Below are 281,587 nucleotides of genomic sequence, written 5' to 3' on the forward strand. Positions count from 1 at the left end.
ACAGGGAGCTGGATGGGAAACGGGGCCGCCGGGATTCGAACTGGCACCCATATGGGATCCCGGTGCGTTCAAGGCGAGGACCTTAATCTCTCTGCTGTTGCTCCAGGCCCAGAACCCAGTTTCTAACATATGGGCCTGCTGGGACACAACACAACACAGTGGAGCCTACACCTTGGTGCCTGTTTCTAAGGGACAGTGGACCTGGAGACACCCGCGGCCACCCACGGCTTCTGTGGTCACACAGCCTCCCTTTGCCCCCTTGTCCCCCTCCCATGTCACCCCAAGGCTTCTGTCCTTGTACTGAGCTCCAAGGCCTCTGGCTTTTTTCCGATCTAAGTCAGAGCCTGGCTACACATTTGGCCCAGGCCTGGTTCTCCTTTTCCATCTAGACCACTAGACCCCACTCCACCATCAGCCACAAAGCCATCTCACTTTCCTCTCCTTCACTGTTTGCTGGAGCAGCCCTTTTCCATGCCCTTCTAGAACCTTCCCTTTGTATCCCTAACTTGGTGGAATGCATAAAGTAGCTTAGGGCCTGTTTCTGCCTCCACAAGCCCCTTCCTCCCTGGGTGGAGGTGTTTCTGGCTTCTGATCTCCCTGGGGAGGATTCCACGGCAACTCTCCCAGGAACTCTGGAGAAGCCCCATGCCAGTGTTCTTGTCTTGGGGCTAGGAGGCCCAGCAAGACGCGGCAAAGTCACAGAGGGAGTGAACACCACGGGGAAGAAGTGGGCTGGTAGGCACAGTCACTGCAAACCTTCAGTTTGTGAAGAAAAAAAAAAGTCTGCATCTCCTCTCTCCAGTAGCTCCTCAGTAGCTTCCCAGCACGGAGCAGCAGGGCAGGCCGGCCCCGTGCCGGTAAACCTCAGGAGCACGTGGTCCCAGTCCCTCACAGTCAGCCAGGAGACAGGCAGACAGGCCGTCCCCACCTGCTTCGGCAGCTCCCACATTCCCCCTGAAACCCAAACACAGGCAGGCAGAGAAGGGGCAGGTGCTGCGCCTGGAGGGGCCTCCACCAGCATCCCCTGGCAGACTGCCTAGCTGGGCCCAGGCTCTGGCTTCCCACTACGGAGCACCCTGCCAGAGAGCAGGTCAGGCTCACGGGGCTGGATCCCTGCCTGCCTGATGGGAACCTGGACCAAGTTTCCAGCTCCCAGCTTCAGCCTGGCCCAGTCCCTGCCTTTACAGGCCTTTGGGGACAGTGAACCAGCCAAGGGGAGCTCTTCTCTCCCCACATTCCCTTCCTTCTTCCCTCCCAAGGAACTATAGACAACGTACCTTGTGAACACAGATGTGAAAATTCTTACCATGAGCAAACCCAGCAATGTGTAACAAGAATACGCCACAACTAAGCAGGGTTTATCCCAAGTACACAAGAACCAGTCCAGGGGATGCATGACGCCCAAGGGCTCGGAAAGAAAAATCTCACAAACACACGGCAAAAATCCAACACCCATTCTTAACCGAAAACTCGTCTCGGACCAAGCATGAACGCGAACTTCCTTGACTTCATAAAGAACATTGCCGAAAGCCCTGTAGCTAACCAGGTGTTAACCAGCCACTTGGTGTACCAGCATCCCGTGTGGGCACAGGGTCATGTCCCGGCTGCTCCACTTCCCATCCAGCTCCATGCTTCTGTATCTGGGAAAACAGGGTAGGGCAGGCTGGGGCTGGAAGGAGTGGGGAGGCTTAGGGAGCAGATAGTGTGGGCGGGCACAGACAACCATGAATGAGGCAGGAGGACAGGAGGGGGACCATGCGGACCTGCTGTGTGTCCGCTGTCCCATGACTTCACCTACAAGACACGGCCTCAGACTCCAGGACAGTGGCCACGCCAGGGCCCGCCCCAGTGGGGAGTGCTGTGCAGCCACGCTGGCCACGTGCCACTGACGCTGTCAGGGAAGGAGGGGAAGGGGCTGTAATTCCACAATGGGAAACAAGAAAATCCAATATTGGTACAGAGACCTTATGTCTGCCATTCTTCTTTTGACTTTTTTCAAGTTTCTAATTGCCCAACTGGCTTGAAAAGCATTGAAAATGTTTTCTGGTAACTCTCTTTCTCACCTTCTAGAAAAAATAAAATCAATCTGTTGATTTTAGATAGCTGGAACTATCACCCCATCACTCCGAAAAAGGTTCTGTAATGTCACATGGTGGCCACTAGGTGGCAAGCACACACACGGAATGCAGGTGACGGTTCCAAGCCTGGGATCGAGAGTTGGAGTGGAGCTTGGTTCCCGGGTGTCCCACCACCTCTGTGAGGGACCATGCAAGCTGGCAGGCTGGGCGTTGAGGGTCATCAGGCTGGGGTGTGGTTCTCAGAGGGTATGGGACTGACTACAGCTTCTCATCTTGAACCCTCTGGCCTCATCCACTTAGTCCTCTCTGGCCAGCACCTCCCACTCCCGCCAAGGCCCCCGCAAAGCACTTCTTTGGGGAGGTGAGTTCTTTGATGTGCCCAATTTGCAGCTGAGCAAAATGAGGCAGGCTGTGGCCAAGACTATTGTCTAATGTCTGAGGACACAGGGCACGGAACAGGAAGTGCACAGGACAAACACAGTGAAGACTGAATGAGCAGAGCTCTGGGATAGCTGCACATCCCGTGAAGGTGCCCCACACTGCTGACCCACACGCCAACGTGACCAGGGACTGTGGCACAGCAGGTTAGCTCGCTGCAGCACCAGCATCCCACGTGGGCATGCTTTGTGCCCTCCTCCTCCTCTGGTCCAGCTCCTTGCTGACGCTCCTGGGAAGGCAGCGAAGGGTGGTCCAAATGCTTGGGCCCTGCCCCCACAAGGGGGGCCTGGATGGCACTGCAGGCTCTTGGCTCCTGCAGCCACATGGAGATTGAGCTGGGAGCTGTGTGTGTGTATGTGTGTCTCCCTCTAATTTTACCTTTGTGATAAGTATATCTTTTTTTTTTTTTAATGGTAAGATGGAAAGTCACATGTCCCACAGTAACAAAGATCAGAACACTGGGATTTGGGGTGGGGAGGGGGCACCCTCACAGGCAGCAGTGAGAAGGGGCTGGGCAGGGCCAGGTTCCCTTCTGGAAGTGGGGGAAGATGAACACTCCAGGGGTTGGAGTTTACTGCTGGCTGAAGTGGGAGACCTGGCCGGGCTGGAAGTTGGGACCTTTAGGGGGATAATGAGTGAGCAGAAAATGGGGCCGTAGGAGAGAGGCCATGGTCCAGGTGGGTGGACAGCAAGCAGGCGAAGCTGGTGGCCGAGGGCATGGAGGAGCTGGGGAGAGCGGTCCTCCTGACTCTGGAGCCAGCTCACCCCAAGACAGACAGTGCTGGACGGAGTTGGCTCACTCCTAGGAGACATCTAAGAGGGACTGGGTGCCCGGGTCTGGGCTACAGTTGGAAGTGAGGCAGTGGCCACAGCTGGACCAGTGTCCAGACAGAAAAACAGATGCAGGGTGTGGGGGTGGGGCGTGGGCTTCACGCTTTGGGGGCTGTGGGGCAAAGGGGAGAAGCCGTGGCGGGAGAGGGGTTTGGGCAATGGGTGCCTGAGATACAAGGACAGGATTTTTCCAGAATGAAGGGAACGGGACGGGTACATCAGCTTCTTCTCCCATGAGTCCTCTCCCTCGGGCTCTGCTGGCCAAAGGGTCCTTGCCTGCCAGGATCTTCCCACACGTTCCCAAAGCATTGTAATGCCCAGGGGTACTGAGGCCTTTGGGGGCCCAGCCCCTCCACATGTGCACATTGTGCTGTCTGCAAACCCTTGCTTGACTCGGTTCATGCTAAGGGTTAGCATCAAAGGCACGGGGTGTGTTGATTCAAGATTTAATTACTTACAAAACTTTGCTGCTACGTTTAATTTTTTTTGAGACTTTCTTTTTATCTATTTATTTGCAAAACCACAGAGAGTAAGAGAGGTCTCTCGTCGGCTGATTCACTCCCCAAATGGCTGCAACGGCCAGGGCTGGAGCCTGGAAACCCCTCTGGGTGGCTCGCATGGGTGCCAAGGCACCAGGGACTTGGGCCACCTCCCACTGCTTTCCCAAGCACGTTAGCAGGGAGCTGGAGGGAAGTGGAGCAGCCACGGCTAGAGCCAGTGCTGCCACATGGAGCTGTTAACTCCCTTTGCCTACCACCAGCCTGCTAGGATTAATTGTGCTTAGTATTTTAGTCAACTAAATGCATCATTAAATGTAAGAACACATTTCTTTCGTATGGGATCCCGGTGGATATAAGGTGAGGACTTAGCCACTTGGCTATTCTGCTGGACCCTGCATGTATTTGTTAAAAGGAACCTTAGGGACAGGCATCAGGCCTGGCTGTCAGTTAAGTCGCCTACATTCCACATTAGGATGTGAGGGTTTAAGTCCTTCCACTTCCGGTCCCAGCTTCCTGCTAATATGTACCCAGGGAGGGCACTGTGATAGACCATGCAGCTGGGCTGTCGCCCCCGCAGGACTGAGTTCCTGGTTCCCGGCTTCCGTCGGACCCAGCCCTGCCCGTGGGCATTGAGTCAGGTAGCAGCCCAGCCAGTGGTACTCTCTGTCAGGCATGGTGGCGTAGTGGCTAAAGTCCTCGCTTTGCATGCGCCAGGGCCTCATATGGGCACTAGTTTGTGTCCAAGCTGCTCCACTTCCCATCCAGCTCCCTGCTTGTGGTCTGGGAAAGCAGTCAAGGATGACCCAAAGCCTTGGAATCCTGCACCTGTGTGGGATGCCTGGAAGAAGCTCCTGGCTCCTGGCTTCAGATGGGCTCAGCTCCAGCCCATTGCAGGCACTTGAAGAATGAACCAGCAGACAGAAGATCTTCCTTTCTGTCTCTCTTCCTCTCTGTATATCTGACTGAAAGCAAGCAAGCAAGCAAGCAAGCAAACAAAGCTTCAAAACTGTTGAACTATCAAAACGACTTGAGCCGTGCCCTCGGAGCATGCCCCACGCTGGGGACCCTGGGATAGGTAGGAGGTTGGGTGGGGCTTCTCCAGATTAAATTATCTACTTAGGTGAAATGCAGCATTATCAAGAAGGAAGGAGAGAGCTTCTCCATCTGCTGGTTCACGTGCCAGAGTAGGGCCAGGTGGAAGTCGAGCTTCATCCGGGTCACTCACATGGGTGCAGGGCCCAAACACTCCAGCCATCTTGCATTGCTATTCCAGGCACATTAGCAGAGACCTGGACCAGAAATGGAGCAGCTGGAAATCAAATTGGTATCATATGGGATGTTGGCATTGCAGGCAGCAGCTTAACCCTCTATGCCACAACACCAGCCCCAAGAGGGAACTTTCCTTCGACTAGCATCAGTGGAAAGTGATGTCGTTCCCCTCGCAGCACGTAGGACACGTGAGTCTAAACACTGCCAGTGAGGCAGAAGTGTCACATTCCACGGGGAGTGTGAGGAAACAGCAAGTGCTGGGCAGGGGCTGGCACCAACAGGAGGCCCTATCTTGACCTCTTCAGGAAGATCAGGAGAACCTGATCACCATGCTCCCCCAGGACCCCCAGCCTGCAGGGGGAGCCCCCCAGCCTACACTTTGGGACCAGGCAGGATGGAGGTTTTTGCTTCCATTTCAAGGAGAAAAAAAATGAGAGGAACACAGAGCGGAAGTGGGTTCTCCTCCCGTGCCCTCCCGGACCCAGTTGAGGGTCTCCTGAGGCCGCGGACTGGAACCCGCCGCGGTGCAGGTGAGGCAGGACATGCTTGCAGAACCTGGAGTACTCCTGCTGTGTCCAACGCCCCCAAGCCCTGGCACCCCAGAACCTCCTGCCTCTGGAGATAGGGCCAAGTAGGGCTACAGCAGGGGATAAGCTGGGCTATTTTCATCACTTCCTTCCGCCCACTGGTGCAGCAGGGGCTGCTGCTGCCTCCTGCGGCATTGCCGGAACCGCCAGGGCAGGCACAAAAGGGCACCCTGACAGAAGCCTCAGGTAAGCAGCCTCCTTGTCAACCCACAGGTCCCACCTCCACCATGTGCACCTGAGGCTGGGGTGGAGGGACAGGCTGGTGGCACTGGGCCCACATAAAGAGCAGGGTGCTGGTGGCATGAGGGTGGAGGGGGCTGTGCTGGGGCAGGGCTGAGTCCACTCAGACGTGGCTGGACTAACCTGGGCCTCCTCTTCTCCAATTAGCCTCTCCGCGTTGCCTCCGCGGCTCATTTTGGCTTTAGGAACCCCAGGGGGAGAAGAGTTCCAGCCTCGTGGGGGTAGCCGTTGGGGGTGGCACCCTCAGCATGGGCCGGGCACAGACTGAGAACCAGGCTGCAGGGCCCCAGTGGCCAGGACTGGGGATCAATTAGTAGCTGATGGCTTCCCCACTCCTAAGCTGGGCTGGGGTCCCTGCCTCCCCCAGCACTGTCCTGCGTTGTCTTGTGAGGACCGGCCAGGCCTGGGTTGAGTGCACGCTGCCAGGCCCTCTCTAACTCCCAGCTGCTCTCTCCCCCACTTTGTATAGCCTGCCTGCCCAATGCCTGCCTTGGGGGTGCTGATCCTTTTTTGGGCTGTGGCAGAGGCCACGGAGAACTGCCCTGCCCTGTGCACCTGCCAAGCTCTGGAAACCATGGGGCTGCACATGGACTGCAGGGGGCGCGGACTCACAGAACTGCCCGCCCTGCCGGCCCACACCCGCCAGCTCCTCCTGACCAACAACAGCCTGCGCTCTGTGCCGCCTGGTGCCTTCGACCACCTCCCGCAGCTGCAGGTCCTGGAGCTGGAGCACAACCCCTGGCACTGTGACTGTGGCCTTACCTACCTGCGCCTCTGGCTGGAGGACCGTGCGCCCGACACCCTGCCACTCATCCACTGTGCCAGCCCGGAACGTGCCGCCCGCCGCCCGCTCAGCCAGCTGACAGGCTTTGAGTTGGGCAGCTGTGGCTGGCAGCCACAGGTATCCTGGGCCTTCCCGAATATCTGGTGGGACGTGGCCCTGGGGGTTGTGGCTATCCTAGTCCTGGCCCTGCTGGCTGCCCTGCTGTGCACCTCCACAGAGCACCTGGAGTGAATCCCAGTACCCAGGGCTGTCCCCGGCCACAGGGGTAGGCCCTGGTCAGCCTGGAGGCCCTGAAGCCTGAATTAAACGGTCTCCTCAGCCCTTTCACTGAAGCTTAGGTACTGTTTTTATTTCCTCTTGGCACCCGAGTGTGACTCCTAGGAACCAGGGATGGGCTCGTGGTCATCAGATCTTGCTCAGGCTCCTGGGAAAATGAGCCACCCCATACCTGCCAACCATCACTCGGACCCTACAACCTCCACACCTCCAAACCTCTCTCTGCACCTGCCCTGTCCCCAGATCCTGGTTCCTATGACCTTCGTCCTCTGTGTCACCTGCTTCCCACAGAGGCGACCTGGGATGCCCAGGCTGGCCACACCTCATTCTTTAGCCACTCCACAAATGGCACAGGCATTCAACTGATACACAGAAGTGCACAGTGGCACACCCTGGACCTCATACTGGATTCGGGGGCAGAGATTTCCGCTGAGATGCACATCACTTTGCTAGCCTGGGCTCTGACACTCTGTCCCAGCCTGGAGCTCACACAGCTCCCCTCTCCTCCTCCTCTCCACTCTTCAGAAATCCAGCAAGCTCCTCCCTTTCGTGTGGCCAACAGCTCTTCACAGTGCTGGCTGGGTGGCCCTGCGGATCTGAAGGAGTCCCCGGGGAGACTGAGTGAGCGCCAAGGACACCTGCACCATTCTCACACTTCTGAGAGGCTGTAAATCTTTCATGTAGAATCTCTGAATGTTAGCCACTAAACCAAAGCTAAAACAAAACAAAAAACCTGTTGCAGACAGAACATGGCACTGGGCTGCACGGAGTCCATGGGCTGCAGAATCGACACCACACCACTGCCAACCGAACCTGTGCATGGTGGGGTGTGGAGCCCCTGGGGATCCTGCAAACGCCAGTGAGGAAACTCTTCCCTACAGGGCAAGCGGGGAGGCAAGCCCAGCCAGCCATCAGGCTGTCTGCATGGGTTTCCTTCTCACCTGAGCTTCCAGAAATTTCTGGGTGGGCACTTAGTTAGGATGCCACTTAGGACACCAGTAGCCAGGTGGGGGTCCCTGGGGTGCTCGGTCCTGCCTAGGAGGCAGTCACCTTGGGGAGGGCCCCCGCCACAGACACGCCTCTCTCACGGGTTTCCATGAGGGGCCAACTCGCTGTCTCCTGCCACCCATTAACACCATGCGTTGGGAATGGCACTTCCACATGTGAATTTAGGGAGGGGGGCACACTCGGACTCCAGCATTGCCTCCATTATGCCCACTATCGCCATCCCAGGCCAGCATCGCAGAGCCACCTGCACCTGCCCCAGCCTCAGTGCTCCAGCTACTATACCCATGGTCACAGCTGCCCCTTGTAAGATGCAATCAGCTATACAAGCCACACCACCACCACCACGATCAGCTCGCCCTCCCCTCCCCCACGCCACTCTTCCTCCCTCTGTTGCCCCGGCCCCAGCTCAGCCTGGACCTCCGCTCCTTGGCCCACCAAGCCCCCTATGGCTGTCACAGAGCCCTGGGTTCTGGTTGACCACCCCCCCATGGCCATCAGAGTCCTGGGTAGTTAAGAGGACAAGAGGCTTACCCAACTAGCGGGTATGAAGGCTGAAGGTCCAAGGTGCAGCAGCCCCGTGGGTTGGTCCCTGATGGTGGAGGGGGGCCTCCTGGTGGGCACTCGTACGAGGAGAGGACAAGGATGGGCAGGCATAGCCACTGCCTGGCTGCGCTCTGGCAGGGGCCCAGCCAACCACTGCAACCTCTTCCGGGTGAAGTCTTCCATGACCCAAGGTGCTCCCACTAGACCCCACCTCTTAAAGGTCCCGTCCCCTCCCCCATGAGACCACACTAGGACCAAGCTCCGAGCGCAGACCCTGGGAGCAGCCAACTGTTCTTGATGAACCCTCACCACTGCCACTGTTGACACCACGAGTGTCATACTCCTGCTGTGGACAAAATGCCCATGGTGCCACCATGAAGTTGTCCTCGTGTCACCAGGATGCCACCCTCATCAGCATCTCTCGATGTTGTCTTTTAAGCCCTCCTCACACACGAGCCTGCCATGGTGCGCATCCTGGCTGTGGGAACCGCCCCTCCTGGGCTCAGCCCAGGGACCCCAACGGCAGAATCCCCGGCTCTGAGCCCTTTGGCAGGTGGGAGCAGAGGGCAGGGACAACTGTGTGGATGTTGGTGGCCCCACTGGGAGGACAGGAGGAACACAGCGTGCCTGCAAGCATTCACTGTCCAGAACCTGCTCCCCAGCCCACCCATGTGCTCCAGCTCCTGCTGTCTTCCTGGCTACGCCACGGAGCATGCCCTGAGCCCTCTGCCCTGGGTCACCACAGACCAAGTCAGCACTGGCCTGAGGGAATAAGACAGCTTGTCCACTCACAGGCAAGACCCCTCAGGCCAAGGGAAGAAGCCAGAAAACTCTGAGATGTCACGGTGACCCTGAGCCACCCTGGTGCACTAGGTAGTCTGTTTAGAGCAGTTACTGCAGGAGCTGGTCAAATGTAGACCCTGCTGGAAGTGGAGGCAAGTTGAGATGCTATGCTTGGGTGCCCCAAGTCAGCTGGCTCATGAACCACATGGCACAGCAGGGTTGAAGTAAGCAGGCACCACACCCTCACCACCTTCCTTCTCCCAGGAGCTAAGGTATCTAACTAAGCTAAGGTACCTAACTCCCTCCCATTGGGACCCCAGCCTCCAGGGGTTGGTCTGCCAAGGGGCACACACTGCGGCACTTCCCTGCACTTGGAGGAGAGAGGGAAGTGCAGACAGCAGGGTCCCATCTTGAGAGAGAGCTGAGGGCTGCAGCCCCTCTGCTGCGCTCAGCCTCCTTGCCCAGGGTCTCAGCACACTTGATGAAATCAAGAGCCAGGGCCCAGTGGCATGGCATAGCAGCTAAAGTCCGCGCCAGGATCCCATATGGGCGCCGGTTCTAATCCCAGCAGCAACTCCGCTTCCAATCTAGTTCCCTGCTTGTGGCCTGGGAAAGCATTTGAGGTCGCCCAATGCTTTGGGTTCCTGCACCTATGTAAGAGACCCAGAAGAGGTTCCTGGCTTTGGAACCTGGCTTCTGGTCGTTGCAGTCACTTGGGGAGTGAATGATCAGATGGAAGATTTTCCTCTCTGTTTCTCCTCCTCTCTGTATGTCTGACTTTGTAATAAAAAAAGAAAGAAAACAAGACCCAGAGAGGAGCGAAAACTTGGGCAGGGTCTGCAACCAACCGGGGCTGAGCCAGGCTGCCCTATCATGTCACTATCCCAGTGCCAGGCTTGTCCTGTGGGTGTAGCACCAGCTGGCCTCTGGAGTGAAGTGACAGGGCAGGTCCTGCTGAGACCCCCTCTTACCGGAGCCTTCTTGGTGCCTGGCAGGTTTCTTTGTGCTGGAAACAGTGGTGAGCAGAAATTCACAGATGCTATCTGCATCTCTGGGAAAAGCTGAGGCCCATGAGGGATGCTGGGCCAAGACTCCCCAGCCACAACTCACTTCAGGAAAGCCGAGGCAAGCCCAATCTAGGATCCCCATTCCTTAGGCACTAACTACTTCTTGCCCAGAGGGTCATGCAAGGCCTGTGGACTGGCACTGGGTATACTCCTGGCCTGGGGTTGTCTAGGGATGCTGGCCAAACAGGTGGCACTATCTCCTGGGGACATGGCCACCTGGGCGGCCTCTGGGCTTGACGGTGAGAGAACCAGTCCTGGGTGCCGCTGGCTCATTAGACAAACCTGTTTAATGGCTGAGAAATGTGTACACTCTGGCTCTGCAAAGTTTCCGTAAAGGCAACTTTTCCTTGTTTTAAAAAATAGATTTGATATAAAGATTTACATACTCATAAATAGAGAATGTGAAAAAAAAAAAAATCCCAAATGCAAATGGCATCCTTGAGCCGGCTGAAGCCCTCCCCCCAACCCCACGAGTCCAGCCATGCAGGGACTGGGAGGGGCCTGGCCGGAGTCATCCCTCTTTCACTCTGGCAGTCCCCTGGGAAGAAAGCAACTTAATTCAATATGAATTAGGAGCTCCTTTCAGCTCCCAGTCCAGGGCTGGTGTCCCTGGCTCAGTCCCCCTTCTGGGAGGCCACCTCTCCAGCACCACCAGGGGGCAGCATTTGTGTCCTTCCACAGAGACATCCCCAGCCTCCTGTTCCCTTGGACCCCCCTGGATAGCAGCCTGCCCTTGCCGCTGCCAGGACGCTCCCCGAAACCTCCCCTTGCCAGGGTCCCCCAGCCTGGTTGGCCCCTGACCGCACCTGCTCCTGCTCTTGGGTAATTTATAAACAAAGGAAGAGATTAAATTGTTCTCTTGCCCCGGAGGCAGGCCCCTGGCTGCTGGCAGCTAGCCAGGCTTGCCACAGGGAAGTAAAGAGAGGCAGTTTTGTTTTCTGTCTGGTCTCTGACTGAGGCCTAAGGCCTGAAGGGACACTTGGATCTCTCCTAACAGGATGCAGCAGGGCCCTGGTCATTTGTGCTTGAGAAGGGACCAGGAAGCTTCTCTGTAAGAAACGCTTCCCTCTAAGACCTGGAAGACCTCTAGGGACAGGGTGTGGGGTAAGGGCCAAGGGCTTCTTGCCAGGGATCCCAGAGGCAAAGCCCAAACTTAGGGTGCATCTAGTTGGGCCGTCTGTGAGATTCTGAATGATGCAAAAGCAAAAGGCAGGGTTGGAGAGGGACCATGTTGTTGTATGGGGGAGGGGTGGATGCCCAGGTCAAGAAGACCAGTTGGGCCTAGACAGGACAGAAGATGCTGGGAGAATGAGGTACTAGGCAGAAAACAAGGTGCCCAGGGGGCCAAGACCTTCAGGCTACACAGTTGGGGTAAGGCAGGCACAGCAGGCCAGTGTCTCAGTTATGGGATCGCAGGAAGGGAGGAGTGAGGAGAGGCCTCCCAGTGCTGACAGTCAAGAAAGAGACTCTGTGGGCCCAGGCCCAGCAGGGCTTCACTTCCTGTCCTGGGGAGGGAGGGAGCTGGCTCATGCTTCCAGGTCATGATGTCCCCATGCCTGCTCTGGGTCTTCGTGGCAGCCAGGACACCTCTGTCAAAAGAGGGGAGTGGCTTCTGTCTGCCCCCACTGACATCTTAAGGAAGGTGACTGTCACCCTGTGGGGTCCTGGCCATGAGGCAGGGGACAGTTGGGCTGTGCAGGGGTAGGCAGGGTCCGTACCTGTGCCCAGAGAGCCAGGACTGGGCTCCAACAGGTACAGCCAGGGCCTTCACTCTCACGGTCCCTTGCACATGCTCTGCTGTCCCCAAGACAGCTTGGACCGCCTGTCCAGCTTAGCTGGAAAGATCGTATGCCTCTCCTAAGCATACCATCATGAACCATGAGCCCTGACTGGAGGGAGCCGTCAACTTGGAATGCCCAGCTCGACCTAGAACTTTCGTTCTGACCCTGAAGAGCCAAGCAGTCTACCCTGCAGATGGAGCCAGGACACTGCAATGGAGGGGCTGGGGCAGCAGGCAGGGCCGGGAGAGGGGGAAGCGGGGGGGGCAACGTGGCTCTGTTGGGCCCCAACATTGCCAAAGCTGCTGCAGCCAGGATGCCCATCACACCCAGCCAACCATGGGGCTGGCTCCACTGGGCTGCCCCTCAATGCAAGCCCCTGCTCAGCAGCTCCTGGCCCCACTGGGCCACCTTCCTCACCTATGACCAGACCTAGCCATTCTATAGGCCACCTCCCTGTCCAAAAGGAAGCCTGGGGGCTGGGACATTTGGCCACAAGGGTCTAGCCCTGCTTGTCTCAATCAGCCAGAAGGGCACTGTGGATTCCTGGCCTTGCCTCCCTACACTGCCATGGGAGTTGGGAAGGCTGCTTTTTCCTCTTTTAAAAGGGGCTGGGGCAGCACAGAGCACTGCCAGGGCAGGCCAAGTGGGACACAGCCACCCAAGGGGCCTCAGAGGTGCATGCTGAAGATTGGGGGTGCTGAATGGGGCTCACACAGACAACTGGGATTGGCTTGGGAAGATGTTCCTGGGCCCCCACACCTAGTCACCTTAACCTCTGAGCTGCCCACTCAGTGTGCTGCTGTCTTCCAGGAGCCCCCACCCTAGATGTGAACCCCACCCCCAATAGACACAGGCAGTTGGACATCACGCCCTGGCCTGGCCCACCTGGGGATCTCCCTAAGTCAGACCCGGACAGGAGTTGCTCCTGAATGTGGTGACAAGCATGGCGCAAGGCTGCTCACCCCACGCTGGCCCTCAGACCTAAGCCTTGTGGATACAACGCAAGCATCTACTTTGACCTTAAATGCCCGCTTCCCTGTCTCAAGTCCCCAGCCTCAGACTTCTGAAGGCCTGAAGAATTAGCTAGTTTTACAACCTGAGTGCAAACACATTAAGCCCCAAGCCAGCAGTCTTCACCTGGCCATGGCCACAGCCCCATACTTGCACTGAGGACAAGGAGAAGCTACATGGAAATCCAGAAAACTCCATAGGTCTTGATAAGGCAGTGAGCCAGGCTCCAAGGAGATGCTTGAGTGCCTTGAAGCCGGCAGTGAGGGAAGGAGGTGCCAGGGAGATGTTCAGCCTTCCCCAGAGCCACGATTGGTCCCAAGTCTTGGTCTGGTCGCTCTTGGTCTCAGCTGCTGTGTACGGAGGCCCCGGAATGTTGCGGAAGAGACCAGAGCGCCTGCCCAATCCCTGGATAGCAGCAGATGCTGTCCAAGTTGCAACCAAGCCACAGTGGGCGAGGGTCAGAATCAGCGTGGGGACACAGGGAGCCACACACGCTGCTTGCGCTGCCAACCACACTGTATGCTTGGGCCAGTCCTGGAATGTGAAGAACGAGTAGGGCCAGCTGCAGTGGAAGGACGAGCCCCGCACCCTACTGTGGGCCAACAGGCCGCCTGCAGGGACGCGACGCTTCTTCCTTCTCTCCAGGACCTGAGGCACAGGTCTCAGGACCTCACCCAACTGCTCTGGTATTGCAGGTGCCCTGAAGGCTGGGCTTGGCAGGTCAGAGACAGAAAGAACAGAGGTAGAAGGGAGAAAGCAGAAAGGGCAGGGGTGGAGGGAGAGGAGGAAGGGAGAGGGAGGGGGATGGGACGTAAGGAGGCTCTGGCCCGCCCGCCTTGCCCGCCGGTCAGCACCCGCAGCCCCAGCTCTCGCCAATGTCCTTGCTGTCCAGTTGGATGTGGTCGGTGCTCTTCTCGCTGAACATGGGGCCCCCGTGCCGCATGATGAGCTCAGTGGCCACCCTCAGGAAGGCCTCCTCCACGTTGCTGGAGTCCTTGGCAGACGTCTCGATGGCACACAGGATGTCGTAGTGCTCGGCCAGGCTCTGTGCCTCTGCCAGGGGCACCTCCCGAAGCTCGCTGAGGTCCGACTTGTTCCCTGCAGAGGAGGGACAGGTTCAGTGTGAGGCCCACAGGTGCCAGGTGAGCCTGGCCCCAGCCAGGGAGGACACGCTGAGAGCCCAGCAGCACCCACTGCCCCTGCCAGCGATGGAGGAGCCCACCTGGTCAAGGAGCTCTTTTGCAAAGAACATTATCAGTTTCTCCTTTTTTTTCTTCTAAGAACCAGAAGCAGCAGAATCCCGTGAGGGGCTCCCAGGACCCTAGTGCAGGGAGGGGCACGGAGGGGGGGCACGGAGGGGCGGCACGGAGGAGAGCGCGGCATACTTGGCAGGCACTCCATAAACAGCGAGGCCCTGCTGATTTGCTGCTGACACCTTGACGTTATGCTCATCCTTTATCCTACCCTTTTCCTTTGCAATTTGTAAGTTCTCCATAAGGTCGGGGGGGTTAATAAAATAGCAATATTTGACTATCTGGCTTTTCCGCAAGAGCAGGCTGCCACTTCACCTTAGCATAAAACCTCTAGCCCCTCCTTGAAGGTGTGCGGGTGTTTTCATTACTTTCTACATAACGATCAACTGTTTCCTTGGCCCAATTTCTACATCTATCTATCTATCTATCTATCTATCTATCTATCTATCTATCTATCTATCTAATTATAGTTATAGTCATGGTTATTTGTGTGAGAGAGCTCAAGCGCAGGGCACTAGCTCCAACCTGCTCGCTCACCACCAATCCTACCGGTGAGAACTAGGCCGGGGAAGCATCTGCGAGTCAACAATTCAATTCATGTCTCTCATGCAGGTGGCAGGACCAACTGCTTAGAACTAAGTCAGAACTGGGTTACAAACCCAGATACTCTGAATATGGAATACAGTACATATTTTTTAAGATTTATTTTATTTTTACTGGAAAGTCAGATTTACAGAGAGAAGGAGAGACAGAGAGAAAGATCCTCTGTCCATTGGCTCATTCCTCAATTGGCTACAATGGATGGAGCTGAGCCCATCCGAAGCCAGCAGCCAGGAGTCACTCCCCTCCACCGCAATACCCCACGCAGGTGCAGGTCCCCAAAGTTCCAGGCCATCCTCTGCCATCCTCCCAGGCCACAAGCAGGGAGCCAGATGGAAAGTGGAGCAACAGGACACGAACCAGCACCCACATGGGATCCTGGTGGCTCCAAAGTGAGGACCTAGCCACTAAGCCATCACACTGGACCCAACAGTATTTTTTAAAGACTTTTTTTCTTTTCTTTGAAAGGCAGCGTGACAGAGAGAAACAGATGCAGAGAGATCTTCCATCTACTGGTTTGCTCCCCAGATGGCCACAACAGCCTGGGCTGGACTGCCGTGTGGATAGCAGCAGCCCAAGTTGTCATGTGAAGATGGCATTATTACAGAAACCTTAAAGCGTTTACTTCCTGTGCAAATGAAATGGCTTGGCATTTGAGATTCATATCCAAGAACACGAAAGAGGGGAGGTGATGAGGGCAGAGAGCCCCCAGGAGCCTGGACACGAGGTGCCAGTGCTGACGCTGGCGAGGCTAGGGGCTCCTGTGCCGATTCCATCTGTGGGGCTGCGCAGCATGCTGGCTCACAGAAGTGTTTAAAAAATGTCCTAGACAAAAGGGAAGCAGTTGGACCAGGTGAGAATGGCTCAGTTCCTGTAGGGGCAGCACGGCTCCAGCCAAGCACCCCACACCCCAGCTTGGCAGATTGCTTGAACCCCATGCCATCCTTGTCCCGGCCCATCTGTGTATTGCTGGGCCCCCAGACTTACACAGGACAGGACCCCTTCATCAAGGTGGGATGCTGGACCGGCTACCAGGCTATCACCTGGGGAAATGTCAGACATACACATCCGGTAGAGTATTCCCAAGCCTTGTGTGGGATTCAGAGGTTTGAGAAGAACCAAGCAGCCAGCTCTGCAGCTGACAGGTGTAGGCAAGCCACTGGGTCATGCTCACAGGTGGTGTGACCTTCCCAGGGCCCAGCACCACGCCCCCAGTCAGCCAGGGCTCTAAACGCTCCTGTGAATACCAGGGGAGAATGACACAGGGCTGCCCCTGGCCAACACTGATGTTAGCTCGTTCTTCTTCCCTCCTCCAGTTCCAGTTTATTTGAAAGGCAGAGAGAAAGAGAGAAACTGAGAGAGAGCTTCCCTCTGCTGGTTCACTCCCCAGATGGCCACAGCAGCAGACAGAAGCCAGGAGCCAGGAGCTTCTCTGGGTCTCCCACATGGATGACAACAGCTCGGGCACCTGGGCTGTCCTCCACTGCTTTCCCAGGCACATTAGCAGGGAGCTGGACCAGAAGTGGAGCTGCCTAGACTTGAACTGGTGCTTTATATAAGATGCCACATTGCAAGTGCTACAGTGCTGGCCTCTCCACCTCCAATTTGGAATGCCATATTGCTCTATATCCCACAGAGGGGAAGAGGGACCCTCCACAGATACCCCAATCTTCAGGTGCTCAAGTCTCTGATATAAAACAGCAGAGAGCTTGCATGAAATCTACACATATCCTCCATGTTGCACTGTATTACGGGAATGATGACAAGAAGGCCATGCACGTTCAGCCCAGATGCAAATCTTTTTCTTCCAAATACTTCTGGCTCATGTGTTGGAAAACTCCCTGAGATTCACAGCAGCAGCATCCAGCTCAGGGTTCAGACTTGGCTCTGTTGCACCCGGCCAGACCCTGCCCCTGTCTGTGTTCAGACTGACCTCCACTTATAAGACAGAAAGGACTTCTGGTCCCAGAGACCTCCCCACACTCTGCCAGCTCACCGATCAGCAGCTGCACGATGTTGGAGCCCGCGTACTTCCTAACATCCTCAATCCAGTGAGGCACCGACAGGAAGGAACTCCTCTTGGTGATGTCATATGCGAGGATGGCCCCGTTGGCACTGCGGTAGTAGCTCTGGGTGATGGTGCGGAACCGCTCCTGGCCGGCTGTGTCCCAAATCTGCAGCTAAAGAAACAGGGGGTCGGGTGGTGTGGGCCAAGTGCAAAGGACAGGGGAGCACACCACACTCACACCCAGAGCCGGGGTCCCTGGCCCCAAGGCGATCAGAGAGTGAGGCCCTCTGAGCCTTAGCAAGCCACTTGGGGGCTTCCCGAGGATAGAGGATGTGAAAGGAAGTGGGGAAACCTGTCTCAGGGTCTCAGGGAAAGGTGGAGTGTGACCTGGCTAGGGGTCTCTGTGTGCCCACGACACCGACTCTGCTGGGGACCTGGGCCCACCAGAGCCCAAGCACTCAGTGCTATGAGCTGTACCAGATGTACAAATCCAGATCCCGTTCCCTGCACAGTGCACCACGTCCCTGACCACGCCTCTAATCACTCCAGCATTGGAATTTTCTAATGACTTCACGGCAGTGGGAGGGGTGGTAGGAATGGGGCATGGAGTGCCCGCAGGAGCTGATGGGCAGTGCTCCTGGGAGGTCTTGAAGCACCGTGTAGTTTCCACCAGCTGCCCAGTATGGCCAAGGAACTTAGGGTCTTTTCCTGCCTTGGTCCCATTTAACAAATACATACTGGTGCCCTCTACTAAGGTCCCATAGGACTTGAGCTGTGTGCCCATGTGTGGGAGGAGCCTCCATGGCTTCTTTGATTTACTTTTTACAACATTAATTTATTTGGGGCCTGGCATGATAGCGTAGCAGCCAAAGTCCTCGTCTTGAACGTGCTGGGATCCCGTATGGGCGCCGGTTCTAATCCCAGCGGCCCCATTTCCCATCCAGCTCCCTGCTTGTGGCCTGGGAAAGCAATCAAGGACAGCCCAAAGCCTTGGGACCCTGCATCCATGAGGGAGACCTGGAAGAAGCTCCTAGCTCTTGGCTTCGGATTGGCTCAGCTCCAGCTGTTGCAGCCGCTTGGGGAGTGAACCATTGGAGGGAAGATCTTCCTCTCTATTTCTCCTCCTCTCTGTATATCTGCCTTTCCAATAAATAATAATAATAATAATAAATCTTAAAGAAAAACATTAATTTATTTGCAAGTCAGACTTACACAGAGAAAGACAGACAGATCTTTCTACCACTGTTTTATTTCTTGAGTGCCTGCAGTGGCCAGGCCTAAGCCAGGTGGACGCCAGGAGATTTTATCCAGGTATCCCCTCCTGACTAGCAGGGACCCAACACTTGGGTTATTTATCCTGCTCTGCTTTGCCCAGATCATGAGCAGGCAGCTGGATCAGAAGTGTGCCAGCCAGACACGAACCAGTGCCTGGAGGGAATACTGGCATCACAGGCAGCGGCTTTGCGGGCTATACCTCCATGATGCTGCCCCCGCCCCATCCTGGCTTCCTTTAGAAGCAGCAGCCTGGCAGGATGGATACCAGATGGCATGGAGAGAGTTGTACCAGCTCGCCAGGCAAGGCCCAGACCTCCATGTGACTGAAATAGAGGCTACTCAATCTGGGGGAAGCTGACTGGCTCTGAGACTGGGAGATCCAATCGTGGGTGAACATCCTGGGGGCAGGTGCCAGGGTTCCGGGTGACAACAGCCTCAGGGTTTGCGCTTGCCCCCCTGCTCCATCAATCATAGGTTGCCAGGGCTCCCTGGGGAGGGATGCTGGCCGGGGCCTGCTGCACGCTGCGGGTCACTGGTCCTCTGGGTGCAAGCTCTCTGCTGTCTAGTTGATCTGGGATGGGAGCAGCAGTGAGACCTCCTACACCTCCCAAAGGCAGGGTCCCCTGACAGAAGTCTGTGAGTCACAGCTCTAGGCCAAAGATGTGCCAAACAAACTCCCTTTCCTGAGACTTCCTCTTTAGTCCTCAGGCTCCAGAGAAATGCACCTTCTAGCTCACAGTATCTCAAGCTCTTACGGCATTAGAGGGTGATGTGGGTACTGCACAGGCCCAAGTGCCAGACCATCAGGGCCTCATCTCCACTCCGACGGGAGAACCCAGCATTTGAAAGACAAAGGCTGAACAGCAGAAAGCAGCAGCTAGGGGACCTACACTGTGAGGGGACCACTGTTTGTGAGGTCCGCAGCCCACGCTGCAGTGCCATTTTGAATCCTGGATGCTCTGTTTCTAATCCAGCTCCCTGCTAATACACCTGAGAAAACAGTAGACGATGATTCAAGTGATTGGGTCCCTGCCACCGATGTGGGAGGTTTAATGGGGTTTCAGACTCCTGGCTTCAGCCGGGCCCAGATCTGGCTGTTGTGGCCATTAGAGGAACGAACTAGCAAATGCTATACCCCCCACACCGGCCACCACTGCCCATTCTGGCATTCTTGCCTTTCAAATAAGTAAAAACCTTTTTAAAAAAAAAAAAAAAAAATTTATTTTTATTGGAAAGGCAGCTATACAGAGAGGAGATACAGGGAGAAAGATCTATTCACTGATTCACTCCCCAAGTGCCCACAATGGCCCGAGCTGAGCCAATCTGAAGCCAGGAGCCCTGAGCCGCTTCCAGGTCTCCCACACGGGTGCAGGGTCCCAAGACTTTGGCCCATCCTCAACTGCTTTCTCAGGCCACAAGCAGGGAGCTCGATGGGAAGCGGGATCGGCAGGACACGAACTGGCGCCAACATGGGATCCCAGCGCACGCAAGGTGAGGACTTTAACCACTAGGCTATCACACCAGGTCTATAAAAACTAATTTCTAAAGCGACTGAGATGACACAGAAATGATGCAGAGCTCTAAGTCCACAACAGTCAGCGGTACCTTCATAAATAGGAAAATAAGAACTCTATGCTTGGGTGGAGTGTGTTCAGAGACAAGAAAAAAAGGACCCTCAGAAATTAAAATCATAACACCAATGAATAATGATACACAGGGTAGGAATATAAAGTCTCTTTCTACAGCAGAGGAAAAAATTAAAATGGGATGGAAGATAGAAAAGAACATTACCAAATCAATCTAGGAAATCAGGACAATAAGAATAGTAGAAAAGAGAGAGAAGTGAAAGAAAAAAACAAAGTATGTGTATGTGTGTTGCAAAAATAAGAGAGAAAAAGCCAAACAAATACTTCAACAGAATTGTTTCCCAGGAAACAGGCACTTGCAGCACGTTGAGCGATCTCTTAGGATGCCTGAGTTGCAGACTGGAGTGCCTGGCATCAAGTCCCACCTCTGCTTCTGGTGCAGCATTCTGCTGGTGCCCCTGGAGGCAGCAGGTGATGGCTCATGAACTTGGCCCCCTGGCTCCTGGCTCCAGCCTGGCCCAGTCCCAGTCTTTATTGGGACTTGGGGGAATGAACCATCAGATGGAAAAATCTCCCTGTCTTCCTTTCAAATAAAAATAAACTTCTTCTAAGTTCTCCAGAACTCATTTGAACGGACTCATTAAGTGAGCATGCAGACACCGGAAGAAACCACACCTAGTACAGCAAGCACATGACTAGAAATTCCAGAACAAAACCCAAAGATCCACATGGCATTAAGGGCTTTCCCCCACCCCTTCTTTTAAAGACTGACTGACTTCACTTGAAAGTCAGAGTTACAGAGAATAGAGCGAGAGACACAAAGAGAGATCCTCCATCCTTGGTTGACTCCCCAGATGGCCACGACAGGAGCTGTGCTGGTCAGAAGCTGGGAGCCATGAATGTTTGGGTCTCGCACGTGGGTGCAGGGGTCCAAGGCCTTGGGCCGTCCTCCACGACCCTCCCAGGCCATTAGTAGGGAGCTCTGCCTATATGGGATGTGGTGCCTTGGGCAAAGACTAACTTGCTACACTCCCGCACTGGCCCCGGCATTAAATTTTTAATCAAATGTCTTAAAACTATTTCTAGGGACCACCAAGAATCCTGCCAAAGTGTAACTGCTTCAGCATTGAAGACACACCTGGAAAGAGGTTGTGCAGTGCTGGTGGACACTTAAGTTCCAAGGCAGACACAGTGAAGTGGCCTCTGTAGTGAGTGGACCTCTTTAGCAGCCCATGTATGGACCTGGGACATTAGCAAGGATACCTGTGCGGGAGGCCCATGCTAGGATAAGGCCGGCCCTCCAGTAAGACCTGCTCTAACACAGCCTGAAGCTACACTCTGACAGGAGCCCTGGAGGGGAGCTGAGGAGAGCTGCTTACAGGTCCTTACAAAACAGAGAAACAGGCCCCTGCAAGATAAGAGTAGTGGTTAAAGTCCTCGCCTTGGATGCGCTGGGATCCCATGTGGGCGCTGGTTCTGGTTCTGGTGGCCTCGCTTCCCGTCCAGCTCCCTGCCTGTAGCCAGAGAGGGCAGTTGAGCACAGCCCACAGCTTTAGGACCCTGCACTCGCATGGAAGACCCGGAAGAAGCTCCTGGCTTCGGATCAGCTTAGCTCTGGTCATTTTGTCACTTGGGGAGTGAACCAGCAGACAGAAGATCTTCCTCTCTGAATCTTCTCTCTATATATCTCCCTTTCCAATAAAAATAAATAAATCTTTAAAAATGATTGATCTAACCTGTTAAATACTAATGTAAAATTAAAATTTTTTAAATATTTTTTAAAAAGGTGAAATAAGAGGGCCCAGCGCGGTGGCGCAAGTGGTTAAGTCCTCGCCTTGCACGCCCGGGATCCCATATGGGCGCCGGTTCTAATCCCGGCAGCCCCGCTTCCCTTCCAGCTCCCTGCCTGTGGCCTGGGAAAGCAGTCGAGGACGGCCCAAAGCTTTGGGACCCTGCACCCGCGTGGGAGACCCGGAAGAGGCTCCCAGCTTCGGATCGGCATAGCATCGGCCATTGTGCTCACTTGGGGAGTGAATCATCGGGCGGAAGATCTTCCTCTCTGCCTCTCCTCTCTGTATATCCGCCTTTCCAATAAAAACATAATAAAAAATAAATCTTTTTTTAAAAAATATTTATTTATTTATTTTCATTGGAAAGTCAGATTTACAGAGAGGAAGATCTTCTGTCTGCTGATTCACTCCCCCAGTGTCCGCAACGACACTGATCTGAAGCCAGGAGCCAGGAGCCTCTTCCAGGTCTGCCACACGTGTGCAGAGTCCCAACCCTTTGGGCCATCCTCAGCTACATTCGCAGGCCACAGATAGGGAGCTGGTTGGGAAGCAGGACCACTGGAATATAAACTGGCACCCACATGGGATCCTGGTACATTCAAGGTGAGGACTTTAGCCACTAGGCTATTGCACTGGGCCCTCAAAAGAAATTTTAAAATAACAACAAAAAAAAAAAAAAAAAAAAAAGAAAGAAAGAAAAAGAAAAGAAACAGGCCCGGCTTGTTCACTCTGTCCCTTTGCCTCTCAAATAAATAAGATGAAGTAATTTTTAAAATTTACATTAAAATGTCATAGTAATGTTTAAAGCGATTTCCCAAGAAGAATTTCAAGAAATTAAAACCAATTCCATAATGATGAGGCAATTTATCAGAAAGATCTAACTCTGAAACATGAATGTACCAAAATAACAGCTTTACATTGTAGAAAATCAAAACTGATATAACTAAAAGAAGAAATAAACAAATTCACAATTATAGTGCAAATATGTACATATACATATATGTATATTTCAGTAACTTGATAGAACAAGCAGATAAGAAAAGCAGTTCCGATAAAAATATCTAAACAAAATAGATATTTCTAGAACATTACAGCAACACTACAGGAGAGCTCATTTTTCCAAGGCATCGTCAAGGAGCTGATGTAGTCTGACATCAAGGACTGGCCTCCTCCCCTTCTGCTGTGGAGGGAAAGTATCGAAGCATTTGTCCTGTCCATCTTCCCCCGACCTTGACCCCCCGGCCCTTGCCACACATGGGCATGTATCCCTCTCAACTATGTGAATGTTAAAAATTTAAAAATAAAATCAAAAGCACTTTATTTGCAGTGGGGTGCTCTCCAAGACAAACCATGAATTGGGGGTCATAAAAAAATGAAGTCTTAATAGATTTCAACGCTCACAGAATAGCATTCTAACCACACACACAAAAAAATTATTGTTACTAGAATGTTACCACAGACTCAACGGGGAGATCAGAGAGTGTACATGTGCGAGGAGGTGGGCGCAGCTGAGAAGTCCACAGACTCTGCCTGCAGCCGGAGGTGGGGACAGGCAAGCAGAGCAAAGAAACAGGAAAATTCTTTCCAATAAAAAGTTAGAACTGGCTGCTCCCGCAGGGCGAGGGCGGGGAGTGTCATGAGACCTATTTGTAACAAATCTAGTGGAACCCAGTGACTCTCTGAACCATAAACAAGTCTGAGGTTGATTAAAATGAAAACTAAATCTAAAACTGACAAAAATAACTAGAGTTTAGGGTCAGCCCACGGTGCAATGTGGGAGTCATGGAGGAGTTACCTGGGGGAGGCTGAAGTGTGCAAATGCCGCTCTCCTAGCAGAGGAAGGAGGGGAGAGAGCAGGTGGGGTCAGCCCCACCAGCGCTGAAGCTGTCTGACGCTCACCGAGCTCGGGATTCTGTGACTAGGCTTTTTATAAATACAAAAAACACATGAAGCTGGATGCACGAGTTTCTTTTTCTTTTTTTTTTTTTTTCCAATTCAACTTATACTGAGCTTCTGCCACACCCTAGCTCCCTTTGTGTTCAGGGGGAAGCAAAAAGTGCAAACGCTTGCTAAGGAGTACTCTGAAACGTGGCCAGCCTCCTGGACCTGGGATGCTCAAGGGAGGGGACGTTCGAGCTGAGGACTGAATGGCGAGGTCCCGATCAGGACATCATTCAGGCAGAAGGACCGGTGTGCTAAGGCCCAGTGGCAAGCAAACATATGAGAGAGGGAACAGGCGGCCAGACGGCAGGGCAGCGGAAAGGTGGAAGGAGAGGGCCAGAGAGAGGCTGGGACGCAGCGTTGCAGCATCTTGCAGGCCACATTCCACTATGGGTTTTACTTTGACTGCAATGCAAAGTCACTAGAGACTGTGAGGCCAGGCACCTCCCATCCCACCCATGTTATCTACCAATTCACTCTGTCCTTCAGCGGGTGTCACACCCACGTGGCTCCCTGCCAGTGCTGCCCGCACCATGCGGGCCTTGCTTCTGCTTGGAGCATCCCCAAGCCACCCAGAGAGACCCACTAGCACCCACCATGCACTCATGCCGCTATGATCCAGAACCGAGAGGGGCTTACCACCCTGGGATCACCCCAGAACCAATGGGGTGGGGGTGGAGGAGGGCACCCCCACCTCTTGAGGGTGACTGTGGGATATATTCTCCATATTCCTCAGAAGTCTGGCCAGGGTCAAGACCACAGCTAACTGTAAGATACAGTCTTGTTGGGCTTTTCACCTCTCCTCCCCAACTCTCCCCAGTTTCCAAACACCCAGCATGGCCACCCTTGCTCTGGCTCAATTTTCCAAGTACAGCCCAGGCTAGCAAAAAATGTGTTCTCGCTTCTGTCTTCAAAATGTCACTCTGGAGGCCAGCACTGTAGCATAGCCAGTTAAGTCACCCACCTAAGCATTCTGTTTCAGAGGGAAGATTTGTCTCTGCCTGGGAAGGAGCAGCAGAAGATGGCTCAAGTATTTAGGATCCCTGCCCATCCACAATGGAGTTCTTGACTGTTGGCCCCGGCCTAACCCAGCCCCAAATATCACAGCCATTTGGGGAGTGAACCAGCAGATGGAAGCTCTCTCTCCACCCCTTCCTTTACTTTTTTTCTGCCTTTCAAATGAGTAAAAAATATATAGGATCTCAAAGGTGGCTTAGTATAGCAGGAGGCCCACTCACTCTGCCTAGAACAGCTCTGTGTTCCAAAAGCAGCAGGAAGTCAGCCAGGAAAGGTCCCAGTTCTTCAAGGCTCAGAAGTCCCTCAGCCCTCGCAGGCCTGTGAGGCAGCACCCCGGGGATGGGGTGAAAAGTGTAATGAGTCTCTTAGGCCACCTCACCTGCCTGGGAAACAGGTGCACCGACCAGACACAATAACCAAGAACCATCCTGAACATCCCCTGGAAATGACAGGCTCCGAAGCTGAGAAGCCCCAGCTCTGAGATTCTCTGGGAGACTGCACGGACCATGGTCCTCACGGCAACGTGCAGGCAGAGGTCAGGGTCAGGTGCCACAGAGGAGATGGTGAGGCTAGCCACGGCCGAGGCATCTGATCACAGAGCCCTGGATTCCAGCCCAGCCTGGGGCCTGTGTCCGCCCTTGCTGCAGCCTCCTCCAGCCTTCCATCAACAAGAACAGCCTCAAGCCTGCCCATGTTCTTCCTCTGGTGCCTGAGGGGACAGTCACTCAGCAGGTGACATGCAGCTTCCTAAAATGGGGTGAACATATCATCATGCTCCACTCCCACACCTCAGGCAACCTGAGTCCACAGCATCTGGGCCCATGGGACCCACACGAGCTGGCTTCCCTGCTGTCACATCTCACTGCACCACACCTGCTTCCTTGCTGTTACCTGCTCTTAACCTTGATGCCCACTCCCCACCCACAGCCAAGTATCCTCTCACACAGTCACCTGACTGATTTCCCAGTCTGTGCCCGTCCACACTCACTCTTCACCTTCTCTGAGGGGCCTTGCCTGACCACTCTTGCAAAGTGCAGCCAGATCCCACACCCAGCCCCATCTCTTCTCTGTCAGCCTGACACCATCCCCCTTCTGCCCCCCAACCCTGCAAAACACACACTCCTTGTTTGTGCTGGCTGTCTCTCCCTGGTGGACTCTGTGAGAGCTGGGGCTGCACCGGGCTGGGGTCCTGCTCACTGCATGGCAGCACCTGACACAGAGCCTGGCCCCTACAAGGTACACAACCTGAGTTGGAGAAAGAAACACGGGCCTGCTCCCACCTGGTCTCCATCTGTTCACTTGGACTCTAGGCCCCAGACAACTGTTGGCTAATTTGTGTACTGTGAAGGTAAAGGGAGTTGTGCGTAGCCCAAAGTACATAACTGGCCATAAGCTACAGCAGGAAACATCTGCCAAGGTGAAACTCCTGCCTCATCCCTGCCTTCCAACCCACACCCGAGGTTGCTGGCTGTGCTCACCAGACCAGCAGTAGGAGCCTGGTGCTGCGCCTTTCCCACCTGGCACATCACAGCTTTTCAACGGTTCCCAGCCAGCTGTCTAGTCCCGTAGCCAGCCACGAGGGGGGCGGGCGTTCTCTGGGCTGCTGCTAGCCGGAGTGATGCCTGGAAGATGTGCTTGGCCGAGAGACACGGCTGAGGACCAGCTAAGACGGAGTGGGTTCCCACAGCGTGTCTGCTCAGAAAGGGGCAATGCCCTCCTCTGCCTCAGTCAGAGAAGTCTCCAGCAGGTGTGTGGAGTGGGGTCTGCGAGGCAGTGCCCTGCAGTCTTAGTTTCAGGTCCTTCTTTTGTCTTGGTGATACACTCAGGCCCCGGTCGTGGCCTCTATCTTGGAGGTGCTGTCGCGGGTGATGGCTGAGGTTTCTTCTCTGGGCTTCACACCTAAGAGCTCCCAGCTTGTGCCCACGCACCCCTACACTCCCAATGGGTGTTCACATTCCATCAGCACCCCCTCCTCCACATAGACTCAGGTCCCAGTTGCCATGTCACTACAGCTTTCCCTGGTACCACAGGCCCTATTACTACCCGAAACAGAATAAAGGAGATTTTTCTTCCTGTTCCCACAGCCCTTTAATCCTGCCTCAGCAACATCACACATCAGAGAGTATGTTACATGTTCGAGCCAAATGTCCCTCAAGAAGATGTCTTGGGGGGTTAAGCAGGAAATATAAAGTGCAGCCAGATGACAGGACTGGTGGCCCGGAGACAATCAGACAAGGAACCGCTGCCCTCAGCAAACCCCCAGAAAAAACCTGAAAAGCAGTTCTGGTGGCCAAACAAAATGAGCTAACTGGCCTAGGGCTGCCAGCACTCTAGGCTTCTAAGCCTGCCTACTGTGGTGGAGAACAGATCCTTTAAGATAGATACATATATATACATCTTAGTGAGAGTGTCTTCCATTCACAGGCTCACTCCCCAAAGCCCTGCATCAGCTAGGGCTGGGCCAGGCCAAAGGCAGGCGCACCATCCTCTACTTGGGTGACAGGGAGCCAGGTATTTGAGCCACCGTCTGCTGCCTTCCCAGGGGCCTAGCAGGAAGCTGTGCTGGAAGCAAAATAGCCAGGATTTGAACCAGCACCCTGACATGGGATGAACATATCCCAAGCCTCTTCTTACTCTGTCCCACCAGTGACTAGCATGGCGCCCAGCACACAGTGGTCCTCAGAAAATCAAGAATCTTGTGAAGGCAGGTCATGGTTATCAGGCCAGGGCAATGGGACTGAAGGCTGCTTTCCAGGGATTCGTGGTCAGTGTTCCATTAAGTGAGTTCATAGGCCCCACTGGGAAACCACTCCAGCTTATTAAGTTAAAAACACCACAGGAGGCTCAGTGCCAAGATCCATGTGCCCAACGAGGTCCCGCCCAGCAGAGACAGAAGAAGAATGTATTTCAACCGCCTTTCTCCTGAATAAAAGAGCAAGCACTGGAAAGTTCCTTGGTTGTTTTTTTTCCCCTATACTAGAAAAGGACCTTGGAAGGTCTAACTCTTAGGACAAACTCTTAAAAACTGGTCAGACTGACCCAAATACAAGTTCCTGAGCTATTTTTCATCGTGCCTTGGGATGTGCTATGTCAAATCGGGAGGTGGAGTTTGCAGGTCACGCCTCTGGCCAGCTTCCACTCCCGTTGTCCCTTTGGCCATGCCTCGATTCTCCTGGGAAGAGGTTGGCTCACAGCTGGCAAACAAGCCATGGGTCGATCAACAGGATCACTGTTCAGGATGGCAGTCAGATGCTGTCAAGCCTCCAGTGCGTTACCTGGGCAAAGTCACACACCATCATCACATGGGCAGTCGGGCGGCCAGACGGAGATCAAGCGAGGATGAGGAGGAGGAGTACAGCCCAGCGTCACAGGCTGCGGTCCAGTGTCAGAGGGACAGGGAGTGCTTGGGACAGACTCCTGTGCCCGGATTCCTCCCAGTCCCTAAACACAGTTGCTGAAGGATTTTTTTGTTCCCTATTTACAACGTGGTTCTCTTGGATAAGCTCCACAGCGACCTGCAGCCAAAGATGAACCGGGGGGCTGGGCTCCTGTTCCAGTCCACCAGCTGTGGGATGTAGGGTTGGCTTCCTGCTCAGTTTCCTACCATCTGTCAGCGAAGGACAGCAACCTGGCTCTCGTCACAAGGCCACCAGGAGCTCAGGGCAGAGGCCCCTGTCAGCAGGGAAGAGGGAGTGGTACCAGGTGTATGGTGTGCTAGTGTTCCCACTTCCTGGGCCACTTCACGCCACGCCAGCCTAAGCGGGCAGTCTCTTTACTGTCGACATCTGAGGGATGGCAAGAAAGGAGTGGCAGCAAATACAGGTCCAGTGTGAAAACCCTGCCCCTGCAGCATATATGTATCTTTTCTACAAGCACATTACGGTTTTTTTCCCAATAAATTTCATCACTGCCTTCCATTTCCTATAGGAAACAAACCATTTCCTGGACATTATTTTTTTTTCAAGATTTATTTTTATTGGAAAGGTAGATCAGATCTGGAGAGAAAGAGAAACAGAGAAAAGTCTCCCATCCCTTGCTTCACTTCCCAAATGACCACAACAGCTAGAGCTAATCAGATCTCAAGCCAGGAGCCAGGAGTTTCTTCCAAGTCTCCCATGTGGGTACAGGGTTCCAAGGCTTTGGGCCGTCCTCGACTGCTTTCCCAGGCCACAAGCAGGGAGCTGGATGGGAAGCGGGATTGCCAGGACACACACTGGCGCCCATACTGGATCCTGGTGTGTGCAAGATGAGGACTTTAGCTTCTAAGCAACCATGCTGGGCACCCCCTAAACAATTTTCATGGCAAAAAGACAGTTAAGGAAAGGAATGACTCTAGCTTCTGATGGAGTCTTACTTGCTCACAAAGCAACATTCCTCTTTATTCCAAGGAACCTAGAATTATCCAAGGCCATCCACCTGGGAACCAAGGTACCACTGCTGGGCCCCTGCTTTGTTGCCATTCAAATTATGCTCACGTGAGTCTTTTGGCCTCAGGGGAGCATGGGAGTCCTACAACTCAATCCAGCCAAATCTAGGGAAGGCAGTGTGGTGGCCTGCAGGTGACTGCAAGCTCTCAGGAGTGGCCACGCCCATCAGGGAAGGTCTGCAGCAGGCAATGTCACAGCTCCAAGTTTGGCTCCCTTGACCTTCACAGCCTCCACGTGGCTCTCTTAACCTCAAGAGTTCTTATTCCAAAGCTCCTCTGCAGTGAGGGCCAAGCTGGTTATCAGAGGACTCAGATGCCCTATGTTCCCAACTGAACCCACACCATTCCTCCTGTGCCCCACTGGGAGAACGACCAATGTTAGGAGCCTCAGGTGGGCTTCAGCCTGCCTCAGCCATGTCCTCCAGGTCACATGAGGGTCACAGCAACTCTCAGAACTCTAGCAGACAGCCTATAATGGAGCTAGCAGGCATGGCTGAGCACACAGCTTGAGACACAGGCAACATTCCTGCTTAGCAGGATCAGGCAGGCCCTGGTGCTTTCCATGGTTCTGTCTGCCCCCATTCCACAGCTACACACACTCGGGAAAATACACACTCATACTTCCACAGTTTTCTTGTGTATACACAACTATGGTAGCAGAAGCCCTTTCCGCTCTCCTCTGCCCTTCTCTCACTTCTCTTTCAGGCACTTGCTGACCCTCGAATCACTGGGACCCTGGGAAGGACAGGCTGCTGCTCCCCCAGGCTCTTGGAGTACCTAGAACACGTCTCCATGACAGCCATGCAACTGTGGGTCCCTGCTTTGTTTGTTTGTTTGTTTGTTTCTTGGGTCCATGTTTTGTAAGAAAAGTCCTAATTGTCGATATTCTGACCTACAGCAGCCATAATAATCATGGGACCATCTAGTTCAGTGCTTGGTACAGAAATCCGGTCACTATAGCAACAGTATTAATGGCAGTGCACGCTGGGTATTTGCTTACGCATCTCTTTGTCCAGCCAAGGTGAACCCTGAACAGAGACCACTTCACTCGTATGCTCCGAGGCCTCGGACAGTGCCTGGGGAGAGCAGGGTCTTGTTTAATGAAAGAACAACCTGTGAACCTGTGAACGAACAGTCTCCCCAGGGTGTGGTTTACACTCAGGGCATCGGCATGGGGTGGGTAACTTCTTGTTCACAACCATCATCAAACTCCACAAAATTCTTCCTGGATTTCAAGTGTCATTACCTCCTCATCCCTTTACAACTCGCCTCTGATCCAGACAGAAAATGCCAGCTCAAGGTCATGATTCTTAAACCACACCTCAAGAAACAAAGTCAAAGACGAAACAAACAGAAACCCACTGAGCACCACTGTCCATGTGCTCACACTGGAGGGGACCGTGATGCCACAGCCAGCTGACATGATGAACCCCCATGCCATGTAAGACATGTTCTCCGTGGCACAACTCACCCACAGAAACTCCTGGAGCCGCTGAACTTAACTTCCTGCCTTCAGGAAATACAAGGGATGGAGGAACCAGGAAAAAGACAGGAAAAGGGGGCTAAGCGCAGTGGCCTAGTGGCTAAAGTCATCACCTGGAACATGCAGGGATCCCATATGGGCGCCAGTTCTAATCCTGGCAGCTCCACTTCCCATCCAGCTCCCTGCTTGTGCCCTGGGAAAGCAGTTGAGGGTAGCCCAAAGCCTTGGGACCATGCACCGGCATGGAAGACCCGGATGAAGCTCCTAGCTACTGCCTTCGGATCAACTCAGTTCCAGCCATTGTGGTCACTTGGGAAGTGAATCATCGGACAGAAGATCTTCCTCTGTCTCTCTTCTCTGTGTATCTAGCTTTTCAATAAAAATAAAAGAAATCTTTAAAAAGGAAACCCTAAGACCTGAAGTGACTCTTCAAAAACAGGAAAATCAAAATCTTTAAACAAAATTGCCCAGAGAAATATTTTTAAATTGATGAAAAGCCACAGGATGGGTGTCTGTCATAGTGGGTTAGATGCCACTTGGGACCTCCAGATTCAAGGCCCAGCAGTTTCTTTTCAGTGCACACCCTGGGGAATCTGACTCCCACTTAGGGCACCTGGATGGAACTCCAAGCTTTAGTTGGCCTGGCTGCTGCAATTATGTGGAGAATGGGCCAACAAACAAATCTCTCTCTCCGTCTTTCCAATTCATGTTGAAAATAAATAAATAACATTTGTCGGGTGTGGCACTGTGCCCTAGTGGCTAAAGCTTTGCATGCACTGGGATCCTATCTGGGTGCCAGTTCTAATCCCAGCCGCCATGCTTCCCATCCAGCTCCCTACTCATGGCCTGGGAAGGCAGTAACGGATGGCCCAGAGCCTTGGAACCTTGCACCCACATGGGAGACACAGAAGAAGCTCTGGGACCCTGGTTTAGGATCAGCACAGCTCCAGCTGCTGCAGCCGCTTGGGGAGTGAATCATTGGATGAAAGATCTTCCTCTCCAATAAAAATAAAATAAAATCTTTTATAAAAATAAATAAAAAATAATTTGTCAAAGGCTGAAGAGGTTCACTGCCATGTTTTGTATTTAGACTGTTTCCCTCAAAACTCATGTTGAAATTTAATCCCCATTATGAGATATTAAAAAGCAGGACCAGATGGGACTTTTAAGAGATGCTCAGGGTTCTGGCCTCATGAATGGATTAACCCACTCCTGGATTAATGGATTAATGGGTTAATTGAGAGTGGCTCAGCTATCAAGGCCAGTTTGGCAAGGTCTCTCACCACATGATGTCCTGTGCTGCTGCTCTGGAGCCCTGCCAGCAAGAAGGCCATCAAAACCTCTTTTCTTCAATTACCCCATCTGTGCTATTGTGTTATTCTTTTCTTTAAAAAAAAAAAAAGAGGTATATATTTTAATACTACTTTGCCTAATTGGCAAAGAACTTCCACTTTTTTTTTTAAGGATTAATTAATTTTTTTTAGAAAGGCAGATTTACAAAGAGAAGGGGAGATATAGAAAGATCTTCCATCTGCGGGTTCATTCCCCAAATGGCCGCAACACCTGGAGTTGAGCTGATCCAAAGAAGCCAGGAGCTTCTTCTGGGTCTCCCACACAGGTGCAGGGTCCCAATGCGCTGGGCCTTCTCCACTGCTTTCCCAAGCCACAAGCCTGGGGCTGGATGTGAAGTGGAGCAGCCAAGACAAAAACCAGCACCCACATGGGATGCCAGCACTTGAAGGTGAAGGCCTATTGAGCCATGGCACCAGTCCCAGTACTGTGTTGTTCACTACAGGAAAAGCAGTAACATGAAACAGGGAAATGCAAAGCTCTGACTAACCCGAAGTCTGGTCAGGGAAAGACACTGTGAAAAGCATGTGGGGGACAGCCGCACAAACTTTACAATGCAACAGACAATAGATGCTATTATGAAAATATTAATTTCCTTAATTGTGATAAGGATACTGTTTATTTTTATATCTATATTCCTAAAATCTACCTTTTGATATATTCAGGGAGATAGCATTAGATCTGAAACTTTATTTTTATTGAAAAGCCAGATTTACAGAAAGAAGGAGAGTCAGAGAAAGATTTTCTAGCTATTGGTTCACTCCCTAAGTGGCAGCAACGGCCTAAGATGAGCTGAGTGAAGCCAGGAGCCAGGAACTTCTTCCAAGTCTCCCACATGGGTGCAGGGTCTCAAGTCTTTGCGCTGTCCTCAACTGCTTTCCCAGGCCACAGAGAGTTGGACAGGAAGTGGAGCAGCTGGGACACGAACCGGTACCCATATGGGATCCCGGCACATGCAAGGTGAGAGGAACTCAGTCACTAGGCTACCACACCAGGCCCAGATCTGTAACTTTTAAGTTAATAAAAGATCACATTAAAGAATAACTAAAAAAAAAATTAAATAAAACAAAGCAAAAAAACAAAAAGATCACAAACTGTACACAGATAAAGCAAATACAGCAAAATGTGGGCAAAAAATGGATACAGGTAGAGGATATACATGGGTTCACTTTACTATTTCTGCAACTTTTCTGTACTTTGGAATGCTGTATAACACAAAGCTGGGAAGAACAAAATAAAAATACTAACAATATCCTCATATTGGGTACATTACAGAAACAAAAAGAACTGGCAATCTAGGGTATCAAGAAATGTGTATCACATTAGATACAGTTGTAGAGCAAATCAGAAAGCTAGAAGGCAGAGCCTGGGAATGCCTGGAACACAGTGCACAAGCCAGGAACTGGATGAAAGTTAGGACAAATCCCTGCTTCCAGTCCATGTCCTGTCGAGTTCCCTGCAGGAAAGGCAGAGAGAAGGGCAAAAAGGAGTTAATGAAAGACATACAAGACAATTTCCTAGCGCTTTAAAACCCTCAGGAACGTTCAACTTGATTACACACGTGTATGTCAACAGGATTTGGGGGAAGTACTAAGGACTAGAAAGAACAAAATAAGGCAAGTAAGGGGATGAAAAGAAACTTGGGCCTTGAAAAACATAACACTTGGGGCCCGGTGCGGTGGCGCAGTGGTTAGGGTCCTCACCTGGCACACCCAGGATCCCATATGGGAGCTGGTTCTAATCCCGGCAGCCCCGCTTCCCTTCCAGCTCCCTTCCAGCTCCCTGCCTGTGGCCTGGGAGGGCAGTCGAGGACGGCCCAAAGCTTTGGGACCCTGCACCTGCGTGGGAGACCCGGAAGAGGCTCCTGGCTTCAGATCGGCATAGTGTTGGCCGTTGCGCTCACTTGGGGAGTGAATCATCGGATGGAGGATCTTCCTCTCTGTATATCCGCTTTTCCAATAAAAAAAGAAAAACATAACACTTAACGAAAAGAAGTAGATGTGTGTCCAGCATTCTGGCATCATGGGTTTAGGTGCCATCTGCAAAGCTGGCATCCCGAATGGGCGCAGGTTTAAGTCCCAGCTGCTCCGCTTCCCATCCAGCTCCTTGCTAACGTGCCTGGGAAAGCAGTGAATGATGGTCAAGTGTTTGGGCCCCTACACCAAGGTGGCTGACTCGAATTAAGCTCCTAGTTCTTAGTTTCAGACTGGCCCAGTCTCAGGCATTGTGGCCACTTGGGGAGTAAACAAATGAATGGAAGATACCCCCTCTCTGTCTCTTTCTAACTCTACCTTGCAAATAACTGAACCTTAAAAAAGAAAAAATCCAGACCTGGGATTTGGTGCAGTGGCACAGCACCCTAATCCTCTGCCTGCAGCACCGGCATCTTATATGGGTACCAGTTTGTGTCCCACCTGGCCCACTTTCAATCCAGTTTCTCACTAATGGGCTGAGAAAGCAGTGGAGGTTGGTCCAAGTCTGTGGATCCCTGCACTCACATAGGAGACCCCGAAAAAGCTCCTGGCTCCTGGTTTCAGAGCAGTTCAGCTCCAGCCATTATGGTCATTTGGGGAATAAACCAGAAGATGGAAAACAACTGTCTCTTCTTCTCTCTGTAAATCTGTCCTACAAATAAAAATAAATAAAAATGTAAAAACTCAACAATTGCTAGATGCAGAACATTACAATACTGTGTAGTCTCATTATATATAGTGTCTGAAATAGACACAGGCACAACCATAGCAACACAACAACAGAAAACACTGCCTGCAGTTGCTCGAGGCTTGCACAAACAGCGGTGACTTTCAGGGAGGTTTCTTTTGGGCTGATGAAAATAGTGCAAAAGTGATCATGATGACAATTGTACAACCCCTACTAATTCGTTAGTTACTTGAGAGGTGGAGGCACAGAAAGAAAAGGAGAGATTCTTTTGGACCTGCTGGTTCACTCCTAAAATGACAATGGCCAGCGTTGGGCCAGGCTCAAGGCAGGTTTGAACTCCGTATCCTGGTTTCCCACATGACTGCCCAGACCTCAAGCACATTAGCAGGAGGTTGCACAATTCCTGAGTATATAAAAACACTGAACTATATGCTTTCAGTTGAAGGACTTTATGGTATATGAATGTATCTCAACAGGTTTTTTTTTTAGGAACTTAGCAGAGTGCAAGTCAGGAAAGTTAATTGGATGAAGCAGAACCCCACCTTTTGATGTACACACATGGCCTCAAACACACAGCAAATGGACAACCATGGGCTTTCTCTCCATCATCACCCTTCCCAATGTCAGGGGATGCTCTGAGTTCCCATGAGGTCTCATTTATTTTTTTTTTTTTAAGATTTATTTTATTTAAGGAAACAATATGGAAAAAATACTAGTCTTACCCACTTTCCTGTAGCCCTTGAACCTTTTTACCCTAATTAACTATGTAAAGATTGGCAAAATTAAAAAAAAGAAAGAAATAAAAAAGGAAATCTAGCCCAAAGATGGACTCCCAAAGAAATTGTTAAATGTATCTTGACAATAAAAAAAAAAGATTTATTTAATTTTTATTAGAAAGTGAGATATACGGAGAGAGGGAGAGACAGAAAGGAAAATCTTTCATCTGTTGATTCACTCCCCAAGCAGCTGCAACAGCTGGAGCTGCGCCAATCCGAAGCCAGGAGCCAGCAGCCAGGAGTTTCTTCTGGATCTCCCACGCCAGTGCAGGGTCCCAAGGCTTTGGGCCATGCTCGACTGCTTTTCCAGGCCACAAGCAGGGAGCTGGATGGGAAGCGGGGCAGCCAGGATTAGAACCCGCACCCATATGGGATCCCGGTGCGTTCAAGGAGAGGACGTTAGCCACTAGGCCACCGCGCCAGGCCCGAGATCTCATTCTTTATCTCATACTCCACATGTTCTTTGGGGTTGTTTGCAGGGCCAGCTTTTGCGCTGGCATGTACCACCCTGGAGCCCCGCTCTTCCAGCTCAAAGCAGCAGCCAGCTGGGGGTCCAGAGACACACTCCCCTGCTCAACTGTGAATCCCACTCTTCTAACACTGACTGCCTCACTCATCACATGGGGTGTATGTGGGAAGCCAACACCTGCCAAGGACTTATGCTGGAAAAAAACAACCAGAAGAAAACTTTAGAGTCAGTACTTGCAATTTCAATAACAAAATCATTTTTTTCAGGGTGATTTTTCTGTGCATTTCATAGAATTTTCTTATATTTCAGGAATTTGACTTTTTTCTATCTTATGTATAATACGGGCAATGTTAACAAACTGCACTAACAAAAGTGAAGTATATTCTGACAACTGTGGTCCATTTTTTGGTCAGGAAGTCATCCACTATTTATGTACACAGACATAGTTAAAAAGACAAGAATAAAAGACAAACCTGACAAAATAAAAGTTTTTCATTGCAAACTATAAACAGCACACTTTCAATCCTCAATTCATCATTTTTACAATCCTTGGTAATAAAAATTATAGGCCTGGGCATTATCTGGTTTGGAATCACAAGCAATTTTTTGTTTCACAGAGTGAGGGATTGCTGGGGTCAGGAGAGGTTCCAAAGCGCACAGAGCCCAACCTCCTCCCCTAAGAGACGAGGAAACAGATGCAGGGAGAGACAACGGCCCTGGCCCTCCCACCGGCAGCTGGAAGCCAAACCTGCAACTCTGTCAAATTACAATGCACTCTGTCCCTTCAAAAGAAGTCACCTCAGGAAGTGTCACAGCCCAGGACACAACACAGTGGTCCTCCAGGACCCCTCTAGGCAAATCCTCAGAGTCCAAGACGTACCAGAATTGTCAATTTATAGTCAGGCCTTACTTAAGACTGAAGAACTGGTAACACTGGGCCTGTGATGGTTGCTTTTCACTGTTACTGTTTTTATCTTTACTTGAAAGCCAGAGGAGAGAGACAGACAGACAGAGATCTTCCAGCTGCCGTTCACTTCCCAAATGCCCATGGTAGCAGCGCCAGGGCCAGAGCCAGGCTAAACTCCAAAGCCCAGAATTCAATCCCGTTGTCCCGCACAGGTGGCAGGAGCCCAACTCTGAGCTGTCACCTGCTGCCTCCAAGGCTGTTCCTCCAGGAACCTGGCATCAGATGCAGAGCTGTGACCAGATCCTAGAAACCTCCATACAGGATGTGGGCTACTTAAACAACAGCACCAAATACCTGCTCATTTGTTTGTTGGCTTTTTTCTGTGAGAGGCCGAGTTGGGGAGTGAGTTTGGCTCACAAGAGCATTGCCACCTACTGAATCACTCCTCAAATGCCCACAGGCCAGCGGGGCCAAAAACAGGAACCAGGAACTCACTCCAGGTCTCCCAGCTGGTTTCAAGAATGCAACTACTTGAGTTATCACTGTTGCCTCGAAGGGTGTGCCTTAGCAGAAAGTTCGTGTCCAGCAGCTGGTGCCAAGCAGGCAAGCCAGGTACTCCAACATGGTATGCTGGCATCCCTAACCAGTGTCCAGGTACTAGGCCAAATGACCAGGCTCCACTGATCCAGCCCTGACGGCCTTGCCAAGAGAAAAGAAAGCTGTAGCTTTTGAAGAAGATTCAGAACACGGCGTAGCGGCTGAAAAAGTATCAGGGAACTACAGGTACAGCTTCTCAAGGAAACAACTTTAAAAGGGACAGCACTTATGCACTTAACAGTTAAACCGGAGACTGTTACTTAAATAAAACAAAAAGGCACATTACAAATGTCCTTCAACTTACAACAAGGTTCATTCATGTCCTGATAAACCCATTTTAATTTGCAAAGATCGTTAAGGCAAAAGCGCGCTGCCTGAACCTGACCTAGCAGCCACTGGAGCTTAGCAACACAGCGGCCTGTCCAGCATCCACCATCACCCCTTACGATCCCAGGACTGACTTGGGTTGTGTCACGGGAGCTTCTCAGAATCCAATAGAGCTAGCCAGGGATGAAATCCAAATTCCAAGTAGTTCCTGCTGAGTATACATGGCTTTCATACCATCAAACATGTGCCCCCCGCAAGCACATGTTATGAATTGGGAGCCACTTGCACTTTGCAGCCACACTCCCTGTTTGGGATGGTGCCACTGTCATCACTCCCGAGCACAGGTGAACACCTCTCAGAAGTGACGCTCACACCACTCACCTAGCACGAAACTGTCCTCTTCGCAGCCCAGACTGGGAGTTCCGCAAGGTAAAAACCAGGATGAGCAGAGAACATATTTTAACAGCAGCTAGATAAGGGCGACTGATGACAGATGGCCCTTATTCAGGAACTGAAAGCAGGTTAGAGAGAGGCCCTTTATCTAACAGCAATTGGTTGCTTTCTGTTGCTACACAAACAGTTTTTCAGCATTTTGTAGATCAGTCTAGAAGATGGGCTTTTTCTGTCATCCCCATCGGCCATTTCCAACCCTTACTCCAATTACTCTTAATTTAATAAGGCATATTTGTCTAATAAGCACCTGGAACTAGAATGTTAATATACTGTTAATCAAAATGAAAAATGCAAGAGAATAGTACTAAAAAATCGCACATACCTGAGTGGCAGGGAGACAGAGAAAGGGAGAGTTCCCCTCCGCCTGGTTTACTCTCTGAATGCCCGTAACGGGTAGAGTTGGGCCAGGTCTGAAACTGGGATCTGGGAGTACAACCCAGTTCTCTCAGGCAGGTGGCAGGAACTGGAACCATCACCCCTGCTTCTGGGGTAGGGTCTAATAACAGCAGGAAGCAGAAGTCAGGAGTCAGAGCCAGGAACCGAATCCTGGTGCTCGAATTAGAATGTGGGCATTTTAACCATGCTTACTAAATGGTCAGTCCTTATGATGGCCTAGATTTTAAATTGGTCCCAACCTTTTGCATTTCTTGGTTTGTCAGTGTGTCTGCTTGCTGGTAGTGGTAGAGAGCATGATGCATAGCAAAGAGAAACACAGCTTTGGATTAGGAGCCTACAGGCTAGAATACGGTTCAAACCTTATCACGTACAGACCTTCATTTGCTCTCTGTAAACAGAATGGAGATGCAGGGGGCTGGCACAGTGGCTCAAAAGGCTCATCCTCTGCCTGCCAGCACCAGCATCTGCTATGGCCACCAGGTTATTCCCAGGTGCTCCACATCCTATCCAGCTCCTTGCCTGTGGCATAGCAAGGCAGCGGAAGATGGCTCAAATCCTTGGATGCCTAGCCCTTATGTGTGAGACCCAGAAGAAGCTCCTGGCTTCAGAGTGGCTCAGCTTCGGCCATTCCAGCCATTTGGGAGTGAACCAGTGGATGGAAGCTCTCTCTCCCAATCTCCATCTTTTCCTGTGTCTTCTCTCTCTATAAAATCTGCCTTTCAAATATAAATAAATAAATCTAAAATGGAGATGTCTCCCACGGGGGCTGGCAAGGATAGAAGGATTCAACACATGAGAGCAGTGGTAGTAACGGGAAGAGAGAGGGCTGTTCTCACTGCTGAAGAACTCCTCCTGCTCAAAGTTCCCAAGGGAAGTGGCGGCATCAGGTCTTAGCAAGGACCAGCCACAGGCTCGGCACTCTACAAAGGCCAGCAGGAGGCCAAGCCACCCAGGGCTTAACCACTCAAGAAGTGAGAGCGGAAGTCATGTGGGCATTGCATGTCTGTGTGGAACTGCCAGGTGCTGAGGGCCTCCTCCATTCTTCCCTAAAATCTTTTTTTTAAAAAGATTTATTTTATTTTTATTGGAAAATCAGATATTCAGAGAGAAGAGACAGAGAGGAAGATCTTCTGTCCATTAATTCACTCCCCAAGTGACCGCAATGGCCGGAGCTGCACTGATCCGAAGCCAGGAGCCTCTTCCAGGTTTCCCACGCAGATGCAGGGTCCCAAAGCTTTGAGCCGTCCTCAACTCCTTTCCCAGGCCACAAGCAGAGAGCTGGATGGGAAGCAAGGCTGCCAAGGTTAGAACTAGTGCACAAATGGGATCCCAGCACATGTATGATGAGGACTTTAGCCACTAGGCTACCACACCAGGCCCTCCCCCCCTTTTTTAAAGATTTATTTATTTTTATCAGAAAGGCAGATTTACAAAGAGAAGGAGAGAGAGTAATGAAGATCTTCCGTTCACTCCCCAAGTGGCTGCAATGGCTGGAACTGAGCCGATCAGAAGCCAGGATCCAGGCTCTCCTGGCTCTCCCACATGGGTGCGGGGTCCCAAGGACTTGGATCATCCTCTGTTGCTTTCCTAGGCCATAAACAAGAAGCTGCATGGGAAGTGAAGCATCTGGGACATGAACCAGTTCCCATATTGGATCCTGGCACACATAAGGTAGGGATTTAACCACCGAGCCTTTGTGCCAAGCTATCATGGGTTGAGTCACTGCCCAAGTCTCCCTTTAGTGCTGCACAGCACTGGGAACCTGGACTCCCCAGAAAATCCTCCAGGGGTATAACCTGCTTCACTTCACTGCAGGGTAAGGGATTAGGAAGTGACCTGCCCACAGTCAGCCAGGCACTGGAGGTCACAAGCTTCCCCAACTCCCCGAGCCTCAGGTGGTTACACAGGGAAGACCACTCCCCCAAGCTGCACCGACTCCCAAAGGCAGGGGCCTTGCAGGTGAAACAGACGAGAAGGGACGCATAGGCCCAAGGTAATCCATGGCAGAGCCAACACTTAGACCTGGGGCAGTGCAGTTCTGAATTGGCTCTCTTTCTGCCCTCTTCCTGCCATACACTCCTTCAGGCTCCCGGGAAACCCCGGGAGGCAAGGCTTATTTTGCAATGAGGATGGTTGTCACTGACCTCAAGAACAGATTTCTTCAGACAACCAGGCTGACCTAGAACTTCTCTCTTATCTAACAGTCCTTTTGCTATTTCTGATCAAAACAGAAAAAGTAAAACTGATGATATTCAAAGGAAAAAAAAAAAGGCAAGTACATGAGCAAGAAACACCCATTCCTTTACCACACCTTGACCCCTCTACCATGAATGCCAGGAGCAACCACAAAAGTAAATAAAGGTGGCTTGCAGGGTCAAAGAGGCTTGAGACCCAAGGCCAAAGGTCCTCAGATCTGCAGGCCCAGGCCCAAGGGCACAGAAAGCCTCTGTGAGGAACAGATCTGGCAGCATCCCCAAACAAGGGGACAGGCAGCCTGATAGCCAGCAGAATAAAGGGGTACAATTCTACAAGGCTGACCTCCGTGCTGGACGTGAGGCCTGTGGGCCCAGCGCAGAAACGAGTTTACATAACAGGCCTTTGTGTCGGCCCAGATAAGAGTGAGCAGAGGAGCAGTCAGAGGTTTCTAAGGATTTAGTACCAGCTGAGATTTCCTGGGGGACAGAGAGGAGGGGGAGAATGGGAGGAAGGAGCAAGTTCAGGCATCATCTGTCGCACCCAGAAGTAACAACAGCAATAAAACAATGCCTTGAGCTCGTCTGCCTTAGAGACCCTTGCTCCTGATTTACAACAGCACTTTCAGAATAAATAAGAGTAATGCTGATGGTTGCCTCTGAGAGAGAACTGGGTAGCTCAAGAGACAAAAACAGAAAGTAGCTTTCTTCCTGTTTCACCTTTTTATGATTTTCAAATTTTGGAATCTGAATCATGTGAATGGTTTACCTATTCCAAAAATTTGTCAAGGAAATCTAAAACTATTCCAGGTCTGCCCAGAGTAGTCCTACAACCTACGAATGAGGAAGAGCAAAGATTTTAGTCCCATTTAAGGGATGAGGAAGACTGAGACTCCAAGAAGGGAACATGACATGCCTAAGCTTGCGGCAGGTTGGGAAGCTAGATCCAGACTTTCCTGACCCAGGGCTCCTTCCCAGGAAACTCCTCAGTCTGGGAGAGCAGCAGCACTGCAGCTCATTTCCCTGGGATGGTGCTGAGAGCCACAGCCAAAGGAATCGACTGATGCTGCTACAGCCAAAGCTTTGCCACTGGCATGGCCACATAGGTGGCCTCTTCGAGGCTATCTCAATGTTCTGACCAGCACTGCGGCACAGCAAGTAAAGCTACCGCCTGGGACACTGGAACCCCCTATGAGCACCAGTTCAAGTCCTAGCTGCTCTACTTCCAATCCAGCTCCCTGCTAGTATGCCTGGGAAAGCAACAGAGGCTCCTGACTTCAGCATGGCCCAACCCCACTCATTGTTGTGGTTAGGGGAGTAAACCAGTGGACAGAAGATCCAGTTTCCACCTCTGCTCTCTGTAACCCTACCTTTCAAGTAAAGTTTTTTTTTTTTTTTTTTAATAAATGTTCTGATTAACTGACTGACAAGTACCTTGAAATTCCCAGAGCATCAACCCATATTATTAAAAATCTGTATTAGTAACGTCCAAATGTACATGCTTTGCTCAATAACCAAATGACTCAACTATATTTGTACTAGATTCATTGATCCAAAGACCCAGGATTTACTGATTTTCAGAGCAAAAAATCAGCACTGAGGTCAAGTGTAACAGTGAGCACCAGGCTTAGCAGACTACCAGACCCTGGATTCAAACACTTGTTTTGTCATTGACTTGTAAGTGACCCAGGGTAGGCCGGTTACTTCACTTATCTGGACTCAGCTTTCCCTTCTACTAAAAAGAGCCAATGAGCAAGCATATACTGAACACAACTGTCTGATGCTGGCCATGTGGACAGCTGCATCTTTAGGGAGGGCGAGATAAGCCAACCAGAAAGTTCAAGGCTTAGTAAGTCCCATGACTTAACACCAGAGTGATGCGGTGGAAGATCTGGGAGATGAGGCAAGGTCTCTGAAGAGACAGCACTCACACTGGGACCTGAATGATGAGCCAGCGATTGTGCAGGGATCTCCGGGTAACATACGATAGGCAAATGTACATATGCAAAGTTCCTGAGGCATGCAGTGGGCATTGACACAGAGGTTGTGACACTGTTCAGGATGCCCGCATCCTATCAAAGTCCCCAAGCTGGAGTCCCATCTGTGCTATCCTTTTCAGCTGCCTACTAATGTGCACCCTGGGAGGCAACAGGTGATGGCTCAAGGACCTGGGTCCCTGCTATCCTCACAGGAGATGGGACTGGGTTCCAGGACATGGCTTCAGCCCGGCTCAGCTGACTGACATAGGCATTTGAAGAACAATCCAGAAGATGACTGATTTCCTTGTCTTTCAAATAAATGTTTTTGTTTTGTTTTGTTTTGTTTTTAAATTAAAATGTCCTGAGGCAGAAATGAGGCTGAGGAGTGAAGTGGGAGGGACGGAAGTTGGGAGATGAAGTCAGGCAGGCTTACAGGCCCATCTCTCTGAGTAACGGGTGGTGATGGGACATGATCAGAGCAATAAAGGAATTTAATTAGATCTGTGATTTTTCAAATGTTTTCTTTTGGGGCCACAGAACTCTATAATCTGATAACGGAGCTTCAACACACAAGATACAACAGTCTCCTTTCAGCTGGTTGGGAAGCTAGTTAAAGCCCCTCTAAGCCACCAGAAAGACCCAGGTCACTCCCAGGGAGTGCCCTAAGGTTCTTCAAGTTCTAACAAACAAGGACAGAGTATTCAGAGGGAAGAGTGGATGCTGTTTGGACCAGCAATTCTTTCATCAAGGTTCCAGTTAAAAACCATACTGCTGAGACTGAGAGATGGAAAACAGACGAGCGGTTGCCAGGGGATGTGGTGAAAGGAGGGAAGTGACTCTAAGGGGACACAAGGAACTTTCAGGGCTGATGGAAAAAGTCTCCATCTTGACTGTGATGGAAGTCACACCTGGGTGTACATCTGTGAAAATCACTACCTGAACAGGTAAAACGGGTAAAGCTTCCTATGTGTACATGAAGCCTCAAAAAAATCCCACTTTAAAAAAGAATCACATTGCTGGGAGACTTCTGAGAATTACTTTACAATGAGGACACAGACTGGTTCCCGCTGAGTCAGTAGACCCCAGGAATCCTGACTGGAAGGGCAATGTCCCCCGCTCAGTTTTCATTCCCAGCCTCCTCAGGGGGAGGGGCGTCAGGCATGTCAGACTGCAAAATAAGGAGGTAAATCATTGCCAAAGGCTTTCCCACCGCAGTCAGATCCTAGAGGAAAATCCACAACTCTGTGGAAGCAACCTGGGGGAAGGCAGGGACAGACTTGCCAGCTGTGTGCCCTGGAGGCAGTGACATCCCCAACAGGCAAAGAGCACAGCTGCCAAACAGGTGGTTCACAGAAGGTGGCTGCTGGCCTTGGAGAGACGGCCTTCCCCACAGAACTCTCCTGCACCCAGGGCCACCACCTACCAGGAACAACCCGGAGGTGGTCACGGGAAAAGAAACCACACACGGCTCAGCTTTGCATTGCATAACCTGTGCTTGGGTGCACAGTCCACACCGGGCTCCACTCCGCAAGGCACAGGCTGTTATCTCAGCAGATAAACAGGACTCCCCCTCCTCCCCCCAAACCCCCATCAGCACAGGGCCACCCCCAGCCCTCAGACACAGGCCCACGGCTTGCCAAAAGGTCACCACTGCTCTTTGTGCTTCTGTTTTCACACTTCACTTTCCCTGCAGCTGCTGGCGTCATCTCAGGGCACAGACCCGGCCAAGCACACACTCCACCCATGCCAGCCCTTCCCTGGGCCACCTGTTCCAAAAGAGGTGGTCCCAAGTGACTCAACACTGCCTAACGGTGGCACCTTGCTATTTTCCATCCCATGGTGACCAAAATACACAGAAACCTAGATTTTTTTTTTAAAGAAACAAAAACAAACCAAAAAAAAAAAGAAAAAAGAGAAAAAGCACCCTTCAGGAAGGGTTTTCTGCTTCCGTGGTCACATCAAGTCTAGAGGCATCTGCTCATTCGGTCTGTTAACTGAGTTTTGAATCCACACTGGGGCAAGAGGGAGGCAACACCCAGAAATTATCCCAATTTACAGCAACAAAGACAAAGAACTAAGTAACCTGGCCAAAGGAAAACAATGGCCAAGCCCACAGCTACCCAGAGAGGCAGAGCACCCGGCAGGGGCAGGGCTCGGGGACCCCTTCTTCCTGGCTCCACTTCATGAAAATGTTGCCCAGAGCTGCTCCAGCCCTAGATCCAGAGTGGTCCCGAACAGAACAGCGGGGAGGGCAGAGCAGAGCAGAATCCTGCCCCGTGGGCTTCCCTAAAGCTAACCTCCTTGCCAGACAGCAAGGCTCTGCCCAGTCCAGGTCTCCTGCTCGGCTAGAGAGGACTGGTACCTAGGTTGGGAAACTCTGATTTCATTCATCACACGCATTATTTATCAAGCCACCGCCAGGACACTGTGGCAACCACATCCTGCTGTTTCTATCCGGAGCCATTGCCAAAGCTTGGTCCTCTCCCCCATCTTCCGGTATCTGAAGTTTTCGGTTTCTATCGAACTCCAGCTGGGGGAGGGGACCCAGGGCTGGCCCCGCTCGTCAAGTTCCACCACCCCTGGGTCCACAAAGAGACGGCCGGGAGGCGTGGCCTGGCCGGAAATTCTGACAAAAACTTGTGGCCCTCGGGTCCCAGAAGCGACTACTTCCCGATCTCCTCCAATCTCCGGGGTGCAATTTTCTGACTAAAAGAGGTCAAAAGTCCGTCTGTCACCCACCCACAAACCCCGGGCCCCCGCACTCCATGGCGCCCCGCCTGTCCTGCCTCACAACTAGGTTTCACAGGCTGTTTTCCACTGGAGAAGTTATTTTTGGGGGCAAAATCCCACCAGCGTCTGAGCTCCGGAGCCCGGGACCCCCTGCTTCTCTCACCCCACCTCCAAACCGACGCTCTGAGTACTTGAACCCGGCCCAGACCCCAAGGCCCCAGGCCTGCTCCGGCGAGAAGAATGGAGGGGGGGGGAAGCAACATTCTGGGATCTGCAAGAAACTCTGACCCATCTGCCCTCGCCCCGCCTGCTGGGGGACAACCTTCCAGGGCCCCCCGCACAGGCCTCCCACCTTGACCCGCTTGCCCTGGATCTCCAGCGTCTTCATGGTGAAGTCGACGCCGATGGTGCTGCCCTGGCGCTCCGAGAAGGCGCCCGTCTTGAAGCGCTGCACCACGCACGTCTTGCCCACGCTCGCGTCGCCCACCAGCACCAGCTTAAACAGGAAATCGTACTGCTCGTCCGGGTCCCCCGGACCCGGGCCCGGACTGGCCATGGCCTCGCTGGAGCCAAAGGGCCGGAGCTCCGGACGCTGGGGCCGGCCTGGCTCACGCAAGCCGCGGTCTGAGCGCCTTCAGCTCCAGCCCGAGGGCCTCCTGGCGACGTGGAGCCAGAAGCCTCGACACCTGAGCTAGCGGCGCCGCCGACCGCCGGCCCCGCCCGGCCCCGGAGCCCCGACCCGGAGTCCCGCGGGCTCAGCTCCGCCCGGACTCGCTCGGTCTGGCCCTCGGCAGAGCCCCGGGTCGGCCCTCAACTCCCCGCCAGGCCAGTCAAGCCCTCAGGCCCGCCCCCGGCACTGCCTCCCGGGTCTCCTCAGCCCGACTCCGCCCCCGGCCACGCCCAGACCCCGCCCCTAAACCGCCCCCGAGCCCGCCGTCAGCAGCCCGGCTCCGCCCTCCGCTCAGCCAGTTAGCCCCGCCCCCGGCCAACTGTGCCCTCGGCCCCGCCCCTTCACGCTCCGTCCTTCAGCTCCGCCCCCAACATCACGCCACGCCCCACAGCCAATTTGTCCCGCTCCCAAAACACGGTCCACTGCAAGACCAGACCACGGGTCCTGCCCTGCCTCAGCTGCCAGGCCCTTCTACCTTCTGTCCTCCCAAATGCAAAATCACCAGTAAGCTCGAGGCCATGGTGGCGTCTCTGGGTCTGCAGTCCTTGTACCTAGAATGGGTGTTTGAGGGCAGTGTCACCTCAGCTCTCCCATCTACAAGCAGAGCGGCAGGGCAGCAGAGTGCCACGCACAAGGGGTGGCCTGAATGGCAGCGTTCTCCTAGCCTGAACTGGAGAGGTCAAGATCCTTGGGAGGAGAGTAACCCCAAGTGCCGTTTGGCAGAAGGCTAGGCCAGGAAAGCAGGGGTGGGAGACCCCAACACACAGCCTAGCTGTGGTTGTAGCAGCTGCCTGCTTGACTCACATCAGGGACCGGCTCAATTGGATCCAGCTGCGGAATTCAGACCAAATGCACCAAGAAGAGGTCCAGGGTGGTCCCTGAGAGCTGGGCAGGAGGGTAGACCAGCACAGTGAACCAACGCTCCCCAGAGTGGTGGGGCCCAAACATCTGCACCAAGTTTAAGGGCTTCCCAGACCCCAGGAGAGAAGAAACTAACACCCCCTCTTCAGACAGCACTCCCTTTGATGAAAAGTGTTATTTATTTACTTGAAAGGCAGAGTCACAGAGAGAGAGGGAGAAAGATCATCCATTGTTCACTCCCTGAAGAGCCACAGGACCAGGAACTCTTGCGTCTCCTACAGGGGTCATCCTGCTGCTTTTCCAGGGAGCCAGACAGGAAGTGGAGCAGCTGGGACTTGAACCAGCACACATATGGTACACTGGCACTGCAGGTGGTGGTCGTTGGCCTCAGATACCTCCTCCAATTCCATAAAGCTGCCTGTTGTGGGCCAGACACCAAAAATACACCAGTGAGCAAGGAAGACAACTGAACAGGGGAAACGACCTTCCAGAAGCTTGGTGAGACCATGGAAAGTGAGACCACCAGCACAATTATCCCCGAGGACCCTGACCAGACCCATGGATCAAATGGGGGAGAAATCCAGACCCAAGGAAAAGACAGCAGAGTTTTGTTTTTAAAACAGTTTGAACTCCGCCTCCTGGGAAGTACCCAATGGTTTCAGACAGGAAGCCCTGAAGTGCCATTGAAAAGCAATTCTGAGATCCCTGTTTTGTATATCAAAAGAGAGCAGAGAACTCAAGTGGCAGGAAATAGCTCCCATTCCAAGGCAGGAGACTGAGGAGTGTGACAGCGAAGCGATGTGGGTGCTGGGGTGGGCTCTGATGAGCACAGTGTGTCAAGGTGCAGGACCCCAGAACAGTCACGAACTTAGAGAGCCCAGGAGCCAAGATGAGACGTGGTTAGTGGGGAGGACCCTGTGGCCCAGTGAACCAGGAATCCTTAGAGAAATGAGGCCCAAACATGTGAAGTGGAAACAGGATCAGCTGAGACAGGGGGCGGGGTGGGAAACAGGAGAACAGGAGTGAGAACAGAACAGTAGTGCCTTAGCCTGGGATGGGTTTGGCGTGGACTGGAACAGGGTGCCAGGTGGACTGGGTATGGGCTTTGTCAGAAAACCTTGCTACCATGTGCATTTGTGAGGTGATGTGGCATTCTACACCTGGACTGTGGCAAGGGTGGCACCATTCAGGGACTTCTTTAAAATGATTCAAGCGCTTTAGACATGGAACATTTCACACAATGGATACAAGTCTGTCTGCAGTGGGGGCAGCTATTGACCCAACGCCCAAGACACCTGTGTGCCATACCAGAGTGCTTGCACGTAAGTCCTGGCTCCAGCTCCTGCCAGTACAGAAGCTGGGAGGAAACAGGTGTGGCTCAGGTGCTTGGGTTACTGCCACCACTTGCGGGAGGCCGGAGTCAAGTTCTGGCCTGGCCCAGCTCCAGCTGTTCCAAGCACTTGTGGAGTGAACTGGTGGATAAAGATCCATGTCTGTGCCTTTCAAATATATAAAAATGAATCAAACTTTAAAATGTTTATGACACAATATTTAGTACCCAAAATGTGAAGTAACATAAAACACAAACTTTTAAAATCGGGTCAATGTTCTAACCTCCTTAAAGCTGGTGAAGGGTAGATTGAATGAATTTTGTGCCACTGCTACATTGTGGCACCAGAGAAAATAAATCTATAGGCATAAAAAATAAACTTATACGCATCTCATAACAGCAATGTTCAGAACTTCTCCATGCTGTGTGAGGGAACAATGTACCTGCATTCCCCTTTTCTTCCCACCTTTCGTCTTAATATTTTATTCATATATATATATATATTTCAAAGACTTACAGAGGGACAGGGAGAGATATATCTTCCAGTAGCTGGTTTACTCCCAGCTGGCCACAGTGCCCAGGACTGCTCTTTGTCAGAGCCAGGAGTCAGGAGATTCATTTAGGTTTCCTATGTGGATGGCAGGAGCCCAAGCACTTAGGCCATAGACTGCTACTTTTCTCAGGCCATCAGCAGGAAGTTGGATCAGAACTGAAGCAGCTGGGACACAAATCAGCACCCATGTGGAATGCTAATGTTGCAAGCAGTGGCCTAATTTGCTATTCCACAGCATTGGCCCAGTCACAACTGTTAAAATACAGCCTTTAATAATCTCATGCAAACTCCTTTACATGATGGTGGCACCACTAAGGTTGAAAATGCATGTCCATGGGCCCGGCCCAGAGGCCTAGTGGCTAAAGTCCTCGCCTTGAACGCGCTGGGATCCCGTATGAGCGCCAGTTCTAATCCCAACAACTCCACTTCCCATTCAAGCTCCCTGTTTGTGGCCTGGGAAAGCAGTCGAGGATGGCCCAAAGCCTTGGGACCCTGCACCCATGTGGGAAACCCAGAAGAAGCTCCGGGCTCCTACTTTCAGATTGGCTCAGTTCTGGCCTTTGTGGCAGGTTGGGGAGTGAACCAGTGGATGGAAGATCTTCCTGTCTGTCTCCTCCTCCTCTCATATCTTTCTAATAAAAATAAATATGCCTACATAGTGGGTGATGGGTCCATGAACCCTGGGGCGGGGAGGCGGACAGCAGGTCCTGGGTTGCATGGCCTGGAACCTTGGGCCTGCCTGTGCAATGGGTGCTAGACCCGTGATCCCCAGGGGTGAGGGGTCCAGCTTGGCCCAGGATCTCCTGGCCGAGGTCCTTGGGCCTGCCTGTGCAGTGGATGCGGGGCGATTGAGCCCCAGGGGTGGGGCGCCCGAGGGGCCTGGGTCTCCTGGTCCAAGTCACCAAGCCCACCTGAGTGGTAGGGGCTGGGTCTGTAAGCCCCCCCCGGGGCGGGGGGAGTGTCCAGCAGGTTCTGGGTCTCATGGCTCAGGCCCATTGGCCTACTTGTGATGTGGTTGCTAGATGTGTGACCCCAGGGGGTGAGGGGTCTGGCATGGCCCAGGTCTCCTGGCTCAGGTCCAAGAGCCCACATAGGAGAACTGGTCCTCCTCAGTTAGGATGGAGTGCTGAATGGTAGACTATGGAGCACATGGAGGACATGGACGCTCACTGAGGCCTGCAGAGGACGTCTGGTACCATAGCAAAGAATGGAGAACAGAACCATAAGGTCAACGGTGTCACCCAGTGGACATTGGAAGGGATTCTTCATCCATAGACTGGCAAGATCGACAGCATTTTGAAACAATCACATCCACTGGGCAGAATCTTCGGAGCATGCACCACACTGTGACCCGGGGTTGATATCAGGTGGCCTTCCCCCATCTTCAGGTACTGGGATGGCTGGGAGGCTGGTATGGCCTTTCCTTTTTTCTCTCCTCTCCCCGCAGAAATGGGAAGAAGAAATACAAAGTTTGACAACAATGATCACACCCACTTCTCACTAACCTTAGATCCTTCCCACCCTGATTATGTAAACATCAATTAAAAATTTTTAAAAAGAGGAGACATAAGTAAATCTTCAAAAAATCACAAACACCAAATACTAGCCACATTCTCTGTCTACAATATAGAAGAATGTTTGCTACAAGATAGCAGAAAACAAAAAGCAGTAGAAAGGTAAGACTCATGTGCTCTTGGCTGGTGCCGAGGCTGGGAACTCACCTACAGGTAGCCCCCATATTCCCCTTCCAGAACCCTAAAATGCCATTAAACAAAGGCCAAATGAACCTTCCACACTCGGACTATCTGTTGATGCCATCAGTCTCACACTGTAGGTTTTGACTCAAAAAGTGGAGACCACCTGCCTTTCAGCACCCCTACTCCAACATGTGCCAATGCTCGAACCCCCTAACCTTCACTGCCATTCCCAGATCAGGCCCAGCTTCCTTCTGCTCTCAGCGTCTGCTCTACCCACCGAACCTAACCACATCTTCCTGCTAGAAGTGATCTCAAACTTCATGACAGCCTCAGACCTCAGCAAAGCCATGTTCACGGCCTAACTGTCCTTGCTAACACCTGCCCCATGCCACTGCGTGCCAGTCTTCCAAGGATTCCTACTGTGGCCCAGCCAGAGGGGCCTATGGACAGCTCTGCCCATCCACGCTTGCACGTTGTCCAAGAGGAGGCATAGGCTCAGCGTGCACAGGGACTTTGGGTCCTAGGGTGGGCAGAGAAGCATGTGGTGCAGGAACTGAGCACAGCCCTGGGCAGTGCTGGAAACAGCTTTCCTCTGCCTGCCTGGCACTGCAGTGAGAAGGCACAGACCCAGAAAATCTACCCACTCACAAGTCAAGGGGTACTCAGAAGAGGGATGGGTTTGATGCTCCCCCTACAAGAGTCAGAGCGAGCTGGTAGCAAAGCCCCACCTGTGTCCTCTCCAGGGCACTAGAGGCTGCAACATGCCACTCCCCTGTTGTCCGTTATGCACCTGTGAAGCAGGGTACAGGAAGCAGGTGGGTGTGGCAGAAGCGAGAGAAAGGTGTCACCTCTTCCTGGTGTACACGCTGTAGGAACAGGTGGGACACGGGCTGGGGTGCCAGGGGAGCAGAGTCAGGCAGGAGCCTGGGTTAGGCTGGTCCGGAGGCCAAACTGAAAGGAGTTGTTTCAGACTCAGAGGAGCCCAGGTGGAGTAGGGGGAAAATGGATGGACAAGCATCTATGAGAAAGTCTCTTTTTGGGAAACTGCATACTGCATGCAGAGTCAAAGCTAATATAAACCATTAAACAGACTTCGCTAAACAGACTGTCAAGACTGATTCTGTTATTGTGAGCTTTGCACTGGGCCATGGCGACCATACCTACCACCACATTGCTAGGAGTGCTCACACCCACGCAGCTGGCTTCTGGCCTGGACAACAGCCCTGAGAACCACCCTCAGCTCCCCCAGGCCTGCAGGGCAGGGACACTTACAGGACTGCTGGCCTAGGGCTTCTCCAACGTAACCCTGTACACTCAAATGTGAGATCCTAACTGCACTGGCGTCCATCCTGCAGAGACCCTGGGCAAGGAGGCTGAGTGCAGCAGGGAGCTGCAGCCCCCAGGCCTCTCTCAAGATGGGCTTGTTTGAAGCCATCTGCCTTCTGCCTAGGGAGCAGGACCCCTCATGTCTGCACTTGCTGCTCTCCTCCAAGAACATGGAGATGCTGCGGTGTGCACTCCTTGGCAGGCTGTTGTCCACTGCCCATCTGTGGGAACCAGCTCCAGGCTTGAACTTTAAGCAGGGAAGCTGAGGCCAGCCGCAAAAGGCACCTGATCAAAGCACCCCGTGTTCACTCCTGAGCCCCAACTTGAGCTTGTCCTGGGCTGACACTGGGTCCCAGAGCTGGGTTGGCCTTGCCTGGGACCCTATCCCTTCCTCCCAGAGCCTGGAGCTCAGCTGAAGAGAGTTCTGCCAGTCTTCTTCAGGAGGCCCAGGATATGGGGGTCCTAGCTTTGCCTTCACCTGCCCAGGGGCCACTCCCACCTCTCCCTAGCCCACCACTTGCCTGGGCCTCTGCCCCCACCTCCTCCTGCTCTATCCTTGCCTCAGTTTCCACCACATGTCCACAAGTAGTTCTATAAAGTTAAGTTCCACATTGATTAGCTCTCTCCTCCCTTTCACAACTGTCCATGGCTCCCTGTAGCCCTCATGTCTCAGCGTCACCAGCTAACCTGACCTGCTTGCCCAAGAGGTGTCAGCTACACATGGCTCGTTCATCCCAACTGTGCTTCTCGCAAGTACAGTTCCTGTAAGATCCATCCATCTGCCTGGGCTGAGTTCTACAGGCTCTGGTTCCCAAGCAGCTGGAGCCCCAGATGCTTCTGTGACCCACAGGCCAGCAGGAGAGTCCTGTGCTAAGCTCCAGACATACATCCATGGCCGCACGGCGGGAAACAGCACCCCACCGTGGTTCAGCACCAAGCCTCCGATCATCCTTCCTGGTCAAACTGAGGCTTTGGACTCCACTCGCATGTCACTGTGTTTTTACACCAGTCCTAAACACCCCTGGTCAAGCAGCCCTATGTATGACTAGCCAGCAAGCCCAAGTGGGAGGCCCTGGTCCACCTTGGCTGTCAGACGCACCTGAGATCTGGCTGTGTCCCAGTCACAGCCCAGTGCCCCTCCATGACCTCAGCCCCATGTGTCATAGCCCAGGGCACAAGCTGTAGACAGGGAGGTTTTTCTTTCTTATTAAAAATCTTTAATAAAAATAGCTCTCTGCAGAATAGGTTATAAAACAGAAGGGACAACTCAAACTCCTGCCCTCAGGTAGAAGCAGGGGAGCAGGCAGAGCTGAACTCATGCGGAACCAGGAGCAGTACCTGGCATGAAGGCGGCACTGGCTGCCAGCCCATGGGATGCAGGTTCAGAGCTGGCATCATCTCCTTTCTCAAGAGAACATGCATATTTGTAGGAAAAAATAACATTTTTTCATGTTGCCCACAAATGGATCTTGCATCCTACAATATCACACTCCCATGTTGAACAATAATCTGTTTAACACATTCCAAGACCCAAACCATGGATGCATCTGTAGCCAATGTTTGTAGAGTTTGTATACAGGGCTGATGTGTTCAGTACCTAGGCAGAGCCCTAGCTCCCAGCGGCACGCCAGGGAAGAGAAGGTGAGAGAGGAATGGGTGGAGAGGGGAACACGAGGTGTGGAGGTACCAGCTGGTCTCCCTGCTACCCAGGGTTTGCAGTGGCCTGCAGGAGATGCAGGAGCTCCCTGCAGACCTTCGGGCGCCAGAGCACTCCGCTGGCCCTAATAGCCCAGGAGCCTCTTGGCTTCTTCGCTCTGGGCCTGCAAAGTCTCACTTGCATACTTCTGGAGGAGCTCCATCTTCTTCCTTCGCACAAGCGCCTCCTCGATCTGTGGACAACAAAAGCATAGGACTACTTGGCAAGGCCCTCCGACTCCCATTGGGACCTGGGCAGAGGGATCCCCTGGCGACTGCCTGCCCCAGTGCAGCCTCACTCAAACGCCTACAGTGATCTCCAGGAGCCCTGACTCTCTCCCATGGAAGGTTCTGAACAAGAGGTTGCACACATGGGTCTCATCTAAAACAGGGATTTCGGCTCCTTGTGGATTCAGTCCGTTCCATGAGCCCAGTGACAAGCACCCCAGGGTCAGAGCTCAGAGCTGTCCTAATGCATGGGCCAACACAGGCAAACCCAGCACAGTGCTCCACAGGGCCTGCTGTGTCAGTGCCTCCCCGAGGGCACCCAGCATCCTACCTCCTGTTGCGATGGCACGGGCACGTGAGCGATGAACTTCTGCTGCCCGTCCTCCCCGCCCTTCTCCTGGCTGCCTTCCTCATCAGACTGGACAAAGAAAACAAGCACAAGTCCATTAGCAGCAGGACAGTTGAAGCAAGGAGTGTCGGCGCTTCTCGAAAAGGCAACACTCCGCAGCGTTTCAAAGGGAAAGAATGGGGACGTTCTCTTCTTACCTGGGAAGACACCCAATACACGTTATTAAATAGCAAAGCAACAGAACGCTGAGTCCGTTAGGCTGCCTTTCATAAAGGGAATGAAGGTAAGAACAGGCACTAGTGAGAAGGAGATGGATGCGGGCAGGAACAGATTACAGAGAAGCCCGTGGAGCATCTCTATGTACCTTCTCATTTTGGAACCTTGTGACTGTATTACCAATTATTTTAAGAAATAAACAATACAAGGAAAAGATCAACTCAGAGGCTGCACGATTCAATATAAAGCAGACTTGGAAACAGCTGGCGAGAGAGAACTCCTGTGCCATTTGGGGCATCCACTGTTTCCTGTGCAGCCCACACACTGCTGACCTGTGCACACCATATGTGGAATAGCACTCAGCAGTGACAAGGCGGGAACGACTGACCTCAGCGGCTCCAGGGATCTCTCGGGTGCTGTGATGCTGCCAAAGGTGACGCACAGCATGTCTCCACTCATAAAACACTCGCGAAATGGCAAAATTAAAGATGTAAAACAGTCTGGCAGAGTGGCTGGGAGTGTGAAGAGGCAGCCCAAGAGGGCTAAGGGGAGGGTCTGGGGACTTGACTGCAGAGATGGTTACGCAGATCTACACATGGGACCAAAGACTCGGAACTGACTCATCATTCCAACGTCAATGTCCTGGTTCTGTTACTGTGCTATATATAAACCCATGAGACACAACCACTGGGAGAAACCGGGGGTGAAGGGTACACAGGATGCTTCTGTATTCCTTTGCCAACTTTCTGTAAATCTACAATTACCTCAAAAAAAGAAAAAAAAAAAAAGACAGCATTGGCGCATAGCACATAGCAGGTAAAGCTACCGCCTGTGTCACTGGAATCCCAAATGGGCACTGGTTCAAGTTCCAGCTGCTACATTTTTTTTTAAAGATTTTTTTTATAAAGATTTATTTTATTTTTATTGCAAAGTAAGATATATAGAGAGGAGTAGAGACAGAGAGGAAGATCTTCCATCCACTGGTTCACTCCCCAAGTGGCCACAACAGGAGCTGAGCCGATCCAAAGCCAGGAACTAGGAGATTCTTCCAGGTTTCCCATGCAGGTGCAGGGTCCCAAGGCTTGCAGCCATCCTTGATTGCTTTCCCAGACCACAAGCAGGGAGCTGAATGGGAAGTGGAGCAGCCAGGACACAAACAGGCGTCCACATGGATCCCAGCACGCACAAGGCGAAGACTTTGGCCGCAAGGATACCATGCCAGGCCCAACCTGCTATACTTCAGACCCAGCTCCCTGCTAACGGTCTGGACAAGGAAGCACAGAATGCTCTAAGTGCTTGGGCCCCTTCCATCCAGATGGGAGATGCAGATGAAGCTCCTGGCTTTGGCCTGGCTCAGCCCTGACTATTGTAGTCATTTGGGGAAGTGAAACAGTGGACAAAAGATCTCTCTCCTCTTCTCTCTATTTAACTTTCTTTCTTTACTTATTTTTATTGGAAAGGCAGATACACAGAGCAGGAGAGACAGAGAGGAAGATGTTCCATCTGCTGGTTCACTCCCATAGTAGCCACAACGGCTGGTGCTGAGCCAATCTGAAGCCAGAAGCCAGGAGCTTCTTTCGGGTTTCCCACATGAATACAGGGTCCCAAGGCTTTGGGCCATCCTCAACTGCTTTCCCAGGCCACTAGCAAGGTGCTGGATGGGGATCAGGACAGCCAGGGATGAACTGCTGCCAATATGGGATTCTGGTATGTGCAAGGTGAGGACTTTAGCTATTAGGCTACCATGCTGGGCCAATCTCTGACTTTCAAATAAATACAAAATAAATAAGGGGAAAAAATTACTCTGTGGCTTTTCAGTGCTGTTAAGATAAAGGTGCCGAGCCCTGCACTGCTCATTCACCCCTGCCCTGCCGCCACGTGTCAGACATCCAGCTCTGGGAGCCTTGCTGTGCTAGCCCGTGGCCATCCATCTCACTCTCCCGGCTCTCAGCACAGGCTACTCCTGCACCTGGAGCACTCTTCCCTTGCCTCCGCTGCACCTGATTAACTCCCTTGGTCATCTCAAACTCCACTGAAGGGTCAGTTGCCCAGTAAAGCCCTGGTGGACTCTCCCTGCACCAGACTTGCCACTGAACTTGCTTACTGGACCCAGTAGGAGCCACACACTGACCTTGTATGTTGCTGTGTCCCTGCACCTGGCCTGGACCTGGCACACAGCAGCCACTAGTTCAACCTGTGGAAAGCACAGGTGAGTATCTTGGGCTGCAGAGACCCTGTCAGGTGACAGTCACAGTGCTTCAGACCCCACTGACCCCACGGCTGGCTCCTGAGCCGTTCCTGAGAAGGAACCTCAGGTTTGCTATCCACAAGCTTCTCTGAGCCTGCTTCCTTGTCAGGGATGTCACAGCAAGCTCCTCACATGGCACCTACCTGTCATTGAAACATGGGGGAGCCCTTCCCCTGTCAGACAAAAAAAAGGCAGAACAAGCCAGGCCCTGCAGAAGGGCCTGGAGCCTGAGCGGTGGGGACCACGACTCCACTCTCAGCTGTCAGGCTGTAAGGCTGTGAGGCAGTTGCTCTAGGCCAGTTTCTGAGTATAAAATGACGGGGCACAGAACAATCTGCACTGCCACTGGAATAGAAACAATGAGGTCATGAACTAAAACAAAAGTTTCACTGGGTTTACACATCCAGTTCCAGTATACTGAGTAATCTATACTTAAGAAAGGGAGGCAGACAACACTATGGCCCAGCAGACTAAGCCACTGCAGAAAGCACCAGCATCCTCTTCGGGCACTGGTTTGTGTCCCAGCTACCCCACTTCTCATCCAGCTCCCTGCCTGTGTCCTGGGAAAGCAGTAGGGGACCACCCAAAGCATTGGGATCCTACACCCACATGGGAGACCCTGAGGAAGCTCCTGGCTCTTGGCTTTGGATTGGCTCAGCTCTGGCTTTTGCAGCCACTTGGGGAGTGAATCAGCAGATGGAAGATCTTCCTCTGTCTCTCCTCCTCACTGTATACTTGAGTTTGCAATAAAAAATAAATGAATCTCTTAAAAACACATAAATAAATAAATAAAAATTAAAAATGCTGCAGTGTGTTTCTACATCCCCATAAAGCACATAGGTGACCAAGACTCTTGCAGTCCCCCTCTTTTCTGAACCACCCACTGTCCCCCACTATCCTGCACTTGAGGAAGCTGGCCTGGGACCCCCACCCCTTGACTAAGCCAGGCTTTCCCCCTGCCATGCCTCAAGGATCCAAGCCCCACTGGGCACCAACTCCAGTACCTCCTCCTCAGGGACGGCGTAGATGTTGATTTCCTCCTCCTCTTCCTCCTCCTCTTCCTTCTCTCCTCGTGCCAGCCGAGCCTCTCTTTCTGCTTTCCACTTTTCCACCTGCTCAGCTTTGACTGAAGACAGGGGAGAGCAAATGCTATTTATTTCAGTCTCTAACTAAGCTCCCAACACAACACAGGGAAAAGCCAAAATACCCTTGAGAAATGGACACCTTTTATTCTGCCCAGCTGGCTGGGCAGTGGGTATAAGGCCACTTTGGTCCTACAGCAGGTCCACAGGGTCTCTAGAAGGCAGTATCTCTAGGCCCTCCCCAACCCAGCACCCCAAGTAGCTTCCATTTATACTCTTAAGACAATGGCAGATGCAGGGAAGGAGCCCCAGCTCCAACCACCTGTAACCCCAGTGCTGGCTCAGGGTGTCCCAAGGGATCAGCGTGCACACAATCCTCCCACGCCTATCACGAAGTGTTGAAAGAACACCTGTAGGGCCCGGTGCCACGGCTCAGCTGGCTAATCCTTCACCTCCAAGTGCCATGGGCACCGCTTTGTGTCCTGGCCATTCCATTTCTCTGATTGTGACCTGGGAAAGCAACAGAGAGTGGCCCAAAGCCTTGGGACCCTGCACCCATGTGGGAGACCCAGAAGAAACTCCAGGCTCCTAGCTTCAGTTCAACTCAGCTCTGGCCGCTGAGGTCACTTAGGGAGTAAACCAATAGATGAAAGATCTTTATCTCTGTCTCTCCTTTTCTCTGTAAGTCTGTCTTTCCAATAAAAATAAATAAATTTTCAAAAAAAGAAAAAAAGAAAAAAAAAATAAAGAACACCGATAGAGGCTGGTGTTGCATCACAGTGGGTTAAACTGCCACTTGTGACATTGGTCAAATCCCAGCCGTCCCACTTGTCATATAGTGTTCTGCTAACCTAGGAAAGTAGCAGACAATGTCTGCCAGCCACATAGTAGATCCAGATGAACCTTCTGGTACCTGGCTCCTGACTTCAGCATGGTTACACCTCTCCCTCTCCATAACTCTGCCTTCCAAATAGTAAGAAAATTTGATCACAGTGCTGGCATAAAGGAAGTACTCACTCAGTAACATCCCACTCACTCCACAGCAAAAACCTTCTAGCTGCATCTTAAGTAGATCAAAAAGCTACTGAGGGACTGGTGTTGTACCTGCTGAGGGCAGTTCTAGTCCCGGCTGCTCCACTTTGAATCCAGCTCCCTGCACAAATGCCTGGGAAGCCAGCAGACATGGCCTGAGTGCTTAGACCCTTGCCAGCCACATCAGAGACCAGTGAGTCCATGGCTCCTGGCTTCAGATGGCTCAGAATTGTCTGTTGAGGCCATTTAGGGAGTAAACCAGCACATGGAAGATCTTTTCTCCTGTCTTTGTATATTTCTCTTCACTCAGTCCTGCCTTTCAAATAAATAAGTTAATTAACAAATCTTTAAAACAAAAAAGCTGCTGAAATGGGCACTATTTCATAGGTTCAGACAGGCCATTCTAGAAAAAAGCCTAGCTATGGCTTCTGACCCAGCATGGCCCTAACCTTCCAGCCTCCTGGGGTCAGCTCTTTACCAGATGCCACCTATCAAGACCATCAGCCACCAGAAACAGCTCTTCTGGACCAAAGCCTAATTTAATGACCTGTTTCTGAGAGAACAGAAACCTAGGGTCTCTTATAAGGAAATTAAACATCCAGGCCTGGCATTGTGGCATAGCACGCTAATCTTCCATCTGTGGAACCAGCATCCCATGTTTGCACTGGTTCAAGTCCCAGCTGCTCCACTTCCCATCCAGCTCCCTGCTGATGAGCTGGGAAGGATGGAGGATGACCCAAGTCCTTGGGCCCCTGCACCTACATGGGAGACCTGGAAGCAGCTCCTGGCTTTAGAAGGGCTCAGCGCCAGCCATTGCAGCCTTGCAGCCATCTGGGGGATAACCAGCAGATGCAGGACCCCTCTCTGCGTTCTCTCCTTGCCTCTGTAATATCTGCCTTTCAAATCAAAATAAATCAATCTTGGGAAACAAACAAACAAACAAAACAAAGAAAGGAGAGAGAAATGAATCATGCAGACTTACGTTTCTTCTCATATTCCTGCTCCAAAGGCACAATGACTCCGTCGTCTTCATCCAGGTAGCCGTAATACTCAAAATCAATGGCCCTCATGAGCTCAGCACGTGTCTTCCTGGGAGGAGGCAGAGCTACGAAACAGCAAAAACACAGCTGGATATTCCAGTCACACTCACACACACCTGGGCCTCTCCCTGAACAATGCTGTGGATGAGCCACACAGCGTGTGTATTCCTGAAAATGTCATGAAATAGGCACTTTCCTGAACTGTGCAGGGAATGACAGAAGTGATGCAACACATTCACAATCAATGCCTTAAGGCAATTAGTCCAGTTAAAAGGAGGCCATCCTGATTAAACACAAAGAGAAACAAACAAACAAACAAAAAAAAAACACTAAGAGAAACAAGCTAGTACAGCTTTATGGACAGATGTGAATGGCATCAAAGTTTCTATTAACAGTAAAATTTGGGGAGTAAGTTACAATTATAAATTACAGAATGCATATTGGGATATTCTGCAGCTGCTATAATGCTGTTTCACTAGTGCTTAAATTACACAGCATGTGTCAGAACGTTTAATGAGAAACACAGGTATACAGGTCAGACAAAGGAAGTGCACAGCCACTCTGGAGACCCAGATGGAATTCTGCACCCCGGCTCCAGGCTGAGCAGCCCCACCTGTAGTTGCCTTTTGGGGAGTAATCCGGTGGGTGGAAGATCTGTCTCTCCCTCATTGCTCTACCCTTTAAATCTTAACATATACATAAGTAAAAAAGATAAATGAGAAATTTTAAAAGATATCCAGGTTATTGAAGTAACATCTAAAAATCGAAAGGAATATGGCAACCCAAAAGATTAATCAAAGACTAAACACAGTTTAATTCAAAGCTACAAAAATTTCAACTGGATTCAGTTATTAATTTCATTAGTAATTGTGGCAATAACAATTGGAGACAGATAAATGAATTACTCTCATCATTATACACTGTGTATAGGCTATTAAAAATGACACCTCAGAGCCAGCATAGCACACAGTAGGCTAATCCTCCACCTACAGCACTGGCATCCCTTGGGATCCTGCACCCACGTGGGGACCAGAAAGAAGCTCCTGCATTTGGCCTGGCCCAACTACAGCCACTGCAGCCACATGAGGAGTGAATCAGAGAACAGAGGATTGCTCCCTCTCTCTCTCTCTCTCCCTTCCTCTCTCTCGTTCTCTCTCTCTCTCTCTCTCTCTCCCCCCCCCCTTGCTCTCTCGCTCTCTGTAACTACCTTTTAAAGTAATATATTTTTAAGAAATTAAATAAATCAGGAAATGTTTAAAATAAAGCACCTACAATGTGGGAACAGCAGTTCCTTGACTACAGGGCACCGTCCGGCCAACAGCACTGAGCACACAGCGAGAGCCGAGTCTCACACGCAGGAGTTACTTACGCTCTTTTTCAAATAACTCTCTAACACCAGGCAAATCTTTTGCTGCTCCAAAATACTTGTAGCCTCGGTTTCCTGGGACTTCTTTTCCTTCATGATCCAGCATTTTTGGGCCAACTTTCTTTTTGAGAAGAGAAACAGAAAAAAACAAACTTAGCCTGTAAAGCTATAGTTTCTATGAGTTGTGAATACATTTTAAGATATGGTAAATGTAAAAAAAAAAATACAGGTATACAGAAATATGTTTGTGTACTTTCTTTATTCTTTAAAAAGAAAAAAAAAACAAAACCCTACAACCTAACAACAGGAGAATCGTTTAAGTAAGCTATAGCATGCTCACTTCCTATTTTCAAAGTGATGGTCTTACGAAACTGTCTTCCTGACTCCAGCATCACTTGTGAAGGTGGACATTCCATCTAGCAGTTTAGATGGCCCTTGGGAACACCCGCATCCTGTTCCAGAGTCCTGAATGTGTCCTGGCTCTGCTCCCAATTCCAGCTCCCAGATAAGGCTCATTACGGCAGGCAGCAGGTGCCAGCTCCAATACCAGAGTCCCTACCCCCCACGTGGGCTGAGTTCCAGGCTCCCAGCTTCAGCCTGGTGTGGTCCCAACTACTGTGGCATTTAAGGGAATGAGCCAGTGCATGGAACGTGTCAGTTTTCCTGCCTCTCAAATAAAATTGCTTTACATAAATTGTTTAGCATTAAACAATTCTAGAAGAGTACAGGTGTATATGTCTTTGAATAGTGTCAAATTCGAGTGGTACAACTTAAGACTACTTTACCTCCTATCTTAATGACATCTGAGCTTGCACTTCTAAATACATTTCCATGTAGCTTACAACAGTCTACTAGGAAAAATAAAATCTTTTCCACAGCTCTGCTGAACGGGTTAAGAGCAACTACCCATTTACAAATTTGTAGCACAGCGCCTTGAAGAAGCCAGCAATCTGGCAATGCAAGTACGTTGCCTTTGCATGGGAAAACACATCCCAAAGTTAAGAATATGGTAAAGTAAGACAGTGGATTCATGTGGCATTCTCATAAAGGTGGAAATACCAGCATGTGGAAAGCAGGTATGTGCTTCTTGTCTGACTCTACAGCCCACCAATGAGACCCTACTGCGCCCAGAGGTCCAAGGTAGGTCCCGCCACACGTGGGGAAAGAAGAGGTCAGGATTTCAAAATCTAAATCCTTAGTGGATTGTGGAATTGGTTAGGCAGATCACAAACATCAATTTTTGAAAAGTCAGAATGGAACACAATGGAAAACATCCCAGCAGATGATACACATGCACCCCTTTTTCGCATTTTGATGGTTCTGACAGGAATCACACATGTGCTTTATCACAGCCACTGTCCTCGAGGACTGATTTATCAGTCCAGAAAAGGACACATAGAGGGGATTATCTCAGAGACTCCAGGAAGCAAAGAAGCCAACACCTGGCTGGCCCCAGCTCCCAGGGACCTCAGAGAAGGACGTGAGGGGGTGAGGGTCATTTCCAGGGGCACTCAGCTCGTGCACGTGGCATCCCACTCTCGGGCCTGTGTGGGGTGCCCTTCTTAAACATCACAGGTTTCCCACTGACATGCAACAAGCTGTCTCCCACTGTCAAGTGCCAACTCCGTGGCCCAGGGCCATCCAGGCCCCGATGGGCACCAGGGGCTGTGGCTCACTTACTCCATAGTCAGGACCTCCCAGGGCCATCCAGGCCCCGATGGGCACCAGGGGCTGTGGCTCACTTACTCCATAGTCAGGACCTCCCAGGGCCATCCAGGCCCCGATGGGCACCAGGGGCTGTGGCTCACTTACTCCATAGTCAGGACCTCCCAGGGCCATCCAGGCCCCGATGGGCACCAGGGGCTGTGGCTCACTTACTCCATAGTCAGGACCTCCCAGGGCCATCCAGGCCCCGATGGGCACCAGGGGCTGTGGCTCACTTACTCCATAGTCAGGACCTCCCAGGGCCATCCAGGCCCCGATGGGCACCAGGGGCTGTGGCTCACTTACTCCATAGTCAGGACCTCCCAGGGCCATCCAGGCCCCGATGGGCACCAGGGGCTGTGGCTCACTTACTCCATAGTCAGGACCTCCCAGGGCCATCCAGGCCCCGATGGGCACCAGGGGCTGTGGCTCACTTACTCCATAGTCAGGACCTCCCAGGGCCATCCAGGCCCCGATGGGCACCAGGGGCTGTGGCTCACTTACTCCATAGTCAGGACCTCCCAGGGCCATCCAGGCCCCGATGGGCACCAGGGGCTGTGGCTCACTTACTCCATAGTCAGGACCTCCCAGGGCCATCCAGGCCCCGATGGGCACCAGGGGCTGTGGCTCACTTACTCCATAGTCAGGACCTCCCAGGGCCATCCAGGCCCCGATGGGCACCAGGGGCTGTGGCTCACTTACTCCATAGTCAGGACCTCCCAGCTCCTTGACTCGGACCTCCCAGTGGCCTTTCTCTCTCAGCAGCTTGTTAATTTCATCATTCAGGTCACGAATCCGGAATTCACCTAAACCAGCTAAGAAACAAAAAATGTCAATCATATATTTCTTCAAAACGACACGCCCTTAAAATGTGCTCCAAGACCTCCAACACATAGTTAATATTATATCTTTAAAATGCACATAAGAATAAAAAATAAAATGCACATCAACAACTAAAGAGGTATATTACATTCAAATATTCATTTAAACTGACAAGACCAACCACAAACACCCAGATCAGTGAAAAAGCAAGGAGTTCACAGCACAGAGGAAAACCTTCATCCTCATTAGCACCTGACAAACACACATGAAACAAGCAGTTTCACTGCTGCACCTACTAAAACAACAGGCTCCTGAAGGGGAGAGGAGGGAGGAGACAGCTCCGAGCCCACTAAGACGCTGCACAGCTGGAATAAGGACCTTGGCTGCCCTAGCTTCAGGCAACCCTGCACCCACGTGGGAGACCCAGAAAAGCTCCTGCCTCCTGATTTTGGATTGGCGCAGCTCTGACTGTTGCAATCACTTGGGGAATGAATCAACGGACGGAAGATCTTCTCTGTCTCTCCTCTCTATGTATATCTGATTTCTCAATAAAAATTAAAATAAATCTTCAAAAATATGTTTTAAAATATTATGAAATCCTTCCCTCTTCTTCAACTTCCTATAAGGAAGTGTAGAATTCTATCATTTCTTGGCCTGGCACGATGGCTCAGTGGTTAAAATCCTTGCCTTGTGTGCCAGGATCCTATATGGGCACCAGCTTGTGTTCTGGAAGTTTCACTTCCCATGAGGCTCCCTGCCTGTGACCTGGGAAAGCAGTCGAGGACGGCCCAAAACCTTGGGACCCTGCATCTGTGTGAGAGACCTGGAAGAAGATCTTGGATTTTAGGTCGGCTCAGCTCTGGCCGTTGTGGCCAACTGGGAAGGGAACCAACAGATACAAGATCTTCCTATCTCTCCTTCTCTCTGCAGACAAATCCTTAGGAAAAAAAAAATTCTATTGTTTCTTCCTTAAACATACAGTGGATCAGAAGTCATCAGCGAAGTTGTCTGTAGTTCTGTCTGTTGGAAGCCTTTAAACTATGAGCTCCTGGCCACTGATTCACTCCCCAGTGCTCTCCAAGGCCAGCAAGGCACTGTGCAAGCCGGGAGCCAGGACCAGAACCCCAGCCTCCCAGGAGCCCACTGACTAGCTACAGCCCTCCTGCCTCGCAGGATCTGCACAGACAAGATGCTGAAACCAGCAGCTGTAGCCAGGTTCCAACCCAGCTTTTCTGATCCTCAACGGAAGATTACCCGATGGGCCAACCACCCACTTCTCACTGGATTTCAATTTCATTGATTTTTTTCTAAAATATTTATTTTTATTTGAAAAGCAGATTTTTACAGAGAAAGAAGAGGGCGAGGTCTTCCATCTGCAGGTTCACTACCCAAATAGCCGTATCAGTGAGACCTGGGATGATCAGAACTCAGGAGCTAAGAACTTCTTTCTGTATCTCCCATGCGGCTGCAAAGGCTCAAGAATCTGAGCCATCCTCCATTGCTCTCCCAGGGTGTAAGCAAGGAGCTGGACTGAAAGTGGAGCAGCTGGGACTAGAACTGGGGCCCAATGAGCTGCCCGTGCCACTGGACAGAGAATTAGTCTGAAATACCACCATGCTGCCCCCAATTTCATTGATTTCTACTCCAATATTTCCTTCCTTTTGCTGGCTTTGTTTTCCTTCTTCTTTTTTTTTTAAACATTTATTTATTTTTATTGAAAAGTCAGATGTACAGATGGAAGAGGAAGATCTCCCATTCAATGATTCACTCCCCAAGTGGCTGCAACGGCCGGAGCTGGGCCAATCTAAAGACAGGAGGCAGGAGCTACTTCCGGGTCTCCCACACGGGTGCAGGATCCCAAGGCTTTGGGCCATCCTCGACTGCTTTCCCAGGCCACAGGCAGGGAGCTGGATGGGAAGTGGTGCAGCCAGGATTAGAACCGGTGCCCACATGGGATCCCGGCATGTTCAAGGTGAGGAGTTTTAGCTGCTAGGCTACCCCGGTGGGCTCTACTATGGGTTTAATTTGCTCTTCTTTTCCTTTCTTAGGACAGACACTTAGATCACTGATTTTGGAATTTATCTCATTTTTTATTTCATCATAAATTTTCACTTAAGCAAGTATCTCCTTAATGCTTTCATTCCCAAATTATGAAGCTATGTTTTCACTCTCATTCAACTTAATTTTTTTCCTAATTTCTTTGTATTTTCTTGATAGACACATGGGCAATTAGGAGCATGCTGTTAAATTTCCAACTATTTAGGAATTTTCCAGATATCATCCTGTTATTATCAAAGAAACATACTTTGCATGATTCAATAGCCCAGAATACATTTAGTTTGATGAATGTTCCATGCACTCTGAAAGAAAATGCCCTCTTCTGCGGCAGGTAAGGAAGTCAGCAAACACCAGCTATGTCAAAATGACAGCACCAGTCCTGTTTCTACATTATTAGCAATTTCCTCTCTTATGACTTAATAAGACAGAGGTCTGAACTAGTGAAGCCCACTTCTGGATTTGAGACTCAAGCAGCTTCAAGGAGCTTACCATTCTGAATCTGTGCCACTTTTTTAGAGATCTCTCCAATGATCTGTGGGGGAAAGTAGTACATTTATTGAGTGGAACAGGTCTGAAAGCATAGAAAAACTGTCATTCAAATCAGTAGCTAAAATATTCCAAATTGCAGCTTAACCACAAATCCAAACTATAATTTCCATCCAGGTGATAAGCAGCAGTTGGAGGCGTGTAGCTTCCCCACAGAACCCACCTGTCGTCTCCACTTCTCAGCCTTGGGCAGCTCCGTGCATTCGGAGGCCAGGAAGGGCCTGCGTTCCTGAGGGGCAGAGATAAAAGCTGTCACCATCAGACATGTGACAATCCACCCTGGGCACTGACAACCGACTCAGGCTCAAAGTCTCACACTTTGTCTAATGGTCTAAATATGTGTGGGGTTTCAGTTGCACAACACCCTTCCCAAGCCTTCACCTTCCCTCCACCATCACTGCTCAGAACACAATTCTACAGATAAGAACATTCACTGAATTACACCTAATAGTCAAACCCTGGAAACAAATGTCCAGGAATGTGACCCAGTTACATATGTCACAGCTACTACATGGTATACTTACAGGACTTCAAGATACAATATAAACAGAAGAAACATACTTTAAATATGTGTGTGCATCCACCATGCACAGGCACGTGTCTAAAGAAAGCTATCCAGTGAACAGTATGTATGCTCCTTAATGTGGCTGCACCTCCAGTTGAGATCACTTGCTATTTCAGTTTAGAGCTGCTCTCCACTCCCTATTCAATACTGCACAGAGTAGAGATAACAAGAAGACTTAGCCATCACAGGACAGAAAAATCCAGAAGCACGAGCAGCCGGATTCTCACAGTGCCCAGCTCTGGGATCCTGGTGCAGACTGTGCAGAGTCCATGCAGTACAGAGGGGGACTAGGGAAGCTGTCCCGTGTGAACCTCACTGTATGCATTCTTGAGAAAGACGAGCACCCACCTTCACCTTCCCTTCTTCCAGCTGAGCTTGGCGAAACCTTGCCAAGGCCGTCCTAAGGGAAACATGGAAGACTCCATCAGATTCCACTCACAGACTTCTTGTCTCCCAAGTTCCGATAGGGTGGATCTACTCGTGACAATACCATCACTCATTCATATACTTCCATAAACACACACACACACATACCGTCATGAAGAAACCAGAACAGGGATGGCTCTGTGGCACTGTGGGATTAGGCAGCCATCTGTGATGCCAGCATCCTAAAAGGGTGCTGGTTCCCATCCAGGCTGTCTTTTTTTCCTATGCAGCTCCCTGCTAATGTGCCAGGGAAAGGGGTGGAAGATGGCCCAACTGCTCAGGTCCCTCCCTGCCACACAGTTGGGAAGTCTGGATGGAATTTCAGGTTCCTAGCTTCAGGTTGGCCTGGCAGCCCTGACCATTACAGACATTGGGAGAGTGAACCAGTGGATGAAGATCTCTCCCTCTCTTAAAAAGGAAAGAAACAAAAATAACAAGGGTTTCCACATTCCCAACAATAAAGGCATCTGTGTTCCTAAGGCCCTACCACGTGTGCATAGTGAGAAAGGGAAATTCTACCGATCAGACCACAATGTTGAGCAACAACACAGCAATGAGCAGCCACAGGTGATGGATGCTCATCCAATGTAAGTTCTAGAAGCTGCCAGGAAATACTAATGGAAAACACAAACAGCCAATGTGGGCATGCTGTTTTAACACAGGTATACACACAGCTTTCTCAGCAATCTCCCATTTGGTAAATGTCCAAATACAATTAGAGCTCAGTAATAGTTATTTCCCAAATCAAGTTGATACTTACATGGCCTTTTCTGCATTTCGGGCCTGGAAGGAGAGAAGGGAAGAAAAATAACAATGTTTTAAATACTTTTTAAAAATACATATAAGTGAACATTTTTAGTCACAAGCTGAATGCTAGACCTCTGCTATAAACAGCAGCAATCACCAACAACAAAACCAAACAACGACCACATCTGTGTCTAATCTTTACTCCAGCACTTCTCCCTTGGGTCGGTTAATCTCATCACCACGCCAGAAAGTTCTTCCACAACAACCTTCTTCCCAGCCAAGCCGGTATCCTGTCCTGGTTAATACTTACCACACACTTCCCACCTAAGCATCGTGACTTTCTGCTGGCTGGAGTATGGTCTTGCAAAGTGAGTTTTACATAGAGTGTCAAATGAATGAGCCATAAAACGGCATTAGGCTCTGGGCTGAAATCAGGGCAGACAGACCTGACTTTCACTCCCAATTTTTCTGCTGACCATCCCTGAGAAGTGGTCAGGCTTGACCCCAGTTTCCCATCTTTAACATGAGTCCAGGAAGATCCTCCCTTCCAACACTGGGCGGACAAAGGAACACGACAGTGATGCAGAACACAGCCTGCCCGCAAACAAGGCCACTGTAAATGCACTGGTTTAGAACTTTCTGGGGATCCTGCGCTCATCTCTACACGACGGGGGTTTCGGCTAAGGGAAATGCCTTTCCCCATCACAAAAGCTGTCCAGTCCCGCTAAGCACAGAGGTGACATACTCGCAGCACCTGCTGCCTGTGAACTCCAACCCCCAAACGTAGGTGACGTGCTGATCACTGTAAGGAGGTGAAGCGGCTAATCTCAAGAAGCTTGCATCATGCGTGGGAGACACAAAGAGGTTCAGCGTGACTCAACTGCCAGCATCCCAAATGGGCACCGGTTCGTATCCTGGCTGCTTCATTTCCCTTCCAGCTCTGGGCTTATGGCATGGGAAAGCAGACGGCCCAAAGCCTTGGGAACCTTGATTCACGTGGGAGACACACAGAAAGCTCCCAGTTTCTATCAAGACAGGCAGGACGGGAAGCCCCTGGTTACAAGCCCGGGAAGTCCGCGGCAAGGCACCTTCTCTCTCACGCACACACTCCACTCACCATGGTTCTGAGGAGGCCGCTGCGGCCCACGAAGCGTCACTGACTCGCGAGGGCTGACCGCCGCGGGAACTAAAGACTCGAACCGCGAATGCAAGCCGATCTGCGTATCGGAAGAATAAATGGAAGCACCGCAACTGTAAGACAGGAAGTGGAGGACCGGAAGTGAGGATGAGCGTCGGCCTGGGAAAGGGAAGGAAATGTAGGAGGGCTCCTGGAGGCGGTCCTTCCGTAGTGTCGGGCGCGCATGCGTAGGGCGGGATCACGCAGGCGTAGTTGTAGCCCCGGGGATGGCTGGTGGCACAACGCGCTCGGACGCCGTTTGCGAGGAATGGGCTGAGTGTCCCTCCGCTCACGTTCTCGGCCCTTCCGGGAGAGCAGAGGCAGTCGTTAGGAAATGACTAGTTCTTAACTCGAAATGAGGGCTAGCTGCGAGGACCTGGACGCTGCGGACGAGGCTGCTTGGGCTGCACAAACCCGCTCGTGGTTCCGTGTGTTCATCGGGCTCCCGCGCACTTTCTCTGAACGCGTCTGCTGGAATATCTGGGGCTTTCAGGGCTGAGTGCCCGTTATTCTCAGTTGTCCTTATGTAGTTGGAAGGCAGGACGGGACTGCCCAGGTTCCCGCGCCCGTCCAGACGCGGTCTCCGGCCTGGGAGCACTCTAGGCGTAGACAGGTGGGAGGCCCCTTAACCCGGCCCCTCACGACATCCTCCTGTCCAGTGATTAGGAGTCTATGTGAGACCCTCCCCCAGATGGGCTCACAACTGGAACCAGAAAGCTTTTTTTTAAAAATATTTATTTTTATGGAAAGTCAGATTTGCAGAGAGGAAGATCTTCTGTCCGATGATTCACTCCCCAAGTGTCCACAACGGCCGGAGCTGAGCCGATTTGAAGCCAGAAGTCTTCCGGGTGTCCTACATGGGTGCAGGGTCCCAAGGCTTTGGGTCATCCTCCACTGCTTTCAAGGCTAGGACTTTAGGCACTAGGCCACCGCCTAGTGCCGAAAATTCTTAACCAGGAAGAGGACCGAGGACCACTGCCAGGGATCTTCTGCTGGCTGTTCCCGTGTGGAGTCAGCAAAGGAGCAGGTTGTGGTGTGGGAATCGGGTGAGCTCCTGCAGCAACTTCAAATTAAAGCTTCTAAGTGCGGTGATTCTCCACCAAAGGAAAGCAGAGCCAATCTGCTGCCTTCCCAGGCACTAAACAGAGTTGGATCCAAAATGGAACAGCCAGCACTAGGACTGGTGTTGACGACAACTTGGTACACCACAGCACAGGACCCCACCTTTTTCTCGGCGGTGACCACCCCATTACTTCTATACTCCCACATCTGGCAGCTAGTCATCAGTCATATGCACTTACATGGATTTTAAGGATTTGTCCCTATAATGAGGAAGGCAGAGTACTACTCTCGCGGCTGGAATATTGGGGGTTCACTGTTCAGAAAACCATCTACTTGCTGTGCTTGGGGTCTGTGTTGCTAACCTGACTCCACACAAATGAGGTCACTTCTTACCTTTACCTAGTAATTCCTGGCTAGCAATTGTCCTTGCAGTTAGTCCAAGTGCCACACCTGGGGAGTGAGCCAGATCAAAGCTATTTCATATATCTTATATATTTTTTTACTGCAAAGTCAGATATACTGAGAATAGGACAGAAAGGAAGATCTTCTGTCCAGTGATTCACTCGCCAATCTGAAGCCAGGAGCCAGGAGCTTCTTCCAGGTCTCCCACACGAATGCAGAGTCCCAAGGCTTTGGGCCATCCTCGACTGCTTTTCTAGGCCACAAGCAGGGAGCTGGATGGAAAGCAGGGCGGCCAGGATTAGAACCAGTGCCCGTATGGGATCCCAGAGCGTTCAAGGCGAGGGCTTTTAACTGGTAGGCCACATTTCATATATTTTTTTTAAACAAAAAAATGCCTGGGGGCCCGGCGCGGTGGCGCAGTGGTTAAGGTCCTTGCCTTGCACGCCCGGGATCCCATATGGGCACCAGTTCTAATCCCAGCTGCTCCTTCCCTTCCAGCTCCTTGCCTGTGGCCCGGGAAAGCAGTCGAGGATGGCCCAAAGCTGTGGGACCCTGCACCTGCGTGGGAGACCCGGAAGAGGCTCCTGGCTTCGGGTCAGCATAGCATCAGCTGTTGCGCTCACTTGGGGAGTGAATCATTGGGCGAAAGATCTTCCTCTCTGTCTCTCCTCTCTGTATATCTGCCTTTCCAATGAAAATAAAAATAAATCTTTAAAAAATGCCTGGGCCCAGTGGATAAATCTTCACCTTGTAAGCACTGTGATCCCATATGCGCTCTGGTTCATGTCCCAACTACTCCACTTCCCAACCAGCTCTCTGCTTGTGGCTTAAGAAAAGTACAAGATGGCTCAAAGCCTTGGGACCCCAGACCTGGAAGAAGCACCTGGGTCAAACTGGGCAAGCTTGGACTGTTGTGGCCATAGGGAAAGGAACCAGTGGGTGAAGATCTTTCTCCCTGCAGACCTAATAATGTTTTTAGAAGCTAATTCCTCCTCAGACATCCAATATCACAAGATTGGAGGTGTGAGCTGTGTTGACTGTCCTAGCACCCATTCCCTTAATGGAATCCCCTACTGAATTAAGGGTATCTTGGTTCTGGGAGAGGGATGGTATTCCTTTATTTGACAGGGAAAGTAGTATTCACACCTCTCCTGTCCCCAACAGGCAGGATTTGATGAGACCAAAGCCAGAGCTCACTCCAGGTCTCCCTTGCAGATAGTCTTCCCAAGTACTCCAGCCGACACCTGCTGCCCCAAGGTGTGCATTAAATGCAAGGTGGAATCTATAGCAGTGATGGGACTCAAATGGGAAGATGGGCGGTGGCCATCCCAAATGGCTCTCTGCAATATGAAACCCAGGTTGTCATCTGCAAGTAAGGGGTTTCTCCAACAGCTAAAAGTGTATGCTTCACAATTAAGCAACATGCAGAGGCTGAATAAAATGATAGCAAGAAGCTAGACAGCTTTGATTGTTGTAAGCATGGATGTTAACTTGGGGCTAAGGAAAATATGAGAATGCTAACAGTGATTGGCATATTCATAGTAACTACTGGCACCCAGTACCCAAGCTATTTCTTACTTCGTTGCTCCACTTTCTGATCCAGTTTCCTTATATGCCTAGGAAAGCTTAACAGATGGCCAAAGCTGTTAGGGGTCCTCCTCAGTCAGGGAGAAGCAGCTTTTGGGTACCCAGCTCCACTGAACCAACAGCTTAAAGACCTGTCACTTTGCCTTCAAATAAATCCAAAGCGAGGGCCATGGTGAAGTAACCTAATACGTAAAGTCTTTGCCTTGCATGTGCCAGGGTCCCATGTGTGCACCAGTTCTCATCGCAGCTGTTCCACTTCCTATGCAACTCCCTACTTGTGGCCTGGGAGAGCAGCAGGTAGCCCAAAGCCTTGCAACTCTGCACCCACAAGAGACCCAGAAGCTGGCGACTCCTTGGCTTCCTATCGGCTCAGCTCAGCCCTGCAGCCAGCTGTTGCCAATCTGACTCCACACAGCAGAGGTCATTTTACAGACAAGTCTGCTGGGATCCTGTACCTGCCTGGCCATGTTAGAACCACAAACTTTCCCGACTATGACAAATTCTGCTTTTAGGATTCTACTGTGACCTATTTGATGTGAAAAGTAGAAAACACAGGGACCAGTGCTTCAAGCAGTTAAGCTGTCACTCACAATACAGCCACGCTGAGTGCAGGTTCAAATCCTGGCTACTTCTGACTGGCACCCCACCTGCCTAGTCCCCAAAGACCTTGATTTTGCACTCATACATCCAAAGGTAGCCCTGAACTAAATCATACACGCAGCCAAGCCAAACAAGTTGGAATCATGTATTGTGAGATTGTTTTTCCTTTTCAGAGGGGAAGGTGATGTCTAGGAACACTGATACAGATGCTGACTGGGACAGCCACAGCTCAAAGTCCAGGCTCCTTCCTCCTGTACAGCTTGAACACAGCAGGTTGATAGGAAAGCTTCTCCAAGTTCCCACCACACACGTGGGCAGCACACTTGGTCCCAGGCTCCCAGCTTCCTAGCCATGCCTCGGCTGATAAGGGCATGCAGGTTATGAGCTAACAGATGAAAGATTTCTCCACTTTTCAAATACTTAAGTGAATCTTTAAACGAAACTAAAAGGCACCATAATATTATAAAGTTTTCTCTAACTCTACAAAACTTCTCCTAGTAAGTACCCAAACTCTGTGTCCTCAGAAAAACAATTGTGCATTCCTGTGGTCATGACTATGTTAGTGCAAAAAGAAAAGTCCAAACCGCCAGCTTGCAATCCTCCACAATCCCCTTTAATGTGGCATTTTGCATTATATACATGAATGAAACTGAAACAAAAAACTTTAGTCAAACTCCCCTTCCTCCTCCAGCTTTATTGGAATAGTTTAAAATTACATTTCTATTTTCTAGGACTTCAGTTGCTTTTTCCATCTGACTTTTAAAAACTGATTACAGCAAATGAAACACAGTTGTCTAAGTGATATAGTATACAAAAATAACATCTTGATTTCTGTGAAAACGCATTTCTCTGCAATTCCTGAATAGATCCAAGTTATGCCAACCCTGGGCATCGATGTTCATTCTGGATTTTAGAAGTCTTTGCAAACATGTGTTCTATACCTGTGCCGTCACCATCTGTATGTGCAGCATCAACTCTGTGATGAAGTGGTTTAGGCTTTGATCTCGATTTCTCTGACACAGCCACCAACACGCATGTTTGTCTTTATTTTGTTTACTCCCACTCAACTGTATGTTCTATGAGGGCCTGATACAGATGTTACTTGATGTTATTAAATAGCTACTGAGGTCAGACAATCCAAGGCCATCATTATGCTAAAATTAAAGTTATTTATGGAAGTTCATAAGCACTTCCAGAATTGGTTTTACCTCCTACATGGGAAGCCCAGCATGGGCGTACTGGTCGGACTCCACTCTTCCCATTCGTCAGTCCCTATTCACCAGTGGCGCGGAAAGGGGGTTCTTTAACAAAGCTTTATACATAACACCTCTACCAAACTAAACATAAACTTTTTTTGTAGTTAAATGCAGGAAGTCGTTTTTTTTTCCACCCCTTTCCTCCTTTTACACGGCAAGTAAAGCTCACTGGCCTGGGAGGAGCCTCTATCTGCCAACCTTTGGCCAGTGAAGAGGATTCAGAGAAAATAATACAACCATCAATCAGAAAAAGGAGGGGCGATAAAGGAAACTAATTAGGCCGTGGCCTCGATCGTGCATTCCCGTGCAAGGTGCCCCGACTCGCCGCAGCGGTAACAGTTGACTTCACTGGTCTTGCTGCAGTTGATGGCTACATGGCCAGTTTCACCACACCTAAAAAGAAAATTTAAATTATGTTAGTAAACTCGGGACAGGAGGATTTAATGAAACAATCATACAGTTTTAACTCATAGAACTAAAGTTTCTACCAAAACAAACTAACACAAAGGGAGGCGGTGCTATGGTGGAAGGGTTAAGCTACCATATCCAATGCCTGAATCGATGCACTCCCAGCTCGTGCTAATGTGCTTGTTAGAGCACAGTGCCACAGCCCAGCCCTGGCTGCTGCAGTCACATGGCAAGTGAACTCATCCACGGCTGAATCCTCCCCTCCCCTCAGAAACTCTCAAATAAAAAAACTAGGGGCTGATGCAAAAGTTCAGTTGGCGGATCCTTCCTGTACAAGCGCAAACATCCCATGAGTGGAGGATGGCCCGAAGCCTTGCGACCCTGCACCGACAGGGAGACTGGTTCTGTGTTCTTAGGTACTGATCAAGCAAGCCCTCCTAGCCAGTCACTTTACCTCTCTGCTCTGCGGTCAGCTTTCCTCCACCAGTTCTAACTTACCTATAGCACTTCACCTTGGTGCAATCTTTCTGAATGTGTCCAAATTCTCCACACGAATAGCACTTCTGCTCATCAGCGTGGTCACAGTCACGGGCCAGGTGGCCCGGTTTGCCGCAGTTGTAGCAACACTGCTCCCGCTCTCTCTTGGGCTCTTTGCAGTCCTTGGCGATGTGGCCACCTCTACCGCAGTTATAGCAGGCTTCAACAATAAGGAAAAGAAGCAGACCAAGACTATAAAACCTTTACAGCATGATGCCAGAGAACACAACATAAAACCGCAGTGGTGGAAAATCTCTCCCAATGCTACCTGCAGGAATATAAGCTCACCTCTCAAGTTCGAGAGGGTGCATGAAAATTAGTGTTAAATACTTACCATCCTCCTGAAGATCACAATCCTTGGCAAGGTGGCCAGACTCACCACAGCGGTAACAGATGTCTGGAAGAGACGAGGAAACAAACTGGAAACCTATTATGAGCAGAAACAAAGAATGGCTAATTAGACCAACCTTAATACTCATGAATACTGATATATTTTGAAATTTCTTATTCGACAAAAATACCTCTATCCGAGGTAAAACCACCTCTGCCACGGCTTCTCATCCCACGACCACGGCCTCCTCCAGTGGGGCATTCCCGGGCCCAGTGGCCAGATCGCCCACACTTGAAGCACTCATTGCTACTCATGGCTGCAGGTAGATCTCTGAAATACTAAAAAGAATAACATTAATTAAACCACGTGAAATCACCTCTAGCCTGCAAAGGTAATTATATTTGGGAATTGCATACCTATTATAAAACATTAAACCGAAACCGTCTAATCTTTAAATGCAGTGATATACAGATTTAAGATGTACTAACACAATTATTGACAGGATATAGGGACTTGAAGAAATGTCACTAACACTACTCAGATGTCCCTGGGGATGGTGTGACACAGCAGGTAAAGCTGCCGCTTGCCCCCACCCAGCACCCACTTGATTTCCAGCCCTCCCATGATGTGAGGCCCGAGTGCTCAGGACCCTAGTGTGCACATGGGAGGCTGGCTTCAGTGTGGTCACCGCAGCCATCAGGGAGTGACCAGTGAATGCAGGATCTTCCTCTGATCACCCAAGCACACTCTGCTGCCTTTCCAATCAAGCAATCTACACATCAGGAGTTTGGAATGCTGACACAGCGGCTGCTTCTCTCCCAGACACACAGAGCTGGGCTGCCTACACTCCCGGTCCGAGTGACTGGGTTTGAATACCAGCTCCCCTCTCAATGGCAGTTCCCTGCTATTGTGCTGGGTGGGAGGCAGCAGGAAGGCCCACTCACTCACTCAAGTCCTGCTGACCAAGTCGGTGACCCAGACTGGAGCTCCCCTAACTGACCCAACCCAAACTACTGGGCCTATTTAAGGAGTCAACTAACAAAAGTTACATGTGTTGTTCAATCATTTTTAAAGAAATGAAATGCAAGATATGTTTCTAGACTACAAGTATGCCAAAAATATTAAGAAAAAAGTAAAACCAAAGTTAAACTGAGTAACAAACATTTGTTTATTTTCTAGATTCCTCTTTCCAAATTATTTTTTAAATTATTTTACATTAAAAACAATATCTGCAATGTCCTAACAGACCACTGGATATTTTTAAATGAAGTTACTAAAGCAAATGGTTTTTGTTCTTATGCAACAACCTAAAAATAAACCAAGCCTATTCCTAAATTAGAATGAAAAAAAAAAAAAAACCATAACTTTACATTTCCACTTTCCTTATCTGAATATTTTACCCTTAATTCCACTGTCATACTATCACATAAGGTTTTAAAGTAGCTTTGAGGTCAGCATTGTGAGTTCACAGCTAAAATGACTGCACAGGACCCTGGTATCTTGCCCCACTTCTAACCCTGCTCCCTGCCAACGGCCCAACAGCAGCAGCCAAAGATGTCTAGGTGTCTCAGTCTCCTCCCACCCACTGGGATGAAGCTCCTGCCTTCAGCCTGGCCCAGCACTGGCCACTGCGCCCACCTGAAGAGTAAGCCAGACTGAAGCCTGCCCCACCTATTGCAACCTGATTCAAAATGAGCTTTAAAAATCTTCCTACAAACTCAAAAATAAAAATATTGTTACTATACAGAATATGTGTGGATGCATATGCACAATGCACACAGCTTGTTAGAAACTGCCAGCCACTGAAGCTAATTTCAAAATTATATTTTTATAAAGAATTTGAGAAGTACTGGCCGATTTCCACCAGAGGGCAGTGTCAGGATAATATGAGAAAAGTCATCCCATTGCCTAGGTCTTCATTTTGTGTTCCCTTCAATTAATAGATCATTTTAAGCAAACTGAACTACTGTTCTCAACATGGTATTTTTTTTAAAGATTTTTTTTTTAATTGGAAAGATTTACAAAGAGAAGGTGAGACTGAAAGATGCTGCATCCATCAGCCAGCCCACTTCCCAAATGGTGCAACAGAAGCCGAGTTGATCAGAAGCCAGGAGGAGTAGGGGCTTCTGGGTCTCCCGTGCAGGTGGCCAGGTCCCAAGGCGTTGGGCCTTCCTCTACTGCTTTCCCAGGAGCTGGACGGGAACAGTGCAGGACACAGAGCCGCACGCACCTGGGATCTCAGTGCTTGTAAGGTGAGGATTTAGCAAGTGATCCAACATGTCACGCCTGATAGGTCTTTTAAAATGCTTGATAAGATAGGATTCAATATGTATTTTTTTTTTAAGATTTATTTTTTATTTTCATTGGAAAGGCAGATATACAGAGAGGAGGAGAGACAGAGAGGAAGATCTTTCATCCAATGATTCACTCCCCAAGTGAGTGCAACAGCTGATACTATGCCAATCCGAAGCCAGGAGCCTCTTCCGGGTCTCCCACACGGGTGCAGGGTCCCAAAGCTTTGGGCCGTCCTCGACTGCTTTCCCAGGCCACAAGCAGGGAGCCTGATGGGAAGCGGAGCTGCCGGGATTAGAACCGGCGCCCATCTGGGATCCCTGCATGTGTAAGGCGAAGACCTTAACCACTGTGCCACCGCACTGGGCCCTCAATATGTATTTCTAAAGTGAAAAACAAAATGACAATTCCTGGAAATGCCAGGGGTGCCAAGTGTTTGCATTAGCTAACTTGGGGACGGCTGACCACTGAATTAATAAGGTAACTTTCATACATCTTTATCACACAGCCCAGTGGTAATTGTATACAATAATCTGAACAGTTCTGTGCATGAAACAAAATGTCACAGCACAGAATGTCCTACCCATGGAATTATGTCAGTGCTCAAAAAATGTAGTCAGGAAGGTTTACCCTCTAGTGATCACCAGATACCAGTAAAGTCAGCAATTAAAATGTCAGCTTTGGGCGCCGGTTCTAATACCAGCAGCTCCACTTCCCATCCAGCTCCTTTGCTTGTGGCCTGGGAAAGCAGTCAAGGACGGCCCAAAGCTTTGGGACCCTGCACCCGCGTGGGTGACCTGGAGGAAGTCCCTGGCTCCTGGCTTCGGATCGGCGCAGCACCAGCTGTTGCAGCAACTAGGGGAGTGATCTGACTTTGCAATAAAATTAAAATAAACATTTTTTTAAAAAATCTTCAGCTTTACTCTGGCACAGAAATATTAATTCAAAAAAAAATTCTACCACTCAACAGCTAACCAAAGAGAAAATTTTTCAAATTCTTTCTTCCTGTGCCTTGTCTCTGGGGCAAGCAGGATGGTATGAGAATACTGACAGAGAGGAAAACAATCACATACAGAATGTTCAAGTATTAAGGAGCTCTACTGAATCTGTTAGGCTAACTCCCAAAATTGCTTACAAAGCTATTCCAGTGCAGATTACATTTAGGTAAAAAGCATTACCCCAGTTAGCTCAAAAAAAAAAAAAAAAAAAAAAAAAACACACCACACCACCACAGCAGGAGTCTAAGACAATTATCAACGATTCTCCAAGACAGACGGCGCACCAAGGCGCACCTCCTGAGCGGCCAAGGCAGAACTTTACACGTGGCAATACAAGCTTCAGATGTTGCTTTTCCCATTAATAAATCCTAAAGTTTAAAATTCAGTCTTAAAAATAAATGAGGTCTAAAATTTAAACAAAAAACAATCACCAGTGCAGTGTTTACTTTCTAAAGAGGTTTATCCTGAGGACAGCAATGGGCGAAGGTGGCTAGACCTCAGTGAGCGGCACTGCCACCCCTTGGAGCACGAGTTCAAGTCCCTGCTAATGGCTTGGGAAAGCAGTGAAAACAGCAGTCCTGGGACCCCTGCATCCACACGTAAGAACCAGAAGACGTTCCTGGATCCTGGCTTTGGGCTGACACAGCTCTGGCCATTGAGTACATCTGTTAAGTGGGGCAGCATATGGAAGAATTCAGTCTCCGTAACTCTGCCTTTCAAAGAAAAATAAAATCTTTACATATTTTTTTTTAAGTTTCACTCTGCATAGCAGTAATTCGTGTTAAAAGCACTTGTGGTACTTTTTATAGTGAATATAGACATTTCAAGGGACTGCTACTTAAAATTATTTTTAACTTAGACCCCAGGGACTCTGCACGCGTGTGGGAGATCCAGAATGAGGCTCTGGGCTTCAGGTCGACTCTGCTCTGGCCATTGCACCTACTTGGGGAATGAGCCAGCAGACAGAAAATCTTGCTTTGCATTGCCTCTCTGTAAACCTGCCTTTCATATAAAGTCAACCTTTAAAAATGCCTTTTCTATGTGTAGTGACATCTCAGTGGAGAGGATATTCTACCAGCTCTGCTTTCAGACCAAGGATGATCTCCCAATGAAACTGTTGAATTTACTTCAAAAAAAAAAAAAACCCTTTTCTATTTTTAAGAATTTTTCTCAGAAAGAGCAGTTTCAGGCAGAAGCAAAGAGGGAATAATACTTCCGCCCGCTGGTTCACTCCCCAAGCTGAGCCCATCTAAAGCCAGGGCCTTCCTCCTGGTGTCTCACGCGGGTGTAAAGTTCTAAGGCTCCACTGCTTTCCCTGACCACAGCAGGGAGCTGGATGGGAAGTGGAGCAGCCGGGACGGGAACCAGCACCCACATGGGACCTCACTGATTGAGTCACATGGCCCCACCTTTCTCTATTTGATAGCACTGTTTATACATTGCCAACACACTACCATTTACTAAGGAAGTAAATGTCAACAAAACTTTATTACACTTTTGTAAATACTTCATCCATGCTGAAGAAGGCCAAGCCATAGCCTTGTTTACAGCATTGTCTTTAAAATGGGATGTTCATGTGGGAGGAATCTATTCATGAAGTCTTTTTTTCAGTTCAGTTTTTTTCCCTTAAGTCTTAAGTCTTACATAAGTGTTGTATGGGAGGAAGTTAGGCTGCCATCTTGGGGTCTGGCTTAACTGGCTAAAACCTCACATCCATATGGGCTCCAGTTTGTGTCCCAGCTGCTCCACTTCCTATCCAGCTCCCTGCTTGTGGCCTGGGAAAGCACCAAAGGATAGCCCGAAGCCTTGGGACCCTTCAGATCAGCTCAACTCCAGTCATGTGGGAGTGAATCAGTGGATGAAAGATCGTTCCCAAGTCTCTCCTCTCTGTAATTCTGCCTTTCCAATAAAAACAAATCAAAAGGGTATTGTTTTGTTAACACTGCCTAGGCTTGCACCCTGCTGCAGGCCCACCACATGTCCTTTTATGTCCACCCTCCATCTACAAAGAACTACTCAAATGCCAACTGTCAAAGAATCCACTCTATATTCCAGCCATTAAGCTATCTCATTAAAATTTCTGACAATTTGGGAGCTTGTTGTGTTGCACAGTTTAGTTGGGTAATCCTCCACCTGCAGCGCATACAGGCAGGCACTAGCTCTACTTCTGATCCAGCTCCCTGCTTATGGCCTAGGAGAGTGGCTGAGGATGGGAGAACTGGAAGCAGCTCCTAGCCTGACTGGCCCTGCTCTGGTCTTTGTGGCCACTTAAGTAGTGAACCAGCCATAGAATATCTCATCTTCCCCCTTCAAGTAAAAAAAAAAAAAAAAAAAAAAAATAGGGCACAGCGCAGTAGCCTTGTGGCTCAAACCTTTGCCTTGCATGTGCCGGAATCCCATATGGAGGCTGGTTCATGTCCTGGCAGCTCCACTTCCCTTTTAGCTCCCTGCTTGTGGCCTGGGAAAGCAATGGAGGAAGGCCCAACACCTTGGGACCCTGGCTCCCCGTTTTGGATGGGCTCAAGCAGAGCCACTGTGGCCACCTGGGGAGTGAACCAGCTGATGGGAGATCTTTCTTTCCTCTGTACATCTGCCATTCCAATAAAAAAAATAAACTTATAAAAAAAACAGCACGCATCACAACTGTTTGATACTATCTGCCTAGGGGTGCTTCCACACAGACCTTGATCACATTACGAGGACAAAGCCGAAGTAACTCACCTCTGAACTATCACAGCTCCGTAATCATTCTTAGTAACAGCCATAAAGTCAGTCCTCCTAATTGCTGTGCCATGGAGCTTCCTTATGGATATTTGCAGAACCAAACTAATTAGTAGGTACTAACAATAAAGCATCTTTAAAGTTCTTGCTATCACTTCCAAGTTACTGTACCATGAAAGTTACATGATATTTTCAATTACATACTATACTAATTAAGGAGTTAAGTCCAATTACTCTGAAACCCCCAGTTTTACGAAACCCTAAGATTTAACATAGGCTAAATTTCAGGATCCAGTTTTGCTGGCAGATTAAAATCTACCACCCTAAACACATTCAACATAGCTATCACAAAATTCTAGATTGTAATAAAGCTAAGGAAATACAATGGCGCTGCTGAATGACAAGGCACATTTATTTCAGCTCATCTAATACAATGCTTACACAGTTCACCGAGTCAGCAGCCAGGCCAAGACCCCTAACTTGCTACCCAGGCTCCTGTTACTTTAAGAAGGCACACCTAACCCACCTCAGCACTACTTGCCGGTACACCACGTTCACACGAAGGGTAGGGAAGGCCACAATACTCTCATTTTACTTGCTTCCATAGACCACAATGTATTGTCTACACAGCCAGTTTAGAGTGGGCAACCTTAGCTAATTCAAGTCTCCCATTTATCATCTCTTCCTTGAAATGTAATGGCAAAGAGCAGAAAACTGCCAATGACTCTCTAAATGTCCAACTATCAGGACTCCGAAACTGAAAAAGATCCCCGCCCCCTCACTGGTTCATTTCCTCAATGCCAACAGCATGGTGCAAAGTCGAAGCTCAACACCAGGTCTTGGTTGCAGGGACCCAACTTACTTGTACAACAGGAAGCTAGAATTCCAACTGGAGCTTGGAGTCTATACAGTGCAGCACAGAAACACCTCTGAAATTCAACTTTCAATTTTTTTCCTACCAACTTTTCAGACATAAACCACATTCTAAAATCGAATAAAATCCATGTGTTTAGGGTTTAGGTCTACTGTGACTAGTGTCCGATACCAGAGGGTTTGGGTTCAGTCCCCAGTTCTAATTCCAAGCCAATGCAGACAAGACTGCAGGGATGACTCAAGTATTTGCATTCCTGCCATCCAAGCTGAGACCTGGCTCATGTTCTTGGCACCTTGCTTCAGCCCGTCATCACAGGCATCTGGGCAGCAAGCCGCCAGACAGGAGCACTGTCTTGGTCTAACAACAAAGGGGTTGAAGCTGGTGACTTGGCAGAGCAAGCTAAATCTCAGCCTGCAGCACCAGTTCAAGCCCCAGCTGCTCCACTTCCCATTCAGCTCTGCGCCGGGCCTGTGAAAGCAACAGGAAGGCCCAAATCCTTGAGCTCCTGCACCCACGTGGGAAAGCCAGAGGAACCTCCTAGTTGCCAACTTAGGCCCAGACCAGTTCTTGCCATCGAGGCCATTTAGGGAATGTACGAGGAGATGGAAGGTAAGTCTCTCCTCTCTGTAGCTCTGCATCTCAAATAAAATTAAGTTTGGCTTCAAAAAATAAAAGCACAAGAAAAGGACAGGCCATACTAAGACTAAGGATTTACAGGCACTGGTTCTAATCCTGGCAGCTCCACTTCCCATCCAGCTCCCTGCTCATGGCCTGAGAAAGCAGTCGAGGACAGCCCAATGCTTTGGGATCCTGCACCCATGTGGGAGACCTGGAGGAGGTTCCTGGCTCTTGGCTTCGGATCAGCACAGCACCAGCCGTTGAGCTCACTTGGGGAGTGAATCATTGGACGGAAGATCTTCCTCTCTATAGATCTGACACCAACAAGAAAGCTGGGGATAGAACACTAGCAAAGATGACATGATTTAGATAACTATTGTTTCCTGTCACCACAGTAAAAGTGTACATCTGTGAGAGACACACTAGTTATGCCACCCAAACTCCTAGTTATTCCCGCCTCAACTACTGGACTACAGCGAAGTTAAAGGCATTCACTGGGGCCCAGAGCGACAGCACAGTGGTTAAAGCCCTCGCCTTGAATGTGCCAGGATCCCATATGGGCACCGGTTCTAATCCCAGCAGCTCCACTTCCCATCCAGCTCCCTGCTCATAGCCTGAGAAAGCAGTCGAGGATGGCCCAAAGCCTTGGGACACTGCACCCGTGTGGGAGACCCGGAAGAAGTTCCGTCTCTGGATTGGCTCACCTCCAACTGTTACGGCCACTTGGGGAGTGAACCATGGGACAGAAAATCTTCCTCTCTGTATATGTGCCTTTCCAATAAAACAAATTTTCTTTTTTAAAGGCATTCACTCATTATATTTCAAATAAATCTGTCTGGTGTTCCAACAGCAAAGACTTCTATAATAAAAACACTGTTCTACAGGCACAGTGGAAGGAAGCACTGTGACCGGAGTGGCGAGCAGACCACAGCACCTGGTTCTGTGCTACCCAAGCTCTTGGTTTGCTTCCTGACTTGACTAATTACATCCATTTATCTCAGGAGGCTTTTCATTAAAAGCAGAGTATGCACCTTGAGTCTGGAATTAACATGTGTCTTACAGCCTTACAAGTCAGATTCCTGCTCCATTTTAATAGGGAAAATTAAGATCTGAGACCCAGCACATTACCCAAACCCACACAGCCAGAAAGCAGGAGGAATCCTAACAGCAGACACCCTCTCCTCCCTCTCTCCCAGCCCAGAGCACTACTAACTAGCACGTTAAAAGAACTTGACCTTTTTTTTTGAACATTTATTTAATTTTTATTGGAAAGTCAGATACAGGGGAGGAGACAGAGAGGAAGCTCTTCCGTCCATTGAGTCACTCCCCAAGTAGCCACAAGGGCGGAGCTGAGCCAATCTTTAGTCAGGAGCTAGGAACCTCTTCCGGGTCTCCCACAGAAGTGCAGGGTCCCACGGCCCGGCCACACGGACATCCTCTACAGCTTTCCCAGGCCCAAAGCAGGGAACTACAATGGGAAGTGGAAAAGCCAGGATTAGAACCTGCACAAGCAAGGAGAGGACTTCAGCTGCTAGGCAGCCGCGCCTGCCCCAAAAGCTTTCAATGCAAACATTATCTACATTTTTCTAGAAAGTCCTACCCAAAGTAAACAAAACCAGATAACTTGAAAATCTAAAGTTTTGAAGCCGTCACTGCGTTCATCCCTCCGCACACCTGTCCTGATCACCAGGGCAAGTGTTTCCCCAACACTGCACACAAAAGCTCTGGCACTGTAATGGCCAAGTCTCCACTTGTAATTAAGGAGCCACCCCAGGTGACTGCTGTAAGCTCCTGTTCCTAATTAACGACTCTACTCATGAAAATGGAATTTTGGCTGCCACCATACTCTTTCTCAGCAGCTTCCTACAATATGGAACTGTGGCAGAACTTGCTGGAATCTCCCAACGGGGTATTCCCTGAGTGCAGCAACATCTGAAACCGCCAGGGAAGGGACTGGCCAGGACAGGCCAGAGGCCTCCACTTACTGCGGGGTGACCGGAGGGGCCGGCACTGTTTGGCTCGCATTCCTGCAGGGGAAAAAGCACCCTCTCCCAAGATACATCAATCAGTCCAGTTAATCCAAAGGTGGCCTTCTCCTTCCACCTCCAACCTGGCACATCCCTGCATCCATGCCGCATACTTGATCAGATTTTAAGGAAAGAACCAGTTGTATATCATTACAACACTGATTTGAAGCTTAAAATGCACTACCTTCCCGTTACCAACATGCAGAAAGGAACGTGGGGCTTTGCTTTGGGAGAAAAACTTGGTTTTCCACCAAGACTGCAGGTGAAATGAGTATACACACTACCAACACACAAAATAAAACCTCTTACCAAGGGTAGCAACTCGGGAAAAAGCCCAAGTCCTGAATTGAGCCTTTGAGACTCTAACACATTATTTCGTACCCCCACTTGAAGAACTCCTCCCCTGCAGAAGCTGGCTGGCCAGGATAAACCCGCAGGCCTCGGAGTGCGCCTCCCCAGCAGTCCCAGCGCTGCAGGAAGGAGAGCCGGGCCGCACCCCAGCGCCTTCTGAGCACCTCAAAACTTCAGGCTCCGTTTACACCAAGGGAGCAAAGCAACACGGAGAAGCTGCTAGCTTCTATTCAAACATTAACTCACCAACGCAAAGAGAACTGCTTGTTTCCACAAGTGGAGCAAACAGAAAAACAGAAAAAAAAAAAAGTCTTACAAAATGAACTTGGGGCCGAGATTGGCGTGTACAGGGGCACTGCTTCGCGTTAAATGCCGACTTTGAGCGGCTTTGCCTCAAGGAGCCCCGAGGGGCCGAGGGAGGCCTCGGCGAGTGCCCCGTGGCCATGTGGCCAACATGTGGCATCAGGCTGGAGTCTCACCCGGAGCCAAACGTGGGCGACGGGGCCGTTCTAAAATAGGTTCCCACGTTATGGAAAATCTAGACGGGGCCTGGCTCATTAAGCGCCGTGCCTCACTTGTAATTTATATCCACTTCGTGGGTCCAAGAAGCGATGCAAAGGCAACGCGGCTGCTGCGGGCCTGGAGTTCTAAGTCATTTTTTTTTTTCCTTTTTGGTACTGATTTTAAAAGCCCCCGCACACTAAATCACGGTAACACAGGAAAAGTGGATTTCTAGCCTACCAACTCATCATCATCATTTTTCTCCCCCTCTCCCATTGGCAGTCTTAAGATGGGCAACTTCAAAAAGTAATTTAAATGGCGATTAAACTTCCAGGCTCAGGAAGCTCCGAGGGAAGAGTACCGATTCCCAAAGCTACCCAGTTTCCAGCGGAATGTCCGACACCCCAACACCCCGCGGCGGCCTTGGCCGCAGTCCCCCAGCCCCTGGCCCACGGCCCGCCAGGCCCACCACCCCAGCACATGGCCCGCACGCCTGCCCTCCCCATCCCCCTCCGCAGCCGGGGGTCGCTGCAGCAAGTTCCCGCCGACTCGGCCCTCGGGGCCCGCGTCCCACGACCCCCCGAAGCCTCACGGCCTCAGCCGCCGAGGGCGCGCGCGGCTCGGGCCTCCCTCGTGCCAAGCCTGCGGCCTGGGGTGCGGCCTCGGCGCGTCGGAGCGGGGGCCCGAGGCGCGGCGGCCCAGCCTCTCCGGACCGAAGGACGGACGGCAGGATCGCCTGACCGCGGCCGACTTCTTCCCGGAAACCCAAGTCCGCCGCGACGGCCAGCGCCGGGCTTCCCGCCTGACGCAGCAGCGGCGGCCGCCATCGTCGCCCCACCGTTCTCCTCCCCTCTTGGCCTGGCCCCGGCCCTCGCGACCCAGGCCGCGCGGCATCCCATCCCCGGGCGCCCGTCCCCGGCTCTCACCTCAGGCGTCGGAGCGAGCCCGCGGCAGCGGACACTCAGACGCAGGCCCCGAGACGGCGGCTCGCCAGGCAGTGGCTGTTTATCTTCAGGCTCCTTCCTTGCCTGCGCCACACGCGGGTCTGCACACGGCCCCACACACGCCGCTGCGCACGGCTCTCCTCCGCCTCGCCCACGCGGCCAATCAGCGCGCGGCGCTCGGCGGGCCAATCAGCGCCGCCCGCGGAGGGAGGGTCGCCCAGCCCGAGCGCGGCACAGGGCGGGGCGGGCTCTCCCGGCGTGCCCCGCGCGCGGCCTTTCCCGCCCGGGCTCTAGCCCTGGCCGCGCGGGGTCTTCTCCGCCCCGCCGGGTGAAAACGTGGCGATGTCCTCCTGATTGATCGCTCGGGGCAGCTGGAGCCCCGGGGCGCCTGGGCTGGGTCGGGGGGCGGAGGGGCCCTGATTAGCTTGGGGCCTGGGAAGAAAAATTCTTTTCCGCGGGTTTAACCTGCCCCAAGGCCCACGTTCAGGGGCGTCGGGCGGGAAAAGTGACCTCAGTTCTAGGCTGTTTCGGGTCTCCCGGGAGCCACTGAAATTCCTGCCGTGGGGAAAGCCTGGTGAGGGCCAGGCCCTGCCTGGGGCGCGGTGAAGGCGGTGAAGGGCACTTCCAGGGCGGCTGCCTCACAATCGTCCCTGTGACCCGCTTGGCACCTTTGTGAGTCAGAGGTCAGCGGGAGGGGTCAGCACGTTTGGGCCTCCCCCAAGGGCCAGCGGAGGGGAGAGAGAGGCGTCCGACCTGGGCTGTAGCATTCAGTAGTGGCTTCCGAGTGACCCTGTTAGGTCAGGGCTTTTCTTCCCAAAGAGGCATAGTTAGTATCGGTAAAATTTACGGCATCCGCTGTGAGCTGTGCGATCTGAACTGAAATAGTCTAGAAGTTTGTGCCTGTGTTGGAATGGCTTGGATTATTAGCACTATGGGTGGGAAAATGGACCAGCCCCAGCTCACCTGAGCTCACAAAGTTCTCAAAGTTTTGACTGCAGTCTCCTGGAGCTCTGTTCGCCCCTAGCCTCACCTGTGTTCCCCGTTCTGAGGCTGTGAAGTTTGGCTGGCGATGGGACAGGACAGCAGAGGGCTTGAGAGTGGACCAATGGTTTTAAATAAGAAAGCAGGATAGCTCTATTGGCTAATCCTCCACCTGCAAGCACTGGGATCCCATATGGGTGACAGTTTGTATCTCAGCTGCTCCACTTCCCATCCAGCTCCCTGTCTGGCCTATCAAAGCAACAGAGGAGGGCCCGAAGCCTTCAGACCCTGCACCAGCATGGGCAACCTAGAAGAAGCTCCTGGCTTCTGGCTTTGAATCAGCTCAGCTTTAGCATGGGGACCACTTAGCGAGTGAACCAGCAAAAGGAAGCACTTTCTGTCTCTCTGAAAGTCTACCTTCCCAATAAATAAATAAATCTGATTAAAAAGTGAAAGTATTAAGGCTCGATTTCCAATCAGGTTGAATACAGGAATAGCAGATTCCGTACTGGGCTGAAACACCAGAGTTGCGGGTTCTCAAATGGCATGTTGTGTGGCTGCGAAGCTTCACGCAGATTTACCGAGTTCCCCTCAGTAATGTGATCCATCTTCACAGGCTTGAGAAAGGAGGTAACTGAGCCCTAAGAAGGAGTCAGAATAATGCAGAAGACCGTGTCCAGCCTGGTCCAGCCTGGTGTACACACACCACGCCAGGGGGTCAAGCCGCAGTTGTCACAGGGATCAGAAATCATTGTTTTCCTACCTTGTTGCATCAAATCTTTGCTACTTACGGTAAACGCTAGGATGGACTGTTCCTAATATTAAAACTGTAAAAGCCAACTAAAGAAAAAGATTGAGACTTAGAGATGCCCGGCATGACACGCTCCTTGGGGCTGTAAAAGATTTGTAGAAAAACAAGAAAACGTGCTGTGGGCTTTACACAGCTACCTTGGCATTAGCACTGTCTTCAGAGGAGCGAGATGCTGTTCCCTTGCAATGTTTGCTGTGCCTGCAGAGATGTGGGAAAATAGGAAGAAGGGAAGGCAGCTTGCTCAACAGACAGACGGGCAGCTTGGGCTTCCCTCCCTGGAACTGACTCACTCTGGTGTATGTGCAGCATTGCAGGAGCTCCTGGGGTGGGGGCGGGAGGAGCGGCTAGTTAAGACACAGATGATGCTGGGGAAGAACGTGCAAGGTCACGAGGGCCATGAACAAACATGAAGTGTCCAGCGAAGGAATCGGCTAAAGCTCTCTGATTCAGCACAATTCAGGAGTCCTTGCTATAGGTGCCCATGGAGCCGCAGTATCTTCCAGCTTCTAATTTCCAAGGAAATGGCCAGGTGCAGGCAAAAGCCTTAGGTTTTGCTGTTTAACTAGATAGTGGATCAGCCCTTCCCCTCTGCTTTCTTCTGCCAGCATGCCAAGGACATCCTGCTGCTTTAGTTGGAACCTGTGTGATTAACACGAGGAGAGCAAGCGGGGCTTCTACATCTCCCGCCCTTCTGAAGCCGAAGCATGGTCTTACTGAGCCAGATCCTGAAATGGAAACCAGGGATACCAATGAGAACTATTTATTAATATCATGTACATAAAGTTATCAACAGCACGGCATAAAGGAATTACCACTAAAACATTACCTATTATTATTTAGTCTTAATAGTATTTATTGAATGATTAGTATATGCAAGGCATTGTCTACAACCCTTTTAAAAGCTTCCTCTTTCTCCTTTCTTGGGCCTCCCAGATGGTCCTGTAACCTGCTGGGTCTCCAGGACTGCCCCAGAGAAAGGTACTTCAATATCCCCTTGAGGGAAAGATTCAGAGAGTTTAATTGTCCGCCCAGGGCCAGAAAGTGCTTGAAAGTGCAGGCTTCCCTCACAGAAAACCCAGGAACTTCAGCACAATGCCACTGGGCACTCAGGTTTTGTTTTTGTTTTGGTTTTTTTTTGTCTGTTTTTTAATTTGAAAAGCAGAAATTTAGAGTGTGCATAGAGAAAGATCATATAATATCTACTGATTCACTCCCTAGATAGCCGCAATGGCTTCCGAAGCCAGAATCTAAGAGCTTCTTGCGAGTCTCCCACATGTGTACAGGGATCCAAGCACTTGAGTCACCCTCCACTGTTTTCCCAGTCTGTAACTAGGGAGTTGGATGGGAAATGGAGCAGTTGGGACACAAACCTGTGTGCATATGGGATGTTGGCACCACAGACGGAAGCCTGACTTGCAATGCCAAGACGCAGGTCTCACCTCCCGTCAGCTACTGAGACCTAACCCTTAAATTCCTACTGACTCCTTCAAGTGACAGTGACCGTCAGTGAGGAGGTATGAAACGCAAATAATTCAGTGAACCTTCCATCAGTGCGTTGTCTGCCTCCTCTGCGACTCAGAAGTGAAACTCTGCAGTTATGAAAGGTTGAAGGGAAAAGTACACATTGTTGTATTCCTTCCAAGGAAAGCAGATGCAGACTGGAATTGTCAACAAGTACAGGATTACTACTGATAGGATAATATGGGTATGAAAACAACTGGATGGATGCCATTTGTGTGACTGATAGCATATCAGTTGTAAGAGAACAATCAAATGGATTCCTTTTGTATAACTGATTGGATATCATTTCTATGAGAACAACTGAATGAGTATCATTGGTATAACTAAATGGATATCGTTTGTATGGGACATGAACTGGCACTCATATGGGATCCTGGTGCAAGCTAGGGAAGGACTTCAGCCACTAGACCACCACGCCAGGCCCTAATCGACTTTAGCCACTAGGTCACCACCCACCAGGCCCTAATCCTCTCATTCTCGATAAGAACAGATAGCTACAGAGTTGCAGTTTACAGTTTCTACCAATCCCCAAAGGCTGTATTTTCAGGATGAATGGAGCCACCATCCCCGTCTCCTGAGGGGCTGTTACCTGTACTTGTGATCTGAATTACAGCGTGGGTGAGAAAAGGACGGCTCAAAGGTGATCGTGTGGCGTTGTGCGTGGTGCCTTCAACCCTTCTCTTTGGAAATGATCATCAGTGGCCGTTCCAGTTGCTAAATCACACACAAGGATGAGCCGACAAAGTCCGAGAGAAACGCCTCACTGTTCCTCAGTATTGAGAAATGTGTTCAGACCTCAAGTTGAGAAACGTTGACTTGGACACTGAATGTTTACACTCTGAAAAAAAATGGTTTTGATTATGAACTATAACTACGGAAGAGGACATTTATGCCGAGACTTGGCAAAAGAATGGCTTTTAGGTAATTAAAATATTGCAGAATGTAGCTAGTGCTTCCTTCAAAAAGCCTTTGCTCAGATAACATTTTTCCCCTTCCTCCTAATTTCATTAACAGTATCTGGTCCGTCCTCGATCCCCAGGGGTTTCAGAATCCTTAGGTTCAACCAACCTTAGGTTGTACAGCTGGGTGATTGTTCCTTCCACCTGTGCTGAGCATGGACAGATGTTCTGCTTGCTGTTCTCTGAACAACACATGACAATGACTATAAGGTACTTACATTAGACTAACTGTTACAAGTAATCTGCAGGTGATTTAAAGGATGGGGTACATGTACATAGATTTTATGCAAATAGAATGCTGTTTTATTATGAGCATTTATTATGCGCATCAACAAGTTTTAACATCTAGAGAGGGGCCTGGAACGAATGCCCTGTGAATACTGAGGGGCGATACTCTACGCTTCTGGCCCATTCTTCATATTCTGTAAATAACCATAACCATAAGTATATACCTGTGTATTTATATGGATATAGTAAACCATAAAGTCACACCTTTAAACTTTTTTACCTAAATAGTATCTTATCTATTTCTTTGTTTATGTTCCCTTACAACAACATCTAAAACATGAACAAGTAGGGAGCTGGATGGGAAGCAGAGCTGCTGGGACATGGACTGACACCCATATGGGATCCTGGTGCGTTCAAGGTGAGGAATTTAACCACTAGGCTATTGCGCCGGGCCCAAGTTTTTTGTTTGTTTGTTTCTTTGTTTTTGCAAAGTCAGATATTCAGAGAGGAGGAGAGACAGAAATATCTTCTGTCCAATGATTCATTCCCCAAGTGACCACAACGGCCAGTGCTGCACTGATCTGAAGTCAGGAGCCAGGAACCTCCTACAGTTCTCCCACACAGGTGCAGGGTCCCAAGGCTTTGGGCTGTCCTAGACTGTTTTCCCAGGCCACAAGCAGGGAGCTGGATGGGAAGTGGAGCTGCTGGAATTAGAACTGGCTCCCATATGGGATCCCGGCATATTCAAGGTGAGGACTTTAGCTGCTAGGCCACCATGCCGGGCCCAAGATTTTTTTTTAATTGGGGAGACAGATTTACAGAGAGAAAGAGAGACAGAGAGAAAGATGTCCCATCCACTTGTTCACACCTCAAATGGCCACAATGGCTGGAGTTCAGTTGATCCAAAGAAGGAAGTCAGAAACTTCTTCTAGGACTTTCATGTAAGTTCAGGGTCCCAAGGCTTTTGTGTGATTCTCTCCTGCTTTCCCAGGCCATAAGCAGGGAGCTAGACCGGAAGTGGAACAGCCAGGACACAAACAAGTGCCCATATGGGATGCCAGTGCTTACACGTGAGGATTTAACCATTGAGCAGTTGCGCCAGGATCTGATCTTTCTATTGTAAAGGCAAAGTTACAGAGAGAGGCGAAACAGACTCTTCCACCCCCTGGTCAACTCCCCAAGTGAGCACAACAGCCAAAGCTGTCCCAGTCTGAAGACAGGAGCTTCCTTCAGGTCTCCTACATTGGTACAGTAGCCCAAGGACATCAGCCATCCTCTGTCGCCTTCCCAGGGAATAGGCAGAGAGCTGGATCAGAAATGGAGCAGAAAGGACTCAAACTATGCCCATATGTGATGCTGGTGCCGCATCTTGTTACATAAATGCACCAGCTCCTTGTCCCTTTTTTTTTTTTTTAGTATTTTATAAGGGGTTTTATATTTTAAATTTCTTTTTTTGCTTTCTTTTTTCATTTTATTTTATATATTTTAAAATTAATTTTTTTAGACTGAAATAAAAAAGTTACAGAGAGCCAGGGAGAGATGAGAGTTTTTCCATCTGATGGTTTACTCCACAGATGAGCATAATGGCCAGGGCTTGGCTAGGCCAAAGCCAGGAACTTCATCCAATCTTCCACATGTATAGCAGAGACCCAAACACTTGCACTGTCCTCTACTGCTTTTCCCAGGCCATTATCAGGCAGCTGGATGGGAAGTGGAGCAGGCAGGACCTAAACTGGTGCCCATGTGGGATGCCAGTGTCCTGGGCAGTAGCTTTTCCACCCCCGCCACAATGGCAGTCTTCTGTAAGACGGTTTTCCCGTGTCCTGCAGATCACTCCTCTGCTCATTATATAAGATTTTACATATGTTAGCCTTCTACTGATGATTGTCTTTCAAAGTTGTAATGTATAGGAACTGATAAAAGAATTTGTCAAATGTGAATGTGAATGAAGTGAGTGAGGGACTTCACGTGGGCCTGCCCAGAATGAAACTGTGGAGGCTGTTGTACCCCCACTCGGCAGCATTTCCTTGGCTGCACTGTGCTTGGAGACGTGTTAGCAGCCAGGCAAGGCCTGTCAAACCTTCCTCCACTGATGGATGCACAGAGCCTTAGATGGAGCCTTGGACTGACCTGGGATGGCATGGGGCTTTCAAATGCATTTACTGCAGTCCAGACTAGCGCTGTCTTACATTTTGACCAGCTCTCGGAAACTGCTGACATCATCCTAGAATCCTGCCATCCTCGCTGCTTCCATCTGGCCGGGTACTGCAGCCAGAATTTAGAGTCCTGACTCACCGTCCAGCCAGCCACGGTGAATGCTGATTACTGGGACGTGGTCCATGCGCAGAAAGTGACTTTGAAAGGGGAAATGGCTTTTGCACAAATCAAAGCCAGTGCAATTTCAGGTCACACAGTCAGGCTCCACCCCCTCTCATCTGTTCAACTGTCTGTCTCTCTTCTGTGATGGAAGCAGGCGGCGACTCTGCAGTGCTGGCTGTCACACTGCGGGTTGTACTGGCTGGCACGGCCAGGGCGGACCTTCTGAGCTCAGTGAATTGTCCTGCTGATCTCTGTGGAGGGAGTCCAGCTGCAGCTCAACGTTTGCAGGCAGCCTTGGAGCAGAGCTCACAGTTCAAACCTGAGCTCTCATCCCAGTGAGTTACCTGACAAAACATTGACTGGCCAGAAGCTGCCTTGAGTATCCAAATATTGCAAATGCCCCAAATTACCCTTTTAGAAACTGGTAAACAGAGTTTCTTATAATTTCACCACCAAACACAGCAAGAACACAAAGGCAAGTAACAGAATTTCAAAGAACCCAAGATTTACACCTACACCCTACAAATAATGTTAAGAAAAAAAGGCTTGGGGGAAAAGGTGGAGAAATTAAAAAAAGAAAAAGAAAAAAGAAGAAAAGGCTTGGGGTGCTTTTCAACTTCATAAAAAAAGATTTATTTTATTTTTATTGCAAAGTCAGATATACAGAGAGGAGGAGAGACAGAGAGGAAGATCTCCCGTCCAATGATTCACTCTCCAAGCGGCCACAATGGCTGGAGCTGCGCTGATCCAAAGCCAGGAGCCAGGAACTTCCTCTAAGCCTGCCACATGGGTGCAGGATCCCAAGACTCTGGGTTGTCCTTGACTACCTTCCTAGACCACAAGCAGGAAGCTAGATGAAGAAGCTGGGCTGCCGAGATTAGAACCAGCACCATATAAAATCCTGGTGCAATCAAGGTGAGGACTTCAGAAACTAGGCCACAACAGTGGGCCCACTTTTCAACTTTTGTTTGCACATTTGAAAAGCAGAACCACACAGAGGACTTCCATCTGCTGACTCACCTCCCACATGCCCACAAATGCCAGGTCCAGGCCAGGCCAAAGTCCTGGTGTCGCATGTGGGTGGCAGGGACGCAAGTGCTGGAGCCATCCCTGCTGCCTCCCGGGTGCGCAGAGCAGATGTGCTGAATGGGACGTGGAACAGGACTGGCACCCAAGTATGCTCGACATGAGACGTGGATGTCTCGGTCAGTGTCTTCACCACGGCTACGCGTCCACCACCAGCTTTGGCTACCTTCAAAGGAAGGCAGAACATGTAGAAATGCTCTGTGAGTTGCAGAAAATTTCTGCCAAGATAAAGACTAAAATGAATTTCTGCCAAAGTCATACCCCAAAGTCCTGTAATCCCTTTTGTACGCAGATTCATGACATGCAAAGGAAATATTTTCGACACACAAACAATTCAACAATGATCGCAAGCCATTTTTTCCGTCTTTTTTTTTTTTAAGATTCTGGTTTTCCCATTTTTTTTTTTAAGTCAAATTTACAGAGAGAAGGAGTGACAGAGAAAAATCTATCCAATGATTCACTCGTGAAGCAGCTGCAGTGACTGGAGCTGAGCTGATCCAAAGCCAGAAGCCAGGAGCCAGGTCTCCCACGCGGGTGCAGGGTCCCAAGGCTTTGGACTGTCCTGGACTGCTTTCCCAAGCCACAAGCAGGGAGCAGGATGGGAAGTGGAGCAGCTGGGATACGAACCAGCGCCAAATAGGATCCCATCGAATGCAAGACAAGGTGGTATGTGCTGTCAACTCAAAGTCACCTCCTATAATGTCCCTCCAGCCATTCACCATGTAATCACATTGTTATGGGAATACATTGGGACCAGTTCCATAAAGGAGATAATGAAGGTCTGATTCCTTACCTCCGTATACATACCCGGATTCACTTTATAGTCATTTTAATATATTCCTATATAAAGGGTCATGTGTAAAGCTATTTTATAGAGGCATGAAAATAAAAGATGAAACAATAGTTTAAGATCTATAATAGAAAAATTATAACTCTGAAAACTAAAACCATATAAAGCCTTTGAAAGCAAATGCTGGGGCCAGCACTACCAGATAACAAGTTAAACTTGTGCCTACAATGCTTGCATTCCATATGGGCGCCAGCTCAACTCTCAGATGCTCTCCTTCCAATCTGGCTCCCTGCTAATGTGCCTGGGAGAGCAGAGAAGGAGGGCTGTCCTTGGGACCCTGCATCCGTTTGGGAGAGCTGGATGAAGTTCCTGGCTCCTGGCTTTGACCTTGTCCACTCCCAGCCATTTGGGGAGTGACACAGTGGACAGATTGCCCTCTGTGTGTGTCGGCCTTTAATACACACAAATGTCTGAATTAAAAAGATAGAAAAAAGTAAACGTCACATTTTATTATATGATTCTTTAAAAAAATCATTTATTTTTATTGCAAAGTCAGATATACAGAGAGGAGAGAGAGAGGAAGATCTTCTGTCTGATGATTCACCCCACAAGCAGCCACTCCGGCTGGAGCTGCGCCGGCCTGGGTCCAGGAACCTGGAACCTCTTCTGGGTCTCAAACGTGGGTGCAGGATCCCAAGACTTTGGGCATCCTCGACTGCTTTATCAGGCCACAAGCAAGGAGCTGGATGGGAAGTGGAGCTGCCAGGATTAGAACCAGCATCCCTATGGGATCATAGTGCAAGCAAACTGAGGACTTTAGCCGCTAGGCTACTGCATCGGGCTCTACATGATTCTTTAAAAAAAATATTTATTTGAAAGTTAAATTATCTTCGAACCTCTTTGTGAGTAGCAGCTTTTCCCAGTAGGCCACGAAGCTGGCCTCTCACTCTATGTTTGTAAACTGCAGAGATTGCACGGTCCAGGGTAGCAAGGCTGAGTTTCATGCTCCTTTGATCTAGAGGAGTATCTGGAACCTAAGCCTTCACTGAATGAATGAATATTTCATTTTCCTCTTGATGTCACAGCTGAGATAGGCCTAAGATTGGTTCACCTTCTTACGAGCCAGCAATTCATGAAACTGCCCTCAAGAGTTGCTAAGACAAGGCGTTTCCCACAGGCTTTTCCTGCTTTCAAAAGTGCCCGCCCATCTAGATCTGCTTGTGCCAGCAGCGGGTGGCTTGTGCATTATGCTGGCGTTGGCATTGAAACCATGAACAAAACGCAGGCGCTCCAGGGTCAAGGTACACATGAGCAGTCATTAAGGGCAGCCTCTGAGTAATGAGAAGACGGACACTGAGTCCCAGGAGGGTTCCGAGTTTGTAATAAATATACATTCATATTGTACTTTTTATTCATGTATTGCTATGGTTGTAGCAGAAAATAAAACCTTAAAAAGAATAATCACATTCCCATTGTATTGTTCTTTTATTACAAAGCAAAGTCTCTCCAACATATTTTTAAAAATTTGTTTTATTTTGGGCCCAGTGCGGTGGCACAAGTGGTTAAAGGTCCTCGCCTTGCACGCCCGGGATCCCACATGGGCACTGGTGCTAATCCCGGCAGCCCCGCTTCCCTTCCAGCTCCCTGCCTGTGGCCTGGGAAAGCAGTCGAGGACAGCCCAAAGCTTTGGGACCCTGCACCCGTGTGGGAGACCCGGAAGAGGCTCCTGGCTTCGGATCGGCATAGTATCGGCCCGTTGCGCTCACTTGGGGAGTGAATCATCGGACGGAAGATCTTCCTCTCTATCTCTCCTCTCTGTATATCCGCCTTTCCAATAAAAAAATAATAAAAATAAATCTTTAAAAATAATTCGTTTTATTTTTAATATTGTTCACTTAGTTAAGAGGCATGCCTGCCTATTTCAGTCTTTGGTTACGTAGGATTAGGGCTTATAGGTGTCCAATATTTCAATACAACTTTAAATTCTCCAGATCTGGCACAGTAGCCTGCCTAGTGGCTAAAGTCTTCACCTTGAACGCGCCAGGATCCCATATGGGCGCCGGTTCTATTCCCAGCGGCCCCACTTCCCATCCAGCTCCCTGCTTGTGGCCTGGGAAAGCAGTGGAGGACGGCCCAAAGCCTTGGGACCCTGCACCCGCGTGGGAGACCTGGAGGAAGTTCCTGGCTCCTGGCTTCGGATCAGCTCAGCACTGGCTGTTGCACTCACTTGGGGAGTGAATCATTGGATGGAAGATATTTCTTTCTGTCTCTCCTCTGTATATCTGACTTTGCAATAAAAAATAAATCTTAAAAAAAAGAGAGAAAGATTTACAGAGGGAAGGAGATACAGAGAGAAAGACCTTCCATCTGCTGCTTAATCCCCCCACCCCAAGTGACCACAGCAGCCAGAACTGAGCCAATCTGAAGCCAGGAGCCTCCTCTGGGTCTCCCATGTGGGTGCAGGGTCCCAAGACCTTGTATCATCCTTTACTGCTACCCTGGGCCTCAAACAGGGAGCTGGATGGGAAGTAGAGCAGCTGGGACATGAACTGACAAATTCCTGCTGATACAAGGCAAGGATTTAGCCACTAGGCTATCATGCAGAGCCCCAGATTGTATTCTTTCACTTCTTAATATGTATCTGTAGTTCCTTCGCGTGTTCTCATGGCTTCGCAGTTATTTCCTTTTGTCAGTGAATAATATCTTGCCATCTGGTGTACTACAGTTTATTGATCCATTCACCTGCTGAAGGACAACTTGGCTGCTGATTCTCTTTAAGAGTCAGTGTTCAGTAAAGGAAGATTACATAGACTTCTGTGTTCTATTTGAACACTTCACTGGTGCGAGACACAGATAACCTAACACTCCAGTTCACAGTGTGCGGTCAGTGACATCCAGCCCATTCACACTTTATGCAGCAGATGTCCCCATGACCAGCCACTAGGGCTGTGCTTACTTCCCATTCCCCAGCCCCCTCTCTGTGCCTCTGACTACCCCAGGGCCTTCACATAAGTGGAATCCTTGGCTTTGTTTTGTGTCTGACTTATTTCACTTCGCAGAACGTCCTCTAGGCTCATCTGTGTTGTAGGGTCAACAAGAATGTCTTTCCTTTCAAGTACCTGTCTGCATTGTTAGGTGTTTAATTTCTTTCAAGTGAAAATAATACAAGTTCACCCAACAACACCTGTCAGCCCTGAGTACTCCAAGGCCACTTGAAGGGACAAGAGAACGTAAGAGGAGTTCCTGGCTTGGCTGCCCCGCTGCGTCCTGGCTGCCGTCACCAGAGGCAACCTGTTCAGCAACAATGACAATATGGACAGGAGCTCAAAGCTCTCTACTGACCACTGAGGAGTAGTGGAGCATTATTTAGTTTTCTTTGCCCAAAGAGAATCTAAATTGTGCTGAGTCAGAGCAAGTATAAACATTGTTTGCTTTGAGAGATTGTTCTTTACCCGGCAGGCTCTCAGAGACTCAGCCCATGTTCTGGAACTGTGTTTCTGAGAAATAAATCCCGATGAGTCTGCAGAGTCTGTATACAAAATAGCTCAGGCTCCCCAGGCCAACACACGGCAAGTATCAGTCCTGGATTTTATTGTATTGTATCAGTCTTTATAGAAACACATATTAATGGGTACAAGGGAATACGTAGACCACAAGAAAATGGCCAAAAATATGGCAATATATAAAATATGTTACACTTCATTTTTAAAGATTGAATTATTTTTATTGGAATGGCAGATTTATAGAGAGAAGGAGAGACAGAGAGAAAGATCTTCCATTGACTTGTTCACTCCTCACATGGCTGCAATAGCCAGAGCTGAGCCAATCTGAAGCCAAGAACCAAGAGTCTCTTCCAGGTCTCTCCCACGTGGGTGCAGGTTCCCAAGGACCTGGGCCATCCTCCGCTGCTCTCCTAGGTCAAAGCAGGGAGCTAGATTGGAAGTAGAGCAGCCAGGATATGAACCAGCACCCATAATTGATCTTGGTGCTTGCAATGGGAAGTTTAGCCAGTTGAGCCATCATACCAGGCCCGTGCTTTGTTCTTTTTCTTAAGAGACTAGTTATTTTTTATTTGACAGGCGCATTTACAGAGAGAAGGAGAGACAAAGAGGAAAAGATCTTCCACCCACTAGTTCCCCAAGTGGCCGCAGCAGCCAGAGCTGAGCTGATCAGAAACCAGAACTGGGGGCCCGGCGCGGTGGCGCAAGTGGTTAAGGTCCTCGCCTTGCACCCCCGGGATCCCATATGGGCGTCGATTCTATCCCGGCAGCCCTGCTTCCTTTCCAGCTCCCCGCCTGTGGCCCGGGGGCAGTGGGGGTGTGGGGGAGTGGGGGTGTGGGGGGGGGATGACCCAGAAGAGGCTCCTGGCTTCGGATCGGCATAGGATCGGCTGTTGCGCTCACTTGGGGAGTGAATCATCGGACGGAAGATCTTCCTCTCTGTCTCTCCTCTCTGTATATCCGCCTTTCCAATAAAAAAATAATAAAAATAAATCTTAAAAAAAAAAAAAAAGAAACCAGAACTTGGGAGCTTCTTCCAGGTCTCACACATGGGTGCAGGGTCCCAAGGACTTGGGGCATTGCCTGTTGTTTTCCTAAACCACAAGCAGAAAGCTGGATTGGAAGTGGAGCAGCTGGGATACAAATTGATACCCATATGTGATGCTGGCATCACAGGGTGGGGATCTAGCCTGTTGAGCCATGGCATAGATCCTTTATACTTTATTATGACACTTTAATAGTCTCTCTGGATTTGTTACATGATATTTTCTAAGTAGTAAATTCTAGCAATGTTCCCTGCTGTAAATTAATCATAGTGAAGCGAAGCAGTAGCTGCTGATACTTCTAACAGACAATCCACCCAGAAAGAATTTGCTTTCTTGTAATGTGTCGCTACATAGAATGTATTTTACAGCCATATGTATGTAATATATTATGGCCATTTACTGGTTTTTTTTTTCCATTTACTGGTTTTTGTATAAGTTGAAAAGATTACCCTCAGGTCAGCCATTTAACTTAGTGGTTAAGATGTAGGTTAAGATGCCCAAGTTCTGGGCCCAGCATGATAGCCTAGTAGCTAAAGTCCTCACCTTGCGTGTGCTGAGATCCTTTATGGGTACCAGTGTGACTCCCGGCACCATGCAAGATCTTTCTCTTTGTATCCTCTTTCCTCTGTAAGTCTAACTTTCCAAATTAAAAAATAATAATAATTTTTTTAAAGAAAAAAAAAACAAGGAGAAATTTGCTAGATTGAGGAGCTCAAATCATCTGACTCAGAATTTACATATAGTGGGCTCAGTTAGGCTTAAGGCATGAAGTCATGGCTTCAGACTGAATACAGACACCAGAAGGAAATGAAACCTCAGGGTGGGGCCATGATCAAGCAGTCATTGACCCGGAAGTGGTTTTCTAATCCCTAAGTGAGACTGCAGGGAAAGCGGCTTGGGAGAGGGTCTCTCATTCCAGCTTCACTCAGAATCCTCCAATCATGCATTGCTGATGAGAATATAAACATGTGGGAAACGGTTTGGTCATTTCTCAGAAAGTCAGACATAGAGATACATTGTAGGAGACTGTTGCGGCTACTTAAGAAGTAAGCCAGCAGATAGAAGATCTTCCTCTCTGTCTCTCCTTCACTCTGTAAATCTGGCTTTCCAATAAATATAAGTAAATACATAAATAATTTTTAAAAAGGAAATCAAGGCCTGGCGCTATAGTGTAGTGGTTGAAGTCCTCGCCTTACACGCCCTGGGATTCCATGTGGGCGCCGGTTCTAATCCCAGTGACCTCACTTCCCATCCAGCTCCCTGCTTGTGGCCTGGGAAAGCAGTCAACGATGGCCCAAAGCCTTGGACCCTGCACCCACATGGGATACCCGGAAGAGCTCCTGGCTCCTGGCTTCGGATTGGTCCAGCTCCAGCTGTTGCGGCTGCTTGGCGAGTGAACCATTGGTCAGAAGGTTTTCCTCTCTGTCTCTCCTCCTCTCTGCATATCTGCCTTTCCAATAAAAATTAAAATAAATCTTAAAAAAAATGTAAATCAGAGATTATCAGGAGTTGGGGAGGGAGAAAATAGGGAGGTATTACTGCTGTATACACAGTTTGTTTAGAAAGTTCTTGTAGGAATGATATTACACTTACTGTCATGAATACACAGGCGTGACACTTGCACACTATTATAATTAATGTCTCCAAGTTGCACACTTAGGGCCAGTTTTGTACTATAATGTATTTGACCTCCAAAACCAAAAAGGAAACGGACCGACTGAGCCTCGAGTGCCTGCAGCTCTGCCGAATGGAGGCTCTGTGGGCTGGCGACTGGCAGGCAGGGCCCGCTGGCTCCGTTCCACTTCTCCTGCTCAAGTCAGATCCTTCATGGCTTCTATGCTGTTTCTGGCCCAGCTTCAGGACGCCTCCTCCTGTCCCGCCTCCTGTGTGTAATCAAACACTGCCGCACCGTGCATACCTACTGCCCTGGCTCTCCAAGTTCCCAGCGCTGAGTCATCTGGGCTCACCCAGGACTTTCTACTGAAGGAAAAACTGCAAGCAGAGGCAGGACCAGCCCCAGAAATATACTGTGTGCTCAGCAGGAAGGCCACGGAACTGGGCATCCCTACCACCAGCCCTGATGGCACCTGCTTCCTCTAATGAAGGACCCGTGCAGCACTGGGATTTCCAGGATTATTTTCCATTATGGGGTGTTGAATACAAGTTACAGGAGCTGTGGTTTCAGACTAAGCTCCCTCATATAGACCCAATAGAAGAGGTTAAAACTCAAGACAGAATCACTCATGCTGAAGTTCCCCATTGGGAAATCTTGGTTTAAAGAGTTAGCAGATAAATTTCCCAAATGGCCCACTTTCAGTTGGCTTGATAATGACATGCCCTCTGCTTTAATTATTACAGAAAAAAATTAACCAGAAATAATTTAATATTAACAAATCTGTCATTTGCCATAGTAGCAAGGACTGAAACCAGGAGCCAGAGGTGCCATCTGGGTTTCCCACGTGGGTGACAGGAGCCAAAGTTCAGAGGCCATCATCCGCTGCCCCGTGATGCCTACCCTGAACAGTCTACTTTGGGTTTCTGCTTTCTTCAAGCCCTTCTCTATCTGTAAGACCAAGCTCCTTCTCTGAGACCATCAGAACACATAGTCTATGTTATCCAGTGAAGTGCTGCCCAATTCTACAAAAATAGAAATTGGGTAGATATTTGACCTAGTGGTTACAGGCCAGTTGGGATGTCCACAGTCCATACGAGAGTCCTGGACTCCATGTCTGGGGCAGCTTCTGGCCCCAGCTCCCTATGGCGTGCACCCTTGAGAGGCAGCAGGTGATGGCTCAGATACTTGAGTCCCTGCAATTCCTGTGCGATATCTCCCAGATCACACCTCTTTGACTTGGCCCAACTCCAGACATTGAGTGTATTTGGAGAGTAAGCCAGTATGTGGAAGGTCTCTGTCTGTCTCTCAAATACATTTAAAAATAAGCAAATAAATCTTCTTAAGTCCATGCTACAGAATGAATGGCCAGATAGATGACAAACTCTGACGGACTCTTCCCCTTCAGATTCATAAACTAAGAGCCGATGGACATGGTAGGAATGAGGGAAACAGAAAGCTCCTTCAGGAGCTCCAGGTAACAAGTGCTCAGGTAAGCCCCACCAGCCAATGATAAAAGCACAAGGGAAGTTCAAGCAGAAACAGGAGACCCACAGCATCTCAAAATCTCTGCTCCAAAATATTTAGTAATCACAGAGAGACAATCCATAACTCGAGAGTGGAGAAGGCAGCACACACGTCCTTGGTTGTCCAAGCAACCGAGGCAAACATCCCCAACAAGATCCAATGACATCACCCGCATACAATGCTCTTCACCTCTGGCATCCTTCCCGACCTTGCAGATCTTCCGTCTACACAGCAGAACACAGCAAATCCACCCCCCAACAACCATGGACAACAGAAGAACTGGGTCACTTAGAAGGAGGAGGAACACAGAGCCTCTGAGAGCCACATGGGCTCCTGTACCAGAAAAGAGGCGCTGAGGGAAATGGATGGTGGCTGAGTACACCCTGCAGCTCAGCAGAGCCCCTGGGGTCACGGCCTGGAAATGCCACAGTGATGAACACGCTGAACAGGATGACTTGCATGACTTGAGTGGGCCCCACAATCACGTACACAAAACATGTGCATCCAATGCTGTTTCTCCCCCAATTCTACGATTCTCCAGCTTGAGCTAACACTTTGATATTCTAAAACAGAATCCCTAAAAACTAGAGAAATTTGAGCTTTAATTTTATTGAACTCATCTATCTTGCTTCTGGGGATTTGTCCTAATGAAATATTCAATGATGTAGACAAATACCTAATTGTAAGGTTGGTCACTACAGGACTTTCACAATACTGAAAAAAAGCAAGCAAGCTAAGTATCTAAGGGTAAGAAATTGGCTTTAAATAGATGTATACAACCATGTATACCTGCATATGTATAAATAAACAGTATATCAATACATGCACCAGCTACATAAATAATATATATTTTACTTAACTACATTTATATTATATGAATGTGTTCATTTCTACACATGTCAACAAATATAAGGAAATGCCATTTAGCCATTTAAAATGTTGAAGAAAATATTTATTACTTTAATATTACTAACATTTACTAAATCATATTACACAGTTTATAGGTATTATATAATTCAATACTGACAGTAACTTGTAATAAACTACTTATATACTTTAATTCTTATTTATTTATTTTAGAGGTAGAGAGACAGAGTCTCTCATCCCTTGTAACCTGGATTGCTTACCAAAGCCAGAATTGAGCCAGACAGAATCCATGAACTAGGAACTCAGTCTAAGTGTCCCGTGGGTAGCAGGAACCCAATTGCTTGCCCCATCACTGCTGCCTCTTAAGATGTGCAGCAAGAGAAAGGCAAGAGGGCTGCGGTCATGGCTCAACGGGCTAATCCTCTATCCCCATGACGCTAACACCCCATATGGGTGCCAGTTTGTATCCCAGCTGCTTCATTTCCCATCCATCTCTCTGCTCCTAGCCTGGGAAAACAGTGGAAGTTGCCCCAAGTCCTTGGAGCTTTGTACTTGCATGGAGGACCCAGAGGAGGCTCCTGGGTTCTGGCTTTGTGTTGGCTCAGTTATGGCTGTTGCAGTCATGTACCCTTTAATTCCGTTTTCTGTGAGGTTTCTGACATAATCCTGTATGCAACAATATGCATAATTATCTCATCATTAGGCTATATATTTTTTTTAGTTTTCCAGTATACAGATCTGTGCATGGTCATCCGTAACCTCCATAAACTGGTGATGGAATTATAAGAGATTATAATGTCCTCCCTGTTTGCTGATTCATGTAAAGCAGATGACGCATGTGTGCAGGGCCCAGTTCTGATAGAAGACCTTATCAGTGCTAGCCGATGAGGACAGCCCTGGGTATTACAGCCAGTGTCCATGCACTGGGTTTCTACTTGCATGTCCATAAAATCAACAGCTGAGCCAAGAGTGTCCAGAGTGTCCCGGTCCAGAGTTGTTTACCAGGTGCACACTGAGCAGGCTAGGCGAAGGCAGCCCTTGCGGACAGCCACTCCCCAGGAGCCCTGAGGTATTGTCTGTGGCTTCTACCCCACCCCCTGGAAATGTGTCCCTGTACCAGAAAGATCACAGACCAGGGATTTGTATAATAGAGATGTTCTGAAGGTTGCTGCAAGTGTGTGGAACAGCCATGCGGGGAAGGCATGATGAAGGCACACGGGCCACAGAGTGTGTGAGCCAGCGGGAGGGGAGCTGGTTTTCCTGACCAGCCCACCCTTGTGATAACTAACCCACACCCATTCAAGAAAGTAACCAGAGCTATCAGAAGCTCTTTTTTTTTTTTCCCTCAGGGTCTTCATTTTTAAAGAGTTATTAATGTATTTAAAAGTCAGTTACAGAGAGAGAGACAGTCAGCAAGCCAGAAGTGGAAATAGAGAAAGACAGAGAAAGTGAGATCTCCCACCCACTGGTTTACCGCCCCAAATGGCCAGAACAGCTGGAGCTGGGCCAGGCCAAAGCCAGAAACCAGGAGCTTCTTCCGAGTCTTTCATATGAGTGGCAGGGGCTCAAGTGCCTGGGCCATTTTCTGCTGCTCGTCCAAATACATTAGCAGGGAGAAACAGCTGGGACTCAAAGTGGTGCCCAGATGGGATGCCAGCGAGCAGACTGATACCTATGAGATGCTTTTATATTGCACAATCTTCTTTTATGTTGAGTTGTTGGAAAGCTGCCTCCATTTCCACATCATTGTATCAAAACTATTGGAATGAACATAACTTCATCAAATAGCTTTGAGAATGTCTTATTTCCTAAAGTTTCTTCTAAGTTATCACAATTATAAATTTTTTAAAATCTATTGTTAGGCTGAGCGTTAGTGGGAGAGACAGCATGAGAGAGACCTGCCCCCTGCTGCTTCATTTCCCAAATGGCTCTGACGTCTAGAGTGGGTCAGGCTGAAACGAGGAGCCAGGAACTCCATCCTGCTCTACCCCAGGGGAGAGGCAGGGACTCAAATACTGTACTTGAGTAGGAATTACTGACACAAACCCATACCTTGGTTTGCACATGCGTATGACATGTCAGCTTGGTGGGTATAGAGCTTCTGCCCAGACTCGGTATTCTAAACATTTCTGGGTGGGAGTGTCTGTTTGACCTCAGAAAAGAGAACATTGAGGCAGGCAAGAGATGCTTTATTCTCTTGTTTGTGGCCAAAGGAAGGCAGGAAGGAGAGATAGCACTGGAACTTGGCCTGCTGCTTGGTGTTCCAAGGTTACCAGGTGCTCCTGGCTGTTGATAAAGTCCCCTGTCCTTTGACACACCCAGTTCCTTTAGGAGTCACTTCTCTTCAGTCCAACAGAACCAGCTTCTGCTGGCTTCCCAGGCACAACAGCACAAGAGGGTTCAGAAACAGAGTAGCCAGGATTTGAACCTGCACTCCAAAATGGTATTCTGACGTTGCAAATAGTGGTACAATCTGCGTGCCAGAGGTCGATCTAGATCCACCCTGTTCTTCCGTCCCAGCTGCCTCAACTGCACCTTGTCTGTCTGGACTTTGCCATCCAACAGGGCTTCCCTTAAGTCAGGTCATAGCTCAGCCCTTCCTCTGGCTTGCCCCACCCCTGATCACTGAACTAAATGTGGTCCTCCAGCACAGTGAGCGAGGCTCTTGGCAACCCAGCCTCCCTGGCCTTACCAGCTTCATGCTGGCTCCACCTGCCCCAGTTCTGGGCTTCCCTCACCAGGCTCCGTGGGCACAGACACATCTCACCCTCCTTCATGGAGAGTGGGGAGCAGAGCTGGGATCAGTCTGGGAGTCCAACACCTAAGTCACTTCTAGGAGGGGTAAGAGTTTCATCTGGGTCTTGAGGAACCAGATGGAATTCTCTGGGCCCAAAGCAGGCCCAAGGAGGAAAGTGGGTGGGACAACTGGAAAAAGATGTCTATAACTCTGTAACGTGGGTCATGCTCAGAAATGTAACCCCAGGGCAATGCCGTGGACAGCCTGTGCACTCCTGGACATCTCCTCTGGGCTCCACACTGGTTTACTCAGCTGCAAAAAGCAGATAAGAAAGCAGAGGGCAGGGGAAAGCTCTCTTGTGAGATAAGGGAAAGTGCCTAGCACAGCACAATTAACACCAAAGGTCAGTGGCTCTCCTGCCCCAAGCCACGCAGCTGTACGGGTCTAGGTACATTCAGGGTCAATGGGATTATTCATTGAAATGCTAGGCTTGTTTTATCCTGAGCCGTAAAATCATTACTGATGATTTACTGGTATTGCATTAAATGACTGGTAAAGTCTTTAAATAATTACACCATAGGTCCAAAATCTAGGGCTTTCCTCCTGGGAAATTATTAAAAGTAATTACCTGAATCAGTAGAGGAATAGAAAAAACCATTTACACAATGATGTTTCGATTAAAAAAAATTATATATATATATAGGCTGGCAACATGGAGCAGCAGGTTAAACTGCAGTGTCGCCAGCATTCCATATGAGCACCAGGTCGAGTCCTGGCTGCTCTACTTACAATCCAGCTTCCTGTTACTGAGCCTGGGAGAGCAGCGGAAGAGTACCTGGGCCATTGCCAGCCATGCGGGAGACCAAAAGGGAGTCCCAGGCTCCTGGCTTTAGCCTGGTCCATGGCCGCCCGATGCAACCACGTAGGGAGTAAACCAGTGAATGAAAAATCTCAGTCTCTGTCTTCTATGTGTGTCTCTGCTTCCCTTTCTGTAATTCTGCCTTGCAAATAAATAAATACATCTTTTAAATAAATTAGTTTTAAAGTTTGGTGATAGGGGCTGATACTGTTCAGTAGTTGGTAAAGCTGCCTCCTGCAGTGTGGCATCCCCTGTGGGTGACATTTTGTGTTCTGGCTGCTCCAGTTTTCTGCCAATGACCTGAGAAAATCAGAGAAAGATGGTCCAAGTGTTTGGATTCCTGTCATCCACATGGGAGACCCGAAGAAACTCCTGGCTCCTGGCTTCAATCTAGCGCCGCCCTGGCCATTGCACCCATCTGGGTAGCAAACCAGCAGATGGAAGATCTAGTTCTCTCTCTGTCTCTACTTCTCTCTGTATAAATCTTCGAAGACAGTTTCTGTGACCACAGTACCACTAATTTAGAGAACAAAGTAGAAAAAAAAAATTGAAACAAACATTAGCACCCTCAGCATACCAATCATTTCTGCAGTTAAAATCCAACAGAAAAATGGTAAATGACACAACTGGATGATTTATCACAGGGAACATTCACAGAAAAATTGTCGTCATTGGGGGCATGAAAGTTCACGCAATAAGGGGCTGCTACGCGAGGCTGTTCTTTGGGGAGATGCTGCAGACTCCACTGCATGGCAGTGAGAGGAAGGAGCTGGTTCCCCCAGGAGAACCTCACGTGGGAGTTAACACCCAGTGCTTGTAAAAACTCAGGGGAAAAAAGATGTTCTGGTTCATTGCTGGCAGGCTTGTGACCTGGTGGAACCTTCTGGGAAAGTAATTTGGTACTATCAAGGATTCAACTACAGGGCCCACATGGTGGTTCAGTGTTAGCACTGTAATGCTGGTATATGCCTTACTGGGTCAGGTTTGAGTCCTGTCTGCTCTGCTTCCCATCCAGCTCCCTGCTTGTGGCCTGGAAAAGCAGCAGTCAAGGACAGCTCAAAGCTTTGGGACCCTGTGCCGGCGTGGGAAACCTGGAGGAGGTTCCTGGCTCCTGGCTTCAGATTGGCGCAGCACCAGCCTTTGCGGTCACTTGGGGAGTGAATCATTGGAAGGAGGATCTTCTTCTCTGTCTTTCCTCCTCTCTGTATATTGAAATTTGCAATAAAAACAAATAATAACTCTTTTTTTTTAAATCTGCCTTTCCAATAAAAATAAATAAATCTTAAAACAAAGCAAAGCTGCGGTTATGGAGGGAGACATAGATCTTACATCTGCTGGTTCACTCCCCAAATGGCCACAATGGCCGGGAGCCCCTATCTGCAGCTGGTCTCTGACATGGGTTCAGGGGCCCGAGTACTTGAGACGTCTTTTGTTCTTTCCCACACATATTTCAGGGAACTGGAGCATCTAGGACTGAAACTAGCGCGCACATAGGGTTTTGGTGCTGCAGGCAGCAACTGGAGGTGCTGTGCCACAGCACTGGTCCCTCTCATTTTTACTTACTAATTTATTTTTACCATTATAAAAAGTTTTTTATTTGGGGCCCAGCACAATGGCTCAGAGACTAAATCCTCGCCTTGTACACACCAGAATCCCATATGGGTGCCAGTCCGCGTGCCAGCCACTCCACTTCCCATCCAGCTCTCTGCTTGTGGCCTGGGAAAGCAGTCGAGGGCAGCCCAAAGATTTGGGACTCTGCACTCACATAGGAGACCTGAAAGAGGCTCCTGGCTCCTGGCTCCTGGCACGAATCGGCTCAGCTCTGGCTATTGCAGTCACTTGGGGAGTGAATCAGCGGAAGAAACATCTTCCTCTCTGTCTCTCCTCCTCTCTGTTTATCTGCCTTTCCAATAAAAATAAATAAATCTTTAAAAAATAGTTTTCTCGGGCCGGCGCGGTGGCACAAGTGGTTAAAGGTCCTCGCCTTGCACCCCCGGGGATCCCATATGGGCGCCGGTTCTATCCCGGCAGCCCCGCTTCCCTTCCAGCTCCCTGCCTGTGGCCTGGGAAAGCAGTTGAGGACGGCCCAAAGCTTTGGGACCCTGCACCTGCGTGGGAGACCCGGAAGAGGCTCCTGGCTTCAGATCGGCATAGCATTGGCCCGTTGCGCTCACTTGGGGAGTGAATCATCGGACGGAAGATCTTCCTCTCTGTCTCTCCTCTCTGTATATCCGCCTTTCCAATAAAAAAATAATAAAAATAAATCTTTAAAAAAAATAGTTTTCTCTGGAGCACTGCTTTCCCAATCTAAATACACTTCAAAAAAAATATATTTTCTTATATTCATTAAAACACATTAAAAGCGGCCCAAGCCTCTCTCAGCTTTTGAGAGTCCCTGAATATTGAATTAGTGATGGAGTTTGCTTCGTACAACGCAGGAAGGTGATCTTGTTCATTTTGCAACCTGCGGTGAGCCATGGCACAAGCATGTTTGAGGGATAACGCTGAGGCTGGCTGGGGACATCCCGCCAAGCGAGGAAGTCCCTGGCTTCCCTCCCACCCCACCTGCAGCAGGTGCTCCAGTGCCCAGGCACAGAGGCTGTGGGCCAGTCCCAGGGACCCTGCCGGCCCCGCGCTGGGGAGGGCGCTGAGCACGCGGCTGTCTGAAATAACTCACGGTGGCTGAGCCCGATTACCATTCTTTCTCAATATAGTCTCTGATTTGCTTTCCAAAGGTCAGCAGCTGGAGGTAATATGTTCCAGGGACAACCTGGTCGGCTTGTATTTAAAAGAGGACCTTCTTCAGGGGGCACCTAAGAAAGTCTGTGGAGGCATGAAATTAAAAATTTATTTTAGCACAAAAATTTTTGAAATTTGTGTTTCTCCTTCCCTCTGTAAATCTGCCTTTCCAATAAAAATAAATAAATCTTTTAAAACACAAAAAACTGCGGTATCAAGCCCAGAGAGAGGCTCTTGGTCCTTGGCTTCGTCCCAGCCCAGCCCGGGCGTCTGCAGCCATCTGTGGAATGAACCAAGGGATTCGACACCTCCTTCTCTGTTTCTCCCCCTCTCTCTGTCACTCTAACTTTAAAATAAATAAAGCAATTTTTTTATTGTGGTATATTATAAATAATCACATTTAATAATTACTACTTTCAACACAAAAATATTCTATTTATAATAAGATTCTTCCAAAGATCATTGTGAATTTTAAATATATGGATGGAAATAATACATTTTCCAGTTTTAAGAATATAGCTTTTTTTAAAAACTGGAAAATCTAAGCTTATTATTTTTTTAGTATGTTAGTTACATTTTCAAGTAACATGTTCAGTATTTTTTTTCTTTAATTCCTAGCCAGCTTTTCAGGTAAAGCATCTCTGAATTTAAAGGAATGCAACTATTGTTAATTTGAAGAACTAAGCAAACACACAGGGGCGTTTTACATGTACTTTCTCTACTTACAGTGCATGCCAGTCATTCTTGTTTGAAAAAGGAAGGCAAATTCAAGGTAATATGATAAGCATCTTCTTTTAATCCTGCCAAACTCTCTGACTCACACACACCCTTGTATGGCGATGAAGTGGTGGGAAAATGCACAGCCTGGCCAGCCGCCCGTGGCAGGCCCCGCGCTGGGAAAGCAAGCGCTGCAGGCAGCCGACAAACTCTGCGGCTTGGAATCAAAGGGTTCAGCCTGAAACTGGACTTCTGGTATTTCTAGTATTTGGATGCTATAGTAATAAAACGGTCTTCACTGGGTTGTGCAGAGATGAACTGAGGTAACACGTAGGAAGGCCCCAAGCACAGGGCTTAGTGTGTAGGTTGCCCAAAGGCTTGCTTCCTTGGAACTGACTCTCCTTGGCGAGGTGCAAGGATTACACAGGGTGATGTATGTGAAAACAAATGTCAGTTATAATTAGAACGGGTGACAGTGCCCTGAGTCCAAGGCCAACATCGTATCTGTCTATGGGGTTGGGAGTGTCTGTGATGGGATACTACTCCCCAAACACTGTATTTCTTAACCTTTTAAAAAATGTTCAGGGACTGGCGCGGTGGCGCAGTGGTTAAGGTCCTTGCTTTGCACGCCCCAGGATCCCATATGGGCTCCGGTTCTAATCCTGGCAGCTCCACTTCCCATCCAGCTCCCTGCTTGTGGCCTGGGAAAGCAGTGGAGGATGGCCCAAAGCCTTGGGACCCTGCACCCGCATGGGAGACAGTAAAAAGCTCCTGGCCCCTGGGTTCGGATTAGCTTGACTGGGTCCCAGCCATTGCTACCATTTGGGGAATGGACCAGCAGCTTGATCTTTCTATCTCCTCTTTGTGAATCTGATCTGCCTTTCCAACAAACAATAAATAAATCTTTAAAGAAATTGTGCACAATCTCGGGTTGTGACTGCAACTCAGACTGCTTCCTTGCTTGCAAATTTACCCAGAATGCTTTGTGGCTCACCTCATTCTGAGTGAAAACGAAATCTAAGGCTAATGTAAACCAGCATCTTATGCTATCTTTCCCCCCTGATGTCCACTCTGCGTCGTCCCAGGGCACAAACACTAAGTTTCTAGTCGCTGCCATTGTTTGTGCAGCACTACCTGTGGAGCCCAGCTCTTAGGCTCTGTGCCTTCCTCACCCAGGCCCCAGCTGCTGCACACGCCACTTCCAAACTGAGCCACGGTACATCCCTGAAAACAGTTTTTGAATGAAAAAGCAAACTTACCCCAAGTGGCTGAACTCATGATGACTCCCAAGTACAAGGGCTGCCACAAACTTCACACTCCCCCCGCCCCACCCCGGGGAGACAATCCAAGTGTGTCCTTACACGGGACACAAGGGTGACAGGGACGCGGGTGCTGGAGCCAGCTTCTGCTGCTGCTGCGTAGGTGCCTTAGCAGGAAGCCGGATCAGAAGCAGAGCAGCTGAGGCCGAAATGGCATTCCAAGTAGCAGCTGAAGCTCCCTAACACGCCGCACCAGCGTGTCCGCACCTCAGGGACTTTCAGCTACAATGTTCATCAACCTCAACAGAACTGGAAGAATTGCTCAGTTATTTATTTAAAAAGCAGGCAGTGAGACAGATAAACTGAGATCTCCTAGCCACTGGTTTGCTACTCAAATGCCTGCAACTGACAGATCTGGAACACATGCAGCCAGAACAGGGAACTCGTTCCAGGTGTCTCACATGGGTGACAAGGTCTTAAGGACTTGAGTCATCATCTTTTGCCTCCTAGGGTGTATGTGAGCAGGGAGCTCAGGTCAGGAGCTGAGCCAGGATTCAAACCCAGGCATCCTGTGATGTGGGATCTTAGTGCTTATGTCAGATGTCTGCCCCCAACCCAATGTTTACTGTGTCCAAGTGTAATGATTTGTGTAAGAAATACTGCTAAGCAGGATGGCAGTGGGGGTACAGGTCTAGAGACTTCCTCACTGACCCTCCCTGTGGGTGCATGAGCTTGTCCTTAGGCATTGGTCAGCTGGTGGGTGGAGATATCCTAAACCCTTTCTACTCATTGTCACCAGATTCCGGTGACTCATCAATAGCTGTTCTGCCATGCCACCCCTCCCGGAGGGCGGGGAGAGTCCTCCTGTGGTGACAGACAAGCCACCCTCAGTGACCGGAAGGCCAGCTCCTAGTCACACACTTAGAAGAGCAGGGTGGATTGGGAACCCAGGGTCTGTCTCAGCTTTCTCGCTGCACATCCTACCCTCACCTGTCTGCGCAGACAGCCATTCCAAGCTGGATGCTATCTTGTATCTTTTTTTTTTTTTCCAGAAAACCTTATGGGGTGGGGAGCCTTTTTTCTGCCAAAGGTCTTTTAGATATTTACAGTATCTTTCATGAGCCATACATATTTATTCACTTAAAGATTATCCTGCTATAGATTTCTTGAAGACGTTTAAAGATGTACTCCTTTTATTTTTAAGATTTATTTATTTTTATTGTAAAGTCAGATATGTAGAGAGGAGAGAAAGACGATCTTCCATCTGATGATTTAATCCCCAAGTGACCGCAACAGTCGGTGCTGCGCCGATCTGAAGCCAGGAGAATCTTCCTCCAGGTCTCCCACGCGGGTGCAGGGTCTCAAGGCTTTGGGACATCCTCCACTGCTTTCCCAGGCCACAAGCAGGGAGCTGGATAGGAAGTGGGGCTGCTGGGATTAGAACCGGAGCCCATATGGGAGCTTAGCATGTGCAAGGCGAGGACTTAAGCTGTTAGGCTTCTGCGCCAGGCCCAAGGTTTATTTATTTTCAAGGCAGAGTGTTAGACAGAAGAGACAGAAGGAGACATACATTCACTTGCTAATTTACTCCTTCAAATGACCACAATGGCCACACCTAGACCACATCAAAGTCAGCAGCCAAGAGCTTCCACCAGGTCTCCCATGTGAGTGCAGGGCTCAAGTCCTTGGATCATTTTCCACTTGTTGCCAAGGTACATCAGATGTGGAGCACCCAAGAACTACACTGGCAGCCACAATGCCAGCCCCTGACTGGTTGACTTTTGGGCCTTTCCAATGGTTACCTTACAGGAACAGATTGAATGATCTTTCAAGATGGACATTCCCCACTCACAGTAAATGACCAAACTGAAGGAGCTTCTTCTTTCTTTACTAAAAAGAATACATCTGGAGTTGCCCAGGCCAGGGCCGATATCTGGCCATTTGCTCATTCAAGGAACATGACCTGTGCACTGTGTAAGTGACTGTGTGCCAGATACTGGAAGATGATGGAACAGCAGGGTGATGTTCAGGGTGAACCTGACAGGCCTCAGGTACCCGGATGTAAGGGCAAACACTACTCTGAGTACTTCTGCGAGGATGTTTCTGGATGAGACCAAAATTCAGATAAAGCAGATTGGGCTTTCCTAATGTTGTGCGCCTCAACCCATCCGGTTCAGAGAAGCCTCGCGGTGTCTAATAACCAACCCAAGATGGTCATCTTTAGAAAAAGGAAGTTAGAGTCCATGTGACATCATCCACACTCACTAACTGGCAGAAAGCGTGCTGAGTCACATCAAATGAGATGGGCTGTGTGCCCGTGGTGGGGGTACAACGCTGTGGCGACACTTCGGGAAGACAAGAGGCATTATCAGGGTGAACGTTCCAGCTAACGTCCCTCCGAGAGGCAACTCTGAAGACAGGTGCGAGAATGTTCACAGCAACAATTATTTTTGTAACCAAAAAAACTCCTCTGAAAACAGCATGATGCCTAGCAATAACAAAAGTGATTAAATATATTGTGGTATATTTGCACTGGGATATTATACAATAATGACAAAAACATAACACTGAGTATAGCAAGCCCTAGAATACTGCCTATGGTATGATACCATTTTTATCATGTTTCTCCTTCTCTCATCTGTTTGTCCTTCTCTTTCTTTGTAAATATGCATTTCCAATGAAAATAAATGAATAAAAAAAAGATGCCATATCGTATGTCAGAGTGCCTGAGTTGGGTATCTAATTCTCATTTGAATACCCCTAGTCCCAGCTTCCTGTTAGTGTAGACCCCGGGAGGGTGTCCAAGTACCTGGCTTCCAGCTTTGACCCAGCCCAGTCCTGGCTGTTGTGGGCATTTGGGCAGTAAAGCAGTAGGTAAAAACTCTCTCAAAATTGAAATAAGTAAATAAGCAAATAACAATAACGATAGTGGCCATCATTGCAGCGCTGTAGCTTCAGCTGCTGTCTGTGACGCGGATATGCCACATGAGTTCAAGTCCTGGCTACTCCGTTTGCCATCCACTAGCATCAGGTAATAGCAAATACTCAATGGATTCGGAAGGAACATGTGGTTTCAAAAGCGGATGTAACTATTGCAAGGGGAGGACTCCCAATGCTACAGCTGCTCCTAAAGGGGGTTCCACCTGGGCCTTCCTGTCAGGTGCAGGGAAGTTCCGGGCAGGCTCCTGTACTGACACTGCCCTGGGCCAGTGCGGAAAGCACAGAACTCCTGGCCTCTCTCTTCCTACCCCAGGTTTCTCAGAAACGACGGGTGAATAGTGAGAGAGAAGGCCCAGTGCAGTGGCCTAGCAGCTAAAGTCCTCGCCTTGAACGCACCAGGATCCCATATGGGCGCTGGTGCTAATCCCAGCAGCTCCACTTCCCATCCAGCTCCCTGCTTGTGCCCTGGGAAAGTAGTGGAGGACAGCCCAAAGCCTTGGGACCCTGCAACTGCGTGGGAGACCTGGCGGAGGTTCCTGGCTCCTGGCTTCAGACCGGCACAGTAACGGCCGTTGTAGTCACTTGGGGGAGTGAATCATTCGATGGAAGATCTTCCTCTCTATCTCTCCTCCTCTCTGCATCTCTGACTTTAATATAAAAACTAAATCTGTTAAAAAAAAAAAAAAAGGAAGGAAAGAAAGAGTGAACTGGCGCCACCTGGAGGGCAAGAGGGGACATTCTCAGAACAGGCCGCAGTTCTATAGCTTGGGATTAGGAAAATGTCTTAAACGCGATCTATCTCCATCACTCAAAAAAATGTGCCTTTGCAGCTGGGAGCGATCACCTCTCTGCCTTCTCTCTCCTTTTCCCAAACACAGGAGAAAAGAGAACAGAAGGAAACTTGAAAAGCATTTGTCCCACCCGCCTGCCCCCATGCCTGGACACTCCCCCACCCTAATTAATCAGTGGTTCTCACCGGCATGCACTCTTGTCAACATAAAAAATATACCATTTTTAAAAATCAAATCAAATCAATAAATTTAAGCCGGAAGGAAATTTGCCTGTGAATTTTTGGTTGTTGTTAATACAAAGAGGACAGATTTTATGCTTATGCAAATAGTTGAAAATTTACACATAGCGCAGGAAGTAACAGGTCCTTTGGATCCTTTTCCAGGTCTTCCCCCAACAGCAACACATCGCAAAACTATAGTACACAGACCAACAGGATAGAATCAGGAAGTCAGAAATAAATCTATATGTTTATGGTCAATTGATTTTCTTTTTTTTTTTTAAGATTTATTTATTTTTTTATTGGAAAGGCAGATATACAGAAAGGAAAATCCTCCACCCATTGATTCACTCCCCAAGTGACCGGAAAGGCCGGTGCTGTGCCAATCCGAAGCCAGAAGCCAGGAACTTTCTCCAGGTCTCCCACACAGGTGCAGGGTCCCAAGGCTTTTGGGTCGTCCTCGACTGCCTTCCCAGGCTACAAGCAGGGAGCTGGATGGGAAGTGGGGCTGCTGGGATTAGAACCAGCGCCATATGGGATCCCGGGGCGTTCAAGGCGAGGACTTTAGCTGCTAGGCCACTGTGCCGGTCCTACTCATACTTTTTTTAACCGTGAAGATTCTGACTTCATTTTCATTTTGAACACACTTGTACCTTACTTTTCTCTTTCAATATTCTGACTCATCTTAGGAATTTAAACTTTGCAGCCTACTGCATCAGAATTCTCCCTTGGAAAGGGTGCGGTGTATTTCATCTCTATTTCACCGCTGGTTCATGACATCACTGCAAACTGCCAACTTTCTTCTTTGGGGCTTCTTCCCGACCATGGGGGTGGCGTCACTGGACGGGAGACCTGCTGCCCCCTTCCTAGCCTCCCTCAGCCTGGACCCCACAGACACCCACTCACGACCCCCGCCCCATCTCGCTGCCACTCTCACCGTGTCCACCTGGGTCTCCCCGCGCTCTTGGGGTTTCTTTCCCCTCAGTGCCAGCGCCATTCGCTGCTTTGGGGTGCTCTGTGCTGACCCTGGCCTCACAAGTATCAGTCCGGGTGGGCTGTGGGTGTGTTTCCCCTGCCATGTCCTCCTCACCGTCCGGGGCTGGACGGCACTGCTGGCCTGTAGACACGCTGAGGATTCAAAGGGCAACAGTGCAGTTGCGTGACCATCAGATCCCTTAAAATGAAGGAAGAACAGAACCATCGGCACCAGCAGCAGATGGCACAGGGGAAGGACAGCCCCGAATTACAGCATCAATGTCAGACATTCGCTCAATCCAGCAAGGACCTGACAAGTCCTGGGTGCCAGCATTAGTCACTGCAATGCATAAAAATAAAGGGTGTTAGATGGCGATTCCGGCCAGGGAGGGAAGTCTGTCAGGAGTGGCCAGGGAGGCCTCGCGGGGGACACTCACGGGGCCACACCTCACATCTGGAGACCCCCGTTTAAGCGCGGTGAGGGCGCCAGCCCGCCGGACCGAAGCCAGCCAAGTCCGCCCTTGGCGAGGACGGGGTTAAAGGCGACCCGGGCTGCGGCGGCCCGGAGGTGCGCAGGCGCAGACCGCGGAATGCGCCTGCGCGGTCTGCCGGACGACGTGGCCCGCCCGGAGCCCGGAAGTGGTCCGTGTGGAGCGGCCGCCGGACCCTGGCTGCACACCCAGCGCGTCCGACTTTTCGCTGCTTCGTGGCGACTGTCCCGGCATCACCATGTTGAAGAAATTCGACAAGAAGGACGAGGAATCGGGTGAGGTAGCCTCGGCAGAGGGACCCTCCCCGGGGTTCCCTCCGGGCCTGGGTCCTTCCTGAGCCCCAAAGGGGGACGCGATCCACTGAAGGTCGAGGGGCCTGCAGTGGGTCAGCTCTCCGGACCCCGAGCATCTTCTGGTGTTCTCACTCCCGGCCCGCGCGCGCAGGCTTGAGCCGCGATCCCTGGGTCGGCTTGGCCAGGTGCGGCCCCTCCGCGGGCCTCGGGGTCCCCGTGGGCCAGACGAAGGAGTCGGGCAGACGCTCTGTTCTTGGAAATGGCCAGGGCGTCGTTGGGGCTGGCGTAACTGTGCAGGGCCCCTGTATCCTGGCCCTGTGGTTCATTTTTATTCTACTGAGAGTATTGCACCTGTGCTGAACGGCGGGGCACGAGGGGCCTGTGGTGGGGCCTGAGCTGGGGATGTCAGAGCCGTAGCAGGCAGAGTGGAGGAGACAGCATCACACCTGTAATTAGTTCCGGGTGCCTCGCGCTGTGGGGGATCCGGGGCTGTAGGGACTCAGTGAAGTTGCATGAATGAGAGACACAGAGGGATTCCCCGGGGCCTGCTGGCTGGCTGCCTGGAGGAGAACCCTCTTGGCCGTGGACAGGTTGTACAGCTTTCAGGGCCAGTGCTGAGGCTCGGGGACCCTGCGTGGGCACTAATGGGCACATCTTCCGGTCTCTAGGCGGCGGCTCCAACCCCTTCCAGCATCTGGAGAAGAGTGCGGTGCTGCAAGAGGCAAGTGCCATGCGCTGCTCTCCGTGTCTGCCATGAGGGTCCGGTGGGCAGCGGGCGGCGCGCTCCACACCCTGCTTTGAAGAGTAGTGTCCCCTGAAAGACAGGAAGGCTTGCACCCCGGGGCGGGTCGTGATGCTCACGCTTTTGTTCTTGTTCATTTCTAGAAGTTAACCATGTGTAGCACAGTGCCTCCCTCATATATTACTTTAAAGTTTTATTTTCATTAGAAAGGCAGATTTTACAGAGAAGGAAAGAAAGATCTTGCACCTGCTGGTTCACTCCCCAAATGTCTGCTATGGCCAGAGCTGATCTTATCCGAAGCCAGGAGCTGCTTCTGGCTCTCCCACATGGGTGCAGGGTCCCAAAGCTTTGGACCTCCACCACTTTCCCAGGCCACATACAGGGAGCTGGATGGGAAGTAGACAACGGGACACTAATCGGCATCTGTATGGGATCCACACGCTTGAAGGTGGAGGATTAGCCAGTTGAGCCATTGCACTGGCTCCCTCCCTAACTAATATTAAAGGAAGATTTGAGGAATTAGTATCGAATGAGTTAGGAAAACCACCTTCTTCCCATAAGAGGATGAGGTTGTCTAGCTACATGATATTTCTTGGCCTTGGGACTTCTCCAGCCTCGGCTCCTGGGGTGGATGTCGGGAGGGGAGCAGCCTGGCTGGAAGGTGATCTCCATGCTTGCTTCTTCTTAGGCCCGCGTATTTAACGAAACTCCCATCAACCCTCGGAAATGCGCCCACATCCTCACCAAGATTCTTTATCTCATAAACCAGGTAATGGGGTGAGGCTTGGGGGAGGGGCACATGGCTGGTCATTACCCTTCTGCCCTTGGACAGCCTGTATGTGGTTGTAGCATTGTGGCCCGCGGCCCTGCTCTCGGAGGTGCAGAGTCTGACTTGGTCGTGCTCCCCGTGGGGAAGTCTCTAACGGTCTCAGGACCCGGCCCGGGCTGATGGGGCAGGACGTTCCGTGTGTCCCTTTATTCCAAGCTGAGATTTATATACTTACTGACTCGAACAGAATGACAGTGACAGAAACCTTCCATCGCTGGGCATTCCCCAAGTGCTGCTGTAGCCAGGGCTGAGCCCGGCTGACAGCAGGAGGAGCCAGGAATTCCATCAGGATCTCCCACATGGGTGACACCTTAGCAGGGAACTGGATTGGAAGCAGAGAAGCCCAATCTTGAACCTATACTCTAATATGGAATGCTGATGTTGCCAGCAGCTTAACCCACTGTACCACCATGCCAGCCCCTGAGCCTTTTTTTTTTTAAGATTTATTTATTTTTATCACAAAAAAGAAGGAAGACAGAGATCTTTCTTCCAATTATTTACTCTCCAAGCAGCTGCAACAGTGAGAGCTGAGCCAGTCTGAAGCCAGGAGCTTCTACCTGGGGGTCCCACAAGCGTGCAGGGTCCCAAGGCTTTGGGCTGTCCTTGGCTGCCTTCCCAGGCCACATGATATTTCCCAGGCCACAAGCAGGGAGCTGGATGGGAAATGGGGTTCCTAGAATATGAACCAGAGCCCATGTAGGATTCTGACGTGTGCAAGGCGAGGACTTTAGCTGCTAGGCTACCGCGCTGGGCCCTAGCCTTTTGTTTTGATTTTCACAGGGCGAACACCTGGGGACCACCGAAGCCACCGAAGCCTTTTTTGCCATGACCAAACTCTTTCAATCCAATGATGTAAGTGCCTGAAACCCTGCTTTCCTGGAGAGCTGGCAGTGGAATGGGGGGTGGGAAAGCCAAGGGAAACTGGCCACGTGTGTCAGTGTGAGGTACGTCTGTGTGGACTGAAGGGTTCCTCCGTTTCACTGAACTGGGACTACGAGGGCTTCTCCCCTCCCGTTTCCAGCCCACACTCCGTCGGATGTGCTACTTGACCATCAAGGAGATGTCCTGCATCGCAGAAGACGTCATCATCGTGACGAGCAGGTGAGTCCTGGGGATGCCGGCGCTGCCCCGATGGCTTCCCCTCAGAGTGGCCGTTTTCCTCAGCTGTGTGGCCAGTGGGATTTTCGTGTATGGAATGCCGGTTGCCCTTTCCTGTTCTGTCTCCCTCACCCTTCAGTCAGTCTGACCCCCTCGTGGCTGCCTCCCCAGGGAGCCTGCTCGCCTTTAGCTCCCTGCCCAAGTTCGGACACAAGTCTTCCCTTGTTTACCCTTATCAACAGAACCAGCCTGGCGCTCTCACCAGAACCTCAGTGGGTGCAAAGAGAACACTAGAAAGCTATCTGTAGATGGCGCGAGAGTTGTGGGAGCAGGCTTGCGTCCCAAGTAGGTTTCTGTGTCAAGCTGCATGACTGAGTGTGGCCACTGCCCTTGAGAACTGGGATTCCCTCCTCTTGCTTCTGCTTGCCACCGTAGGGAAGGGGTGCAGGGCGTTACAGATGGAGTTAGAAGATGCAGCCTGTATCTGTTCCTGTGTGTAGCTCTGAGAAAAACGAACAAACATGGCTGTTAGGATCTCCACTGTCCCTCAACCGACAGAAACTGCCAGCGCGTTGTGCTCTGTGCAACACAGTTTATCATGGGGAGTACGATAGACTGGCAGCACAGATGAGAAGGGCATGTTGCTTGAATCTGAACTAGCAAAGGCCTCCTAAAAGAGCAGTCTTGAGTCGGGGCTGGTGCAGGGGCATAACAGGCTAATCCTCCATGTGTGGTGCCAGCACGCCATGTGGATCCCATTCTTGTGCTGGCTGCTTCACTTCTGATCCAGCTCCCTGCTTATGGCCAGGGAAAGCAGTGGAGGGTAGCCCAAGTTCCTGGGTCCCTACGTCCATGTGGGAGACTTGGAAGAAGCTCCCAGCTCAGAGCTTCATATAAGCCCAACTCTGGTGATTGTAGCCGTTTGGGGAGTGAATCGACAGATGGAAGCTCTCTCTCTGTCGCTCTTCTTTCTGTAACTCTGACCTAAGTATAATAAATAAATATTTAAAAAAAGGAACAGTCTGAGTGCTTCCCGGAAAGATGAGTAAGAAACTGCAGGACAGCAATGGAAGTGACAGATGAGGGGTGGTCCTGGCTGATGAACTGGCACAGGCAAAGGCCCAGAGAGCAGGGATAAAGCCTGTTAGGGGACTCTGTCCTGTTTGTGGGTCCTGTAGAAGTAGGAAGACATGGAGAGGATTTGGTGAGAGCAGGGGAGTGGCCCACTCAGTTTGGAGTGTTCTGAAGATTCCATTGGCATCTGTGTGGCCGTCTGAGGGAGGGCACAGGTGTCTCCTGTTGTAATCCAGGGGAGTGTGCTGTGGGAACTGGAGAGGAGGCCTGAGTCCCCTGGTTTTGACAGCACTGTCTCCCTTGCAGCCTGACAAAGGACATGACCGGGAAAGAAGACAACTATCGGGGCCCCGCCGTGCGAGCCCTCTGCCAGATCACCGACGTGAGTTTATTGCCCTCTCCTGGCCAAGGCCCAAGGCCTTACCAGCCACAGGCTGCAGCTTGTCCCCTGTTTCACTGGGCCGGGTGGAGCAGGGGAGGTGGGTGGCAAGCAGAAGCTCCCGAAGTCTTCCTATGCCCCACTGCCCATCGTTAGGGTTGCTGAGAACTTGCTGGGCCTCCTACCTTCTCCTTATCTCCACAGAGCACCATGCTGCAGGCCATTGAGCGCTACATGAAACAGGCCATCGTGGACAAGGTGCCCAGTGTCTCCAGCTCCGCCTTGGTGTCTTCTCTGGTGTGTGGCTGTTGCTGAGGGTCTGGTGGGGCTGGGCTGGAAAACTGAGGAAAATAGCAGTCAGTTTCCTCTAGGAAAAAGAAATGTGTTTCTGTCTTCCTGAGTCTGAGGATCCTGCTGGCTTTCTCTGTTAGGAGAGTCAGGGGCTCTAGGTTAGACAAGAAGTCTTGGTGTCCCTTGGAGTGAAAAGCTGTTGGGATTTGGCTGTGGCAGGGAATCTGTCAGGGCAGGGAGATGGGAAGCTGGAACCATCCTGAATTCATCCGCCATTACAGGATGAGATGAGGCCCTAAGCTGGGTCTGAGGGAAGACAGGGCCGGGTCTAGGAAGAGTGGTGGGGAAAGCATCTCTCCTGGCTGCCTCTTAACCTGCCCTGTTGTCCACAGCACCTGCTGAAGTGCAGCTTTGATGTGGTCAAGCGCTGGGTGAATGAGGCCCAGGAGGCAGCATCCAGTGACAACATCATGGTCCAGGTGAGATGTGTACAAGGGGCTATCTGTTAAAATATTTAGGCAGGGGCAGGTTATTTGGCTTAGCCAGTAAGACATTGTATCTCTTGTCCATCAGTGGATAACTAGATAAAGAAAATGTGGTCTAGATGCACAATAGAATTCCACTCAGTTATAAAAAAAACTGCCTTCTGCAACAAAATAGTTATAATTGGAGACCATTATGCTTAGTGAAGCTAGACCTGAAAAGACAGACACCATGTTTTCTTTGATTCGTGGTGACTAATATGTAGAATACAAAAAATTAATGTATATGAGTGAAATTGACATTTGAGATTTGATTATTGTTTATAACCCTTGTTTGTACTCCTAGGAGCAGTATTCAGGGTGCTTGCCAAAATTGGGGCAGGAACTGCTACAGGCATAGTCATGTGGTTTGTTAAGCATTGCTCTGGAGGCTGCGTACAGAGTATCAGCGGGCAGTTGTCACAAGCACCCTGTGTAGTAGCTTATCTTAGAGGTGAGAAGTCTGGGGCCTGCGTTGTGCTACAGCAGTAACACTACTGCCTGAGACAGCATCTCATGTCCTGTCCCGCTTCTGATCCCGCTCCCTGCTCATGGCATGGGAAAAGCGGAAGGAGATAGCTCTATTGTTTGGGCCCTGGTGCCCACATGGGAGACCCAGATGAAGCTTCTGGCTCCTGGCTTTGGCCTGACCACGTGCTAGCTATGGTAACCATCTGGGGAATAAACCAGCCCATGAAAGAACCAGCAGATGGAAGATCTCACCTCTGGGTGTCCCACTGCACTGTCTCTGTAACTACCTTCAAAATAAATAAGTAAATTTTTGAAAAAAGAAAGGAAAAGGTTAAAGCCTAGAGAGATTCAGGGACTGGCTGGGTCACACAGTCCTATATCCATGGCTGTTTCCTGTCCTCCAGTACCATGCGCTAGGGCTGCTGTACCATGTGCGGAAGAATGATCGTCTGGCCGTGAATAAGATGATAAGCAAGTTCACCCGGCATGGCCTGAAGTCCCCCTTTGCCTACTGCATGATGATCCGAGTGGCCAGCAAGCAGCTGGAAGAGGAAGATGGCAGGTAACAGCTCTGCTCTTACCAACACATGATGCCTCACACATCGTACCATGCCAGGCCGTCCCCAGCTCCTGCCACCTGTGTTCTTTCGTAGCCGTGACAGCCCTCTGTTTGACTTCATCGAGAGCTGCCTGCGCAACAAACACGAGATGGTGGTGTATGAAGCTGCCTCTGCTATCGTCAATCTACCTGGCTGCAGTGCCAAGGAGCTGGCCCCGGCCGTGTCAGGTCACTAGGTGTTCCTTCTCCCACCTACCGGTACCCAGGCCCTGGGTACAGATCGAGGGAGAGGGAGGGGAAATGGCTTCAAGTAGGTTGTGAACTAGTGTGAAGGTGGCAGAAGGCATGGCCCTGCCAGAGCCTTTCACAGGTATATTCTGGGCCATCTAACCATTAAAGAGGCTGATATGCAGGACTGCTCAGCCAGGGAGGAAAAGCTGACAGAGGAGCTCGGTGTGTGATGCCACTGTGTACTGAGCTGAGCTGAGCTGTTCCAGGTGGGCGGGAGAGCAGGGCAGACACTGTTCTGAGCCTGGGGTTTGAGTCCTTATTCTGCCTCCTTTACCAGCTCGCTCAATCTGGGTGATCACCCATGCTTTGCTGGCCTTTTGTCTCTGAAATGTAGATGATGGTCATGCTTATTACACAGGGTTATGGTAAGCAGCAAACGTGCGATGTGTACATGTACTGGGGTGGTGCCCAGCACTGCAGTGAATGCAGCGTGGTTGTTTGCTATTGTTAAGGAGAATCCAGCAGCTGAGAGTATATCAGCTTTAGTCATATTGAGCCTTCAGAACGTCATCTTGGCAAGTCCTCGTGCTGCGTGTCAGCTGGTGGAACGCATGTGCTGGGTGCCTGTGGTTGGTGCCGGACCATGCCTCTGTCGAGGGCTAGGAAAGGAGAGGCTCAGAGGAGTGGTGCTCCTGGACTCACGGGTGTGTTCCAGGCAGGATGTGATCAATGACAGCATTCTTATTAAATCCACTTTACTTCCAGAAACATGGAAGATACAAACTAGAGTCTTCAGAAATAAGAGTTATATTATTTTAAGACAAAAACAAATTCTTGAAAAAATGCAAAACCCACATCATAGACCTAGATATTCCAGATAGCAGGAGATATGTTCACTGCCTTGGTGGCAGCCAAGGCAAAGGAGGGCAGTGGTAGGCATTAAGCTGGGGTCTGTGAGAAGACCTTGTTCCCCAGCAATCAGAGAGTGCGGGATGCCACGCCTGCCTGTGCCACCCCCCTGGCACTTCAGTTGCCTCACCCTGTTGGACCTCAGTCCCCTTGTCTGTAAAATTGACAGAAATTACGAGGGAGCGGTGAGACTGGCCAGCTCCTCGGCCCAGTGACTGGCATAGAGTAGATGCTTGGTAAATAGCTGTTGTTATTTGCAAGATGTGAAGCATGCTGGGCTCTCACAAGCATATCGGGCTCAGGTACCCAGGTGGGGAGAAATCTGTCTCCTTTGGGAAGAAGGGTATCAGTGGGGACGTGGGCTGAGCAGAGGGTCTGAGTCTGAGCAGCGTGGGGGCCCCTGCACAGCCTTGGTGTCCTGCTCCCCTCCGGGAGGCTTTCCACAGCTGCCCAGGAGTGAGAGCAAGCAAACTAGCCCGCAGCCTCTCTCCCCACAGTGCTCCAGCTCTTCTGCAGCTCGCCCAAGGCCGCTCTCCGCTACGCTGCTGTCCGCACCCTCAATAAGGTCAGAGTCCAGGGGTGGCGATTGGGAGGATCCAGCTGGAGGTGCCTGCTGGCCCCCAGCCTGGCTGGAAAGGGGGTACCCTGCTCACAGTTATCTTAGGCTGGATGGCGAGAAGAGCTCATCTGAAGGCCAGGGCATCTGGTGAAGTGACAGAACAGGGTCCTACTCTCTTCTCCGTGTTTCCAAAACAGGTGGCCATGAAGCACCCATCAGCAGTGACAGCTTGCAATCTGGACCTGGAGAACCTGGTCACGGACTCGAACCGCAGCATTGCCACCCTGGCCATCACCACCCTCCTCAAGACGGGCAGTGAGAGCAGCATCGACCGCCTCATGAAGCAGATCTCCTCCTTCATGTCTGAGATCTCGGATGAGTTCAAGGTATCTGGCTTCTCTGAGCATCACTTGTGGCCCCCAGAGGAAGGAAGAGGACCTGCTGTCCACATCTGTCATCCTTAAGCTGGGATTGTTGTGAGGGAGCCCAGTCAGCCTGGAGGGCTCAGGGCAGGCGGCCCCTTCACCCTTCAGAGGGATTGGCACGTCCTGGGAGTGTGCACAGCTTTGCCTCTGGCCCCTCATCCACTGTGCCCCGTACTGTGAGAGGAAGAGTACTGTGAGAGGGGCCAGTCGGGGGGTTCACTTAGACAGCACTCAGGTAGCTTGCTTATCGGCTAGGTAGAGTTTGAGGAGAGGGCAGTGAACAGGACAGCTAAATTGCTCTCGTTATGCAGCTTCCTTACAAGAGCGAGAGAGATAAATAGTAAATAGGTAATTGAGTAGACAAGATCATTTTGGCATGGGCAGTACAGTGATAGGCAGAACAGAGAGAATGTAGAAGTACGACAGAAGTGACTGACAGGAGCGTGATCTGGAAGGCCAGCAATGAGATCATCAGGATAGAGGGCAGGAGCAAGCCGGAGGTGGGCATCGGAGAGAAGGCTGGGGGCCAGTGCGGGCAAGACCCCAGTGGGGCCTTGCGGGTCATGACGCAGTTTCAGCTGTAAGGAAGACATTGGAGAGGCACATCCTAGCATTTTTGTTGTTATTGGTACTTCTTAAGCTTCTATTTTGAAACAATTTCAGAGAAGATTTCAAGGAAATATAGTAAGAATTCCTGAACATTATGTTATTATATTATGGTACATTATCATATAAGAAACTGACATAGGCACAATCTGTGGTGCTTACCCAGATTTCAGTTACTCTGTGTGTGTGCACGCCCAGTGTGGCCCAAATGTGCCCTTTCTAAGTACTTCCACTATTCAGGCCCTCTACCATCACCAAAAGAATCTCCCATGTTAGCTGTGGAGCCACTCAGGTTTCTACCCACTAGCCCTGACCCACAGCTCCATCTAATCGATTCCTCTAATTGTGTTTTTTCCCCAGTGTTATGTAGCCAGAGTTGTATATTGTGACCAAGAGCAGTTAACAGTCTGATTGATTATAATATAGCGTGATTAGTTCTATAATGTGGATTGTTCACCATGGGCAAAAATCACCTCTGCCTGGAATCTGAAAATACTTTGTAGGCTGAAATGAAATTTCAGTGACATGTGTACATTGGGAAGATCCTTCTGGGGGCAGGTGCTGCACAGTGGATTAGGCTGCTAATGGGGTGCCCACATTCCCTATCAGTGTTTGGGATTAAGTCCTGCCTCTTCAGTCTGGCCTCCGGCTGATGTGTATCCTGGGAGGCGGCAGGTAGTGAACAAGGGCTCGCGTCCCTCCCACCCATAGGGAGACCCAAATGGAGCTCCTGACTGCGATCTGACCCAGCCCCAGCCCTTGCAGGCATTTGGGGAGTGAACCAGCAGCTGGAAGACACCTCCCCTTGCCCATCTACTCCCTTCCTCTGTTGTTCTGGCATTCAAATAAAAAGAGATAAGATTTTTAGAAAGCTGCAGAGCAATATGGAGAGCTAACTGGGCGATGGACAGTTGCAGCAGTTCCAGGAGGAGATGCGTTTGCTCGAGCCAGGCCCAGGAGTGGAAAACAGGGATAAAGAGAGGTCTGAGAGCTGAGGGGTGAGTGTTGGCAAAGATGAGGCCGCTTTCTGCTTTGGAATGGTGGTTGTGCCCCTGACCTGCTTGGGGAACTAGGGAGAGGATCAGAAGTCACGACTGACAGCAGCCATCCTGAGGTCGTACCACAGGCATGGTGGAGTTCCCTGGGAACGTAGGTCTGAAACTCAGGCAGGAGACAAAAAAGTGTGTTCATTGGCATCCTGGAGAAAACATGACAAGATCCAAGTTGACCAGAGAGACTGTGAGAAGAGAAGAGGGCCAGGACAGAAGAGCGAAGCAGCAAGCTGAACCAGAAAGGTGACTAGGAGCAGGGAGAAACCAGGCAAGTGGAGAGGAGCAGGCTGGAGACTTGGTCTGAGGTTTGGGTAGAAAGGCAGAGCTTGGAGACCTAGGGTCTGACTCTGACTTAGAGATTGTCATGTATGCCACCTGTCATGGGCATACTCAGGATCCCTGAACTTAAAGGGGAGGGTGCAGTTCCCTGCCCTCTGTTGTGCCCAGGGCCTGGCCCAACGGTTCAGTTGGGTGCCATCTGTCCTGGCACACTCAGGATCCCTAGCCTGTGGGGAGGGTGCAGCTCCCTGCCCTGTGTTGTGCCCAGGGCCCAGCTGAGGCCTCAGCTCAGCCTGGATAGCAGGGCTGCTGCTCATGCCTTTCTCTTTTGACTCAGGTGGTGGTGGTCCAGGCTATCAGTGCCCTGTGTCAGAAATACCCTCGAAAACACGCCGTCCTCATGAACTTCCTGTTCACCATGCTGCGGGAAGAGGTAAGAGCAGGGGCACTGGGGACATGGTGGGCCTGGCAGCTGATGCCAGGGCTCAGCCTGGAGCCAAGAGCCTCTTTGTTGAAGGTGTACTCTGGGTTAGCTTTCCTGATGCCTGCAGCCAGCCCTTTAAACTTCTAGACAGGCCATGTAAACACACCTCAATTGCTAATAATTGCAGTAATAACTGCATGACTCACCAGCCTTGCTGTCAACACTTAGCGGATGCCCTGAGGTGATGCTGACTGCTGGAGTCCAGCACACAAGTATTCTAGCTGATTCCAAGAGCTCAAGGGGGTGTTTTCTTATAAAACTGCTCCTAAAAATGCAACTTTGGTTCTGTTTTTCCTTCTGATAGGAATTATTAACTCATTTGTGTTACCGTTTTTGAATGATTCAACAAACAGGTGAATTTCACAGGAGCAAAAGCCAGTGTTCCTGGAGCAGATTTGATGCCCAGATACCTGGTCCCTCTGCCCCAGCCCAGAGTGGGCACCTTTTTTTTTTTTAATTGTTTATTTTTATTGGAAAGTCAGATTTACAGAGTGAAGGAGAGAGAGAAAGATCTGCCATCTGCTGATTCACTTGCCAAGTATCTGTAACAGCAGAAGCTGAGCCAGGAGCCAGGAGCCAGGAGCTCCCTCTGGGTCTCCCATGCAGGTTCAGGGTCCCAAAGCTTTGGGCCGTCTTTGACTGCTTTCCCAGGCCACAGGCAAGGAGCTGGAAGGCAAATGGAGCAGCCTGGACGTGAACTTGTGCCTACATGGATCCTGGTGCATGCAAGGCTAGAACTTTGGCCACTAAGCTACCGCGCTGAGCCCCAGAATGGGCACTTCTTTCGGTCCATTTCTGACTGGCTGATTTTACTTTTATCCATGTTGTGGCATATGTCAGAACTTTCTTCCTTTTAGAGAATGAGAAATAACTCCATCATATGGATAAACTGTGTTTTACTTTTTCATCCATCTCTCAGTGGGCGCTTCATGGGACAGGCATCTGTCCTAGCACTTAGGATACCTGCGTCCCACATTGCAGGACTAGGATTTGATTCCCAGCTCCAACTCCTGATGCCAGTTTCCTGCCAGTGCAGGTCCTGGGGGCTGCAGTGATGGCTCAGGTGCCACGTGTGAGAGACGTGGGTTGTAGCCACACCTCCCAGCTGCAGCCCCTTGCTGCTGCAGGCATCTGCAGAGTGAACCCACGGATGAGAGGCCTATCTGTGTTGCTCACTGTGTCTCTCTGCCTCTCAAGTAAAGGAATAATTAACACTTAGGCTACTGCTACACTTTAGATACTATGAGTAATGCCACTGTGAGCAGAAGGGAACAGATAGCTTTGGACCCTACTGTCAATCCATTTGAGAATCTATAGAAAAGGAAGGTAGCAGATTATAATTCTGAGTTTAATGTCTTAAGGGAGTCACCATTCTCCATAATAACTGTACCACCTGTTCTGCCTTTTGACTCAGAATTGGAAAGAAAAGTAGGACCTATGAGGTTTCTACTAAACTATCTACTGTTAGGACTGGGAGTCTGGACGTAGCATTGTGCAGTGGGTTTAGCTCCTACCTACAATGTCGGCATCCCTTATGAGCCCTGGCTCGAGTCCCAGCAACTCCACTTCCACTCCAGTTCCCTAATAATGTGCCTGGGAAGGTAACAGGAAATGGTCCCAGGGCTTAGGACCCTGCCACTCATGAGGAAGATCTGGATGGATTTCTAGGTTCCTGGCTCAGCGTGTCCAGTCCTGACTTTGTGGCCACTGGGAGAGTGAACACACAAATGGGCGCTCTCTCTGTCTCCCTTTCTCTGTATCTCTGACTTTGAAATAAATAAATCATTTTTAAAGTGGGGTTAGGGAGGCGTCAGCAGCCATTCATCCTGAACTTTCTGTTTTATATGAGAAGAGGTAGTGCCCTAGAGAGCAGGTACTCCGCCTGCAGGTTGTGTGTCTGTGCCGTTGTCACTGAGCCTGATGGCTCTGGCCCTTAGCTCGACCCCTCTCGCTGCAGGGCGGCTTTGAATACAAGCGCGCCATTGTGGACTGCATCATCAGCATCATTGAGGAGAACTCAGAAAGCAAGGAGACAGGGCTGTCACACCTGTGTGAGTTCATCGAGGACTGCGAGTTCACTGTGCTGGCCACTCGCATCCTGCACCTCCTGGGCCAGGAGGGGCCCAAAACCAACAACCCTTCCAAGTATATCCGCTTCATCTACAACCGAGTAGTCTTGGAGCACGAGGAGGTTCGGGCAGGTAAGGCTGAGCCAGAGCTTGTTTAGGGAATGCCCCCTCAAAGTGGTCTGAGCCCCCTTGGGATTCTGGGCATTCCTCATAAGCAAGAACTCTGATGTTGGACAAAGGGCCTTTTTCAAGTTTTACTGGTAGATTTCAGGGGTGTTTTTTTTTTTTGTTGTTGTTGTTGTTGTTGTTCAGTAATAGATTTGGTGACAGAAAATTCAGCTTTTATATAGGGACAATTCAGTGAGCATCCATCTTGTTCTTCACTTTTTAAAATTTATTTTTTTGGGGTGAGCATTTGGCACAACAGTTAAGAAGCTGCTTAATAGGGCTGGCGTCATGGTCAGCAGGGTAAGGCATTGCTTGTGACATCAGCGTCCCATATCAGAGTACGAGCTGGCGTCCCAGCTGCTGTGGTTCTGATCTAGCTCCCTGCCAATATGCCTGGACAGCCAGTGGTGAATGGCTCACATACTCAGCAAGAGACCCGGATAGTCCCAGGCTCCTGGCTTTCACCTGGCCCAGCCCCAGCTATTGTGGGTGTTTGAGGAGTGAACCAGTAGGAAGATCTCTCAGTCTCTAGAAGTAAATCTAGTGGGTGGAAATAAGAACAAAAAGTGCCTGTAGCCCTCAAAGGAGAGCCACAGTCCCCACTGATGAGGAAGTTGGGGTCCAGGTGGTGTTGAGACCCAGCCAAGCCTCACATTGACTTTGGGCCCCCTGGCCTGAATCTCTTGTTCCTGTATGAAGACCCCTGGAAATACTCACATGATGAGGTGTTGGAGCACATGGGTAAATCATCTTTACTTCATAATCTCTAATCGCAGGTGCGGTGAGTGCTCTGGCCAAGTTTGGAGCCCAGAACGAGGAGATGTTACCCAGCATCTTGGTACTGCTAAAGAGGTGAGTCTAGACCCAGGGGTGCTGGGTCTGAAAGTGTTCCCTCAGGCCCCACGTGGCTTTCCCTATCTCTTTCTGCTAAAATCAGGGAGGAAAGCTGCATAGCTATTGATTGTAGGGAAAAAATAGAAAGCTTAGGAAAGCATGGACAACAGTATTATACACATCCCACCATCCAGAGAGGGCTGTTGTTAACTTGAATTAATTTTCAGGTTTTAAAAATAGCTTAAGATATAGTTTGCATACCATACAATTCACTATGTATAGTTTGATTTTTTTTTTTTTAGTGTATTCATGGAGTTGTAGAATCATCTCCACAGCCTAACTTTGAAATATATTTACCGCCCTGAAAAGAAATCCACCCCATGTCTCTGGGCAGGTGCTTCCAGCACCGGGCAATGCAGAGCCAACCTTCTGTTATGGGTTTGCTTCTGGATGTTGCGTAGAAGCGCATGACGTGGGAGCCTTTTGTGTTGGACTGGCTTCTTCGGCAATGTTTTTGAAGTTTATCCATGCTTATACTGCTATAGTACTTTATTTACTGTGAAATGTGCTCATTTGCACAGCTACACCACATTTTCTCTACTTCTCAGTTGATGGGTTATCTGGGTTATTTCCAATTGTTGGCTATTATGCGTGATGCTTTATGAATACTTGAGTACAGAGTTGTCTGTGAACATATAGTTTCCCATGTCTTGAACACATACCTAAGTGTAGAATTGCTGGGTCCCGCTAAACACTTTTTGACATTTGCTGTTGGGTAAGGAGACTTGTCACCCTCTCTGGCTGGGCTTCAGGGAGAGGATGTAGACCTGGCCACCTCCTGGCCCCTTAGCCTCATGGGGCCCTCTGTGCATTTTGATGCCATTGTTTAAGACCTGCCTGGTTGCCACAGGCTGCCAGAGCTTTAAGAGACCTGCTTCCTCCCACCACCCCCTGACAATGCCCTTTAGGGCCATTCCTGATGGGCCCCAATCAGAAGCCTTTGTTTCTGCTGCAGGTGTGTGATGGACGATGACAATGAAGTAAGGGACCGAGCCACCTTCTATCTGAATGTCCTGGAGCAGAAACAGAAGGCCCTCAATGCAGGCTACATCCTGAACGGTGAGTCTTTCCCACCCATCTGATCCAGCGTCTTACTGGAGTGTGTTCCTTCTCAGCGCTCCCAAACAGGCACGCCCTCCCTGGGCAGGGGAAGCCAGAGGCTGACCTATCACGGCCGCCTCCCCAGCTCACACTGGCCTGCGTAGACAACCCAGGGAGCTGAAACAAAGTCAGTAAGAAAAACTTGGGTCTCCACGGTGCTTTACCTTCTATCCATGGTTTTGTGTCTGCGTTTTCTCCTTGCAGCAATCCCGTGAAAGAAAGGTGTATGAGAAGGCAGAGGCTTGAAGGGGTTGCCTGATTCCTCAGGATTGTACACCCAGCATCTGTCATTCACACAGCCTCGGGCTTCGGTCTTTTCTGTGGGTTTCCTTGGCACACACTCCGTGCCATCTATCAGACACACTGCCCTTCCTTCCACTGCCCCTAGGTCTGACTGTGTCCATCCCTGGCCTGGAGAGAGCGCTGCAGCAGTACACTCTAGAGCCATCGGAAAAACCCTTTGACCTCAAGTCTGTGCCCTTGGCCACCACGCCCATGGCGGAGCAGAGAACAGGTAAGGTTCCCACAGGCCCGCAGGTCCAGGCTTCTGCTCAAGGGCTCTATTTTGGTCGTGCAGCCACAGGCCTAGCCAGGACAGGTGGGCTTGGACGAGAGGAGGGATAATCCTTGCTATCTCTGTGTTAAGGAGATGGAGCCTCACTCCAAAACACTTGCTGCTTTTCTTACACGTTCTCAGCGCCACACTCGGGGGTTTTGCTTTACAATCACCACATTGCAGCACTGGATCCACAGCCACACTGCCCGTGACTGACATGCGTTTGCTCCTACAGAAAGCACCCCCGTCGCAGCAGTCAAGCAGCCTGAGAAGGTGGCCGCCACCCGGCAGGAGATCTTCCAGGGTGAGTAACAGCTCCACGTGCGCGTGGAAGACCTGTACTTGGGCTCTTCGAGGGAATTAAAGCAGGCATTTTACTGGATTTCTCCCGAGGACTGAGCCCCAGAGAGTGGTTTAGATCGTCACACCTGGCCCTCACGAGAAGGTTGCTAGGTCCTTTAGAATCTGAGGGATTGGAAGTTTACAGAAAGTAATTTGTCCAAGGTTGCACAGATACAAAGATTTGATTCAGGGACCGACTTGGTGGTATAGTATGTTAAGCTTCTACTTCCAAGGCCACTATCCCATATGGACACAGGTCTGTGTCAGGTCGCTCCACTTTCAGTCCAGCTTTCTACTTATGGCCTGGTAACAAGTCCTTAGGCTTCTGCGTCCATGAGGGAGACTCAGAAGAAGCCCCTGTCTCCCAGCTTCAGACCAGCCCCAGCTCCAGCCATTATGGCCATTTGGAGGGTGAACCAGCAGGTGAAAGATTCGTTCTTTCTCTGACTCTCTTCTGTAAAAATTTCCTTTCAAACAAAAACAAGTAAATGTTTAAAATTATTTTTAAAAAGGATTTGGCTCAGAACTGCCTCAGAGCTGTCTCTGGGTCCCACTTCTGAGGGCTCAGGATATCTGATTGAGGACAGCTGGAGTCCAAGACACTGGTCCATTTTGCGGGTCCCTGCGGGTCGGGTCTACACTGTCGTAAGCTTTGTTTGGCATCCATCTGCTCTGCTGGCCTTACATTGTTCCTTTTTTCTTTCTATTTATTGGAGAAAAATAAATCTTTTATTCTCTAAATCACCCCCCAAATATCTACAAATACCAGGAACCTTTTACTCAATCCAGATCTCTGTGGGTGGCAGGGACCCACGTCCTTGGGCCATTGCCTGCTGCCTCCCAGGGTGCCCCTTTAGCAGGAAGCTGAGTCAAGACTGGCATGCCAGTGGTGAATGAGACACTGTGTGCAGCAGCTTAACTGTGACATCCAGTGCCCTCCTGTGGCCTTGCTTTTTTTTTTTTTTTTAAAGATTTATTTATTTTTATTATAAAGTCAGATATACAGAGAGGAGGAGAGACAGAGAAGAAGATCTTCCATCCAATGATTCACTCCCCAAGTAAGAGCAGCGACTGGTGCTGTGCCAATCCAAAGCCAGGAGCCAGGAACTTCCTCCAGGTCTCCCACACGGGTGCAGTGTCCCAAAGCTTTGGGCCATCCTCCACTACTTTCCCAGGGCACAAGCAGGGAGCTGGATGGGAAGTGTAGCTGCCGGGATTGGAACCGGCACCCATATGGGATCCCAGCGTGTTCAAGGCGAGGACTTTAGCCACTAGGCCACTGCGCTGGGCCCTGGCCTTGCCAGAAGAGGCTGAGTGTGACTGCGGACCATTATCTCTACAGAATTCTTACTTTCACTGCTAGCATGTGCCCCTTCGGCTTCATGAAGTCCTGCTGTTCCCCTAAGTCCACCACCTCGCCCAGCTGTTCTTTTTCTGTCTCTCTGCATTTTAAATACATTTTTAAATAAGGTTTATTTTATTTTCATTGGAAAGTCAGATTTACACAGAGAAGGAGAGACAGACAGAAAGATTTTCTATCCGCTGGTTCACTCCCCAAGTGGCCCCAATGGCCAGAGCTAAGTCGATCTGATGCCAGGAGTTTCTTCTGGGTCTCCTATGCGGATGCAGGGTCCCAACACTTTGGGCCGCCCTTGACTGCTTTCCCAGCACACAAGCAGGGAGCTGAAAGGGAAGTGGAGCTGCTGGAATACAAACTGGTTCCAATATGGGATCCCAGCGCGTGTAAAGTGTACACTTCAGCCGTTAGGCTACCGTGCCAGGCCCTCAAATAAATTTTAAAATACTGTCCACAAATGGAATTGAGTGTAGGACTTTGGTAACTCCTTGTCAGGTTCTTGCTGGACATGGGAGAGGGGCATATTCCTGGGATATGGCACAGTGTGAGCAAAGTCAGGGAAATATGGCACCACTATACTCAGGTAACAGTGAACAGCCCTCGTATGTACGCATCCACCCATCTCCAGTAGGGTGGAAGACCTTGAGGACTGATGCTGAGGTTTATTGGAAACCCACTTAGCCTGAGGGTTGAACAGCTGAGTGACTGGCCTGTGGTTTTCAGAGCAGTTGGCGGCAGTGCCCGAGTTCCAGGGTCTGGGGCCCCTCTTCAAGTCCTCGCCCGAGCCTGCGGCACTCACTGAGTCAGAGACAGAGTATGTTGTCCGCTGCACCAAGCACACCTTCGCCGATCACATGGTGTTCCAGGTGAGCAGAGCGGCTGAGATCCTGCTGGGGCCTGTGCCCAGGGAGGGGGCTCCCAGTCTGTACAGTGGGGCCTGTAGCATCCTGGCATTCCCACACTGGTGCCCACCTGGATGAGAGCCTCTGGTCCTGGCACACATGAGTATTTCCCAAGGACCTCTCTGGCTCCTGTGTGGCTCCTTAGTGGGAGTCAGCGTGGCTCACAGCACAGCGGGGGAATCTCCTGGCCCCTGCTCTGTTGCTTCTCCTGGACCTAGAGCAATATCTAAGCTCCTCTCCTCCCTGGGCCAGTTTGACTGCACAAATACACTCAATGACCAAACCCTGGAGAACGTCACCGTGCAGATGGAGCCCACGGAGGCCTATGAGGTGCTCTGTTACGTGCCTGCCCGGAGCCTGCCCTACAACCAGCCTGGGACCTGCTACACACTGGTGGCATTGCCCAAGGAAGACCCCACAACTGGTAAGCTCCACTCCAAAGGCTTTTGGTCTTTTGGAGTGCATGGGGTGGGCAGCTGAACACCAATTATTTGTCTTCTGTAAGAACCTCATCTCGTAGATTTCAGACTTGAGAATAATACGGGCCAAGTGTGAGCTACTTAGCTGCGTGATTTGTCCTCATAGCAAATCTGTAGGGATAAGCGTAAGGACCGCTGTACCTCTCTGTGTAGGTAGGAAGCCAGGCTCAGGTTAGATCGTACGTACCTCATTGTTCCTGAAGACAGGCTCAGACATCTCAGATCCATTCCTGCCGGTGCTTTTCCAAGCCACGGACAGTGATCTGGCAGGGCTGCTGTTGCCATCCTGCGCTTACTTCTCTTCTCCTTCCTTGGACCCAGGCAGGAACTTTACAAGAAGTGCCCCTGTCTAGCCTGGTGGGGTGGGATGGCATATCGCGGCTGCTAGTCACGCAGCAGAGGCCACAGGGTAGGCTGCGGCCATTTGCTCAGTGAGGGAGTGAAGCTCGTGCCCTCGTAGATTCAGGGGATATTCTGCTGACCCCAGACTTTGTTTCCCGTAGTGGCCTGCACCTTCAGCTGCATGATGAAGTTCACTGTCAAGGACTGTGACCCTACCACTGGGGAGACCGACGAGGAAGGCTACGAGGATGAGTATGTGGTAAGAAGCCAGCAGAAGGAGGCTCGGTTTTGGATCCGAGGCAGCTCTCTCTTGAAGCTGACAGCCAGAGCAAATGAATCCTTTCCCTGCTCTGGACAGCTCTTCTCACAAAGGATTTTTCTAACTTACAAATACACGTGCTCATGTACAAAAGAATACTGAAACAAAAATGAAGTACAAGACAAAGTATAAACAAGAAAACACTCATAATCCTTCGTAGGGACACTTAGGGGTAGTTGTATAATTGAGGTCGTTTTGTACATCATAGATCTTGCTATTTCTGCTAAAAACCTTCATGTATTTTCCAGTAGCCTTCAGATACTTCACAGACGCAGTTTTTAATGGCTTTAAACTATTCCATACATAGCAGTATCACCGCTCACTTCACCTTTTTGTTCCTTTAATGCTGGGCATTTAAATCCCCAAATTCTCAGTATTTGGGATTTGAGATATTCACTAATGTATAATGGTACATTGAACATCCCTTTTGGTACAGATTTTAGTCTGTATTTCATACTATTTCCTTAGGTTAAATACCTAGAGTGAGTGAAGATAGGCCTCATTTGCCCTGCTGGGCTGACCTGGGCTGTCCTGGCCTGTCCTGCACAACTCCTCCCCGACCTTGGTAGAAGTTGAGTGCAGGATCTTTCTGGAATTTGACTGTGGAACAGTTGTTTGGTGCTATCCTTGTGGGTCAAGCATTTTGTTTTGAAGGTTTATTTATTTCTGTTTGAAAGGCATTGTTACAGAGAGAACTAGAGACAGATCTTCTCTTCATTGGTTCACTTACCAAATGGCTGAGCCAGGAGCCTCTTCTGAGTCTCCCATGTGGGTAAAGAGGCCCAAGGACTTATGCCAACCTTTGCTGCTTCCCTGGACCATTAGCAGGGAGCTGGTTAGGAAGTGAAGCAGTCAGGACTGAAACCAGCACCCATATGGGATGCTGGTGCTGCAGGTGGAGGCTTTATGTGATAAACCATGGCATGAGCCCCAGGGGTCAGGCCTTTTTAAAACTCTAGAGGGATGATTGTGGTGTACGACATCTGACATTTGCCTCTTGTCATCCTAGAGCTACTGGACCTTCTGTGAGCCAGAAATGACCCTAAGGCTGGAATTGGCCTAAGGTCCCGTTAGGAGCTGAGTCTTGTGTACACCTTACATGGGCACAAATTGGGGGGGTGGTGAACATCTGTTGGATGAATGAGTGGGAACCCCCAAGTAGAACCATCAATCTAAAGTGGGTAGGAGGGAGTACTAAATATATCAATTTATGGTCGTCACAGCTGAGATTGAGATGGGAGCTCAGGATATACTCAGTCCAAACGACACAGCTGGGGTGGGGGCAGGATTTGCTGACTCTGAAATGACTGCTGCCCTTGAGAAGCTCACTGGCCTCTGGAAGGGAGACCTTAGTGAGCACTGCCATGTCACCCCTGGTCACGGGTCATTGAGCCACTGACTCCAGGTCAATCCAGGAAGGACCCCACAGCTGACAACTCAGTGATGGAGGGCTGGTAATTGAGGTTGGCATGCTTTCCATGGAAGGGACAGCACTTGGTGTGAGTGCTTGAGGACAGATAATTACCCAATCCAGCTGCTTTTGTGTTGCCTGGCCTAGCACATCCTCAAAGCCTATTGGGTTCCTGCTGGGCAGCTCACTGGAAGGGAAGAGCTCAGAGGCCCCAAGGTGTGCGGGGTGTAGCATCTTGAGGTACCTAACATCTGCCTCCCTCTCTCCAGCTAGAGGACCTGGAAGTCACTGTAGTTGATCACATCCAGAAGGTCCTGAAGGTGAACTTCGAGGCAGCCTGGGATGAGGTAGGGGACGAGTTTGAAAAGGAGGAAACGTTCACCTTGTCTACCATCAAGACACTTGAAGGTAACAATCTTGGGGACAATCCTGGGTGGCCCTTGGCTACTGTTGATGTGTACCTCCCCTTTGCCTACTTAGGGCCTGGGCCATAGCTAGACCATATCCAGTGCTACTTCACTGAAAGCCATTTAGAGCACGGAGGGGTGGTGGCCCACTTGGGAGACAAGATGCATGGCTTAACAGTTTCCGGGTTTCTATCCGCAGAGGCTGTGGGCAATATTGTGAAGTTCCTGGGAATGCACCCTTGCGAGAGGTCAGACAAAGTGCCTGATAACAAGAACACCCACACACTGCTCCTGGCCGGTAAGCAGCATCTTCAGTTGCGGAGGGCACACTGAGCTTACAGGTGGGATGCCTGGAGCCTGGGCTGATGACAGCCCTGGGAACAGGAAGAACAGAATCCAGAGCCTTTAAAATTCACCCAGTGTTCCCGGCCGACCGGGAGGAGGTGTGGCACAGTGTCAAGTCACCGCCTGGGCCACCTGTATTCCCTGTCTTTTCCACTTCTGGTCGGGCTTCTTGCTAACGCATCCTGAGGCAGCAGATGACGGCTCAAGTGTCTGGGCCTGTTACCCACACGGGAGACCTTGTTGGCGTTCCAGATTCCTGGCTTTGGCCTGGCCCAACACTGCCTATGGTGGGCAGTTGGGAGTAAACCAGCAAATGGAAGATCTCAATCTCTATCTCTCTGCCTTTCAAGTAGATAAAAAATAAACATTTAAAATTCACAAAGGATAAAGAAAGGACAGGGATGTGTCCCCTCCTTGCTGCCAGCCATTCCGGCATCCTTCCAGCCCACACGTAGGGTTTCTAGTACAATGCCACTATGGACTTCCGGTTGTTTTGTAGCAAGACAAGCTAACAAGACCACCCATTCTTTTCTTTTTTTTTTTTTTTAATTTATTTATTTTTATTGGAAAGGCAGATATACAGAGAGGAGGAGAGACAGAGAGGAAGATCTTCCGTCCGATGGTTCACTCCCCAAGTGGCCGCAACAGCTAGAGCTGAGCCAATCTGAAGCCAGGAGCCTCCTCCGGGTCTCCCACATGGGTGCAGGGTCCCAAGGCTTTGGGCTGTGCTCAACTGCCCTCCCTGGCCACAAGCAGGGAGCTGGATGGGAAGTGGAGCTGCCAGGACTAGAATCGGTGCCCATATGGGATCCCGCTGTGTTCAGGGTGAGGACTTTAGCCGCTGCGCTATCATGCTGAGCCCAGAACACCCATTCTTAAACTCATTTTGTAAAATTACATTTTTGTACAAGTTTGCATTTTGTACAACTGCATTGCTCTGTAGCACAGAGCACACCTTATTTTTGTTGTTTACAGTGTTTCTTAAAGATCTTTGCTGTGAATATGTAGAGCTTCCTCATTTTTTAAAAAAGAAAATATATGTGATAAAATAGAATTTAAAAATTTTTTAAAAGATCTGTCTTATTTATTTTAAAGGCAGAGTTACAGAGGCAGGGAGGGAGAAAGACTGGGATGGAGATAGAGAGGAAGAGAGAGAGATCTTCCATCTATGAATTCACTCACCAAATGATTATAACTGCTGGACCTGGGCCAGACTGAAGCCAGGACCCAGGAACTTCTTTGGGGTCTCCCACGTAGGAGTTACAGTGAATCCCATGTACTTCACTTCCAGTACTAGTGCCTGCCAGCACCTGCATCCACATTCATGCCCCCCCATGACTTTCATGCAAATTCCAGATAGAACATTTTATTTATAAATGTTTCTGTGTCTGTATGTTCCTTTCTCTAAGATGTTACCGTTAAACGGTTAACAAAAGGAAATGGGACTTGGGGTCTGGGAGGACGTTTCGCTTCAGTGCCCTGCTCACAGCTGACAGGCTCCAAGACCATGATTTCTGGCCGCATTGAAACAACCCTGGGTCCCCTGGGTCTTGCAGACACCTGCTTTGTGGTTTTCTCATGATAGGGCCTCTACGAATCAGCCAATATGGATGAGCCTCTGACAAGAGGTGTGAGCTAAATCTTGGCAGAAACCTAGGGGCAGACACCCCTCTGCTCCCGCAGAGGCTCAGAGAGGTTCATGAGGCACAAGCCTCGGGCATGCCTGCGGGACGCCCCTGCTGACCCCCAGCAGTCCTGCTGCTTCCGTGGGCCTCCTCTTACCTTACTACCTGCACTTCTCTCTTCCTCTCTAGGTGTGTTCCGGGGTGGCCATGACATCCTGGTGCGTGCCCGGCTGCTGCTCTTGGAAACAGTGACCATGCAAGTAACAGCCAGAAGTTCAGAGGAGCTTCCGGTGGACGTTATCCTGGCATCTGTGGGCTAAGGGATCAGCTTGCATCTGTCCTTTTGTAATCCCCTTTCCCCAAACACTAAGCAGGAGTCACACCTTGGCCATGAAATGGGTGAAAACTGCTTCACAAGCTTCTGGATAGAAAAATAATTAGGAATCATTTTGCATTTTTTATTCAACCCCATTCACAAGTGTTGGGGCTTTTTTTTGTTTGTTTTCACTAGGGGATCATTTTGACTTGGCCTAGATCTTGCTGTCCTGCCTGCCAGGGAATGGGCATTGCAAATGAATAAAATGCTGGCACCTCTTCTAGAATTTATCCCCAAAGAAGCCATCTTCTGCCTGAAATAAATCAGCATGTATTTATTGAATAATTACTAAGCAGACTCATGCTTAGGGATCTAGCTCCCCTTTGAGACCACCTACCACCCAGTACAGCACTCCTCCGCCCCTGTATCCACAGCCCCTTTGCTCTTGCTCGCCCCATGGCAGAACCCTCTCCTGCTCATTCCCTGACCAGCATCAAGCCCTGGGACCAGGACTCTGTAGGTTTGTCTGGGGAATGCCAACATTTTACTGACAGCCCCTCTGCTGTGAGAGTGGGCAGATGGGAGCTGCTGTGGGCCGAGGAGGGAGATGGGGTTTGGGCTGGTGTTGTCCACCTGCTGGGAGGTGATGGGGGAAGAACAGCCTTGGAGTGTCAGGTGTGTCAGGATTAATTGAACAATGAAAAGATGCTTAACAGAGAGATGATTTTATTAATAAACTACACTGCGGCCATCATCCATGCTTTTAGGGTGATGCACCTTGTCTAAGAACATACAAGCTTCTATCCCAAAAAGCCAGGGTGTCAAAGGGCAAAATATGCAAGCTTTTGTTAATCACTACCTCCGGTGGAACTAAGAGTCTCTAGGGTTGGTTTTCCTGTGTTAATTAAACTTAAAGCCAAAAGGGAAGAATCACAGCGATTCACAACCTGAACAAAGGGGGAAGAGAGAAGACAACTTTGGGTTAAGGGAACCTTCCTCTGGAATTCACAACCAGAGGGAGACAAGAAAGAGAGACCTTTTTCCTGGCTTCGCTGTCCACATTCCCTTACCACTAGGCCTCACCTCTCTTGGGACTCTGGAAAGTACAAAAATTAGAAACACAAAGCCTCTCAGCATTAACATCGTCACTGACTCGCTCAAGGAGTGAACTGAGGGCGAGGAATACAGACATTCAGAGGCCAACTATGCTCGGAGTCTGGGCAGCCAGAGAGCAAGCAGGAACTGGGGAGGCCAGGTCAGAGTGCCAGGCCGACAGAAACACACGACCCCTCGCCCCTCGCCGTCAGGGCCTCTGTGAGGGCAGTGGCTACGCCACGGTGGGATACCAGCCCCTCGGGTTCCATCTGACCACAGGTGGGCAGAAGGGACGCGTAGGTGGAGGGGGACTGGCTCCAGACCCCCGGCTAGCTGCCTACCCCGCAGCAGCTCCGAGATGCACCATCACACCAGGTGTTCTTGGCTCCTGATTTGTCCACACTCTCAGCCCCTCACAGCTGTGCAGGAGTAGCTGCAGTGCCTGTTTCCAGGAATCAGGGCGATCCCGGGAAGCTTCACTGCCGTGTCCACCAGCGCTGGAGAGGGACTTGCGTGACTCCCCATTTTGCCCCACACTGTGAGGCCATCTGCAGGACTGTGAAGATTTCAAAAGTTTCCTGACTTCACCCTTCATGGACCCCGCGTTGAGGGGAGGGGAGGTTAAAGCCGCGCCCCCCAAGCTGGCCAAGGTGGCAGTAGCGCAGGGGACTTCCGGGAATTCATCCTTTCCGGCGAGGGGAGACTCCGCCTGCTGCGGCTGTGGGCCAGGGCGGGAGGACGGGAGAGGGGCCGGGGCTGCGGGCCAGGGAGGACGCTCCGCCGGGAGCGGGGCCTGAGGCCGTCGGGGCGGGCGGTGAGGAGACGCGGGGGACGCGAGCGGGGCCGGGGCTGCGGGACAATGGGCCAGGGCCGGGGAACGCCCCTCGTGGGCGTGGCCAGGGCGGGGGACGCCCCCTCGTGGGCGGGGCCGGGAGGGCGCGCTGGGGGCGGGGCCTGAGGCCGCCGGGGCGGGCGGTGAGGAGACGCGGGCGACGCGGGAGTGGAGACAGTGCTGAGGCGAGGTGAGGACCGGGAAAGGGAACTGGGCTGAGGGGAAAAAAGGCCACCCGGCGGCCTGGGGACCTGGGCCGGGGGTGGTAGAGGTGGGGAGCCTGCCCGGAAGGCCGAGCCGGAGGCCAGCTCCCCGCACCTCGCCGGTCGCTCAGCGGGGTCGGCCGCCCGCAGGTCGGACCTGTTGGGCCGTGGCCGGCAGCTGAGGAGCCCCGACGGGTGGACAGGAAGCCCGGCCGCTTCTTCAGGCTGGCGGGTGCGGGCCGGGGGGAGGCGCGGAGAGCCAAGCAGTGGAGGGACCGCAAGAGGCCAGTGGCCGCAGCTGGCTCCCCTCGCCTTCCGGGGAACCCTGCCTTGACGCATTCAGAAATCATCAGCAGAACACCTGCTGAACCTCAGTGCCTCGCTCGGGGCTCGCCCGCGGGTCAGGGAGCGGGGAGCAGACGGTGCTTGTAGGGGAGGACTGGCCAGCGTCCAGTCTGTCCGGGCAGGGCCCCTCACCCCTAACGCCTCTCCGTGTTTGCCAGTTTCAAGGTTGCAAGAGGCTGAGCCGAAACATGTGCGGGCGGACCTCCTGCCACTTGCCTCTGGACGTGCTCACCAGAGCGTGTGCCTATCGGGATCGGAGGGGCCGGCAGAGGCTCCCCGAGTGGAAGGACCCGGACAAGTACAGCCCCTCCTACAACAAGAGCCCCCGGTCGCACAACCCCGTGCTCCTGTCGCGGCTGCACTTTGAGAAGGTAACCAGCTTCGTGTTGGCAGGTCGCAGGTGTGGTCTCCGAGGTGACACCAGAAACGCACCTTTAGTGATGTGTTGTGCACCCGGTGCTCCAACGGCTGTGGCCTGAGGGACATCGTTCATCGTGTCAGGTGTCTGTAAGGAAGCAGCCTTCAAACTTCGCTGATTATCAGAATTTTTTTTTTTAATAACATTTCCATGCTTCATACCAGGCCAGCTGAATTTTAGACTCTCCAGGTCTAAGCAGATTAAGAGCAGCTGATCTAAAACAGTTGCCATTTCATGACTGTTGAAAAGCTTCCATTATGCTGGCATGTGCTCTAATTCTTTATATATATAAAAATGTATTATTATTATTATTATTATTATTATTATTATTATTATTATTATTACTATTGGAAAGGCAGATATGCAGAGATCTTCCATCGCTGGGTCACTCCCCAAGTGGCCGCAACAGCTAATCCGAAGCTAAGAGCTTCTTGGTGCAGGGTCCCCTGGGGTGTCCTTGATTGTTTTTGCAGGCCACAAGCAGGGAGCTGGATGGGAAGTGGAGCAGCTGAGACATGATGAGGGGGATGCAAGATGAGGATTTAGCTGTTAGGCTAATGCATCGGGCCCTGAGGGATCATGAAGGGTAAAAGTTAGAACCTGTTTGAAAGGAAGATTTCTAGTGAGAGTAAGTGCGTATGTGTTAATTGCTTTCTTTTTTAGCCTTAATTCTCTTCGTATCACTTCTTTAGACTTATAGAATGAATGTTAGCAAGAAGAAAAAGTTGTTCAACAGATATGTAAAGACAGATGTGGAAAGATCCTGGCTTGCCCCAGTTTACCCAGTTGGTGGGGAGCGGAGCTGGAACCCTGATCCAAACCACAGCCCCCTCTTGACCAGTACATGGTTCACCAACAGTCTCTCTGGTTGGTGGTTTGAATTTACTACTGATGGAGTGTTTGACTCCGCATCTCCACTAAGTATAGTTTTCATAATTTGGTAAATATTTGTTATTTCATTTTTCTCAAGCTTGTAAATTGTAAAGCAGAATTAGAACCAGGAGCTCATTCATCCAAGCCATTAACGGCCCGCGTGTATGTATAGATTGTGGTATTTACATTTGAAACCGCTGATTTGCCAATTACTTCCTCTTTCATTCACCTGCCCGTCGCCCCCAGCTCTTCGCTTCAGAGGTTCAAGGAGAGGAAAAGATGACTAATATTGATCAGTGCTTTGGCTTCTCAACTACTTCCTATTGGTTGTCTTCACATTTGGGTTTGGTTTGTAATTGTCCAGTTGAACACACTCTAGTCACTTGGAGAGAGTGCGATTTCTTGACAGTGGCGCTACTGAAATATTTGCACAAGGCGATTCCTCATGTGGGAAGCTGCCCGTGCGTTGGAGAATGTTTATCAGCATCCTTGGTTTCTGCCTACTAGATGCCAGTAGAACCTCCCGCCTCCCCTGCCCTGCACTTGGTCACAACTCTTGAAGATGTCGCCGGATACTGTCAGAGTCTTTGGGCAATGGGAAAGGTGTGGAGAAATGATTGGCAACTGTGGATTTAGAGTATTGTTGTCTTGCAGATTTTTATTAAAAGATTTATTTCTTTTTCTTGGAAAGCCAGATATACAGAGAGGAAGAGAGACAGAAAGCTCTTTAGTCCGTTGATTCACTCCACAAGCAGCCACAACAGCTGGTGCTGAGCCAGTTCGAAGCCAGAACCCAAAAGCCTAATCGAGGGTTCCAAAGCTTTGGGCTGTCCTTGACTGCTCTCCCAGGCCACAGGCAGGGAGCTGGATGGGAAGTGTGACACCGGGATTAGAACTGGTGCCCATATGGGATCCTGGTGCATTCAAGGCAAGGACTTCAGCCACTAGGCTACCATACTGGGCCCACTGAATTTTATTTATAAACTCCCAAATCAGTACTATAAAATGAAGTGATTAGAGCTGTGTGACCTGCTACCCTGGCATCCCATATAAGCCCTGGTTTGTTCTTGTCCCATCTGCTCCACCTCTGATCCAGCTCCCTACTATGCCTGGAAAATCAGCAGAAGATGGCCCAAGTGCTTGGGCCCCTGACCCACGCTGGAAGACCCAGATGTTCCAGCAGCTTGGCTTGGCTTGCCTCTGGCCATTGTAGCCATTTGAGTAGTAAACCTGCCATGAAAAATTAGGTGTAACTGCCATTCAACTAAATAAATCTTGAAAAGCAGTTATTCAAGATGCATTTGCTGTACATACGGCTCTCCTTTGGGTCTGTGGTATGAATTTCCTGTGTTTAAGTACGTCCACATCTCTAATTCATAGGTATAGAATGGTAAACAAATCCAAGTAGCCCAGTAAGTGTGTTTCTGAGCTGAACCAATCCAGAGCCAGGAGCTTCTGGGCCTCCCATGTGGGTGCAGAGACCCAAGAACTTGAGCCGCCCTCCTCTGCTTTCCCAGGCCACAAGCCGCTGGGACACAGACCAGTGCTCAGATGGGATGCCGGGGTTTGGAGGTAGAGGATTAGGCAGGTGAGCCAGTGTGTTGGCCTCTGCTGTCTATTTTTAATCCTAACTTTCAAAAAATAACACAATGCATGTGCCTATTCCATGCCACACATTTTCATTTTTTATTTTTATTTGACAATTAGAGCTCCCGTGTACTGATTTACTTCTTTGATGTCAGTGGCTGGCCAAGCCAGGAGCCAGATCTCCCACATAGGTGACAGAAACTCAGTTGCTTGAGGCATTGCAGCTGCCTTCCCAGGGTCAGTGTTAACGGGAAGCTAGAATCGAAACTTGAGACAGGCATTATACTCAGACACTCCCATATGTGGCGCAGGAATCCTAACCACTATCTCAACTGCTAAGCCAAATGCCCAACTCTGGCACATGTTTGAAGTATGTTAGCTTTAGTTCTTAAAATTTGTCCTCTGGGGTCAGTGCAGTAGCCAAACAGGCTAGTCCTACACCTGTGGCACAAGCATCCCATGTGAGTGCCAATTTATGTCCTGGCTGTGCCACTTGATTCAGCTCTCTGCTTAGGCCCTGGGAAAAGAGCAGAGGCTGCTTCAGGTTCTTGGGCCCCACACTCTGTGGGAGACTCCGAAGTTCTATGCTCCTGGCTTTAGACCTGCTCATCCCGGCCACTGTGGCCATTTGGGCAGAGAACCAGCAGATGGAATCTCTCTCTCAATTTGCCCTTCTCACTGTAATTCTGCCTCTTAATTTAATTTAAGCTTGTCCTGTAAGACATAAGTATATGTATGTGTGTACATATATATATTTTTCACCCTATTTTTGTTTGTTTGTTTTTGTTTTTTCACCCTATTGTTATAGATGAGTAAAATTTCTGGCCTAGAAGGTTGAGACTAACCTGACCTCATAAGTAACAAAGAAGGGATGTTATTATTTTTATTTACATTTGCTGTAACATTAGTTCTCTTACAAATAAATAAGGTGCTATTTTTTTTTAAAGATTTATTTATTTATTGGAAAGGCATATATACAGAGAGGAGAGATAGAGAGGAAGATCTTCTGCCCGATGATTCACTCCCCAAGTGAGTGCAACGGCTGGTGCTATGCCGATCCAAAGCCAGGATCCAGGAACGTCTTCCGGGTCTGCCACGCAGGTGCAGGGTCCCAAGGCTTTGGGCCGTCCTCGACTGCTTTCCCAGGCCACAAGCAGGGAGCTGGATGGGAAGTGGAGCTGCCTGGACTAGATCCCATATGGGTTCCTGGTGTGTTCAAGGTGAGGACTTTAGCCGCTAGGCCAGACTGCCGGGCCCGATAAGGTGCTATTTAAAAATACATTTTTACTATTTTTATTGGAAAGTCAGATTTACAGAGGACAGACAGTGAGAAAGATCTTCTTCTGTCCATGGGTTCACTGTAGCCACTATGCTTCTGCACCAGGCCTTTTTTTTCTTTCGTCTTCTTCCTTTTTTTTTTTTTTAAGGAGGGTTTTATTTATTTGAAAGTTACAAAGACCCCTTCTGCCTGCAGTTTCACTTTCCCAAATGGCTGCAATGACTGTAGCTGTGCCAATTCTAAGCCAGAAAGCTGGAGCTTCTTCTGAGTCTCCTGCAGAGCCTAAGTACTTGACCCATCTTTTATTGCTTTCCCAGGCACGTTAGCAGGGAACTGGATTGGAAGTGGAGCAGTCAGGACTCAAATTGGCACCACTCTGGGGTGCTGGCATCACTACCCACTGCCACACCCAGTGGCTTCTTTCAAAGACCTTGTTTTTTTCCCTATACAAAGGTTGACAAACTTTTCCTCAGTCCTAGCGACTGGCTTCGAGTCGGCTCAACTCTGGCCGTTGCAGCTGCTTGGGGATGGAAGATCTATCTCCTCCTCTCTGTATATCTGCCTTTCCAATAAAAATAAATAATTTTTTTCTGCACCCGTGTGGGAGAACTGGAAGACCCTCGTGGATCCTGTCATCGGATCGGCGCAGCTCTGGCCCTGTGGTCACTTGGGGAGTGAATCATCAAGTGGAAGATCTTGCTCTGTCTTCCTCCTCTATGTATATCTGACTTTGCAGTAAAAATAAATGAATTAAAAAAAAGAATAAATAAATTAAATGTAGCCTCTCCTAAATATTTGTTTTTATTGGAAAGGCAAATTTACAGAGAGAAGAAGAGACAGAGAACAAGATCTTCTGTCTGCTGGTTCAATCCCCAAGTAGCTACTTCCTGGTCTTCCATGCAAGTGCAGGGTCCCAAGGCTTTGGGCCATCCTCTAATGCTTTTCCAAGACATGAGCAGCGAGCTGGAAGGGAATTGGCGCCCCTGGGACACGAACCAGCACCTATGTAGGATCCCGACGCTACGTGAAAAGGCAAGGATTTAGCAGCTGAGCCATCAGTTCAGGGCCAGGGCCCTAACGTGTACAAGAAAAGAGGAGGAAGCCTATGCGTGGATTGTTCCAGATTCCTGCTAAGTCTTCTCCCTTTGCTTATTCCATTCTGTGTCTTCGAACTTTTTCTGTAATGGACACCTGGAGAAATTGATGAAATCTGTAGATTTTAATGTCCTGACACACTTTGGTAAGAAGGGACCCAATGCCTTTTGGGATGCCAGTGCCACAGGCTGGGGCATTAACATGCAGTGCCACCATGCCAGCCACATGGTTTCCTAAATTTCATTACGTTCTTCTCACTGAATTCCAACTTTTTTTTCTGTGGCAGAATGCAGACTCTTCTGAGCGTATCATTGCCCCCATGCGATGGGGCTTGGTCCCGTCTTGGTTCAAAGATGACCTTTCCAAGTTTAAGCTCAACACAAGTAACTGTCGTAGTGATACCATAACGGAGAAACGGTCTTTCAAGGTAGGTGGCTAGGGGAAGGATCGGAGGGAGGAAGAGAATAGGATTATATTCTTAGAATTATACCTGTGGAAAAAGAAATAATAATCCATTTCAGAAATGGCCTAAGGATATGAACCTGCTTTTTTCAAAGGATAAAATACAACTGACCAGTAGACACATGAAAACATGCTCAGGATAACATGCTAGCAAGAAAACGTAAATAAACACCACAATAAAAAACAAAAAAGAATTGTACCCATGAATTGCATTGAATCTGATCTCTTTGTGTTAATATTACATTAAGATAAAAATGAAGTAGAAGTATGGAAGAGACAAGGTGGTGGCTCTACTCTGCTGTTTTTTTCCATCAGTTTTTAGTACTCCGCGTACCTGAGAAATAAGATAAGCTTCCACGATTCCCAATTCATGTTGATGCTGTACTGCTTATTCCTGTCTGACAACAAACCGTCCCCAAAGTTACTGATTTAAAACAAAAATTATTATTGCTATGTTCTGAGGAGTGTCCAGGCTGATTGGGGCAGTTTTTGTTTGGAGGATCTCATGTGGTTGTAATCAGATGGCACCTGGAGCTGGATGTCCAAGATGGCTTTTTCCATCCTCATCTGCCCCATTAGCTAGAATGACTGGAATAACAAAGCCATTGCACATGCCTAGCCTGGGAGTGTCAAGAGAGTGACATGGAGGCCCGCTACCCCAGAGTTGAGGACCTACGAGAGCTCAACAGAGGCTGCAAAGCTTTGCCATGAGCTCTAGGTCACATTTAGTCAGCTGAAATTCACAGTGGGAGTGGGTGGACTAGGTAGGGAATGAATATGAGAACATAGTTCATTGAACATCTGGTTTTGGAAACTAGCCACCACTGGTGCTTACTTGTTCAAAAAGAGCTGACTGCTTTTACATACATTAATCTTTTTAATACCTATGTAACTGAGTGGTCACAATACATAAGAAAAGTGAGTACAGAGAAACCAAATACCTATACTAAGGTTAATCATGAGATTCTTTCTTTTTTTTTTTTAAGATTTATTTATTTTTATTGGAAAGTCAGATAGAAAGACCTTCCATCCACTGGTTCACTCCCCAAGAGGCTGCCACGGCCAGAGCTAAGCTGATCAGGAGCTAGGAGCTTCTTCTGGGTCTCCCATGCGGGTGCAGGTCCCAAGGCTTTGGGCGGTCCTCCCCTGCTTTCCCAGGCCACAAGCAGGGAGCTGGATGGGAAGTGGAGCAGCTGGGATTAGAAGCAGAGCCCACATGGAATCCCAGCGCATGCAAGACAAGGGCTTCAGCCACTAGGCTGCCGTGTCCAGCCCAATAATGATTTTTTACAAGTCTATGTAGTAATTCCTTGTGAACACGATTGTATCACTAACACTATGGCTTGCTCTCGATTTTCTTCAGGTGCCTCTGGGAAAAGGAAGGCGATGTGTCGTTTTGGCAGATGGATTCTACGAGTGGCAGCGAAATCTGTACACCAAGCAGACGCAGCCGTATTTCATCTATTTCCCCCAAATCAAGACAGAAAAGGTATTATTACCAGTACTCACTGTATAATTTGGAAAGGTACAAGGAAACAGATTAATTCAAAGAAGGGCAATTTTTTCTTAACTCACACTTTTTTGTTTTGTTTTTAAGGTTTATTTTATTTATTTGAAAGACAGAGTTACAGAGAGAAATAGGGAGAAACAAAGAGGGTCTTCCCATCCATTAGTGTACTTCCAAAGTGGCTATTGCAGCAGGACTGGAGCCAGGAGCCTCATGGGGCAGCAGCCCACGCGCCTGGGCCATCTTCCCCTGCTTCCCAGGTGCAGTACAGGGAACTGGGTCGTCAGTGGAGCAGCAGAACTCAGACCAGCACTTGCATGAAAGTCCACTTTTTTTTTAAAGACTTATGTATTTTTATTGCAAAGTCAGATATACAGAGAGGAGGCGAGACAGAGAGGAAGATCTTCTGTCCGATGATTCACTCCCCAAGTGAGCGCAACGGCTGATGCTATGCCGATCCGAAGCCAGGATCCAGGAACTTCTTCCGGGTATCCCATACGGGTGCAGGATCCCAAGGCTTTGGGCTGTCCTTAACTGCTTTTCCAGGCCACAAGCAGGGAGCTGGATGGGAAGCGGGGCCACTGTGATGAGAACTGGTGCCCATATGGGACCCTGACACATGCAAAGTAAGGGCTTTAGCTGCTAGGCGCCTGCACTGGGCTCCTCCGTGTCCTTTCTAATAAAGGATCAAGTGCCATGCTTTCCAGCTGTATGTGTGCTGAGTCTTGAACTGAGTCTTCAACAGCAAGTGGCAGTTAGCAAGATGAGGAAGGGTGGGAAGGACATGTTGGGCAGAGGAAGTGTTTCCGTTAACACGTAGGGGCTTAGCGTTGCACAAGAGCCTCCTTTACTGTTGTTCGGGGTTCAGATTAGCAGTATGAGTTCTCGTTAGAGGGATGGACTAGACCACGGAAGGCCTCTGTGCCCACTGAAGGTGTTAAATGGACCATGAATCTACACTCGCACTGAGCTGCTTCCTTAGTAACGTTGGTCAAGAGGGGTTAATAGGGCCTGGGTTGGATGACTTCTGAGATGATCGCTGTGTTATGCCTGGAGTAGAATCCAGCCTCAAGCGGAGGAAGGTTGCTGCCTGCATCTTACTTGCCCGTGTGTTTTGCTTCCAGCCTGACATCATGGGTCCAGAGGATTGGGAGCAAGTATGGGACAACTGGCGGCTGCTGACAATGGCCGGGATCTTCGACTGCTGGGAGCCCCCGGAGGGAGGAGACCTCCTGTACTCTTATGCCATTATCACGGTGGATGCCTCTCCGGGCTTGAATGACATCCACCAGAGGCAAGTCGTCATTCTTATCCCAGGGTCCAACAGGATTCTAGTAAGAGTTTATGCTTTTAGGTTTTGAGAATAAAAAACCGAGGGAAGCTGGGGCTGGTGTGATGGCATAGCAAGCTGATTCTCTGTCTGTGGCACTAGCATCCTGCGGGGGAGTCTCTTCAAGTCCTGGCTGCTCCTGTGCTGATCCAGATCTGTGCTAGTGGCCTAGGAAGGCAGGGTGGAATGGCCCAAGGTCGTATAAATCAGTGGTGCTGTTTCTCAGAGTTTCTTTTTTTTGTTGGATTCCAGGTTTCGGGATTGTTTCTTACTTTAGCACTCATGCCTGTGCTAACGATCTTTCCGTCGTTTCTGTTATTTTAGGTTGGTTGCTATTGGCTTCACATCACTTCTTTTTTTGCAGCGTTTTGTCAAATCCTTAAAAATGTGAAGAGAATCAGGTTCTCTTTTTTTTTTTTTCAAGATATTGTATCATTTGAAACCCTTCATCCTTTACAGCATTGCATTTGCATGCACCGCCTGCCCAAGAAGAGCAAAAGTCAGCTTTGTTTGTAATAAGGCAGGAGGCGAGGGAGCCGTGAGCGCTGGAGCGGAGTGGCTGTGCCTTCTGTGCACTCCGTCAGCAGGGCAGCTGTGTGCGCTCACCCTCTGAGATGGCGCAGAAGCAGAGCAAGCCCGGAACCTGCATGGAGCTCCAGGTGCTCTGATGTATCAGTTGCATCGCAACAGACTTGCATTTTATTTTTATTTTGTTTTATTTAAACATTTATTTATTTCTATTGCAAAGTCAGATATGTAGAGAGAAGAAGAAAGACAGAGATGAAGATCTTCCGTCTGATATTTCACTCCCCATGTGACCACAACAGCCGGAGCTGAGCCGATCTGAAGCCAGGAGCTTCTTCCACACTCCCCATGTGGGTGCAGGGTCCCAAGGCTTTGGGCTGTCCTTTACTGCTTTTCCACAAGCAAGGAGCTGGATGGGAAGCGGAGATGCCAGGATTAGAACCGGCGTCCATATAGGATCCTGGTGCATTCAAAGCAAGGACTTTAGCAACTAGGTCACTGCACCAGGCCCCAGACTTGTATGTTAAAAGCAGGCATTAACAGAGCTGACTGTACACCTTCTCAATTTTTGCTAGTTCAGCATGCTCTCCGAAGTTCCACTGGAAAGAATGTGTCATGCTATACCTGTACCCACTTTATTTAGCCTTATCCTAAGCTATATCTGTAAAAATATGCCTTCATGTGGTAGTTTTTTGCTAATTAACCTGAAAATAAGTTCCTCCATCTCATACAATCTAAAAATTACTACTTTTCAAATGTACTGTTCCCACCCACCTTCCTCTGTACCTGACCCTCCCCACTGTGATCAGAGGCCCACATGGACACGCAGCCCACTCAACTATGGAAGCAACATTAGAAAGAAAATTAAAAAAAAAAAAAATGAATTCCTTAAAAAGTATACTATTGTTTTATTCGGTTTTAGGTAAAGATGTGTGAATTACAGCAAGTTAAACTGTGGGATACTTCAAAAAAGTTTATGAATGAAAAATTTCATGAAAAAAACGTTTTCTGGAAAAGATTTTTGAAATCTGGTCATAGGTTTTTTTTGGTAAATACACATTTCCTTCCTTTTTTGTTTTTTAAAAGAGTTTTATGTGTGGGTGACAGTGCTTGGTCTGTCTGCCACCTTTTTCCCAGGCACATGAGCAGGGAGACTGCCAGAGATAAATCAGTGGGATTTAAACCGGCGCTCTGCTATGGGAAGCTAGTGTCACAGGCAGTGCTTAACTTGTGTACCATAACACCAGGCTCCCCACCCCCTTCTCCCACAGACAGGAAAATCTTCCATCCGCTGATTCACTCTCCAAGTGGCCACAATGGCCAGAACTGTGCCTGTCTGAAGCCAGCAGCCAGGAGCCCCTTCCCGGGTCTCCTCTGTGGGTACAGAGGCACAAGCGTTTGTGCCATCCTCCACTACTTTCCCAGATGTTTAGTAGGGAGCTGGGTGAGAAGTGGAACAGCCAAGACTCAGTGCCCAAATGGGATGCTGGCACCACAGTCTGCTATTCCATGGCACCAGACTGACCCACCTCAGAATTTCTCAGTGTAGCTCTCTGGGAGTTGAATCTAGCATCCTTACCCAGTTGTGTTCAGACAGCAAGTGGCGGCTGTCAGCTGGGAGTCGTCAGCTCACTCGGATCTCTTTTCCTTTCTACTTCTCCTTTCCCCTCACCTCCCTGCCTAGGATGCCTGCTATCCTGGATGGGGAAGAGGCCGTCTCTAAGTGGCTTGACTTCGGTGAGGTCTCAACTCAGGAAGCCCTGCAGTTAATCCACCCTACAGACAACATCACCTTCCATCCAGTCTCTCCCGTGGTGAACAACTGCCACAACGACACTCCCCAGTGTGTGACTCCTGCCCACCTGATGGTCATCAAAAAGGTGTGTCCTGCCACTGGCAGTGTGGGATAGCCCTTTCTGGTGGGAGACGGCCGTTTACAGCCAGAACTTGAGTGGGCCTGCTGAGCCAGCTGGAGGACTCTGTCTGGAGAAGCAGTACAAGACAAAGGGGTGCTTGACAGTGTTGTGTCTGGTTCCTGTCCAGCTAGGGCTCGTGACGTTATCTGTTTCCCCAACCGTGAGGTGAAGGCGTTCCAGGCGTCAGTCTCTTCAGAGGGATTGGACAGCATTCTGATTACAAACTTGAGTCCTTAAAATTGGCAAGGATGTGGAGGGTGTGCTATTGAAGGCAGAATAAACAGGCAAGGAGCTGGCTCCAGAACATTCTGGAGTAAAGGCTGCGGCACGGGCATTGTGCCATGGAAGGAGCTCAGTAGGACCTGCTCCTGGTGTTCCAGAACAAACCTCGTCATGCCTGAGCCGTCGGGGCGGGGGGAGGGTCGCGAGAGCAGCCACCTCATTCCTGTGGGGTTTTTCTTTTTTAAATTATTTTTATTTATGTCTCTTTCTCTGTATAAGTCTGTTTTTCCAATAGACATGAATAAATTAAAAAAAAAATTTTTTTTTTGGAAAGGCAGTTTTACAGAGATAGAGGGGAAGATCTTCCATCCACTGGTTCACTCCCCTAATGGCTCAGTGGCCAAGAGCTGAGTAAATACGAAACCAGGAGCAGCAGCTTGTTCCAGGTCTCCCACGTGGGTGCAGGTCCCAAGCTTTGTCCTCCCCTGCTTTCCCAGGCCACAAGCAGGGAGCTGGCAGGAAGTGGAGTAATGGGGAAATGAAACAGCACCCATATGGGATGCTAGCACTTGCAGGCAGAGGATTAAGCTGCAGTCACCGCACCAGCCCCTCTGTTTTAAAGTTCTCTTTACATATTCACAGTCAGGCTCATCTGTTTTGTCTCAGTTCTCTACAAGCTGCAATTCTAACAGTTGTTCTTGTTTGTTTTCCATTAGTGATCTAAAACTAAGCAGTTCTTTAGGCAGTGCTTTATTTCTACCTGCAAAAGTAACGGTCTGCTGAGGTGCACTAATGGAGAGCAGTTGGAGTGGTGACAGTGGGGAGCTTGTGCAGACAGCCAGCTGTGACCTGGCCTGGCAGCTGTGGGGAGGTCATGCACGCCTCTGCAGCCTCTAGCAGCGTTCTCCTGAACTGCCTTCTCCGACCAAGCCACCTCATCCTCTGTTAGGCTTCCAAGACCCTCTGCCCACCCAGGGCCAGAAGGCCCCATCTGGCCTTAGCAGTGTCACCCAGCCCTGGTCAGCAGCTGGGGCCTCTTCCCCAGGTCTCCGCGGAGTGGGCCTTTTGCAGAAGCACCAAGGAGTGGTTTGAGCCTTTCCTACTTTCTCCTAGGAGCCCAAAGCCAGTGGCAGCAGCCAGAAGATGTTGCAGTGGCTGACCTCAAACTCACCCAAAAAAGAAGACTCAAAAGCATTCCAAAAAGAATCAAACGTGTTCCAGTGGTCCAGGCATTTCCTGCCAAAGAGCAACCTTCCGGTCAAGAGAGGGGGCCCAGGACCCCTGAAGCGGTGGCTGAGACCGGAGAAGCAGGAGGGGCCCGAGGCTAAGCGGCCACAGAAGCAGTAGTGCAGGGCTCTGCGAGAACTCTGCCACCCCCTGCTACACCCAGGGCTGCAGCTCACGTCTCAGCTGCCGGCACTGCAAGGCGGTGGCATGATATTTCTCGACACTGGGGGCTGAGGTGAAAGTGGCCATCCTGATTGTGGCTAGAAATCCCAGGTGAGGCTGTCGGGTGCCCACTGCCATCACTAGCCCAGGTGAGGCTGTCGGGTGCCCACTGCCATCACTGGCCCAGGTGAGGCTGTTGGGTGCCTGCTGCCATCACTGGCCCAGGGGTACCTGGGCTTGCCCAGATGTCCAGCCAGGCCCGACAAAGCCTTCCCTCGATTGGGTCCCTGCTGGGAACCCTCAGCCCTGATCTGAGGCTGCTTTCTGCTCTGCCTCTGGCTTTTGGTCTTGTAGAATTAAGTTGCTAAGTATTTTATCAGAATAAGTTATATTTGATAAACTTTTGCCTACATTGTGGGAAATGATGCTGGGGGGCGGGGAGGGCGGGAAGAGGAGTTCTGGATCTTACCCAGTCTTCCTGTAGCAGCAGTCCTAAGGAATGGATTTTGTCACAAATGGGACATTGGAGCTTGGTGAGAAAAAAATAAATAAATAAAAAGGTTTGGTGGAGCTTCTTCCTGGCCTCTGTTTACCCTCTCCGCCTGGAAGCTGTTGAAATCCTTTAGCGGAAAACCAGCCTGGGGGGGGCGGGCCTGTTATGCCAAGGCCAAGACCTAACCATGGGGTAGCGTGGGTTCTGGGTGGGCAGTGACAGCCCAAGAGCCCCCAGGCTCTGCACAGAGAGAGGAACAGGGAAGACCCGGGCTTCGGGCCACATTCTGAGAACTGGGAGTTGAAGCTGTGGGGAGGGGGCCAGGGGCCGCTTGGTGCCCCATGGCCCTGTCACTTCCACGTGACTTTCACCACATTAAGAGTTGTTTTGCAAATACTTGTTTGTGGAGCCAGCCCTGAGGCACATTTCCAGCGTGGGCATCCCAAATGGGCAGCTGGTTCAAGTCCTGGTCCTGGCTGCCCCACTTGCCATCCACTTCCTGCCAGTGGCCTGGGGAAGCAGGGGGGGACAGCCCAAGTCCCTGAGCCTCCGTCACACTGAGATCCGGAGGTGCTCCTGGGGTTGGCCTTTGGGAAGAGAACTAGCAGATGGATAGTGTGTGTGTCCTCTCTACAACTCTACCTTGCAAATAAATCTTGGAAAAGAAATTGTTCGATGACAGTGCGATGTCTAGTGGCTAAAATCTTCACCTTGCAAGAGCCGGCATCCCATGTGGGTGCTGGTTTGTGTCCTGGACTGCTTCACTTCCCACCCATCTCCCTGTGGCCTGGGAAAGCAGTGGAGGACGGCCCAAAGCCTTGGGACCTGCACCCGCATGGGAGACTCGGAGAAGGCTCCTGGCTTCAGATTAGACTAGCTGCAGCGTTTGAGGCCATTTGGGAGTGAGCCAGTGGATGAAGATCTGTTAGTTTTTTTTTTCTGTGTGTGTGTGCGCGCGCGCGCCCTTCTCTAATTCCGCCCTTCAAGTAAGCCTTTTAAAAAGTGGTTTGGTAACGTTGAGCACTCCTGTGTGTGCAGCCCTGTGCAGCAACGGAGAACCGGCAGGTGTTCGCTACCCGGACGCCACCAAGGGCCCTTGCAAAGGGGCCTGGAGCCGGAAGGCAGCGGCGGCCGAGAGGGGCCCGCCTTCCCGCCGTCCGGGAAAGAAGCGGGGAGGAAGGGGTGCTGGGGCTCCGGCGCCGAAAGGCCGGGCCTGCGGGGAGCCCTGAGCCGCCGTCCGCGCCACGGAGCGCCGGGCCGGGCCGGCTCCAGGAACAAGGGTCCCGCAAGACGCTGTCCCCGCCCGCTTGCTTCGGTGACCACCGGGAGAGAAGGGGAAGGCGACCCTCACGCACAGATCGACCCTGGCAGCAAAAGAACTGCAGTTTGCTGGAGCCCGGGCTCGATGCCCTATGCAAATGAGGGATCGGCATCTACACCAATCAGAGGGAGGCTCGGCCCGTCGCTGCTAATGGGAGTGAGCGGCGCGAGGCGCGGCTGGGCCCGGTTCGGGAGTCGGGCCGGGGCAGCGCGGGACGCAGGCGGCAGGCCGTGCGCGGGACACCGGCCTTGCGGGCACCCTCCTTCCCCCGCAAAGGGGCAGGGGAGGCGGGTGGGGGTGGGGCTACGTACTCACGCACTGCCAAGCGGGTCGGTCAGGTGTTCCTTTGTGTGCGGTTTGTTGGTTGGTCTGTGAGTTTTGAAAGTTAAGCCAAGTTGCTAGAGCGTTCACCGCTGTCACTTTGGATGCAGATTCTTGTCGCGGTTCACTGTGGCTTTACGACATCCTCTGCTGTCCACGCGCGCCTCCCGCGGTTCTCGGAGTCGTTTCCAGTCCACGTGGAGGAGCCTGTGGCGCGTGCGTCTCACCCACTCGCGCGCGTGTTTATACTTGCAGACAGGTGTATTATAAAAGCACTTACTGGTCTCTGAGAAGCCCTCACCCATCCCCGGCTTCACGGTGGGCATCTCCTTTTCCAACTTCTTTTGAGTCATCAGTCTTGCTAGCTGTGGCCACGTCTGATTTCCACTTGTCCCAGGGGTTTCTAAACCTCACCAATACTTACCGGCACAGGAGCGCAGGTTCTGTCCTGGGTTGGAAACTCCCACCCCTGAGACCAAACCGAGGCAGCCCTCACCTGCCTGGACGGAGTGGCTCCACCGTGACTCTGCGGCTGAGGAGGGCAGCCCTGCAATTGGCTCCCCTCCCACCCCTCCAGCAGTGGCCAGGCTGGGCTTCCCGCTTGTGGGCCCTGGATTTCAGGGTTCCCATCAATTCTGGAGCCTGCCCACGTTCCTGTGCACCTGTGGCTTCTTCATCTAGACCCCAGCCCTGCAGTGTATTGGGACTGAACATGCCTGGGTGAGGGCCAGCCACACCAGTTAGATTAGCTAAACTGTGAAGCTCTGAGGAGCTTCTGGCAGGGGAGGAGTGGCTCTGCCAGAAGAGTTTGTGCCATGAAGGGTCAGCAGGGCAAGTGTTTTGGTGGGAGCCAGAGATCCCTGGGCTCCCCTCTGGGCCTGCATATCCTCCCTCTCCCAAGCAGCGTGAGCAGCAAGGGATGCCCCAGGGAAAGCCCACTCTCCTGAGGAGGCGGAGTACAGGCCATGGGGAGACCAACTTTGAAGGGGGAAGGGGAGTAGTGTGCTCACACCGCACTCCCAGGAGCCCAGGACCAAGGGAAGACCTAGGACCCCACTCCATCCATGTCCTGCTTGGCATCCTGGGACCCCAGAGAAGACAAGCATGCTTCAGGTTCCAGCAGACAGCTCCCTAGCAGGCAGGAGCTGCAGCGCTGTTTGTACAATCTGGGGCTTCAGAATCAGATCACATGACACAGGGCATCATTTTATTTTTTCCTTAAGATTTATTATTTTTTTTTATTGGAAAGTCAGATATACAAAGAGGAGGAGAGACAGAGAGGAAGATCTTCCGTCCGATGATTCACTCCCCAAGTGAGCACAATGGCCGATGCTGTGCAGATCCAAAGCCAGGATCCAGGAACTTCTTCAGAGTATCCCACACAGTTGCAGTGTCCCAAGGCTTTGGGCTGTCCTCAACTGCTTTCCCAGGTCACAGGCAGGGAGCTGGATGGGAAGCGGCACTGTTAGTATTAGAACCAGCGCCCATATGGGATCCCAGCGCATGGAAGATAAGGATTTAGCCACTAGGCTACCATGCTGGATCCAGAGGGTTTCTTTCTTTTTTTTTTTTTTTTTTTTTTGATTCATTTTCATTTTAGATTCATTTTATTGGAAAGTCAGATATACACAAAGGAAGATCTTTCGTTCAATAATTCACTTCCCAAGTGACTGCAACAGCTGGTGCTGCACCCATCTGAAGCCAGGAGCTTCTTCTAGGTAGGTCTCCCACATGGGTGCAGGGTCCCAAGCCTTTGGGCCATCCTCGACTGCTTTCCCAGGCCACAAGCAGGGAGCTGGATAGGAAGTGGGGCTGCCAGGACATGAACGGGTGCCCATATAGGATCCTGGTGGGTCAAGACGAGAGCTTTAGCCACTAGACTACCGTGCTGGACCCAGAGGGCTTCGTTTTTAAAAAATGTTTATTTTCATCAACTTGAAAGGGAGAGCAACAGAGAGGTGTCTTCCAACTACTGGTCCACTTCCCAAAGTAGGTCCCCAGAGACTCCAGCCACCACCTCCTGCTTCCCTGGGTTTATCAGGAAGGTGGGTTGGAAATGGAGCTGCTGAAACTCCAAGCTCTGCTCCATTATGGGATGTGTTATCCTGTGCCGCAGTGCCTGCAGTGTCCCAGCCAGCCGTGTTGGGACTGGAGCTCAATTCCACATTTCTAAGTCCTTCAACTGAGCCTACCAGGACAGTGGCTAGGAGAGCCAAGAGTGTGGACGAGCTCTACTCCAGCAGGCCAGGTTCTGGGTTGCACCTGCTCGTGGCTCCCTTCAATGCAGTTTCCTCCAGGATACCTCGCCTTGTGGGACTTGTTGGGAAGTGGCTTGGAAGGGACTGTGCAGAAGAAGGTGGGACTGAGAAATCTCAAAGGTGGTAATACACTCAGCTAAAACATTTTGTTAACCTGTACAGTACTTTTTATCATAATTGTGAAAGACACACATCATATTTGCCAACTTAGCCGTTTCTGAGTGTGCAAATTCAATTGTTTCGTCCCATGGCTGAGCCATCATCTCTGGGATGCTGTTGCCAAGCCAGTGACCGATGTGCCAGCTCCCCTCAGCCCTGGACATCGCCATCCTACTTATTTGAAGGGTCAGAGAGCGAGATCTCCTATCTACTGGTTCATCCCCCCAAATGCCCGTGACAGCTGGGACTGGCACTGGCCAAAGCTAGGAGCCAGAGGCTCATGCAGTCCCCCGCATGGCTGGCAAGGAGTGTGTTACTTAAGGCATCACAGAATGCACTTTAGCAGGAAACTGCACCGAAAGTCCAGTGGCTGGGACTTGGGCCAGGAACCCCGAGCGTTGCCCCAAGTGGCCTCTTAGCTTACTGCTCCCTTGGTGGCCTGTGTCAGGAGGTCACGCTCTGTCAGGTGGTCAGGGTTTGTGCTCCGGCTGTCTGGCTTACTTTGCTCATTGTGGTGTCTTCAGGGTGCATCCATGTGGTAGCACGGGTCAGAATTCCTCTCCTGTGTTAAGTCACATCTCGTTCAGTTCAGTCATTCACCACCAGGCACTTGATCCCGCCGGCAGGGCTGTGCCCGTGGCTCTCCCCAGGCCGCTTCCTGCAGCAGCTGCGCCCCTTTGCGTCATCAGCAGAGCAGCAGGGCTCCCGCTGACCCAAGTGCCACCCTTGTTGTGTTTTGTGATTTTAAAGTAACCATCCTAATGAAAGTGGAGTCAGTACTTCTTTCAGCATATCTTAAAAAAAAAAAAAAAAAATTGAAAGTCCGAGTAACAGAGCCAGAAGGAGAAAGATCTTCTATTCCTTGGTTCATTCTCCAAATGGCTACGATGACTGGAACTAGGCCAGAAGGAAGCCAGCTTTGTCCAGGTCTCCCACATGGTGCAGGGTCCCCAGCGCTTGGACCATCTGCTGCTGCTTTCCCAGGCACATTAGCAGGGAACTGGATTGGAAGCAGAGCAGCTTGAACTCAAACCGGTGCCTATATGAGAAGCCAGCACTGCAGGCTGAGGCTTAGCCTGACATACCACCTCAGCCCATCTTTTACAAGTGTGAAGCTTCACAAAAATAGTTCCATTTCTACTTAAGAAAATCCTTGAGAAATGTCTCCAGTGACCAGGCCCCATGTGGGACCACTGAAGGTAAGGAATCCTCCCCAACCCAGAAGGGGACTCAGGAACTCCCAGGAGATGCTTATGGCATGTTTTAAGAGGTTATTTATTTGAAAGGCAGAGTTATAGAGAGAGGCAGGGGCACGGATGCAGATGGGCAAACACACACAAAGTGCTTTCACCCACTGGTTCACTCTCCAAATGGCCAAAACAGGGCTGAGCCAGGCAGATGCCAGGACCCAGAAGCTTCTTCCAGGTTCCTTGCAAGGGTTCAGGGGCCTAAGTCCTTCGATCATCCCCTACTGCATTCCCTAGGTATATGAGGAAGAAAAAGCTGGACCGCAAGTGGAACAGACATGACTCGGACCAGCGGCCACATGGGATGCTGGCGTCAGGACAGCAGCCTGACTTGCTATGCCCCAGTGGGAGGCTTCTGGAACTATGTATTTGAAAAGCAGATGGAGTGCCAATCCTCTTCTCCAAGGGCCACAACAGTCAGGTACAGCCCAGGCCAAAGCTGCGAACCAAACTTACACGGGAATCTGGAACTCCCATGTGGGTGGTGGGAACACAGCTGCTTGAGCTGGCAGCTGCTGCTTCCATGGCACGCCGCACAGATCTGAAAGTGATTGCAGTCAGCTACGTGGGCCCCAGCACTCACTCAGAGCGCCTCTGGCGCTTAGTGCCTTAGGGGCTGGCTGTGTTGCAGCTCAGCCATCAGCAGCTGAAGCTGTGGCCCCCACTCAGGAGCACCCCTGTGCACACCCCTTCTCTATGGATGATCTGTCTTTATAATGTGCCACAACTCCCTCCCTTGGGTGCCTCCCCAAGGGTGAACCGCAAGGCCAAGGCCTGCCCAATTTGGAGGGAAGCAGCCCCTCGCAGGATCCAGGGCACCTGCTGTTTCTCCTTGGACCCGCCCCTTCCGTTTTTGTGGCAGCTGTCCTGGTGCCCGCAGGGTGCAGCCTGCTTATGAGCCTCCCTCCAAAAACACCTGCCACAGACTTGGAAATCCACCAGTCCCAGAGGTGCAGCTCTGCAGGTCACTCCCCGACAAGCCAAACCTGCAATTCCTGGGCATGCTGCTTGGCCAGAGCCCGACTGAGACCCTGGGAACCGCCCCCCCCCCCCCCCCCCCGCCCCAAACTCAGCAGCTTCTTCCAGGTGCCAAGACCTGTGCAAGTACTGGGTTTCCCAGTCTGAAATATTTCTTCCCCTTCTTCCACATCTGGCCAAGCCTTGAACTTGACACAGCCTTGGAGACAGACAGGGGTCTGCCTACCGGGTGCTTATGAGACCACGGACGAGACGTTTAACATGTCCCCCTGGTACCTGGGAGTCACTGCCCCCAGTCTGCAAAGGCAGGTGGCCCCAACAACAGTTGTGCTGCCTTTTAACTGGGGCAGGGAGATGTGGGAGGCAGGTGTGGGTGCCCTAGTGTTTTCCTCAACAGGTCCTGTGCTCAGCTCGTGCCCTGGCCTGGCAGTAAAGGGACAGCTTGGGGCTGGGTCAGCCCAGGGAAGCTGACTGGGTGGGGGCTGCACCCCTGTGTCCCTAAGGCTACTCAGCTGGGAAGGGGCTGCTGTTGCATATTTGGGGCTCACCCAAGAACCCAGGAGCCCCAGAGAAGGCAAGTCCCAGTGCCATGCGAGAAAGGCGGCAGCATTTCAGGAGCGCCAGCCTGCTCATGCCCTGGGAGGCTTCCCCATATCACCAATCTTGATTTCTCTTTCAACAGACTCGGGCCGGAGGAAAATAATCTGTCCCGAGACTGAAACCTCGAGCCCAGCCTCAGGCTCAGGGTCAGGGAGGCAGGGGATGCCTGGGTAGGGGTGCAGAGTGCAGAGAGGAGCTCAGGCTGGGCATCTTCCAGACGAGCCTCTTGGGGCTGTTGTAGGTCACAGGCAGTAGTTTCTAGGGGGGTCAGACGTGGTTAGCCCTGCGTAGTGGCCCGGAGCATGGCGTCCGATAGAAGATTCTTCTTCTAGCCCCGTGACTCCGTGTGCAAGGTCCTGACAAGGCCCGTGAAGTCTTCTCCCCAGACCACTTGGCATACAATGAGTGCTGGTGGGCAGCTGGTGCTCGTCTCCGGGCTGCCCCTTGGGATGCATCGGGATAACCAGGATCTGCCCTTGTAGGGGTCACATACTCAGTTGCCCAGCACAACAAGCAAACTGCAAGAGAAGGGAGGCGCCTGCAGACAATGATGGGACCCTGGAGGACAGGCCAGGACACATGTGGGGGAAGTCCAGGGAGGCAGAGGAGGAAGCCGGGAGGCAAGTGACAGACCCAATTCAAACTGGCTCAAGCCAAGAGGCAGGTGTGAGAGCCACAGGGCAGTAAGATCCAGCCATGTCTTAATATCTCCCCTTGGGTCCTCAGCCATCCATCCCTTCCCCAGCTCCCCCCAGCCACCCTAAGCCTGTGTCCCTTCCCCAGCTCCCCCAGCCACCCTAAACCTGTGTCCCTTCCCCAGCTCCCCCAGCCACCCAAAGCCTGTGTCCCTCCACCCCATGGTCCTGGAGAAAACAGCACCTGTTTGTCAGCACAGGGTTACGAGCCCATTTCTGGCCAAGTGGACCACTGGCCAAGCTACTCACTGGGGAGGTGGGTGCTTGGGGCATGCAACCATTCGGGGGACTGGAGGAGCTGGATATCCAGAGCCAGGCACTGGGGCCCGAGACAAGGTGCCCGGGGAACGTGACAGTGCTATTAGCAATGGAAGAGCAGGCCTGCCCTGCCGAGGGCTGGGGCACTCACTGGGTGCGCAAAGGAGCATGCCATTGAAATTGGCACACTGGAGATTTGCTCGGGGAGAAGCAGCCAGTCATGTGTGGAGGCAGGTGGCATGAACAGCCACTGGCAGGGCAGTGGGCACTGGGGACTCCCAGCTCCCGGCCATGTTCCCAAAGGACAGATGATCAACAGGGTGGGGGGCTTAGGTCAGGGCAGGAGGTGCTGGCAGCACCCAGAGAGGCAGGCATGAGGCTCAGTGGCCTGTTTTGTGGACACTGGCAGGAAGCCATGGACAGCAGGTGGCCAGGGACGTGGCAGCTGCAGGGGAGCCTTCCCAATTCTCTCAGATCGCAAAGCCCACTCCCCAGGCCCCAGCCCAGAACTCAGACAGCTGGCATGGAGCCAGGCGCCCTGGGGCTTCTGGTTTAAGGCTGTTGAGTTGTAATCTGACGCGACACATCCAGCTGAACAACAGCACCATTTGCACAGCGTCATGTATGGGTATGGCCCATCTCCCGCCTCAAAGAACATGGACTGGCCGTGCAGTGGCACTGTAGGATGCCAGGCACGTGTCCGGGCTGCCCAGGCAGAACTACAAGTAAATGTGGCTGATGCTGACCAGGAGGGCAAGCAGGGGCTACAGGCCCCTGAATCCAAAACAGAATGTCCAGTGCACCTGCGCCCTCTTGTCCCCTATTGGCTGCTCTTGTCCACTGCAGGGAGCTGGCTGCCTAACACGCAACATAGCAGTGGGCAAACGACTACTTCCATTGGTTATTATCAAACAGGAAGAGGCCCCCAGCCGGGGTCTGACTTTTAGAGTGCAATGACCACTTGCCAGTGTGGTCCAGAGCCGTTTTCGGGGACCAGCAGGCCAGTGTCTCCCCCCAACCTGCAAGCCTGACGTGGGCTCCCGCTGACCCCCGCAGTCCCCGGGGCTTTGCAGGCTGCCCCTTGGTCAGGGCAGTTAGAAAATAAAGACCACCAGGTCCTGAAATGGACCTATTCATGCCCCGCAAAGCTTGGCGTCTTCTCCTATCCACTCCAGAATAACCAGAAGGTGGACGACGCTGGCACAGCCGCCAGCGTCCACCCGTGGGCTCTCCGCCCACCACAGCACGGTCTCCGCCGCAGGCCTGTGCCTTGTGCTCTACCAACCCCACCCCAACTCCCCCCGCCCCGCGTCCCTTCCGAGAAAACGAGCGTGGTGAGGTGGTTTCAACAATTTATTGTGCCCCCGCGCCAGGGTCCCCGGGATCCGAGAGGCGCCGCGCAGCCCCCCGCACCGCGCCCCCGGCCCACCCCGGCCCACCCCGGCCCCTGGCGGCCTCCACCGCGGCAGCGTGCGGGCGGCGGCCCGTTGGCGCCCGGGGCCGGTCACCATGGCGACGGCCGTGGCCGAGGGCGAGAGCCAATAGGGGCGTCGCCAGGGCTGTTTCAAAAACCTAAAGCAAACAACAAAAAAAAACCCACCCGACGCTACACCGCTGCGGGGGAGGGGAGGACGGGGTTGGCGGGGGATGGCACCGTACAAAAACCGAACAGTCGGGGTGCGGGACCAGGGGTGGGGCGCGGCCGGCGCTCACTTGCGGCCTTTGGGCACTTTGGGGACGCTGGGCTTGGCGGCCTTCTTGACCTTCTTGCCCCCGGCCGCCGCCGCCGCCGCCTTCTTGGCCTTGGCGCTCTTGTCCTTCTTGGAGGCGGCGCCCTTCTTGTGCGAGCGCTTCTCCGCCTTGGGGCCCGGCGCGGCCTTCTTGTCCGCGCGCCGCGGGGCCGTGCCCGGGGCCGCCTTCCTGGCCTTGGGCGCGGCCGCGGGCGGCGGGGCGGCTCCCGAGGGGGCCCCGCGCCGCTCGCCGCCCTCCAGCTTCTTGCGGTTCAGCTTGAACGAGCCGTTGGCGCCGGTGCCCTTCACCTGCAGCAGCGTGTCGTTCTGCACCAGCGCCTTGATCGAGTACTTGAGGTAGGTGCGCCCGTTCTGCTGGTCGAACCACGGCACCTTCTTGGCCTCCGTGTAGATCCTGGCCAGCGACGAGCCGTTGCGCTCGCCCAGCCTGCGGATCGTCTCCACCACCAGCTGGCTGTACTTGCCAGGCTGGTTCTTCTTCTTCTTGTTCTTCCTCTTCTTGGACGGCGACAGCCCCGCCGAGCCGCCGGCCTTGGCCGCCTTCTTGGCCGCCCCCTCGGCCGTCGTGGGCGGCAGGGCCTCCTCCAGCTCCACCGACATAGTGGCGAGCGGGTTGGTGGCGGGCGGGGCGCGGAAGCCGGGGGGCCGCGCCGGGAACAGGAAGGCGAGGGGCCGCGGCGGCGCCGGGGGGCTGGGGGCGCGCGGCGGCTCCAGGCGGGAGCGGCCGCGGCCGGGCCTGGGGCCGGGCGGCAGGGCTGGGCTGGGCGCGGCGCGGGGCGCGGGGCGAGGGGCGCGGGGCGCGGGGCGCGGGGCGGAGCGCGGGGGGCGGGCCTGGGCGGGGGTCGCGGCCGGCCCGGGGCCGGAGCAGCTCGGCGAGTCGGGGTCCGAAGGCGCCGAACCACGGGACTCGCCGCCGGAAGAGCTCGCCGGGCGCGCGCGCTGCGTTCTGGCGACGAGGGCGCTCGCACACGCTTTTATAGCGCCATGGCGGACCACGTTGAGAACAACAACAGCCTGGTCCGGAGCCAGCGCCGACTTGTGCTTCTTCGAGCCCCTTTCCCGGCCACTGGCATCCCGGACGGCGCCTCCCCGGCCCCGCGACGCCCTCGGCCGTGCGCCCCGGACAGGGCCCGAGCCCGTGGCCCCGCGCAGAGGCGCCCCGCGCACAGGACGGGCCCGGCAGACGGCTACGGAGAGGTGCACCCTAGGCGGCGAGGGCACCAGAGGATGGGGGCACTCCTTTTAGGGGCGAATAGCCCAGGCCCCGAAGGAGGCCCCACGGTTCCGAGCCTTGTAGAAGGTAGCCAGCAGTGTGCTGCGGGCTCCCAGGCCTGGACCGGGCCCGAGAGGGTCAGGGCCTGGCCGCTGGACGCGTTTTAACTTGTCCCAACTAACACAGCGCACGCCCTCCCGCGGTCGGCGAGGGAGCGGGAAGCGCACGAAGACCTCCTAAAGGGGGTCTCCGCCCCAGTCGGACGGGGTAGGAGTGAGGGCGTCCTCCCGCCACAGGCCCAGTCCCTTTTTGTGCCTAGGGACCTGGGTACAAAACTGGGTTGCAACGGGAGGACCGCTGGGGCTACTCTCGGGCCGTGGTCCAGCCTCTTCTGGCGCATGCAGAGCCCCGTTTTCTGACACGCAAGTAGGCCGGGACCTCCCCAAGACCCAGGGAAGGCTGGTGGGGTGGCAGGTTGACAGTGGTAACGTGGAGACCCCCGCGGGAGTGCCCGGCTGGGAAGCTGATCCTCCTTGTCGGTTATACCCCTCCCATTGTTGTCAGGGGAATTTAGCAAAGGAGTCTGGGTCCCAGGCAGAGGGTGCTGTCCGTGCTGGGGACGCAGCTGAGAGCAGGGCGAGGAGGTAGGTCAGGGGTGAGGGCGGCAGCGCCTTGAAGTCCGGGATAAAGGAAAGAGGGAATTTGCAGATGAGAAAAGCTGGAGGCCCAGCGATCCATAGGGGAGGGGGAAATCAGAGCCCGCGAGGCTGGTTCCCTCCCCTCTTTCCTGGCCCCCCCCCCCCTTGGTAGACACATCCCATTCCACACACACTGGTGAGGAAGTCCCAAAAGCTGAGGGTACCAGGCAGGTGGCAGAGTGGAGCTGGACAGATCCCGGGGGGGGGGGGCAGAATCTGGGAGCCCCAGGGCAATGGGCACATCTAGAGCAGGGTACCCAGGTCCCAGCAAAGGAAGACAACATTGAGGGGACTGTGCAGGAAGGGCATTCCCTGCCCCCGGGCTGGCACAGCTTGGAAAGGATGGACCACCCAGGAGGACACCCCAGCCTAGCTGCTGCCCCAAGGTGTAGGGTGGCTGCTTCCCATCCTGACAAGGACCCAGCCAGAGCCCTGGAAATTTGACTCCCAGTAGTGCAGGGTCATGGATGTCCCCTGGGGTTGTGGGACACTTGTAGAAAACGAGGATGGGTGCCTGTGGGAGACAGGTTAGAGGTGAAGGGTTAGAGGCCGGGGAGCGGAGCCAGGTGGGCTGGAAGAAGAGGAGGAGGCCCTTCAAGAAAGAAGGGCCAGTCCCGCGCTGGCCCCAGCCAGGCTGCAGCTCCCCACGCCTCACCTCCACCCCGTGGCAAGCCGTTTTTCTAAGACCTGAATGAGACAAAAAAAATAGAGAATTGCAAGAACAATTAAATTGTGAAACCCCAAGTCCAAGTGAGCTAATGCAGTTAGAAATGCAGATTCCCTGAAGGTTTGTCCAGGGCAATGCCAGAGGGAATGTGTGTGAGTGTGCCCCTTTTGGCGAGGCCATGGAGCAGCTCACCCCGCAGGCACCCCTGGCTCCTGCTCCAGGTTGGGCCTGGCCACGAGGAGAGAAGTCAGAGGAAGCGGACAGGCGGCTGTGCGTCCCCCTAGCCCAGCGGGAAGCCTGGTGGAACAGTCTTGTGGGAAGCCTGGTGGAACAGTCTTGTGGGAAGCCTGGTGGAACAGTCTTGTGGGAAGCCTGGTGGAACAGTCTTCCAGCTTGTGGAATAGAACTCTGAGCCCTCAGCATAGGCGGCTTCCACTGACGCCTGCGGGAGGGACTTGGTGGTTTAGCCACGATGGGATGGGAGGTCTGTCCCTCAAACGTGCCCTTCCACCAGCAGACCACTAGGGATGGCTCCAGTCCACAAAGGTATAAGTTCAAAAACCGAGGGTCCGGCAGAGACTGGGGACCCCGGGGCGAGCCTGTCCAGTCCCCCGGCTCCAAATAACATGCATAGGCCACCGCCGCCCACCCCAGGGGCTGCTTTGGCCGGGGTGGGCTTCTGCGCTGTGCCCCGAGCCGGCACCTCCCAAACTCACCGGGTCCCCCTCTCTGCTTTCCTGCTACATCCTCCTGGCTTCCTGTCCACCTAATTCCCCCCACACTCCTCTCCATGGTGTTAACAAGTATCCCCTCCTCCCGTGCACAGCTAAGAGGCCTCCAGTGGCTTCTCACAAAGCCAGCCAGGACTCCCAGCGGGCACCCGCCATGGGGCCTTGGCATGTGCTTCCAGGGGCCCGGGATCCTGTCGGGCATGCCACCGTCCCTGGATTTCCATGCCGGTACTTTTCTCCTATTCAGGGTCCTGCTGTGCTTGCTCCCAGCACAGCTGGGACTGGCCATGCCTGCCAGGAGTTCTCAGCCACCAAGGGCCGTACCTGCTGCCCTGTGGCCTGAGTCATTACTCTCCTGTTTGCATAAGGCTCCTTGTGTGTGGAGTCGGGGGTGCCCGGCCTCAGTTTCCCAGTTTGTGCAAGGGCTGGACATGTGTGGGGTTTGAGTGACTCCAAGAAGAAATGGTCTGGAGTCACATTGGCCTTCCGTTAGAAAAGTTTGAAAAGAAAAATCGGGTAAACCAGACAAAGTGGCTGACATCAGTGTTGCCATCTGTAAAAGCGGTGTGTGCACAGGACGCCAGTGGAGGGCTAGGAGGGTTTCTGAGGGCCTGGGAGCAGGTGGTTGAGGGCTGAGGGGAGGAGAGATGGAGGCCCCTGGTCCTGATGCCAGCCCCCACTTCTGGGGAGGAAGGCTGTCCCTGGGGAGGGCTAAGGTGCCTTCAACAGAAGGTTTGACTCCAGCTGGGGCTGGCCCTGGAGAGGATGGAAATGGCAGGAGGGCCCCATTTCCTGTCTTTCAGCTTGCAGGGCAGACAAAGGAGACTCGGCGTGTAGGGCTGAGGGGAAAGTTTCCTTTAAGATGCAAATGCAACTCCAAGTCCTGAATGGGGGCTTTGTTAGGGACTTAGGCCCCCTCCTGCCCCTGAGGGTCTGAGGGAGCCTGCCGGACCTGGCAGGGAGGGCTTCAAAGAATGTCAGGAGCCCCTGCGGATGAAAGAGAGGGGGACTGAGGGTGCCCTGAGGTCGGCTCCAGGCGACAGCTCTGCACCCCTCCATGATCTGCAGACGGCAAAGCAGAAGCCCGCGGGTCCTGTCGCCACCAGGCCCTGCCTCTGCTGGCCTTCCCCTGGCCTCAGCCGCCGCTCCGTGGGTGCCCCTGCCAAAGCTGTGCACTGGTCAAAGAGGACGACCTTCCCCGCTAGAGGACTGGTTTTCTGTCTAGGTGCTGTGCTACCTGGCTAGAACCTCCAAACAAGCTCTGAGAGTGAAAACAAATACAAAAACAGAGACCAGAGATGTGTCACAGCCAGATCGCCCACATCCTCAAGAAGTATTTGGTACATCTTTAGCTGGCACGGTAATTGTAGCTGTTTGTGGGCCACAGTGTGTTGGCAAATGCATCCTGCCATGGGTGCGCTTAGCTTCTTTCAGCTGGATTGGTCGCTTCTCGTTGAAAGCAATCTCCGCCCTGTTTCACTACCTCAGAACCAGTGACACCAAGGGTGGGCCGGGCCCCAGCGGGCTTTCCCCACGTGACAGAAACCCAAGTACTTGAGCCATCAGCCGCTGCCTGCCAGATCTGCCAGATCCCCCGCCCCCCGTGGATGTGCTGAATCCTCAGCCCCATGATGCAGAAGAACTGTCACTCCCAGAGAGTGCTGCCGGGATGGCCTGGCGCTCAGTAGGCCCTCAATAAATATTTGTTGAATGAGAAGGACTGCCTCACCAAGCCCAGCAGGTTCCTGCCCCACCAGCCACCATGTTCATTCTGCAGGATCCCCAAACTCTCCCTCCCCACCCCAACACACACCCCAGTTTCCACCACACCTCCCCCACACAGCAGCCTTAACCACTGCACCGCCCCACCTTTCCTCCCAGCTGCCCCCTGGTCCTCGAGCCCCCTCCTCTGCCAGTTCACCTGAGTCCTTTCCACTTCAACCACCTCTAGGCCAGTTTCAAAGGCAGGGCCTCTTACATGCACACACCATAGTCTTCCTCTGGCACCTGCTGACTTCTTTATCTCCCCCCCCCCCCGGCTCCCCTCTCTCCCCACCCATCCCTCTTCTCCCAGTGCCTGTCCTGCCACCCCGGCCACCCCTCCATCATCCTGATTCCTTTTCTCATGGAGTTCCCCACCACTTCTGTGTCTGACTTCTCTGACCCCCTAGCCCCAAGGCCTGTCTGCCTCGTGCAGCAATAGAAATGTTGAGAAAAAAATACCACCAACCCAGCACTGACCTAAAAGCTGTACTCCCCAAAACATCTTTCCCTGATTCCCCTTTAGCCAGAAAAGAGTTGCCCCTCAACAGATGAGCAGGCGTCCAGTCCAGAGGGTGGGAGGGGCCAGCCTGTGCAGGACACTGGAGCCAGGCCTCGTCAGCCCCAGTCCAGCAGCTGGGGGCCGGGACCTGGGAGGGAAGTTCACAGTGTGATGGGGAGACCTCAGCCTGCACACCCCCCACTCTGGCCAAGACCCAAGCAGGACAGCCGTTAGAAGCCTGTCCATTCAGTGATGGCCTCTGGATATGGCCCAGGAGGGGCTGAGCCCCCTGGGGGAACCCCAAGCCAGGCCCTGGACCCATCGCTTACCCCCCTCCCGCCCCAGGAGCCTCTGAGTGGGTCTTTGTCACCAGCTCTTCACAGAAGCCAAAGCTTTCATAAAGCTCATGGGCCCTGCCCGCCCCTGCTCAGAACAAAACCCAGTATTTCCCAGGGTTACTGCCTTGCCCCAGCTGCAGCATTTCCAGCCCCCGTTGAAGAGGTCGCCTGATCAGCCCATCTGAAGTAGAGTTAGCCTGCCTGCCCTCCCTCTCGGGCACGTCTGTCTGTCTTTTTCTTTCTTTCTTTTGCGTTTACATAGGAGTCTCTCTGGCTCCCACCGAGTCAGCTGGGAGTGTCACCAAGTCCTCTGTATCTGGCACACAGGAGATGGTCAACAAACCCTTGCTGGTCCAAAGGATAGAAATCTCCACTAGGATTGAGAGGGGGCAGTTCCGTCTCCTACCCCACCCCACCCTCTGCCTTGAAGAAGCAGCACGGATTAAACACAGATGAGAGCACCTCTGCTCCCCTCACCCAACCACACCGCCCACTGCCGCCCCAGAGGCAAAGGCTCAGCGATGACACTGTTGGGTCCGAGGAAGACCACCAGCCAGGCTCTTCATGCCCAGGACCCAGGCAGTGAGCTGAGAGGCCGTTAGGGACATAACCCGTGGGCCAAGGGTGCTAGCTCTGGGCCATTTCCAGCTGCCCACGCCCTGTGGCTGGAGAGGGTCGTCCACGCGTGCCTTCCTCGGCGCCCGGAATCAGGGCTCTGCGTCTGGCTTGACCGTTAGGCGTTGGGCGCGCGCCCCGCCCGGCCACGCCCTCGTCTCCATAGAAACCCGGAACGCCTGCGCGGGTCACCGGCCGAGATGCTTCGACCCCTTCCGGCCAGGGGCGAACCCCAGGGCCCGGGTGGGGTGCGCACCTCGCTTAGCAAGGGCTGGCTCAGGACCCGTAGTTATTCAGTTGTTAGTATTCGGGGACACCCAGGCGTACTCGACCTCCCGGGCTCGCAGCACAAGTGGCCCTCGCTTGGCTGCGGTGGAGGCCCCTTCAATACAGACATCCCAAACTCAGCCTTCACCTGTCGCCTTCATCTCTGGTCCCCGCGGGACTGCAGGAGCCTCTGGAGGACAGACGCCCCACGGGGCCTCTTTGTGCTTTGGGGAAGCCGGGGGAGGGGGAAGGAGGGGTGGTCTGGTCTCTGCCTTTGATTTCTGCTTTCTAGGGTGGTTTCCCTGCACCTGCCTCTCAGCCCAGGCCACACCCACGCCCTCCAGGCCTGAGAGAGAGACTGTGTGTGTGTGTGTGTGTGTGTGTGAGAGAGAAAGAGAGAAAGGGGGGGTCGACTGCTACCCTCCTTCATAAGATCCCGTCACTGATTTTTATTTATGTAATTATGTTTTCAAGTTGTATTTGTTTTCATTTGAAAGGCAGAGAAAGACAGAGCTCTCCCGCTCCCCAGATGGCTGCAGGAGTGAAGGCGAGACCCAGAATTCCATCCAGGTCTCCTGAGCAGCAGTAGGGGCCCAAACCTTTGGACCAACACCTCCACCTCTCAGAGGTGCTTTGGCAGGAAGCTGAAATTGTGGGGACTCAGGGATGGGTTGTAGATGTTCCCATTAACAGCCAGCTTAACAACTACTACACCACGCGCCTGTGTTGCCCGCCCACCATCAACATGGAGTTTTAGTTATCAAGAAGCCCCATAGAAGATTCAAACGTTAAAACAAAATGTTGGGGGGGGGGGGTTGTGTGTGCAATGGCTCAACTGGCTAATCATCCTCCAAGCACCAGGATCCAATATAGGCAACGGTTTGGGTTCTGGCTGCTCCACTGCCCATCCAGCTCCCTACTTGTGGCCTGGGAAAAGAGTAAAGGACGGCCCAAAGCCTTGGGTTTTTTGCAGCTGTGTGGGAGATCCAGAAGAAGCTCCTGGCCCCTGGTTTCAGATCAGCTCAGCTCTGGCCATTGCAGCCACTTGGGGAGTGACAGTGGATGGGAGATCTCTCTGTCTCTCTTTGTCTCTGTAAATCTGACTTTCCAATAAAAAGAAATAAATCTTAAAAAAGAGAGAGAGAGGACCCAGCGGATGGAAGAGCTTTCTGTTCCTCTTTCTGTGTAAATCTGCCTTTCCAATAAAAATATTTAAAAAAAAAAATTAGAAACTTGGGGCCAGCACCATGGCATAGCAGGCTGAACGTCTGTCTGCAATGCCAGCATCCCACATTGGTACAAGTTCAGTCCTGGCTGCTCCAGTTTCAACCCAACTCCCTGCTAATGCAGGGGAAACGGCAGAGGAAGCTCAATTCTTGGAGCTCCAGTTACTCATGTGGGAGGCCTGGAAGGAGCTCCTGGCTCCCAGCAGCCTGCCCAGCTCTGGCTGTTGTGGCCACTGGGGAGAGGATGGAGGCTCTCTCAGTCTGTCTCTTTAACTCTTGTTTTCAAGTAAAACAAATCTTAATGTTAAATAAAAAATTGGGGCCGATCTTGTGGCACATCGAGTTAACCTGCTCGTGTGACAGCAGCGTTCTGCATTAGAATGTGGGTTAAATCCCAGCTGCTCCACTCATTCCATTCTCTGCTCATCTACTGGTGAAGCAGCAAAAGATGGCCCAAGTCCTTGGGTCTCTGCACCATCTGGTAGACCCAGAGAGAGTCCAGGCTCCTGACTTTGGCCTGGCCCAGCCAGGCGTTGCAGCCATTTGGGGAGTGAATCATCAGGTAAAAGGGCTCTTTCTCTGTCACTCTGCCCTTCAAAAACCCTTTAAAAAGTAAATTTATTTGAGAGACAAAGCTTCCATCCACAGGCTCCTCCTTCAGATGCACAGACTGACCGTGACTGGGCCAAGCAGGTCCAGGAGCCCGAATCTCCCACATGGCTGGCAGGAGCACAGCCCCCTGAGCCGTTGCTGTTACCAGCCAGAGAGTGCATGAGCTGAACTTGAACCTGGCACTCCACGTGGGATGCGGCCAACCAGTGTCTTACCCACTCTAGTGGATGCTTACCCTCACGGTGGGTGGTCTTCCATGGGTCCTGCTGAGGACAGGACACAGGTGCCATTCTCAGTCCCCGGGACGACGTGGATGCTGGCTGGATGGCTAAGCCACCCCCAGCTTCCGGAACAACGGCCAGCACAGGATGCCACGCCTTGGCCTTGGGCTTCACACGCCACACTTCTAGGATGCATTCCCACCTGAACCTTGCCCCAGGAAGCCAACACGCAAGCATACAAAACCCCCAAACATTTGTGTACCCCTCTCCCAGGGTTCACAAATTCCCAGTGGATAGTCCAGCTTGATCGAATGATTCAGGAGGCATCTGTGGCCCCACGAGGGACGCCTGAGCAGCCAAGTGTGTGCCAATTTGGCGAACCTGTGGCTGCAAGGCGTTCTAATGAGGCAGGAACTGCTCATTTGTCCTGTGTGCCCGTGTGCATGTGTAAAACACCAGCATCTTAACAATTCAAAGTTATGAAAAGCTATGGGGAGGAAAAGGGACAGTTTGCAGCCCTGTTTGGCGCACCTCGTGTCTGAAGCACCCTGCATCAGCTGCCCACGGCCTCAGCAAGGCTCCACTGACACACTCTTGAGCACCGCGACTGCCCGCGGTCCGGCGCTGTGCGCCCTGCAGGGCAGTTCACCTCCTGATTCAGCCGGTCTGCCAAGCCAGCCTCAGCTCCCCACTGCGCACGAGCGCGGGCCTCGCCACCAGGGCGCGCCCTTCTCCTGCGGGTGGGGAGCCCCACGCATACCGGGGGCGTCGGGGGGCAGGGTCTGCTCAGACCCAGCCCGGGACGCCCCACCTGAGGCTCCAGTCCCAAGGCCGTGCCTGCACCCAGCTCACGGGCACAGCTGCCCCATCGCCTCCAGGCCCGACGACCCAAGGGACCCTGCTCACGGGTGAGGAGGGGGCACCACCTTTCCTGGCAGGAACACGGAGCAGCAAGGGACGCCCAGCGCTGCGCTCCTGGCCCGGCCGAGGTTCCCACAGGGCCACGTATGCCGATGTGGTCAGTGGGCTTGGGACACTCCTGTTCGGGGCCCGGGGTGGGTGGAGCCTGGTCTCCTGCCTTTCTAGCTTTTCTTTCCTCCATTTCTCTCTCTCTCTCTTTTTCTCTCCCTCCTTCCTTCCTTCTGCTTGGGATAATCCTGTCCAGTGCCAGGGGCAAAATTTAGTCTCTTTTTTGCTTTTCTTCCTTTATTTATTCATTTTAAAAATATTTATTTCTTTTTATTGGAAAGTCAGATATACAGAGAGGAGAGACAGAGAGGAAGATCTTCCGTCCGATGATTCACTCCCCAAGTGAGCGCAATGGCCGATGCTATGCAGATCTGAAGCCAGGATCCAGGAACTTCTTACAGGTCTCCCACATGGGTGCAGGGTCCCAAAGCTTTGGGCCGTCCTTGACTGCTTTCCCAGGCCACAAGCAGGGAGCTGGATGAGAAGTGGAACTGCCTGGATTAGAACCGGTGCCCATATGGGATCCCAGCGCATTCAAGGCGAGGACTTTAGCCACTAGGCCACGCCGCCAGGCCCTAATTTTATTATTTTTAAAAATTTTTAAGCAAATGACAAATGACTTAAACATCATGGAAATCTTTCCCATTTTGGAGCCAAAGGCTTACTTCTAGATTTTTGTCTATTTTTTAAAATTAGTGTAAAAACTGCTGGTTTTTACATCATGGTAGTAAAGTGAAAACTCCTGAATCAGGAGTATTTTCTGCAGTCTGACTGCATATAACAACAAACTTTACAGTATGTCCTTCCAACAGCAAGGAAACAATGGATTTCATGGTCACTGTAAGAAAGGATTTCTTTAATTTTTAAAGATTTATTTTTTAAATTGGAAAGTCAAGTATGCAAAGAGGAAGATCTTCTGTCTGATGATTCACTCTTCAAGTGACCACAACTGAGCTGATCCAAAGCCAGGAGCCAGGAACTTCTTCTGGGTCTCTCACGCGGGTGCAGGGTTCCAAGGTTTTGGGCTGTCCTCAACTGCTTTCCTGGGACACAAGTAGAGAGCTGGAAGGGAAGGGAAGGAAGAGGGGCCTGTTCCTTAGGCTTGGAAATTAAATGAATCTTTAAACCACACTAAAGGTTGGGCCTAGGCATGGAGCAATGAGGACTTTTGCATTTTGATTTATTTATATGAAAAACAGAAAGCTTCCATGTGTTTCTGCTTCACTCCCCCTTTCCTGAAGCTGGGCACGCAATCTATTCCAAGTGCAACTGGTTAAAGTTTAGGCAAGAGGCTGCCTTGGGGTGCAGTGGGTAAAGCTGTGCCCACGAAGCCAGTTGGGCAATGTGGAAGTGAATTGGCAGGTGAGAGATCTTCCCCCCTCCCCCCGCCACACCCAATGCCAATTTTGAAAGAAATAGATTTTACAAGTTTAGGCCAGCTGGAACTCCTGCAGGCCTACAAGGTGCGTCTATCTCTTTAACGGTCAGCTTGACAAGCCCACCTTCCCAGGGTGCACCTGCTCAGGCTGCAGGGTACCGCCTCCTCCTTTATAAGAGACGCCAGCGGGAGAGCGGCTGTCATGGCGCTGCTGTTGGACGCACTCTCCCACTTGCAGGTTTTTCTTGTTCATGCAGCACCCTTGGGCCCTCTCCTGTGCGACGTATCCGTGTGTGAGGCAGTCCACACTAACCTGCCCAAGTAAGTCCGTGCTCTGGGTCCCCTGTTTGCCCACAAGACTGGTCTGCTCCGCGTGTACCTGGGCAGCAGACCAGCCCCCGGATTGAGAATTGATACTTTTCGTTGTCCATGTGAAATTCAGGGATTCTGAACAAGAGGAGGGGACAGAGGGGGTGGGTAAGGCTCCGCATGGCCATTGAGGCCCAGGTTAGGGTGCCAGGAAGTCCCAAAACTGCGCATGGGGTCCAAATATGCCAGTGGGGAGACCCCGAGGCTGGGCGCCATCCCCGCTTTCCCCGGGCAGGACTTTAGACGTGCCCCAGGCGCTCTGAGCACAGGCTGTGGGTGCCCCAGGCTCTGTCCACCCCAGAATGCTTCAACTCGGTATCCCCCCACCCCCATGGAACGGGGCACAAGGAGACAGTCCCCAGCCTGGGGAGGGGTCAAAGTCAAAGCACCCCGGTTTCTGCCAGAGGCTGGGAGGAAGGGGGAGCTAGGGGCCAGGTGGGAGGACCAGTGCTCCCCCGCCCCCCGCTGGTTCATCCCCTTCAGGCAGCACTAGCGGCGGCCAGGTGTGGTCCGGTGTGGGGGAGCGCCAGGTCAGTGCTCAGCACACACACCTGGTGCTGAGGAAGGCTGGAAGGTGGGCCGATGGAGCGCAGCAGCGCCCAGCCGGGCCCCAGGACCGGGGTGACAGCCTTGTATGTGTGTGCTTAGAGTACCGCGGTTGGCGGTCAGGGAGGGGGCAGTCGGGCGACCATGTGGGGCTCCGTCGTGGAGCTCGGACAAGCTGGGGTCCCGCAGCGGTCATCGCGGTTCTCACATTCAGGGCCCTCCGGCAGTGACTCATCTTGGACTAATAGCTTCCTTTCTTCTTAATATTTATTTATTTTTATTGGAAGGGCGGATATGCAGAGAGGAGAGACAGAGAGGAAGATCTTCCATCCATGGTTCACTCCCCAAGTGAGTGCAATGGCTGAAGCTGTGCTGATCTGAAGCCAGGACCCAGGAACTTCTTCCAGGTCTCCCTCGTGGGTTCATAGTCCCAAGGCTTTGGGCCGTCCTCGACTGCTTTCCCAGGCCACAAGCAGGGAGCTGGATGGGAAGTGGAGCCACCGGGATTAGAACCAGCACCCATATGGGATCCTAACGTGTGCAAGGTGAGGACTTTAACCATTACGCTATTGTGCCAAGCCCAGCTTCCTTCTAAAACTTTTTTTTTCTTTTTTTTTTTTTTAAGATTTATTTCTTTTTATCACGTGGCAAGCAAGAATTCTACCACTGATCCACCCATGCTTTTGTAATTTATTTTTATCGCAAAGTCAGATATACAAGAGGAGGAGAGACAAATAGGAAGATCATCTGTCTGTTGATTCACTCCCCAAGTGAGCTCAACGGCTGGTGCTGTGCTGATCTGAAGCCAGGAACCTGGATCCTCTTCCGGGTGTCCCACGCAGGTGCAGGGTCCCAAGGCTTTGGGCCGTCCTCTACTGCTTTCCCAGGCCACAAGCAGGGAGCTGGATGGGAAGTGGGGCTTCTGGGATTAGAACCCATATGGGATCCCGGCATGTTCAAGGCAAGGACTTCAGCCACTAGGCCATGGCCCCTAAAGCCTTTTTTTTCTTTAAAGTGATAAAAATTGACCATTGCACCTGTTTTAAATGTGAGGTTCCGTAGCATTCAGTGTGCTGCTGTCAGCCTGCTGCTGCTAACGGCTGCTTGCTTCCGCAGCATCTGACACTCTAACCTGGGGTAGCACATCTCCAGCAGTGCCTGCCGCTCAAGCCAGTTTCCAGCTGTGCTGTCGGATCAGGATCCAAGCTTCCTTCCTCTGGCAGGCTTGCCTCCAGCTCTCCCAACATGATTTGCTGGAAAACACTGTCCCTTCGGCGCCAGCATTGTAGCCTTGTGTGGACAGCCACCATCTGCAACGCCGGCGTCCCGTTGGGGAGCTCGCTTGTGTCCCAGCTGTTCCACTTCTGATGTCCCTGCTAATGTCCCTGGGAAAGCAGCGGAGGACGGCCCAGTGCCTGGGCACTCACAGGGAAGAGCTGGGTGAAGCTCCTGGGGTTGGCCGGGTCGGATGCTGGCTGTGGAAGTTGTGCGAAGAGTGAACCAGCAGATGGAAGATCTGTCTTTCCGTCTTTTAATTCTCTCCAAATAGGATATCTTGGGGAGGAGAAAAACCAGACTCTGCTCTTCCCGTCGAATGGCCTCGATGCGAGGGTTTCCCTGGGGACTGCCGACTCGGTCTCATAGGCAGGGCAGTTTATTCTGATAGGAAAGGCAGATGTACAGAGAGGAGAGATGGAGGGAGATGCCGCCTGCTGGCCCATTCCCCAAGTGGCCACAATGACCGGAGCTGATCTGATCTAAAGCCAGGAGCTTCTTTCCGGTTTCCAGTATGTGAGCAGGGTCCCAAGGCGTTGGGCCGTCCTCGACTGCTTCCCAGGTCACAAGCAGGGAGCTGGATGGGAAGTGGAGCAGTCAGAACATGGACCGGTGCCAGGAGGTGGAGGATTAGCCTGTTGAGCCATGGTACCGCTCGTCTCCCCAGTCTTTACAATAGCATGCCATCATTTCATACTACATGGAGTCAAAATCTCAACACATTGAAAGCAGGAAATGACAAATAACAACAACAACAAAACCCCCGTTCTATTCCTCAGTATAAACAAAGGCTGTGTACAGTAATGTCACGGTTGTGTCTATAGATCACACATTTTGTAATCTGTACTGCTTGTCAAATTAGGAAAAACATGTGTGTCTTTTGGGCCCTGGTTTAGTTCACTATGTGTAATGTTTTCTAGTTGTATCCACTTAGTTGCAAAAGACAAGATTCCCTTCAATAGCTGGATATTATTAATGGAATATATATACTACATTTTCTCTATGCAGCTGTCTTGATGGGCGTTTTTTAAAAAAGATTTTTATTGGAAAGGCAGATTTACAGAGGAGAGACAAAGGTTTTCTCTGTGCTGGTTCACTCCCCAGGTGGCTGCAATGGCTGGAGCTGAGGCGATCTGAAGCCAGGAGCCTGGAGCCTCCTCTCAGCACCCCACAGAGGTGCAGGGTCCCAAGGCATCTTTAACTGCTTTTCCAGGCCACAGGCAGGGAGCTAGATGGGAATGGAGCAGCTGGGATACAAATCGGCAGCCGTATGGGATTCTGGTGCGTGCAAGGTGAGGACTTTAGCCGCTAGGCTATTGCGCCGAGCCCTGAATGGGCATCCTGGTTGATTCCATGTCTAGGGTGTTGTGATTTGAGCTGCCGTACGCATGGGGGTGCAGATGATAACTTGGACGTATGCAGATTCCATTTCATTTGAGTAAATTCCCAGGAGGGGGGTTGTTGGGGCGTACGGTAGACCTGGTCTCCTGTTCTAGGAGTCTGTACTCTTGCATAAAGGCTGTGCAGTTCACATCCCTCCAGCAGTGGCCTGGGGACCTCTCCCTCCACGTCTCACCAGCATTTGTTATTTTTGTCATTTTCAAATGAAACCATTCTGACTGGGGTGAGGTGAAGGCTTGCTGTGCGTGCTGCACTGAACACTTCCCGTGTGTGGCGTGGCTGTCTGAGCAAGGCCTGTTCACGCCTTTTGCCATTTCTACTGCTTGCTTTGTAGAGCTGCATGTTTCCCCCCGAGCTGCTGGCTGCCTTTTCCCGTCGCTGACGGGTTTCTTTGCGGTGCGGAAGCTTCCAGCATGCGGTGCTTCCGGTTGCTCTGCTCCGGCTAGCCTGTGCCTCTGAGGTCATTTCCAAGGCGTCTTCGCCCGTGCCGTGTGTCATGAGTGTCACAGCTGGTGGCCGCTGGTGATCTGGTGGCGTCAGTGCTGGATCTGGATCCACGCTGAGTTGCTTCCTGCCTCCACACATGCGGCTCCAGTTTTCCCAGCATCACCATCTGCGGAAGGCCCTGTCCTTTCTCGTTGGAGTGAGCCTAGTTCCCTTGTCGACAGCGAGTTGATTCTAAGTGTGTGGGTGCATCGGGGACCCCGGGATGGTTGGGAGGCTGGAGTGCTTGTCCCCTTACGTCCCCCTCCCCCCAGATGCAGCAAGGAAAGGAGAGACTGTGGGAACAGTGGTCTCAGCCACTTTCCTCCCGCTCTTGACCCTCCGCACCCCAGTCAACTGTGTAAAACAACTGTACATCTTTTTACGATTATTTATTTATTATCATTATTATATGTATTACAAAGATAAAGGGGTCATTTACCCATACGGACATCCAGTTAGGATGGAGACGGCCATGGGGGTGGGGAGGAAGGTGGTGAGATAAGGGCTTCGGTTTTCCCTTCTGTGTCCTGGGCCTGGTGCCATACCCTAGTGGCCAAATCCTCGCCTTGCGTCCTCCAGGATCTCATGTGGATGCTACTTTGTGTCCCGTTGGTGGGGAGGCCGGGGAGGCACCCGGCTCCTTGCTGACAGATTGCGTCAGCACCTGAGCATTGAGACAGCTGTTTGGTGTCGCCTTAGAGACCCTGATGAGGGAAGAATGTTCAGAGGGCTCCTTGTGTGGTCTCGATGATTCTAGAAGTCGGCACCAGAGGCGAGGGTTAGAACCGGCGCCCATATGGGATGCTGGTGCCAGTTGAGCCATTGTGATAGCGCCAGGCCCCTTTAATAGTTTTTTTTAAAGGATTTATTTTCATTTGAAAGAGTTATGCAGAGGCTGTGCCTCACCAGGCTGCTGCAGCTCCCACCAGGCACAGGAGGGGACCCTGCGACGGAAGAAGGGGCAGTCAGAGGGGGAGTGACAGGGAGCTGGGGCGAGGTCAGGGAACCCCCTCCAAGGCTGCCATGGAATCCCAGTGCCTGCACCCTGGCCTGTAGCTAGGGCTGGGGACAGGGCCACTGACGACACAGAACAGATAAGGTGAAGTCTTGACCCATGTCCTGACTGGAGGTTGGAACACAGACACCGAGGGCAGGACCGCAGCAGACGCCCGGAGGAGGGGCCTGCTGTGGGCTCCCCTTCCCCTGCCCTGCTCTCCCAGTAAGTGCTGTTGTATCGGGGCAGCCCAGTGTGTGTTAGAACAGTCCTGGTAAGCACAGGGCCCCATCCCAGGAGTCCAGGTAACAAAGTGCGTCTGAAAGGTGCTGTGTTTAGCACATGGTACAGAAATTCTAGACGGGTCACAGCGAGCAGACGATGCAAGTTGAGGTCCATGGTCATCAGTTACAGCGAAAGTTAAGAATGAGGGCAGGGGCCGGCATGGTGGCATAACAGGCTAATCCTCTGCCTGTGGCACCTGCATCCCACATGGGCACTGGTTCAAGTCCCAGCTGCTCCACTGCCCATCCAGCTCCCTGCTTATGGCCTGGGAAGGCAGCAGAGGATGGCTCAAGTCCTTGGGACCCTGAACGCATGTGGGAGACCCCAAGGAAACTTCTGGCTCCTGGCTCCTAATGGGTTCAGCTCTGGCCATTGCAAACATCTGGGGAGTGAACCAGTGGATGAAAGATCTGTTGTATCACTCCTCCTCTCTCTAAAATATCTGCCTTCCAATAAAGATAAATCTTTTTTTTTTTTTACATAAAGATTTATTTATTTTTATTGCAAAGTCAGATCCACAGAGAGAAGGAGAAGCAAAGAGAAAGATCTTTCATCTGATGATTCACTCCCCAAGTAGCTGCAGTGGCCGGTACTGCGCTGATCCAAAGCCAGGAGCCAGGAACCTCCTCCAGGTCTCCCACACAGGTGCAGGGTTCCAAGGCTTTGGGCCGTCCTCGACTGCTTTCCGCTAGGCCACTGCGCCGGGTCCAAACGTAGATAAATCTTAAAACAAGGGCAAAGGGCCATCTTTTTAAGGACAAGATCATTTTGGTGTTGGGTGGGTTGAAGAACAGATAACAGTCGGTGCCCAAGGGTGGCTAAGAGTAGGGGTCAAGGTGAAGTGGAAGGGCAGAGTGGGTCATCAGCAAGGACATTCAAGCCAGTGGCGATGCCACTTCAAGGGCAGCGGGAGGTCGAGCTGGGCAGCAGGCCGGTGGGCACCAGGGCGAAGAGCAGCTGCATGGTTGGCATGTGGGAGGAGGGAGCGCCAGGGCAGGGGCTCCTGGCAGGCTCTGGCAGCTGAAGCGGTTTCAGGGCTGCTGTGGACCTAGGGCGTGACCCAGCCAGGACGCTGGACAGGTCGGTTTCAGATGAAGCGCCGTGTTCAGTATTAGGTGGAGTCGCTGCTGCTGTTTAGAGGGTGCTGGGCCCCCTGGGGTGTCCCTGTGTCACAAGCTGGCGGTGAGGTTCCTGGTGTTGGAGCGAATTCCTCGAGGGGTGAAGCAGCTGCTGGTGGGGCTCTGGGCCTGGTCCCCCCAGCACCCCTCCTTACTCGGGCTCTTCCAGCCGCGTTCTCTCCCTCCAGTGTGTGCACCTGCTGTTGGATTGCCACCTCCAGGCTGTCCTCAGAGCGGAGCCACTGCTGGCTCTGTGCCCGGGACCCTGCAGGGCTGTGAGTACAACAGCATCTCCTTGGTAAAGGCTTCCACTCAGGCATCCTGCGTTAGTAATGAAAACAGACAAACAAGTTAGAGAACGGGAGCAAAACATGTCAGGAAAAGGAGCGTGAGGACGAGGGTGTCATAACGAGGCCAGGTTCAACTCCAAGTCAAATTAATGTTTATTTCAGAATGTCAGTGTTAAAGATCAGGGATAAGTCATATTTGAGACAAAAACAGTAAGGTGGCATGCTGACTCAGGACCAGGAAAGGTGAGTCTGTTTCCAGCCATTCCGTCGCTTCATTAGTGTAGACAGCAGGGTCAAGTTCAACTTTAGAATTAGTGCATCAGGGCTTGGCTAATGGCTCAACTGGCTAATCCTCCCCCTTCAGGTGTGAGGATCCCATATGGGCAGTCAGTTCGTATCCTGGAAGCCCCACTTCCCATCCAGCTCCCTGCCTGTGGCCTGGGAAAGCAGTCGAGGACAGCCCAAAGCTTTGGGACCCTGCATTCGTGTGGGAGACCCGGAGGAAGCTCCTGGCTCCCGGTTTCACATTGGCTCAGCTCCAGCCATTCCAACCACTTGGAATGAACTAGCTGATGGAAGATCTTTGTCTCCCCTTCTCTCTGTAAATTCGCCTTTCCAATAATAAAAATAAAAGCTGCATCAGTGTGAGAGTTTGGCAAAGTGATGTTGAAGTTAGCTTATGCTTTGGCTCTGGACAACGTGCCGGCTTCGGCGAAAGGGCAGTTCCAAGGTGAAGCTCACAAGTTGCCTTTTGCTTTTTTTTTTAGAGATTTTATTTTATTGCAAAACCAGATGTACAGAGAAGAGGAGAGACAGAGAAGATCTTCTGTCTGTCGATTCACTCTCCAAGCTGCTGCAACAGCCAGAGCTGCACTGATCTGAAGTCAGGAGTCCAGAGCCTCCTCCAGGTCTCCCAAGCAGGTGCAGGGTCCTAAGGCTCTGGGCTGTCCCTGACTGCTTTCCCAGGCCACAAGCAGGGAGCTGGATGGGAAGTGGGGCTGCTGGGATACGAACCAGTGCCCATATGGGATCCTGGCAAGTGCCAGGTAAGGACTGTAGCTGCTACACTACTGCGCTGGACCCCACAGGTTGACTTTTAATGTGTGAACAGTAATGTGAGGATTTTTTTTTTAATGTGGGAGAGTAAGCGGTTCACTCCTCAAGTCACTGCGGTGACAGGCTGGAGGTGGGCCAGGGTGATGTCAGGGGCTTCACTGGTCTCCCCCGTGGGTGCCAGAGGCCCAAGCCCTGGTCCGTGTGTTGCTGCTTCTGCAGGCTATGAGCAGGGTGCTGACTCAGAAGTGAAACAGCCAGGATACGGAACCAGCCCCCAAACGGGATGCCAGTGTCCTTGGTGGCAGGATGTTGGCGCACGATGCCGAGCTTCAAACTCACAACAAAGTCAAAAACTGGGGCCATTCGTGATTACTCCCAGGGCTGGGGCCGGAGTGAGAGTTGGAATTAAAGTCAATGTTGAGGCTCCGCTGAAATTCAAGGGGAAATTCAGATCAGATTCTTGCCAAAACTAACTCGTAAGGCAAGGGAATTTAAAATGGAGGAGCCGTGGCCGTCATCAGGAAGGCCTCTTCGGGTCATTCGGTGTCAGCTGTAAGACCATGGTCTAGATGAAGTCCTTTATGAAATAACAAGAAAAACCAGTACTTCCATTTGCTTGACAGGCAGAGTAATGGGGTTGGGAGGTCGAGTACCAGGGTGGCGAGAGATGCCTGCTCAAGGTTGGCAGGGACTCGAGTCCTCCCTGGGATCAAGTGAACAGAAAACTGGATGGGAAGCACTGAAGGGCCGGGTCAGGAAGCAGGCTGTTACGGGATGTGAGCGCCCCCATGTGGTGACCTCAACCACTGCACCAAATGCGCACCTCTGAAATTCAGTCACAATAACAGGAACAAGAATATAGGTTCGGGCCCAGCGCGGTGGCGCAAGTGGTTAAGGTCCTCGCCTTGCCACGCCCGGGATCCCATATGGGCGCCGGTTCTAATCCCGGCAGCCCCACTTCCCATCCAGCTCCCTGCCTGTGGCCCGAGAGGGCAGTGGAGGACGGCCCAAAGCTTTGGGACCTTGCACCCGTGAGGGAGACCCGTGAGAGGCTCCTGGCTTCGGATCAGCATAGATCTTCCTCTCTGTCTCTCCTCTCTGTATATCCACCTTTCCAATAAAAAATAAATCTAAAAAAAAAAGAATGTAGGTTCAGGGTCTGGCATGGTAGCCTAACCAGCTGGAGTCCTTGCCTTGCACTTACTAGGATCCCACATGAGTGCTGCCTCTAATCCTGGCGGCTCCACTTCCCATCCAGTGCCCTTTTACTGTCTGGGAAAGCAGTTGAGGATGAGGATGGCCCGAGCCTTGGGACCCGGTACTCAAGGGAGACCCGGAAGAGGCTCCTGGCTCGATTGGTGCAGCTCTGGCCATTGCAGCCGCGTTGGGAGTGAATCAACGGTTGGAAGATCTCTGTGTCTCCTCTCTGTATATCTGACTTCTCAATTTTTTTTTTTTAAAGCAGCTTCGAGTCCTGGTGGTAGGGGTCAGGTCCCAGGCCATGTCAGCAGCAATCGTTACTTAGGAATGATTACCGGTGACAAAATGGGGGCGAAGATCAGGTCTGTGGCAGGCGTCAGACCAAAGTTAAAAATCAAGGAGGTCAGGTCACTTGAAGAGGTTACGTTCAAGGTCACCTGTACCTCAGGCAGGCTTGTGTTAAGGGGGTCATTGATTTTAGGATGAGGGCACGGAGCAGTGGAAGGTCTACTTTAGTGTCACGCAGTCAGGGTCAGGGGGCAGTAGCCCTGCGCAGACGCGGACACCCCAGCCCCGGGCCCCCAGCTGCAGAGTGGACACCGCCTGATAAGGCGCTGTGCACACCCGAGCTGGCGGGTCCTGCAGTGTGCACAGCCACTCGAAGCATCCAGCCACAGAGCCAGGCAGTACTGTGGCCTGTGGGGCACACTGCCATTTCGGTTTGTGTAGGTCCCAATCCCGGAGCTTTGCTGCCAACTCTCCCTCTCCTGTGAAAGGTGCAGAAATATGTGGCATACTGGCAGCACCAATTCAGTTTTCAGACAGGCAGGCATCTGGAGCAGAGGCAAAGGGCGCCACAGTGTGCCCAGCGCCAGGCTTGGAGTCTGCTCCCGACTTGAGCTTCCTGCCTAAGTGCACGCTGGGAGGCAGCAGGTGCTGGCCCCCCAAGTGTCTGCATCCCTGCCACGCACGTGCAAGTTAAGTGTGTGTGTGTTTTCAAAGATCTCCCACGCGGGTGCAGGGTCCTATGGCCTTGCCCATCCTCTATCGCTCTCCCAGGCCACAGGCAGGGAGCTGGACGGGAAGTGGAGCAGCCGGACACAAGCTGTGGCCCATGTGGGATCCTGGCACTTACAAGGGGAGGAGTTGGCCGCTGAGCCATTGTGCCGGGTCTGAGGGTTGAGGTTTGCCTCGCGGCTTTGGCCTGGCTGGCTGGTGAAGGTCTTCAGGGAAGTAAACCACAACATGGAAGATCCTTGTCTGCTTGCTTTTTTTTTTTTAAAGGAAGATTTACTGACTTTTATTTCAAAGGTAGAATTACTACTGAAGGAGAGACAGGTCTTCTACCCTCTGCCTTACTCCCCAAATGGCTGCAATGGCTGGGGCGGGGCTCAAGTCAGGAGCTTCCGCCAAGCCTCCCTCATGGGCGCAGGGTCCAGGGACTTGGCCATCGTGTACCATTCCTAGGCCGCACACAGGGAAGTGGACGCGCAGTGGGGCAGCAGGCTCATGGACGCCCGTAAAGCACTGGCAGGAGGAGGATCGGTCAGTTGAGCCCTTGTACACCCTCCCCCATCCACCAGATTTTTAAATAAGATACACCCACAGTGCTGCAGTTAGTCCCTCCCCCAGGGGCGATGCTTGCTTTATTCCGGGTCCCCGTTTCTTGCTGTCGGTACTTGAGTCACCCCTAGCCTGCTTCCTGGCTGGCTGTCCACAAGGCGGCACCCCCCTGCCCCACAGGTTCCCGGGCTCCGCTGCTCTGGCTGCCCGAGGTCCTGACCGAGCCAGGGGCCTGGCAGGAGAAAAAGGGCGAAGGCAGATTGTTGTTGTGGTTAAATTTTATTGGCGTCACGTTCATCTCTTTACAGAAGAACTCGGCCCACACGCTAGAACGCAGACGGTGGGAGGGAAGTGCTCCGTCAGCAAGCTCCGACACAGGGCCCACTGCCCGGGCTCCAACTGCAGCCGGGCGACGCGGGGCGTGCTCCCCCAAGGACAGCACGACCCTGGAAGGAGCGCCTTCTAGAACAAAGGTAAGGTGGCCAGGACAGGTGAGGGTTCGCCTTGCCCTCCTGCTGTAGGGAGCTGATCAGACAGGGCAGGTCAGAAGAGCGGGGCAGGAGAGGAAAGCAGACCACGGGAAAATGAACGGCCCTTCCCGCGGCCACGGCTGCTGGGCCATCGCACACGCCACCGTGTCAGGAAAATCAACCTTCTGGAAAATTTAAACACAAAATGGATCGAGAGGTTCCCCCGGAGAGCTGAAAGCTCCGGCTCTTCAGTCTTGGTAAAGGCGCACATAATTCTCATGTCTACTGTACACAATACTGCCACCAGCTGCATTTCCAAATTCCGCCTTGCTCACACTGATCCAGCCAGGGCTCAGCCCTCCACTTACACACATAATCCAAGGATTTCTTACACTAATTTATACATTTTTAATTGGTTGCATATATTAACATGTACTATAAGATTCTTTTCTAAGAAGCATTACATAATAAATGGATACTGTAAAAAGATCTGATTAGTTAAAAGTAACAAGCATTAACAGATACATACAAAACAGCCTGCTCAGACTGGGGGTGAGCCTGCAACGAAGCGGGGGCACCAGCCTTCCCGGAGGGGGCGGGGCGGGGCAGAAAGACCACAAGACCGTTAAAAAAACCAGATAACTCATTAGATCAACTGTAAACAGTTCTCTCTCTGCAGTGGACACAAAGAAGAAGCTTCTGTGCAGCCTCCACCCGGCAGCCCGCCTGTCCTGCCACCACAGGGGGCCTTGTGGCGGGCGGGCTGGTGCCGGGCTGCCTGGGTCTGCGTGTGAGAGAGAGGTGCTGGGCGTGACTGTTGGAGGGCTTTCTTTTGGCAGCTGGATGGGAGACCAATCGACGGCTTGTTGAGGGAGGAAGGGGGCTCGTGTCTGAAGGCCTGTGTGTGTCTCGGGGCGTGAGGGCCTCAGCAGCTGCAGCTCTCCGCCGAAGTCTTGGCCCGGTCGTTCTTGTCCAGTTTGATGGGTTCTGGAAACTCGTTGTACAGCTCCACCTCCGTTTCCTGGCAGAGAGACACAGAGGCTGAGGACTCGGGTCGGGGCCCGCACAGGGAGCAGAACAAGCCCAGAATAGGCTCCCCATAAGGCGCCCCCAGGGGACAGGATACACCACGGCGGGGCACCGGCCATGCTGCAGCGCTCAGGGAGCGCGTGGCCCTTCCCACGCCACAAGCTGCATTTCCAGTTTCTCAGTGAGGATGGCCTGCAGCCCGGCCCAGCTGCCATCCGTGCCGTACCTGTCCCCATGCTTCTCGCTGTCAGCTTTCTGGATGGATGCCCCAGTCTGCCTTTTTTTCCTTTCAAGGGGGCTCCCCAGTGTGGCAGGCTGCAGGGGCACAAAACCTCTCCGCCACCTGACACGGCACCTGAGGTGAGCGCCAGGGCTGCTGAGTGAGTGTGAATCTTCTAAGAACACAGCTTTAAAGCCAACAGCCTCACTTGCCAGAAAGTGTACTTTGCTGGCTTTGGACACACGTGCCAAGCTGCACAGTTATCACCGCTGTACGCAGAAGGACCCCCGGTGACCAATCCCACTGTCCCTACCTGCCATACGCAGGCCCAGCCACCACAAGCCATGGGAAGCCTGGTGGACTTGCCTACTCTACCCCATGGGGCACACCGACAGGACCAGAGGTGAGTCAGGCAGGTTCCCCAGGATCTCAACCAGTGTTTGGGGGAACCTGCCCTAATCCACCTCTGGTCCCAATGGAACTGTCAGTGAAACGCCCCTTCAGCCTGCGTGCTGGTGGCTGCTGGAGCAGTGCCAGCTGCAGACAGAATGGATGCCTGGGCCACTGTTACCAGGGGAGAGGCCGGAATGAGGTTTCAGGGCCCTGGATATGACATCCACTTAGGGAGTGAAGCAGTGGCTGAAGATCTCTGTGTAACTGCTTTTCAAATAAAGTTAACAGGGGCTGTGGGAATGGTCGTCCTGCCTTTTCTTTCTTCTAAGCTCGCTGGGGCTTCCTGGCAGAGCCCCCCACTTCCCCGAGAGGTGCCGGGCACAGCTCTAGCACTGGGTGGCAGAGCCTGGGCTTCTCTCCTCCTCCCACACGACTGGCAGCAGCCCGATGGGAGCCTCCCTGCCGAGCAGCACAGAGGGAGTGAGAACAACCCAAATCAGGGAGGCCTTGGGCACTGGCGTGGCTGCCCTCACATCTCTAAGCTCTTCCCAGGAACTGTGCACTTTCTGGAAGCGTAAGAAGTACCTTTCCAAATACGCAATCTGTATTGACTGCCCAGAAGAGAATGGATTAGGAAAGCCCGGGCAGGGCTGGGACCCACCTGTTTAAGTGCATTCCGTGCAATTGTCTGGAAGGCCTGCTCCACGTTGATGGCCTCCTTGGCACTGGTCTCGAAGTAGGGAATGTTGTTTTTGCTGTAGCACCAGGCCTGAGCCCTCTTCGTGGCCACCTGGGAGAGGAAGGACTGCGCCTAAGAGCCAGTACTGACTTCCATGGTAGGACCCCACAGACTCAGCTGGTTGGGGGTGAAGATTACAGGGACCCCGAGACCTGGGGGCAGGCCACCCCTCGCTATTTAGGGAGGCAAGTAATCCAACTAAGACCAGGCTGTACCTTCTGACCCCAGGACAGCCCAGAAACAGAGCGGCTCTCCTGGGATCTTGGGGAAGCCAGCATCAAACACCAGGTGGCTTGGTTTTCAAGCCTGCTGCCCTTCCCTGGCACTGCTAACGCCGTCTGTTGCCATGCGAACGGGCCCTGGCTTCCACAGTGTGTACAGCCAGCCTCTGCACTCACATCCTCATTCCCCAACCTGTAGTCCATGTTCAGCCGGGGACTGACTAACGTAGGATGGGGAGACGAGAAGGTGCATGAGCTGATCCAACACTCGTCACAACCAACCACGGGCGGGCTGCCTGCATCTACCTGCTGCTTCCAGAGGCAGACACAGGCCCCAGCTGCCAACCACGGGCGGGCTGCCTGCATCTACCTGCTGCTTCCAGAGGCAGACACAGGCCCCAGCTGCCAGCCACGGGCGGGCTGCCTGCATCTACCTGCTGCTTCCAGAGGCAGACACAGGTCCCAGCTGCCAACCACGGGGGGTGGGGTGCAGCAGGAGACTTGAAGCCAGGTTACTGGGGCCCGGTCCCTTAAGCCTGCGGGCCCCGGCACGGGGTCCTCCGCTTCAGCACTCACTTGTCTGTTTTCAAGGTCGATCTTGTTTCCCAGCACGACGAAGGGGAAGTTCTCGGGATCCCGGGGGCTGGCCTGGATGAGGAACTCGTCTCTCCAGCTGTCGAGGGTTTTGAATGTGTTGGGGGCAGTGACGTCAAACACCAGGACGCAGCAGTCGGCCCCTCGGTAGAAGGCCACGCCGAGAGACTGGAACCGCTCCTGCCCTGCTGTGTCCCAGATCTATGAAGACAAGGGGCAGTGCTCAGGAGATGCTGTACACGCACGCACACAAGCAGGGAGTGCATGGGACTGCAGACCACATCAGAGAAGTGACTGAATTCACAACGGGAGCACCAACACCCCTAAGTGTCCGAGTGTCCGTGATGGGGTTCCATGTGCTCCAAATCCCAGGGTGCCACAACATGTCCTACTTTTAAGGTGGTGGTCACATGGCTTCTCTCCCTTGTCCGTCATGTCTGGGCTTTCTGTATCTGCCCTCTGACCCTAACTCCCTCGCAGGATTCCAGTGTCACCACTCTGTCTCCCAGACCAACACAGCACACTATCTAGCAGAACTCACAGCTTCACTGCTGGTGCTGATGCCAGTGCAGCATGCTAAACCTCCACCTTCAAACACCGGCATGGCATACTGGTGCCAGTTCAAGTCCCAGCAGCACCACTTCTGATCCAGCTCCCTGCTTGTTACTTGGGAAAACAGTGGAGGATGGCCCAAGCCTTTTGGTTCCTGCACCCACATGGGAGTAAAAGAGAAAAGTCCAAAGAGAAAGGAGAGATTGGCCAGAAAAGGGGCAGGCCAAACCCAGGAGCTCGGGGCCGCCTCCGTGGGTGGCAGGGCTCCACACACCTGCGCCATTCTGCTGCTTCCCCAGGCCACAGGCAGGGAGCTGGACCAGACACGGAGCAGCTGGGACACAGACCAGCCCTCACAGGAGATGATGCCAGGCTGTCAGCCAGTAGCACTTTTTTAAAAAAAGATTTATTTATTTTTATTGGGATCCCGGTGCATGCATGGTGAGCACTTTACAGTCATTAGATACCACGACAGGCCCAGATAGTAGCTTTTAACAGCTACATGACAATGCCAACCCCTGGAAAAAAAATTATAGAACACTTAAAATTGAGTTACTTGGACCTAACTGCCTCCTGCAATTTTATGTATGTTTGTGATAAGCACACTTTACACAGATGTAACTTTTTAGCAAATTATGAAGCATACAGCATTATAATTGTATGTCCCAGACTGCACATTCTCTAGAATTCACTAATCCCAGTAACTGAAACCTATCAATAGGAACCCCCTCTGTCTTGATGCTGTCTGTGCTTGTTCCGCAGTGTGCTGGGCTCCGAGTTCTGGGGGCCACAGCCCGTCCGCCACACGCCATGAGCATCAGCTGCTGTGGAGGATTCTTCCTTACATCACCCGCCTTTTCTCTAACAGCTCTCGTAATTTTATTTTTTGCTCTATGATTTTAAGTTTCAAGAAATCCACTCAGCTCCTATCGCTGTTTCATTCAGCTGTTTAATTCAGTTTAACTGTTCATTTAGTTTATTTCAATGTATGATTGTTTTCACTTCTTGAAGCTCTCATTTTCCAATTCCTCATTTTCATAGTGTCCTTTCCGTTACAGTTTCTATTCCCTTTTTAAATATTTCTAATCACTGTGAATGTTACTGGGAAACACCATTTCCTCCTGAGCTGCAAAACATGGACTCTCTTTGTTCTGGTCGGGAGCGACAGGGTGTCCGTCTTAGAATTTTTGTGTTTTTTTTTTTTAAGACTCATTTATTGAACTCAGAACTCATCCATGAGGATAGCAGGACTGAGATTTCCAATAAGCAAGCAGAAATGTTCCAAGCCCCACTTCAGTCAGAGCTTTGCCACTTCCTTGGGTGGAGCGCTTCCAGCCTGGTTTCACACCCTTCCCAAATCCTACCTGTGTGTGCGCGCGCGTGTGCCAGGGACCCCCAACGCCAGCGTGTCTCCCCTGGGCATACTCCCCACCCTAAACAATGGATCAACTCTATTCCACTTGCAGACACTCCCCAAGGCGGGAGTCTGACTCTAGCATTTGCTTCAGTTCCCTTTGTTCTTGTAAGCTGCAAAGTCCTTTTCTTTCAAGCCTGGCAATCAGCTGGCTGCCTATTCTACTTACATTTATCCATTTATATTTCTAAAGTAATAGAGGGAAAGACAAAGATAGCCTCTGTTAGAGGGGCTGTGCCAGGCTGAAGCCAGAGGCCAAGAGCTCTTTCCTGGGTGGCAGAGAGCTGGACCGGAAGTGTAGAGTAGCCAGGGTTCCAACCAGAAACTCTAGTATGTAAGTAGATGCCGCAAGTGGCAGCTTAAGCCACTGTGCCACGTAGGAGCTCCTCAAGCTTGACTGACTTAAACTTCACTTGCAGTGTGAAGATGTCTCATTGTATGTGCAGGTGAGGAGGGGAACAAAACTCAGGCAGAGCACTGACACCAGGACGTCATGTCGGGGGTGGATGTGACAACAGGCCCTGCTGGAAGCAGAGGCATATGCAAGACTGTTTATCTGAGACTGAAATTCAACTGAGTATCATATATTCTGTCTCTAACCGTGAGCTGGCCAAGCCTGGCCACCCAGCCGGCAGCACGCTCACCTGCATCGTGACAAGCCTGTCGTCCACCATCACCTCCTTGGTCAGAAAGTCGGCTCCTATTGTGGCTTTGTATTGGTTGCTGAATTTCTTGTTCACATACTGGTTCATGAGTGATGTCTTCCCAACCCTGAAATTGGAGAAAAGTCCCAAGTATGAATCACATAGAGGAGACTGGAGCCCAGCTGACAGCCAGGCCGGAGCAGCCAACCTCCTCCCATGACAAAAACACCAGGCCCGACGTGGGCTGACGCTAAGCAACCTTTGCAGGTTCTGGTAAAACCCAGAGCTATTTTTTCCCTTCCAGAAGGATGCCAGCACTCCCTTCTAAAAGGAGTTTCAGCAATAAGATCATTTCACTATTCTAAAAATACCACTGCTGTCCCAGGCGTTTCTCCATTTAGTTGTTGCGATCCAGTTTGATGAAGTAATACCAGGCGTAAGCCACTGGCTGTGAGCGTAAGCGCACACACACACAAACTGCCCAGCCAACAGCTGCTCTAAAGCTTAAACATCTGAAACAGGGCAAGCGCCAGCAGGTCACCAAGGGAGAATCCACACAACTTGTGTTCTTTCAAAGTTTTTCTGGAAGTCTCACGGTGTGACTTTTCCAAGATGAGGTTAGGGTAGGTTAAAGAAAATGTAACAAAGAAAATACAAAAGCTTCCTCCTAGCCAGTAACTGACCTTCCCACAAAGTACCAGGTCACAAAGACCTGTAAGCCCCCACTACCCAAACCAGGTTTATTAAAGACAGGAAGTGCTATCTGTAATGGAATGAGGTCCATTTGGGGTAAGGCAAGCCCAGGAACACCATTATTCAATGGTGACAGGCTCCCCAGTGCTTTTACCAGGCCAATCGTCCAGAAACCCTGGCTGGTTTTGGAAAGGAATGCGAGGGAACTCTGGAATACCAGGGAGTCCCACATTCAGGAGTCAGTCAGAGGCCACGTCTGAAACGCTACCAGCCACTGCATAGCTGGGTAACCTGGTTAGCAGCAGACTTGGAATCACGGCCCTGTCTGGGGCAAGACAAACCAGGAGGAGGCACTTTGGCACAAATGCAGGACTGGAAGGCAGGATGCCAAAGGCAGCTCATCTATGGAAGCAGGACTCCCTTCCTGCCAATCTGGGAGTTCCATGAAAATGATGCTCACTTGGTGAGCTCAGGAAACCACCTGCCGCCCCCCAACCCCGCCCCAAATCATGCTGAATCAGGGAAGAAGCTGCTAGGAGGCAGAAGTGGCCGCACAGGGGGTGGCTCCAGAGGCAAGCTAGGCTGTCAGTTCCAATTCATGAGGAAAACTTACCCAGAATCCCCCAGGATGATCACCTTCAGCAATACTTTCTTCCTAGAGGTCATCTTTCAAACTAAAGGAAGCAAAGAGACAGCACCATGAGTGTGATGGTTACGCAAACTGCCTCTCCCGAGATCGCAAATGCTGGGCCCCCTTCTCTTTTCTGGCACTCTCAGAGAGGGTCCCCAAAGGAACACCCAGCTAGGAGAGCCCTGCCAGGCAGAACAGTTCTGCCGGGCTGAAAGCTGGAGGGAGGACAGCTTTTGCTGGCTGCAGTGCTTGGTCAGCAATCTGGATTAATGTTCCAACTTACTCAACAGCTTGGTCCTTGCTTCAGCAGGTCACTACTTAAATGCCACTTTCTCAGGTGCTCACACTCTCCCCTTTGCTTTCTATTTAATGACCTACTTTATTTTTCCTCAGAACAATCATGACTTGGCATTTTTACATGCTGTTATTTATTTACCTTTTCTTTTTCAATAATCTCTATGAAAATATTAAAGAAAAAGATTTATTTGTAAGGCATGGTGACAGGATGAGGAAGGGTAACTGAGGCAGGGATTGGGGGAGAGCAAGAGCGCCTCCATGCCCCGGTTTGCTTCCTCCACGCCGGCAGCAGCCAGGAGCCTCCCTGGTCTCCAGAACTTGGGCCACCCTCCAACCAATGCCTTCTCTGGCAGACCGCGACGAAGCTGCACTGCAAGAGGAGCTGGAGCCCAGTGTGAGGGCTCAGCTGCCAAATCCTCACATTGCATGTACTGGGATCCCATACGGACCAGCCTGTGTCCTGGCTGCTCCACTTCCCATCCAGCTCCTTCTGTGTGTGGCCTAAGAAACTGGTAGAGGACGGCCCAAGCCTGGGGACCCTGCACCCACATGGGAGACCTAGAAGAAGCTCCTGGCTCCTGATTGGCTCGGCTCCAGACACTGTGGTCACCTGGTGATGCACCAGAGGACAGGAGATTTTTTCCTCTGTGTATCTGCCTTTCCAAAAATCAATCAATCTGAAACCAAAACAAAACAAAACAAAACCAAACCAAATCAGGAGTCAGGACTCATCAGGCTGTATGAAATGTGGGTGTCCTAAGTGGTAAGCTCCACCCTCTCTGCCGCAGTGTCCACCCCACACTGTGCACTGGTGTCAGGTAGAGAACCACTACCCAAAATTGGACACGTGTGTGAACACTGCTGTGCTGTGCAGCGCTAGGGAACAGCCTACTCCAGAAAACCTTTCAGGCCTTTCATCAGACCACGTGCAAGACGCTTAACCTTGCCACACTGTGCTCAACATACTTACTTTCTTTTTTTTTTTTAAGATTTATTTTATTTTTATTGGAAAGGCGGATATACAGAGAGGAGAGACAGAGAGGAAGATCTTCCATCCGATGATTCACTCCCCAGGCAGCCGCAACAACTGGAGCTGAGCCAATCCAAAGCCAGGAGCCTCTTCCGGGTCTCCCTCACGGGTGCAGGGTCCCAAAGCTTTGGGCCGTCCTTGACTGCTTTCCCAGGCCACAGGCAGGGAGCTGGAAGGGAAGCGGGGCTGCTGGCATTAGAACCAGCGCCCATATGGGATCCTGGGCGTGAAAGGCAAGGACCTTAACCACTGCGCCACCGCGCCGGGCCCTCAACGTACTTTCAGTGCCAGCCTGTGCCCTCTTAGCTGGCTCAGCAAACACCAGAAAAGAAGTGGGTCTTAGAAGCATTACTTGCTCATGTCAACACTGACACCCAGCTTCCCGAGTGCTAAGGCTGGCCGTGGTGTCCATGTCGACGGAAAGTGACTCCAGCACATCAATGCTGACTGAACCCAGACTGCCGGGATTGTTACTTGCCTTTTGCTCAGTGACTGTCATTTCATTTCTTGGTTAGGTTAGAATAGAGGGCTGAGAGTCCTTGCATTCTAAGGATGCAAAGGTAAGTCAGAGATTTGCATACAGGGATTTGATTGTAAGAGGGCTGAAAGGCAGAGCTGAGTAAGCAACAGAGCAGAGTCCAGAAGGCAACCAGGAAGTAGAGGATCCTGTGGGCAAGGTGCTTAAGCCACACCCTCTTTCCAACTACCCCTGCTCTTAATGCAGGGTGCTGCACACAAGACCGACTGGAAACAGCAGGTCTCACTGCTGTCCCACAGTGCGAGATGCAGTGGAGCACCCCATGCTCTCGTGGAAAGTGGCACAGGCTGCCACCCGGGATGTGTGCACAAGGGGCCAGGCCTCAGGACCCACCCCTTGGAGGCAAAGCTATCTCAATGTCCAAGTCCCATGCCTACGGCTGGACTACAAGGAACCCACATGGGTTGGGAAAGCTGCTGCCAGCGGTGCAGGGCAGAGGTCAGCGTAAGGAGAGCAGGCATTCGGAAGACTGCTTCCTCCATCTTCTCAATGGTTTCTGCTTAGCCAGTGCCAATCAGCAGTGAGAAGATTTCTGATAATATTCAGGACCAGCGGAGCCCACTGGGCCCTCCCTTCTCAAGGACTAACTTGACCGAAGCTCACAGTCTTAACTAAGGCCTAGTATCGCTTCTCAAGCTATTCCAGACCCAAAGATTGGACACGTACAGGTTGAGAAACTTTGCAAATACACTCTTAAAGTACTTATTAAAGCCAATGCTTCTGAGAATAATAAGTATTTAATAAAGGGTACCTCAATACTTAATACTATGAATAAGCAGAGATCCCTAGCTGTAGTCCACTGCCTACGCTCCTTTAAAAAAAAATAGGATTCTTTATTTTTATTGGAAAGTCAGATATACAGAGAGGAGAGACAGAGAGGAAGATCCTCCGTCCGATGATTCACTCCCCAAGCGGCCACAACGGCTGGAGCTGAGCCAGTCCGAAGCCAGGAGCCAGGAGCCTATTCCAGGTCTCCCTCGCGGGTGCAGGGTCCCAAAGCTTTGGGCCATCCTCGACTGCTTTCCCAGGCCACAGGCAGGGAGCTGGATGGGAAGTGGGGCGGCCAGGATTAGAACCAGTGCCCATATGGGATCCTGGCACGTTTAAGGACTTTAGCCATTATGTTATCACACTGGGCCCCTCCTAGGCTCCTTGCAGGCAAGCGTTGCCCTGCTGGGAGAAAGGCAGCCAACAGCTGGAGGGTACTCTGGGTCTGGTTAATGCCAAATCTGTTAACTATACCAATATGCCAGCATAGTTGCTTATTGTACTTTTCTTTACCCAGCCCCCGGGCTCTGAGTGGTTGTCAGATGACTGTCCCCAATCCCTAGGAGCTGATGCAGTTTGACAGGAAGAAGTGGCCCTCTCCTCCTCCCCCCATACCTGCAGATACAGGAGGAAAACAAATTGGAAACATTTATTCTACCCACCTTCCTCCATACCTGAACCCTCCCCACCCTAATCAGAGGCCCACATGGGTGTACATCCTCTCAACTAAGCAATATTAAAATGTAAATTTAAGAAAAGAGGTCTGGGGCCCGGCGCGGTGGCGCAAGTGGTTAAAGGTCCTCGCCTTGCACGCCCGGGATCCCATATGGGCGCCGGTTCTAATCCCGGCAGCCCCGCTTCCCTTCCAGCTCCCTGCCTGTGGCCTGGGAAGGCAGTCGAGGACGGCCCAAAGCTTTGGGAACCTGCGCCCGCGTGGGAGACCCGCAAGAGGCTCCTGGCTTCGGATCGGCATAGTATCGGCCCGTTGCGCTCACTTGGGGAGTGAATCATCGGATGGAAGATCTTCCTCTCTGTCTCTCCTCTCTGTATATCCGCCTTTCCAATGAAAAAATAATAAAAATAAATCTTTAAAAAAAAAAAAAAAAAAAAAAAGAAAAGAGGTCTGGCACAATAGCCTGGTGGCTAAAGCCTCACTGAAAATAAATCTTTAAAAAGCACACAGAGGGCCCGGCGCGGTGGTGCAGTGGTTAAGGTCCTCGCTTTGCACGCCCGGGATCCCATATGGGCGCCGGTTCTAATCCCGGCAGCCCCGCTTCCCTTCCAGCTCCCTGCCTGTGGCCTGGGAAAGCAGTCAAGGACGGCCCAAAGCTTTGGGACCCTGCACCCGCGTGGGAGACCCGGAAGAGGCTCCCGGCTTCGGATCGGCATAGCATTGGCCCTTGCGCTCATTTGGGGAGTGAATCATCGGACGGAAGATCTTCCTCTCTGTCTCTCCTCTCTGTGTATCTGACTTTCCAATGAAAAAATAATAAAAATAAATCTTAAAAAAAAAAAAAAAAAAAAAAACCACATGCCTCGGGCCTGGCACAGTAGCCTAGCGGCTAAAGTTGTCGTCTGGCACGTGCCAGCATCCCATCCCTGCGGCCCTACTTCCATCCAGCTCCCTGCTTGTGGTCTGGGAAAACAGTCAAGGATGGCCCAAAATCTTAGGAAACTGCACTCGCATGGGAGACCTAGGCTTTAGATCAGCTCCGGCCGCTGTGGCTGCTTGGGAAGGGAGTGAATCAACGGACGGAAGATCTTCCTGTCTCTCCTCTCTGTATATCTGACTTCCCCCCAAAAATAAATCCTAAAAAACAAACAAAAAAAACACAAAAACACATGCTTCAATCAAAATCACCCCAAACACTCCCAAGTGAGTTTAATTAGTAAGTCATCGTTTCTAACAAATTTGAAGAGATTTATTTATTTGAAAGGCAGGACTACAAAACGGGGGACATGAGGGGAGAGAAGGAATGAATATCTGCTGATTCACTTCCCCAAATGGCTGCAACAGTTGGGTCTGTGCCGAGCCAAAGCCAGGAGTTGGAACTCCATCTTGGTCTCCCACAGAGGTGGCAGGGGGCCCAAGAGCTGGGGTCACTGTCCACCGATTTCATAGGTGCATGAACAGGAAGCTGAACCGGAAGTGGGGCAGCTGGGATCAAACAAGCATCCTGTAGAATTCCAGTGTCTCAGGGAGAGGTGGCTTAGCCTGCTACGCCACAATGCTGACCCTGTTTCTTAACCATTTAAGTGTACAGTTCAGTAGCATTATATAGAATGAGATCTATTTTTATCCTGCAAAAAAAAGTTGTTATTTTAAGGTAACTAGCCAACAGGGGCTCCAGAAGAGGCCGAGTGAAGGCAAGGCTGCCCCTGTCCTGGTTCAAGCTGGTAGGCACAGCACAGGAGCGAGGCGACAAGGTAGACACCACGGAAAACGTCAAACGTCCTTGTGCTGCTCAGCAATGTCTGAAACACAACTTGTAACTCAGAACATGTAACTACTTCAATTTACTAACTGAACTGTTTGAATTCTATACAAACAAGCTCTCTGCTTGTGACCTGGGAAAGCAGCAGAGAATGGTCCAGTCTTGGGACCCTGCACCCATGTGGGAGACCCAGAGGAAGCTCTTGACTCCTGGCTTTGGATAGGCTCAGCTCCGGCCGCTGTGGCCACTTGGGGGAGTGAACCAGCAATGGAAGATCCTTCTCTCTTCTCTCTGTAAGAAATGTGACCTTACAATAAAAAATAAATCTTAAAAACAAACAAGCAAACAAAAAAACGAACAACCATGTCTTCATTCCTGTTCTTGCTCAACCTTCTGTGCTACTTAGGCCTCACATGAGGAAGAGCAAGCAGCCGGCTTTACTCAGTGTACCTAATCAAACAGTCACCTTGAAACCAAGACCCTACACACTTCAACGCAGGCGCTATTTAGCATTAAGAACCGAGTGTCCCAGGCTCCCTTCCCTAGCTTCAATCTCCCTGCCTGGCTTTTATGACTGCAAACAGATCCCTTACTAAAATAAGCTCACTGAATCAAGTGAGTGGTACACCCAGTCTAACAGGGCTTGCGATCAAACTCAGGAGGCCATGTAAAACCCTTAAGGTAACATCTTGATGTGTTTTCCTCTGTGGCAACCCACTCTGCAATCATCAAAATCCCTCTAAAAAACACGACACAGCCAACCAATCAAAAGTGGGCCACAAGAACTGCAGACCAACCAGGGACTTGGACACAAGTTTAGGTCTGTTCATCTCAAGCCCGATTTCAATCTCTTAACCAGTTCTGTTCCTCCCCTCTAGGAGCCCAGGAGGTAAGCGCTAGTGGCCCTGTTCCTCACCCTGTGCCTTGCACTAAGCAGCTGCTTTCTTTCCCCACTCTAGACTCAGAAACTGATTTGTGCACTGTGTCAGGTGAACAGACCCAGCTCTGGAAGTGTTCTGAAATAAGCTCATCAAAAACCATCCAGAATAATATTTAACCAAAGAGCTGGCCCTGAGGCACAAAGTTGACACATCAAATTAACCAGCACATCAGGACAGAAATGAAACCCAAGAGCAGTGGGTTGGCTGTGGTTTTAAGGTGACACAGTCCAGCAATGGGCAGGCACACACAGGAGAACAAAGGGCTGGGGCCACACCCCTACGCCTCCCACCTTTGATGTATACTTGAACCAGCCCCAGCACCATGCCCTCAACTTGCAATTCCTGTGTAAAATCTGGTAACTCAGGGCCCGGCGCGGTGGCGCAAGTGGTTAAGGTCCTCACCTTCACGCCCGGGATCCCATATGGGCGCCGGTTCTAATCCCGGCAGCCCCGCTTCCCTTCCAGCTCCCTGCCTGTGGCCTGGGAAAGCAGTGTGGCCTGGGAAAGCAGTCGAGGACGGCCCAAAGCTTTGGGACCCTGCACCCGCGTGGGAGACCCGCAAGAGGCTCCCGGCTTTGGATCGGCATAGTATCGGCCCGTTGCGCTCACTTAGGGAGTGAATCATCGGATGGAAGATCTTCCTCTCTGTCTCTCCTCTCTGTATATCCGCCTTTCCAATGAAAAAATAATAAAAATAAATCTTTAAAAAAAAAAAAAATCTGGTAACTCAGAAGTTAAGAGTGACACAAGGGTAAGGCCAACGACAAGACCCTGAATCACAAAGACTCCAACTGCTCTCAGAGTTCACATCGAAACGCCAGCCTCTGCTCAGAGCTCTGTAGGCACTCCCAGGCCTGGGCACACCAAGGTAATGCCCAACGTGCCCACAGACCTAGACTGACTGGAGCCCGCTTCTGCTGTTTCAAAGCAAACACACTGGCCCTTATCACAGACCTGCCAAAAGAAGCCCACACAGGAGCTGCTCAATTCTTCAGATTACTGCCTTTAACCCCCCAGAACCTGGAAACCGAGCCAACAAACCCCTAACCCTCTCCACCACAATGTCAGTAACTGACTTGTAGACGCCAGGCAAGCACACCTTGTTTTGGCGTTTCTATAGCAATCCCTCCAACTGATCTGGGGCAAACAGGCCAAGAAAATTAGGTAGGAACAGGTGAGCTGGAATGTCTACCCTTTCTGTATTGTAACTACCTCTCAACCCATCAACCTCATATACCCACCTTCCTAGGACACACTTGTGTTTAGTTTGGGACCAGGAAGGAGACACTATGATGGCTACGTGCAGGATTCATGAAAATTCCAGACTAACTCACCCACACTAACTTCTACCTAGACCTAGTCTATTTGCATATTCAAATAAATCTCCACCCCAATCCCAGGGGCCAACAACATGCGAGGGTCCCTTCTGTTGCTTGTGACCATGCTTAAAGAATCTCTCTCTATGTGGGGAAGCCCAAACTGACACGTGAATACATAATCCACCTTCTTTCACAAGAATTTGCTTGTATTTCAAAAATTATAATATTAAAAAATGAACAAAAATTTACAATATCATAAAGTGGGTTTAAAGAGAATCAAGCTTAAAAAACCATCGTCAAACCCTGTCTGCAATATTTTGGCAAAATAAAGGCCCATTTGCCTCACTTCTCTCAGACAGCATTTAAGGATGTCAGGGCAAACACTGACTCAACCGTGATAACGGAGAGAAAGGACTAATGTTCTTTTTTAAAATGTGCTGATTGTTACCCATTCGAAAGGTAGAGGGAGAGCAAGAAATATCCTATCCTAGCCATCTGCTCACCCCCAAACGTTCACAACAGCTGGGGAACTCACCCAGCTCTCCCAAGGGCAGGAGGCTCAGCCCTCCAGCCATCCCCTGCAGCGGCCCAGCGAGCATTTGGGGTTCAAGTCAGCACCGATTTAGAATGCAGAAAGGCCAGGCATGGCTTAGCTGGATGACACACTGCCTGAGCTGGGTTCCTGTGCCTTTTTCACACACTCAGTGCTGAGACACACTATCTGAACCAATAACCAGGACTTAATTTTGTTTTTCTTGGGAGAGCACATTTGCTTTAGAATGCCCAAGAGTTCGGCTTCTCTGGACTACTCAACAATCTAAAGCAATCAGGAAAGCACATTTCCTGCTTAGAGGTCAGTTGATACAATCTGGTTTGTTCTGGAGCAGGAATTTAAAGAACAGTTACTGATCTTTAGGTCCTCACTTGTTTGGGAAAGGAAAAAAAGAGCTGTTCACTCAAGAGTCACTAAACTTTAAGACAGAAGATAAAGTACAGCTATACACTGCCCTGCCGTCACAAGAACCTACTTGGGGAGTGTTCAGTGGATCAAAGTGTCACACACCTAGCCCTGGGGCAAAGATGCTCACAGAGAAACACACCTGCCCAAGAGTAACCAGCACTAAGTGTGAGGGATGGCCCCAGGTTGTGATGGTATCTGCCTCTCCCCAACAGGGACAGAAGCCCCGGGGACACCTGCTGGGCCCGGAAAAGCACTTAAGTAGAAACACTGCAGTATACTTCTTAGAGACTTGAGACTATACCGCTCCTTGCAAACTTGTGGCAACAGTCACCCTAGCAAAGTATTATCAACACAGACCCCTCAATTACAGCCTGTGTGGCAGGAGGGGTCCACCCCTGCTTGTCCTCCTCACCAACTGCTTCCTCCAAGTGTGTTAAATCCAGCTCTGCTCACTACATGCTCTGGTGCATTTTTCATCACCTTCAATGCCAGGCACACACCCCCAGGGCAGAAGCACAGCAAATTAGTCCTCCACCTTGCAGCGCAGTCACTCCATATAGGCATCAGTTTGAGCCCTGGATGTTTCACTTCTGATGCGTTTGCTGTTAGTGGCCCTGCGACCATCTGGGAGATCCAGAAGAAGCTCCTGGCTCCCAGCTTCAACTGGCACAGCTCTGGTCTCATGACCATCGAGGAAGTGAACCAGCTCTAGCTCTTTCAAGTAAAAACAAGAAGGTCTTTGAAAAAGTTCATCCCACAAATACAATTCATTCTTTTTTTTTAAAAAAAAAAAAGATTTATTTATTTATTGGAAAGCTCAGAGCTCAGCTCCAGCCATTGTGCTCACTTAGGGAATGAATCATTGGATAGAAGATCTTCCTGTCTCTCCTCCTCTCTGTATATCTGACTTTACAATAAAAATAAATCTTTTAAAAGAATTCTTTGAGTGACAATAAACTGTTATGCTGGAGAGCACTCCAGATACAGCCACACATGGCTTGGCAAAGGGCTATATTCTGAAAAGCGCGCAGTTAGACAATTCTGTCATTGTGCAAACATCACAAATCACACTTAAACCAAGACAGCAATGAAGTTGCTAGGCAACATAATTTTATGAGACCACTCTTGTATATTGAGTCCGTTGCTCAAATATTGTTAAGTGACACAAAGCTGTATCTGATTGAGTGCTGTCCACAACCTCAGCACCTGCCGGGGCCTGAGACTGTCCCCTAGGGCTAAGGGAGGACTACACCACCGTGCTTTTCTGCTCTAGGCTGGTTTTTTTTTTCATTGTTTCACTTTTATTTCAAAAGATTTATTTTTATTTTTATTGGAAAGTCAGATATACAGAGAGGAGAGACAGAGAGGAAGATCTTCCGTCAGATGATTCACTCCCCAAATGAGCACAATAGCCGATGCTGTGCCGATCTGAAGCTCTTCCTGGTCTCCCACGCAGGTGTAGGGTCCCAAAGCTTTGGGCTGTCCTCAACTGCTTTCCTGGGCCACAGGCAGGAAGCTGGATGGGAAGCGGGGCCACCGGGATTAGAAGCGGTGCCCAGGGCCCGGCGCGGTGCAAGTGGTTAAGGTCCTCGCCTTGCACGCCCGGGATCCCATATGGGCGCCAGTTCTATCCCAGCAGCCCCGCTTCCTTTCCAGCTCCCTGCCTGTGGCCTGGGAAGGCAGTCGAGGACGGCCCAAAGCTTTGGGACCCTGCACCCGCATGGGAGACCCGGAAGAGGCTCCCAGCTTCGGATCGGCATAGTATCGGCCCGTTGCGCTCACTTAGGGAGTGAATCATCGGACGGAAGATCTTCCTCTCTGTCTCTCCTCTCTGTATATCTGCCTTTCCAATAAAAACATAATAAAAATAAATCTTTAAAAAAAAAATTAAAAAAATAAATTCTTATTCCTGATCTCAACTATCAACTCACTGAACATTTTGAAGATGGCTGATTTTGTCTCTTTGATTAGTAATTCCAATATCTGAGTTACAGACTGGTTTCAGCAAAGTTCTCTTTTTTTCCCTCTGTAAATGAAGCACACTTCCTTTGTATAGTGTGGGATTTCCATTGGGAAATGGGCATCCTGACTACAATGTGACGCTGTGGAAGTTGGAGTATCCCTGCCTTTACAGGTCGCTATCTATCAGCTGTCGAGAGCTGCACCAGCCAGAGTGCGAGTCCAGCACTCACCCCACACAGCCTGGTCTTCACAGGTCTCTCCTGGCTGTCCGAAAGCGCCCACTAGCTTCCAGAGGTCCAATCAAGTTGAGTCGACTCTCTTCAGCTGCACTAGCCTGCAGATCTCCCTCCTCTATCATCTGGACCAGCCGTCTTGCCAGTGTGCACTCTCAATTGACGGTTACAACCCAGAGCTTAACGCCTGGCATTACAGACTAAGCCTCCACCTGCAGCACAAAAATCCCATACGGGCACAGCTTCACTGCCCAGCTCTCTGCAAATGGTCTAGGAGAGCAGTAGAGAATGGCCCAAGGGCTTGGGCCTCTACACCCACACGGCGACAGAGGCAAAGCTGCTGGCTTCAGGTTGGCTCAGCTCTGGCCATCATGGCCATCTGGGGAGTCAGGAGATGGAAGACCTTGCTCTGTTTCCTTTCTCTGTAACTTGTAATAAAAATTTTTTAAAATATACAGATAAATCTTACAAAAAAAGAGAGAGACTGGTGACCCAGTTCAATTTTTAACTTAGCAAAACATCCATTTCATGTCTGAATCACAGCCACTTCTCAATAGAGAAGGTCAGGGAGGTGCGCTCTCTTGGGCAGACAGGTTTGGCCTGCTGCTCATGTTGCGCAAGAGGATGGCAGTGAGTCATCCATATACCCTCCGTGACCAGGAGACGACACAGGAAAGGATCTGTATGTGGCAGAAGCAGGTGAAGAGAAAAGCAGACACAACACACACAAAACTGGCGGATTCTGCGTTTTACCACTGTCCAAGATTAGCAGTGAGATGCAGTAGGAGCTGGCAGAGGCAGCCTGAAGTAGAATTTACATCCAGGGCCTTAATTCTGGAAGCAAGAGTGCAGCGCTCCACAGCGCCTCCAGCTGGATGCGGAACACAGCAGCCCTTGAATACGCGGCTGAAATAATCAACCTGCTTGTTTCAAAGCTGCTTCTGGGAACATGCATAAGGAGACCAGGAATGATCCATACAGAAAACCAAGCAATTTTTGCTTTTTAAAAAAATCTTTTACTTGAAAGGTGGAGAAAGAAAGCAAGCAAGAGCAAATGAGAGATTGTTTTCTATCAGTTGACTCTCTCCCCAAATGGCGATACTGGCTGGTGCTGGGCCAGGAAGAACAGGCATCCTCAACTCCACCTGGGGCTCCCATGGAGGTGCAGGGGCCAAGACTTGGGACATGAGCAGGGGAGCCTGGATCAGAAGTCAGACTGACAAGACTGCACACTGGCAAGACTACTGCTCCAGATGATGGGAAGGGAGATGGGACTTTCCACAGGTAGTGGCTTCACCCACTCTGCCACAAAGTGCAACCTGGTAATTACATTTTATTAGCAGTGGAAGTCAAGAAACTAATGTTCTAACAGTAATTCCCAATTTAAATATATTATATATATATATTTTATACACACACATATATATACATACTTTTTTCTTCAAAATCAATAAAAACTACCAGCAACTGTCCAGCAAGTGGTCATGCAGGTCATGTAGTCAAGGTGAAGAAAGCAATCAGGAACTTGCCCTGGGCAGCAGCAGGCACAGATGCTAAGTGCAGCAGCACAGCTCGGCCTGGCTGCCCAGGTGCCCTGCTTAGTCCACCAGCCAGCTGGCCGCCCTGCTCGTCCACACTCCCCCGTCTGCGCACAGTCTATAAAAAAAGGTTAGACAGCCACACCTACAATCTGTGTGTATAAACGACCCCATCACGCCTGGGCTGTTTAATTATAAATCCCTTCTACCGCAAGTTCCCTCCAATATCACTCTTCTGTCTATTCTAAATATAGAATGATGTTCATGACAAAAATGGAATTAATGCGAAAAATGAGCCCACAGAACCTTTTGCTTTTCCTGAGTCACGTACCTCAGTCCCTCCTAGCTGGGTTCCCGGACAGCTATACACCCGAGTATCCAAAATCCCAAATACCTGAGAGGCATCTGGGGCTTGTTTCAGCCCCATTCTCCCCTCTCATTTGTGGGCTACCACCACTTCAAATGTTCACCTACCTGGACAGCCTGCTTACACACTGGCACATCTGTAAAGTCCCAAGCGCACTTTCCCACCCGGCTCCTGGATGAGTCCCTCTCCGTGAAGAAGAGAATTCTACTCCTAGCTCCATTTACAATACAAACTCCAGGACGTGTGTCCAGCACAGCGTCAGCTTCCCACGCGGGACTCCCACAGCCCTATCAAGGTGACGGGGGTTGAGCCCCAGCCCACCTTATTTTTCAGCTCTACGCTAATGGACACCTGGGAGGCAGAGGGAACTGACTCCCTCTCACATAGGAGACCAGAATTAGATTTTGAACTCCTGGCTTGGGTCTAGCCCAGGCTTAGCTGTTACAGGTGTTTGGGAAATGAATCAACAAATAGGAGATCTCCATCTGTCACTGAAATTAATAAATTAAAAATTCAGAAGGAGGAACGTGTTAAAGAGGTTGACACGACACATCCCAGTTCCGGCTCTACTCCTAACACAGCTTCCTGGGGATGACGTAGAGGGTGGTTCTGGCTCCTGGTGCCCGTCTCTGCTCTGGCTTAGCTCAGGTCAAGGGCTGTCCAGGGAATGAACCAGTGGACGGAAGAGTAGTACTTTCTTGTGCACTCTCTAACTCTGCCTTTTCAAATAAAATAAAACTTGGAAGAAAAATACTGACTCAATATTTTACTCAATCTATGAAAAATTATCTCCCTCTGTAAAAATTAATAAGACAAACGTTTTTAATGTATACATTGTCTGGGACATTGCTAGGAATTTGCCACTAACAATCTTCTACCACAGGGCCTGGTGTGGTAGCATAGTAGCTCAAGTCCTCGCCTTGAACACACCAGAATCCCATATGGGTGTTGGTTCTAATCCTGGCAGCCTCCTTTCCCTTCCAGCTCCCTGCTTGTGGCCTGGGAAAGCAGTCGAAGTTGGCCCTAAGTCTTAGGACCCTGCACCCTGTGAGAGACCTGGAGGAGGTTCCTGGCTACTGGCTTCGGACAGGCGCAGCACCGGCCGTTGCAGTCACTTGGGGAGTGAACCACTGAACAGAAGGTCTTCCTCTCTGTCTCTCCTCCTTTCTGTATATCTGACAATAAAATTAAATAAATCCATAAAAAATAAACAATCTTCCACCACAAATGACTGATAATGAAATCTAACTTGCCAAAGTTAGATAATACTTAACAGCAACATTCCATCAAATCTCAGATCATACAGCAGTTACATATGTTCAAATTAATACAGAAAACAAAAAATGCTGAGAACTTTCATGATCATCCTTTAAAATCTAATATTTGCCTTCCCAAGTATTTTTTTTCTTTTTAAGGAAGACATTTGATTATCTAATACGGAAGACACACCCAGAGAGAGAAAGATCTCATCTCCTGGTACAATTCCCAGCTGGGTACAACAGCCAGGGCCTGCCAGGCTACAAATGAGGAAGCTGGAACCCGTCAACTGTCCTGGTGGGTGGCAAGGACCAGGCACAGAGCCCATTATCACTGAGCCCATTGACACTGAGCCGCCTCAGTATCACACCAGCAGGAGGATGGATCAGAAGCTAGGACTAAAACAGAACTAGTACGGGCTAGCAGCATCCCCAGCAGCACCCTAACCTCCTGGAACGCAATCCCTGCCCATCCTAGGCCTCACACAGGCAGCAGCTGTCACAACTTATTACACAAACACAACAGGATCTGAGTCACAAAAAACCTGAATTTGGTGTGGCAGTGACACATATCTTCTAGCTATCACATTTATTTTTATTAGAAAGGCAGATTCAGAGATTAGAGACAAAAAGAAAGATCTTCCAACCATTGGTTCACTCTCCAAATGGTTACAATGGCCAGAGCTGAGCCGATTGGAAGCTAGGAGCCAGGAACCTTCTCCAGGTCTTCCATGTGGGTGCAGGGTTCCAAGGCTTTGGGCCGTCCTTGACTGCTTTCCCAGGCCACAAGCAGGGAGCCGGACGGGAAGTGGAGCAGCTGGGACACACACTGGCGCCCATATAAGATCCTGCACATGCCAAGACAAGGTTTTAGCTATCGAGCCCTTGTGCTGGGGTCCCCTAGTCCTTGACTTTCTTCTTCTTCTTTTTAATCGGAAAGGCAGATACACAGAGAGGAAGATCTTCCGTCCAGTGGTTCACTCCCCAAGCGGCCACAATGGCCGGAGCTGAGCCGATCCGAATCCAGGGATGACGAGCTTCTGAGAATCCCACGGCTTTGGGTCGTCCTAGACTGCTTTCCCAGTCCCAGACAAGCGGAGCTGGATGGCAAATGGGGCTGCCGGGATTAGAACTGGTGCCCATATAGGATCCTAGCATGTTTAAGGCGAGGACTTTAGCAGTTAAGCTATTAGCAGCTAGGCTATTGTGCCAGGCCCAGTCCTTGCGTTTCTATTGCAGTGTGCAGTACCCTGAAACAAGACTTTGGGAGTGGGAATCAAGAATGGGTAGTGACAGTAAGGCTTAAACCCAGTCATGTCAACAAGGGATGCCAGCACCAAGTGGCCACCTTAACCACTGTACCAAATGCCAACCCCACGAATTTTTACAAATGTGTTGGTGAAAATGACAACAGGACCAAGATAAAGGATGGAAAGTGTATGAATTTAATCAGAAACAAACATGTATTTACATCCCCCTCTTTTAAAAAAGATTTAACTTTTTTCTTTAATTTGAAAGGCAAAGATGCCAGAAGAGAGGGACAGAGCGAGAGAACAAGGACATTCATGTGCTGTCTCGCTCTCCAGTTTTTAGCCGACACGTACCCTGGGAGGCAGCAGGGATGGCATGAGCAGTTGAGTTCCTGCCACTCGTCCCAGCTGTGGCTTCAGTCTGGCACAGCTTGGCCTTTACAGACACGTGGGGAGTGAACCGGCAGTTGGGAGCTTGTATGTATAGATGTGTTGTGAGCATATGACTCATAAGTTTTTTAAAATGTGGGGTCAACACCATAGCTTATCAAGTTAAGCTTCTGTCTGTGGTGCCAGTAGCGCATGAGCACTGGTGTGTGTCCCAGCTGCTCCACTTCCCATCCAGCTCCCTGCTTGTGGCCTGGGAAAGCAGTGCAGGATGGCCCAAGAGTTTGGGCCCTAGCATCCACATGGAGACCAGAAGCAGTTCCCAGCTACAGACCAGTCCAGCTTGGCATGGTCATTCGGAAAGTGAAACCAGTGGTTGGAAGATCCTCTTCTTCAATCCGTAATAAACATAAAATACATCTTAACACTTAGCTTGAACTTGTGAAGGCTAAACAAAGTAACAACTAAGCCCCATAAAAAGTATCTGCTTCAATATCAACTTGGTTCCAGGTATCCAATTCCTGAAGGCAGGGAAAACTTGGAAGCAACTTTTACAAAGCCACATTCCATGGAAACAATTCCGGTTAAGGAACTGCTCTTTTCAGGAGCAATGGCTTCTTGAATAGGATGCTGCCCTCCACCCCCCACCCCCCGTTCTCAAGCCTTCTAAATCCAGGTTCCAAAGCCAAAGCTCTTAATAGAACTCCAGAACGATGGTGTTTCCCTGCCCCGTTCCCCGCCCCTTGATTTTCCTTTTTGGTAAGAGAAACTGCAAACAGACAGCTAGTACAACCAGCAGTTACATAAGAACTATTTTCAACAGCTCAAAGTTATTGATATCAACCTAGATTATCTAAGCACTGAATCAGTAAAGCCGAATGCCCATAACCTGTTAGAGGCTCCCAGCAGGCTGGCTGGCTAGACAGGAAACCAAATGAACTGCTCTTTTCCTTCACTCCAGCCTCCAGCTCCTGCTTTCTATTTGAGAGTCGACAGTTACAGAAGGAAGGATCCCTTCATCTCCTGGTTCCCACTGTAGATGGCCACAGTGGCCAGGGCTGGTCTAGGTTGAAACTAGGACCTAGGAACTTCATCCAGGTCTCCTACATGGGTGGCAAGGGCACATGTAGTTGGGCCATCGCCCACCTTTTTTTTTTTTTTTTAAATTTTGGTGATCTTTACATAGTTGATTAGGGCACAAAGGGTCAAAGGCTACAGGAAAGTGGGTAAGACCACAGCTTCCACATATTTTTTTTCCTATATTTGTGGGGAGATAAAGGGGAAAAGCCCTACCCAGTCTCCCAACCATCCCAGGGTCCTGGATGTGGGGCATGGTCCAAGGATCCTGCTCAAGTGGTTTTGAGAGTTTAATAATTCTAATTACTGCCAATCTTGCCATTCCAAGCACGATGAACTCTCTCTAGAATCCACTGGCTGACACAGTCTACCTTAGAGTCTCCATTCACCCAGATATTCATGCCAACACTGGGTTGGGGTAGTTGATAGATTTGTCCTGTCCTCTGTTGTAGTATCAGGTGTCCTCTGCAGGTTCCATTCGACTGCCATATCCTCCATGTGCACCTGGATAAGCTGTCCACTGCGCCATCTGAGCCATTGAGCAGGCTCCAGCTCCTACGCTTAACCTGTTTCTTTAAAAGGTTTATTTTTATTTGAAAGGCAGAGTTAGAGAGAAAGATCCATCACTGGTTCACTCCCCAAATAACCACAACAGCCTGAGCATGGCTGATCCGAACCCAGGAGCTTCTTCTGAGTTTCCCACATGGGTGCAGGGGGCCAAAGATTTGGCTCCTCCTAAGCTGCCTTCCCAGGCCTTTAACAGGCAGCAGGACTGAAGTGGAGCAGCTAGGAGAGAAAGCCTCCATTTACTGATTCAGACCCTGACTGCCTGCAATAACTGCAACGAGGCGGAGAGCAGGCCAGGACCAAGCCACAAGTCAATCCCAGCCTTTCACACAGAGCAGGGATCCACACACCTGAACATCTAGCAGGAAGCTGACCTTGGAATTTGACAAGACTCGAACCCAGACATTCCAATGTAGGTTATGGGTTTTACACAGTGCATCAAACACCAACCCCAAAGCCACTTTGCCGAGTGTCCTTGGCCCTGTTCCTACAGTGGTTCATGCCCCGCAGGGCCCTTGTTTATATGCCTCGGCTGTCACTGTGCTCCCTTACAGCACACAGCAAAAATCTGTCAAGTGAACACAGATCACACAGTTCATCACACAGTAGAATTGCAAAGTTTTAAACAAAAGTTTAATAAATATTGCTAGATCTGTTACAGAACACTGAAGCCATCACACCCTTGTGCACTGGAGGAGCAACCAAAGTGAGGCCTGAAGAGCACACGGAGGTCAGGATCACTCCACCAGCAACAGGCCAACCCTCCACCTGTCGGTGCTGGCACTTATATGGGCGCAGATTCCAGGCCAACCAGCTCCCTGCTTATGGCACAGGTTGGTGCACTGGCTTAACAAGCTAATCCTCCACCCCATGCCATTGGCATCTCATAGGGTTGCCAGTTCGGGTCCTGGCAGCTCCACCTCTAATCCAGCTCCATGCTTATGGCCTGCGAAGGGCAGAGGAGAATGGCTCAAGCTGTTGGGCACCTGCACTCACATGGAGACCTGAAGGGAGTTCTCTGCTCCTGGCTACAAGGCAGCTCACTTCTGGTTGTCGTCATTTGGGAAGTGATTTAGCAAAAAAAAAAAAAAAAAAAAAAAAAAGAGGCTCAGTGGCTAAATCCTCACCTTGCACATGCCAAGAGCCCAAATGGGCTCAAGTTTGTACCCTAGGAAAGCAGTAGATGATGGCCCAAAGCCTTGGGACCATTGCTGCAGCCACTTGGGAAGTGAACCACTAGACAGAAAATCTTTCTTGTGGTTTTGCCTCTCTATAAATCAGCCTTTCCAATATAAATAAATAAATCTTTTAAATTAAATAAATCCTGGGATTGGCACAGTAGCCTACTGCTAAAAGTCCTCACCTTGCACGAGACAGGATCCCATACGGGTGCTGGTTCTAATCCCAGCAGCTCCATTTCCCATCCAGCTCCCTGCTTGTGGCCTGGGAAAGCAGTTGAGGACGGCCCAAAGCCTTGGGACTCTGCACCTGCGCGGGAGACTTGGAAAGAGCTCCTGGCTTTGGATTAGCTCAGTTCTGGCTGTTGTGGCTACTTGGGGAGTCAATCCACAGATGGAAGCTCTGTTTCTCCTTCTCTCTGTAAATCTGCTTTTCCAATAAAATAAATAAATGCTAATAATAAAATTTTGAAATTGGGCCCAGTGAAGTGGCGAGCAGCTAAAGTTGTTGCCTTGAATGTAATGGGATCCCATATGATGTTGGTTCTAATCCTGACAGCCCTGCTTCCCATCCAGCTTCCTGCTTGTGGCCTGGGAAAGCAATAGAGGATGGCCCAAAGCCTTGGGACCCTGCACCTGTGTGGGACTCCGGGAAGAAGTTCCTGACTCCTAGCTTTGGATCAGCACAGTACCAGCCATTGCAGTCACTTGGGGAGTGAATTATCAGATGGAAGATCTTCTTTGTATATCTACCTCTGCAATAAAAATAAATAAATCTTTAAGAAAATGTTTCTTGAAATTGTACATGTAAAAGAGCATGGAAAATGTATTATGATAAAACCATTTTTTGCACCAATAGTCTACTTTTTGGCATACTATAAACACCCCCGTTTAGAAACAGGGTCTTTAAAAAGATAATGAAAGATAAACAAGGTCACAGGAGTGGGCCCTGCTCCAATGACTGCTGACCTGCAGTGGCACCAGGTCCAACACAAGGAGAGGGCCACTTTGAGGCCTGGCAGAGGGGCTTCAGAGGGAAGCACTCAGCCTACAAACTTCTCAGACTTTCAGTTGATGGATTCTGACACTTCCAAATTTCTGAGAAAACCAATTTCAGATGTTAAGCCACCCAGTCAATGGTATTTGTTGAAGCAGCCCTATCAAATTAACACGATACCCACCCACCTAGACTTCAGTCTTCCTACCTTATAAACATACATCACATAATGGAAAGCTTCTGGAAAAACGCACTTATAAAAACCTATTAGGGGGCCCAGCGCGGTGGCGCAAGTGGTTAAAGGTCCTCGCCTTGCACGCCCGGGATCCCATGTGGGCGCCGGTTCTGGTCCCGGCAGCCCCGCTTCCCTTCCAGCTCCCTGCCTGTGGCCTGGGAAAGCAGTCGAGGACGGCCCAAGGCTTTGGGAACCTGCGCCCGCGTGGGAGACCCGGAAGAGGCTCCTGGCTTCGGATTGGCTCAGCTCCAGCCGTGGCAGCCGCCTGGGGAGTGAATCATGGGACAGAAGATCTTCCTCTCTGTCTCTCCTCTCTGTATATCCGCCTTTCCAATAAAAAAATAATAAAAAATCTTAAAAAAAAAAAAAAACAACAACAACAACAAAATAAAAACCTATCAGGGACGTGGTGCTGTGGCCTAGAAGATAAAGTCCTCGCCTTGAACGCGCCTGGGATCCCATATGGACGCCGGTTCTAATCCCAGCTGCTCCACTTCCCATCCAGCTCCCTGCTTGTGGCCTGGGAAAGCAGTCGAGGACGGCCTTTTTAAAAAAAGATTTATTTTTTTATTATTTTTATTGGAAAGGCAGATATACAGAGAGGAGGAGAGCCAGAGAGGAAGATCTTCCGTCCAATGATTCACTCCCCAGGCAGCCGCAACGGCCGGTGCTGTGCCGATCTGAAGCCAGGAACCAGGAACCAGGAACCTCTTCTGGGTCCCCCACGCGGGTGCATGGTCCCAAAGCCTTGGGCTGTCCTCTACTGCTTTCCTGGGCCACAGGCAGGGAGCTGGATGGGAAGCGGGGCTGCCGGGATTAGAACCGGGGCCCATATGGGATCCCGGGGTGTGCAAGGTGAGGACCTTAACCACTGCGCCATCATGCCAGGCTCAGGTCTATGTGAATTTTAGTATTTAACAGTTTATAGTGTTGAAGCATGATTTTGCTGAACCTGGCTGCTTTTCGGGTAGTCTATAACTCTAACAAGGCATATATCAACAATTTAGGTGAGCAGTTTTAGGAGGGGTGTGCAGAGAAATCTTCAATACCCTAGGTGAGGAGTAACTAAACTTTGTGTCCCCATTGCAGCAGTTTTAACAGTGAATTATCAGATGGAAAAATTCTAACTCTGTCTTTTATATAAATAAATCTTAAAAACTGTAAAAGGAAGAAAATGAGCACTTATCCGTATGATAACCAAATTATTCTTCCTTTATATATTTTTTAAAAGATTTATTTTTACTGGAAAGGCAGATCTATCTACAAAGAGAAGAGGAGAGAAAAAGATCATTGATCCGCTGGTCAGTCCCCAAATGGCCACCACGGCTGGAGCTGAGCCAATCCGGAGTCAGGAGTTCTTCCAGGTCTCCCACACAGGTGCAGTGTCCCAAGGCTTTGTCCGTCCTCTATTTCCCAGGCCTCAAGGGGGGACCCGAACAGGAAGTGAAGCATCTGGGACACGAACCCACGCCCATATGGGATGCTGGTGCTTCCAGGTGGAGGAATAGCCAATTGATTCATGGCACTGGCCCCTATTCTTCCTTTATTTTTCTAGTTTTAAGGAATAACTAGTTTAATAAGCAGTAAGATTCGTTGTAAACTTTCACAAGAGACAAACACTGTGGCCTCAAAACACACACAAACACACATACAGTGGCCTCTAGGGCACTCTAGTGTAGGGAAAGGGCAAGAGGGTGCATTAGAAAAAAGTACTCTGGGCCCAGCGGCGTGGCCTAGAGGCTAAAGTCCTCTCCTTAAACGCTCTGGGATCACATATGGGCGCCGGTTCTAATCCCAGCAGCTCCACTTCCCATCCAGCTCCCTGCTTGTGGCCTGGGAAAGCAGTCGAGGCTTTGTAATAAAATAAATAAATTTAAAAAAGAAAAAAGAAAAAGTACTCCGAGTGGACCAAGGCTGTGTCACAGCAGGGCCACTGGGCACCAGTCCTGGCTGTCTCCGGCATAAAGTCACCATGAGCTTCAAGTGAAGTCACACACAGATGTAAACACCAAACACAAGCAAGCATCTAAAGGAAAACGCCGGAGAGGTAGTGGTCTACACAACACAGTGCAAGCCAGAACATTTCAGGGGGCTTTTCACCTGTGGGCTCCTCAGGAGACCCACACACCTGTAAGCACAACTAAAAACCACTTGTACACAGTGTTCATAAAGTACACACTGGGTTCTTTACAGACTAGCCCACAGTCAATTCCAGCTCCCTGTCAATGTGCACCCTGGGTGGGTGGCAACAGGGGAGACCTGAACAGAGCTCACCCACGGGCTGACGCAGCCTGGGCTGCTGCAGGTTGCTAACAACATGTGACATGTGAACCAGCTGATGGAAAGAAAATCTGCCTTTCAAGAAAAAAACCCAAATGGGAATCAATTTTCATTTACAAACACTGGAAATTAATAACATATTTACTGCACTAAGGATTTACTGCATTGGAAGGATTCCTTACTGAGATGGACTGCCCCTCCCCCTTTTCTGGCAGCAAACCCTCCGGGAGCAGGACAGCAGGTCTGGGCCCCCAGGCGTCCATCACACGCCTCAGATCTGCTCAGAGTCCAGCACCTGAGCAGCACAGTAAGGACATCACCAAACCACAGTGCCCCAGGCCACACTCGTAGCCCCAACTCAGAAGCCTGTCACCTCCTAGCAAGCCAATCAGGCCAGGTGCCTAGCGGCTCACAAGCCCTCTTCCTCCTGTAAGCAGGGATTTTGAAAGCAGCTTTTCTCAACCTTGTTTTTGAAATCACAACCGGGGAAACCAAAACTGAAATCAATGACCATGCTAAAAATGCTTGTTTTGATCTTATCACCACCATCACTTCTACTTTTGATTCACAAATCACAGCAACTCACTCTTAACAACTGAAAACAAAAAGCTTTGAAAACAAATGGAAGCCAGTTTATGTTTTTAATGCTACATGGGTGAAGGCAAAAACAAAAACGGGAAGGGGTGAGAGCTGGCTGAAGAGATCTAGCAGGCGGAGGTGACAGGTGAGCACTTGATAAGGCAAAGGGACAGGACCCCAAACACAAGGGCCCCTCAACGGGAGACAGGAATTGGCAGAAAGGCAATAGCTGAGAGGGTCAGGGAGGGGCCGTTCATTCCTAGAGTCTCAGTCCCATCAGAAGATGACATCACTGCCAAGGAGAACCACCATACAACCTCACTCAGAGGACTCCTCTTCCTCCTCACCTCCCCAGCACTCAGCCCAACACCAGCACAAACTGATCTCTCACAGGAGAAGTAGTGACTAAATTATATGGCCAAATAATTTGGCATTGATGAAACGGAGAAAAAATTGTATGTTAAATCTCAGAAACAAGGTATAACATGACTGTCATACCCAAAGAGCAAAAATGTTAGTGCAAATTATTAAAAATCAATCAACCAGGGTCCAGCACATTGGCCTAGAGGCTGAAGTCCTCGCCTTGAATGCGCTGGAATCCCATAAGGATGCCGGTTCTAATCCCAGCAACTCCACTTCCCATCCAGCTCCCTGCTTTGGCCTGGGAAAGCAGTCGAGGACGGCCCAAAGCCTTGGGACCCTGCACCCGTGTGGAAGACCTGGAGGAAGTTCCTGGCTTCGGATTGGCTCAGCTGTAGCCGTTGCAGTCACTTGGGGAGTGAATCATCGGATGGAAGATCTTCCTCTGTGTATATTTGACTTCCAATAAAAATAAATAAAATCTTAAAAAAAAAAGCGCATCAACCAAAACACAGGTTCCACCAGGTAGTGGGCTGACAACAGATTCAGAGCCACTCTGCACAATACAGCACTGCTCTTTGCTGGTGGAGTCCGAAAAAGAACAAGGAACAAGGAAAAGAAACCCGCCAAGAAGTTGCTAACAATAACTTAGAGGAGGTAATTAGTAATAATCCTTTCAGGGGGCCTTCTGTCACACGCCACCCTTCTGTCTGGGAGCTCAGGTAGTCCCAGAACAAACAGAAAAGCAATTTCCCACACTCCTCTTACAGGTGTGGAAATCTGGGCAGCACAAGCCATCGATGTAAGATGCTACACGCTTTCTTGGGGGAGCTAAAGACAAACTTCACTATGTCAAATGTATCTTTGCTTTAAGTCATGGTAGCGCAATGTAACGACGCCGTGGACTTCCTTGTAGGTGAACAAAAACATAAAATGCTGCAAGAGCAAAATGAGAAACAATGTTGAAGGTAAAAGGTTACCCTCCCAGAGACACGAAAAACAACTAAGTATCATCTGCTACACCTTTTCAAAAGCAAGTCATACAAATACTATGGTTAACATGAACAAGAGGGTCCTGCGTGGTAGCCTAGAGACTGAAACTCTTTGCCCTGCATATGCCAGAATCCCATGTAGGGGTCAGTTCTAATCCCGGCACCCCTGCTTCCCTTCCAGCTCCCTGCCTGTGGCCTGGGAAAGCAGTCGAGGACCTCCCAAAGCCTTGGGATGCCTCATTCATGTAGGAGACCTGGAAGAAGCTCCTGGCTCCCCGTGCTGGATCGGCTCAGCTCTGGCTGTTGCAGCAACTCAAGGAGTGAATCAATGAATGGAAGATCTTCCTCTGTTTCTCCTCCTGTGTATCTGACTTTCCAATAAAAACAAATATTTTAAGCTAAAATAAAATGAACAGGAGAGTGTCTGATTCAAGAACTGTCTCAAACTCTGCTTTTCAACCAGCTTCCTGCTAACGCACCCTGCAGAGAACTGACTGCACCCCCCCCAGCTCTCACGGGGAAGGCACAGATGGATTTCCTGGCTCCTAGCTTCAGTCCGGCCCAGACCTGGCCATTGCAGGTAAGGACCCAGTGAATGAAAAATAGATCTTTTCCTCTGCCACTATTTTAATACTACAAATCAAAACAAAACAAAACAAATACCCAGCACCACAGTGGTTAAATCCTTGCCTTGCACCTGCCAGGATTCCATATGGGTGCCGGTTCATATCCTGGCTGCTCGACTTCCCATCCAGCTCCCTGCTTGTGGCCTGGGAAATCAGTCGAGGACGGCCCAAAGCTTTGGGACCCTGCACTCATGTGGGAGACCTGGAAGAAGTTCCTGGCTTTTGGCTTTAGATTGGCTCAGCTCTGGCCACTGCAGTTACTTGGGAAGTGAACTGGTCGATGGAAGATCTTTCTATATTTACCTCCTTTTATATATGTCTTTCCAATTAAAGAAATATTTATTTAAAAAATTTAAAGCATCATTGAAAGGAAGAGTGACAGAGAGGGAGAGACACAAACCTTCCATTGTCTGGTATTCTCTTCCAAATGACTACGATGGACAGGGGCGAATCAGGCCAGCCAGAAGCCTGGAACTCCCTGAGGCCCCACAGGGCCAGTGGGGGCCCAAGCACCTGCGCCGAATTCCGCTGTTTTTCCAGGTGCAGGTGAGTTAGAGGATGGGAAGAGGAGTGGCCAGGAGTCAGAATACTGCCCACATGACCCTGAAGTGACAGGCAGTGGCTTAACTCGCTGTGCCACTACTCTGCCTCCCAAGTAAACAAATGTCTTTTGAAAAAACAAATGTCTTAAAAGCTAACTACACACTAGCCTGTTTGGATTACAACTCTTGAAGACACGAGAACTCTCCCCCAAGGACCGCAGGCTCCATGCAAAGTCATGCCACCACAGAATTCCTGGCCCTGAGCACTCATCATTTTGAAATTTCTGGAGCACCAGACCCCCACAGAGTCCATAACATCCTGACACAAGTAGATGCTCAAACAGCTGATAAATGAGTGAAAACACTCAACATGAGATAAGGTGGCAGCAATTACTACTCGCATAAACACATCAGGCTTGGGAACAAAGCTCTTTTTTTCTTTTTTTAACGTAGGACAAATTATAACCCTTGGAGGCTGTGAGCAAGGAGCTGCAGCTTGGACTGTGTCTTCAGGAGAGAGAATCGTAAGGCACTTCCCAGTTCTCAGACTCCAATCTGAACAAACCCTTCCCACGCTGATGCCGGAGAGGGAAACACACACACAGACCTCATTAATCCATGGACGAGAAGTCACGTGTCTAATCAGCTGCTTAAGTCACAAGGAACAGACCAGAGCTTCTGGCATCCAAAGATGTAGCATTTCCAACAGACATGCACCAGCTACACGGGCACCACCAACTAAGCTCCTGGGAAAGGCTCGGGCAGGTTCAACACCTGAAACAGACCAGACTCGGGTAACAAGATGGTCCAACCTCTTGCCAGGATTCCAGCGCTCTTAATTCCATGACACTACAGTGTAGGTGCCAGGGGATGCCACTTTGTGCCCAACCCGAGCAGACAGGCATTCAAACAGCCCAAAGGAGTGGAGGGAGCCAGCACACAGCAGCTGCCAAAAATCACTGCGAACTCCAGGGCACGTGGCACTACAACCCAACTGAGGGAACGGTCTTAAAGGTCCTGAATGCTTGGGCTGAATCTGCCCCCATAAACTGCAAGCTGTACGACCTTCAACAAATGATTTAACCTCCCACTCAGAGGCGGGATCCCCTCTGAGCACCACACTGCCCGTCCTGGCCGCTCTGCTCCCCATTCAGCAACCTGCTCATGAGCCTGGGAAAGCAACTGGAAGATACTCGCACGTGGGAGAACAGGAGGGCGTTCCTGGCTCCTGGCTTCAGCTCTAGCCACTGCAGCCAGTTTGGGAGTGAACCAGCAGATGGAGACTACGGCGCCCGCTTTCTCCCCATCACTCCTCCCTTTGAATAAATTATATGTTAAAATAAAAAAAGACCACTGTTTAAAGGTTCTGCCACGCAGCCCAACACATAATAAACCCTCAAATGCACGCTACTAATCCTCCACAATCCCACTTTTACCGACCACTGGGAGGTACTAAGCCTAAATTAAACAGTGAGTGGCCGCGAACACTGCCGCAAGTCCGGAGTGCCACAGCCAGTCACCATCGTCGTCCGCAAGTTTTAAAACTTTGGGCACTTAGTGTGGCATGCCAATGGCATGCCGCGGGGCCGAGGCGGCTCGCGGGTCCACGGCGTCTCGGGCGAGCCCCGCGCACGTGAGCTGACTCAGGCTGACTCAGTGGCCGCCGGAGCCTCTCCCGACGGAGGGTCAGCCGTCCGACGCGGACAGTTGGGCGCTGGGCGCCCGGCGGCCCCGGGCCCGGCAGCGGGTGGGGCCAGCGCGGAGGGCCGGCCGCGGCGCGGGGCCAGCGGCGTCAGCCAGCCTCCCGGCCTCGGCTCTCGACGCCGCCGAGGACACGCGCGGACAGTCCGCGCCCAGCGCCCCGGGGGCCGCCGCTCCGCCAGAGGTCACGGCCGGCGACCTCCGACCCGTCCGCAGCCGGGCGCGGCGCAGCCCCGCTCCGGGGCCCCGGGCGACACGGGCCCGGCCCGCGAGGCCCCGCCGCGCCCGGCCCGGGACGGGGAGGACGCGGGGCCCGGGCGGCCGCGGGCTGCGGAGGGGGATGGGGCCGGCGGCCGGGCCGGGCCCGACGCTTACCGCGGCCGCTGCGCTGGGGACTCCGGGTCGGGCGCGTCGCCAAGGCTCCAGACGACGAGGAGACGAAGCGGAGGACGAGGACACGGCAGGCCGAGGTGCGGGCGCCCCGAGACTCCCTGGCGCTCTCCAAGCTTCCAAAGCCGCCGCCGCCGCCGCCGCCTCGGGCTTTATGGCCAAGATTCCGGCCCCGCTCCCACTTCCGCCACCGCCGCCGCCCCGAGCGGAAGGACCTGTCACGAGACGCTCGACGTCACGGGTGCGGGGGAGGAGCTCCGCCTCAACCTTGCGTCACGTTCCGGCCGCCCTAGGCTGAGCCTGGATTACGTGGTGGAAGCATGGCTGCTCCCTAATGGCTGTCGCCATGTTTGAGGTCCGTACAGGAGCAGGAGGACGCCAGGTTGGCTCCACCAACGAATTTCTCAGCCCTCCCTCAGTAACCCCACAATGAATGTCACAGGAAAGAGAACGGGAGCAAACCAGCTCTTACAGTAGCATCTTTCTCCAGAGGGCAGCGAATAACCACGTAATCGCGTGCACCCTGACTGCAGCAAGATAAACAAAACCAGGGCTTGCAGAAATCTGAAGAGTAGACGACATGTGCTGACAGAGTGAGACAGCCAGCAGCCACATGCACTAAGCACCCACTGAGTATGTATGCCACAGCTTGCATTTTTTAACATTGTAATTTGAGCCATAGAGACAAAGGAATCCCATCTGCTGCTTGGCTGTGCAAGCGCCTGTGAAGGGCCAGGGCTGAGAGCCGGGACTGCAGTCCTCAGGAACATGGTCCAGAGCTCCCATGGGGGCAACACGAACCGAGCTACTTAACACTTGATCGCTGCCTCCCAGGACCCAAGGCTTCGTCAGGGTATCACATGTGGGTGCAGACGCTGTCTCCGGCCATCCTCACCTGCACTATGACATGAGATGTGGGCCTCTCAAGCAGCTGCATCACCTGCAGTGTCACAGTGTCCATGCCTGATTAACTTTTTTTAAATTAGAAGTTCCTGGGGGAAAGATGAGAACTGTGTAGAAAAGGAATTTCGGGCCTGGTGCAATGGCTCAGTTGTCTGATCCTCCCCTTGAAACAGCACCAGGATCCCATATGGGTGCTGGTTTGTGTCCCGGCTGTTCCACTTCCCATCCAGCTCCCTGCTTGTGGCCTGGGAAAGCAGTAGAGGATGGTCCGAAGTCTTGGCACCCTGCATTCATGTCGGAGACATGAGCTTCTGGCTCCTGGCTTTGGATCGGCTTAGCTATGCTTTGGCATTGCAGCCACTTATAGAGTAAATCAGTGTTTGGAAAATCTTTCCCTGTCTCTTTGTAAATATGATCTGCCTTTTCAATAAAAATAAATCTTGAAAAAAAAAGGGGGGGGGAGGGCTAGCGCAATAGCGTAGTGGTTAAAATCCTCGCCTTGAATGTACCAGGATCCCATATGGGCACTGGTTCTAATCCTGGTCGCCCCGCTTCCCTTCCAGCTCCCTGCCTGTGGCCTGGGAAAGCAATCAAGGATGGCCCAAAGCTTTGGGATCCTGCACCCACGTGTGAGACTTGGAGGAAATTTCTGTCTCCTGGCTTCGGATTGGCTCAGTGCCAGCCATTGTAGTCACTTGGGGAGTGAACCATTGGACGGAAGATCTTTCTCTCTGTCTCTCTTCCTCTCTGTATATCTGACTTTACAATTTAAAAAGAAAGAAAAGAAGAAAAAAAAAAAGAAAAGAAAAGAAAAAGAATTTGATGTCAGCGTGTATGGTCTTCCCACTGCAAATGATAGTAACACAGCTAAGTGCTACAGGCACCGAAGCACGCAGACGTTACCGCACTGCTTTGTCTGGCAGAAGACATAATCCAAGAAGAACTAAAGGCCCTTTGAACTCACTCTTACAAATGCCACAGTAAGCAACCTGGTCAGAGCTCCTAGGGGTGTGAAACACATCCCAAACACCAGACCCACCTGAGCATGTCAAGATCCACTCAGAAATCCTATCTGCATCCCCAACAACAACCTACTCTTTCCATTGTTCCAAATAGCTTTGGAATGATTCTTTAAAAAAAAAAAAATTTCCAGGCCCGGCATAATAGCCTAGTTAAATCCTCATCTTGCATGCATCAGGATCCCATATAGGCACTGCTTCATGTCCAGCAGCTCCACTTCCCATCCAGCTCCCTGCCTGTGGCCTGGGAAAGCAGTGGAGGACGGCCCAAAGCCTTGGGACCCTGCATCCGTGTGGAGACCCAGAAGAGGCTCCTGGCTCCTGGCTTTGGATTAGCTCAGCTCTGGCCATTACTTTCTTTCTTCTCTGTAAATCTACTTTTCCAATAAAAATAAAGCTTAAAAAGTTATTTTACTTGACAGTCAAAGTTAGAGAGAGAGAGAGACAGAGACAGAGATCTTCCATCTGCCAGTTCACTTCTCGAATGGTCGCAGTGCCACATCAGCAAAAGTTAGGCTGGTCCGAACCTGGGAGCCAGGAGCCTCTTCCAGGTCTTTCCTATGGGTGTAGAGGCCCAAAGCCTTAAGCCATCCTCTGCTCTTTCCAAAGCCCATTAAAGGAAGCAGGATCACGAGTGGGGCAGCCAAATCTCCCTTGGCATAAGTGTGAACTGGGGCTGGGTACAACTACCCAGGCTAGACGCCAGCACCATCTGGTGCTCTGGAGAACCTGGGTAGATGTAAGAAGGACTAGGCTAGGTCTCTGCCCCACTGAGCCATGTGTGAGCAGTGTCTGGGTATGGACGAGCCTTGGCTGGGCTGAAACATCCACTAGTAAGAACCGGAGTGAACTGAAGGCCAGCAAGGAAAGGCCACTCTTCCTACCAGGACAGGAAGTGGACTAAGTAGGGCTGGCGCCTGTACCCACCAGTATGCGCAAGATCTGGCGTAGGGGGAGGTTCTCATGGAGGAACTTGGGAAATTCCTCTGTCGGGACACAGTCCCTGCAGGTCAGTGCAGGAACCATGAGAGGGAGCAACCCAGACCAGGCCAGAGAAAGATACCTACCGGCAGACCAGGCTGAACCAGTTCACATCATCTGCTGGCAAATCCGAGCACCAGAATAGAGTGTGGGTCGGGCCAGGTTCAGTCACCACACAAATTAGTGCACATGAGGGAATGCCAGGTGAGGTGAGCCGTACCAGATGTGGCCGCAGCACCCAAACAGCACACATAAGAACCAGGAAGGAAGAGGGCAAAGCCGGCAGGGGCAATGTGGGCTCCCCAGCTGGACAACCACTCCCACTGGAGAGCGTGGGTTGGGATGGGGGCAGACCAGACTAGGCAGGGCTACAACACCTGTGGGCCTCAAGTGAGCTAGATCAGAGAAAAGCCAGGTTGGGCTGACTGTTTCGACTGTGCAAGCTAAAATTAGAGTGGGTGAGGACTGGTTGGGCTTTGCTGCAGCAACAGCTGGCAGAGGCTGGCACTGGGGGCTAAATCTGTCAAGTTAAACTACAGAACCACCTGCAGTGGCAAGCACACACAAGAATCAGGTCTGGGATCACCTCAGATGAAGTTTCTTTGGAGGATCCCTCCAACTGAACTGCTGATCTCATAAACCCAACAATGAAGAGACTTTGTCGGCCAGTGGATTCTGAATAGATTTTATCATGCTTGGAATGGCAAGATGGGCAGCAATTCAGAACAGCTGAACTATCAAAACTGCTTGAGCAGGACCCTCAGAGCATGCCCCACATCTGGGTCCTGGGATGGGTGGGAGGCTGGTGGGGCTTCTCGTTTTGTTTCTCCACTGACCCCAGATACAGGGGAAAAATGATGATATTAGTGTAGAAACAATGGTCTTACCCACTTTCCTTTAGTCCTTGACCCTTTGTACCCTAATCAACTATGTAAGATTATCAAAATTTAAAAATGTATATTAAAAAAAAAAGAACCTTAAAGAACTGCTGCTGGTGTCACTGCTAATTCCCTAAAGGAGGGTTCAAATGTTATTACTGATGTAATTCAACATTCATAAGTGACTGTCAGCATTATATATATGTTTGAGTTATTGACTCTTAAAAGTTATTAGGGAATGCAGTGCGGTGGACATCCAGATATCAAGTCTTCTAAAGATGATAAACCAGAGACTAATTTGAATTTGAAATAGTATAATCATCCTTTACTATTTTTATAACTTGGCAAGAGGTAAACTCTAGGGGCTGGCACCATGGCTCTACAAGCTAATCCTCTACCTATAAGTGCCAAGACCCCAAATGGGCACCAGATTGTGTCCTGGCTGCTCCACTTCCCATCCAGCTCCCTGCTTATGGCCTGGGAAGGCAGTAGAGGATGGCTCAAAGCCTTGGGACCCTGCACCCGCATGGGAGACCCTATTCTTGGCTTTGGATCAGTTCAGTCTAGCTGTTGCAGCCACCTGAGATGTGAATCAGCAGATGAAAGATCTTTCTGTCTATCCTTCTCTCTGTAAAGCTGCCTTTCCAGTAAAAATAAATACATTTTAAAAAATATTTATTTATTTTTTATTGGGAAATTACAATTACAGAGAGAAGAAGAAACAGGGGGAAAGATTTCCTATCTGCTGCTCCACTTCCCAAGTGGTCACAGCAGCTGGAACAGAGCCAGTCTGAAGCCAATCTCCCATGTGGGTGCAGGGTCCTAAAGCTTTGGCCATCCTTGATTGCTTTCTCAGGCCACAAGCAGGGATCTGGATAGGAAGTGAAGCAGCCAGGATACGAACTGGCACCCAAATGGGATCCCAGCACATGCAAAGCAAGGACTTTAGCCACTAGGCTACCATGCTGGGTCAAAAATAAATATTAAAAACAAATAATAGGGCCCGGCAGCATGGCCTAGCGGCTAAAGTCCTCGCCCTGAAAGCGCCAGGATCCCATATGAGCGCCGGTTCTAATACCAGCAGCTCCACTTTCCATCCAGCTCCCTGCTTGTGGCCTGGGAAAGCAGTCGAGGACGGTCCAAAGCCTTGGGATCCTGAACCTGCGTGGGATACCTGGAAGAAGTTCCTGGATCCTGGCTTCGGATCGGCATAGCATCGGCCATTGCGCTCACTTGGGGAGTGAATCATTGGACGGAAGATCTTCCTCTCTGTTTCTGCTCCTCTCTGTATATCTGACTTTGTAATAAATAAATAAATCTTTTAAAAAATAATAAAAACAAATAATAAAGAGGTAAAATCTGAACCAGCCATAGTTTTGATCCCTGCCAGCCTGGATGAACCTGTGCAGACCTGAATTCTCAGCCCATCCCCAGCTCGGTACTGCCACCTTTCTCAGAGGATGGTTCTGTGCTGGTGGGCAGTCTGACAACTACTGGGAAACCAAGAACTGCAACAGCTCTCAAGTTCCCACTCCTCAGCCTTGCCTAAGGGCTGAGTACCAGATTTCTGTACTTTTTTTTTTTAAAAAAGATTTATTTATTTTTATTGCAAAGTCAGATATACAGAGAGAAGGAGAGATAGAAGGGAAGATCTTCCATCCAATGATTCACTCCCCAAGGGACTGCAATGGCCTATGCTGCACCAATTCAAAGCCAGGAGACAGAAACTTCTTCCAGGTCTCCCACGCGGGTGCAGGATCCCATGGCTTTGGGCCGTCCTCCAATGCTTTCCCTGGGCGCAAGCAGGAAGCTGGATGGGAAGTGGAACAGCCAGGATTAGAACCAGCACCCATATGAGATTCCAGCATGTTCAAGGCGAGGACTTTAGCTGTTAGATCACTGTGCCAAGCCCAGATTTCTGTACTTTTTTTCTTTTAAGATTTATTTACTTTTATCATAAAGTCAGATACTATTTCCTGTGCATGTTAGCAGGAAGCTGGATCAGAAGCAATGTGACTAGACCTCAAACACATACTCTGAAATGGAATGTCACATTGCAAGCTGCAGCTTGACCTGCTGCATCCAAAGACCAGCCCCTCCCTATTTGATACTGTTTTTAGGTTGTAATAAGGCGATTCTATTTACCATAAATTATTCAAGTTTTGAAAATAAATCCCTAAGTGGTTGTAGGAAGCAGATGATAAAATGGGGTTATGAACAGAGAGGTGATTCTTGACACAGGTGGTCATTCAGACAGAGACCTGGTGACAGAGTGAGCCTGTTGAGAACACCTGAACAGGAAATGCTCTGGGCAGAAGGAAGTGGAAGGACAAAAGTCTACGAAAGCAAGGCATCCTGTTTGAGAACAACAAACAGACCAGTGTGATAGGAGCAGTGTGAATTAGGAAGTGAGTGGAAAGAGGTGAGGTGGAAGAAATGGTCAGAGGCAGATCCTTCAGGGTCTCAGGGTCACGATGGGGCCTTTGGGTCTGACCTCCAGGGGATGAGCAGCCCGCTGGGGCGAGGGCCAGATCGTTTCCTCTTTGAAAAGACTTAATGAATGAACTCAGAAGGCAGAGGGATTGAGATCTTCCATCTGTTGATTCACTCTCCAGATGTCAGCAGCAGCTGGGGTGGGGCCAGGCCCAAGCTAGCAACTCCCACCAAGATCTACTATGTAAGTGGCAGGAAATCAAGTACTCAGTCCAACACTTAGTGCCCGGAATATTAACAGGAAGTTGAATCCAAAGTGGAAAAGCCAGGACTTTAATCAGGCACTCTGATAGGAGATGTGGGCATTCCAAGTGGTACCACAATCACTGAGCCAGGCTGAAAGCAGGTCTGGAAGGATCTAGAAGGCAGAAGATGAGGGACATCCCCCAGTGCTTGGACCCTGCCACCCACATGAGACCAGGATGCAATTCCTGGTTCCTGGCTTCAGCCTATCCACTGTGGCCATCAGGGGAGTAAATCAGTGAATGGAAATGTGTTTCTTTTCTCTATTTATCTGCTTTCCAAAACAATTAATGGGGACTGGCGCTGTGGCATAGCACATTAAGTCTCCAGTTCTGTAGTACTGGCATCCCATGTGGGCACGGATTTAAATCCTACCTGTCCCACTTCCGGTCTAGCTCCCTGGTTAAGGCCTGGGAAAGAAGCAGAGCTGGCTCAAGTCCTTGGGTCCCTGCACCCACGTGGGAGATCCAGAAAAAGCTCCAGTTTCCTGCTTTGGCCAGCCCAGCTCTGGCTATTGTGGCCATTTGGGGAGTGAGACAGTGGATGCAAAAATCTGTCTTTCCTTTGTTAATCTCCCTTTCAAACAAAAATAAACCTTTTAAAAACTGAACTAACTAACTAAAAAAAAAAAAATCAGTCAATACAAGTTTTTGCACTAAAACATTACCTGTATTCATCTGAAATTCTTGTTTAACCAGGTATACTGTATTTGGCAGCCTTATGTAACGCCCCGCAACTGAATGCAAGCATCTGTGGCCAGCTGAGTAACACACTGCTGCCATCCATGTTTTGTTTGTTTGTTTTGAACAGCAGAGTTACAGAGAGGAGAGACAAAGTGAGAGATCTTCCAGTCTGAAGCCAGGAGCCAGGATCTTCTTCTGGGTTACCTTCATGGGTGCAGGAGCCCAAGGACTCGAGCCATCTTCTGCTGCTTTCCTAGATACAACAGCAGGAAATCGGATGGGAGATGGAGCAGCTGGGACACCAATCAGCACTCGTATGGGATGCCAGTGCCACAGGCAGAAGCTTAGCCTACTAAGCCACAGTGCAGGCTGCCTTCCTGCCAGTTTTTACTCACTTCTCTTTTTCCTTTCCTCTCACTGATTTGGGATTGAACTCTACAATAAAAAGACAGAATGTTAGGTTTGTCTCAAGTTCCATTTCCACAGACACCAGTTTAAGGCAAGTCAGTTCAAGTAGGATTTCTATCATTCTCATCTGAAGGAATCCTTAGCAAAAACAAAAACTTGCCCTCAGTGTCCTCTTCTGGGAAGGGGACACCTGCTGACCCATTAACAACCTTTGATAAGAGGGAAGATCACGTGATCCGGAGGGTTGCACAAGCAGCAGGGCTAACATGCCACCAGGCAGGCCAGAGGGCAGGAGCCTGAGCGCCGAGCTGGCCTTGCCATACCTGAGGGTGATGGCTGTGGGATCCTTCCATCCTCCACGGCCTCACACAGGCCACGCCTTCCCGGCTCCTCTGCAGCCACAGCACCTATCTGCTGCAGACTTTGCACTTATAGGTGAACAAGCACCAAGTGAGCACTATCTATGTATCCAGTCACTCTTCTGTATGATGTGGTCTGATGCCCTCCTCCAGCTGCACCCTGACAGTGCCACAGGTGGTGTGCTCTGCCTGAGACCTGTTTAACGCCAGTCCCCTTGTGCATGTGCCTCGGATCCTCTTTGCCTCGCATGACACACACCAGCACAGCCCTGTACATCTGGCCTTTGTCCATCTCCCATTTACTTCTTCATTCTGCAAACAGCTTGAGCACTTACTATACTGCAAACACTGCTCTAGGCATTATCAGCCAGAAAACTGCGGTGACCAAAACACATAAAAATCACTGGCCTCATGCGACTTACAGTCTAGTGGTACAGACAGAAAATAAAGTCACACAAATGAGGGAACCTGATGCTGTACCACGGGGGAATCAGCTGGATGAGGGAAGCGGGGTGGAGAGCGGCCCTGTCTCCCTGCGAGCTCACTCTTGCCATATTGATCAATCCCCACCACGCTGGCCCTCTTCCTGCTCCCTGTCTGAAACCTTCACCCTTCCAGTTCCTCTGTCTAGAACAGTCTCATCTCCCTCCTCCCCTCTCACAAAGCTTGCCACCTGGTTGCTTTCTTCTTCCACGTGAGTCTCAGCTCCTGCAAAGAAGCCCTCCTACAAAGCCCAGTCAAATGCCGCTGTCCAGTTACTCTAAAAAGCTTTCTTCAATGTTTCAGGGGCACATGGTAATTGTACCTATTTATGGAGTACTGTGTGACAACCTGATGCGTGAGCACCATGTACCATTATTAAGTGGGGCAGAAAGCATTTCTACCTCCTAGACCACGTGCTATTTCTTTGTCGTGAGAAGCATCAAAATGGTCTCTTCTGGGCCCGGCACAATAGAGTAGTGGCTAAAAGTCCTTGCCTTGCACATGCTGGGATCCCATATGGATGCCGGTTCTAATCCCGGCAGCCCCACTTCCCTTCCAGCTCCCTGCCTGTGGCCTGGGAAAGCAGTCAAGGACAGCCCAAAGACTTGGGACCCTGCAGCCATGTGGGAGACCTGGAAGAAGCTCCTGGCTTCGGATCGACTCTGCTCCAGCTGTTGTGGAAGCTTGTGGAGTGAACCATCAGACAGAAGATCTTCCTCTCTGTCTCTCCTCCTCTTTGTATATCTGCCTTTCCAATTAAAAATAAATAAATAATAAACAAATCTTAAAAATTATTTTAAAAATGGTCTTTTTCAAGTTCTTCACAAAATACACAATCAATTTTTGTGAACACTAACCAGCCTGCAGTGCTACAGAGCATAGTAAATTATCCCTCCTGTTTAACCGTGCTTGAATATGCGAGCACCTCTGTCTGCTCTGCTACTGTTTAGCTAGGGCCCTGCTGCAGCCAGGGGTCTCCTTAGCCCCACTCAGAAATGGCCCTGTGTACTTCCAGGTTTACATACAGCACCATGCAAGTGAGGACCTTGCCCAATTAGTTGTTGGGATTCTAATACCTGGAACAGGGTCTGAACCACAATGGGTACTCCTTTTTTTTTTTAATGAAATACTAATATGTTCATTGCTCCTGTTTTTTATTCCCACCCTTTTACTCAAGGTCAAGACCCTGAAGAGAAATCTAGCAAGGAGAAGTTAGTAGAATGACATCACAGCGCTGGGTTAAGGTAACGCTAGCTGCTATGTAATCACCAGTCCTCCTAAAGGATGACATCTCCAATGACACAGAAATGGGGGCCTTCCTCTGTGTGTCGGCCCAGGGCAGCACCATTGCTCACAGTCGGGCAGAAACAACTCGGTGCAGATGGCACACCTGTTTCCTAAAGCATGGTGTGGAGGTGACATGCAAGCCATCTGCTCACGTCTGTTTGATGGCAGCCAGCTGTAAACCACACCTCGCTGCTTTCAGCATGGGCAGCTGTTTTCCAGCCAGAGCAAATGCTGTGGAGAGGGGGAATAAATTCTAGGGGACAGTTTTCTGCTTCTGTCACCAAAACAATGTGACACACACTAGATGAAAGGAAGCAAAGGAGCGAGGGTGGCCCAAGAGAGGCGCCCGCTGTAGCCCAGGGGACAGAGTAGTCAAGGAGGGCTCCCAGAAGAGACAGTGCCAAGGTGACTCGTGAAAGGTGAGGAAGAACGTGCTCGTGGAGGAAGGGGATGGTGTGGCCTTCAGAGCGACAATGTGTATGGAGGTGTGGAGAAAGGAGAACATGGCATAACTTGTTCCATAAACTGCTGACGTGTGCACTGCCAAGGGACAGGAAAGAGGAAGAGCAGAGACCTGAGCAGAGCAACCACGTTACAGCAGAGCAAGAAACCCTCAACCTAGAGTCGACAAGAGACTTCCCCCATTTTCCTGGTCGTGGTGTCCTAGATCAAGATTGAGGACAAAGACTGCTGCCAACGTAAAACACAAGGTCACCTGTTAATGACAGGCAAGAACAGGCCTCAGGAGTGTACAGGGTGGCAAAAACAGCCCTAGCACAATCAGTCATCCCTTCTCCCTCCAACCCCCCACTTTCAGCCAAAGTGGAAGTCCCGACTACCCAGAGAGCACCGGGTGTATTTCCCTTCTCCACCACTGTGACCAAGAGGGTGAAGCTGATAACTTTGAGGGGTAGTAGACGTAGGGGAGATGAACCTCCCATTCCAGCTGGGCAGCTCCTGTCCTCTGCCTCCTGGAGGTATCAGGTAGTAGCTCAGGGAGGCTAAAGGGGGGCCTTCCCAGAGTCCAGGCACCGGCCCACTTGGCACTGCATCATTTCTCTATTGCTTCAAAACCAAATACTCCAAAAAACCAGTGTCAGAAAACAACAGTCACTTGTTACATCAGAATTTCTGTGGGCCAGGAGTTCAGCCAGAGCATAGAGTGAATGACCAATCTTGTACCCCGTATTATCTGAGCCTTCAATGAGTCGGGGCTGGGGCTTGAGAAACTGCTGCTAAGGCAGCTCACAGACAGAGCTGGCCAAAAGTGCTGACAGACTGATCTCTCTCTAGAAAGCCACGGAGGATCCTCAGGGCTCCTGATGTCTCCCCAGAAGAACAGTCCAAAGGGGCAATACAGAGCTGCAGTGTCTGACGGGTTCCAGCCCCCTAAGTCACACACTGTCATGTCCATAGAATTCAACTAGTCACATAGTTCAGCTTGGATGCAACCCAAGACCACAAACAGACATGAAAACCAGGAGGTGGGGGAGAATCAAGATAGCAGAATAGGGTAAGGACACGTTTAAACAGATGGAGAAATATTAGCCACTGTGAAGCACAAAGGGCACATTCCAGGAACTAGGAGAGGACAGAACAACAGCATAGGCATGCCTGGAGACTGACACACACAGGAAAGAAAGACAAAACAGTGTGGTGTTGAAGTGACTGAGACCCCAGCAGCATTCAGCAAGTGATGATCTGAGTTGCACAGGTACCCAAAATTATAGCAGGAACCAGGTGGGAACCCAGGAGGTGAACCTAGACAAAGAACTGCCCGCCCTGCTGGTCTGTTTGATTTGACCAGAAGCAGAAACAGAATGGCAGATCCCAGACAGGCAGTGCGGGAACAGGGTGGGTTTCATAACCTAGCCTGCCCCCTAGAGCCAAGATAGGCACCATTTTGTTTAAAGAGGTAAGGGCTATGGACAGTACTGCGCATGCACTGAGCTGGGAGTGAACTCATTTCTGGCTCAGTGAACTGCAACAACATGGCATCCTATAGGTTCCACCAAAGATAAGTCTGGGTAGCCCTGAGACCTGATGGCCAACAGATCAAGAACTCTAGTAGTGGCACATCAAGCACCATTTTGTACAGCATGGCGGGGGTTTTAAGACTGCAGAGACAACAGTGAGCTGCATATGTGCTGAGCTCTGCTAGAACTCACTGAGCTCAGTGCATTAAACCAGTCCCACAGCAAAATAATACCAACTATGGCATCATATGGGTCAAAATAGGTCCGTGTGGCCCTCAGACATAACAGCCAACAGGTTCTGGCAAAATCACCACCACCAACAACCCAGCTATATAGGACACCTGGTATCTCCCTAATCCTGGGATCTGCTCCTACTGAAAGTGGGAGAAAGGTTGTACAGACAACAGTACAGCCTCAGCATGGTATCACAGGAGGTGGAGAGTGGTGAGTCAGGAGCTAGGGCTACAGAGACCATGGTGGAAATCTAACATAAGAACCCAGACCTAGAACACGCTGGAGGGAATGGCACAAGTGACTGTAAACAAAGAGCCATGTACCAACTGCAAAAAGTAAAATCAACCTGTAGGCCTGTGGGTGACACACCTTGGAAACTTGCCCCAAGGGGAAGAATCTGACAACCAGAAGTACAATGACAAAGAGCAAAAGAAGAGACAGAGGCACAATGAATATTACTGAAGATTCCCGTGCAAAGGAGCAAAAGCCTTTGCCAGCCTCAGAGTTAACTGAGGAATATATTGAGAAAATGGAGGACACAGAATTCAAAACACTTGTTACAAAACTTCTTATCAACAACGAGAAGCACATAAAGCAGAGATTCAAAGAATTTAAGGAATATGTCACACTGGAAATCAATCAAATGAAAGCTGATATATCAGAAATTAAAAATACAGCGGAGCAAATTAAAAGTACAGTGCAGAGTCTCCAAAATAGAACAAAGGAGGCAGAAGAAAGAATTTCAAAATTAGAGAATTAGAGCCCAGCACCGTGACTTAGCAGCTAAAGTCCTCGCCTTAAATGCACCCAGGATCCCATGGGGCGCTGGTTCTAATCCCAGCAGTCCCACTTCCCATCCAGCTCCCTGCTTGTGGCCTGGGAAAGCAGTCAAGGACGGCCTAGAGCCTTGGGACTCTGCACCCATGTGGGAAATCTGGAGGAAGTTCCTGGATCCTGGCTTCGGATTGGTGCAGCATAGGCCATTGCAGTCACTTGAGGAGTGAATCATCAGACAGAAGATCTTCCTCTCTGTCTCTTCTTCTCTCTGTATATCTGACTTTGCAGTAAAAAGTAAATAAATCTTAAAATAAAAAGAATATCAAAATTAGAAGATATTTCCTGTCACCAGGAGGAAACAAACAAAAAGCTCAAAGCAGAGCTGAATCAGGCAAAAAAAAAAAAGTATTTAAGAATTGAAAGACACTATTAAAAGGCCAAATATAAGAGTTATAGGGGTCCCAGAAGGTACAGAAAGAGAAGCTGGGTTTACAAATTTATTCAATGAAATAATAAGCAAAAATTTCCCTAATCTAGAGAAAGAATTGGGAAACAACATCTGGGAGGAGCACAGAACTCCCACCGGGGTTGACCAAAGCGATCATCACCAAGACATAATGATAATCAAGCTCTCCTTAGTCAAACATAAGGAAAGGATCCTTAAATGTGGATGTGAAAAAAATCAACTGACATAAAGCAATGCCAGTTAAACTCATAGGAGACCTCTCACACGAAACTCTACAAGCCAGAAGAGAATGGAGTGACATATTCCAGATTCTAAAAGAAAAAATTGTCAGCCCAGGATAACGTACCCAGCAAAATTTTCCTTTGTCTTTGAAAATGAAATAAAATTCTTCCACACTAAAGAAAAGTTAAAAGAATATGCCTCTTCCAAACCTGCCCTACAAATGATACTTGAAGATGTTCTCTTAACAGAGAAAGGAATAGCACCCACCAAAACCAAAGACAAATGTGAAAAACATCCCAGTAAAATAACAACAGAAGACTAAATCAGTGAACAACCCATTGCTAACATGACACGACCAAATTACCATCCATTCATATTAACCATGAATGTAAACAGCTTAAACTCATCAACCAAATGTCATAGATTAGTAGAGTGGATTAAAACAAATCCAATCTATTTGTTGCCCGCAAGAAACATATTTCACCAACAAAAATCAGCAGAAACTATATCTCATGGATTTAAAATGTTTTTGTTAGTTTCATCTCTTCCAAACACTTTCTTCTGATTAAGTTACTCAATGACTCATACAGTACCATCATTTTCTTCAAGAAGATTCTTGATTCTTGATTTTCTTTTTCATTTCTTCAGCGACACATAAGTCATTCAGTAGCATGTTATTTAACTTCACGATGTTGTTCATTTTTTCTTCCTGTTGTTGATTTTGTATTGTGATTCTCATTTAAGGCTTTTCATTTAAGGGGATGTATAGTAACTGTGTAATGGAGACTATCGTATCTAGCAGCATGTTATTTAACTTCATGGCATTCTATTTTTCTTTCTATTGTTGATTTTGTATTGTGACTTTTCATTTAAGGGGACATACAGTAACTGTGTAATGGAGACTATCATATCCAGATGTGAGAATACAATGCAGTATGCATCTCTACTTCCAGACAAAAATGGACTCCCGATGAAACTTTACATATTTCTTAACAATAGAATGCTGGACTTTCTGCCATTGTCCAAACCCGCTATGATGGACATATGACTATGTATGAAGAACTACACTATACTAATGATGTAGGGGAATTCAGTGAGAGGGGAAGGAGTTGTGGAGGGGAACTATATCATAAAATGATATTAATAAAAAAGAAGAAAAAAATTTTTAAAAGCAGGAGGTAAGGATTACAGTGCCAACGCGGACCCTGGAGTTCGTTGTTAGTTTCTCACTTAAGAGGGCAAGGTGGTAGAAGGGGAGAGTTAGAACCCAAGGACAACCACCTCTTTAGGGCTTGGAACCCTAAGTGTTTGTTCCCAATTATTTTTCTCATTTACCTGAAAGACATACACAGAGAGAGGGAGAGAGAGAATCTTCCATCTACCGGTCAACATTCCAAAGGCCCACAGCAGGCAGTGCTCGGCCAGCCTGAAGCTGGAACTCTATCCAGGTTCCCACGATTGGCTGACAGGGGCTCAAGCGCTCGCAGCATCACAGGTCACCTCCCAGGATACCTTAGCAGGGAGCTGGACTGGAAGGGAAGGGCCCTGGATGGAACCCAGCACTCCTGATGTGGGATGCAGGTGTTGGACGCAGCAGCGATTCCTGCTGCAGCACCGTGCCTGCCCCAAAGCCCAGGGTTCTGCGGTGCAATCTGTAGGCAGCAAGGGGGCACATCCAGACAGGCAGCAAGACTGCTGTGTCACCAGGAAGGCCATCCTTTCCCAGCTGCCCTCTAGTGTCACCTTGCTCTTAAATCAGATGCTCTGTGTTTGTGGGTCTATTTTTAGACTGGGTCCTATTACATTGATCTGGGTGCCTTCCGCCAATACCGCCCCGTGTACTGCACTTACATACCAAGTCCTGGCATCTGGATATGAGAGTCCTCCACTCCTTCCTCTGCCAGACTGCCTCGGCACTGTTGTTATTTCCCCACTCTCATTAGAAGCAGTCAATTCCTCCACACCACCAAACTGTTACAATCTTAATCGAGTAACATGGTACTTACAGATCCATTTAGGGGAACATCAAGTAGAACACTGATAAATTAAATATTTTCTATATATATAATCTGATGTGACTCAAAAAAAAATTTTAAGTGCACAAAGGCCAGCATTGTGGTATAGTGAGTTAAACCACTACCTGAGACACTGGCATCCCGTATTAATGACACTTTAAGTCTCAGCTGCTCCACTTCTGATCCATGACCCTGCTAAGCATCTGAGAAGACAGTAGAAGATGGCCTCATGGTGCTTGGGCCCCTGCCCCACTCACACGGGAAAGCTGGATGGAGTTTCAGCTTCCTGGATTTGACTTGGCCCAGCCTCAGTGGCCATCTTGATGGAAGATCAATCCCTTTCAAAATCAATAACTGTCCAGTCTTTCGAATAAATAAATAAATATTTTTAAAAAATCTATATCTAGGGCCTGTCATGGTGGTCTAGCAGCTAAAGTCCTCACCTTGAACACGCTGGGATCCTGTATGGGCACCGGTTCTAATCCCAGCTGCTCCACTTCCCATCCAGCTCCCTGCTTCAGCCTGGGAAAGCAGTTGAGGATGGCCCAAAGTCTTGGGACCCTGCACCCGCGTGGGAGACCAGGAGGAAGAGGCTCCAGTTCCCTGGCTTCAGATCGGCTCAGCTCTGGCCCCTGCAGTCACTTGATAAATAAACTAGCAGATGTGAGATCTTTTTTTCTGTCTCCTTCTCCCTGTAAGAAATCTGACCTTACATGAACTAGTGCCCATATGGGATTCTGGTGCAGGGGAGGCAAGGATTTAGCCACTGAGCTATCATGCTAGCCCCACAAAATTATTTGCAAAAAGGAAGTAACTTAAAAAGGAGGAGGAGGGTACATTTTCAAGTTTCAGAGGTGTTAAGACACACTGCTATCCCCTGGGAGATAACAGGTGATAAGTCAAGTGTTGGTATGAGTGCCACCCCTGTGAGAGACCAGCACTGAGCTCCTGGCTTTTGGTAGGCCTGGCCCATCCAGCCGTCATGGACATCTGAGGAGTTAACAAGCAGACAGCAGCTAGATCTGTCTGTCTGATAAATTAACTGATTTTTTCTAAACTACTGCTCTACTTTAGACTTTGTTTCTGAAGGAGTCAGAAAGACTGGACAGTAACTAGAAAAGGAATACTTTTCTTGCTGTTTGGAGATAACTGGAGATTCAGACGCACGGTAAGAAACGATGCAGTGTACGCTTTCCTGTTCCCATCAGTGGTGACATTCTGCAACCCCAGCATCGCATCACCGCCGGGCTATGAGCATGGACACAATCTGGCTTCCTTTGTTTTCACACCTTCCTGCGTGCAGACAGCTCGGGCTGTGGTAAGTCCTATACAGTGTTCTCACCTGAGTGCATTGTGGGGTTTGGTGCTGTGTCTCACTCCTGCTGTCCTCATTGCAGGAGTCAGCTGTGGCCACCTGGCACACCATGCGCTGCTGTGTCATAGCAGTTACTGTACGGAAGCTCATCCCCGGGCTCTTGAGGGCCTCCACCCAGAGATGCATGTCACCCGAGTCACAGTTCATTAGACAGAGGCTGCCACACCCAACGCCAGTGAGGCGGGGAAACAGGACTCCACTAATCCCTGGAGGGAGGAGAGTGTGGATGGTAACAGCAGCTCCGAGGACCACCACATTCCTCTGCCCCCATGTGCGCTGGCAGAGTCCCTGAAGGCCAGTCCTCTGATCCACTTCTTGAGGGAAGACTAAGAAAGTGGAGCACAACCACGCCAAGCTGTCCAGTAGCTGCACAAGGGCACTTTAAGAAGCTCATGCAGGTGGCATGTACCTCGCCGAGCACATCTTCTCACCTACAGCGCAGTACTGGATGCCATTTCCAGTTCCACTTGGTTTTATTTTGCATTTTTGTTTGTTTTTAAGCTTTACTTATTTATGGGGCCATAATGCAGTGACTCAACAGGCTAATTCTCCACCAGCAAGCACTGGCATCCCATGTGGGTGCTGATTCATGCTCTGGCTATTCCACATCTCCCTGCTCGTGGCCTGGGAAAGAAATGAGGCTAGCCGGAGTTCTTGCGTCCAGCATCCACCTAGGAGACCAGGAAGAGGCTCCTGGATTCAGATCAGCAGCTCCAGCAAATGGGGCCTTTTGGAGTGAGAACCAGCACATGGAATATCTTTCTCTTTGGCTCTCCTTCTCTCCATAACTTTGCCTTTCAAAAAATAAATTAATAAATCTTCAAAAAAATATATAATATTTACTATTTATGTGCAGAGAAAGTGAGAGACAGAGACAGAGAGACAGAGCTTCATTTGCTGATTCACTTCCCAAATGGCTGCAATGGCCAGAGCTGGGCCAGACCAAAACCAAGAGTCAAGAGCCGCTTCTGGGCCCGGCGCCATGGCCTAGAAGTTAAGGTCCTTGGCTTGCACACGCTGGGATCCCATATGGGTGCCGGTTCTAATCCCGGCAGCTCCATTTTCCATCCAGCTCTCTGCTTGTGTCCTGGGAAAGCATCAAGGACAGCCCAAAGCCTTGGGACCCTGCACCTGCGTGGGATACCTGGAAGAAGTTCCTGGCTCCTGGCTTCGGATTGTCTCAGCTGCAGCCATTGCAGTCCCTTGGGGAGTGAATCATCGGTCGGAAGATCTTCCTCTCTGTCTCTCCTTCTTTCTGTATATCTGACTTTGCAATAAAAATAAATAAATCTTTTAAAAAAATATTTGGTAGAAAAAGCAAGAACAGACATTCAAGGTCTAGTCATATCTCGAATGCCTGTCTTCTTAATATGCTAACTTATGCCATTAAATTTTAACACTGGGGGCCCAGTGGCGTGGCCTAGTGGCTAAAGTCCTCGCCTTGAACGCCCCGGGATCCCGTAGGGGGCCGGTTCTAATCCTGGGCAGCTCCACCTCCCGTCCAGCTCCCTGCTTGTGGCCTGGAAAAGCAGCTGAGGATGGTCCAAAGTCTTGGGCCCCTGAACCCGTGTGGGAAATCCAGAAGAGCTCCTGGCTTCCGATCGGCCGTTGCGCTCACTTAGGGAGTGAATCACTGGACGGAAGATCTTCCTCTCTGTCTCTCCTCCTCTCTGTATATCTGACTTTATAATAAAAATAAAATAAATCTTTAAAAAAAAATTAACACTGGAATTACACCATTCAGCTGAACGCAGGGTGTGAAGGAGTTGGGTAAGTGGCTGGAGAGGTGGGCTGCCCGGCTGCCGAAGAGGAAGGCCTCATGTTCTACACTTGCGTGGTGGTACTGAGTTAGCTTTTTTATTTTTCAATCATTTATTACAATTTCTCAATATAGCTTTACATGCTGCAGACATTAGAAAGTGGAAAACTACATTTCCCAGCCTTCCTTGCAGCTACAGTTGCAGGCAGAGACTTTACCAGGGATGCACAGCAGCTGGATGGCTGTGGCCACTCCCTGCTGAGCTTCTCCCGCTGGCCAGCCTGTGCAAGGCTCCGTGGCACCAGCAGCGACCAGAGGTTCCCTTCAGCTTCGTGGGCGCTTACAGAGAGCAACAGGTTACAGGAGTGATGGCAAAATTTCTTTTTTTTTTTTTAAGATTTATGTATTATTTTTATTGGAAAGGCAGATATATAGAAAGAGGAGGAGAGACAGAGAGGAGCTCTTCTGGGTCTCCCACACGGGTGCAGGGTCCCAAGACTTTGGGCCGTCCTTAACTGCTTTCCCAGGCCACAAGCAGGAAGTTGGATGGGAAGCAGGGCTGCCAGGATTAGAACTGGCACCCATATGGGATCCCTGCATGTTCAAGGCGAGGACTTTAGCCACTAGGCCATGGCGCTGGACCCCAAAGTTTTTCTTTTTTTTTAATTTTGGAATCAAAGTTTCCTCAACACCGTCCTGATTCCCGCATTCCTCTTTGTGGGACAGGTTGTGATTTACATGATAACTCACACTCACTGCTTAGCTCTGGATGCATTCCTTTTCCTTTCCTTTTTTTTTTTTTTTCTTTTAAGATTTACTTATTTTTATTTGGAATGCAGATTTAAGGAGAGATGGAGAGACAAAGAGGTAGATCCTCCCTCCTCAGACGCACTTCCCAAATGGCCACAATGGCTGGAGCTGAGCCGGTCTGGAGCCAGGCCAGGATTCTCGTATGAGTCTCCCACATGGGTGCAGGAGTCCCAGGGCTTGAGTCATCCTCTGCTGCTTCTCAGAGTGCAAGCAGGAGCCGGGTGGGAAGTGGAGCAGTTGGGACAGAACTGGCACTGACATGAGATGCTGGTGCTTGAATGGGGAGGATTAGCCAGTTGAGCCATTATGCTGGCCCCTGGGTGCATTCTGGAAGATTCACTTAGAGCCTGTAGGCTCTCCCAGACTTTCTACATACCTAAAATCCTATTAAATGTTGTTTTGATTAAAAATCAAATAGGTTCTGTTTTCTCTAACAGATCTCTGATCCAGCGCTGTGTAATCCCAAGCTGACTGCCTGGCCACATGCCCTCTGCAATGTGGCCTGAACTGGACTCTCTCTTACCTCTGGCCTGCTATTAGATCTCTCTGTTACTCTCTTTCAAATACATAACTCTTTTGAGAAAGAACATAGTGGGGCTGGCACTGTGGTGTATCAAGTTAAGCCACCACCTGTGAGGCTGGCATCCCACATCAGCACCAGCGTGACTGGCTGTTCCACCTCTGCCCAGCTCCCTGCTAGTGCCCCTGGGAAAGCAGCACAGGTTGGCCCAAGTATTGGGTGCCTGCATCCACGCGGTAGGCCAGGAAGAAGCCCCTGACTCTTGGCTTCGTCCTTGTGGCCATTGGGGGAGTGAATCAGCTGATGAATGAGCCGTCTCCAACACTGCCTTCAAAATAAATACAAATTTAGATATATATATTAAGTTAAAATATCTAGCATCAGACTTGCGGCCTTTCCTTTTCCTCCAGAGCAGCCGTGGAGGGTCAGCCGTAGTCCGGGGAGGGGAGAGGGCAGAGCCTGGAGCAGCGAGCACAGGCGGGTGTGATCACTTTGCACTCTGTGATACACAGCAGGGCTTATTTTAGATCAATATTTTAAGGTGAAATAGGAACTATTACCTACGAAATAAGCCTAATTTTGTGAGCAGTATTGCTTTGGTATACTAAATAGGGAGACTTACTGGCAAACAATAGAAGGGGTAGCGTGAAGGTGGCATGCCAGCTGTTGGCATTTGGACCGGGTGCTGCGGCATCACCTCCATCCTGGTGACAATCAGAGGAGCTGCTGGTATAAAGTGCGAGTCGAGTTTGAAATGACTCGGTTGGAGCGGTTGGCAGCGAGCAGGCACCAACAAAACTGGGATTCAATCTCAGACACTGTCTTCTTCCTCTGCCTCTGCTCCACCTTCCTGTCTTCTATAGAGACTCTGTAAACTACCAATATCCCTGGAGAACTGGGCATTGCGGCTCAGCCAGCTCAGCTGTCACGTGCGATGCCTGCACCCCTCACTGGCCTCCCAGGGGTTGAGTCTCACCTTGGCTCTGCTCCAGCTTCCTGCTGACATGCCTGGGAGGCAGCAGCTGATGCTCCAACTGTCTGGGACCCTGTCCGTCACCCTGTAATAAGCCTCGATGGAGTGCCTGGCTCTGGCTTCACCCTGACCTGGCTCTGTTTGTTAACGCATTTGGAGAATGAACCAGTGGTGGGAAGATCTCTTGGTCTCTGTCTGCCTCTCTCTCTGTGATATTCCAGCTTTCAGACAAATAAAACTGAAAATAAATTCTCTGGAGAAGTGAAAAACTCCCCAGTCCACTTCCTCCTCATGGCTGTGGTCCTCCATTGGCTCACGGTTCCCTTTTCTGTGCAGACAGCACCTAGGACACGGCCAAGCCCTTCACCCGGGCATTCAACGTGACTGCACAGGCTGGAGGAAGACAGCAGTCTCCAGGTTTAAGCGTCAGCAGGAGTGACAGACCTGGTTGGGTCTCTGCTGCTGTTTCTCTTTGCTTTTCCTTCTCATTCCGGTCTAGTCCACATTCCAGGAAAACAGATGTCAAAGCGCAGCTGGATGGTGCAGGGTTGGGATATCAACGGTGCGAAGCGGAATTGCCTTCTAAACAGCCAGTGGTTCCGGAGGACAGGGCTGCGGAAGGCGGCCAGTGGGAGAGGGGCAAGGGCCAGCTGCACCTGGGGGTGAGTGAGCGCCTCGCTGTTCTGGGGTGAGAGCTGCACCTGGGGGGTGAGATACGACAAGCGGCAGGGAAGCACATGATTTTCTGGCTGGGGATGCTGCTTGCTTTTCTTTTCTTTTCTTTTCTTTCTTTCTTTTTTTTTTTTTTAAAAGATTTATTTATCTTATTACAAAGTCAGATATACAGAGAGGAGAGACAGAGAGGAAGATCTTCCATCCAATGATTCACTCCCCAAGTGAGCGCAATGGCCGGTGCTGTGCCACGAAGCCAGGACCCAGGAGCCTCTTCCAGGTCTCCCATGCGGGTGCAGGGTCCCAAAGCTTTGGGCTGTCCTCGACTGTTTTCCCAGGCCACAGGCAGGGAGCTGGATGGGAAGTAGAGCTGGCAGGATTAGAACCGGCGCCCGTCTGGGATCCCGGGCGTTCAAGGTGAGGACTTTAGCTGCTAGGCCACGCCTCCGGGCCCAGTGTAGCAGTTAAAATTCTCGCCTTGAACACACTAGGATCTCATATGAGCACCGGTTCTAATCCTGGCAGCTCTACTTCCCATCCAGCTCCCTGCCTGTGCCCTGGGAAAGCAGTCGAGGATGGCCCAAAGCCTTGGGACCTGCACCTGCGTGGGAAACTTGGAAAGAGCTCCTGGTTGCTGACCTTGCATTGGCTTGGCTTCAGCCATTGTGGCTGATCAGACTGAAGATCTTCCTCTCTGTCTTTCCTCCTCTATTTGCCTTTCCAATAAAAATAAATAAATCTTTTCAAAAAATAATTTATTTTGCTTGTACTTGAGAAACAGAGTTAGAAAAAGGTTTCTATGATTAGTTCACTCCCCAAAAGGCTGCAGTGGCCAGATCTGAGTCGATCTGAAGTCAGGACCTTCTTCTGGGTCTCCCATGTGGGTGCGGGATCCCAAGGAATTGAGCCATCCTCCATTGCTTTCCCAGGCTGCAAGCAGGGAGCTGGATCGGAAGTGGACCAGGTAGTGCTTGAATTTGTGCCCCTCTGTGATGTCAGCAGAAAATTAGCCTCCTATGTCATGGCAACAGCCCCATGCCTTTGTTTTGTTTTTAAAGATTTATTTACTTATTTTTAAAAACATTTATTTATTTGTTGGAAAGACAGATATATAGACAGGAGGAGAGACAGACAGAAAGATCTTTCGTCCGATGATTCACTCCCTAAGTGAATGCAACGGCTGAAGCTGAGGCAATCCGAAGCCAGGAGCCAGGAACCTTCTCTGAGTCTCCCACATGCGGATGCAGGGTCCCAAGGCTTTGGGCCGTCCTGGACTGCTTTCCCAGGCCACAAGCAGGGAGCTGGATGGGAAGCAGGGCCGCTGGGTTAGAATCGGCACCAATATGAGATCCCAGCGTGTTCAAGGTGAGGACTTTAGCTGCTAGGCCACCGTGCTGGGCCCTGTTTACTTATTTTAAAGACAGAGTTTCAGAAAAGGTGGGAGAGACACACTAAGAGGATCTTCCATCCACTGTTCCTCTGCAATGCCCGGGCTGGACGAGGCTGCAAGCAGGAGCCTGCGTCTCCACCATCCCCTGCCTCACGGGCGCAGAGGCAGCTGGGTTGTAGGAGGAAGCTCAATATGCTGCATTACCATACTAGCCCCAGCCTACTGTTCTTGCTCCAACCTAACAACTGCTGTGTTTTCTATTTTAGATACTAAGAACAGTTTGAGAACCACGGCCTATAAGCTTCTCGGGTTCAGTCTCAAAGAAACACTAGCCCAGTGCCTCATTTAACCACTGGCTCTGAAGACATACAGAGCAGAAACAGATAGGGCAGGAGGAGAGCCACAGCAAGTCCAGCTGTGCGACCTGGGGAGTCAGGCAGGTGAAGGAAAGGAGAGGGTCCCCAGGTGGGCCTTTACCAGCATGGTAACCCAGTTAAACCGATGTATTTGGTATTAAAGTATCCCATGACAATTTTTTATAAAGATTTATTTATTTATTGGAAAGTCAGATATACAGAGAGGAGGAGAGACAGAGAGGAAGATCTTCCATCCGATGATTCACTCCCCAAGTGAGTGCAACGGTCAATGCTATGCCGATCTGAAACGAGAATCCAGGAACTTCTTCCAGGTCTTCCACGCAGGTGCAGAGTCCCAAGGCCCTGGACCGTCCTCGACTGCTTTCCCAGGCCACAAGCAGGGAGCTGGATGGGAAGTGGAGCTGCTGGGATTAGAACTGGTGCCCATCTGGGATCCCGGCGCGTTGAAGGCGAGGACTTTAGCAGGTAGGCCACGCTGCTGGGCCCATTACAATTATTTATTGATTTTAACATAATGTTACAGTGGGGAAATATGAAAGTCATCGCTTAATCAAAAATGATTACAATTGTCATTCAGCAGTGCAGTCTGAGCATCTCTAATAAAAATCCGAAGTGGAGCTTCAACACGAACACTACAAGCAGAAAGCTCCAGGCCTGCTCGCAGGTGATGGGCTGCAACTAAGACACTGGTAAGCCAAGCGCCGTATAAAATTGCCTTCAGGGCCAGTGCTGTGATACAACAGGTTAATGTGATACAGGTATTCTACATACACACAGCTTAGAATCCCAGCTGCTCCACTTCTCACCAGCTCCGAGGTGATGTACCAGGGAAAGCAGCGGAACATGGCCCACGTCCTTGGGACCCTGCACCAAAGTGGGACACCTGGAAGAACCCTTAGTTCCTGGCTTCGGACTGGCCCAGCTCTGGTCTTTGCAGCCATTTGTGGAATGAATCAACAGATGGAAGAACTCTCTATGTCTCCTCTCTGTGAATCTACCTTTCAAATGAGTAAATAGATAAATCTTCTTTAGTCTAAAAAGAAAGAGAAAGAAAGAATTTGTTCCTACCTGTAACCTGGGAGGCATCATGTGATGGTCCAAATACTGGGATCCCTTGCCACTCGCATGTGGGACCTTAACTGAGTTCCGAGCTCCTGGCTTCAGTTGGCTTACCCTGGCTGTTGCTGGCATTTGGGGAGTGAGTCACCAGGTGAGAGATGTGTATCTGTCTGTCTGTGTCTCTGCCTTTCAAAAAAGAAAAGAAAAAATTTTTTTAAAAGAGATGCTGCTGGCATGAGAGTGTGACAATTTTTTTTTTTTAAAGATTTATGTATTTTGGGCCCGGCGTGGTGGCGCAAGTGGTTAAGGTCCTCGCCTTGCACGCCCGGGATCCCATATGGGCACCGGTTCTAATCCCGGCAGCCCCGCTTCCCTTCCAGCTCCCTGCCTGTGGCCCGGGAAAGCAGTCGAGGACAGCCCAAAGCTTTGGGACCCTGCACCCGCGTGGGAGACCCGGAAGAGGCTCCTGGCCTTTCCAATAAAAAAATAATAAAAATAAATCTTTTTTTTTAAAAAAGATTTATGTATTTTCACTACAAAGTCAGATATACAGAGAGGAGGAGAGATAGAGAGGAAGATCTTCCATCTGATGGTTCACTCCTCAAGTGACCACAATAGTTGGTCCTGTGCCGATCCAGAGCCAGGAGCCAGGAACTTTCTCCAGGTTTCCCACATGGGTACAGGGTCCCAAGGCTTTGGACCGTCCTCGACTACTTTCCCAGGCCACAAGCAGGGAGCTGGATGGGAAATGGAGCTGCCGGGATTAGAACTGGCGACCATATGGGATTCTGGCACTTTTAAGGCAAGGATTTTAATCACTATGCTATGCTATTGCACTAGGACCAAAAGCATAAATCTTTGAAAAGAAAATTTAAGTGTTACTTTAATTTCCCTGTCACGAGTTGCCATAAAGATATTTCTTGCTTCACCTTGCCTGATGGTGACAAGAACCTCATTCCTCCAGGGCTCCTGTCCTTTCCTCGTGAGGAGATAATACTAGAGAGGCTGAGTAAACCAACACGCGTGCTTTGGTGCGTTCTCCGGCCCCGTGCAGTCACCCCAACATCCTCCCCTTTTCCCCACGGCTGTGCACTCTTAATGGATTCTGTGCACAAAAAGTTCTTCCTGAACGCTCCATGTCATGTCAAACTTTGCTGAAATACATTTGCTGTGCTATTCTCGTGTTGACATTTCTGCCATGTTAGCTGGGACCTTCAGGACGGGAAGAAAAGACATCTTTCTGCTGCTACAACATTATTCCCCCCTCTTGTTCACCTCTCTTCTCCCTCTCAAGATTTATGTATTTGAAACACACAATGATAGTGAGAGAAACAGAAAGAGAAATGGTTTACTCCCAAGTAGCCACCATGGCTGGGTGTAGGTCTGGTGGAGACAGGAGCCTGGGGCTCCATCTGGGTCTCCTATGAAGGGGAGCCATCCTTCATGACCTTCCCGGGCACATCAGCAGGTAACTGCATTAGAAGCAGAGTACCTGGGATTCAAACCAGCATCCTAACCGCTACGTCAAATTCCTGCCCCATGTTGAATTTGCAATATGCTATTTTCTGGGCCCAGAGCGATAGCATAGTGGTTAAAGTCCTTGTCCTGCATTCCAGGATCCCTTATGGTTGCCAGTTCTAATCCCGGCAGCTCCACTTTCCATCCAGCTCCCTGCTTGTGGCCTGGGAAAGCAGTCCAGGCCGGCCCAAAGCCTTGGGACCCTGCACCCGCATTGGAGACCTGGAGGTTGTTCCTGGCTCCTGGCTTCAGATTGGCACAGCACCGGCCATTGTGGTCACTTGGAGAGTGAATCAACGCACAGCAGGTTTTCCTCTCTATCTCTCCTCCTCTCTGTATATTTGACTTTGCAATTAAAAAAGAAAAATTTAAAAAAAACAAAAACAGGGCCCAGCGGTGTGGCCTATCAGCTAAAGTCTTCGCATTGAACGTGCCGGGATCCCAGATGGGCGCCAGTTCTAATCCCAGCAGCCCCACTTCCCATCTACCTCCCTGCTTGTGGCCTGGGAAAGCAGTCGAGGACGGCCCAAAGCCTTGGGACCCTGCACCCGCGTGGGAGACCTGGAAGAAGTTCCCGGATCCTGGCTTTGGATCGGCATAGCATTGACCGTTGCACTCACTTGGGGAGTGAATCATCGGATGGAAGATCTTCCTCTCTGTCTCTCCTCCTTTCTGTATATCTGACTTTCCAATAAATAAATAAATCTAAAATAATAAAAATAAAAAACGATATACTATTTTCCACAATGGCAGCACTGTTTGCATCTCCATCAGCACTGGACAAAGTTCCAATTTCTGCACAGCCTTACTAATTTAAACAAAACTTATATTTCTTCTAGAAGCAGAGAGACAGATACACATGGAGATCTCCCATCTGCTGGTTTGCTCCCCAAATTCCTGCAATACCTGGGGCTGCATGGTGCCAAAATCAGGAGCCTGGAACTCTGTGTGTCGCGGTGGCCGAGAGCCCAGTCATGCTCCCACCTACTACCTCCTGGAAGAAGGCAAAGCCGGTGTTGCAACCCCAGTACTCTGATGCAAGACATGAGCTTTTCCTAATTGGAAGGCCAAATGCCTACCCTGTGCGGACTGTTTTTAATTATTATTCTCAGAACGACCCTAAAAATTGTTGTAGGCCCAGCACGTTGGCCTAGTGGCTAAGTCTTCACCTTGAATGCATCAGGATCCCAGATGGGCACTGGTTCTAATACCAGCAGCTCCGCTTCACATCCAGCTCCCTGCTTTGCCCTGGGAAAGCAGTTGAGGACGGCCCAAAGCCTTGGGACCCTGCACCTGTGTGGGAAACCTGGAGGAAGTTCCTGGCTCCTGGCTTCGGACTGCCTTAGCACCAACCACTGCGGTCACTTGGGAAGTGAATCATCAGACGGAAGATCTTCCTCCCCGTCTCTTCCTTTCTCTGTATATCTTTGTGATAGAAATAAAATAAATCTTAAAAAAAAAAAAAGTTTTTGTGATTCTTGCTTAGCAGAGAGGCAAAAAAAAAAACGTAACTTACTAAAGGATATACAATTAAAAGCTAACTTTTCACACACCATTGTGGACTCTGATAAAAACACCTTTCTGGATGATTCTAGGACAGAACTGGACTTGAACTCTAAGAGTTCTCACTGATTCCCATGAACCTGATGCTAAAAGTACAGGACAGATCCATGAAATGTACAGCAGCAAACACTTACTTGATCCACAAATGTATCTTGGGTGTCACTGTCCACCTGCCAAGCCTTCCCCAAAACTACACCTACTTCCAGGAGGCCCTCGTGAACACCTGCAGCCCTGGTCTCAGAGCCTGGGATGAAATCTCATCACTCCTCTTTTTTTTTCTAATTTAGCCACTAACTTTTATTTGAAAAGCAGAACTACAAAGGCAGGAGCGACTTCCACCCATGGCTCACTTCCCGAATGGCAGCAACGGCTGGTTGGAAGTTGGGAGCCGGAGTTTCTGACGGGTCTCCTACACGGGTGCAGGGACCCAAGCAGTTGGGCCATCTTGCACTGTCTGCCCAAGCCACCAGCAGGGATGTCAGACGGGAAGTAGAGCAGCCAGGACTTGAACCAGCACCTGTGTGGCATGCTGGTGCTTCTGACAGAAGCTTGGCTTACTACACCACGATGCTGACCCCTCTCATCTCTCCTTTGGATCCTGTGTCCTGCTAAAGTGCTTGGGAAGGAGTGCTGGATGGTTCAAGAACTTGGGAGCGATCTGGATTTAGCTCCGGGCTCCTGGGGGTGTAGCAGCAGATGGAGGATCTTTGTCATACCCTCTCGTGGTTATTCTTTCCAGGAAAGCTAAAAACACCAACCAACCAACCCTCGCCCCTAACAAAATTTAGATGCTGCATCTAGCTTTGAAGGTGGCTCTCGCTGTCCTGTGCAATGGCATTCTTTGCAGCAAGCACTTGGCTACTCATCTTGAGAAGTTCATCCTTGGAAATCTCACGGCTGGCTCAGGCCGTGGACGGGAGGCTATTTCCTTTCCAGGTGGGCCCTTCTGCTTTTCTCACAAATCACCCAGCAAGCCCTGCTGCCGGTTTTAAATCCCCTCAGCCTGCACAGTTACCCCAATCTCCAGCCCCCCTTCAAGGTGTTTCCTGCGTGCGTGAGGCAGGTCCCGTGCTGCGCGCTGAGTGCCGCCTGCACCCCGCACGCTGCGGGGAGGAACGAAAGGACCTCACGGCCGCGGGGCCCGTGGCTGTGACAGGGAGAGACTGTGAAAGCCGGCTCGAGGCTAGCACGACGCCCGTGCGCTGCTTTGCAGGAACAGGGCCCCACTGCCTACAAAGGGGCTGTCCCCAAGTCCTCCCCTGAGGCCGACGCGCGCTCCCTGCCCCACCCACACACCGGCCGCCTCACGGAGGGCCGCCACCTTGCACTTCCGGCCGCCCACCGCGTGAGGAAAACGCCTGGGAAACTGAGTCACGAGCGGCCACCTCCGCCCTCAAGCTTGCCATGCTCCCCACAATCACGGCCGTCTCCCCGCCTTTCGTGCTCACAGGGAGGCAGCCATCTTGTACGGCAAAGCCTTTTCGTTTCCGGAGCCGTCCGGCTGGCGCGCCCAGCGAAGCTTCGAGCCAACATGGCGGCTCTCCCGCCCTCTGGCGGCCGCGCCGGAGCACCACAGGCCGTTCGTCCTTCCAGACCTGCTAGGGTCACGTGGAATCTCGCGAGACTTGGGCCCACTTCCTGATCCAGCTGTGAGCCTGCGCGGCGAGAGGTGGCGCGGAGTGCGGGAGGGGAGGGGGAACCGTAGGGCGCAGGCGGGAGTTGCGCCTGCGTACTTGGAGCTAGTGAAGCTGTCAGAAGGAAGAATGCCCGTTAGTGCCTCCTTTGACCCAACCATTATAATCCTAACTGGGACCTAACCGACCTTGCCAGCGCCTCAAACCCCTGGTAGAGACGGGACGAACGGCTCTGGGTTCCCGTCACAGGAGCCATCATCTGTTCTGGGATTGAGTTACTGGGAATGGATGAATTTCACGTCAGTGTCAGCCACGTGCTGTCTTCACAAGGCGACCAAGACAGGAATGTTTGCTTTTCAATTTGCCAGTGACCGTGAGAGCAGCAGAAAGCAACCCGGCCAGGCAGGGTCACCAGAATGGGGATGGGAGGCCTTGACCTTGGTTGTGACTGGTTGTGAAGAACGGAACAGCACAGTGGCCTAGAGGCTCAAGTTCTCGCCTCGTACGCGCCAGGATCCCATATGGGCACTGGTTCTAATCCCAGCAGCTCCACTTCCCACCCAGCTTTCTGCTTGTGGCCTGGGAAAGCAGTGGAGGACGGCCCAAAGCTTTGGGGCCCTGCACCCGCGAGGGAGACCTGGAATAGGCTCCTGGCTCCTGGCTTCGGACTGGCTCAGCTCCAGCCGTTGTGGCCGCTTGGGGAGTGAATCATCGGATGGAAGATCTTCCTCTCTGTATATCTGACTTTCTAATAAAAATAAAATAAATCTTTTTTTTAAAAGAGATTTGTTGTGCCCAGATTTTGCGATCCCCAGAAAGTCATCAGGAGTCTGAAATTGATGCAAACTCATCAGGGCGGTTTATTCAGCTCCCAGCCGCCACCGCCACCCAGTGGGACTGGGGACAGGGCAGCAGCGGGCGCCACAGTGGCTGACGCAGGAAAAGCTGCAGCAGAGGGGCGGAACGGGCTGAGGTTGGACAGCACAGGGTTTTTATACATTTCAGACCAATTCCACGCAATCATACAGTCATGATTGGTCAGTTTAGCTGTCAACTTTTAAAAAGAGCAAGTTGGCAGGCTTCTCTTGGTGGGTTTGAAGCAAGCAACTTTCAAAAAGTACAAACTGGTGGGCTATAGGGCAGTGAGGAGCCTTATCTAACACCAGGGGCCTCCTTCCTGAGGAGTGGTCTGCCTACGTGACCTGCCAGGTGTCCTGCCCGGTGTCACGTAGGCTGCCAGGCCTGGAGTTCACACAGCCCCCGGCCAAGCAAGTAAGGCAGAAATCACAAAAGCAGGAAACACTGAGGTTCTTCAGATTAATTGTGTATTTTACCGAAGAGCTCTCGGTTTTGCCTGAAGTTACGTGTTTTCATGTCCTACGTGGCCCCTGATGTCACTATTCTGTACCCGTGTGAAGCCACACTGCCGGTGCTACAGTTCTCCATTTTAAATGTCCTGTTTTCTCCTTCGTTGTTAATAGGTTGGGGGAGATGACTGAGGTGCCTGTTTTTGTTTAAGTTTTTACTTGCTAATTTTGGCAGTTATTGTCGGACATTGGAGAAGGTCCACTTATCCTGCTCTCGAGCAGTGGAAAAGCCACTGCAGTGGGAGAACGGTAGAGGGCAGGAAGAAGCTCCTGGCTCCTGGCTCCGCTCTGCTCCAGCCTGCTGAGGCCATTAGGGGAGTGAATCAGAGGATGCAAGATCTAGCTCTCCTTCTCTGTAACTCTGTGTTTCAAAATAAATAAATCTTAAAAAAAAAACCACAGTTCTCTATTTAAAGAATTAGAATGGTAGGAAAGGTTAGAGAGTGAGGTTAAGGTTCGTTGTTCTAAGAATAAGGGAGCCCGGCACCGTAGCCTAGCCACTTTGCACGTGCCAGGATCCCATATGGGTGCTGGTTCTAATCCCGGCAGCTCCACTTCCCACCCAGCTTTCTGCTTGTGGCCTGGAAAGCAGTAGAGGACCACCCAAAGCCTTGGAACCCTGCACCCCTGTGGGAGACCTGGAGGAAGTTCCTGGCTCCTAGCTTCGGATTGGCTCAGCCCTAGGTGAACCATCAGACGGAAGATCTTCCTCTCTCTTTCCTCCTCTCTGTATATCTGTCTTTCCAATAAAAAAAAAAATAAATCAATAAAAAGAAAGAAAAAGCCAGGGCCTGTGGCAAGCACACCGAAGTCCCGAAACAAAAGCTCCGAGCAGCGCCTGCCGGCAGGTGCCCGGCGGACAGCCCGGTTGCCCTGGAGACGGGGTCCTTCGCCGCCATCTTGTGGCGCCAGCCAGCACCCAATGAGCGGCTGCGTGGTGGCGGGAGGCGGGGAGGCGGCGGCCCAGGCCCTCCAGGCGCTGCCACAGTCCGGGTCATGGAGGCGCCCGCCGCCCGCTGGCTTCTGCTCCTGGTCCTCGGGGCCTGCGCCCCAGCGCCCGGCAGCGCCTCTGCGGAGACACCGTCGCTCATCAATGAGGACGTGAAGCGCACGGTGGACTTGAGCAGCCACCTGGCCAAGGTGACCGCCGAGATCGTCCTGGCGCACCCGGGCGGCGGCTCCTCTTCCCGAGCCTCCTCCTTCCTCCTGGCCCTGGAGCCCGAGCTCGAGGCCCGCTTGGCTCACCTCGGGGTGCAGGTGAGTCCGGGTGGGACCGCGCCTGCAGCCCCCACGGGCACTTCCTGCTGCCCGGAGCACTGGTCGTCGGACCCTGATCGCGTCCCTCTCGGCCTCAGGGTGTGAGGACCCTGGGGTGGGTTGTTTGGGGGTGTCTGTGAAATGGCCCCGGACCCGCCAGAGGGCCGAGGGGCGGCCGGGGCCCAAGTTCTCCCGCGGCCTGTGCGCGCACGCTGGGCAGACTCGGACACGTCAGCGTTAGCGGCTTGTGCGGGCCGCCGCTCTCGTGGGCAGCTGCTCGGGTCCAGTGGGCGACCCTGCCACGGGCTTGCTCTGAGCCCGGGCACCTGCTGGCCCCGCTCTGGCGTCCTGCGCCCAAGCGGCTGCACCTCCAGTCTGCTACACTTAGGACGAGGGGTGCCTGGCAAGGTCCAGGCATGCACCCAGCTCTGTCGCCCATGTGGAGGACGAATAAATGTCTTCCAATGAATTTCGTTCCTCTAATGCAGTTTCTAGTCCAAGGTAGGTACTTCCTGTTATACTTCATCCACAAGAATCGGGTTTTTGACAGGTTTCACTAGGAACTGTTGTTCATAGGACACACTTTACAAACTTGGAAGGCAGAGAGCGAGAGCCATCTTCTATTGCCTGGTTGTCTCCCCAAAGGCTTGCAGCAGGCAGGGTTCGGCCAGACTGAAGCTAGGAGCCCCACTGCTGTTGTCACCCCCAAGGGGATTAGCAGGAAGTGAAGTGTGCTACACGGGATCAGGGTGTCCCACACTGCAGCCTCACCTGCTGCCTGCTCCGTGACAGGCGTTCGCTACGTGGTTCCCGATGTTATTTGCTCAGAGAGTAGGCATCTTCTTTCTCCTAAGCTCGTCTTATGCCCTGACTGAATAGGCAGCTATAAATCGGAGTTTATGGAGACCGTGTTTCCAAAATGACGCCTGTCGCTGTGTAAGCCTCCTCTCCGAGGAAGTGCACTTTTCTCTCACGGGATCCAGCCCGGTGTAAACGCGCGTCGCCACCTTGGAACGTGGCGCATTTCAGCATCCTCTGGCAGAGCAGCGGCTCGCAGTCACCGGGCACTGCTTGGTGAGCTGGCGCGCAGGGATGCACTCCTGTTGCCGTGATCACATTTCTGCTAGCAAGCATGCCATCGCCTCCCAGGCTTCACCTCTCTGGGTCGGCTGATGCTTTTCCGTGGGGGTAAGGTGCTTCTCGCCGCGTTGGGAATGATGGCAGGTGTTCTCATGGCAACCTGCGGAGGTGGAAGTGTCCTGTGGCAGGTGTGGAGTCTGTCGCCAGTCAGTAGGTAACTGAATCGTCTGCCCACAGTTTTACAGGGCTGCACGGTTAATTCCATACTTCTGTGCATGTTCCCCTGTTGGGCCCTGAAGGCTGTCAGGCAGGGTTGTGTTAGGGTACGGGGCCGGCACCTGGGGCTCCCATTGTGGCACAGCGGGTTAAGCCACTGGCTGCTATGCCATCATCATGTGTAAGTACCAGTTTGCTCCCTGCTGGTGCACCTGGCAAAGCAACGGGAAATGGCCAACTCCCCCTTTAGTTTCTCACTAAATAAAGGAATTGGGGAAGCTTGCAGGGGCAGCAGGCTCTACAGGAACTGAAGATAATCCACTGGAAATGTTTCCAACAACCTCACCAATGTCCGAGGCCAGTGTTGGGAAATACTCATCGTGTTAATGTTTCCTGTGGCCACTGGGTGTAAGGTAGCAGGTGGAACTACTTAGCTGATCTGTGACCGCAGAATTAAATCTGTGGGTTCACTTCCCAAAGGGCTGGGCCAGGCTGAAGTCAGGGGCCAGGAACCCCATCTTGGTCTCCCATGTGAGCAGCAGGGACCAGCGTGCCTTGAGCGTCACTTGCTATCTTCCCAGGGACGGCAGCAGGGAAGTGCACTGGAAGTGGGTCAGCAGAACTGCTGGGACGCCAGTGTGGGGTGCAGCTTAGCCCACCGTGCCGCAGGTCAGCAGAACTGCTGGGATGCCAGTGTGGGGTGCAGCTTAGCCCGCCGTGCCCCAGGTCAGCAGAACTGCTGGGATGCCAGTGTGGGGTGCAGCTTAGCCCGCCGTGCCGCAGGTCGGCAGAATTGCTGGGACACCAGTGTGGGGTGCAGCTTAGCCCGCCGTGCCCTGACGCGGGCCCCACTTGCTCCTTGTAGTGGGAGGAAAAACAGTTTTGGTCATGCCTGAGACTTCTATATAATTAAGTACTCTTTATTTTCTGTGTGCATTCATGTTTGAATGTATATGGAGAAGAAAGCACCCAGGAAGAAGCCTTTGAGAAGCATCTTGAGCCGACAGCACCCGTGGCATAGAGAACTCTGCCTCCTCCTGAGAAGGCGGTGTCCTACATGAGCATTGGTTTGAATCCCGGCTCCTCCACTTCCAGTCCAGCTCCCTGCCGCTGTGCCTGGGAAGGCCGTGGAGGACGGCCCAAGTGCTTGGGCCCCTGCTCCTGCATGGGAGACCCGGATGAGGCTCTTGGCTTCAGACCGGCCCAGCTTTGGCTGTTGAGACCATTTGAAGAGTTGACAAGCAGATGAAAGATTTTTCTCACTTTCTCTCTTCTCTGTCTTTCAAATGAAAATAGATAAATCTTTTTTGAAAAAAAGTATCTGCAAATCTGATCTTTGTATGATTGAGGAAAACTTAATCTTTGCAAAGGGAAGTCTTTGTGTTTTAGATAGAAAAAAAATGCTGAAATCAACATTCAATCTTCAGAAAGTTCTGTTCGTTTGAATAATTACTGTGGATATTCTGAAAAAGTTGGTTATTTGCTCACAATTTAGAAAGCAAAAGGCATAGCCATAACCTGCCTTCCTTTGATGTAGGTGAAAGGAGAAGAAGAGGAAGAGAACAATCTGGAAATACGAGAAACCAAAATTAAGGGCAAAAGGTAAGTGACCCGGAGCGGCTGGGCCTGCCATTGGTTGAACGTCGCCGTGTCAGGCCTGGGATCCGAGGACAGGAGAGCTGCTTCGGCAGGCTCAGACTTGGAGTATTAGAGACTTATAACTCACACACTAGGCGGCAGCAAGCCCCGGGCTGCAGCGGACCCTGTGTCTCCTGACCACTGATGCTGACCTTGGATTCCCTGCTTTTGCCAGGGTTGCTTTCCATCCCTGAGCAAAGTCTCCACAATCCACATAAGCGTAAGGATTCCCACCCCCTCCATCCCCTGCCCCAGTGGAGGGGGACTCCTCCCCCAGGGGCAGGGAGTCCTCTCCCTCTGCAGCCCCCCATGCTCGCAGGCCTTTGGAGCACCAGGAGCAGGAGACTTCCCTGTGGAGCTGGGCCTGGGCTGCGGCCAGTCACAGCCCCCTGCATGGGGCCTGGCCTTAGTGGTTTGATTTTAAAATATTTAATTAAGAATATTTGTCAAATACACATAAAAGGCAGGACAGATTTATATAAAGCTGTCCTGTGAGCCAGCTTCAAAGGCTACCAGTATTTTGCAGGGTATGCATAAGGCATGGAAACACTTGTTGAACAGATGAGGTGGAGGAGAGAGAGAGAGAGAGAAAGAGTGAGCAAGCGAAAGAAAGAAATCTTGCATTCCCTGGTTCACTTTGCAAATGTCCAACAGCCAGGGCGGGGCCAGGATGGAGCCGGGACTCACTTAGGAGGGAAGACAGGAGCCTGTGTAGGTGAGAAAAGAAGGTTCCTGTAACTGAATGAAGGATGCAACCTGGACATGTGAGAAGTGTGTGCATGGAAAGTAGCCTGACATTTGCAGTATGAGATGCTGAAACCGGATGGCGTGTTGCAAGCTGTGGCTTGCTGTATTGGCCCAAGGGGCCCAATTTTAATGTATGAGTGCCTTGATTTTTCTGTCTCAGCCTCAAGCCTCAGAGTACATGAAATAGGCAGCGCGCTAGGCTCAAGGATGTTAGCCTTTGATAAGTGGCTGTTAAAATTCCTTCCCTTTTTTTTTTTTAAGATCTATTTATTTATTGGAAAGTCAGATATACAGAGAGGAGAGACAGAGAGGAAGATCTTCCGTCCAATGATTCACTCCCCAAGTGAGCGCAATGGCCGATGCTATGCCGATCTGAAGCCAGGAGCCAGGAACTTTTTCCTGGTCTCCCACACAGGTGCAGGGTCCCAAAACTTTGGGCCATCCTCGACTGCTTTCCCAGGCCACAAGCAGGGAGCTGGATGGGAAGTGGAGCTGCTGGGATTAGAACCGGTACCCATATGGGATCCTGGCACTTTCAAGGCGAGGACTTTTAACCCTACTAATTTATCGTGCCAGGCCCTCAGGTTTGTTTTTATTTAATCCTTACAAATTTAGCTTCGAGGCTAGTTAGTAGCTTCATGTTTTTATGATTATTAGAATGATAACAAACTCATTTTAAATTGGAAAATAAGCCAACAAAACGAAGCTGTCCTCTCACTCCGAGACAGTTCCGCTTTGTCAGGGGCTGGACACGAGGGCTGGACATTTGGCCAGCAGTGAAGATGCTTACCGAGCTGCCACGGCGGGGTGCATGGACTCTATGTCTGCCCCCAGCTCCTCATTCCTGCCTTCTTCTAGTTCAGACCGTGGGAAGCAGTGGTGGTGGCTCCAGTGACTGCGTGCCCTGGGCCTGCGTGGGGCCCTCAGTTGCATTTCCAGCCCATCCCTGGCTGTTGCAGGCACTGGACGCGGGAACCAGCGGATGACACCTTGTTTTCTCTGCTGTCTCTCCGCCTCTCCAATGAATAAATACAAATGAAAATAAGAAATTACAAAAGAAAATTTGAATGTGCCACATTTTGCTTCATTCTAGGTGGATACCTTCCTGTGTCAGTATGGCTCTGTTTACAGGCAAAAGTTTTTCAATTAATGAATTTGAAAAAAAAAAAAAACCCTAGAGATTTCAAACTCCACGGGGGTTTCCCTCGTGGGGGCAGGCTCTCCAGCACTTGAAGGCATCCTCTGTGGCCTTCCAGAGCGCGCGTCAGCAGGGTGCTCCAGCTTGACGTGGGGCCGGGACTCCAACCTAGGAACTGCAGTAGGGGAGGCAGGCGTCGCAGGTGGCACCAAACGTTTGTCCCTCAGGTGTGCTTCAGCGACTGCCCTCGTCATATCGTGTGGCTGCGCTAGATTGTTAACTGTTAGCCTCGCAGATGTTGAGTTAGCTCTGGGCTCATTTAGCAGGACGTTTGCCTTGAAAGACTTGCTAGAGTAAAGGTGGTTTCTTCAAGTTACTGGACTTTGCACTGTTGGCTCCGTGTTTCATTTCCTTAATGTCTATTAATCCTATTGCTTCATTATTCCAATAGTGGTAGATTCTTCACCGTCAAGCTCCCAGTCGCCCTGGATCCTGGGGCCAAGGTTTCGGTTGTGGTGGAAACAGTCTACACCCATGTGCTTCAGCCATATCCAACTCAGATCACCCAATCTGAGAAGCAGTTTGTGGTGTTTGAGGGCAACCATTATTTCTACTCTCCTTATCCAACAAAGACACAAACCATGCGTGTGAAGCTTGCCTCCCGGAACGTGGAAAGCTACACCAAGCTGGGAAACCCCACGCGCTCCGAGGACCTCCTGGACTATGGTCCTTTCAAAGACATCCCTGCCTACAGTCAGGTGGGTTGTGGGGGGCTGACCGTCCTTTCTGGCTGCTTCGAGCAGCGGCCTGCAGACTGATCCCTGGTTGCCAGGCTGCTATGTTGTTGTGGGGAGTGGGTGGAAGTCTGAAATCATTTTGGGATCATTTTTGTAGGATTTTTGATGTTGTTAATTTCAGAGGTCGATACAGACATACCTTCCATCTGTTGGTTCACTGCCCAAGTGCCAGCTGTAGTCAGAGGCTGCAGATTCAGTCTGGGTCTCCCTGTGGGTGCTGGGGACCCAGGCACCTGGGCTGTTATCCGCTGCTCCCCGGCTGCACATTACAGAACCCGAAGTGGTGTAAGCAGAACTCAAGCCCAGCACCGCAGCCTGGGACGCAGGGATCTTAACCGGGGGCTTAATTGCTGTGCCAAATGACCACCCCTTAAGAATTGTTTTTTTTAGCCTAACTTTTAGAATGTGAATAAGTGAACAGGGTTCCATGGTTTGAGTTACATAACAAAGACCATCCAGTGGGGCCCACATTGCGGTGGAACAGTTAAAGCTGCTGTCTGCAACGCCCGCATCCCATGAGCGCTTGTTTGTGTCCTGGTTGTTTCCAGTGCCGTGCTTGGGCCCTTGCCCCACACACGGGCGAGCTACAGAAGCTGTTGGCTCCTGGCTTGTGCCTAGCATAGTGCCAGCCATTGCAGCCTAGCATCGTGTAGCCTGGTGCGGTGCTAGCCGTTTAGCCATTTGGGGAGTTAGGTAATCAGTCTGTCAGGCTTTGCTCTCATCTTGGCTTTTCTGCCTTTCAGATAAATAAGCATATATTTCAAAAAGAGAAAGTGCTTACTGATTTCAAAGGCAGAGTTACAAAAGGGGTTAATATACAGATACAGATATAGACACTCCCCAGACGGCTGCAACAGCCAGGGCCGGGCCAGGCTGAAGCCAGCAGCTAGGAGCTGACCCCTGCACCTGTCTCCCATGTAAGTGCAGGGGTCAGGGCACTAGGAACTTCCTCTGCTGCTTTCCTAGGCGATTAGCAGGGAGCTGGACTGAAGTGGAGCTGCTGGGACATGAATTGGTGCCATATGAGATACTGGCGTCACAGGCTGCCTTGATCCGCGACACCATGCTGACTCCATAAAAAGCACTTTTTTTTTTAAAGATTTATTTTATTTTTACTGGAAAGTCAGATACACAGAGCGGAAGATCTTCCATCTGATGATTCATTCCCTAAGCGGCTGCAATGGCCAGAACTAAGCCGACCTGAAGCCAGGAGCCAGGACCCTCTTCCAGGTCTCCCACATGAGTGCAGAGTCCCTAGGCTTTGGGCCATCCTTGAATGCTTTCCCAGGCCACAGGCAGGGAGTTGGAAGGGAAGTGGGGCTGCAGGGATTAGAACTGGCACCCATATGTGAACCCAGTGTGTGCAAGGCGAGGAAGGACTTTAGTTGCTAGGCTACCATGCCGAGCCCATGAAAAAATTTTAAAAATATATAAATATATATAATTAGGGGGCCCAGTGCAATGACTCAGTGGCTAAATCCTTACGTGTGTGTGTAAATTAGAGCCTGGCACAATGGCTTGATTGGTTAATCCTCCTCCCTTACAAGCCCCAGGATCCCATGTGGGTGCCGGTTCCTGCCCTGGCTGCTCCACTTCTGCTGTGTTTCCCTGCTAGTGTCCTGGAATGGCAACGGAGGATGGCCCAAAGCCATCCTACACCCGTGTGGGAGACCCAGAAGTGGCTTCTGGCTCCTGGCTGCAGATTGGCTCAACTCCAGTGCTGTGGGCACTTGGGGAATGAACCAGCAGATAGGAGATCTTTTTCTCCATTTTTCCTTCTCTCTGTAAATTTGCCTTTCCAATAAAAGATAAAATAGATCCTTTATATGTATAGACAATTTTTCCCCAAGAATGTAAAATATCCCAGTGAAATAACATTTTGACATGTTGCTACATTAGCTAATGGTAGTCTAACCATGCTGTGCTGAAGTGTAGGTGTACCTGAAGAGTTGGATCTGCACTAGTGTTGGTTCTTGTGTGGCTGAGAGCTGCCTGTCTCCTTCCTCCCCAGGATACGTTTAAAGTTCACTACGAGAACAACAGCCCCTTCCTGACCATCACCAGCATGACCCGAGTCATCGAGGTTTCTCACTGGGGGAATATTGCTGTGGAAGAAAACGTGGACCTGAAGCACACGGGCGCGGTGCTCAAGGGGCCCTTCTCGCGCTACGACTACCAGCGGCAGCCGGACAGCGGCATCTCCTCCATCCGCTCCTTCAAGGTATGCCCGCTCGGCTGGCAGCGCGGCACAGGCACGGCTTTGCCCTTCACCTTTGCCCTGGGAACCAGCTAAGTACAGAGAGGGACTGACTGACAGTTTTAAATAACTGAATCACAGTCATATGAAAATGACAGAAACTTGTAAAAAATAAAAATCTCCCCTTTATGGGAGTGAAACTTTGCACAGAAAGAAAGGAAAATGTATTCATCGTATCAACGCTCAGACACACGCATGGCGTGATGGTGTCGCATGTGCAGCTGTTTGTGTGGAGTCTTACACATTCATGCGCTGACACGTTGGGGAGGGCTCGCCGTGTCAAGAGAGGAGTTACATTCCCTCTTCCTCATTGTCAAAGCAGGTGCCAAGCTGGAAGCTGCTGTAAACGCTGTTGGGTGGAGCAGCCCCAGCCTTGCCACCTAGCCCGTGCGGTTCTGCGGTGTGATTTGCAAGATCATTTCTGTCCTGCTCTGTATTTGCAATTCAAATGAATGAATGAGTCGGCTGCTTAGCACCCTTGACTCAGTAGCTGTAGTCGACCCTTTTGGGGGAAGGTTGGGCTTTCTGATTGTTTCTGGTTTGGGCAGTCATACACATCTGGGTGCACAACGCGCCGTCCGCCTTTCGGGTGCCCCCCAGGGAGGCTGTGCATCCTTAGACGGGTGCCCGCTGTCTTGCAGACCATCCTCCCTGCCGCCGCTCAGGATGTGTATTACCGCGACGAGATCGGCAACGTGTCCACCAGCCACCTCCTCATTTTGGATGACTCCGTAGAGATGGAGATCCGGCCCCGCTTCCCTCTCTTTGGCGGGTGGAAGACGCACTACATCGTCGGCTACAACCTGCCCAGCTATGAATACCTCTACAATCTGGGTCAGTCGTCACAGTAAGAAGAGACTAACTTCCTCTTTACAGTCCTGGCATTCCCCGCCTCGGCCCCCCTCCCCTGCCCCCAAATTATACAGCTGCTAGTCCTTATGGATGGACAAAATGTCTGCCATGTCATTCTTAGGAGGTAAGGCTGGGATGTCCGGAACTTTTTTTCAAGGCAGAGTGATGGAAAAAAAGGTTTTCTGCAGCAGCTGAGGTGAGGCGAGGGCGCAGCTGCTCAGGGACCCGGGTGGCCTGACCAGCTTCTTTACTGCTAGGCCAAACACCTGTCCCTGGTTCTCTCTCTCTCTCTCTCCCCCCCTCCCTCTCTTTCTGTTTTAAAGATTTGTTTATTTGAAGGGCAGAGTTCCCTCCGAAATGGCTGCAATGCCCAATGCTGAGCCATGCCCAGACCAGGAGGCCCAAGCTTCTTCCCATCCCCCTTGAGCCATCCTCCATTCCTTTCCCAGGAGCATTAGTAAGGAATTGGATTAAAGTGGGACAGTCAGGATTTAAGCCAGCATTCGTATGGGGTGCCAGCATCACAAGTGACAATTTTATCTGCTGCACACATAATTTTTACAGTGCATATTATTGAGGCTGATGTCAAGTAAAGCAGCTTTACCCACCTATGCCATGGCACCAGCCCTCCATGTGGGCACTAGTTCATGTCCCTGTCACTCCACTTCCAATCCAGATCCCTGCTAAAGGCCTGGGACAAGCGTCGGAAGATTGGCCAGTGGTTCCTGTCATCTATGTCATTAGGCCTGGGTGGACTCCTGGTTTGGGTCTGGCCCTGCCCTGGCCATTGTGGCCATCTGGAGAGTGAACCAGCAGATGAAGCCTTCAGACTTCTGTCTCCCCTTCTTCATTCTAACTTGGCCCTTCTAGGAAATCAAAACAAGTCTTTACAATGACACACACACTGTGTTCTAAGAGGGCATCCCGGGATCGGTGTGGTGGCTTAGCACACTCATCCTCCATCTGCAGCTTCAGGGTCCCACATGGGTGCTGATTCAAATCCCAGCTGCCCCACTTCCAATCCAGCTCATTGTTAATGGCCTGGGAAAGCAGTGGAGGATGACCAAAGGCCTTAGGCACCAGTATACCCGTGTGGGAGCTCCAGAAAAAGTTCCGGATCCCAGCTTTGAACCAACCATTGTGAGCATTGGGGGAGTGACCTAGCGAATGGAAGATCTCTGTTTTTCTCTGAAACTCTTTCAAGTAAAATAAATCAATCTTTGAAAAACCAAAGTGAGGGCATCCTTACACTACCTTTTGCTCATTTTTAGCGTGTACTTTAGAAGCAGATTTGGGATGGATTTTGGTACCCTTTAGATCTTTATGGTTTTACTCAAGTCTGAAAAAGCACATGGCTCCCTGAGTGAGGCTTGGCCCTGTTGTGCTGCACTCGGACTCCGCTCGGCACCCTCTCGCTGCAGGGCACCGTCTGGAAGGGGGTTCTGTTAGATCCTTCTAGAACACACGGGTTCCTACAGGCCCACTGGCCTGCAAGGCAGGACACAGCTCCTGGTTCGTGTCCTGCTGCCCACCACGGCTGCCCTGACTTCCAGGAGGCCTGCTGTCTCTTGGGGTCCTTCAGTCCTCAGCCTTCCCGCTGCATTGTCCGTCACTTCCAGGGCCTGTGGCCTGACACGCTGTCCCCTGACCCCTTGGGCTGTGGACGTTGTGGCGATGCCCTGCCACTTAGTTTTGTTGGAAACACAGCCTGTGCACTTCACTGTAGAGTTGTCCTTGTGGGAAACTGGAGCAGCTCCAGAATGTCAGCTGTGCCACCTTCTGTGTCTTGCTAGGGTCTGCTGGTCCATTGACTTATTTTCTCACACACACACACAGTGTGTGTGAGAGAGGATGATGGAGTTACTTTGATCAGCTGCTTGGCTCTCAAAATGCCTGCCATGTCACAGATGGCCCAGGTTGATGGTAGGGGCCCAGAAGTCTCTGCGTCCCCCATGGGATGACAGCGACCTGGTGACTTGAGCCTTCAGGAAGCTGGATGGGTAGTGGAGTAGCTGGGAGTTGAACCAGATACCCTGAGAAGGCACACAGGCATCATAGCCATGTCATAACAGTGCTGTGCCACAGTACCCATCCCATGGATAGCATCCCTTCCTTCTGTGGGAGGCGAGCACTCCTCTGGCCTTGTGCTGCTGCCCTGCCGCCCTGTCTTGTGCCGTCACATGGTTGTCTGGTCTGTTTGACCCTCAGGTGACCAGTATGCCCTGAAGATGAGGTTTGTGGACCACGTGTTTGACGAGCAGGTGATAGACGCTCTGACTGTGAAGATCATCTTGCCCGAAGGAGCCAAGTGAGTGCCAGGTCCCATCGCTCTCCTGGGACCTCTCTATGGGCACCCGTGCCCTCTCACTGGGAAGCCCACAGGGAACCTTCTGGAGAAGGCACAGCCTAAGTCAGGCTGAAATGGAGGCATGTGGTTTACTTCTGGTATCTGCATGTGACAGGCGTCAGATCTAAAGTCTTCAACAAGCCAGAGCTGTGGCCTGTGCTAAAGCGGTAGGAAGGAGAGCACCCTGGGGGCCCGTGCAGGGTTGACAGACTGTGAGAGAATGCATTGTGCCTCTGTTTTTCATGGGCTTGTCAGGCCAGAAAAGGAGAGGTCCAGATGGCACGGCAAGGTGCCATGGTTACAAATAGTAGAGACTGCCTTTGCTCACTTGAAGAGATTGTATTTGGAAGGTGAAGGTTGTATCATAAAGTGACTGCGGAAGTTCAGAAACCAGGCTTTGGAAAGGAGGAGCCAAGCCTTCTGCAGGGTCCCAGTGCAGGAAGAGGTGGGCATGCACAGCACACCTGCCCTGAGTGCAGACACCCGTCTGTGGCCTGTGTGCTTCATAGATGCTGTTGCAGAGGGCGTCTCCCTGGCTCACGCATCTGCTCTTCTCACCCAGATGGGATGCACTTTGATTGTTCTTTTCTTTTTTTGGCGGGGGAGGCAGAAGTCAGATATACAGAGAGGAAGATCTTCCATCTGTTGATTCACTTCCCAAGTGGCCACAACGGCCAGAGCTGTGCCAATCTGAAGCCAGGAGCCCCGAGCCTCTTCTGGGTCTCCCATGCAGGTGCAGGGTCCCAAGCCCTGGGCTGTCTTTGCTTTCCCAGGCCACAGAGAGCTGGGTGGGAAGTGGGGCTGCCAGGATTAGAACCGGTGCCCACATGGGATCCCAGCGCGTGCAAGGCGAGGACTTTAGCTGCTAGACTGCCGCGTTGGGCCCTGATTGTTCTTTCTGGGGAGAACATCCATGGGGGAAGAATAGCTCCTCCAAGCAAACTTAGGGTAAGTTCTTGACCAGAGGGGCCTAGACAGAAAAACAGTCCAGGTCACCAGCCTTTGGACACAGCTGTTATTCATGGCTGGAGAAAGAGCCTTTGAAATAACTCCTGAGGGCCTCTTCAGATCCCAGGAGACTTTCTGGGCAGAATGCCCAGGTGGAGGCTGTGTCAGCAGGGTGACTCGGGGGTGGGCTGTTAGCTTGTCCAGAGCTGAGTGGAGGGCGGCTGAGCCAGCTGCTGACTTAGCCGGAGCTGCTCTCATTCTCGGCACTTTCCACAGTGGCAGTCAGGACGACCAGAAGGGAAGCCACTGGTCTGACCTCGCAGTTCTCTGTGCCACCACCTGGCTTGCCAGGGCGCTCAGCTGAGGCTCTCTTGCTCCCACTGGCCTCTAGGAACATCCAAGTTGACAGTCCCTACGAAATCAGCCGTTCCCCAGATGAGTTGCACTACACCTACCTGGACACATTTGGCCGCCCTGTGATTGTGGCTTACAAGAAAAACCTGGTGGAACAGCACATTCAGGACATCGTGGTGAGTGACTGCCCTGTCTGGCCTCCGGGGCCCTCCTGCTCAGAGGACACGGGGCTGTGGACCTTCCCTTCCTCCTGGCCTGTAGCCGTCTCCGGCCGGGCCACGGCAGTGCCTGAGAAGGCTGGCTTCCCGTGCCCCTGCAGCGGAGGGCAGTGCTGTGTTGGTTCTCCTCCGCAGGTCCACTACACGTTCAACAAGGTGCTCATGCTGCAGGAGCCCCTGCTGGTGGTGGCGGCCTTCTACATCCTCTTCTTCACCGTCATCATCTACGTCCGCCTGGACTTTTCCATCACCAAGGTACCCTCAGGGTGGCCTCCGACCCTGGCCAGCCAGCCTGTGGCCTCTGCTAAGCCTTACTGGAGAGGTGCTGGCATTTGTCTCTGGCCACCAGTTCATGCCAGTCCTGTCCTTGTTCACATTTATCCTCCTGTCCTACCAGACTGAAGAAGCGGCAGCCTCACCTTGATGTCTGGCCCAGATTAAATGTCAGCAAGGGTTGATTTTCTGACTGTAAGGTGCTGCCTCTTGTCTGGCTGCTGCTGGAGGGTGTTCTTTGGGAGACAGAGGCTCAAGCCTGGGTGTCTGCACACACGGTAACAACATCTCCCCTCTCCAGGATCCGGCCGCAGAAGCACGAATGAAAGTGGCTTGTATCACAGAGCAGGTCTTGACCCTGGTCAACAAGAGGATAGGCCTCTACCGCCACTTTGATGAGACCATTAATAAGTACAAGCAGTCCCGGGATGTCTCCACCCTCAATAGTGGCAAGAAGAGCCTGGAAACGGAACACAAGGCCTTGACCAGTGAGATCGCGCTGCTGCAGTCCAGGCTGAAGACGGAGGGCTCCGACCTGTGTGACAGGGTAAGTGTGCGGCATCGTGGGTGCGTGAGGTTCAGGGCTCGCATTAGGGGCAGGCACATGTGTGTCCCAAGCACCGCTTCCCTCCTCCATCAGGTTAAAGCCGGGCAGCCAGCCACAGGTGATCACTCAGTGCTCGCAGCTCTTGAAGTGGTACCCAAAGTTTTGGGGTCTATGTTGTGAGCTGGGTTTAGACAGGGCTCAGTAGCACCTACCATCTGCACTGGGCCAGCGCGGAGCTGCTTCCTTGGCTGTGGGCCAGGTAGGATTAGGCCTCAGGGTGCTGTAAGAACTCAGGCTCTGATTCAGCCTGGAATTCTGGGCGAGTTGCTTATCTTCAAGCCTGCTCATCTGGAAAATGGGGTGCTGGTAGTATTTCAGTGAGAACGTGAGATGAGTTTAGCGCATGTGACGTGCAGAGAGCTCTATCTGATGATGCTGTGAGAACAGTGACATCTTCACAGAGGTGCCCCTCAGCGTCCCCAATTCCCTGTCCCTCCTGGTGCCCCCTCTCAGTCTCCCACATGAGCTTTCCCTAAGCACCTGCCAGTTCCGGGACCTGTGCTTGGGCATGTGGTTCTGCGTTTACCGTCAGCTTCATGAGGGCACCGGGCCTTGCCCATCCCTGCTGCTGGGTTCTGTAGCATGCAGTGTTTACAGCACTGGCTCGCCACGCACTGGCTGTGAAGACTAACGGGCCCACAGCCTAACTCGGGAGCAGGTGTGCACTTTTCCAGCACTCCTGCCACCACTGCTCTTTTGCCTCACTGAACTTATCAGCTGCAGGGAGAGATGGTGCATCTACCAAGAGCCAACGGTGCCAGGACGCTGTCTCCGTGGGGTCCCATGTGCTCAGTCCTAGAACCCTGTCCTGATGTGGCCTGGGGTGGTGGAAGGGCTCGAAGGAACAGTTTGCGGGTTGGGAAGCCGGGCTGCTCCTCCTCCCCGGCCAGCTGCTCTGCCCCAGGCGGGGGCGCTGTGTTGCTGGCTGCACTTGGGCCTGGTTTCTGTGAACTCCAGGGCGATGGGGGAAAGACCTGGGGACAGTGGGGATGCTGAAGGGCTGGAGTGGACGGTCACTCTCCAGTGCTGCCCTGTTGTTGCCTTGCTAGGTGAGTGAAATGCAGAAGCTGGACGCGCAGGTCAAGGAGCTGGTGCTGAAGTCGGCAGTCGAGGCCGAGCGCCTGGTGGCTGGCAAGCTCAAGAAGGACACCTACATCGAGAACGAGAAGCTCATCTCGGGAAAGCGTCAGGAACTGGTCACCAAGATCGACCACATCTTGGATGCTCTGTAGGCCCCGCCCACGGTGCTGCCGGGGCCCAGGGAGGGCAGGCAGTGCGGGGAGGCCAGCCGGGGCTGCAGCTGGAAGCCAGGCAGCAGAAGGAACCTGGTTCTTACTGTTTTATTTTTTTTTTAAGTTGTTAAACCCAAGTCCCTTTATAACAGAGAATCTTTGTGTTTTGAACAAAGAAATTTTCAACAGTTGACTTGTATTGTTTGATTCTGAAGCCTGGGGTATTTTTTTCCCTAAGTCTGTAAGCACCCTGCTTCATGCCCTTCCTGATGTTTGGATATTCTGTGAGTGTGCTTTTTTAAAGGCGTGTGTGACCACATGGAAATAAAGTAGGACTTGAAATTCTTTCCTAACTGCATTCTTCACTTTGGATATAATACTTGATTATCAAGTGCTTTATATACAATGAATAACGTATTTGCTCCTCAGATCAAACTTGCAAAGCGGGCCCGGCACGATGGCGCAGTGGTTAAGGTCCTCGCCTTGCACGCCCAGGATCCCATATGGGCGCCGGTTCTAATCCCGGCAGCCCCACTTCCCGTCCAGCTCCCTGCCTGTGGCCCGGGGAAAGCAGTCGAGGACAGCCCAAAGCTTTGGGACCCTGCACCCGCGTGGGAGACCCGGAAGAGGCTCCTGGCTTCGGATTGGCATAGCATTGGCCATTGTGCTCACTTGGGGAGTGAATCATTGGACGGAAGATCCTCTCTCCTACTCTCTGTATATCCGCCTTTCCAATAAGAATAAAATAAATCTTTAAGAAACAAAAAACAAACTTGCAAAGCAAGTATTTACACTTTACATACTAGAACATGGAGCGGCCAGTGCTGCAGTGGGGTGGGCAGAGCTGCCACCTGCAGTGCTGGCATCCCTCATGGGTGCCCGTTCAAGTCCCAGCTGCTGCACTTCGATCCAGTTCCCTGCCAGTGCCCGTGGGGAAGCAGTGGAAGATGGGTGCCTCGACCGCTGCACTCATGTAAGGGGCCTGGGTGTGGATTCGGCCTGCTAGCTTTGGAGTGGCCTGGCTACAGATATTTGGGGACCGAACCAGCAGATGGAAGACTCTTTCTAATTCTGCTTTCAGATAAATAAACAAAACCATCAAGGTATCCTAATGGGAGCACTAGGGCGCACCAGTACAGTGGGCGAGGTGGCTTCCACAAGCTCACAACGTGAAGAAGCGATGGAGCCTGCGTTCTCGCAAATCTTCCAGTGTATTTATTTACTCAGTGGCAGTGAGGGACGGAGATGTCCGCCTGTTGGTTTGCTCTCCAGATCATGCAGCTCCACCTCCCGTACAGCGCCCTGCTCGTGGCCTGGGGAAGCAGCAGAGGACGGCCCAAAGCCTTGGGACCCTGCCACCCGCGTGGGAGACCCGGAAGAGGCTCCAGACTCCTGGCATTGCCTGGAGTGGGGTTCAGCTCCCACCCCTGCGGCCATTTGGGGAGTGAAGAGCGGGTGGAAGTCTCCCTCTGGGCTCCCTTGGCTGCCCCCCGGAAACTGTCCCGATAGTCACGAGCTGGGGAACCCTGGCGAGCCCCGGCGCATCCCGCCTGCTGGTGGCCACTGGCCAGCTCCTGCACCCGCAGCCTTCCACCCTTACGCCTCGTCACACCACTGAGAGCAAAGTCAGAAACTCAAAGTTCTTACTCAGGCAACTCCTCGGGACTGCGCGCGGCGCGGCCAGCGTCAGCTTCCGGGTGGGCGAGAGGTGCGCGTGCGCCCTGGACACTCCGAAACCCGCGGCTGTGTCACTAGGGAACGCCAGAAAGGAAACCCGAACACACATGCGCAGGCTGCCGGCCGCCTTGGCAAGTGTGCGCATGCGTGAGGCTGCCCCCACCAGTCCTGGCTGCGCTGGAAGGAGCTTTCCTCAAAGCTATGGCGCCACCTAGGCGGTGAGCCCAGGAACAGCCGCTCTGCCAGATCCAGAAGTGCTGAGTCTGGGGTCTGCGGGACCTGGGGAGCGGGGCCCATTAGGGACGCGGGGATTCTCAAATCATCAGGGCGACGGGGACTTAGGCTCTTGGATGCCCTGTGCAGGGCGCTGGGCCAACTGGGCCTAACCGAGCTGGTGTCCTCCCAGCATCCTGTACTGGCCACCATGGTGAAGCATCCAATGTGGTTTCACATCCTGTCTTGGGCCTACCTGAGCCTGCTTGCACGCCTCGTTCTCTAGGGCTTAGAGTCAGTCTGTGGGTGTCTCAGCCTTGTTCTGGTCCTGCGTGTCCACGTTAGTACGCAGGGCCTCAGTTTACCCCTTGCAAGCGGCAGGGAAGCAGCGACATGGGCCCTGGATGGAAAGGCTGGACCCAGGCATGGCACCCTTTGGCGCTGAGTGGTTTGTCCAGGACTGCTAATGTCCTCTCGTTTAAGATGAACCCAGCCCCGTCCCCTCTGCCACCCTCACTGGGTGGTGAGCAGTGACCCCTGTACCCCCTGCTGGTGTTGAATTGCTCCCAGGCCTGTGCCATCTGCCCAACCCTGTCCAAGGTGGTGGATTCCGAGGACCCAGCCCCCCCATGTCCCTATGGCTGCAATCCTGGGCTGTCCCTGCAGCCGGGGATGACTGGCCACGTCGTCACAGACCCCCATCCCCACAGTGGCACCTGCAGCCCAGCCCTTGGCTCAGAAAGTACAAAAGGAGGCTGAAGAAGGGCCTGGTGTCACCTTCCCTCCTCCATTTGTCTTGGGGACTGACACGGGAGAAAACCCCAAAGGACCAAGTGCGCCCTCACAGTTTCACCACAAGTATCCTGAGCGGGTGTCTGCTGCCCGGCTGATAGCGCAGGCCCCGGCCGCAGCCCCGCCGGAAACCCGCGCTGCCAGCGGTTGGGGCCGCAGGCTCAGAACAGGAAACGCCCCAGCCATGCCCCAGGGCCCATGGCCTCCTCCAAGGCCTGCTGCTTTGGTTGAGACCTGGCGCCATTTTGAAGCTGGGCTGTGGGATTCTGGCCTGCCCCTGGGACTGGTGGCTTGAGATCTGGGGACCATTTTGTGCCCTACCCAAAGTGACCTGGGCACGAGAGAAACCCCCAGACGGGACCCTGCCTGAAGTGAGAGCTGGGTGCGAGGCTCTTTTGCCATGGCTAAGCCCTCCGTGGTGCCCCTAATCTGGCCTCTTAAGAATTCCAACTTCTATTTGCAACATTGGCTCTTTCTGAGGTCCACTAGGCCCAGGGTGAAACACGGGGAGCATGGGTGGGAAAAGAACAGAAGGACCAGGCACGGGGAAATGTCACCCGAGTGAGTGACACAGCCGGGCGCAGTGATCGGGTCTGCAAGGGTTTTCGTGAGGGGATCATGGGAGAGGATCCTAGGTCCCCGCCTCCTTTGTTGACTTGTGCTGGTGAGATAAGCATCCTGAAGGCATTCGGGGTGGATGTGCTAGCCTGTTCGGGCTGCTTGTAAACAGGAGTATGTCTTGGTTCTGGAAGGTGGCAGGCCAAGAACAAGGTACTGGCCAATTGGACGTGGGGTCAGGTCCTGCTCTTCAACATGACCTTGCATGGTGGACAGGTCAGCTCTCTGAAGTCTTCTTTGTGAAGACATGGGTCCCACTGGTGAGGCCTCCATCCTCTCCAACCCGTGCACTGGCCGTGGCAATGACAGGCTCCTGCTGAAGTTCAAGGGAGAGGAGGGAGGCAACAGGGCTCGGGGAGAGCAGGATTGAACGGGGCTGTTGGAGACTCTGGCGACAGCTCTGGGACATCGTGCTTCTGAGTGCCAGGACTGGCTCAAGCTGTGTCTCAGGCGGGCCAGGCGGCCTCACTAGGAGCCGGGTCGAAGCCGCATCCTATATATATATATAGGATATAAAATATTAAATATTTATATACATAGAGAAAGGTCTTTCATCCGTTGGTTCACTCCCCAAATGACTGCAATGACCAGAGCTGTGCAGGTCTGAAATCAGCAGCCAAGGGCTTCTTCTGGGTCTTCCATGTGGGTGCAGGGCCCTGAGCATTTCAACTTTCTTCCACTGCTTTCTGAGGCACATCAGCAGGGAGCTGGATTGGAAGTGCGGCAGCTGGGACTCGAACCAGCACCCCTGTGGGATACCGGCGCTATAGGCAGTAGCTTTATGCGTAGCAATGGCCCCAGCGCGATAAATATCTTCCTTTGGTCAGTGTCAGACACTGGCATGGGGGCACCAGGGGCACTGTAGCTTTCAGAAAGACCAGGAGCTACAAAATCAATCCTTGTAAGTACAGTAACTGCTTTGCAGGGGATCAAGTGGGGTGAGGTGATGAATGGAGACAGGCTGAGGACTCAGGAATGGGAGGTCGTGGCTTTTCTGAAGCCTGGGGGAGCAGCAAGAACTGGGGGTACAGGGTGGATATGGGTGGTACCAGCCTGAGTTGTGCTGCCTCCTCTCCACCCCCACCCCCACCCTCACCCCATTCCATCCTCCAAGTCAGGGTCCCTCCCATGCCCCAGGCACACAGACAACCCAGCCTGTGTTGGAGGGATTTGCCACACCAAACACCACATTCTAGTTCTTTTTCAAGTTGAGATGAGGCTGGGCTGCAGCTCCCACTATGGGTTTTTTTATTGCTTGTCCATGAACCTGGCTCCGTGACCAGGGTGAATGGGAGGCCCAATCTCTCTCATTTACACCTGCATCGTGGGGCGTGGAGGTGCACGCACACACACACACGATCATTGCACTCGTCACCTGTGTACAAGCCACTCCCACATATGTGGCCGTCACACAAACTTGCATACCTACAGACGAATGTACACACGCAGGCCAAGTACTTAGACGCCTGTTGTGAGCTGGGCACCCTTCTTGACCCTGGGGAAACGGTGCTCCAGGTAGGTCCCCAGTGCCAGGGACCTCGGGAAGCCTGCAGAGACGCCCTCTAGCATGGAAGCCTGCTCCTGCCAGCTGGGGGACTTTGAGGCCGGGCATTTAGCGTTCTTGACTTGTTTCCCCAACATCAGCAATCAGCAGCCGGGTGGCAGGGAGGGTGTGGAGCCCTGTAACAAATGGGGGTCACAGGACCAGGACCACCATCTCAGCATGGCTTCCCAGGGGACTCCTGCACACAGAGGCCCTCGTGGGCTGACACAGGTTCAGAGAAACATGGTGGTCTCTGGCTATAGGACCCCTCCAGCGGGACAAGGGTGCCTGTAACCCAGCAACCTTGCCAGGGTTCAGAGCTGGCCCTGCAGACCTGGGCGGCTGCCAAGCAGGTCCTGGGCTGGAGATTGCATGATTTCTTCTCCTGTTGTCGTCTGCTTCACTGCCATCCGTCCTCGCTGTGTCTTCCTGGTCGCTGACCCTGGCTCTCTCATCTCCCCACTGCTGACAGCCTGTCCCGGGTGGTATGCCGTGTGCTCTTGTGTGTATTTGTGTGTGTTTGTGTGTCTGGCCGTGGAGTGCACTCTGCACACTCACTGTCTTGGTCTGCTCTGGCTGTAACAACAAAATCTCAAACAGGATGGTTTGTCCCAAGAAACATTTCCTCACTGCTGTGGCAGGTGGACAGTCCAGGAACAGGGTGCTGAGGGCCCTGCTTGCCAGGCTGGCCGCCAGCTTCTCCCTGGGGCCTCGCTGGCGGAAGGGAATGGCCACCGCACTGTGGTCTCTCTTGCTCCGACACCGAGCCCAATCTTCACTGCTCCACACTGCCGCACTGCTGAACCGCTTCGCAGGAAGCCCCGCTCGCCACCATTGTCACCTGTGCGTTAGGACAGTCCCAACCCAGGATATCAAAATAGGACTTTGGGCAAACAGAAGCTCTGTGAAAATGTGCTGCTCTCCAACATGACCCACGTCCTCTGTGCAAATCCAGGCGAGTCTGTGACCCCAGAACCCCAAGAGCTGTCTGCCACCTCTGACACACAACCCCAAGAGCTGTCTGCCACCTCTGACACACAACCCCAAGAGCTGTCTGCCACCTCTGACACACACACACACACACACACACCTTCCATCTGCGGCTGCATCCCCCAAATGGCCACAATGGCAGAGACTGGGCCAGGCCCAAGCCAGGAGCTTCATCCAAATCTCGCACGTGGGCAGCTGAGGCCCAAGCACATGAGCCCCGCTTCTGCTGTTTCCCCGGGAATGTTAGAAGGGTGTTGGATGGGATGTGGGACAAACGGGACACGAACCTACGCACGTGGAGGATGCTAGTGTCACAGGTGGTGGCTTAACCTGGGGCTTCCAAAGGCCGGCTCCTCATCTTCCATATTGTAGCAGAGGTAGGAAACCACGCCCACCTCCTCCTCACATCCCACCTCCAGTTTCCCAACGTGGACAACCTCAGCTCCACCTGCACTTCTCTCCCATGCCCACGGCAGGAACAGGGTGCAGGCAGGGGGCAGTGCTTGGCCGCAGTGAGGTGCAGGTGCAGCAGAAGCCAGCTCTAGCCAGCTCCCTTGCAACTTCTGTCACACCAGGCTCTCTAGACAAAACAGATTAATTTTCACTTAAAGTCCACTTGCTTTATTACATAGAGTGACTGGCTTCAAGGCATGATAAAGAAATAAACTGAACAAAAGGAAGAGCTAGGGCTCTGGGGCTGGGCTGCGGCCACACTTCCTGTTGGTGTGACCGCGGGATGGCTGTCCTGGACTTGGAGCCTCCCTCGCCCATCCATGGCGGGCTGTGCTCCTGGTCAGCCCTACACAGTAACTGTAAACCTGGCTGAAAGGTGCGCTTGACAGACAATGCAAAGGTGGAAATGGGGTCCTTTTTAACCTCTGCCACACTCCACTGGTCCCAGTGGCCCGGGGGCTGTTGGAAGGGAGACCGCAGTCGGGCCTGCAGGGCAAACTTGGAGGAAGACGGGTCTCTATCCTCAGGTTGCCTCTGTGGAACTGGAATAGTCTGTTGCCATGGGAGCTGTGAGCATCCATGCCCACAGGGACTTGAGGAAGATTGGTGTCCATGTCATGTCCCACAGACCAGCTGCTTAGCAGTAGATCTGGCTTATTCCTCCAATTCATCTGGTTTTTGGTCTCTTCCCCCGCGCAGAGGGGCGACTGGGAACGGACTCCTTCCTGAGTCTGAGCTGCAAACACACTGTCCTCACCTGGCTGGAGACCAGCAGAGACCGCACCCTGGAGTCCTGGGCCACTAGAGGGCGTCCCTGCCTAGGACATGCACACCTCTTCCAGCTGAGTGGAGAAGCAGGGGTGCATTAAGGGGCCCTGTGTGGAGGGCTTGGGGGTGCATTCGTGACATTATGGCTGGATCTTCTGAGGCCTGAGGTGGCACCTGACCCAGGCTGGGTCCAGAAAAGGCGCACAGACAACGCCGCACGGGACAGCATTCTGTTTTCCGGAGGAGTCGGCTCTCGGCAGGTGGGGGGGGGGGCAGCCTGAGTGCAGGTGCAGCTCCTGGCTCCCCTGACAGGAAGCTGGCAGGGGTGGCAAGTTTCCCCTTCCTTGCCGGACGGGATTTTAGTGTATAAAATCCAGGAGATATTCCTGAAAAGCTGGAATGTTCTCAAGCTCTTAAAGTGGTCCAGGGTACTGGAGCACATCTGGAAGCTGGAGCTGCAGCCTCTGCCCCTCCCCACCCCACCCTGGACCCCTGACACCTGCGGCACCTGTCCTGCCACATGGCCTTGTCCCTCTGACTCAGCCCAGGGGCATTCACACCCAGGAGGGGTTCAGACAACCTCCTGGAGGGCAGTTGGGTGAGGAGGGGTCTTGTGGGAAGCGGGATGGGGGGAGACAAGCGGAGGCACGCCCGTGGTGTCTGGCTTTACCTTACGCAAGGAGGATGGTGGCTGGAAGTCAGGTTCATGGTGGGCCGGGGGGGGGCCAGTATCCCTGGGCCTGTGAAGGGCAGCTATTCCCACTCTAGGAGCTGGTCTCAGCACCATAGAGGCCCCCAGCTCAGTGTTGGAGAAGGGACGTGACGATGTTGGTGGGTAAGGCCAGCACTGACTCCCACGGCGGCCTCTACCCACCCTGGCCACTGTCCGTTGTGGGGACTGGCAAGTACTGCTACAGAGCAGAGGGTGGGGGTGGCCCTAGGACATTGCATGGACTCTTGCTTGACCTTCATGAGCTGAATCTGTCCCAGATGAGACCACCGCATAGCCTGCCCGTGGCAGTTCTGCTGTACTCGGCCCAGTCCAGACTCCAGCTCCCTGCCCACTGGCAGGAATAGACAAAGGAACCACATGCCTGTGAGGGGGTGCGAGCCACGGGTGACCTGAACCCCCCTTGCAGGCAGGGCGGCCAGCAGGCCTGGGCAGTGGAGCCCAGGAGTCAGGCCCAGCTGCAGGAAGCTGCCCGCTGAGCAGAGGGGCCCAGCTGGCTCACGCCCACCAGCCTACATAGCCAGGTGCACGCGACTGGCCACCGTGAGACACACTTGGCCTTAGCCATGGCCTCCTCCTGCTGCTGCCTGCCAGGTTGGGGTGCAAGGCCGAGGCCGGAGGGACTGGGGTGCACCGAGCTGCCTATCTCTGACTTATGTCCTTCCTTTCCCAGTTGGGCTGCCACCCTATGCACCCCCACACCCCCCAGCCCCGGCCCTGCAGTCCCGTGGGGGGTGCCATGTGGGGAGGTTGTTGACAATTTGTGCATTAATCTCTCTGCCTGGGGCCTCCTGGTCAGGTGGTGCTTATCAGGGCCTGGCTCCTGTCAGATGGGCCTTCCGGAGCCCGTGGGTGAGGTGGCGGAGGGTGGGGGGGTGGGGCAGCAGCAGAAGCCCCTGCTGCAGGGCCCGGAGGCCGCCTCGCCATCCCAGGGCCTCCACATCCCCCGGTCCCCCGCCGCGGTGGGCAGCTTCTTTACCACATCAGGATACAGAACATTGCATGAATTCCGGTCTCAATGGAATTATTTCAGAATTCTGGTCAACCGCAAGCTCGGGGTGTTTCACAAACTATCTATCAGTGCTGTGTGGTGGGCAGAGCCCCAGCTGGGGGTGAGCAACGGGTGCAGAGAGGCCCCGGCCACCACCTGCCAGCGGGGGGGTTGGTGGGCTGCCCCTGCCCACCCTGCTGTCCCCCTCCGCTGCAGCTCCCACATCCCTCTACCCCCACCATGGGTAGGCTGGGATGGGAGCTCATGAAAGACTTTGTGAGGCAAGGCTCTGGCCTGGGAGGATGGCTGCGGAGGCAGAACGGCCAGGTTCTGGCTGGTTCAGTCACCTGCTACTAGCAGCGGGAGCTTGGGAAGAACTCTGTGAGTCTGCTATAGGATGGGTCGCGATGCCGCTGCCCCTTTCAGCAAAGGTGGAGTCCCTGCGCTTGGGACTCCAAGGTCACATCAACCCAGTGCTGGGGGGCAGCGATGATGAGAGAGGGACAGCAGGAATTCCCCTAGTCCCCTCTCCCCAGCTCGCTCTCTCTGCGTGGGGTCATGCGTGGGCAATCCACTGTGTGGGCCCACCGGACACCTCCTGTCTTGTGTGGCGGCCGGCCCATGGATCTTTCAAGCCCTCCTCCCTTCAAGCTCAGAGAGCACCTGAAAATCCGCATTATCGGGCCAGGTGCACCAGCAGGCGGAGCAGAATCAGCACAGCACAAAGCAAGCTTCTGCACTGTTCCTGTGATGGGAGGGGAGCAAGTGGGCCGCCCTTGCTGGTATCTCTACTGCTGGCTCCTGTAAACCCCCAGGGGGCTCCAAACCCCTCATCCAGATCCCACTCAGCAGGGAGCAGCTCCTTGGAGGGCAATCAGCAGGACAGCGATTGGAGAAGACAATCTGGGCTGCTCCTCTGCAGGCTTCCTGCTGACCACGAGTGATTAGTCCCCGACACCTTGTGGGACTGGATAGATGGGCCAGGGGTGGCACAGCACCGTGCTTCTCCCAGAGGCTGGGCCCAGGGTGTTGGCCCCACCAAAGGCTCCTGGGAGCATTGCCCAGGAGGGGCTGCTATGAAGGCCTACATTGAGAGGGAGTGGGCAGCAGGTGCTGAGTCCAGGGGACCAGTCCTGTCCTTCTCTTGTGGGGACTGCAGGGGTCATATGACAGACCTTCACCAAGCCTTTCCTGGGGACTTCCAGCCGACTGGTTTGGAAGGGATCGAGGTTGGTGCTGGTGGTGATGGTGGGGCAGTGAGAGATGACTTCAGACCAGGATTCCTGGGGACAGGATTGTGGCACAGTGAATAAAGCCGCTGCCTGCAATATCAGCATCCCATGTCTCCGCTGCTTCACTTTTTTTTTTTTTAAAAAAAAAGATTTATTGTATTGGAAAGGAGGATTTGCAAAGAGAAGGAGAGACAGAGAGGAAAAGATCTTCCATCTGCTGGTTCACTCCCCAAGTGGTCACAATGGCCAGAGCTGAGCCAATCTGAAGCCAGGAACTTCTTCCCGGTCTCCCACACGGGTGCAGAGTCCCAAAGCTTTGGGCCGTGCTCGACTGCTTTCCCAGGCCACAAGCAGGGAGCTGGATGGGAAGAGCAGCATAGAAATCGCTTGTGCAGCGTTGGCCCCGATCGAGCCGATCCCCCTCCACGTGCTTGTGAACGGGTGTCGTGTGTGCCATGCCTACATAATGCTCAAGTTGGGGGGCACATTTGAGGACAAGTTGTGCATATCCTGGCTCTGCACCCCAAAGCCTTTGCTGTGATTTTCCCCTAAGATCAAGCACTCTACAGCTCAACAAAATGCGACATGCTATGTCTCCCTGCCAGCCTTTCTGTCAGCCCAGTAATGCCTGTGACGTCACACATCACGTGTCAGACCAGGACCCCATGGAGCATCGGGTATTGCCTTTCGTTGGAATGAAATGTTAAAAATACATATATTTTTAAATTTTTTAAGATTTATTTTATTTTTATTGGAAAGTCAGATATACTGAGAGGAGAGAGAGGAAGATCTTCCATCTGCTGATTCACCCCCCAAGTGGCTGCAATGATTGGAGCTGAGCTGATCCGAAGCCAGGAGCCCAGAGCCTCTTCCAGGTCTCCCACGCAGGTGCAAGGTCCCAAGGTTTTTTGGGACATCCTCGATTGCTTTCTCAGGCCACATGCAGGGAGCTGGATGGGAAATGGAGCTGCTAGAATTAGAACCGGCGCCTATATGGGATACTGGCACATTCAAGGTGAGGACTTTAGGTGCTAGGCTACCGCGCAGGGCCTAAAAAAATATTTTTTAAAAGCAGAGGGAGATCATGTATTCTGAGAAGTGACGAGGGGATAGTTTCTGGTTTTGAGGGGCATGTGCCCGCTCTGTGGCCTCACAGGTGGACATGGTGTCTGGTTTGCCTTGGAACATGTCAGCCTAACTAGCCAAATGGATATGACCTTCTGCTGTTGAACTTGAGTTTCACATTGGTGCTCTGAGAGGTGACAGTCACCGAGCTGGAGACAGACTGAGGAAGAGGAGGGTGCTGTGAGCCAGAGGAGGCTGAGGAGGGCTCGGGGCTCAGGGATGGAGGGTCTGGCAGGGGATGCATGGCGGTGGAGGGTGAAAGACAACCAAGTGGTTTGCTATCAGTGGTTGCTGTTGACTCGCTTGGCCCTGTAGTGATGGCTTTATGGGGCACATACCTCCACCTGTCACAGTCATTTTAAAAATAAAGGGTGGATGTGGTGGCACAGCAAGACAAGCCACTGATGGAGACACCTGCATTCCGTGTAAGGCTTCCTTCGTGAGTCCTAGCTACTCCCGTCTGACCCCATTTCCTGCTCAGGCAGCGGGGAAGGCAGCAGCTCGTGGGAGAGGCTGAATGGAGCTCCCAGCTCCTGCCAGCAGCAGCCTGGCCTGGCCCTGGCCCTTGTGACCACATGGGGGAGTGAACCAGTAGCTGGAAGATCTTTTTCCTCGTGGCCTGTTGAGGGCAGCAGGTGGCATGAGATCCTAAGCCACATCCTGTTTTCAGGTTGTTGCATTTCCTTGTTATGATGAGAAAAGCCCTAAGACATTGCAGAATGCCTTCACAAAAACAAGAGCAAAATGAGTCACGTTCCCAGGCCAGCCCCGGGCTCCATGATCAGCCGCCTGTGTTCTGGCCCGGTAGACATCTTCCCAAACCTACAGTTCTTTTCCCCTTCTCTTTCCTGAATTTTTGCTCCTTTTTCGGTAACTTTCTAAGGCCAGATTTTCAGAAATGGGTGTACATGGGGAATGGATGAAAGAGAAGGTGTTTTTCTAGGTTCCCGGCAGTCATTGCATGAGATGTAATTTCAAACTAGGGAATTCCCACTGGGGGAGGGCGAATGTGGGCTGTCACCGATCGGATCACTTTTGAGAAGCTCGTGGGAAGTGCAGTTGGCCCGGGCGCCATGGCCGGCATTATCACAGACGGTCATCTGGTCATCTCCGTTGTGTTATCTAGCGCACTTTCAGGAAGTGGGGTGGGAGCTTAGTGAGAGACGGACTCAGCCACTGCCCAGCCTGCCTTGGGGGGGTCCTCTAGCATGGGACAAGGGGCGAGTGTGGGACACACAGCTGCACAGCTGGGGAGGCCCTGTCCCCGTTGCCTGCCCCTGGCACCAGGCCGCTGTCAGAGGTGCTGGTTGTCACATGGGAACCAACCTGGAGATGAGTAGAGAGGCAGACTGGACAGGACGGGGATCGGCAAAATGACTAAGCACAGATATTCTTCACTTCCATAAAGCACAACTCACACCTATCCCAGATTTACTGAGATGCAGAGAGCAAGGAGAGAGATTGGTCCACCCCTCAAGTGCTCACAAGAGCGGGGGCTCCAGCCACAAGCCAAGGACTCGATCCAGTCTCCCCATGTGGGTGGCAGGGATCTAATTGCTTGGTTTATCACCTGCTGCCTCCCAGGTCTACACTGCAAGAAGCTGGAATGGCCATCTCTCTTTCTGGTTGTTCGTGTG

General features: G+C 51.3%; 9 protein-coding genes and 1 long non-coding RNA gene across 19 annotated transcripts; 5 read left to right on the forward strand and 5 right to left on the reverse strand.

Annotated features, from left to right (window-relative positions):
• Nucleotides 1-5,819: 5,819 nt before the first annotated feature.
• GP9 (glycoprotein IX platelet) lies at nt 5,820-7,054 on the forward strand. Its single transcript, XM_040995285.1, has 2 exons — nt 5,820-5,889; nt 6,413-7,054. Exon 2 carries the CDS (start codon nt 6,425-6,427, stop codon nt 6,956-6,958), a length of 534 nt encoding a protein of 177 aa, XP_040851219.1. The 5' UTR covers nt 5,820-5,889; nt 6,413-6,424; the 3' UTR covers nt 6,959-7,054.
• Nucleotides 7,055-13,379: 6,325 nt separating this feature from the next.
• Nucleotides 13,380-46,210, reverse strand: RAB43 (RAB43, member RAS oncogene family). Of its 2 annotated transcripts, XM_040995287.1 has the most exons (3): nt 45,765-46,193; nt 17,046-17,229; nt 13,380-14,294 (listed from the first exon to the last, which is right to left on the reverse strand). In XM_040995287.1, exons 1-3 carry the CDS (start codon nt 45,966-45,968, stop codon nt 14,044-14,046), a joined length of 639 nt encoding a protein of 212 aa, XP_040851221.1. In that variant the 5' UTR covers nt 45,969-46,193; the 3' UTR covers nt 13,380-14,043. The 2 variants fall into 2 exon arrangements, with proteins under 2 accessions (XP_040851221.1, XP_040851222.1); XM_040995288.1 differs by lacking the exon at nt 13,380-14,294 and having other exon boundaries at nt 17,052-17,229; nt 45,779-46,210.
• A 6,833-nt stretch (nt 46,211-53,043) lies between these two features.
• On the reverse strand, nt 53,044-69,288 carry LOC121166151 (pre-mRNA-splicing factor ISY1 homolog). Its single transcript, XM_040995286.1, has 11 exons — nt 69,091-69,288; nt 67,987-68,009; nt 67,149-67,200; nt 66,399-66,464; nt 66,179-66,221; nt 63,512-63,624; nt 61,109-61,226; nt 59,682-59,804; nt 57,590-57,711; nt 54,104-54,190; nt 53,044-53,738 (listed from the first exon to the last, which is right to left on the reverse strand). Exons 1-11 carry the CDS (start codon nt 69,091-69,093, stop codon nt 53,631-53,633), a joined length of 858 nt encoding a protein of 285 aa, XP_040851220.1. The 5' UTR covers nt 69,094-69,288; the 3' UTR covers nt 53,044-53,630.
• A 4,104-nt stretch (nt 69,289-73,392) lies between these two features.
• LOC121166154 (CCHC-type zinc finger nucleic acid binding protein) lies at nt 73,393-86,850 on the reverse strand. Of its 8 annotated transcripts, none has more exons than XM_040995294.1 (5): nt 86,642-86,850; nt 75,545-75,661; nt 75,337-75,429; nt 74,964-75,162; nt 73,393-74,450 (listed from the first exon to the last, which is right to left on the reverse strand). In XM_040995294.1, the coding sequence occupies exons 2-5, from the start codon at nt 75,645-75,647 to the stop codon at nt 74,333-74,335; spliced, it is 513 nt and encodes a 170-aa protein (XP_040851228.1). In that variant the 5' UTR covers nt 75,648-75,661; nt 86,642-86,850; the 3' UTR covers nt 73,393-74,332. The 8 variants fall into 8 exon arrangements, with proteins under 8 accessions (XP_040851228.1, XP_040851226.1, XP_040851225.1 ...); XM_040995292.1 differs by having other exon boundaries at nt 75,542-75,661; XM_040995291.1 differs by having other exon boundaries at nt 75,524-75,661.
• A 435-nt stretch (nt 86,851-87,285) lies between these two features.
• LOC121166036 lies at nt 87,286-89,094 on the forward strand. Its single transcript, XR_005885335.1, has 3 exons — nt 87,286-87,342; nt 88,121-88,270; nt 89,057-89,094. It is a non-coding gene; the product is annotated as an uncharacterized LOC121166036 (long non-coding RNA).
• Nucleotides 89,095-117,764: 28,670 nt separating this feature from the next.
• Nucleotides 117,765-141,821, forward strand: COPG1 (COPI coat complex subunit gamma 1). Of its 2 annotated transcripts, none has more exons than XM_040995298.1 (24): nt 117,765-117,907; nt 118,594-118,646; nt 119,356-119,436; nt 120,277-120,348; nt 120,518-120,597; nt 121,975-122,050; nt 122,252-122,344; nt 122,731-122,817; nt 123,735-123,892; nt 123,984-124,117; nt 125,527-125,594; nt 125,786-125,974; nt 128,288-128,383; nt 130,392-130,635; nt 131,448-131,523; nt 132,521-132,624; nt 133,055-133,203; nt 133,487-133,526; nt 135,645-135,787; nt 136,076-136,247; nt 136,806-136,903; nt 138,644-138,782; nt 138,981-139,079; nt 140,941-141,821. In XM_040995298.1, the coding sequence occupies exons 1-24, from the start codon at nt 117,871-117,873 to the stop codon at nt 141,069-141,071; spliced, it is 2,619 nt and encodes an 872-aa protein (XP_040851232.1). In that variant the 5' UTR covers nt 117,765-117,870; the 3' UTR covers nt 141,072-141,821. The 2 variants fall into 2 exon arrangements, with proteins under 2 accessions (XP_040851232.1, XP_040851231.1); XM_040995297.1 differs by having other exon boundaries at nt 133,055-133,180; nt 133,458-133,526.
• A 1,340-nt stretch (nt 141,822-143,161) lies between these two features.
• HMCES (5-hydroxymethylcytosine binding, ES cell specific) lies at nt 143,162-156,713 on the forward strand. Its single transcript, XM_040995299.1, has 7 exons — nt 143,162-143,184; nt 143,701-143,913; nt 149,081-149,221; nt 150,620-150,745; nt 151,888-152,057; nt 154,303-154,498; nt 155,870-156,713. Exons 2-7 carry the CDS (start codon nt 143,731-143,733, stop codon nt 156,101-156,103), a joined length of 1,050 nt encoding a protein of 349 aa, XP_040851233.1. The 5' UTR covers nt 143,162-143,184; nt 143,701-143,730; the 3' UTR covers nt 156,104-156,713.
• A 9,102-nt stretch (nt 156,714-165,815) lies between these two features.
• Nucleotides 165,816-166,923, reverse strand: LOC121165902 (histone H1.10). The gene has a single exon (XM_040994914.1). It carries the CDS (start codon nt 166,824-166,826, stop codon nt 166,185-166,187), a length of 642 nt encoding a protein of 213 aa, XP_040850848.1. The 5' UTR covers nt 166,827-166,923; the 3' UTR covers nt 165,816-166,184.
• Nucleotides 166,924-188,337: 21,414 nt separating this feature from the next.
• Nucleotides 188,338-222,577, reverse strand: RAB7A (RAB7A, member RAS oncogene family). Its single transcript, XM_040995300.1, has 6 exons — nt 222,399-222,577; nt 195,590-195,650; nt 194,284-194,410; nt 191,656-191,874; nt 190,781-190,909; nt 188,338-189,498 (listed from the first exon to the last, which is right to left on the reverse strand). The coding sequence occupies exons 2-6, from the start codon at nt 195,640-195,642 to the stop codon at nt 189,403-189,405; spliced, it is 624 nt and encodes a 207-aa protein (XP_040851234.1). The 5' UTR covers nt 195,643-195,650; nt 222,399-222,577; the 3' UTR covers nt 188,338-189,402.
• A 31,205-nt stretch (nt 222,578-253,782) lies between these two features.
• RPN1 (ribophorin I) lies at nt 253,783-269,163 on the forward strand. The gene is made up of 10 exons (XM_040995301.1): nt 253,783-254,114; nt 256,948-257,012; nt 259,385-259,691; nt 261,742-261,951; nt 262,629-262,821; nt 265,048-265,147; nt 266,526-266,664; nt 266,842-266,961; nt 267,281-267,526; nt 268,636-269,163. Exons 1-10 carry the CDS (start codon nt 253,854-253,856, stop codon nt 268,816-268,818), a joined length of 1,824 nt encoding a protein of 607 aa, XP_040851235.1. The 5' UTR covers nt 253,783-253,853; the 3' UTR covers nt 268,819-269,163.
• The last annotated feature ends 12,424 nt before the right edge of the window (nt 269,164-281,587 follow it).

This window comes from Ochotona curzoniae, unplaced genomic scaffold, assembly GCF_017591425.1.
Source record: "Ochotona curzoniae isolate NIBS_2020 unplaced genomic scaffold, NIBS_Ocur_1.0 contig_908, whole genome shotgun sequence".
Classification (NCBI taxonomy): Eukaryota; Metazoa; Chordata; class Mammalia; order Lagomorpha; family Ochotonidae; genus Ochotona; species Ochotona curzoniae.

Bases quoted from the DNA above. Each gene is read 5' to 3' on its own strand.
- LOC121166154 (XM_040995289.1), bottom strand. From the start codon at position 75,647: ATGAGTAGCAATGAGTGCTTCAAGTGTGGGCGATCTGGCCACTGGGCC. The intron at 75,166-75,336 runs GTAAGTATTTAA...TCCTTATTGTTG, and splicing joins TTGTGATCTTCAGGAGGATG to AAGCCTGCTATAACTGCGGT. The intron at 74,451-74,963 runs GTAAGTTAGAAC...TTTTCTTTTTAG, and splicing joins ACCAAGGTGAAGTGCTATAG to GTGTGGTGAAACTGGCCATG.
- LOC121165902 (XM_040994914.1), bottom strand. From the start codon at position 166,826: ATGTCGGTGGAGCTGGAGGAGGCCCTGCCGCCCACGACGGCCGAGGGG.
- RAB43 (XM_040995287.1), bottom strand. From the start codon at position 45,968: ATGGCCAGTCCGGGCCCGGGTCCGGGGGACCCGGACGAGCAGTACGAT. The intron at 17,230-45,764 runs GTGGGAGGCCTG...CTGTTTCTTTAG, and splicing joins TCCAGGGCAAGCGGGTCAAG to CTGCAGATTTGGGACACAGC. The intron at 14,295-17,045 runs GTGAGCTGGCAG...CCTCCTCTGCAG, and splicing joins CATCGTGCAGCTGCTGATCG to GGAACAAGTCGGACCTCAGC.
- HMCES (XM_040995299.1), top strand. From the start codon at position 143,731: ATGTGCGGGCGGACCTCCTGCCACTTGCCTCTGGACGTGCTCACCAGA. The intron at 152,058-154,302 runs GCAAGTCGTCAT...CTCCCTGCCTAG, and splicing joins TTGAATGACATCCACCAGAG to GATGCCTGCTATCCTGGATG. The intron at 154,499-155,869 runs GTGTGTCCTGCC...ACTTTCTCCTAG, and splicing joins ACCTGATGGTCATCAAAAAG to GAGCCCAAAGCCAGTGGCAG.
- RAB7A (XM_040995300.1), bottom strand. From the start codon at position 195,642: ATGACCTCTAGGAAGAAAGTATTGCTGAAGGTGATCATCCTGGGGGAT. The intron at 190,910-191,655 runs GTGAGTGCTGAA...TTCCTCTCCCAG, and splicing joins TCGACCTTGAAAACAGACAA to GTGGCCACGAAGAGGGCTCA. The intron at 189,499-190,780 runs GTGGGTCCCAGC...TCTCTCTGCCAG, and splicing joins CACGGAATGCACTTAAACAG to GAAACGGAGGTGGAGCTGTA.
- GP9 (XM_040995285.1), top strand. From the start codon at position 6,425: ATGCCTGCCTTGGGGGTGCTGATCCTTTTTTGGGCTGTGGCAGAGGCC.
- COPG1 (XM_040995297.1), top strand. From the start codon at position 117,871: ATGTTGAAGAAATTCGACAAGAAGGACGAGGAATCGG. The intron at 132,625-133,054 runs GTGAGTCTTTCC...CACTGCCCCTAG, and splicing joins TGCAGGCTACATCCTGAACG to GTCTGACTGTGTCCATCCCT. The intron at 139,080-140,940 runs GTAAGCAGCATC...CTTCCTCTCTAG, and splicing joins CCACACACTGCTCCTGGCCG to GTGTGTTCCGGGGTGGCCAT.
- RPN1 (XM_040995301.1), top strand. From the start codon at position 253,854: ATGGAGGCGCCCGCCGCCCGCTGGCTTCTGCTCCTGGTCCTCGGGGCC. The intron at 254,115-256,947 runs GTGAGTCCGGGT...CCTTTGATGTAG, and splicing joins TGGCTCACCTCGGGGTGCAG to GTGAAAGGAGAAGAAGAGGA. The intron at 261,952-262,628 runs GTATGCCCGCTC...GCTGTCTTGCAG, and splicing joins CCTCCATCCGCTCCTTCAAG to ACCATCCTCCCTGCCGCCGC.
- LOC121166151 (XM_040995286.1), bottom strand. The intron at 54,191-57,589 runs GTACTGGAGTTG...TTCTTTGTCCAG, and splicing joins ACGCCGTCCCTGAGGAGGAG to TCTGATGAGGAAGGCAGCCA. The intron at 53,739-54,103 runs GTAGGATGCTGG...TGTTGTCCACAG, and splicing joins CCGTGCCATCGCAACAGGAG to ATCGAGGAGGCGCTTGTGCG.